General features: G+C 44.9%; 1 protein-coding gene across 2 annotated transcripts; it reads right to left on the bottom strand.

The window, feature by feature from the left end:
• Positions 1-8797: 8797 nt before the first annotated feature.
• On the bottom strand, positions 8798-215094 carry NR3C2 (nuclear receptor subfamily 3 group C member 2). Of its 2 annotated transcripts, XM_054392434.1 has the most exons (8): positions 213320-215094; positions 99677-99816; positions 61165-61281; positions 40904-41242; positions 40338-40482; positions 21139-21269; positions 18069-18226; positions 8798-8981 (listed from the first exon to the last, which is right to left on the bottom strand). In XM_054392434.1, exons 1-8 carry the CDS (start codon positions 215092-215094, stop codon positions 8826-8828), a joined length of 2961 nt encoding a protein of 986 aa, XP_054248409.1. In that variant the 3' UTR covers positions 8798-8825. The 2 variants fall into 2 exon arrangements, with proteins under 2 accessions (XP_054248409.1, XP_054248410.1); XM_054392435.1 differs by lacking the exon at positions 40904-41242 and having other exon boundaries at positions 213320-215079.
• Positions 215095-237752: the final 22658 nt, after the last annotated feature.

Here is a 237752-nt window from a genome sequence, read left to right as displayed (position 1 = left end):
AGCAGATTGGTTGATGCTGTGTGTATGGTTTCGTTTATTTCACAAAGACACATGAACTTTTAGTGCAGGCTCCTATATGTGATGGTTCCTTTGCTACTCAAAAATATCACTGTAAATGAAATAAAACATTATTTGCTATTTGACTTGAAGTCATTCCTAGGGTAGAGAATATTTGGCTCTGGTTCTGTTAAGTTATGATGTGAAATAATTATTGGCAGCTGTATGCAGCCAGCCTCAAGCAGGCTCTGAAAAGGATGGATGGGGAACTTTCCTCACTTCAAACAGGCAACTCTGCAAGCTGAAGCCAAAGGGAAAAGAGAATCTCTGGCTGTGGTCCTTGTGTATCCTGGAGGCATCGTGCATGGTCGGTCTGTCTGGCTCCTCCTTTAGCTTCCCTGTAATTGTCAACTGTCTTAATGAAGCTTCCCCTATCAGAATCCACAAGTAGCTGCCTCCTAACTTTCAGAGCTATTTGAGTAGTAAGAGTTACCTGTGTATGGTCATGGACAAGGCTTCCAGAAATCTTGTGGTGTGTAAAGCTGTGCCTTGTGGTTAAAGCAAGTTATGTGCAGTGCATCATTAACCTTTGCATTTTTCTCTCCTTCAAGTGAGACCCTCTGGGAGACAGTGGAGTGGCTGCAGGAAGATCTGGTGGGATGATGTGCTACCACAGGCTACCACAGTCATCTACTGCAGAGACACTTAGCTTGCAAGTTTTTCTAACTAATGTGATTAGTAAACCAGTTAATGGTTAATGCTGCCTTAAGGCTAGGATGCCTTTCCCCCCCCCTTCTTAACTCCATACCATTATGTTGTTCCTTTGCCCAGACTGCACAGACCATTGGAGTATGCACAGATCGTTTACAGATGGAGCAGTGGTGGCCAAGTGAATACAGCTCTCCAGCACTAAACCTCAGAGCTTGGAGGAGTTTCATTTGGTGTATTCTCATGGTATGTGAGCAGTGACTCTCTACCATACAGCTTTCAGGCAATTCTTGTCTTGGCACAGGGGCTAAGTGGCCCAAGCACTGAAAATGACTTTTAGGCTTCTGTGAAGGAGATCAAGTTCTTCAGTTTGCTCCTTGAGTCTCTGCTAAGGAAATAGTTGCAGCAGTGCATACAGCAACAGATTGCAGGGCACCTCACTCAGAGGGCCAAGCACTGCTCTGGCTGGGTATGGTGTCACCTGGGCCTACAGCTGTAACTCATGGATGGCCTTAAAGCATCACCCTGAAGGCAGGATGGTGTCTGTGTGACCTGACTCAGTTTTCATGGCTGCCACTTGGTGGAAAGTGGTGAGAGGGAGAATGTGAATTGTTGGTATGAGCCTGCTAGGCAAGGCATGCAGGCTGCTCAGAGAGGGAAGCTGTGACAGCTCACAAGCTCTGTAAGTCAGGTCCAGTTGTTTTGTTGTTATTTTAAACATGTAGGGCATGTGTGATTATGCTCTGGCTGCTGTCTTTCAAAGTTCTCAAGGTATTTCTCAGCTCTACCTTTGTTGTTTATGGTGTTGGATTTTTTTTGTTGTTGTGTTGTTTTGGTTTGGGTTTTTGTTTGCTTTTATCCCTCCTTTTAACTGAGGTAGTTAAAGAAGGCAGATACCCAGAGAAGGAATAAAAGACTCCTCGTCCTTTCCATCCAGCCCTCTTTGCCTTTAGGTGAGAGCTGTTGAGATTCCTGTTACCTCTGGAGCCACACAGGACCCAGATGAGAAGAAAACTTTTCTACTGAGAACTCGATACATGGAGCAGAGGTAATGCTAATCCAAACTTTCTCGGGTCCTAGCTGTTGCCTAAAGGCAGGGTTGTGAGCTGAGCCAGATCAGATCTGGCTGTCAGGCTTAACCACACTGCCTCTGAGGAATTTAGCTGTGGTAACTGCTGCCCACCACATGGGTTTCCACAGCAGCTCGGTCATAGCAATGCCAAGCATAGACTTGTACAGCCAAGTAGCCATGGCACAGCTCACTCCTCATCCTCTCTGCTCCACAGTGCTGTAAATGAGGCCCTTGTACTGACTGGAAGTGGAGATTAAAGGATGGAAAAACTAAACCTCATAGTCAGTCATCCCCTTTCTCATCCCCTGAGATTGTTATCTCAGGGTGTGCCTCTGGTCTGTCTTGTCCATGTTGTGGTAGAGTTGGGAGCAGGAAGGAGGACAGGAGAAAGCTGGTTGAGGGCAGAAGTGGTTGTTCTTTGGCTCTGGCCTAATTCTGTCCTCTCATGGGGAGCTGCTCATAGAATCATAGAATCAAGAAGGCTGGAAGAGACCTCAAAGATCATCGAGTCCAACCTGTCACCCTAAACCTCATGACTATCTAAACCATGGCACCAAGTGCCACGTCCAATCCCCTCTTGAACACCTCCAGGGATGGTGACTCCACCACCTCCCTTGGGCAGCCCATTCCAATGGCCAACCACTCTCTCTGTGAAGAACTTTCTCCTCACCTCCAGCCTAAACCTCCCCTGCCGCAGCTTGAGACTCTGTCCTCTTGTTCTGGTGCTGGTTGCCTGGGAGAAGAGACCAACCCCCTCCTGGCTACAACCTCCCTTAAGGTAGTTGTAGACAGCAATGAGGTCACCCCTGAGCCTCCTCTTCTCCAGGCTAAACAGTCCCAGCTCCCTCAGCCTCTCCTCATAGGGCTTGTGCTCAAGGCCTCTCCCCAGCCTCGTTGCCCTTCTCTGGACATGCTCCAGCAATTCAACATCTTTCCTAAACTGAGGGGCCCAGAACTGGACACAGTACTCAAGGTGTGGCCTAACCAGTGCTGTGTCCAGGGGTACAATGACCTCCCTGCTCCTGCTGGCCACACTATTCCTGATGCAGGCCAGGATGCCATTGGCTCTCTTGGCCACCTGGGCACACTGCTGGCTCATGTTCAGGTGCCTGTCAACCAGTACCCCCAGGTCCCTTTCCGCCTGGCTGCTCTCCAGCCACTCTGATCCCAGCCTGTAGCTCTGCATGGGGTTGTTGTGGCCAAAGTGCAGCACCTGGCACTTGGATTTGTTGAATGCCATCCTGTTGGACTCTGCCCATCTGTCCAGCCTGTCAAGGTCCCTCTGCAGAGCCCTTCTACCTTCTAACAGATCAACACCTGCTCCCAGCTTGGTGTCATCTGCAAATTTACTGATGATGGACTCAATCCCCTCATCCAGATCATCAATAAAGATATTGAACAGGATGGGGCCCAGCACTGATCCCTGGGGGACACCACTAGTGACAGGCTGCCAGCTGGATGTGGCACCATTCACCACCACTCTCTGGGCTCTGCCCTCCAGCCAGTTCCTAACCCAGAGCACAGTGCTGCTGTCCAAGCCACAGGCTGCCAGCTTGGCCAGGAGTTTGCTGTGGGGGACAGTGTCAAAGGCCTTGCTGAACTCCAGGTAGACTACATCCACAGCCTTTCCTATGTCCACCAGGCTGGTCACCTGATCATAGAAGGAGATCAGGTTGGTGAGGCAGGACCTGCCCTTCCTAAATCCATGTTGGCTGGGCCTGATTCCTTGGCCATCCTTCAGGTGCGCAGTGATTGCTCCCAAGACAATCTGCTCCATGATTTTCCCTGGCACTGAGGTCATGTTGCAGCTGTGGGCAGTAGTTCAGCTTAATCCTCAGGTTGGGTTCCCCTCCCTTGCTCTGCTGCATAGGGGCATGCCCTTAGTCAGATTTCAAAATCTGAGACTCGTGGTAGTGGATGTGTGGCACAGGCTGAAGGTGAATTAGGGTTGTGCTTTTAATGCAGAATGCTGTCTGCCTCGCCATTACTGTGGAGCCACAGGTTTCAGCCCTCAGTGCTTTTTCTTTCTCTTCACCCATTTCACAAGCCCTACCTGGTTTGTAATCTAGAGAAGTTGCTGGCAGAGGGCTTTTGGAGGCGGTAAGTGTACCAGTGCTAAATGTAGTTTTACTGGAAGTCTTCACTGGAGTTTCACCTTCTAAGCTAAGCTGGATGTGCTTTGGACATCACTTGCTACATCAGAGTTCAGCAATGTGCCCTCAGCTGTATTGGCTGCAATCAAAGGTAAGCACCAAATACTTTATCCTATTGACATCTACAATGGAGGTGGTGTTTTCAAAGCCTCAGGGCATGGCATTTTTTTACCTAGCAAAATGTAAGGGGGGTGGTGGTGTGTTTTTGGTGTTTGTTTTTTTTTTTTTTTTTTTCCCCACTCTTATTATAGTCATCACAAAGCCCCAGTCTCTGTAGGTACCTGGCAGAAAGCAGTGTCCCAGCTTGAGGTCAGACTGCAGGTTCTGTTGTGTTTTTAGGTAGCGACAGCATTTTCTTGTTTCAAGAACAGCACATGACAGATACATCTGCTTGTAAACATATGGGAAAGTTTTCCTAACACTGCTGAGCCTCTGCTGTTCTTTACTTCTGACAATTCAGCAAACAGGAGGCAGGTACAAGGCTTTCTGGCAGTAAGAAGTTTGTCTGACTTGTTATTGAAACCCCAAAATGCAGTTAAATTGTGGCCTTACACCACAGCCCTTGCTTCCTGCAGAGCTTAGTGGTCAGTTTTTGAGCTAGTGCACACAACCAGCCAGGATGGCAAAGGTTTAGTTCCCTTTAACTGTCTGCCTTTAATTACACTTGGAAAAGACCTGAGCAGGCAGTATGATTTAGTCCCTGGGAAACCTTGTGTATATAAAACAGTGAATGATTCCCAGCAGAGAAAGTCTGACTCTGGTCCATGGGCAGAGCAGCTCTTGGTTAACTGAAAGGGGAGCCAGACCTGAGTGGCTGTTGGAGGTGGCTGGGTTGGTTTGGTTCTGAGGGGGATGAAGCTTGTGTGATAGTGTCAGATGGCCTTTGGCAAGCACATTGCTCTAGATTAAGTGACCCACACTCCTGGTGGTTGGTCACTGCTTTTTCTTCAGCTCTCTGGCTGAAGCCATCAGATGTCCAGGAGCTTGCTGGGACCAAACGTCTGGATGGATGAAGAAAGAGGTTAGGTTACAGATATTTGATGTTATTTAATATGGTCTCTAGAGGAGCAGAAGCTTGGCTTAAAGGGTATCACTTTACCAGCACCTATCTGAGATCAAAATGCAAGAAATACTTGCAATCAAACCAGTTTAATTCATGTATATTTGTACAATTTGTATATAAAAAAAATAGGTACTTGCAGACATTAACATAAAGACCAAACAATATTTTCTATTTATTTAAAAAGCTTTAAACATACAGAAGCAAACCCCTAATTATAAATGCATCATTATGCATAGATTTTACTGTTTACACCATACTGCTGGCTGCTTTTATTTTTATTTATTTATTTCCATCCAGGAATCTATTTAAACTCCAAGAATCCTTAAACATTCCTCTGAGCTTCCTGGCCTTAGAACTGCTGTCTACCTTTATCAAGTCATTGACCTCCCAGCTGAAAAACATTGCTCTAAGAAAAAGAAAAAATAGAAGGTCATCAAATCTTTAATAGACAATTAAAAGTGCATTAAACTGTAGAATTGTTTAATTTCATAAAGGTTTAAACAAGTCAGTGAAAAACACCACCCTGTGAATTAGCTTTTTTGCATTATTGATTGTAAAGTATCTTTGCTTTTTTTCCTCATGAAGATTTTGATACTGCAGCCTTTAGTCTCTGTTTCCTCTTGTGCCAGGGCCGCAGGGCACGAGGTGCAGCCTTCCTGCCATCCCCCTGCAGTACATGAAGGCTGTTTTACATCCATGCTCTTTCTGTGTTTCCCTGTTCCTTCAGAATTTAGCTCAGTGAACAGAAGCCCACTCCTCTACCAGGTGTTTCAGTTTGTCTTGTATTTTGCAGGAGACAAATTCCTATTTCACTCTAAACAAATTCCAAGGAAGGTAACTTCCCCATAGCTAAGAACCAGGGTTGTTTTTTTGTTGTTGTTAGTTTCATTGGTGTTATTGGTGATTTCTTCTTTTCCCTCTGTACACAGGTTTAGATAAAAAAAGTGATGGCTATTCTGCTTAGTGTCCTTGCTAAGAGAATACTGCCTCTTGCAACATCTATATCCAATTGTAGCTATTACTTCAATGATCTCTAGCAAAAAAAGTAATAATCAATGAATGGTTTCATAAACAACAGGTGATTAAAGTAAAGGATTTATTATAATCTGCTTACAGTTGTTTGCAAAGACAGACATAACCTTTTTGCATAAAGATATAAATTGCTTTTTAAAACTAATTTAGTGTGTTTAATTATATGAAGTTTCTGTGAATTATGAATTGTACCAAACCAAGATTAAAAGTAATAAGGTACAAAAATAGGAGCAAACAGACAACAATTTGGACTGGGACAGGCATTTAACAGTGAAGTGTAGGATATGGCTTGGCTGTTTTAATCAAGCAAAGTTACTCTGAGACAGAAAAAGGAGGCAGTAACTTTGTTAATATAAAAAGCTGCTGCAGACTGTTTTCACCCAGAACCTGGCTTTGAAATTTTCTATTTTAGACTTAAAAAAAAAAAGAAAAAAAAAAAAGATGGATGCAGGAGTTGTCTTTACTGTAAACAACCAGTCTGCATGCTGTGTATCTCACGTTGGAAGTTTGGCTTTCATATTGCTGTGCAGGTCAGTATTGAAAGATCTGCCTATGAATTAAACTTCCACAATGCAACTACTATAGGTATGTATGTATTTATATATAAAAACCCCTCTCTGAATACAGTCTTTACAGATTACCCATTGCATAAGGCAGGTGTCATTTAAAAAGACAAGTAGCACTGACTGTCCTCAGCACACCCAAGTGCACCTGGAAACTGGGACTCAGAAAAGGTGTAGAGAATCCTCCTCAATTCGACCACCACTGATGAGAAATGCTACATTCTGACCGGCCAAGGGGCGAGCTGGAGCTCCAGAAGAACAGTGGCACCCAGAGCAAACACTGAAAAGCAAGTCTAGTTACACATGAGCATATGGCAGCAACAGCTGAGCCTCAGAAAAGTTCACCTGTCCTCTAGTCTACTCCAAAAGTTTGTATTTGCTTAGAAATTGTCAAATAGTGAAAATCACCTCAAAATATTTGTTTCTTTTTTCCTCTTTGCAGTCTTGCTCTAGAGAAAACATTTTTCAGACAGAATCAGACCAACTGAGTTGAACTAGTAGCGTGAGCATTGTCTTCTCAGATGTACTCTGCTTATTACAAAAATGCTTACAAAATTACAGACCCTTCGAGCTGATCACTACAAATTCTACTCAGGTACTCTGCCCTCACCACTTCCTTACCATCCCTCTCCCCAGTACCCATCTCTTTGATATACTTACTGTAATGATCTGCATGTTCCCTTCAGCATAATCACACTCTCCCCCATCTGAAATCATCATCTGACCTTTTTAAGATGCTTTAATGTATCCAGTATTCAAAGGGAAAAAAAAAAACCACACAACACCCAAAAAATCCACAATCAATCAATCTGGGAAACATTAATTAAAAAAAAAAGAAAGGAGCAATCATTCAATATCTTATTCACCCCTGATTCCCTGGGAGAGAAAGGGAGAAGAGGGTGACAGCAAACTGGATCATTGAGCTGGCAAAAGCTTTGGAGAGACCATAATTTGTCTGGTTAAATGAAACCTTGGTGATGTGGCCAACACAAGAGTGTAGTTTCCTACAGAGGGATGAAGCAGGATGTCTCAGATGTGCTCAAGTCACATACAGGCTTGCAAGCGAGACAGAAAAAGGGAGGAAAAAGAGAAAGGAAAAATAGAAAGGCTTAAATACAAACTGAAAAGGTTAACTGTGGTTATTTACAACAGATACTGCAGGGTGGCAAATTAGATATGATGCTAAAAAAAGGCACAGCTTTCCCTTTCTTAAATACACTGTAAACGGTTCATTATGCATGCAGAACATTTCACTTTACAAAAAAATTACCTTGTTTGTTTAGACAAAGATAGTACTTAAATAGTCTCCAGCAAAATAGAGTTCTTTCAAAAATACTTTCCCATTCATCCTATTAACCATTAAAGATTTTTGTGTGTGTGTGTGTGTCTCATTTACAAAAGTTCCTTACACCATTATTTCAGGTCCTTCACAATTTATACATACAGCAATGTACAGTACAGCAAAAGACTGCAAAAAATTATTTGTAAAGCCAGCACAATAGGTAACTCTAAATGGAAACCAGGGCATTTGTTGGCACATCTCCTCCTCCCACCTTAAATAGCAAATGGACACTTAGCACAGTGTGTAGCATCGATGAGAGGGGAGGACATGGGCTAACAAATGCCACAGGTAGGGAGATAACAGAGTATTCCACACCAAATGTTCTGTTATTACTTTACAGGTTAGGGTTGTGTGTGTGTATATATGTGTGTGTGTGTGTATATATATATATATATAGTTTTTGTTTGGTTTTTTTTTTGTTTTGTGTTTTTTTTTTTTTACAAGAAAAGGATATTAATGCCCCATATTGACTTTACCTTTTATGTGCAAACCAAGGGTAAGCTTTTAAAAAGTTCTCATTAGTTCTCGAACCCTTTTAAAACAAGCAAACAAACAATACCAGAAACTACATGGCATATTTAAAACTCCATCTGTTTGTTAAAATATCAAAATCAAAGTTATTGACTAGATATGGCTTTTCATCCAGAGGAACAGGAACATTTGCTAAGTGGTTTAGGGTTACGGAGGGGTCACTTCCAACCACCTAGGTCTTGCCAAATCCCAGTCAACTGCTTTCCAGTCCCCAAACCCTTCGGATGATTTTAGACTATTCAGAGACAGCTGAACAAGTGTAAATAGCATGTTTAAAATATGGGTTTTCTTGGGTCCTTCATGGGTGTGGAATAACATAGGGAAACTTAAGGCAAAGTTCTTCCATTTAAGACATTTTCTATCATCACTTCCTGTGAAAGTACAGGGGCTTGGCATTCCCAGATTCCACCTTTGGTAGCTGGTCACTGATGATTTCCACCAGCATGGCTGGAAACTCTACTTTCAGTGCCTGAGACTCTCGGAAGGTGTAGAAACAGAATTCCAATAAGTCACTAACAAGCTGCAATACAGAAAGAAAAGACTTTTTAGGACAAGCACAGAGACCTTCCCAGGCAACCAAGGGCTCACTGACAATGGGTTAGTACTGAGCAAAGGCAGTGTACTCTGACAGTCCAGCTGCAGGGCTGGAAGGGCAAACACCTCCACTCCCAGCTCCCTGCCTGCACTCATTACAAATCAGCCTGCTAGGAAACCCAGGACCCCACAGGTTTGACTCCAGCATAACTGCACTTCTCATTTTGCTGACAGGCAACAAGTGGCCACCAGGAAAACTCAAGGTGCAGGTGCTCAACAGCTGTGAAGATAAAACCTCCTGCCCAGAGGGAGAAGACTAGACATAAGCTGTTCTAGCTCTAGATTTCAGCTGGATACATGTATGTTAAATACTCTCTTTTGTTTTAATGTACACACCTCAAGGTTTTGTTCTGCTTTCGTAATTAAACTCTAGAGTCAAAATGTAGGGAACTATTTCTTTTGGAAAACAATCCCAAGTTCTCTGGTGCTGCAGTGGAGGCTGCAAGCACACTTCTTGCTTTCTCCCAGTGGATTAAGCATCATGCTGAGAATTTTAAAGATAACAGTTTCTAATTAGCTCTTCAGAAGGAAGCTTTGCTCTGTAACACCACAAGGACTGAGTTAGTTACCTGTTAGCCTGGGGAACACCTCCAGCAGCAGAACAAACTGCACCTTGCAGTGCACCATGGCACTGCTTGGGCTTCCTCAGGGTGAGAGAGCTTTCCAGAGGGGAGATCACAACACAGCTCTCTCCCAAATGGCATCTGACAGCTCTCCTGGACTCCTAGTGAAGCTGGGCTCCAGCTGTAACAGGAACTAAAAGCTGGAAATGGCAAACAGCTTTTTGGTGCATGGGAAAAAAAACAACTGTGTATCTTCAAAGCACCAATAAACTCAGTCTCTCTTTTGCCTTATCTCAAGTTTTGCTGTTCTGTCAGTTGCAGAGCTTCCTTTTGGCCTACGCATCATGGGAAACCTCATCACACTAACAATGAACATTAACTTTGGCTTTTTAGCTTTTTGGTTTGGTTTGTCTCTTGTTTTGAGCTGTTACCTTCAGGTACTTACTTTTGCTATATGACAACACCACACCATTAGAGTGAGAGAACTACGAAGACCTCTTCCAGCAGCTCTACTCAGGGAATTACTTCTATTTTAATAAACAGTGAAAACATGGCAAAGCAATCTCATAGCCCAACCTACCTGCATGCAGTAGAACTACTTTGATACAACTGAGGAATTGTTCATGCCCTTCAGTAGCAAGAGAATGTTACTCCAAAACTTCAAAAGTAAGTGTGCTGGTTGCTGCGATCTAAATTAACCTCCTAAAGGCTCACAGTATGTCAGACCCTTACCACTCTTTAAGAAGACAACAATTTGAATCCCTCCAGAGGCAGAAAGAAGCACATCAACTTCTGAAGCACACCTTGGCTTCAGCATTAACTTCCATTCCGGTTCACCAAAACTCTGCTTTCTACAGCTGCAGCGAAACACTACAGTCTCTGCTGTTTACAAACTCCAGAACTACACACAGCTTAATTTTGGTACCTTTCGTTTCTGCAAAAGCCTTAAACCACTTCTGCTCATGTGGTTTATCAAAGAAAGACAAGTTTGTCCTTTCAGTTCTTAGCATGCAGAGCTACACTTTGTTAAAGGCAGAGTCAATAAAAGCGGGAGGCAGAAAAGGAAACAAACCCAAACCACTACCCTGTGGCTCCCTACCTCAGCACTTATTTTCAGGGCCTTCCCAAACAGAGGAGCAGTTTGTGAGCAGAGAAGTGCTGAGACCACTCAGAGACACATGACTACAGGAGCCTGTCTGCTGTTGCTTAGCTCATTGCCCATGACCTGGCATCTCAGGAAGTAATGCTAATTAATTAAATAGCTGCATGCTAACTAAGTAGAACAGACAGAACGTGGCTTTCAAGGGAAAAAATGCTGATGCTGAAAGGTTTACTTTACCTACGAGGAAGAGGAGGCTGTTTCTTCATGTCCCATGTGCCAAAGCATTCCAAAGCTTAACCCAAACCCAAAGCAAGCAAAGCACACTCTCTTGGTGGAACCACCACCACAGCCTCCTCAGCACTCCCTGCTGCAGTACCCCGAGCAACATTTTGCTGATGTAGTTTTGATTGCTGACAGGTAAATTTAGCTCAACTTTTCCTTTAACAGAGAAGTTCTCTCCTCTTCAGCAGGGAAATGAAGTTTTTGCTGTCATTTGTAAGACAGGAGCTCTGCCACTACAGTGACAGGGCTTATATACCACAGCTTACAAGTGAGACAACATAAACCAGCCAGCACCTCTAAATTTGGCTTTTCTACACCAAATACACTTCTGATGGTCCTTCAAAGGCTTGTTTGCTCTAAGAACTCCTGACTTTACCTGACTGTTGCTACCCTCTGCTTCTGGCTCTGCTGACACCTCCTCCAGCACACGCTGTGCAAGGCAGGGCTCGCTCAGCAGGGTGAAGGAAAGCAGCACCCTGCTCACAGGCACTGCAGCAGTTACTACAGATTGATTTCCTTCTACAGCCTCCAATTATTTCAGCTACTGAAGCATAGCTCAGCAGAGTGTAGACAGGCCAGGAATAAAAGAATTCCCATTTCATAGAATTATCTCTTTCAACTGGGAAAGACTTAAGAACAAGTCCAACCCTCCTCTACTTCTGCCAAGGCTGGTGCTAACCCATGGCCCTCAGCACCACACCTCTGCCTCTTTGAAACACCTCCAGAGATGGGGATTCAGCTACTTCCCCGGGCAGGCTGTGCCAGGCTTTGAGAACCCTTTCAGGGAAGAAAGGGTTCATCCTACCAAACCTAAACCTCTTCTGCTACAACTTGAGGCCATTTTTGTCTTGTCCTGTTACTTGTTGATAGGGAGAAGAGACCAACCCCCACCTGGCTCCAACCTCCTTTCAAGGAGTTGTAGAGCAGTAATATTCCATAAATGGTGAGTTTCATTACTGGCATGAAAAGCAATTGTTTTATCTTTGAAAAAATGCAGTCATAGAATGGTTAGGCTTGGAAGGAATCTTAAATGTCATCAAGAAAGGCAAAACTCCTTTCAGGGAGCTGTAGAGAGCAATGAGGTCTCCCCTCAGCCTCCTTTTCTCCAGGCTAATCAACCCAGTCCCCTCAGCTGCTCTTCCCCAGACCCTTCGCTAACCTTGCTTCCATTTCCTTGGGATGCATCATTTGCACCACCTTAGCAGGCAATTGTTCAGCTGCCTTTGGAGCTGGCACTAAGCATGGCTTGGTACCTTTGGTGGAACTGCAAGCCTCCCTCTGCACACAGAGAAACTGGGACAGTGACACAGGATGGAGCTCAGGTACCGCCTGTTCTGCCAGGCAGTGCCGGGCTGTGCCCAGCTGGGTCCTGGGTACCTCCCAGGATGGAGACTGCAGCCTCTCCAGGCAGGCAAACCTCACTAAATAAATGCAATCTGAGCTGGGCTGTGGGGATGCAGCCTCACAGGTCAGAATTATCACCTCCCTGCCACCCAGACTGCTGTGGAGCAGAACAGCTCTACCACTGACCAGGGGATCAGCTCTCAGCTACAACCCTGCACCACTTCAGCCCTGAATTACGGAGTTTTCTCCCATCACTACCCTACAGAGTCTCCTGCCTTTAAACATTTTCAAGGCTACACCAGCCTCTGTGATCCTGAGATTTTTACTTAATCAGTCTTTGCATTTGTGTGCTGCATGAAGCACCTCTGAGCATTAGGTATTAGGGTGGGGGGGTTCCACTGAATGGACTTTTTCACCCATACCATTCTTCATAATTAAAAAGATGAATCCCTTAATGAAGTCTCTGAAGTTAATACAGTCACAGTGACCTTTGAGCACTGATAGAAGCTCTGCAGCAAGAGGAATTGATTTTAGTTTGGCAATCTCACCTTGCCCTTGGCCTTCCAGAAATGGAAAGGGCTGCCTGGCTTGCAGGGCTGCATGTTTCTGCACTCACTGAGTTTTCTGACTTCCAAAGTCTTCCCCAGTCTCCAGGTGTGCTTGGAAAGCCCACAGTCAGCTATCAGGAGCATCTTTGTGATGAAGCCTACTGATACAGCAATTAAGCCAGCAGCAGGGTAACAACACAATGCTGAGTCATTTCTGCCTATTATTAGCTCCAGCTACCTCTGTCAGAACCCTCTCACACAAAAACCACGCTTCAGAAAACTTTCTCTATCCCTTTCAGGAGTCTGCCTGTTTCCTACAGCGTGGGTGTGTGCTGGGAGGAGGCAACCTCACAGCTCCACACACACAACTGTACAGCCTAGCTGACCACATGCACTGAGGCAGGCTCCCCGAGAGGACAAACTGCTGCCCAGCAGCTGAGCAGTGGTGATTTTGCCTCTTCCTTTCAAAACCTGTTTCAAACTGTGCAGGAGCCAGGAGCTTGCTGCTCTGCTAAGGCAGGAAACAGCAGCCAAGGCCAGGCAGCAAAGGCCCCTGGGTGAGACTGGGACTACTGTGACCTCCAACCTAGATCTGCTCCTCTCTAATCTAGCCTCTGAGTAAACAGAAAATGCCTGCTTTGGGGAATCAAGCACAGGGACTAACACAGAGCTCTGAACAGCTCCTCAGCTGTGGGCCAACTTTGGCAGCTCAGCAGCAGGAGTAAATGCACCCAAAGGCGTTGGAAACAGCCGAGGGGCTCACCTGGGGATTCGTATCTGTGGGATTAAGCACCTGCAGAGGCCCCCTTGCCTCCACCTCCCTCTTGCCTCCACTGCAGCACACCTCGCAAACCTGCCCCAGGACCTGTGCCCTTCTTCCTGCCAGCAGCTTTTTCACAAGTCTAATCCTGGCACTTTCAGCCTATGGAAAGATCTACCTCAGCTATAAAGTATTCCCTTCAGGAACCATAAAAAATTAATTATTCAGCAGCATGAGCCTTAAAGAATTTATTTTTGTTTGGCAGAAAATATCAACAAGCAACTGCCAGTGCAGTGCTCTGCCTTGCCAAGGCGAGAGGAAGGTTCACATTAGGGCTTAATGTTGTAGCATCCAAACAAAGGCCCTCTCGACTCCAAGTCTGGTTACCATCAGACAGATCAAAACCAAACCCAGCTTTTGTTCTGCAGACCACCTAACCATCCACTGCACTCCCTGCAGCAAACAGGGCTTGGGCTCCCCAGGCAAGACACAGCCCTGCCTGCCAAAGCCCACGGGAGATGCTGAGGAGGATCCAAGTGGAGTCTGTGATACCCTGTGCAGCACAGCTGTTTCTAATGTTCCTGCACGCCTCTGGCTGACCACACAATGCTGCTCACCTGCATCCAAGTGCTGTGCATGCATCTCTCCCCGAAATGCCCACAGCCAGCCATGGGCACAAGGCCAAAGCCTTGATGTGCTAGGCAGGGAGGCTGGGCTATGGATCTCCACACATACTGCTGCTTCATGAAATGCTGCACACAGCCTGACCTGCCACAACAGCACAATCCCTGCTTGAAGGAACCAGACTGATCACATTGCAGCCTTCAGTGCTCCCAGAAGATACCCACACTGGGCTCCATCCACACCAGCAAGGCTGAGCCACAGCACAGCAAGTCAACGGCAACAAGCTACTCCTCTCCATCTCATGCCAAGGGAGAGGAAGGGCACCCTGTAATCAGCCATCACCTGCTGCTTCCACACAGCACTATGCAAGTAAGAGCAATTTTATAGAATCACCAAGGTTGGAAAAGACCTCTAAGCTCATCCAGTTCAACCATCAACCCAGCACCACCATGCCCACTTAACTGTGTCCTGAAGTGCCATGGCACACATCTCTTCAACACCCCCAGGGATGGTGACTCCATCAGCTCCCTGGGCAGCCTGTTCCAATGCCTGACCACTCTTGCAGCAAAGAATTTTCCTCATCTCCAACCTAACCCTCCCCTGGTGCAAGTTGAGGCCATTTCCTCTTATCCTATCACTAGTTACTTGAGAGAAAAGACCAACACCCACCTTCACTCCAGCCTCCTCTCACGGAGCTGTAGAGAGCAATGAGGTCTCCCCTCTTCTCCAGACTAAACAACTCCAGCTCCCTCAGCTGTTCCTCACCAGAGCAGGGCAGCCTGCAGCCCAGGAGCTGGTGTGCACACACGTGAGCAAAACCCTGGCTGCTGGGGTGGCTTTTGAGCTCTTGATTTTGGCACGTGGAGGCTTTATGGAGCACTAAATAAAGTTGCTGATTTTCTCAAATACTTAAGTGCCTATCTGGTCTCTGCCAAAATTTTCTTCTCTTCTCAGCACTTCTCTACCTGCACACATGTTCTCCGAGTGGATGAATGATTCAGTACACAAAGCAATGTAAAGCCACCTCGTTTGGATTATTTTTTCTCTTCTTCATCTTACCTACTGCAAAAAAAGTCTAATTTAATATCCCCACATGCATCCTTTCACATAGCCCTCAGCAAGACTACCTAAAATCCAGGTTGATGAAAGCAAGTGTGAAGGTGCAAAGGAGCATTGGGGGTTTCACTGTTTGTCACTACACTCAGGTAAAGAGAAGTCCATGAAGAGCAAGAAGCTACTCTGCTGCAACAGCTGGGAGCAGCAGGAGGGCTGCATTAAGCATAAGCCCTGTGCCAGTCCCTTCGGGCTTGTGCTGCCAATGCCGGTGCTGTGGCTACGGCAGCACGTAAACATGGGGCTTCAGCTCCACTCAGCTCAGCACCAGATAGAGTCTGAGCCTCTAAAATTATGATGGAGTAAGTTAAAAATACCAAGGTGACAGCTGAGAAAGTGTTCATCCTATACTAAGGAACTGAGGGGAGCAGAAGCATTTGCTTTGACAGGAGGGACAAACTGCAGTCGCAGGCAGTGGGGGGAAGAGCAATCCTCACTTCTCCTAAGTGTTACCACCACTCTAAATCCGTTCTGATGGGTTTCAACAAAGCAAAAAATAAAATAAAACATGAAAATAAAAATTAGTTTTAAAGAGAGAGAGAAAAAAAATACTAAATAAACCAAGTGCCCTTGTTGAAGATGCCTCTACCACCATGGGTAGGTTTGGACTGGACACTAGGAAAAGGAGTGGTGGTCAGGCACTGGACCAGGCTGCCCAGGGAGGTGGTGGAGTCACCAAACCTGGATGTGTTTTAAAGGTGGTTTGGATGTGGTGCTTGGGCCTATGGTTTAGGGGTGACCCTTGTAGAAGGGCTGGACCTGGTGATCCTGAGGGGCTTCTCCAACCTGAATGTTGCTGTGATTTCTGTGGTCAGCCCTGAGTGGCAGCGCTGCTGGGGAGACAGGCAGCCTGTCCAAGGCAAAGCGCTGACAAGAGGACTTTCTCTTAAAAGTCCTTTGTAACAAAGTGCTCCATTAAAACAGAAAAGTAAAAACAGCTTAATTAAAAATTGAACCAACCCTGAGAGCAGGCTGCTTCCTCAGGTTAGCTCAGCTCCCAGTGCTGTGTTTTGGAAAACATCTGTAGGCCAGGGCAGCGCTGCCGGGGAGCCTGAGCCTGTCAGCCCTCACTGGAACCTCTCAGACACTGCCTGGCTGGAGGGGAACAGAAAGCTCCATGAATGCAAGGGGCTGCTCTGCTGCCCCGAGGTTCAGATGTGAGTATCTTGCAAGTGATGTTATCACCACTCCCCTTGCTTTCCACTCAAAACACTACAACTTCCTCTGCTGGCAGGGAGCAAGCGAAACACGATCCCTGAAGAATGAGCTGTTGCTGCAATACTAATAATACTCTCCCTGCCTCCCACTAAGGTTTGCAATGTTTTAATGAACAACAGAACAGTATTTGAAAAAAAATTCCATGTGTACATCCTGTAAACAGACCCCAGGCCCTTATGCAGAGCTGACCTGAAGTGCATTGTGCTGTTACTGTCTCTACAAACATCAAAGCTGAGTGCAGGCTTTCTGTGCAGGCTCTGAAAACAAGTCTTGTAGGTTCTGCATGCAGCAAAGTTCCTTCCCCGCCCACCCAGGAGGGCATAGAACACTTCTCCTTTGCTGCACTTTACCAGCTCTTACTGGGAGGTGATCAGCAAATGCTGCTGGGCTTCAGCCTCTGTCCAGGGGGCCCCTCCTCTCTTGTACCCAGACATGACTAAAGGTTGCTCTCACTGGCCCCACAAGTCTCCTGCCACTTGCTGCAGCTTCAGAGCAAACGGGCACCAACTCCTGCTGGCCCCAGTCAAAGGGCTGGTGCCCAGGGCACTCTCAGGGGAAAACCCCTCAGCTTGAGGAGACCATTAGAGCTGGGTTGCTAGTACCCACTGTGGGGACTCCAGACTGTTACAGAGAGCACGGAGATGCACCACTGCTTCTCCAAGGCTTCCAGAAAGAGAGATCTCTGCACTTACCATGTTACTGGCTAGAACTGGCTTGCTCCCAACTCAACAGTTCAGCATTACAGATACCCCCCTTCAGAAATCATGAGCTAGTCCCATGCATTATTGCCACAAGCCTTCAGAGTCCCTCTGAGCTGAAGCACCAACAACCTGGATGTCTGGGGACCAAGCATTTAGTCCCCCATGTCATACATCCCATCTCACACCTGACCCCTGTAAAACATAGACATGACCTAACAACGCAGTCAGTCTTACACCTGAAAAGATCAAACGAAGCTTCAAACACCCAAGATGGCTCCACAGTCTTAACACATCTTTTAAAGTTATGATTAGTATGAGCCCAGCTGTAAAAGGCCATCAAATCAATCCAACATTTATTAGCACATCAGGCACGGCGGACACGTGACACTAATCCAGCAGCGAGAAGGGACCCCTGGGATGCTCTGCATGGTGTCTACTGCAGGCTCACAGCTAACATCACCTCTGCTGAAGAGCTCTGACCCCACTAATAGCTCTGTTGGCTTAGGCAAATCACTCCAGGAACACACTGTCATTTAACATAGGAGAAGGCAGTAGGACCCAGCCCTTAATGACTTATATTTTCTTCCTTTACTTGGCAGTTGTCCTAACATTCATCCAACAGCTCCTCTCAGCTGTTCCTTTAAAAAGAATGCCACCTTTTTTCTCCCTGTTAGTTAACACAATTAAACACTGCTGGTTTACCTTGGTGGAGAGAGTTTTGCTTAACTTGTCTGCACTCCCTGGGGAGTTATACTTACATCATGCATGGAGTCAAGAAGCTTAGTCAGTTGGTAGAATCTCTGCCAGCTTTGCCCAGAGTTACTTGGACATTTAGTTACCATCTTCTTTAGTTCTTTAATGTAATTTGCCCTCATTTCTTCAAATGCAGCTTGGCTTTTGAGACCATCCTTGGGAACTGTCATTGAAAAGACAGTCTTACATTAATATTAACTGCATGGCTTACTCCTTTGATGTGCATACTTTCAAAGTTACACCAGTTAAGGGACGTAAGAATTAAACCTTCAAGCAAGGCCCAGAATTTTTACAGACATTGGTAAGGAATCAACACCATCACACAGATTTTCATGAGATTCAAGCATCCTCTCCAGACCTGTGATTGCAGAGGCTGTGGCAGAGGACAAGATAACATCTCAGCAACAGCACACATGCCAACCTCATGCTGAAACTGGTTTTAATACAACCCAACCACACACACAAAAAGGCAGATGGATCAAGGAATTTTTTTTTCACAAGTTGGAGACATGATTTATCATCCTGGAATGATTTCCCACCCTTGGCTGAGCAAGGGAAGGTACAAAGTTACAGCTGTTGTGTGCAGAAAAGCTAGGCCAAGTGACATGACTTCAGGCCATCATCTTTGAGTGTTAGTAAGCATCTGCACAACACCTAGAACAAACAGCCATTATTCTGCATCCAACAGAAGACTGTTTTCCAAAGAGGCATCCTGACCACAGCATACAGTTGGCAAGCATTGCTGGTGTTCCCATCTGCCACAGGGATCACTTCACAAGTAGGCTAAAACTAGAGCTTTCTGATGTTTTTTTTTTTTGCTGTGACTGATACTAGCAAAGCTAATTACAGAATCAAATACACTCCTTCATTACAGACTGCAGCTACTCTTGCACTGCAGCAGGTTCTGCCCCAGGCAGGAAGGGCTTACAGGACCAGACCTCTAGGAAAAGCCCAAAGAAGTTACTGACAACACCACACAAAACCTTCTAGTGTTCTCCTACCTGGGCTTAACCACCCAATGCTTTTCTATGCTGCATCTCTTAATGCTAGTCAAGAGAAGGAAAAGACTATACTGCACAGGAATGAGTTTATTTTCTGTGGAAGCCAAAAAGCTACATCATAGTAACCTAAATGGGAAGCTACTTATTTAAAAAGGAAAGAGAAAAGGTGAATTTCCAATTTAGCTTATCTTAACAGCTTGTCAGAAATTGGCTTGGTCTCTAAAATCCTGTGAACTGCCTTCTACCCCACTGCAACAACATGCTAAGCACCTAACAAGTACCCAAATGGCTCCAGAGTAGGCACTGGTTATCTGCTGTCACCAATATCTACCAGAGCAAGCTAGCAGCAGCAGTGAGAAACAAGGAGGAGCTCTGCCACCAGGTGAGCAACAAGGACTTGCAACTACCAGGTGCAGGAAGGGGGCACAAGGAGGAATCTTTAGAAAAAGCCTAGGAGATAACACATTAACCTGCCTACCATTCAGTAAATATTATCTGTTGTATAAACATCACATTTCAGTCCTCACTTCTGGATGCCAAGTCTCTCAGTCAGCTGACAGACAGAAGCAGCTCTATGGAACAGATGTACAAATGCAGTTCAAGCTGAATGAACACAGAGGCATCAGTCAAGCTGAGCAAAGCCACCAGGCCACACTGTGGCCCTTACACGGAATGCAAGGGCTTTACAGTTCTTAGAGACTGGGAGAGCTCTCTCTTTGTCCACTACTGTGTATTTTACTGTTCTGCCTGAAAATTATTATACTACCACCCTAGCTAGATTATTAAGAAAGACAGAAAGGCCACAAATAAAGAGAATTCCAGCAAAACATGACATTCTGGAGCCTTGCCCAGCATTTCTGATTTTACTTATTAAATGCAGCAATGCTTTTGGCAAGCTCCCAAAATCTATGGTCTGTGTAAAGCAAGAAAACAATTGAGTTGTAATGTGTGATTTCTTTCACATGCAAATGGAGTGAAACTCCCTTGATGTGGTCATCATGAAAGTTTCAGAGTAACTGGGATACTGCTCATCACATGTCTGAGTAAGAAATCCCAAAGGAAAGCAAACCTGGGGTTTGCCATCAGGAGCTTGTATCAAGGTGCAGGCATTCAAACCCAGGTTTGCTGCCTTCACACGACACTTTCTACCTTTTATCACCATCTTCACTTCCATTTTGCTCTCCTCTCTAACACAAACATTCTGATTCTCCCCACACAAACTACTTTGAGCAGGTTTTTCTAGAGCTGGTGGTACTGAGCTAGCTGAAGTTAACTGGTCAGGCTGACCCTGCCCAACAGATTCTAGCAATAAATCCAGTCATTAATTATCACTCTCAAGAGGGCAGAAGAATAAATAAATGCCTAAAGAACTTTTGCTATGTTTTTAAAACACCTCTAGGCTGGTTTTCTAAAGATTCTTCCCCTTTAGGGTTGATTAAAAAGTGGCAGAGGCAGATCTCCAATCCAGATGTTCTCTCAATATTTTCAGTAAGGTAAGATCAGAAGACCTCCTAATTACCACACAGTGCTGTAACAGACAGCAAGATGGAATTCTGTATCCTCAGAAAACTCAAAGTGGGACACTCTGGAGAAAAGTAACACAAGCAGTATCATTTATTAACTGTTTAGGGGGAGGCCTTGCTCACCACTCTGCACTCCCTGGGCTTTGGAAAACCAGTCCTTCTGCATACAGGCAATGGCATCTCTTGAGCTTGAAGGTGGCATTAAGTTACCCAGACTGGGGGGTTTGAGTGTTGAATAGGAAGTTCTTCCCAGTCCCCACAGCTGTGGCACTTTCTTGGCACACCTGACTCAAGTGGTTCCTGTACAGGGCAGTGGGGGCAAGGCGCCTTTTCCAGCCACTCCTGTCCATCAACACACATGACATGCAAACTGCAAAGACACTTCCAGTGCCAGTGGAGAGCAAGATGTCCTCCTGAACCCTAAGACATAAACCCAGCCTGATTCCTGTGGCCCCGCTGGAAACAGTTTGTGGCCCTTTTGTCACCTTAGTCAACTCTTTGTGAGCTGGAATACTCCCAAGCATTCCCACGCAGCCAGGAATCTAACCTACCTGTGCTTAGGAGCAGCAGAACTTTCATGATGGTGTACTCCTCAAAGCTGAGCTGCAAGCGAACGAACTGGAGGCTGACCTGGTGCATCCCCTGGCAGAGCTCGAACATGGCCGACTGGCGCATCCGCTCCCTGCGAGGAGAAAGGAGACAGCCGGCGGTGAGCGCGGGGTGCCCGCACCGCAGGCAGGCCAGCTCCGACCTGCACGCCAGACACGAGCCTGCACAGCTCAGGCAGCGACATGGCAGCTGCAAAGTTCAGGTTAGGTAAGGGAGCTGGGGACCTGCCAGCCCACAGGGCTGCCTGCTCCTCGTGCTCCCAGGCTGGCAAGAAAACTCGCTGTGAGCTTTGGAGGAGCTGGGCATGACCTTGCTCAACTCCTACACATCCACGATGCATGGCTGAGGTCACTGTCCAACATTAACATCCACCCCCTGGAAGGAGCCCAAACAACTGTCACTTAATATCAACACTGCCAGTGCATAAGACACTGGCAGAAACATGTCCTGCCAGGCAAGGCTTCTCCTGCTCAATAATGTGTCATTAGCAGAATCACAGCATGGCTTGGGTTGGAAGGGACCTTTACAGCTCCCCTAGGCCAATCTCTCTGCAATAAGCAAGGACATCTCCAACTAGATCAGGCTGCACAGAGCCCTGTCCAACCTGACATGGAATGGTTCCAGGGCTGAGGCGTTTCCCAACCTCTCTGGACAACCTGGGACAGTGTCTCACCACACTCAGTGTAGATTTTTCCCTTCCATCTAGTCTCAATCTCCCTCTTTTAGTTTAAACCATCACCCCTTGTCCTGCCACAACAGGCCTTGATAAACAGATTGTCCCCATCTTTCTTCTAGTGCCCCTTGAAGTACTAAAAGGCCACAATAAGGTCTCTCTGGAGCCTCCTCCAGGCTGAACAAGCCCAACTTGCTCAACCTGTCCTCACAGCAGAGGTGCTACAGTCACTGGATCATTTTTGTGGCCTTCTCTGGACCTGCTCTAACAGTTCCATGTCCTTCCTGTGCTGGGGGCTCCAGAGCTGGCCCCAATATTGCAGGTGAAGTTTCAGCAGAGTGAAGCAGGGGGGATGAATCCCTCCCTCCACCTGCTGCCCACGCTGCTAGGGATGCATCCCAGGACAGGGCTGTGTGCACACATTGCTGGCTCCTGTCCAGCTTTTCATCCACCACCATCTAAGATAGTCAGAAATAAAGGAGTGTGTAGGAGATCCCTCTTACACTAGTTGAGATTTTTCCTGTTCAGTTGTAAAATAATGCCATAGGACTTGTATATAATTACAGTTCAAGGAAAAAAAAAAGTATGTTTTGATATATTCAGCTTCAGAGCCTCTCTCTCTTCTCTGAGGCAACTCCAGGCTGTTATCCTGCAGCATTACTTAGGCTTTTGCTGTACTACCAAAGCCCCTATCCCATACCACTGCTTCACGTTGAGATTCTGATCTCTCCGTGGGGGTTCAGACAAGGTGCTGTCACTGATCAGTGGCCAACCACTTTCTGTTGCTGGTTTTTTACTTGCTGAACAACAATTCTCCATCTTTCTTCAAACATGTTTTCCCCCCACATATTCAGGGAATTGGCTGAAGTTCAGCTAATTATTTTAACCAAGCAACTGCCTTTTCAAATATACAAATTGGCTGGTGAAAGAGAAGGATCATACTGTGTGCAAACAAAGACTGACGTCATCTTCCTGCAGTTTTATTTCACTACTGCCAAGGCAGATTTTATTTTCCTCCTTAATACTAATAAAGTGGACTCCCCATTGTTATATGGGCTCTGCACTTTTCCCCTGCTCCACCCTCTTCTTGAGACCAAGAACTTCCAGCCTTTTTTATTTTTTCAGTGCCATAGTAGTAGTAATGCCACTATTTACTTATTCTTATTGTGCAGTGAGGACCACAGGGAAGAGAAGACAGAAGAAAGTAAGTCTCTGGATGCTTTGGGCAGTGATTGAAATAGGAGTTGGCCTTCTGCTGGAGAAGAGGAGCCTCTGCTGCTGGGTGCAGGCATGCAGGAGCACACCAGACCTGCGGAGGACTCGCAGGCGCCACTTGCACGCCCAGCGCCGGTCACATGTGGTGAACACACACAGAGTGACCCCGAAGCACTGGGACCAGGGGAAACAGAGAAGGGTTTGCAGGATTCAGAGGTGTCAGGTGTACATAAATGGGCACTTGCTGCTGGAGCTGCTGTGCCTGGGGTCCTGCTCCAGCCCTGTGTCTGCTCGAGGCTGGTGGCCACCATCCAAGGCTTGCAGCCAACCTGGCACAACAGCACCTGGATCCCTCCGGGTGTTCGGATGCACCCTTAGCAGGGTGGCAGTGTGTCAGGGATGGGGGCTTCTTCATGCCTGGCCACTGCATGACTTGCCCTACACTTCTCTTTGGGGGCATCATCCTGTATCAGACCAAGGTTCTCCTGCATGACAGGTTGCTGCTGCCCAAAGAGCTGCAGTAACTTCTGAGCTGACCCAGAGACAACTGGGCAAAAAAGACTACAAAAGACCTCCACCAGACGAGTGAACTCCCTCCTCCCACTGCTGCTGCTCCCCTCTCTCTTCCCAAAATTGCCAAATCCAGGTCTAGAACACAGACAACGGTGGTTCCTAAATGATCTCTCCCAGAAGGCTCAGCAGGATACGCATGAGAGTTGAAAGGCAAAATACTTTTGTATTTTGAAAAGTACATTTTAAGGTACATCTCAGACCGCTCAAGACTAGCAGCGTTCAAACGCAGAACATGATTACTTTTGCAGGACTCCAAAGCAGGTTTCTCCAGCCTCACCACCCCTGTCTGCCTTTGACCTCCATGGACACAGGAAGCATCAGACCTCTCATCCGATACCACAAACCACACAGCAACCACAACTAAGCATTTTGAGGTTTTGTGTCAGGTTTCTTGTGCTTTCCCTGATCAGCAATAGTAAAACATTCTGTGACAGCTAACCTAGGAGAAGGGGGGAGGGAGAGGAGGGAGAAGGGGGGAGGGAGAGGAGGGAGAAGGGGGGAGGGAGAGGAGGGAGAAGGGGGGAGGGAGAGGAGGGAGAAGGGGGGAGGGAGAGGAGGGAGAAGGGGGAGGGAGGGAGGGAGAAGGGGGGAGGGAGGGGAGGGAGAAGGGGGGAGGGAGGGGAGGGAGAAGGGGGGAGGGAGGGGAGGGAGAAGGGGGGAGGGAGGGGAGGGAGAAGGGGGGAGGGAGAGGAGGGAGAAGGGGGGAGGGAGAGGAGGGAGAAGGGGGGAGGGAGAGGAGGGAGAAGGGGGGAGGGAGAGGAGGGAGAAGGGGGGAGGGAGAGGAGGGAGAAGGGGGGAGGGAGAGGAGGGAGAAGGGGGGAGGGAGAGGAGGGAGAAGGGGGGAGGGAGAGGAGGGAGAAGGGGGGAGGGAGAGGAGGGAGAAGGGGGGAGGGAGAGGAGGGAGAAGGGGGGAGGGAGAGGAGGGAGAAGGGGGAGGGAGAGGAGGGAGAAGGGGGGAGGGAGAGGAGGGAGAAGGGGGGAGGGAGAGGAGGGAGAAGGGGGGAGGGAGAGGAGGGAGAAGGGGGGAGGGAGAGGAGGGAGAAGGGGGGAGGGAGAGGAGGGAGAAGGGGGGAGGGAGAGGAGGGAGAAGGGGGGAGGGAGAGGAGGGAGAAGGGGGGAGGGAGAGGAGGGAGAAGGGGGGAGGGAGAGGAGGGAGAAGGGGGGAGGGAGAGGAGGGAGAAGGGGGGAGGGAGAGGAGGGAGAAGGGGGGAGGGAGAGGAGGGAGAAGGGGGGAGGGAGAGGAGGGAGAAGGGGGGAGGGAGAGGAGGGAGAAGGGGGGAGGGAGAGGAGGGAGAAGGGGGGAGGGAGAGGAGGGAGAAGGGGGGAGGGAGAGGAGGGAGAAGGGGGGAGGGAGAGGAGGGAGAAGGGGGGAGGGAGAGGAGGGAGAAGGGGGGAGGGAGAGGAGGGAGAAGGGGGGAGGGAGAGGAGGGAGAAGGGGGGAGGGAGAGGAGGGAGAAGGGGGGAGGGAGAGGAGGGAGAAGGGGGGAGGGAGAGGAGGGAGAAGGGGGGAGGGAGAGGAGGGAGAAGGGGGGAGGGAGAGGAGGGAGAAGGGGGGAGGGAGAGGAGGGAGAAGGGGGGAGGGAGAGGGAGGGAGAAGGAGGGAGAGGGGGGAGGGAGAGGAGGGAGAAGGGGGGAGGGAGAGGAGGGAGAAGGGGGGAGGGAGAGGAGGGAGAAGGGGGGAGGGAGAGGAGGGAGAAGGGGGGAGGGAGAGGAGGGAGAAGGGGGGAGGGAGAGGAGGGAGAAGGGGGGAGGGAGAGGAGGGAGAAGGGGGGAGGGAGAGGAGGGAGAAGGGGGGAGGGAGAGGAGGGAGAAGGGGGGAGGGAGAGGAGGGAGAAGGGGGGAGGGAGAGGAGGGTGAAGGGGGGAGGGAGAGAAGGGTGAAGGAGAAGGGAGAGAAGGGTGAAGGAGAAGATGAGAAAAAATAAGATTAAAAAAATGAAGATGAAAAAGAAAAAAGGAAGAAAGAAAGAAAAGGTAGAAGGAAAGTAAAAGGGCACAAGGGAAGGGAAACAAAAAACTCAAAAACGGAAAAAAAAGGAAAGGAAAGAAAGGGTAAAAAGGACTGGAAAAAGGAGAAAAAGGAAAGAGGGAGAAAAAAAAGGACTGGAGAAAGGAAAAAAAAGGAAAGGAAAGGGGGGACAAGGGAAAGGTAAGGAAAAAGGCACCAACCAACCAACCCACCCCAGTTGTACCTCTGACACAGCATCCAAAGTTTGTTGACATGACAAATGGAGGATGTGGAGAGCTGAAGTCTGAGGGCATGTAGCTTTCAGGGAACACTTAAGCAGGTAAGTACATGTAAGTAATAAGAGGTGTGGAGCCAAAGCTCTGGATCTGCTGCGCAGATTCGCATTCAGAAGTGGTGTCATTAGCTCAGTTTAGCTTAATCCTCCTTTGTAATAATATGCTTTAAACTTTACACCTTCAGTTAATCCATCTTAAGTTCCCCGAGTGTCTCCTTACAGGCTTACTGTAATGCCTGGCTCACATCCTGCCTGACCTTTCCCGCAGCACTGGGGGCGGGCAGAGCGGTGGCAGCCAGCCCATGCCCCCCAGCTATGGCTCTGCCCCGCTTCTGGCTGCTCCTGCAGAGCCTTCTGCCCACCCATACCTGGTTTTAACTGCTCACCAAGCTGCTCACTGGAAATAAGCTGCAGCTGCTCTTCCCTCCTTCCCAGCAGGAGGAGGATGAGGTGGGTACCCCTGCCAGTGAAGCTCTCCAAGGGACCCCAGCCTGCTCAGTGGGAAGAGTTTTGTTCTTGCTGCTGGGCTTCTCTCAACGCATCACAGCAAATGTGTTCCTGCTTGAAAGACTTCCTGGTACTCTCCCTGAGTTCATCTTCTCTTTCTCCTCACTTGATCTGGGATCTCTCCTTAACCCCACACAATCTGTAAGTCCTCACCTCACTCATCTCTGCTGCCCTTATTCCCAAACTGACCCCAGATCTCCTGTCTTCCTTCCATGGGCAGGCTGCATGGAGATCAGCTTTGTGGGACTGGCCCAATACCTCAGCCTGTTTCATTCTCAACTTCTTGTTGAGCTCTACCTAGCACAAACCTGAACCTACTCCTGTGGGGCAAATCATGGCGCTGGCTTTGTGTGCCACAGCACTGGAATCACCACACATCCTTCTGCTCAATGGGCTGGGCTTAGACACCTGCTTCCCCATCCTGAAGCCATTAGAAACGCAACCAAAGTCAGCAGTACTGGAGCAGCATCATTAAGTTATTGCACTGATCAAAATCCAAGCCCAAATACATGCAGAATTCAAGCAAAATTCAATTGTGACTTTTCATTCAGCCTTTCCCCCCACCTTGTTCAGCACTTTCCCATCTCTGCTCGCTTTGCAAGCCACAGCAGAAAGAAAGGAAAACAAACTCCCCTTCAACACACCACCTTCAACTCTCAGAGCTTTAGAGCCATCTCCTTCCAGGAAAGAAAAAAAATAACTGTTACCTTCCATCAGTGGCAACTGCAGGCACACAGTCCTGCTGAAATTAATGGCAGTTTTGTCATCAGTTTCTACTGGAGAGAAATTTGGGTCATGCCCATTTTTCCTTTCCTTTGTCAGTAAGCCAGCAGAAATAAATACCCCATCCACAGCACCACCAGTGACCTCCTCCTCCTCCTGATAAGGCAGCAGATGCTCTTCCTAAGCAGTAAGGGATAAAGAATCCAGCTCTTCCCCTGCACTTGGTTAAAACACCACAGATAAACCAGGCTGGGAATTAGGTGGCTTATCCAGGGAAGTGTTAGCCTAGACGCAGCACAAAGGTGATGGCCTCAGATGACCACCCTGCTGCCTACAGGAGCAGTGGTGGATCTCAGCCAGGCTGCAACACAGAAGCATTTTGCTTGGAAAAGACCTTTAAGACTGAGTCCAACCCTTCTCCAACTCTGCCAAGGCTGGTGCTAAACCATGTCCTTCAGCACCACACCTTTATGCCTTTTAAACATCACAGTCCCTGCCTGCCTGCTCAGTTGCCGTGTTGGAAAACACTGTCCTTGTACCAGGACCAGGGAAAAACCCAACGTGCCACTGCCTCAGCTCCCAGTGACAGTCCAGGTTTTCAGCAAGCTCCTACACTCCCAGGCCATTTTGGCTGATGCCACTGAGCTGCCTGATGCAGCTATTGTCCATGGTCACGCTTCTTCATACAGAGAAAGGCAGGTTCCAGATTAAAACAGTCTTAAAACAAAGCTGCAGGATCTGCCAACAAATCTCACATCAGTTCCTCTTCCTGCCCCCAAATCTCTCTGCCCTAGCAGACTTCAGCCACTGCTGACAGAAAGTCTAGTAAGTGGGAAGCAAAAAACCACCCTGCGCCCTACTAATCTGACATAGCAGCAAGGCCTTGGCATTAACTTCTAGTCTGAAAATAAGGAGGTTTTATGGTGAGATCCTCCTGCAGCAGCAGGAAATTGGCTCAAGAGTCCTGGGGATACTTCCTGCTGTTGTAGTCCCTGCAGGAATCTGACATGCAATAGGAAAAATCTGTTTCTTGCAAGGAAGCACAGCATGCAAACCAGAGAGACTGCCTCTCTGAAAGTTGCTGGAAGTACTTCAGTGATGACCATCAACCCTGCCACAAGAAGCTGCAAACCCATCCCTACCAAAGAGGCAGAAGTGTGGTGCTGGGGGACATGGTTTAGCACCTGCCTTGGTCGAGTTAAAGAAGGGTTGGACACAATGACCTTAAAGGTTTTTTCCAAGCAAAAGAATTCTGTGATTCTAAGGCAAAACATTTAACCTCACAACCTTCTCTCCAGGTGACTGGGATGCTGTAGACTGAGGGGTGTGCAGCTGGCAGTACCCACACCACAGCAATGACCTTGGTAGAAGCAGCTGCCAAACTCAGGGCAAAACAGGGACTAGACTGAGGGACCATCAGCACAGAACACTGCTAAGCAGACAAGGAAGGTCAACCCACACTAAAACTTATCTACAGACACAGCTGGTGTGGTATTTTGTGGGCTTTAGCCACCCATGCATACAGAATTGGCTTTTTTTTTATGCTGAACTTAAAGGAGTTAGTTCTGAAAATTATTTTTCTCCCAAGAAAGTCTTCCTGGTGATCCTAGAGAGAACAGTCCCAGGTAACTAAGAAATTCAGAGATGCTCTGAAGTTTCAGCTAAGCATCCTCCTGTTATATACCCATCAACAAGAACGACAACAGCTCATGGATAATGATTGCCAAAGGACAGCTTCAGCTTCCAATCAGTAACAGCAAACTTGTGCTAAAATCCAGCTTAATCATCACCCAGTTATGTAACCCTAAAATCCCAAACACATCAATAGTGAAAAAAACCCCCAAGTTATCTGCTGGAATTAACAGTTAATTATACAGTTAGCAGAATGCTGCTACCAAAGACTCTCTTTTGGTTTACATTTGCATTCCAGAAGAGACAAGTCCCAGCCTAAATGAGGAAAGACATCACTATGCCTCCTTCAGTAAAATGCTGCATTCAACAGTAAGTGATGAGAACGTACACATGACAATAAATGCTCTTAAGCTTCATCAGAGAAAGGCATAACCAACCAGAAAAGCTACCCACTAGGTATCATTCTACACATCCACTGTGCCAGGGCTCATTGTCACTTGCAGTGGTTCATCAGCTGCTGTATTCCACACGCAGCAGCAATTGTCCTCTTGTGCCAACGCTGCCTCAGAAAACAAGACTTCGCTCATGCTGGTACGCCAAGCCTGGCATTTTCTTGGAAGGCAAGTGAAGCATGGCTTCTTCTCATACCTCATGTACCAGGCAAGAGAAACTACTTCCTAATTTTTCTTTTAATCTGGAACATTACTATTTAACTCTAGAAGGGGAGCAGGAAATGAAGCACTGTGCATGTGAAAAGCATTTGGAGGTGGCACCAAACAGCTCATTGATGTGGAGGAAGACACAAGCAGTACCACATTCAGATGATTTGAGAGGAACACACGTCTCCTTTACCTTAGCTCTTTCTGCCAAGGACCTCCAGAGAAGACAAAAGGTACCCTCCCCAAAAGGCTTGCGGATGTCATGCTGAGACCATACTAAGAGCATCACCATGCCAAGTCCAACACAGAATCACTGGGCTAGTTCCCATGATGAAGGCACAAAAGCTAACAGTCAAACCCTTTCAAACACATCACAAGCTGCAAGCCTGCCAGAAGATCCACTGGGCCAACAGATGATCAAGATGAAAAAGAGGTTTTTGAGAATCATAGAATCAACCAGGTTGGAAGAGACCTCCAAGATCATCTAGTCCAACCTATCACCCCACCCTAAGCAATCAATTAGACCATGGCACTACGTGCCTCATCCAGTCCCCTCTTGAACATCTCCAGCGATGGTGACTCCACCACCTCCCTGGGCAGCCCATTCCAATGGGCAATCACCCTCTCTGTGAAGAACTTCCTCCTAACATCCAGCCTATACCTGCCCCAGCACAACTTGAGACTGTGTCCTCTTGTTCTGCTGCTGGTTGCCTGGGAGAAGAGACCAACCCCCACCTGCCTACAACCTCCCCTCAGGTAGTTGTAGACAGCAATGAGGTCACCCCTGAGAAAAATCATGCCATAGCAGAAGAGATAAATAAAATCTTTGCATCAGTGCTCTTTATAAAGGTGTCCAGGAAGGCTCTGCGCAGGACTCCTTTCCCAGTAAGCAAATGTGAGAACTAGTTTCAGACTAAAGTGTAAGTAGAAAAGGTTCAGAAAGAAAAAAGAAATACAGTAAGATGAAGAGTAATAAATCACCAAGACCAGATGGCATCCATCCATGAGCTGTAAAGTAACTTAAATATGGAACTGCTGAACAGACTAACTGTGCTGTGCAGCTTATTGCTTCAATTGCCCTTATAAAAGCAAAAAACGTGACTGATTTCTGAAAGTGGGGCTGGAAGCGGGTAGGGACTGCCCAAGAGATCAGAGGCTAGCAAGTCTCGTGCCTGTATCTAGCAAAACGATTGAAAGAGGAGCATTTCCAGAGAAATACACATGCTGTAAGGGAAGAAAGTCAGCAGAGCTCTGGCAAAGAGAGGCCACATCTCCCTGGGAGCTGCAACACCACTCTGATGATAGCACAAGGATAGTCTGCTCCCAACAGGCAACGTCTGCACGATGGAAATGCTTTGCACATGCCAGGTCTAGCTGCATCCCACAGCCATATGGGGTGAGACCTAAGCAAACACTAACTCTCTCCTCCTCTTCTCCTCTGCCCTGGTTTCCCACACAAAGGAAAGTGGGGCATGCAGCTGGGGTGTGGGCTGCAATCCTGTCTGCCAGCGTGCCAGCATGGGTAACGACTGCTCTAGGACCTCCTGCACGCTGCTCTGCATCAGGAGGTATGTGGGGATGCAATCACGGCAAAGTTGGATTTTAAAGCTATTGAAAAGATCTCCTGAAAGCTCTTAAAGGCAGCATAAGGATAAGGAGGAGGGGTTATCCACAGATTATTAGTGGCTTAAAAATAGGAGACCAAGAGTAATAATAAATGGACACCTCTCACGAGTAATGGAGGTTACCAGGGAAGGCTCACACAGCTCTGCACCGGCACCTGGGCTGGAAGCTGCACTCATACATCATCTGCAAAAACCTAACCCAGACCTATGGAGGTGACAGAGCTTGCTGATGACTCCAGATGATGAAATAAAGAGCTGCTTGTGAAAAACTGCTGAAAAATCTTGCAAAACCGAGTGGCTGGCTGACAAAATGGAAGGTGAAAATCACAAACTGCAAGGCAGTGCAGGCAGTATCATCATCTCTCATCAGACAAAGTATCTGGCTCTAAATTAGCAAACATCACAAAATAAAGAGATCTAAGTGTAACCTGGAAGAGGTTTTGGGGTCTTCTGTCTTTTGGAAATGCTTGGTCAGAAAAAAAAAAAAGGCCAAGGGTAAGAGAAGAAGACTTGAGAGCAAGACAGAAATCATAATTTTGCTGCTGCATAAATCCACTGTGCTCTGAAGAGCATGTCAGGCTGGTGGTCTCCTCCCCAAATTAATACAGCAGGCTAGCAAAAGCACTGAGAGAGGAGATGAAGACAGCCAGGGGTTGCAAACAGCTGCTGTATAAGGGGAGATGAAACTGATGAGCTGATTCTTCAGCTCCCAGGAGCAACAAGGGGACCTGAGGGGGACCTGCAAGCGATAAATGGCATTCAGGGGATGCAAAACGATGTGCCCACTCTTACTACAGACAGAGGAATGAAGTGGCACTCCATTAAATGATCAGCTCTCTGCTTCAGAAACATCTCCAAACAACAAATAGGTGTAATGGAATCGCAGAAGTGACTGCCACAGAACGCTTTAGATGTCAAAGCTATAAATGTATTCAAAAAGGTATCAGGCAAATCCACAGAAGAAAGATAGAGAAGGGTTATTAAAGTACAACTTCCTGTTCAGAAAGTCCCTAAATCATGGGCAATGAAGTATCATTTGACCCTTGTCCTGATCTTACTCCTCCTTTGCAACTGCCCAGTTTAAAGGATGTTTAACTGTGCTAGACACACCTGTCTTCTGGCAGTTTGTGCCTTCTTACCTACCTTCTTAAAAGTACTTTATCACCTGTTTTCCTTTACAGTTTCACAATTGTAAACTTCTAGAGTGTTTTAGTTAAAAAGGCATTACAAAAGCCTTTAGAAATCTACTGAATCTCTTGCTTTGCTCAATCATTTTTGCAGAGAAAAAGGAAAACAAGACTTGGAAAATCTACCTGAGGCATATTACATATTACATCTATCACACTGCGGTACTACAGACGTTCTTCAGAATTCCCTTCTGTGCCTGCACTGTTTTAGGGTGGGTATGGAACTAAATCCTTCCATATACTTCTCTGGATGGGAACTGAGCTGCACTTTGTGAAAAAGTAAATAATTTTAACAATCTATATAAAAAAATTACTGATAAAGATACTCTCCTCTCACCGCACCGATGCTTTAAATTGTATGAATGCAGTACTCCTCTTCAAAATAACATATGCAGGCAAAAATCATGCAGGGAAGAATATCCAGGAGTGCTTGCTGACCTTTTATCAGAATCGGAGCACACACACACCTTATTAGCAAAGAATGAACACTGACAACTCTTATCAACAATCACTGCAGCACTACTAATGAAAAAATGAAGGATTTGGAGACTGCCAGACAAAAGAGATTACAAAAAAATACCTAAATTTAGACACTACAGGATTAACAGCTTGCAAGAGACACAAAAGGGTTAACAGCCTTCCTCCTGCAAAATGGAAAGGGGACAAAAGTCATCTTTTCAACAATGAAAGAAGTTACTTATTGGCTTTATCACTGCTCACAGATCATCTGAGTAACCACCAGCATCACTATCACCACCCCCCACTGAGGTATGAGGTTAAAAAAAAAAAAATCTGCTGCTCTTAAATATTCAGTTTATTTCCCTACATTTCCTGCTGTTACCATAGAAATCAGAGTACCAGGAAGACTTAGAGGCTTCAGCACCAAAAGGGCACAGAGAGGCAGCTGTATCTTTGCACTGCCTTGCACAACACCAGCTCCTGAAGGTCCCAGCTTCCACTACTAGAATCAGGAGAGGATATCAGGAACACAATGACAAGACAATGATCCTGCCATTTACCAAGAGACAGAATGAATCAATGCAGATTTTAAACACGATCTAAGCTATTCAGTTGAGCTACATCTGAATTCTTAATTTAATTTTCGACTTTCCTCACTGTTACAAAATCCTCTGCACATCCACATCCCATGACAAGATTAGCACAGAAACTTCCCAGAAATCCCCATGTACTGAAGCTGGTTTTCCACACCTCTCTATTTCATCTGCTCTACATCAGCTTTCTTGTTTGAAAAACACATTCTCTGTTTTTCTGCCTGGAGAAGAGAAGGCTCTGGGGAGACCTTAGAGCAGCCTTCCAGGATTTGGAACGGGCTGCAGGACAACTGGAGAGGAACTTTGTACAAAGGCATGGAGTGACAGGACAAGGGGACTGGAAGAAGGATTTAGATTAGACATTAGAAATGATTCTTCCCCATGAGGGTGGGGAGGCACTGGAACAGGTTGCTCAGAGAAGTGGAGGCTCCAAGCCTGGAAGTGTGGAAAACCAGGCTGGATCAGGCCTTGAGCAAGCTGGGCTAGTGGGAGGTCTCCCTCTCCATGGCAGAGGGTTGTAACTGGATGATCTTTAAGGTCCCTTCCAAGCCAAACCATTCTATGATTCCTCTGTTGCTAATATCGACCTTTGCCTGCTTTTAAACATTCAAACTTCACACTGGGGACACTGCCTCTCGATACTACATTTGCATTTTGCTGGAAGTTACATCTTGCAGTTTAAAGGGTTTTCCTTACGTGGTAGCAAGCTTGTGCACATTATTAGTCAGTTATTTAAAGATCTCTGGAGTAGATGATTGAATTTTGTGGTGAAAAAGCCATCCAGGAGAGTGGCCAGCAGTGTCACCAGTGCCCACAGTGGCAGTAATGAAAGGACAGCCAGTTCTTAGTTCAGAACCCATAGCCTGAAGCTTCTCCTCATCAGCCTGAAGCACCAACCAAACATCAGTCAGTATATTCTGCTCTTACTGGTTTTGTACATAATGGGCAATAAACTGCAGCTGTTACTGAAACCTTTGCACTGTATGGACTGAGCTGCAGATGAAGTAATACAATAACTTCAGAGATGGAAAGAAGACATTGCTGATCCAAATGCTTGTGAAAACTGGTCCCAGTTCGTAGAATCTTAACTTTCAAGTTCACTTGATGAATTTCAGGTACCTTGTACAGCACCTAAAAACAGTGCTGCTTTTATCAGGCAAATCCTCAGCTCCCTCACTTGAGTAAAAATCTGATGAGAGTTAGAAGGAAACACAACGGACAGGAAATTTAGAACCTGCACACTTACACACCTATGATTGATTCTTTCTGCTACAGATGACAAAGCAAGAAAGATCCCAGGAGCAAGAGAACACAGAGCACAGGAGTCATTTGGTGCACTTGCAAAATACTGCTGAAATATCAATGCTGTGCTTTAATGTACTGAAGTGTCTCTAACATGGAGCCTCAGCTCTGAACTCTTTCAGTATCCCACATCATTGCTATTTCACAGCGAGGTAAAAGTGGAATAGTAAGTAAGAGAATCTGGGTAAAGTTGCTACAAGTAATAAATTATTTTGGAATTTGAGTCTCCTCTTCCAAAATCTCCAAGGATCTAGAAGTCTACAAAGAGACTGTGTACAACTTAATCACCCCATGAACACTCCAGGCTTGGGGTAGAGTGGCTGGAAAGGAGAGGAAATGGCCTCAAGCTGCACCAGGGGAGGTTTAGGTTGGATAGGAGAAAAAACTTCTTCCCTGAAAGGGTTCTCAAAGCCTGGCACAGGATGCCCAGGCAGGTGGTTGAATCCCCATTCCCAGAGGTGTTTCAAAGAGGCAGAGATGTGGTGCTGAGGGACATGGCTTAGCACCAGACTTGGAAGAGTTAGAGAATGGCTGTACTCAATGATCATAAAAGTCTTTTCCAATAGAAAATGCTTCTATGATTGTATGGAAAAAAAGAAAAAAATCTAGACCTATGGGGGAACTCCCACATCAGGCTGACCCTTGGGATTCTTTCTGCCAGCAGAAACCAATGCATGCCAAAGAGGACACACAGCTTGATTTTTAATACTTGTCAGCACTGCCATCAGCTGGGGTTTTGCCCTATGGAGAGAAGAAAAGCCACCATCCCTGTTCCTTAGGGGAAGCATTGGATAAGCCTGGCAGCTCACCAGGAGGAATGTAGTTTCTGACTTCCAGCAGGGAGAGCAGTATGTGCTGGGAGCACAAGCTGTGGCCCCAAAGGCAGCCCATATCCCACTGCTCCCACTGGTTTCCCACGTTGGGGGAGCGAGGATCCCTGTCGCACCACATCTTGGCTCCTGCTGGGTTTCTGTTGGCAGTGCTGCACTCATAAATGTTCTTTATTCCTTCCTGAGCCTCTGAAAGGTTGCCAGCCAATGCCCTGACTTAACGTATGGGTGGAAGCAGATACCTGGGAAGCTGCCACTGCTAGCTGGTGAGACAGCAACAGCCTGAGGCCATCACAGAAACGTGAGCAAGATGGAGCATCCCTTTGCCTTCCTCTGGCATTCAGGCACCTGACTTCTGCTCTGCACTGCAAACAAACTCCTGCTGCTGATGGATTCAGATCATCAGATTTCTGCTAGGACCTAAACTGTCACACTGCCTGTTTTCAGAAATGCTGGGGACTCTTCCTGCCAAAGGACACAGCCAGAGAAAGAGTTGGTTTAGCTATTAGTTCAATTAATAATTCATAGAGTAAGGGAGAGACCAAGGGAATTTGAAACTAACTTCCCTACCTTCCAGGATTCTGTTTTAAAAACTGTATTTAGATTGTTCCCTCAAGCAAAGGGTTCATTTTGCAAAGCTTTAAACAGAATCCCTAGAAATAAGGCAGTGTCAAAAAACATTGTATTTTTGCTCCATCCTTTGCCTTCGTCCTTGCACCCATTCCAAGCAGCACTGCTCAGCTTCCTGCTTTCAGCTGTGTCTTAACTTCACCAATTTAATGCTTTGGACTCAAATTGTCCATGCATATGGCTGCCTCAGGTTGAATTAGATTAGAAATTTCAGCTGAAGTCTTTGGTTAAGTCTTAAGAGAAATTTTCTCTCTTCCTTGAGTTAAATAAACAACAGCCTTTTTTTCTTCCTTTCCTCCCTGTGGGATTTCTGTTACTTTGCAATAGAAACCCAAAATGTCTCAGAGCTTAGGTCTTGAGTCAGGGGTAGTCATTTGTCCTGTCTTAAGGAAATCTTTCCCATTAATATCTCTCTGTTTTCCCAAATCCCTAGATCTGTTCAAGGTAAGGCTTCCTTGCTGGCAACAAACGAAGCACAAACCCAGCAGTCTCTCACTACATAATCCTGCATCATCCCTCCAGCTCAGTCAGCCTGATCAATACACAAAGGAAGGAGTCACATGGGGAAAACATTACAGGATAATAGAACTTAAAGGTGTGGTTATGGATACAGTCTTCCAAGCACGTACCCAAAGGGCTCAAACCATGATTTCACAGAGCACCTTAATTCTGGAATTTTGCAGCTTCTTGGATTTGAGCTGGCAGCCTTAAGGGCAGTACTTACTTAAGGCAGCCTTACTACAGTACTTTTAGAGTGTTACTACATATGCAAGAGTCACCCTTTTAGAGTCTTTCCCTGCAAGAAGAATTCTGTGCTATCACCTATATGACGGTTTTTTAAGGATTTACTGTGGATTAAAACCAAACCTCTATAGAATCCCAGAATTGTTTCAGCTGGAGAAGACCTCTAAAAGCATTGAGTCCAACTGCCAACCTGACACCACCATGGCCATTAAACCATGTCCCGAAGTGGCTACAGACCCTTAGCTTTGATTACAGGTACTGTGCCACGAAAGAATTGGGTTTAAAGCTTGCTTCGTGTAACTCCCACAACACAACCCACACCAGTCTGGTTGATGCTCTCTTTCAGACCTCTCTGTAACAGGCCAGCTGCCACTTTCTCATCCCTCAGTTCACAAAGAATCACAGAATGCAGCAGGTTGGAAGGAGCCCTCAAAGGTCATCTTGTCTAACCCCCCTGCAGTGAGCAGGGAGAGCTTTAACCAGATCAGGTTGCTCAGGGCTTCATCCAGTTTGACTTTGAATGTCTCCACAGATGGGGCCTCCACCTCTTCTCTGGACAACCTGTTCCAGTGTCTCACTACCCTCACACTGTGAAGAGCTTTCTCCTTATGTCTAACTCAAATCTACCCTTTTCCAGTTTCAAAGCACTGCCCCTTATCCTGTTGCTACAGGCCCTTCTGAACACTCCTTCCCCAGCCTGATCCATCCAGATGAGCATCCCCCTTCACTGGGTGTGCTACATGACTGGATGAAGGCAGGCAAGCATTTCCAGCCTTCCCTAAGGAAACCAAACCATGGATTAGTAGGGAAGGATTTTACGCTGCATTTATACAATGGAAGGCATATTTCTCAGCTATTAAAACCAGAGATCCTTTCTTGTGAGTCCCCTTGTTTAGGGGCCTTCAGAGCAAGAAAGAAAAGAAGATCATACATCATGGTCTTCCAGAAACATTAAGACTTCCTTTTATTCTCAACAGTTAAGAGTAAATGGAAAACTCATTTCATGTAAAACAAAGCAACATAACTCTGCTAATGCCAACCTCTACTTTCACTCTTTTTTAACTGTTCATTGAAGAAAATGCTGAGCCCTCTGGGGCACCAAGTGCAGGCTACTGGCCAGGGACCTTCCCAGCTACTTCTCGCACGGAGGCAGGAAATGACCTCTCCAGACACAGCATGAAGAAACACCAAGAAAATCTTGGCCACGTGATAACAGCAACATAACTCTCTCAAAGCCACACCAGAAGGAAAAGTCATTTTAAAGCATCTCCCTTTCACTTTGTATCAACTAACACATGTCCTAAAATGCCAAGAGGGGTTGGACAGGATGAGTTGATCTCCAAAGGCTCCTTCCAACCTCTGTTTCTGTAAAACACTCAAAAAGTTGCACCAAGTGAACCTTGGGGAAGTCTGATAAAGACAGACCTTCATTTCTGTGCCACAAGGTTTACAGCTACACACCATGTTCCCAGGGTTCATGGAACTCAAAAAGTACAGGTAAGACCAGCCTTGGTCCTAAGTTAAAAAACCCCATAATACTTGAGTAAAGTAAGGCCAGCCTTAATTGCTGAGGGCTGCAATTAAATCCCCACTGCATGGTCTCCCTTGCTGTCCCAGCCAGCCCCTCACTGCTCTCTAAGGTTCCTGAGTCCTTACAGAGGGAGCCCAAAACTCAAGCTCTGAATGCAGTGTCACCACTACCACCCTGAGCAGCAATAGGGCAAAACTAGAACAAACGTCTCTCACGATTCCCATCAACATGAGAGAAATGAGGAAAAAACTTCTTGTTCCAGAGATGAGCCCATCACCATTCGTGGGTGAGCACTGAACTTCTACCCTTTTAGCTCCAAAGGACATTTTTCTTGCCCTGATTAGCCACTTCAAAAGCCCCTGTCCCAGATCTCACAGCTCAACACAGCTCCTGGTAATTTGTTTTTCTTCTCTTTACAAACACCTGCCCTGTGCTACCCCTGGGAGCTCTGCAGCGAGCACAGTGTTAAATACAGAGGTAGGCAGGCCACTATCTTGCATACATAGCTGCATTTGGATGGTTTCATTTTGCACTCCATGACACTGACCTGCTTCTCCCCTCAATGGATCCCAACTTTGACCTCAGTGTAATTCTGTAGGGACCTACCTTTTAGGTTTGCAACATAAAACTCACAATAGATCTCAGCTTCTGGAAGCCACTTCCAGCTGTGGTACCCAGAATGCTAGCAATGCACCTTGCCGTTTACCAGAGGGATTGGTTTCCCTGACCAACAATATTTGACCCCCTTCAGATAAAAGGGGGGTCAAATAAAAGAAAGCTGCTGCTTTGTTTGAACTTCTAGTCTACATTTCCCCAAGAGAACTAAACTCTTCCAAGTTCATATTTTCACTTAGCTTTACCTACAGAAACTTTTTGTGATGATTCTCCAATGTCCAAGTCACAGCAGGGAGAATGTTTGACACCACATTTTCAACCACGTTCAGTGAATCACCACTTCCTCCTCTTAAAGACCAAACAAAAAAATGCCAAACCATCCTCCTTTGATACTTCCACTACTTGGGGACCTCTCTCATGTGCATTAATTATGTAGGAATTCCTGAATCAAAGGAAGACTATTAAGACAGAGAGCAACAAAGCATCTTCTCCAAGAAAAACATTTGAGAATGCTTCAGGAGATTGAGCAGTGAGGGGGTTTTTGTTCATTTTTTCCTGTATTTTTTTGTTTTGCTGCTGTTTTTTTTTCCCCTTTTCTTCAAGACCACCCATATCCTATTGATTCTATCCCATTTTTACCTGGAGAAAACACCCACAGCATTCTAGGATAGGTGTATGACCTGACTCCAGTTTGACTGCCTGCGTATTTGCCTAAGTTTTGCCTTTACTGTCTTGGAATAAACACTAAGCGAATGAAAGACAAATTAAATTATCCTCATCAAAAGGCAAAGCACTAAAACACAAACTTCAAATATGAAGGAACGCTCTTACTCAGAAGGAATGGTTCCTTGGTTGATCCTTCTTTTTGTCTGAAAGCATCATAAAAGAAGTTATGTTTCATTACTGAAAAAACATTTTGGCTTCTTTCATGGCTGCAAAGAAGGGTAATTAAGGCTGTCAAGAAAACACATTGAGCAGCTGTATATTGTTAACAAAAGCACCATTACATGACTGCCTGAAAAAACCTGGCAATTTAAACAGGCACATTTCCTAGAATTCAGATATTTTTCCAGGCTCCAGTAGATACCAAAAAAAGGTTTAGTTTTGGTTTTTTTCTTTTTTTTTTTTCCCCTATAAATCTTGGTGGTGTATCAGCCACACTTCAAGCCAGCAGGATGGTCCCGGTTTGTGAACACATCCACATGCATAAGGAGAAGCGGATGGCAGCATTTAAAGCTTTGCCAATGAAAATGAGGTTACTGAAAAAAATAAAAAACCCACCTTGCTTTTAAAATCTGAATTAGTTGAAATTTTTTTAGACTACAGGTACGTCTCAAAGCCAAATAAAGACACAGTAATCCTTCCAGCCTGCACTGAGAAGAAGCATCAAGGAATACTTACTCATCGAAGATCAGGTCTGGAGCAAAATAGAGGAACTGGCTGTTTGTGTGTTTGTACGATCTCCAGCTCAAGGCAAATGATGACAGACACATCCATGAATACTGAATTAAAGTAATTTGGTCCTCAAGAGGCAAGTTTCTAAATCCTAGAGATCAAACCAGAAAACAGCCATGAACTACAGTGCACTCTGCAAGGGCTGGCCAAACCAGCACTGAACACATCGCTCATTCATTTTTTTCTGGTATCAACGAACAAGAGGCAACACTGCCAGAAGTGTACTTCTGGAAAACAGCTGCCATTTTTCATTCCAGTGACAAAACATGCTTTCTCCTTAAGAGGTTATTATTCAAAATGAAAGCTTTTCAAATATTGATCACAGACACATGAAACTAACATTAACATAACTCAAGCACCCAAGGATCTTCTCTCAGGTGTTCATCTCATCCCCCTCCCCGGCTCTGTGAGGGTTCTCAGTGCAGAGGAAAGACACCATTTGTCAAGCAACTAGCTCATGAAGCTGAGAGAAACAGCGAAGAGAAACATCACCAAGTGCCTCGTGGACCTACCTGGAAGTATCTTTGCCCACTTCACCACCTGAATCATCTGCTTGCCAGCCAGGCGGTTTAATGTGGACAGCAGGTACTCTGCTGTGTCTGGCTTGGAACTGTCGTATCCTGCGTAGACGATTTCCGGTTCAATGCTTTCAAGGATCTTAACAGGAGAGGGAGTAAGTGCTGGTGAGATAGCAGACATGTGGGGGACAAGTGCTGTGTTTACGGAGGGCTCGGTCACGGGTGCGATGTACGTCGTCCCCTCCTCGGGGCTCTGGGGCGGGGGCTGCTGCCGCTGCTGGGGCTGCTCCTCGTGCATCCCTTTCAATTTCCCCAACTTTTTGGACTTCCGGGCTGTGAAGGTGAGCAATGCAAGAATTAAGTCAGTGAAGAAAGCTGGCATAACCCTGGCTTCACAGAAAACAGAAGCAGAAGTATCATCTCAAACTTCTCCAGGGAAACAGGTGCAGGACCTGCCTGCAGCATCATTACACTAGAAAGAGGACCTAAAGCCACATACATAAGGTCACATTCACTGCTTTATTGGATGGTTTTGGAAGTGCCAGAATGTCAGCATCTGTCCCAAACAGACATGCATGCAACATCCTAGTTACTGTGGTTATGCTGATTAAACATTTCAGAAGTGTATTTGTTTTGTAGCTGAAATGAATCACTCATTGCCTACAAGTCTGCACTTCACATTCTCCACTGCATCTGGTCATCAAAAGATGACCTTCCCCTCTCCATGAACCACCATGGATGAGATCTTTCTATTTCTGGACATGGAGGTGCTGAGCAGCGATGACCACTCGGAGAATGCTTTGCAGATGGTGGGAACCAGGGCTCTGGCAATGCCTAAAATTCACAGACCTGGAGCCCACTTAAGTTTTTGAATCCTCTCTGGAGATGATCCTCAGCCTGAAATGCAGTCAGTCTACCTTGAGCAACCTAAGTTGGTCAAATCTCTTGGCTTTGCTGCTTTGACCCTTCTGTATGAGCTCTATCCTGTTTGCTTCTTCCTACTCGGTGCAGAAAACTCTACACAAAGATCCAAAGACCTACTTGATTACTCTGCCTCTGATTTACTAAAACCCATGTTTTGAGAAAATCCTCCAAGAGCAGAGCTGCTGCCCTGAGACCACTCCTGGTGACAGCAGCCAGTAGTGTTTGACTGTTTCTTTGAAACCAGGGCTGCCTGCCCAGAGCCAGAGGCTGCAAGTGAGCTTGGAGCGCCTGCGTGGCAGGATACAGACGCCCAGGGTACAGGACAATGCACGCCCAAGCGCAACAATAGCCTGTTGTTCTCAGCACTTCCTTGCTGGGATACTACCTTGAACTCTGAGGAGCTGGCTCATCCCAAGATCCAAAAGAAAACCCTTTTTGTTAGGGTAAACATAGGATATTGCAATGGAAAACGGCAATGTTTTCTGCCATGAAAAAGGATGATCAGAGGGCTGGAGCACCTCTCCAGGCTAGGAGGTTTGGGGTTGTTTAGCATGGAGAAGGGTCCAGGGAGGCTTTAATGCAGCTTTCTAGTACCTGAAAGGGGCTGCAGGAGAGCTGGGGAGGGACTGTTTACAAGTGCAAGTAGGACAAGGGACAATGGTTTGAAACTAGAACAGGGTAGACTTAGGTTGGACGTTAGCAAGAAGCTCTTTACTATGAGGGTGCTGGAACACTGGAACAGGTTGCCCGGGGAGGTGGTGGAGCCCACATCCCTGGAGACATTCAAGGCCAGGCTTGATTGGGCTCAGAGCAACCTGATCTAGTTGGGGATGTCCCTGCTGACAGCAGGGGGGTTGGACTACATGACCTCTACAGATCCCTTCCAACCCAATACATTCCAAGTCTCTGATGTTACCACTCATACACAAAATCTTGAAGGTACCTGGCCAAAAAGCTGCTCCTTGACTACCATCTTCAAATCCTGAACACATTTCATTGCTACTGCAGCACATATTGCACTAATGAGTATGAACAAAGCTGTATCTGTCTCAAGAGTCAGGACAGATGAGAAGACCCTTAGAAAGTCCCTTCCAATCCTACTTTTTACTTTTCTGTTACAAAACTCTTAAAGAAGCTCATTCAAATAATGAAGCACAACTGGAGGATTTTTCACCTTCCAGTGCATCAAGTTACAGGGATACTGACATCCATTCATCTAGAGGCCATTTGCATCCCTAGCACCCAAGAAGTCACTTTACCAAGCAGCAGCTGATCAGGCACTTTGTCCAACAAGCTTTTTACTCACTCTGCAGAATAAAATGGAAGGAGTTGCAGGCAAAGCAGACAACTCTGATAAGACTCATTTTGAAAAATAAGTGAAAATATGCTGCTGGTCCAAAGTTGGTGCAGCTACACCTACATGACAATGTCGTGGTGGAAGCACTGTGAGCATTAAGTACAGTTTGTGTTTCTCTTTGAGAGGCAAAGCTGAGCTTAACAGACTTCCCAACAAAAGAAACCCCAAAAGCAGAGCAAGAAAGGCCAAGTTCAGCCAAATACCTGATGATGAGTTACGAGAGCCATTGGCCACTGAGAAGAGAGTTTAAAAATAACCCTGAAGGAGTAAGACAGAGATGAGTGCTTGCTGTCATTATTCATTAAGTTATATCAGGCACTATTTATTTTGTGTGTTATCAAAACAGGACTAAAAATGAAGAGCTTAGCATATTTTTCATGTTTGCAGAGGAAAAAAAAAATGCATTGTGACCATAACTACATCAGAGTAAGAAATGTATTGGGTTTGACAAGTCCATCAAGTTATATAGCCACACAGATAACTGATTTCATATTTATTAACACATAATTTTCTATGTCCCACTCTCTAAGAGTTTTTCATTAAAAGAAAGAAGAAATTACATTCTTCCACGTATAATACTGGCGTACAAACGTGTTTTAGTTTCATTTTCTTGCATTATAATGCCTTTAAAATGAAGCTGAGAAAAACATTACTGCCTGACAGTCATGTTTACAGTGAAGAAAACTGTATTTTTCATTTGGCTTCATGCCAGTGCTGTAGCTCAACTGGTTTGGTAACTCCCACAGAAACCACCAAGTGAAGATTAAACACAAGCTCTGAGCAGTCAGTACTCCCAGCCAGTCTTCAGAAGCTGGGTTTGCACATTTGCTCTCTAACTGCAGTGCCAGCCATAAACCCCACAAAGTCACCTCTGGATGGGTGAGTAAAAGCCATGCTCATCAGGACTGCCATGTGGAAGCATTCAAGAAGTCACAGGCTCTCCAGGCAGACCATTTTACACAGCAAAGCTGAAGTCTGGAAACCTCTCCGGGGCTAGGACAAGACTTCCATCCAAATAGCTGCACAGCCAGTGACTGCATATTACATGTAATAGCAGTTCTTGCCTCTCCTGTTCAGTGTTACTGCAGCCAGGATAAGGTATTATAATCCTACTATTTTAAAATCAGTATTGGTTGAATAGACAACAGTGGAAGTCAGACTGCAGATATACCTGAAGTTAACACTTCAAGTAACTGACACGACTTTAGTTGAGTATTTTTAGGTCATGTATATTGTAGGAAAAAGAAATGGAAGATGAATCATAGAATCTTAGAATCAAAAAGGCTGGAAGAGACCTCAAAGATCGAGTCCAACCTGTCACCCTAAACCTCATGACTATCTAAACCATGGCACCAAGTGCCACGTCCAATCCCCTCTTGAACACCTCCAGGGATGGTGACTCCACCACCTCCCTGGGCAGCCCATTCCAATGGCCAACCACTCTCTCTGTGAAGAACTTTCTCCTCACCTCTAGCCTAAACCTCCCCTGGCGCAGCTTGAGACTGTGTCCTCTTGTTCTGGTGCTGGTTGCCTGGGAGAAGAGACCAAACCCCTCCTGGCTACAACCTCCCTTCAGGTAGTTGTAGACAGCAATGAGGTCTCCCCTGAGCCTCCTCTTCTCCAGGCTAAACAGTCCCAGCTCCCTCAGCCTCTCCTCATAGGGCTTGTGCTCAAGGCCTCTCCCCAGCCTCGTTGCCCTTCTCTGGACATGCTCCAGCAATTCAACATCTTTCCTAAACTGAGGGGCCCAGAACTGGACACAGTACTCAAGGTGTGGCCTAACCAGTGCTGTGTACAGGGGTACAATGACCTCCCTGCTCCTGCTGGCCACACTATTCCTGATGCAGGCCAGGATGCCATTGGCTCTCTTGGCCACCTGGGCACACTGCTGGCTCATGTTCAGCTGCTGTCAACCAGTACCCCCAGGTCCCTTTCCGCCTGGCTGCTCTCCAGCCACTCTGATCCCAGCCTGTAGCTCTGCATGGGGTTGTTGTGGCCAAAGTGCAGCACCTGGCACTTGGACTTGTTGAATGCCATCCTGTTGGACTCTGCCCATCTGTCCAGCCTGTCAAGGTCCCTCTGCAGAAGGTAGAAGGGCTCTAACAGATCAACACCTGCTCCCAGCTTGGTGTCATCTGCAAATTTACTGATGATGGACTCAATCCCCTCATCCAGATCATCAATAAAGATATTGAACAGGATGGGGCCCAGCACTGATCCCTGGGGGACACCACTAGTGACAGGCTGCCAGCTGGATGTGGCACCATTCACCACCACTCTCTGGGCTCGGCCCTCCAGCCAGTTCCTAACCCAGCACAGTGCTGCTGTCCAAGCCACAGGCTGCCAGCTTGGCCAGGAGTTTGCTGTGGGGGACAGTGTCAAAGGCCTTGCTGAAGTCCAGGTAGACTACATCCACAGCCTTTCCCACGTCCACCAGGCTGGTCACCTGATCATAGAAGGAGATCAGGTTGGTGAGGCAGGACCTGCCCTTCCTAAATCCATGTTGGCTGGGCCTGATTCCTTGGCTATCCTTCAGGTATGCAGTGATTGCCCCCAAGACAATCTGCTCCATGATTTTCCCTGGCACTGAGGTCAGGCTGACAGGCCTGGAGTTCCCAGGTTCTTCTGTTCGTCCCTTCTTGTGGATGGGTGTCACATTGGCCAGTTTCCAGTCTTCTGGGACCTCTGCAGTGAGCCAGGACTGGTGGAAAATGATGGAGAGAGGCTTGGCCAGCTCATCTGCCAGCTCTTTCAGCACCCTAGGATGAATCCCATCAGGTCCCATGGACTTGTGAATATCCAAGTGACTCAACAAGTCTCGATCTAATTCCACATGGATTTCAGGAGTACAACACTGCTCCTTGACCCCATCGACCAGCTCAGGAGGCCAGTTATCCTGAAGTCCTCCTGCCTTACTGTTGAAAATGGAGGCAAAGAAGGTATTTAGCACAATGAATGAAGTGAGGCTCCTGAAAAGTCATGCAAAGTTGGACTTTAAAAAGGCACAGCCCACAGACCTCCTCTGTACTCCCACAGTAAATTACAGTATAACAGAGGAACAAATAAGCTACGAGCCTCACCACAAAGAGGAGTCCCTGTTCCTCTGGAAGCAACAGGCAAACTTCTACCCGGATTTAGCATGAGCTGGCCTGTGTCCAACCAGTTCAAAGCAAAGCCTGCAAATTTCTGAAAAGCCACAGGTGCTTGGGAGACCTCAAGGAGAGCAGCCTGCAGCACACCGGCTTGCTTGTTTAGCACCCTCCACGCCAGTCCTACATGCCCAGAAAGGGACAATGGTACTGCTGCAGAGGCACTGAGGAGGGCTGGGATGGCATACAAAAACCAGTTTAACACAGCCTTGAGCACTGGTAAGTGCAAGGCAAATCACTGACCCTTCACTACAGCCTCAGTCTTACTACTCTCCAGCAAAAAGATGGGACTTAATCATTCAAAAACAGCTACTGGCAGGAGACTGGAGTGACCCCGGATTTGGGCAGTTGGCTTCCGAGAACTGAATCTTCATCTGTAAAACTCCTGTCACAACGCTGGAACAGGGAGGACTGACATTTCAGGATCAGGAGGCTTTGTGCCATCTGTAAAATAGGCTTCTGGACACCTGCAACAGTGAATGCTACTCTAGGTCAAATAACAGGACATCAACTGGATGTGACTCTATTGTAAATTGTTAATGTGAACATCAGACACAAATCCATGGCATTCCCAGTTTTTAAAGGTTAAGTTTGAGGCTTTAGGGTAGTTACAAGACAGGTAAACTGCTATACGCTTTTTTTACCACAGCAAATTCACACATGCTGTGCAAGTTGGGTCTAAAGGGAGCTAATCTTTCCTCCCTTTGTCCTCAGGGAATAGACACAAATTAAATTATGGACTCCTCACAGGCACACATCTGATAACTAGTCTTCATAGGCTCAAAATTTAATCATTTTCATCAACATTATTGTTAAAAAGATGGGATCCGAAAATACCAAAGAACAAAATCCTATCAAGAGTAGATAAAAGAACCCATAAATATTATGATTGAACTCAGCAGTTTTATAACAGAGTGCTATCTTCTTGTTTGCAGAACTGTAGCAGGGTTCAAATTCAGCAAATGCACAGCCTAAAATGCTCTGCAGGCTCATGCTGGCATCCAGTGCTCCACAGTGAAACTGAAGTTTAGAAAACTCTCCATAGCTCTAACTTGGAGTGAATTGAAAGACTTGCAGTGACAATCCTCCAGAATCAGAAAAACTAGTATTCAGAGCTCACCTTACTGCCTACCAAACCCCCAATCTTCATTTGCATAGCATGACATAAACCACTAAGAGCTTTATTCATCACATACGTAAAGCTCTACCAGAGCCAGGACCAAAGTGACCCTGACTCAACACATCTTTATTCTACCTAAGTTGCAGAACATATTTGCATCAGTAAGTGATACCAAAAGCACATGTTACCTCTAATGCAAACCAGAGAACATCAGTAGAAAGAAAGGGGAAACAACAGCACAAGACACAGGTGATGGAGGTTTAAGGAAAGAAGAGGTAAAGGAGAAGAGAAAGTAGAAATGTGAGTAAATAGATGTAAACAGCAAAGGAAAAATCCCAAGATGTCCTTCACACAAGGTTTCATTTGAGATTATTTTGTACAGTACTACCAGTGGGCTCAGGAGTCTGAGGGTGGACAATATGCTCTGAAACACTCTGACCACTTCAACTGTGCCAGCTCTGTACACATGCCCAGTGCATGCCTGCACTTGAAGGACTTGAGCTCCTCCATCAAGGTCCCAAGCTCACCGCTTGAGTTCTGCACTGGAGCTACAACCACCACCTCCTTCCCAACCTCAACAGCTGGCAGCTTTCTCCCTTCCACCCCAAGTGTTCGAGGGCTTTCCTGCACAGCCCTCCACTGCCACCTGCCTCACCTCTCCAAAAGCAACCCAAGGCACCTTGCTGCACCAAGAGTCACCAATGGGCCAGACTGCTAATTCTCCTCTTGAAGCAGCCATATCAGCCTTTGGGTTAGATTCTCCTCTGAGTCCTCACTAAGCATACACACTTCCACCTGCTTCCATCTTTGCGTAGATAAATACTCCATCAAAATGGCACTTTTTTCCCCTCCTCTGAATCTTTTCATCATGTTTTCCTGGTGCCTTTGCCTCACTTTTTCAGTGAGCTGACATCTGTTCTCATTAGCTATTTTACTGCTACCACAAATAGTGTTTCCCTTCCCCCAAATCTGTTGTATCTTGACATATATGAAAATTTGAAGCTATCTTGGAACAGACATTTTTTCACTTAAGTGTCTAGCACAATGGGTATGAGATGCTGCTGAGAAATTTCTAGATAATAACACAGACATTTGAGATATCCAGACACACATATGCACACAAATGCAGGGGAAAAAAGTGAAAACCAGCAATGCAAACAACATCTCCCAGCATCATCCCATTTGCCCTATGGAATGCTTTCAGGCATGTACCCCTTCTTCTCCAGGAAATAAGGAAACAACCCAGACAGGAGCCTAAGGCTTCCCTAAACCAACGACCAACACTGGGAAGCAAACCACTGCTTCTCAGATATAGCTGCAGCAGATGACCTCTAAACATGGCTCCAAGTGTTGCTCCATGCGTAAGAGGAAAGGCCAGGAATAATTCTGGGAGACACAGAGGCAAGGGATGAGTCACTGCTTTGATTGGCTTTACCAAGAGAAAGAAGCAATGAAAAGCACCTACCAAAGCAGGGGCCAAGTTATACAGGGACTTAAAAGGACAGCACAAGATCATGGAGGACACTAGCAAAAGGACTCCAGTCCTGCAAAGCAGTGGCACCCCTTTCAAGGGTGATTCCTGAAGGGGCTTTTAGAATATTCTGCATAAACTAAGTAATTTGTCTAAATATACAAAGAAAGGAAGATTGCAGCTGGTGAGGAAGAAAATAAAGGTCCTGCCTTCACACAGCAAAAGGAATCTTAAAATCCATTTCTGATGGCTGTGACCCACAGGAGACAGAAAGCGACATAAAAGGCATCACTTGCCATGAGCCCAAGGAATCATTACAGCTTCATTAACAAAGCAAAGTTCCTGAGTTTTCATCCTCCACCAGCAGAAGCAATCTTTATTGGAGAATAAGCTCCAAGCCAATGGTTGAATTCAGCAGAATGAAGGGGGAGGCATAAGTGAAAGAATGACATAGCTTGGCATTGCCAACATCATTCACAACTGCTTACTAATTACTAAGTAGCACTCTGATTTGACAGGATTGGGCAGCTTAAAGACAAGGAATAGACATGCACCAAGTCTGATCTACGGGTATGTCACATTTCACTTGCCTTTGGGCAGACCCTGCAGAGATCCAGGCACATTCACAAAAGTAATTCTTGGTTTTGGCTCACAGTCAGGATACCAAAAAGGGAGGTGCAAGCACAGGTGAAGGAAAGAGCTTCTAATGCCTGTTTTCATCTACAGGATTGCATGCTATGAACACATTGTGTTCATGGAAACATATTTTGGGTCTTTATTCTAGTTGGATTTAAACTACTAATAAAACTCAGGGTAACTAGGTAAAATATTTTTCCTGCTTGCTTCATTTGGAACAGACTCTAGGAGACAAAGCAGTGCAGTGCTGTTCCAGTCCAGCACTGTAAAGCACAGAAACAACATGTGTGAAGCAGTTCATCTTTCTGCTTTGAGCAGGATCATCTATACATTGCCCAACTAACCAGGTTATTAATCTCTAATAAAGGGAATTCTGCACTATCCCATCTTCCACTACACCTAACCACTAAGTTTTCCCCCAGCATCTCCAGTGTCGCATCACTTTTTCTGCAGTAAAAGTTGATTTCTCTTCATCGTTTCCCCAGTGGCCATAAAGAACAACTTATTCCTGTGCCTGGTTTTACACTACTTTTTGTACTGAAAAACTGGCATCCTGGCCTTCTTAATACATTTCCCTCTTCTGCACTGAAATAGAGTTTCTTCAACTCTTCCTCACAGATTTATGTTTTGTGTTTTTTTTTTCACCCAAGCTTCTTGTTACTCTCCCTCTTCCTTCAGCAGTCTCTCATCTATACATGCCTCCTTCAGGCAGGCAGGAAGATTCAGCTTAGATGTTAAGGAAACTTAAAGTCTATGAGAAACTGGAGGAGGCTATGAAGGGACACAGTAGAGACTTCCATGCTAGAGCTCCTCCAGAGAGATGTGTCCCCCCCAGGAAGGACACAGGCGCTGCTAACCCTACCAACAAGTGCAGGACGATTTCCTAAGGCTGCCCCATCACCCACACCCTGACCAGCAGTGCTGCAAAACAGCCACAATCAGCAGGCCCCCACCAGCCAGCTCTGCTGAGAACAGAGGAATGCCTTAGTACCAAATGAGAGCTGCACATCATTGCAGCAGTTTCACATGGCTGACTCTAAATCTGACACACAATCACCACGCAGCTGTGCTTTCTTCACTGCAGTCTCTGGACAGCTGCTCTCAGGTGTTTCATTCTTGCACATCTCAACTTGCACTTCTCAGTGTTAACCCTCTGCACTCTACTGCAAATGCCATCCTGATGGTTTCAGACACCACAACTGAAGATGATTTTGCATTCTGATTCTGGCTCCAGAGGAGAATTTCCAAATGTATGTATTTACTCTTTACTTCATGAGGCAAGCAATTAGTAAAACCTAGACCTAGAACTGACCCTTGACAGAACTTGCTTCAGATGCCCTTGCAATGTGATAGCAAAGCACTCACAGCTACTTTTGGAAAATGCTATTTCAAGTAATTATGTGCCCACTTAATGAGAAATCTTATCATATATTAATGAGAACTATGATTATACTTAGGGCTAAAGATAGGGAGTGGTGAAATACAGACACCTACAGGGAGGTGGCACCTGTTGACAGCACTTGCACACATCCCATGGAACACAGTTCCTCTGCAGGGGGCTGGGATTTGGCATACAGGACTCACAAGTGTGGAGACACAGCCACAGGGATCTGCTTGCAGGAATGGCCTCTAGCACAAATAAAAGCAGCATCCATGCAAAGCCAACACAGAAGCCAGCACAGTTGCCTCCAGAGAAGGAAGAGGAAAGTTGAGACCAAATCTTGTGCCTTTTGAGGTCTGACTCAATGATGAAGCTCAGGTTACCTGCTTGTCTGATGAGTGGGACAGTGATGCCTATAGCAATCAAGAAGGGAAGGCAGTGGGGAGGGTTTGGTTAAGAGAGAGAGGGAACTGATGCCCTTTTTAGCCATGCCAAGCTTCAGGCAGTGCTTTCATGAAGAGATGGCAGGCTAAAGTGACAAAAGAAAGCTTGAGTTCCAAAGTGCATTTTACAAGAATATTTAGGTTGTCAAGGAAAATGTCTAACACATTTGCTTGTTTCTCAGCAACCCTCAAAGTGATAATTAATTGAAAAATAACAGTTTCATAGGGGTACTCCTCCCTGTGTGGGAACAACTTTTACCAAATGCCAATTAGTGGTTTCCTGTTAAAATCAAATCAAGCTGTTTTTGATAAAGCTTTTTAATGAGAAGTGGCTACAGTATGAACATTTCCTCCACATGTATTTCATACAAAATCCCAAGCTGACTTAATACAGTCCTCAGAGCTAACGTTTTTGGTATGTAAAACTCCCTCTCGTACTTCTTCATTAATTTCAAAAGAAATGTTATTTACTAAATATTAAACTCAGCCAATAAACAAAGCCTTAAAAAAAGCTTACAAAAGAAGATTATGAGGTTGATGAAAGCCAATCTTAATCAGTCCCTTTCAGATGCTCCCCAAACTCACATTTTCCTGATTATTTATTCATTCCTCAAACGTATGGCAACCTCCATTGATTTCTGAGCTAAGTGTTGTCTACTAAATGCATCACTTTTGACTATTCATGAAGCAGATTTAAAGACCAGCAGCATTATTCCAATAGGGAATGCAAAGAGTAGGTCTCCTACAATTCCAAATGTGTCACCTACAACTCAGACACCTGCAGCAATGAAACGTCAGCAGCAGGAGCTGCTAACATTGGTAATAATTTGGTTAAAAGTGAAGTTGGGGTAACTTTGGAGAACAGATTTTGAAATCCTCCACTGTACCAGACTGAATGCTCTTGCCTATGGGCACTGGTTTCTGCCTTGTGCCAAGCAACAACCTTCCTCCCAAGGCACCCACTCCCATCCAACCTTCTGCAGGCATTCCTCGGCCAAGTCTTCTCTCTTGCTTTTATTTGGGCTGATACCCAAGGCTAAGTCTGTTCCCTTCTTCCTGATCACAACACCAAGCCATCTCCACTGCCCCTGATGGGAGTCCTTTAGACTTTTACTGCTGTGAAACTTCCTCCTTCTATTTACCTGGCAGACACAGGTACTCAAAGCAGTTGTGCAGAGACTGTTAAAAGCATTGTGAAGCAAACTCTGCTGTAGCACCTCTCATGCTGTCCCCCTGAGGGCTCAGGCTTCCAGCCACACTGAAGAGTGTGCTACGCTTTAAATGCCTCAGTTGTGCTCTTGCATTACCATTACTATGGACTCAGCTTGGTAAGTGCTGCACCTCCCTCTGCAGCCTTTCTTGCTACTCTGTGAAGCACCACATCCTCACTTATATTTTTCCCAAGTAACAACATTTTTGAGCCAGTTTGTCTCTTCAGCTGTACAATTTCCCTATTTCCAGCTTTTATCAAACAGTGTTTTTCTCAAATGGCCTTATTTCTAACACATTCAGTACTGCTGGCCTGTCCCTCATCTTCTAGAAATCATCTATCCTGCTTCCCAGAAAAGCAATGGTATCTGTGAAATACGAGCTGGCTGTTTGTCTGCTGCACTCATCTCAGATGTAATTTTCACCATTCAGTTCAGGATTAGTCATTACAAAAGAAATGACAGAAGAAAGTAAAAAAAAACAAAACAAACAAAAAGAAAACCCCAAAACCAAAAAGAGAGAATCTAAGCATGTTGATTAATGTGCTTTAATGTGCCACCTGAAGATGAGTGGAGCACCCTGTATATGATACCAAGCAGGGAAAACGCTGCTCTGGCACATCACCCATGTGTATGACCTGAAAGGGGAATCCTGAGTATCTCTTTGTGACTGACAGGACTGCACATCTCACAGTTCTCCTGAAGTTGAAGTGGTTGTGGATGAAATACCAGCCGTGACCAGAATTGACACATGCCTCCCTAGAGCATGTCTAAATGGCATGCCGGGAGGTGCCTGGTCCATGTGCAGGCAGATCCAGAAGCCACACGAGTTCCCTCAGCTCTTTCCTTGCCATATGATAACTACATGGTTTTGAGGGCAGGAGAATGGCCCTACACCAGGATCTTCTCTACCCACTACCACCTTACTGACTAATCCATTTGGGGCAGACTGGTCTTGTGAACTCAGGTTCTACAGTCTTCCTCCTCTTGCAACCTTCTGCAGGGATACCATGCAAGGAAGATGGTTCCTATTACTAAGATGTTACAGAATTGGGAGAAAGGGGAAACTGATGGCAGAGAACCACAAAGCACACAGATCAGCAGCATCGACCTGCAGGAAGATCTGCAGTACTAAGTGGCTCAGGAATGCTCCAACCAGTGTCTTCACCTTACCTTCCTCTCTGTTAAACACCCTCTTCTTGCCTGTCATGCATTTCCAAGGCTTCAGTGCACTCAACCTTTCCTTCGTAACCTGCTGTGCATCATTCTTTCAACAACACTGAACTGCAGAATCTGCTTTTTGAGCCAGGTATCCTTGCCATTTCTCACACTTACTTTAATTTTAGCAAATCACATATACTAAAAAAGGGAAGGCATGCACTTGGGAATTGGTGGGGAAAAAAAAACAGGAAACGAGTCAGAAACAAAATAGAAGTTAGTAAGGTAAGTCTGGAGCAGAGTGCATATGAGAAGACAGGGGGAAAGAGCAACAGATTCACATGCTAAAGCACAATCTGGGAGTGAATAAATTTTCCTTGTGACATTACTGGAGTAAACCAAAGCTCTGGAGTCAATTTAAAACCTGTGAAGTGTCAAAGTAGCAGACAATCAAAAAAGCATCCCAATGTCAGAAGCAAGAGCACGTGACTTGCACAGTCTTAGCATCAGTGCTTCCTCAAAACATAGGGTCATGAGAGGGGCAGAAATATGCAACAGCTCATTCAGTGATGTCAAAAAGTCTTTTTGAACATGGAAGTTAACATTGTCACTTGTTCCTTTTTTAATTCTCACACAACTCATCTAGTGTAACTCCACTCACCTGATATTAATCATAGCTTGGAGGAGACCTGGGATAGTCACACATTCCATCTTTTGATGAGACCAGAGCCAACAGCACCCTCAGCACTTCTAAAAACGTTTTGCCTTATCTGCACTTTAAGATGCCCACAGATTCCATATTTTCCCCAGACCATCTATTCAAGTGCTTCCCTGACCCTACAGTAACAGAGACTTTTCCATTTCCTCACTTGCATCTTGCTTGCTGCTCATTATTTCTTGCCCTGCTTTCACATACATTGAAGGCAGATCATGACCTTTCTCACTTTACCATTGTGTGTTCCTAAAGGATCATTTGTTGTCCCTCTCCTCAACTTTTCCTCCAGCCTTTTTTTTTTTTGGTCTAAATAACACCAACTAATTCAATCAGTCTCCATCAGTCAAGTTTTAAAGACTGCTAATCACTTTTGCTGCTCTGCTCCAGGTTCTTCCAAATGGGCCCATAGCACACTTGCAGGCAACTAAGGAGGGTCTTAACAAACCCCACTGTTCAACACAGAGAGCCCACCACACTGTGGCCAAGGTTGGGCCAGGCCTGGCAAGTTTAACCTTCACACCCTCTTACTCAGGTGGAAGGTCTCTCAAGCCATGGCTTGGGGGAAGCTAAAAGGACAAGTTCCTCCTGCTCCTGCAGCTTCTCACAGCAATGGGGAAGTGAGTAATGGAAAGACAGCACTGCAGACCACAGGGGAAGGCTTCAGAGGGGCTCTGGTGGCAACCAGCAGCTCTGGAAAGAGGAACAGGAGTCAGAGGCAGGCCTTCATAGCAGGGACAAGTCAAAGGATCTGGCCTTAGAGCAGAGTGGAAGGAAGCATGATAATCTGGGGCTCCAGGAAAAAACAAAACATCTGAGAGCTGCGCCCAGTGGAAACTCAGAAGCACTCTGGGCTGCTCCAGCACAGCAGGCAAGCAAGAAAGAGAGGTGCTGAGGGCTTGCTTGGCTGTATGTATCTGTACGAGCAGCAAAGATGCACAGCACTTCAGCATCCTCAGGAAAACAGGTTGTTAAACTGAAATGCCTTACAGGACAGAGAAGTGGTGTACTGGGGCACAGGGGAAAAACAGGGCTAGCCTTCGTCCTGGGGAGTCAAAGAGGCCAAAAGTATTGTCTACCCTGGCAGCATCCTGGAGGTGAAAGCTGGAGCCATGACAACAGGTAGAAAAGCTCAAAAGCTCCTGGGCATGGCAGAGGGGATCCACACCAGCCAAGGAATATCTGGCAGAAGGCATTCAAGCAGGAGCTGCTGCAGCGTTCAGCTGCATTGCCTAACAGCAGCACAACGCTGGCAGACATTTTTTTGCACCTCTTCTGGACCTAAACCTTCCTCTTGGGAAGCTGTAATCATCCCTCTCCATTTTGTGCTCCGAATCAAAGCATGACACCATGTATGAACCGCCCAGGAAAGAGCAATGTCTGAGGCTGTGCAGCGGGAGCTGAAATCAGACAAAGCCCCAGCAGAGCCTGCACGCAGGGTGCTGCCAGGTGACACCAGGCAGGCTGGGACACACACTCCCAGCAGCAGCCCAGAAGAGCTGCAGTTCCTCTGTGAGGCTGGCAACCACGGGTGCTGCCTTGTGAGTGGTACAATGGAAGAGTCCAGCAGATAAAACAGGGAAGGCTGGAGCTCAGCAGAGCCATGCCAGAAAGCCTGAAAGGCTGTTCCTGGAGGAAACACAAACATTGCTGGCAGCTGGGTGCTCGTCAGAAGGCAAAGCTGAAACCGGTAAAACTTGAAAAGACAAAGGAGGGATGAGAACATGAACCTGACTGGGAGTTTGACCAAGGATTGCTGTATGCAAGCTGTGTGGGTTTGGACTGCTGCAGTGTGTCTTCTTGAACTGCCTCCACATATGAAACAAAGCCATCAGCAACATGCAGTACAAGGACACGCTTTCGATACTGTTCTTAAACTGGAGCCTAAGAGGTTACTCTGCCATGAGCAGCCCCCAGCAAAATTCTGCTCTTTTAATCACTTTAAACGCTTTTAAGAGTTTCTTAATACCTATGGAAAGTGACTGTTCTGTAGTAATCAACAATATTCTTGAGGATGGTTCAAGCTGAAAAATGAGAGGGTCACACCGAGAGCAGGGCAAGAGCAGTATCTTGTAGCATGGAGGAAGATGAACACAAAAGTAGGAGAAGTTCATTGCTGAACAAATTGGTTCCTATAAAATCTGACAAAGCAAAAAGGACTGCTTGCTTCTCTGACAGCATCCAGGCCTGGAGCAGTGGTGGTGTGGCCAGCACTAGTAGAGCAGGGATTGTTCCCCTGCACTCGACACCAGTGAGACCACACCTTGAGTGCTGGGTTCAGTTTTGGGGTTCTCCCTACCAGAAGGACATTGAGGTGCTGGAACAGGTCCAGAGAAGAGCAATGAGGCTGGTGAGGGGTCTGGAGAACAGGGCTGGTGAGGGGTGGCTGAAGGAGCTGGGGTTGTTTATTCTGGAGAAAAAGAGGCTGAGGGGAGACCTTCTCACTCTACAATTCCTCAAAAGGAGGTTGAAGCCAGGTCTCTTCTACCTAGTAGCATGTAAAAGGAGGGGACATGGCCTCAAGTGGCACCAGGAGAGGTTTAGGTTGAACATTAGAAGAAACCTCTTGACTGAAAGGGATCTCAAAGACTGGAGCAGGCTCCCCAGAGATGTGGTTGAATCCCCATCCCTGGAGGTGTTTCAAAGAGGCAGAGATGTGGTTCTAAGAGACATGGTTCACCGCCAGCCTTGGTAGAGGCAGAGAATGGTTGGACTGGATGAGCAACAAGGTCTTTTCCAAGCAAAATAATTTAATGATTCTATGAAGTCTGGGGTGGTGGTGCAGCAAGAGCAGCACCTTAAGAACACCTGACCCTTACTTGGCCAGAAGGAAGTCCTCTTCTCAAGAGTCACCAACACAGACTCCATGCAGCAACACATGCCTGCTTGCTCATCCTTCTCATGATCACACCCATGAGACAGTTTGGGAGGCCTGACAAAATCATAGCACAAAGCAGCATGGTTGCAGGCCACGTGTTAAGGTTATACCACTTGCTTGGGCTTTGCATTTTGTATATGGAAATGAAAGCAGGCAAATCACTGCTTCACTTCTCTGCTAACAGAGAGCACAAATTCTAACACAGTCCCATAACTTGATTCATTTCTACCTAACAAATATTTTCTGAAGTGATCACACCTAGAAAAAACAAACCAAACCAAAAAGAATGTTCTCTGAAACAATGCCAATGGTAACCCAGACATGGGTGGGCAGATACCACAACAAAGCTGTCTAGCTAAAATGGGAGAAAAACTGACAATATGAGCTTTTGCTTCACCAAACCCCCAGATAACTTTAATACCCTGCTGTATACTGGTACAAGTCTCTTGGAAGAACTGACACCAACCCAGCTGAATGCTCCAGTTAAAAAACACCGCCAACAAACCAACCAACCAACTAGACTCCCTGAGAAGAAAATGCTACACAATAAACACAAATAAAAATGCAATTAAATTTAATTGGCATTTCAAAATACTTTGCAGTTGAAGTTTAAGTGAAAACCAGAAGTTAATCATATATGCACCCAAAATTGCTTTTGTTTCTTACACATAGAGGATTTGTTTTTCCCTTTCAAATTTATGCAATTCTGGTGAGTAAAAAGTTGGTAGAAATTTTAAAAGAATACCAAGAGGATACATTTCTGCTGTGTTTAAGTTGTTCTTAGCTTTCTCTTTTCCCACACTCAGGGTTTTTTTTTCCTCTTCCTTTTCTCCCTGTTGCTTTTTACTTCTCAAAAACGACAGGAACAATGACAATATCAACCACATAAGCTGCAGTAACTGAAAATAATACCACAGCTCTACACCCCTACGAGTATGAGTTATTAAGCAGAAAATGGAAAACTGGGTAAAAAAAAAAAAAAGGTGAAGTACTGTATCTTACTACTCATTTTAATCTACTTTTCAGATTATTGAAATATATTAATGTATAAAAAGTAAGGATCTCTGCAAGGGAAGAGTACAAATCACACACAGCATCGTGTGCATGAAGTGCCTTACACATGTAAATGTATGCAAACCCAGGACTCAGATTTCACAGGCAGTCTCTGCAGATAGAGCAATGAACTATGCAATTTGCAAGGCAAAATCTATTTTCTTTTCTTTCTTTCTATATCCAAAGGGTAACTCAGCAAGATGCTGTTGTGGGAGACCAGCACACCAGTAGGTCTCAGCAGTGTGGGAGCCAAGGCAGGACAGGATTGCAGTCCTACAGCATACAACAGTTCTTTTGGTCTCTAAGCAGGCACAGCACATCACATGGCAGGAAAAAGAGATCTTCTCTGATCCATGCACCAGAAGGATGGATCTCTGGTGGTGACATCAGAGGGGCAAGGTCTAACCTGCCAATGACAGTGGAGGGTAGGAAGGGTGCTCCCTCAGCTCACACCATATAAAACACTCCTCCAGGCTTCAGCACAGAGCAGGGCACACAGCAGAAGTGAAACCAGGAAGCTTTGTGCCATCCTGATTGCAGTCCAGGATCAAAATCACTGCTGCCAGCCACCAGCTGCCTTGCTGGATGGAGCTGGTGGTGGCAGAAGAAACTACACTGAGCACCAGTGTGGGACTGGGCCGGGGGGGAGATCACCACAACCCCCCCCATCCAGGGCTGTCATGGGGACAGACACGACTAAGGAACAGCAGCATGAGATGGGAGTCAGATGAAAATGCCTCGTGTGGAAGTGAGAGAGACTGCAAGCCTGATCACCGTGCATGCTGGAAGAAACTTCACAATTCATGAAGTGATTCTGGTCCATAATTAACTGAAAATTAAATACAGCATCTTGAAAAAAGAGCATAAACCAAAAGTGGGCCAAGCATACCTTCAGAGTGCAGTTGCTCACTCTGAATCTCTTCCAATAATTAAGGCTAGCATATGGCACCAGAGTTTAACAACAACAACCACCAACAACCCAAACCAACAAACTACAATTTCCACACCCCCCTCAAAAAAAAAAAAGTTTGAGCCCTGCTTGCTGGAGAGGAATCTGTCTGCAGTGCACACACACATGCCTTCCAGAAATGAGGAAAATGAATTAAGAGGAAATCTGGCAACTTCAGCTCTGCAAAAAATTACAGGTTGCAGATGCTCCTGCTAAAATCAACGCAAAAAGAATGAGAAAAGAACTTAATTAGGTAAATTATTTGCTGACTCGATGAATCATTTTCTAAAGATTATTAGAGGATAATAAGAGCTTGGAAAAACCCTCCAGTTTTCCAGCAAATAAAAGGAGGAGGTAAACAATGAAACTGCCAAATTAATTTGGTTGAGCTCTCCTGAAAAGGTGTATTTTGTATCACTGAATTACACATAGTTTTTAAAAGGTGCTTCAAGCATGGCATGCTGCCACACATCAAAATATTGTTTTTCTAGGAAAAAAATAATGTTGGCAAGCTGGGATGGAAAAGATATGCCATTAAAATAAACCTGTGACATTTTCACACGGCACAGAAGAAAGAACCTTTTAAAACTATCAAGAAAGACTACAACCAAAAGCGGGGGGGAACAAAGAAAAAAGTCCAATAGATTAATCAGAAATTGTGCAAAAATGTGCTGCAGGAAACATGGAAACTCTCTTTCTGATTTCCAGTTTTCCACTACAGAGATTAATATCATAGAATGGCCTAGGCTGGAAGGGACCTTAGTGACCATCTACTCCAACCCCCTGCCATGGGCAGGAACACCTCACAACTAGGTGCCCAATGCCACATCCAATCTGGCCTTAAACCCCCTCCAGGGAGGAGGCATCCGCAGCCTCCATGGGCAGTCTATCCCAGAGTTTCACCACCCTTGTACTGAAGAATTTCAGGGTGTTGCTGGGAGGTAGATAGAGGGTCTGGGCAGCAAGCAGGAACCAGGACAGACAAGCAGCTACACCTGCAGAACTAACCCAAGCTGCTCAGAGGGAAGGTCCAGAAGGATGAAAAGCAAATTGTGAGACAAGAAATTATTTGGAGGAATTATCATGACGTTTTCTAGAAACAGTGAAAACACTATGGGAAAGGACCTGCAGCAGTATCCAAACCCTCATTCACAGACAACATCATAAATCTGAGAGTGGTAGGGGGAAAAGTGATTAAATTTGCTGAGGGGATGACTTGAAACAAGACTCTCACTGAAACACAACCAGAACTGTGTAGAGATTGGAACTGAAGAATGGAAACATAGGAAAAAGCTTATTTTAAGTTTTTTTCTATCATACTGTTTCAAAATGCTTTTGATAATTGTTAAGGGTTTGCCTTTTAGTCATTGGTCTATGAAGGATGGAGCAGTGTCACCAAAATGCTTACATTTCCAAGCAGCCCAGAAACAAATGCACCAGCAACAAAACACAGCTGGAAGGTTTCGGTGTGTGTGATGTTGCCTTTGTGATGGTGTAAAATATTCTCCCTGCTCAAGAGAAGGCACAGCACCAAAACACCCAGCATGCAGCCCCTGAAACTGCAATGCTTTTAGCTATATGAGACCCAACTCAAAGTACTGGCATGGTGAAACAGCCATTTTTCTTTTTTTCTGAGCCTGAAACATCTATCTTCCAAACCTGGCAACAGAGTTTAGTAACTATTAAGCACTTCTTCAGGGCCATTCCACCTTAAACTTCGAAGACTATGCAGCTACCAGCACTATAAAAAGGCTGCACATTTGCAATGATTTTGCTTAATCAAAACAAGAAAACAAACCACCAACATTCTGCTTACCTCCTAAATTCATCCCAGCTTGCAGACATTTCTGTAACCGACAGGCTGGGCAGTTCTTCCTCCGAATCTTATCAATGATGCAGTCATTCCTTCCTGCACACAGGTAATTGTGCTGTCCTGAATGAACCAAAACCAAAAGGCATTATTAGAGGATGGATGTACATCATTCCCATGTATTCTTCTCCCTTGTTTTGAGCTTCATATTAACTCAAACATTCCCAATCCCGTTAATTGTGGTGACTTGTCACGGGTCTCACTATGAGCATCTCTTCTGGTTGACGTGGGGAAGTTTTGGGGTGGCACTCAAGATTCAGCTCAGTACTTTTCTTTTTTTAAATCAGGACCGGATTTTTTTTTTTAAATAAGTACAAATTACTAGTTTGAGCTTTTTCAGGTCTTCTTACATGTTCCCCATTACAGAGAACAGCCTGACAGCTCTTAGCTTGGGTAGGAAACTGGGGCTATTCTCATGCTAAAGCAGAAATGCAAAGCAGAGGTTAATGTTCCCACTCTCTCCAACCAGTGCAGCCAGTGCCTGATTTCTGATTTAATCAGCTCCCTTCTATACAGCAGGAACTTTCTGAAGGGTTTACCAAAACAAGTTTAAATCACAACTACATTATTTCACTTCTGTAAAGCTCCACAGAGGCACTCCTGGAGAGATAGCAAGGATGCAACACCCAACACTCAGCAGAAGGGAAATAGAAGGCAACCAGGGAACCTAACATTCTGGAGACCCAAAAGGCTTTTTGCTCTGTGGGAGGAAGGAAAGTAGAGCACATGGACACAGTGCATCAGACAAGGGCACTACCACGTGGACCTTTCAAAGGAAGAAGGCCTGAATTTCATGTGGCAAAACAAAGGAAGCCACGAGGGGCTGGTACAGCCTGATGGGAGAAGTGAGAGGAGAAGATTATTTTAGCTGCCTTGATCCAGTGGTGGCACAAGGGGACCTGGGGCAGCCAGAAGAAATGGTTTGCAGCAGATGTGACAAAAAAGCAGAGCAGAGGGTTTCCAGAGGAAGGATGAAAGGAGAGGACAGCTCACAGAAGTACAACAGACTGCAGGACAAGCTGCAGGATTTATCAGCATGTCAAGTCCAAGAAAGCAATCCTGTGTTGTGAGTTTGTGTGGAAGGAGCTGTAAGACCTACTGAGTCTCAGACATAAGGTAAGAAACTCATCGCTCTGTAAGCTAAGGACATCTGAAATGCAAGGAGAAAAAGAATACATCACACTGGAAACTCCAGTAACACCAACTAGCTACTAAGCAGAGAGACTCCTAGGCAGGTCATGAATGAAGGAGGAGAGATGTGCATAACCCCAACAGTTGTATGAGTGACATTAAACCTGATGCCAGCGACCCAAGGGAGCACCAGCCGTGGGTGGGGAGGGAAGCCTGGGCAGGGCTCAGAGGCAGAGCTGCACTGAAGCATGTGGCTTGATGAGGGGGTAGCACTGCTGTAGATCAAGAGGTATAAAAAATACATTTGCCATGAGATTTTCCACAATACACACCTGCTTCTTGAGGGAAAGAGAATAGTCACAGGACACACAAAGCCTGGCTTCTGCTTTGGGCTCTTTGAGGAATTTCTTGTAAAACTTCAGAAAAATACTTCTTAAAATTGATTTCTGCATCTGACTTCCCTTCACCTTACCCATTGTTATCTCCTGTGACACTGAAGTTTGGGCTGTTTCTGAGCAGCTCACAAAAAGAGAACTGATCTTACCTGAGCATTGAAAGTGTTGCTGCAGTACCACACAGCTATCAGTGTTTAGGTAACACCTTGGATGTTTAAACAACAAGCAGGTGGGCAAAGAAGGGCTTTTATTAAGGAACCTTACCTAGCACTGCAACACAGATGAAAACCAAAACAACTTAAAGTATTTCATGAATATGAGCTCCTGAAGTTACAGGAGACACAGACTCAGGCTGTACCACACAGTGACAGCACAGGTATCTGTCTTTAAGGAGGGCAGATAAAACAATGGGAAGATAAAATCTTCAGCTAATCACCAAGTGAAAACTTGCTTATCACACAATGTTTGTTTTATTATGTGATCTCCACAAAACCCAGATACACAGGAGGAAAGTCCACTCAATTCCTACTGACATTTTTACTCTGTAGTCCTAGAGCAACACCACCCGAACAGCAGGGAAGCAAACCTGTAGTGGGAAACAGAAGGATAAAGATGGTTTGCATGCCCCTCCAGACTCTGGCATGCTGCCTGTGTGTGGGGAGAGGGGAAAAGAGGCTGCCTTTCTGCTAGGAGTGCAAGTATGCTAGCTCAGTGCTCATGCAATGTCCTTTGTACATCACAGAGTCCTGCAAAGCCATTTTTCAGCTTCCACAGGTGGGTGCAGGCTATTAACACAACAAGTCAGCTCTAATGCTGCACCATGGACCCCTCAGCAGGATAACCCTGAGGGCAGTTTGCTCTACCAAACTCTACACCTGTTAAGTCAAGATCTTTCCAAGCACTGCTTTCAAAAGCTCAAGGGTTTAATAAAGAGAGGCTAACATTCCTCTACTCCAGGACAATTAACTTGGGTCACATTCTTAAATCTTGTGGAAATGTTTGATTCAGTTCTTGTGACTTTGTAAGGAATACTCCTGTGATAGCAGAATAATTCTGTAAGTCACCCTTCAAATGGTTTAGGTAACCTGCAGTTAATACTTTCTTATTCTAGACCATTCTTTAGAGTAAGGATGGTGAGACACTGGAGCAAACTGCCCAAGGAGCTGACTAATGTCCCCTCCCTGGAGGTGTTCAAGGCCAGCTTGGATGAGGCCTTAAGCTACCTGGGCTGGTGGGAGGTGTCCCTTTCCAGGACAGGAGGGTTGGAACTGGATGAGCTTAAAAGGTCCCTTTCAACCCAAACTGTTTTATGAAGCTATGAAATCATTTCAGACAACATAATGTAGTAAAGGTTCATCATTTTTGAATCACGCCTCTCTGGATTCTAACATATGGTACAAAACCTGTAAGCACTTTGTCTACTGAACAAGGGAAAAGTTTTCCCCAAAAGCAAAGCTTTGCTTGTCAAGTTTTCAAATTCCTAAAAATAATTTAATAGCCACAATCATCTTAAAGCTTCCATTAGTGGAAATAACCTGAACCCCCTTAAAAACCAGAATGGATCAGGCAAACCCTCCATGTAGAATACAGCTATGAAATAATAAGGAACAGTTCTAATTAAAAAGTTCTCCATCTATGATGGATAAAACAGCTTCAGGTTTCCATACAAACAAAAATGGCATGTTTCAAATACAACCTGTTTTGTAAAACAAGTGAGTACAGCAAAGACACTCCTAATGAATCAGTATCTTCCACTGTGTAGCATGAGCCTCAACCTTGTCCCTCAACTTCAGAACCAAAACCAACCCCTACACATCTGAAAATAATGCAGCTTTCTCCAGAGCTCCAGAGCTCATCAAGATCTCAGAGAGATGATAGAGACAGTCCTACAAAGAGATTCTGTGGTGCTAGATCTCCAACTCTCTGAAAACAATTATGCATGAGTCTGCTTCTGTAGTTGCATTTAGCTTAATCCAGTTGTTCTTATCCAGTTTAATCACCCACAAGTGGGCTGAAAAAGGATAGAGTAGCTACTGAATTCCCATCTCCCATGTGCTAAACGCATTGAGAGGACAGTACTTTGTACATATGGCACCATTAAAAGCACTTCTGTTAGGCAATTCCTCTTCCATCTAAAATCCAGAGGTATGAAAAATGCCAGGAAAATTTCCTGTCCAAAATAAATCAGGTACCACACAGTTACACACTAAGGTGAAACAGAGATCTGTCCTATGCACAGCAGAGCTGGAGGAATGTTTGAGTTTGCACTTCACAGGTTATTGTGTCACTACATACCACAGACTGACACATCCAAATGTACACACAAGAATACTTCAGTCTTCCCAACTTTCTCACCTGCAAAGACTCCATAATTCCCTGCTTTTATGGGCTTGCAAAAGAAAGCAAACCAAGTGTTAATGAAATTCAGGCTTCCCTCTTACTGTATTTTCTTCAATAAGCAAAATTCAGTAGTAATGGAGGGGAGAAAGAAAAAGCTGTTACTTGCCCTATGAATTACTGCCCAAATGAGGCTGCAGCAGCAGTTGTGCCTCTCCCTGTTTTAAAACTTCAACACAATCACTGAGCCACTGGTCCCAAAACCTGACTTGCTAACATGAGCTCATGTATGCATGCTGAGCGCTGCTGCACTCTTCAAGGGTCCACAGTGCTTCCAGATGTTCCAGGCTGCCACAGGAAGGGGGTACAGATACTTCTCATCAGTCATTTTTCTGTTACTAAGGCAAAATTACAAAATCACAGATATTTCTGAAACATTCCACAGGTTTTATCTTATCTTCTTCCTAAAAATTATTTTCCCCCTGCCCCCACAGTATTTTGAAGCCTAAGTCAGGGATTGCAAATCATTAATGAGCCTTCTCCATGTCTGTTCTCTTGTTAAATCAGCAACTACAATGATCAAATATTAAATGTTCTTAAGGAAAAAAAAACCCACCACCCAAGCAAAAGCATAGTGCTGGAAGAGGATCCAAACTCTGTTTAATTCAAACCCACTCATGGAAGCATGAGGAAAAGAGTTTAACAGTTCAGGTAGCTTTGGCTTGGTTGTTTGTTCCCTCCTTTCTCTAAATCTGTCTTGAAACCTTCTGAAAAAAGATAGCCTGCAACTTGCACACATGCAATGGGATTATAGCTCAGCTAGTCTTGAAGCTGTGTTTTTTTCCCATTTCATTTAATCCAAACAGGAATATTTTGTAAGAGACATTAGCAGCCCCCCAAAGAAATACCTGATCCAGTTAAAGATGTCCCTGCTCACTGCAAGGGCAATGGACAGGATGACCTTTGAGGGTCCCTTCCAACCTGCTGTATTCTGTGAACTACAGAGAGTAACAGATCACCACCTCCTTAAAACAATCTCATACCTATCAAAAGATTTATGTTCCCCAACTTTTTGCTAGACTGAACAAACCCAGTGCTCTCCATCTTCCCTGGTAGGTCATGTTCCCTGATTCTGTTGTCATTCCTCTTGTTCTCCTCCAGCTTCTTTCATAAAACTGGGTGCCCCAAACCGGATGCATTTTTCTTGCTGAGTTTCACCATCACTGAGCCCAATAAAATGGTTACTTCCTGCATCCTGCACAGAGCAGCCCTGCTAATGCAATCCTGGACCAGACCTGGCTTTTGGCAATGGCATTAGGTTGACTCACGCTTGCCCGTGGGCCGCTAACGCCCAGCTCCTCTCCTGTGTCGCTGCTGTCCTCCACGTGTTCTTTCCCACTTGTACTTGGGCAGCCAACTCCCTTTTTAACTCTGCTACACACCCACTGCAACATCCCCTGGGAGAAGCAAGTGAAAGGTCCAAAAGCCACTCTGGGTACAATGTCTGAAGCTGGAGCGTTCCTTGGATCCCCAGACAAAGATGTGATTGAGGGAGCCTCACGAAATGACAAGCAAGAGAGAAAACAGGAGTGGCAGCTAAGGACCAAAGCAAGCAGAAGCAGTTTGAAAAACCCTCAGCTTTTAAAATAGCCTCTCACTGAAGCACAGCAAAACACTTATAAAATGCCCAAACTTTCCTTCTTCCTCCACATTGAGATTTAATACTTTGACTCATAAAACTGCAGGCAAAATTGTCTTCTCCCTACAGGCAGCCAGAAGAGACAAGCCCTCTTCCAGGGTTTGAGAAGAAAGGAGCTGGAAGCGACCTCCAGTCTTGCTTTGCAGATCTGCCCATAGAAGCTAAGATTCCTTTTGCAGCTTCTGGGCTAGAAAAAGGGCTTTGACTTCTTCATCTTTCCCAAGTGGGAAGGTTATCTCCATGATAAGAACAATGCCTGTCCAAGTCTTACAGCTTGGAGCACCTATGACACCTGCTTGAGTGGTCATGTATAGGTGTCATGGGCACAAACACTATTACCTGGGCATCCTTAGCACAGAGAACTCCTCTAAAGACCCTCCTGCTGCTCCCATCAGCATCTGCCAGTATGACCACCCATCTTACTGAAGTTGCTCCTGATAACACTAGTGAATGAAGGAAAGCAAAAATATCTGTGTTGAATCGCTGTAATTCTACACTAAGTTTCCCTCAAGTCATCAAATGCTATTTACTGCTCAACTCTGTCCCTCTCCTTTGTCTACCAACACTTCAGACTGCTTGAGTACAGGTCCTGCAACCCTTCTGACAGTGGCTATAGACCTTCCCTGCTGAAGGAAAGAAAACATGGTGCAGAGAATCATCAGGATCTTCTATGAGAAGCCTCTCACCTCAGCAAACCGAACTTAACACCAGGTTATTCTGCTTGCTGGTACGGCCCTAGAGAAGGCCAAGAAATCACATCACCTGCACATCCTAACCTTGCATTTAGAATCATAGAATGATTTGGGTTGGAAGGGACCTCTCCAAAGGTCATCTAGTCCAAGTCCATGCCCTCTGCAGTAAGCAGGGGGATCCTCCACTAGGTCAGGTTGCCCAGAGCCTTGTCAGAGCTTGTCTGAAACCTTCCCAGATTTTCTGAACTGCATGTTATCTCTGTGATCCATATATGCTCTTCTAATTAATAAAAAAACCCCAAAACCAAACAAGCACTCTCTCTACTGCTTAGTGGCCATTACATAAATAAAATTACTGCTAAGACTTGTCTTGATGATTTTCCACATGCAGAAAAGGATTTTCTGTTTGCCACGAGTAGCATCGCAGCACCAAGAACCAAACTGCATCTACCTGACAGCTTAATCCCCGCATCTGCGGCAGGCAGGTGCTGTCAGATAAATTAGCACAGTAACTACAATGAGGAATCCCTTTCCAAATTGCAGTTTTCACACAGCCTCTATTATTTGCAATCAGGAAGAGCAAAGGGGAATGCCTGCTCTTCAGTGGGACTCAGAGCTGCATTTTCACGTTACAGGTCCGTTTGTTACACAGGCCAGGGCTTTTTTTTTTTTTTTTTGGTAGCAGTTGACAACTGCCCAGCAACAGCAGCCTATGTTTGCAGTCACTATTTTAAGCTACATCACATGTCAATTACATAACCTTGTTTTACTGCTCTTGAACTGGTTCAAACAACCTGGGAAACAGATTAGGACAGTCCCTCCCAGCCAGGCCTCCGCGTGCAGCCACAGGACCTGTCCCCTCGCCACGGCTCCAAAGGTATGGCCATGGACAGGCCCTCCTCTCTCCATAACTGGTTACTTATTGCTAGACCCACCCCAGACATTTGACATTAACTTCCTCAGCTCTGTTTAAACCAGTCCAGGCTGACCATGGTAAACTAATACAGGTTGACTCCCTATGCTGAGGTTTATGCATGGGGCAGAATAAAAGCTTATAAATGCCACAGAGAGGGGAGGGAACTTAGGAGTATTGCCCCTTCCCTCCATGAAGGGAGTGCTCAGGGTTTGTGCCTTACATGTCACATCTCAGGGCTTCCCAAAAGTCAGGCTGCCTTCAAGGTCTTCCTCCCTTGTAACTCCACAGCTTTACTCCTCTGACTGTACCCTTCCCAGGCTTTGGCTACACCTGCCAATTGCTCCTGACCACCAGCTTTCACAAGGGCTTGTAGCAATAGGATGAGAGGGGATGCACTGAAGCTTGAGGAGCATACATTTAGACTGGAGATTAGGAAAAAAGTCTTTACAGTGAGGGTGGGGAGACACTGGAGCAGGTTCCCCAGGGAAGTCATGGATGCCTCCTCTCTGCAGGTGCTCAAGGCCACGTTGGATGAGGCCTTGAGCAACCTGGGCTGGTGGGAGGTGTCCATGGCAGAGGGGTTGGAATTAGAAGACCCTTAAGGTCCCTTCCTCAAACTCAAACCACTCCATAGATTTATTAACATCTTCAATCTATTTTTAATATTATGACAAACTGTGCTTAGAGCATAGGTAGAGTCTAAACCATACTCTGAACTACGAATTTTGAGTTTTCTCCCTTTTGTGATAAATTAACGGACTTAATTAAAATTTGGGTTTATTTTGGCAAAATAGTCATCACATCTAGGCTGTTTCCTTCTTGCTTCTCATTCTCAACTACCCTCTGCTACTTCTAGACATCTCTCAGTTTCTTTACTCTTTTATATTACTGGATTAACTTATATATAGGTGTTTGGGGTTATTTTTATGCCTCCTTTTTTTTCCTACTCCTCCCTCCTTTTTCTTTCCTTCAATAAAATTTATTTTCTAACCTTCTCCTTTACCTACTTTCATCTTTTCACCCCTCAGCTCTTCCTTCAGTCTTATTATTTCCCTTCCAAACGTGTCATTCCCTCCATTCAGCCAGTAGCTGGTGACTTCACAGGGCATGTTTACACTGCAGTTAGAAGTATGGCTACAGCTCATTTCATATACCCAGACTGTGTATATTAAAACTACCTGGGACATGGATAACATCATCTCAGCAGCATCACCTTCTGCAGGACAGGGAACAGGTTGCCCAGGGAGGTGGTTGAGGCCCCATCCCTGGAGATATTAAAGGTGAGGCTCAACAGGGCTCTGGGCAACCTGCTCTAATTGAGGATGTCCCTGCTGACTGCAGAGGGGGTTGGACTGGATGACCTTTAGAGATCACTTCCAACCCAAACCATTCTATGATTCTAAGTCATAATTAAAGAGTGTTGGCAAAACCCTTCTCAACCCCAGTGTGCTGGCATGTGATCCCTCAATCTTCTTCACCTGGCTAGTCTGCAATACTCTGGGGATACTTGGTACCCCAGTAAGAGCTGAAGGTTGTTCCCACGTGCTAATTACATTAGGAACAATGACTTAATGTTCTGCACATTAACTACCACACTTCTTTCCTCCAGAAAGCCAAAGTTCGAGAGCATAGATGAGCCACCAGCACTGCCTCCCATCATGAGTGTGAACATAAAGCTGATTCCCCTATTTCTCTGGAAGTGGAGCAGGGAGGGCTGCATCCCCTGATGCTTTATACATGCAAGTTTTCAAGCTGCCTTACTGTTCAGCACTCCAATGCTCTGCCAGCTTTGACATGGAGACTGTCTTCTGCCCCTTGACCTTCCCAGGGAACTTGCTTTTGCACTGGGCTGAGACTAGGTTAACAAAAACAATTGGTATGGTCTGGTGACCCTGGCAAAGCAGAGGAGAAGATATAAAAATGGTTCTCACTCACTATTTTAAGCAGAGCGAAAGGGCACTGATGAGAGGGATCAAGGAGAGGGAGGAAATTTGGCAAGGGAGCATGGGATGTAGCCCAAAACAGGCTACTATTTTCTGCAGGAGAAACCATCCAGCAGGGATAAAACCTGCTAACAGCAGTGGAGCACATGAGCAAGAAAATGTCTGTAAATATCTGATATTTGAGGTACCTGTGCCAGTTTACTCTTCTGCCGTGCTTAAAAACAAGCTGCAGGATTCTGGAAGCCTCTCCAAGCCTGTGTCTGGTGCTTTGGCCATTCCATTATCCAAAGGGACTAAGCCCCCAATGTAAGGTATGTCCCAAAGTAGTACTGAAACCATCCTAAAGGCTCCCACTGTCATCTCCATGAAAGAAGGTAGAGTTCATACCAAGCAGCCATATCAACAGTTGATCATGGAGGACAGCTGGGACCTCCTGAAATCCAGAGGGGCTAAGAAAGCTTTCAGTTCAGCATGCTGGAAGTCTCAATGTGGTCACTTGAACCACTGCATGGGAATTCCCTTCTCATGTGGACAAAGAAATGTTGTCTGCTACTAGATAGCACAGGAAAGCAATAGGAGAATAGGATCTGATCTTTGCAAAGCATTTCCAATTCAGTGACATCACACAGCATCGGAAATCTGTTTAGGAGAAGCAGGGAAAAACATCTACAAAGACCAAAATAATCCTGTTAGCAAGCTAAACAATCCTCATTCTGGTTTGAAATCAGTTTTTCAGTTCTGTTGCTTTTGATTGTAGATTATCATGGATACAGTAATAGAGAGTGAGAATCAGACCTTTGGAGGATGCTGTTTTGACAAAATCACACATCTAATATTTTCCAGCATGTTCTTCACAGTAAGTGCCCAAATTGTCATTTAGGTTTAAATTATAACTGAAGACTCATTTTGAAGCCTTTGGATGCTGTTATCTGCAGAGCACTACCTATGATAGATGCAGAAGAGAGCGTGTTGCATGCATGATGCCTGCTTCTGCTCTCCCATGCTAAACATCTGATAAGGCATTCTTGACATAGCACAGATTTCAGTGCACTTCAGTGGAAAATTTCAGCGTACCAGAAAGGGTCTAAGGAAGCCTGGAAAGACTAAATAATAATTATGCAAAAATCTTCAGCTGCAACTGAAATGCCCTGATAGAAGCGTTCGATCGTTCTGCTCCACTTCCACATGGGATGTAGTATCCTGCTCCACAAATAGCTCACCACAACAACTGGAATTCAGGAAGCACACAGTATAAAGCAAGAGTTGTGTGAAATATCAAGTTCATTTAAGGGAATGTCTGAGAGGGAGCGTGCATTGGGGGTGGTGGTGAGGGTAGTGTATCCTTACTTCACTCATTGGCAAAGTAAGGATTTCCATCTGGCTGTATGGCTCCCTAAGCCATGTTCCTTCAGGAAACACTCTACAGAAAATATTCCCCTCCACAAAAATATTCTTACCCCTAAGACTGCTTAGTCTACCCTACTGTCCTACACACACATCTAGCCACATACCAAACTGTCTTTGTAGTAATTGTCTGGAACAAGCCAAGACAGAGAGCTTCTATTCTCACAGGACAGACAGAAAACCCCCCAAGGTATACAGCATTCGTGTGGTGGTTTACAGTTCCATTCTGTAATCTGCAGTGGGGTGGGAACTCAATCTTTAAGGTACCTTCCAACTCAAGCTATTCTTTGACTGCTCCAATGAGATGTGTGCTATTTATGTATGAAATTGCTAGAGAAACAGGCAGTTTGTTTCACAAAGTAAAACTTCTCCCAGCTCCCGGAGCTCAGTGAAAACATTGTTAACTTTTTTTTTTTTTGAAGTAGCTACTCTCTCTGTTTTTTTGCACACATTTTGAAGTTCAAGTTTGCTGTGTTCTTGCATCCAGCATGCTCAGCAGATCATAAATTTTATTCTGTGTGAACGACACCTTATCTTCAAAGCATATTTTTCTCTTGCATTTTTCATGTACAGTTTACTACCAGCTCAGACTGGAAATATGCTAAATGGGTAGTAATGAATATTATTATGAATAATAGCAACAATTTACAATATTGTCAGCACACACCTTGATGAATCTTTTTCCTCTGGAACTCTGGTCAGTAATAATTCTCTTTTAAAGGCTACAAGCAGTACCACCAGAGAGCCTTTACACAGATTTCTTGAGATCCCCAGTACAGACATATTGACCAAAGTAATCTTAGACACTCACCAAAGCAAATGTAAAAGTTTTATACATTTGTTTGAGGACTTTTTCAAAAAGAGTCTATTTTACCCACTGCAATATGCAGGCCTGCCTATTTATTTCCTTCCATTTTATACTCCCCTTATTTTTATAAGGATCCCCAGCTCCCTGTTATTCCAGGTGTATCTGAAGAAACAGCCAGAAGAAAGCACATGAGGGGACAGCAGAAGATCTGAGGACGATAATGAAATTTCACAGTACATTAACTGTTCAAATACTGTAACAAGCTAAACCAAAACGTGCCAATTAAGCAGCAGAAAGGGTACTGCACTGATACAATTCCTACTCTTATCTCCAAAGGGCTGAGTGGGTCTTTCCAAGTACCCTCCTGAAGCAGGTGAAGAATTTCCAGGCTGCAGAGCCACAGACCCCAGTCCTCTCCACCCCCTAAATGCAGGTCAGGGTTGCCTTGTCCACAGTCACAGAATCACAGAATATTAGGGGTTGGAAGGGACCTCAGAAGATCATCCAGTCCAACCCCCCTGCCAGAGCAGCATCACTATGGCAGGTCACACAGGAATGCATCCAGGTGGGTCTGGAAAGTCTCCAGAGAAGGAGACTCCACAACCTCTCTGGGCAGCCTGCTCTAGGGTTCTGTCACCCTCACAGTGAAAAAGTTTTTCCTTCTGTTCCCATGGTACCTCCTCTGCTCCAGCTTGCACCCAGTGCCCCATGTCCTGTCACTGGGCATCACTAAGCAGAGCCTGACTGCATCCTCCAGACACTCACCCTTCACATCTTTATCAACAGTCAGGAACTCCTGACCAGGCCACAACCACCCTCCCACACCCCTGACAAAAGCTGTTTCACCCTTTCCTTACTCATCCGACCTCAAGAGGCTGAGCAAAGGATCACAAAGCAACAAAACCAGTGATGAACTGAAGCTCCATGCAACGATTCCAAATTTTATTGGACATGATCTTGCAAGTGACATCCCTGTGACCCTCTTCAGCCCCATGTGCTGGGTCTGACCCCTCCAGCCATGGCAGCTGCACCAGGATTACCTCAAAGCAAGAGAGAAGTTCGCCTTTCTGTGACAACTGTTGTGCTGGGTGTTGGATCCATGCCTTCATGACCACATCTTTTCACTACAAATTGCAAGTTGCTTTGCCACAGGAAAAAAAAAAAAAAAATCAAGCAGTCATCTTGCACACTGGAATCAAGGCCAGGTCTTGAACAACTAAAGCTACAGGTGACTTTATAGGTGTGGAAAATGCTGGGTGCCTATCAAGTTACCACTGAGAATTCAAACAAAAATCATCTCCCAAAGCATACTAAATCTTTGTGACAGAATTCATATACCAGAGTGAGATCTTGAAGGGATTTGGCTTTCCCTCCATTATAGGGCAATGGATATTTAATTAAAAACAAGTAAGTTTTCAACCCAAATGATGGTGGCCACTGGAAACAAAACTTCAAATGAGAGGAAAAAAACCAAACAAAAACAATAAAACCAAGAGAGATGTAGGACAATAGAAAAAACCCCAACAAACTGAGGGCATAAACACATCACCACCAAGGCCCAGACTGAATGATTCCATTCTACTTTCAAAGACCATCCAGCCTAATTGAGAAGTGATTACTGTTTCAAAAGTTGCTTTGCTCAGTGAAAACTCAAGATCAGTTGCTATGTATTTTATATCCAAGACCCATCCCTGGATTAGGGTAGCTGCTCCTTCAGGGTATGCATCCTCACCCTTTGCATTCAACACCAGAGAGAACCAGAATTAAAACCTCCTCAGTCTACTCCCATTTACAAGATGCATGTTTGAACACAGGTTTTTTTGCAGTTCTAATTCAATTTCCATCATTAGAATTCCAGCAGTACTGAGCAGACTGAATTAATTTTCGTTTCCTGCAAGGAGCTATTTAATCCCAACTCACGTGAGCTGAAATGTCACTGCTTGCAAGAAGTGCAAGGACACCAGGAGAACCTTTGGCTTAAGCTTCACAACACACATCCACTTTCTCACTGAAAGGACAGAAGTTAGCCACTGCCACAGCCCAACCTCCTCAACAAGAGTCAGCAGCTCCACAGCTTGCAGAGAGATCAATGCAGCAAATGGATGATGAGGGTGGTGGTCATTTGGTGTAAAGCGACAGTGCAAGATCTTACTGCAGCCTTCCACTGTTCAAAGAGGGCTATAGGAGAGCTGCAGGGGGACTTTCTAAGCAGACATGGAGTGACAGGGTAAGGGGTAATGGCTTCAGAGTGGAAGAAGCTCGATTCAGATTAGGAACAAATTGCTCCCTGTGAAGGTGGTGAGGCACGGGAACAGGCTGCCCAGAGAAGCTGTGGAGGCTCCAAGCCCGGAAGTGTTCAAAGCTAGGTTGAAAGGGACCTATGAGCAAGCTGATCTAGTAGGAGGTGTCCCTGCCCACGGCAAGAGGGTTGGAACTAGATGATCTTTAAGTTCATTTCCAACACAAATCACTCTGTGCTTCAGTGGTCTTCAAAAGTAACTTTGAAACTACCAGGCACCATAACTGAAAACCTCCCTGAGAAGGTGCACTCATGTCTGAGAAGACACAAAGATCAAAATGAAAATTAAAAGCAGATGCACTTTGTGTACTAAAAGGTTTTTCCACTTTGGTAAGTGGATTATAATGAAGTGTGGCACCCTGTTTCATACAATTTATTAATCCAGTCCCACTTATTTACACTCTGAAGCAGCATAATGATTTTGAAGCTGGAGCACAGCCAAGACTCACATGCAGAAATGATGGAGTTATGTGCAAAGACTGATGGTTTTTAGAGGGGAGTTCCAAAGAGACAGACTAACTTCTAGTTAACCAGAGGACCACAGCAGTTGTAACACAAGCTGAAGCGTGGAAATAGGCTCATTTTTTGAGGAGGAATAGATGCTGTGGAAAAAATAACTGGAGTCTGACTTGCCATGCCATGCCAGCTGCTGCTAAGCCTGGAGATACTGGTACAGAAGACCTCTCTACACTCCTCCTGATGCAAGTGGGCAAACTCCTTTCCTCCAGATGGCATCTATGCCCTAGTCTTGAATTCACCCATCTGCTACAGAACTTGGCAAAAAAAGGGAAGAGGGTAAAACTCCAATTATTGTAGAAACATGGAAGATGTGAGTTCCAGGACAATGACAAGCTGGAAAGTGGAGCACCTGGGTCACATGTGACCAGCTGACACCTCTGCAAAGCTTCTGCAGCCTCTGAAAGAGAGATCCCATTGTGCCCATGGGCTTTCCAGGGCTGCTGCAAGGTTCAACATTTTCTCCTGCAGTGGGGTTTTCAGCCAGGTAAAGCTGAAGCTAGTCCAAGAGAATAAAGCCATCAATACTTGTACATAAGGCAGCAGAAGACTCTGTAGGATAGGAATAACAATGCTTTACCTCTATTTTACCCAAGTTTCGATGTTCACAGCAAGTAAAAGGGGAAATCAGGCTTTAAGTATAAAAAATTGCAGTATTTCTTTGCAGAAAAATATAGCGCTGGGCAGCAGCTCCCCCTGGGCCCAGCATCTTGCCTCTGGGTGTGTCCTTACCCCTTGTGCTTTCAAGATGATGGTCCCTGAAAGATGCTGAGCCACCCAGCAGATCAGAAAGATTTACTTTAAAGGGTGAAGTACACAGATATAGAAATACTGTTGGAGATGCACTCATGCAGGAAATGTATTTTATTTATTCACTGATGCACAAGGCCCAGTTAATTTTATCCACTACACTTCTCATCCACTAACCCCGCTCTCCTTTCAGTTCTCCCTCACCTGAAAAAAAAAACAAGGCTGGGTTTATCCAGTAAGCAAGAAATGTAGGAGCCAGTTTATTGCTATTATATTTGGTAAGATTTCCTTGATGAGAAGCCCCTGTAACAACCCTGCCATTAAGAACTTCTACAGCAAATTCCTTCTGAGGATGAGCACTGCCAAACGCAGACTGTTTATCACTCTGGGAAGATACCCTGTGGAGTATCAGAGGGACTGTTGCTTATTTTGATCCTTTCATTGGAAGTACGAAGAAACGAAGAGCTGGCAGTGTAAGTGTGGAGAGAAAAATAATCAGAGAAAAATAATAGTACAGAGAAATCAGAAGCCAAGAGAGGAAGCAAGCAATAAAACTGCAGTTGGAAAAATACTACTGCTTGTACCAAGGGAGTAATCCAAAATAAAGAGTTAACAACAAAGTAAAACACAAAAAGCAAAATTGGGAAAACATTGACACTGAAAGACACTTAGGAATGAGGATAATCTGGATGCAAGCAGAGGAGAACTAAGCTCCAGTAACACCTCTGGCTCCTTCTGCAGGAGCATTACAGAGCAGAGCAGGCTGGCATGGCAGCGCTCTCTCCATGCATTTCTTTGCAGCCACACCTGGAATACCGCATGCAGTTCAGGCACTTCATTACTGGAAGATATAAACAAACTGGAGGAAGGCCAGAGAAGTGGAACGGAAATGATTAGAAGCCAGAGGGAACGATTTACCAAGAAAACGTAAAGCAGCCTTTACCTGCCTGGGACTCCTCTGGTAATTAGAGAGGGGAAGCGGTAACAGCCTAGCTCCAGCCCCCACTCAGGTGCCCGAAGCCCTTTTGCCTCAGGCACTTCACCATGTGCCTACTTTTAACAATAGAGAGTACACAAAGATTTTCAACCTGATGAAGAGAATGAGATTAAGAAAAAAAAAAAAAGAAAGAAAAAGAAAGAAATTGAGGCTACCTAGCAGTGAAACCCTCCCTGGAATGAAGGATGACTAACTGAGCTACTACAAAAGATGGAAGTCATATTGCTTCAAATTCCAGCATTTTCTTGCTGATAGTGGAAAGAGTTATTCACATCTGAAGTTTGCTTTCCATGAGACAACAGGACTATTCAAAACAGCGTTACTCATGTGGAATGATGGAACTGTTGAGGTTGGAAGAGACTGAGATCATCAACCGCTCACCCAGAGCTCACAACCCCACCACAAGTTTGTACACAGCTTTTTGCCACAAACAGAGAGCATCAAGTGGTCCTGCCCAGGTCATTTTTACCCCAGGCTGCATAAGCCAGGTAGAAGAGTTCTGAAAAATAACAAATTATATCTCAGGAGGAAAACATCTGGCTTCTCCCAGCTCCTCATGCACCAACATTACTGGTGGGGAAGTGACCCTTAGGAAGGCAGCATTTTATACAGCTGTTGAGTTGTCAGTAGGGCTCCACAGAAAGACACATTAAAAGTCATGTAGACACTGGCAGGGTCTGATCTAGGGAGGAACAGATTACCATTCCCACAGGTTTGGTGTGCAGTTTGGAGAAAACAACCACAAACCCCAACCAACCAACCCACCCCAACAACAAAAAGAAGGAAAGCCCAGCTGCAAGCAGCCTGCAGACCAGCCTGCTGGGATGCAGCTTGCTGTATAACCCCCAAACAACATTCCTGGCCAGCAGGTGTGTTTGGGCACATAGGATTCCCAAGCCCCTCTACTGACAGGTGAGGCCTTCCAGAAACGTTATCTCTGTCCCCACCTCAACCCCTTTCATCTAGTGTGCGCAAAAAAAAAAAAAATACATCACTTCTTGACCCTCTACGTAAGCAGTTCCACTCTGGAGAAATAACTTGGACAGATTTTTTTTTTTAGCTCATAAATGGGAAAAAGAGAAAAACCAAAGACTAAGCTAGTGAAGGAGGAGAGCTAGAACAAGAGAGAAGCCTGCACTGTTTGCTAGAAAGACAGTATTGATCACCAAACCTGTGCTGGATATGCATCTCTGAACAATATGCCAGCCTGGGCTTTTGGTTATGCAAGGGATGAAAGCTGAGACAGTTTCTCCAACATTTTCATAATTCAACATTCACCTGCAACCTACATTTATATTTATGAGAATGAGGTAAGGTCTGGCACCAAATCAACAGGTCTCAGCTTCAGCACATCAGTGCCTTGCTTTTCTATCATGAGTTTTTAATGGACTTTCTGCAGTACAGGTTTAAGGGGTTGGCAGAAGGTGAAATGACTGCAGAGCTGATCACTGCTTAGTATGGTATTTGTGAGGCAGTCATTCTGTGGACTTTTTTCCCCTTCCTTAGTATGAGTTATGTCAAAATGAATCCGCAAATTGGGACGAAGTCTGTCAAAAATCAAACTGCCATCAGTGGATGTTGTAGGACTGCACATAGTTAAGGTTGCCTGACACTTCTCATTTTAAGACCTCATTTTCTATTGCTTATAACTTTACCACACATTAGCAGTTAGGGCTGAAATTTTCCATGTTGGATGTCTGCCTCAGGCTGAATTTTATTTTGTGAGGGTAAGAATGCCTCAGCTAGAAGTACGAAGCTTAGTGCAAAGAAAGTTTGTGAATAAGGGTAGGGAGAAACATGTTGGTTTCCCCCGTGTTATATTTTTTTGCAGACATATTTGAGAAGCTCAAGAGCCTTCACACTTTGAGACAGACCCTTTGGAGCATCACTGCTCTGATACCACAGATGTGCCTTTTGCCATCTCATACATTATCACTTAAAATTATAACAGATCACAGTATAAAACACTGAAGAGTTACAGTTTGTACATGAGATGATTTGCAAAGGTTTCAGTGGAGGTTGGCTGCCAACCTCCAAAGTTCTCTTCTGTAAAGAGCATGGACCAGGGCAGAGGGTCTGAGCTGTGCCTGTGCTCCAGCCATTTCTTCATGTACCAGGTGAGGCTTTGGCATGGGGACTCCATGCAGAGAATCCTCACAGCACTCTCAGGACACAGCCAGGGAAGAGGCACAGGTAGCAAGGGCAAAGGGAACCACCAGGAGCTTAATGTGAAGAGAAGACAGGAGTTTGGGAAGGTACGAGACTTGGAAGGAGAAAGGCTTCCATAAAAAGCAACAGAGGAATGCCTGTTCAGCTAAAGAGGTAACTTCTGCTTTGCCATGGGTGCCCACCACAGCAGCTAGCTTGACGTCCCACGTATGTGAAGCTTGCATAAACCGGTAGTAAAACTACCGACTTCCCAGAATCACAGAATTGTGTCTGTTGGAAAAGTCCTTTAAGATCATGGACTCCAACCATTCTCTAACTCAGCCAAGGCTGGGGCTAAACCATGGCCCTCAGCACCACATCTCTGCCTCTCTCAAACACCTCCAGGTATGGGCATTCAACCACCTCTGTGGGCATCCTGTGCTAGCCTTTGAGAACCTTTTCACTCAAGAGGTTTCTTCTGATTCTCAGCCTAAACTGCCCTGGGGTAACTTGGGGCCATTTCCTCTCCCCATTTTGGTTGTTACTAGTGAGAAGAGACCAACCCCCACCTGGCTCCAACCTCCTTTCATGGAGCTGTAGAGAGCAAAGGAGGCTGAGAGGAGACCACATTTCTCCAGACTCAACCACCACCCCAGGTCCCTCAGTTGCTCCCCACTAGACCTGATCTCCAGGCCCTTCACCATGAATCTGTGAACCTCCAGGTCAGGCAGACTAGGACAGTTTCCAGACTATGTCATATTTTTCCAAGCTCAGGAGGGACATGGATTCACCATACAAGTGGCAGGGCTGGGGAGCTCCAGTGTCACATACAGAGGCTGTGTTTCAGCTGTGACCACAGGCTCCCAGAGCAGACTTTGCCAGTCAAACTGCTCTCCCTCACCCACGATTACACTGACTTTCATGAGGGAGATGGCTCAGGGGGTAAGCACATGACAGGGATTGATCTCTCACCAAGATGAGCTTTTAAGACAAGTGTTCATGCTTAGGTGGTGGAGCGGCCACATTCGCCATGGCCAGCGACAAAGGAGCGCAAGCACAAGTTGGAAGAGATCCTCTCTCTGCTCAGGCAGTGCTTGCTGACCTCTGTTTTTCATTATTCCTAGGAAATGGTCAGTTAACCCTCATCATTAAGCAATAAAGCATGACAGGGAATGCTGATGAATGTGCTGCTCACAAACACCATCAGGCACCAGGAGAGGGAGACCCACGGCAGGCTTCTGTTTGAAATGGCCATTAGTTATAGTTGTGCAAATTAAATTCACTGAGAAGCCATGGCTCTGCTGAGGCTCAGGGGCTCCCACCAAACAAAACGTACAGGTTGCTGACAGAGCAGGGAAAAAAAAAAAAAACACAACAAAAAAAACCACACCAGCCCCCAACCCTCCTGACAGGCTGATTGATGAACACATCCAAGGCATCTGACCAAACTGTAAATAAACATAATACCTGCACTGCACCTGGAAGCTCTGAAAAAGTCCCCATCCAAGAAACACAGAACACAGGAGAGAGGCACCAGACAGACTGCAACCATCACCAAGTTTCTGAGCAGTCTACTGAAATGCATTCTGTTTCCCAAGAGCATCGCTTCTTCAGTACAAGGCTGGTGAGACTCTGGAATAGGCTGCCCAGGGAGGTTGTGGGAGGTTCAGGCCCAGGCAGGATGAGGCCTTGAGCAGCCAAGTTTAGTTGAGAAGTGTCCCTGCCCTGGCAGAGAAGTTGGAGTAGATGATCTCTAGAGCCCCTTCCAACCCAATAGAATTCCACAATTCTATTACTTAGACTGCAAGAGAAGACATCATTTTTAAATAGGTTAGTGTCTTTTCCTTTTTTTAAAAATTTTTAAATTTTATGACTAGTTTAATATGCCAGTGCACACAACCTCAGGAGCATTTATTATTTTTTCCCCAATAGTCCATCATTATCATTCTGTTGTATCAGAGAAAATTAGCACCTATCACTTACATAATTTCCAGCAGCATTGTTAAGAGTGGAATTTGCATGCATGATATGGTGCACAGGGCTAACACAAAGCCCATTTGCTAAGTCCACGTAGCAAAATGGATGAATAAATAATTGAATGCTTGGCTCCAAATATATAATTACTCTTAGAGAAAAAAATTAGAGCACAAGTCTGTGAAAATACATATAATAACACTCATCTACAGCTAAAGCCTTCAGACAAACAATGCCCTTTCAGAGATGAAATGATATAGCTAGGTCCCTTAAATGTTTATAGAAAAACTTCTGTAAATGCCCAAGAATTCAAAGTACAGGACTACTGCACTTCTTCCCCACTGGCATTCAATTAAAAAGGGTTTCCCAGCCTAATGAAGGAGCAGCTTAGAAGAGTACTTGTGGAGAGCATGCAGAAGGCCTGTAAAGCTTCAAACCACAGTTTACATCATTTCTGTTAGAGGAAGTTTCAGCTTGGATGTTCTGATGTGTTCCCACACACAGTACCACACAGCCTCCAGCTTGGAAAGTACCATTACCTTCTGAATTTCATCCATCCCCTGCTCTGTACCAAGCATGGCTGTTCTGATGCTGTTTGCCCTATATTTGCTTACAATACACAAGGTACATTGCTTGCTGGAAGTGTTCTCAAACACTGGATCAGGCTCCCCAGGGAGGTGGTTGAATCCCCATCTCTGCAGGTATTTCAAGGAGGCAGAGATATGGTGCTGAGGGACATGGTTCAACACCAGCCTTGGTAGAGTTAGGAGAATGGTTGGACTGGATGATCTTAAGGGACTTTCCCAAGCCAAACAATCTATGACAAATCTGACACAACTGCATTATGCTGATGGCAGTGACCCCTTTTCTGGGAAAGATGTGAGGCACTACAAGAATTCAGAATATTCTGTTCAGCAGCACACAAATGGCAACATCTTCTGTAGTGTCTTACAAGAACCTCACCAAAAGTTTCAAAGGAAGCAAAGATTTCCTTCCAAGCCCATGTCTGATAGCTTGTCTGCTTTAAGAGCATCACTTTGTGCTTTAAAATAATGCATCTGTCTTTCTATTGCAGAGGCTATTTCCATTTTGGTATTTTTTCCTCACCCTGTGACTTGAAAGTCAGCCTACGTTCTACATCTTTAGAATACATTTCTAAAATATAACCTTTCCACAGTTATTTTCCGAGGCATTTATTTAGTCCTTCTGAGTTCTTTCAATATTCTTTTCCAGGCAAGAATCACTGAATAGTTTTCAATAAACATAAAAACCTACTGCCTGAAACAGTAACGCCATTAGCGCTTTTTGCTCTTACTTCTGGTCATCTGGTGCATCACTGAAGAAAATCTGTTCCTGGACCTTTTTAAAAATTAGTCAGAAAAAAAATAATATGTTAGGAAGCAGGGGAGTCACTCTGGAGAAGCAGAATATCATTCAAACTTGACAGAGCTTCTAGGTTCATCTTTCCCATTTGCAACGTGTTAAGTGGCAGTGTGTGTCAGCTGGAGATTAGGTCAAGGCAGAAGTCTGAGCTCCTCTAGCAGCTGACCAGGCTCTAAGAGTGCAACTCTTCTTGCACTCACTTCCTTTGGTTTGAGTTTTCAACTAATAGATTGCAAAGCCCATCAAAGTAAAGCAAAACAATGCAACAGAGCATAAAATGTCAGGGACACTTCTAGATGAGACCCAGCTAAACCCAAAGCAGATCCTTTTGCTTTGGAAAGTAACAGTGGAGGGAAAGGCTGGAGCAAGGAAGATTTACCCTGGGAGAAGGAGGAGGATCAGCTTGAAGTGCATATAACCAACCCGACATCATGGGCTTGGTGATGGAGCTGAGTCGTGTCACTGAGAGACCACCTCTGATCATCTTTGAAAAGTCACAGCCACTGAGTGAGGCTCCCAAAGAGCAGAAGGATGCATGTGTCACTTTTGTCTTCAAGAAGAGCAAGAATTTATTTAACTTTTTTTTTCATGGCAAGGACGGTCCAACAGGGGCTGTGAAGTCTCTGCCCTCAGAGATACTCCAAACCCACCTGGCCACAACGATTAGCAATCTGCTCCGAGAAGGGAGGGTTGGGCTAGGTAATCTACAGAGGGCTCTTCCAGCCTAAGCAGGTCTGGGATTTTGTGATAACACTCTCATCTGGACAGATTCAATCCACACAAAACAGTGTTCTTGTCACAAACCTCATCACATTAGCACAGCCTTTGACAGTCCTAAAGGCACAAATTGATTAGGGCATATCTTCCACATCAGAGAGATGCTACACCTAGTTTGAGATGAAGTTTTACACAAGCAAGCTTGGAAAAAAACCACCCCACACAAAGTATCACACAGTATAGCTTCTAAAAAGAAAAATGATACTGCAAAACATCTGCAGCATATTCAGACAAGGCAGTAAATGAAGCATCTCATAATCAAGTGTTTCAGTTACCTGTGCAGAAATCTTGCAGAGATTCCAAGTGAAATACTGAGGATGCTGGAGCGCAGCGTGTGAGCAGAGGAAAGGATGAAGCTGAAGAACCAGAGACTGCCTCCAGCACAGGCCTGGGTGTGGACAGCTGGATTCATCCTCACAAATTTCAGTTCAGTCAAGTGCTTCAGGCACAGCTCCTAAATCCCTGAGGCAACTTGTCACTGTTTAGCTGCAAGTAGCTTCCATCACCATCACTGCTTCCTGCACATGACCACCATCTCAGACCCCTGCTTCAGGTGCTGTTGCTGAAGGTAATGTCTCAGCACACATCTAGCCTCACACTAGATTAAATGGAAGCCCCCAAGTACATTAGGTCTTCTAAACTCTTGGTCCTGTCTGGCCAGATCTCTAGCTTATTTTGGGGACAATGTGGTTGGTGATTTAGGATCAATCAGGACCACAAAGTGTCCTTGAAGTCTACATTTGCACACCACCAAATTAGTAGATAAAAGATTATAGAGGTTTAAAGAAGAAAGAGAGGCAGAGAGTGAAAGTCAATGCCTGAGGCAATTGAGTGGTGCCCTGGAGAACTTGCATCTCCTTTGCCATGGTCTTACCTTATAAGAACAGTCAAGAAAAATCACTAATTGCCTTCCTTGTTTCTTGAACATCCAACTTGAGATTCAGAATCAGATTTGCAGTGGTTTAAGTGATCACAGCTTCAAGTAAAATCAATGGGAATTGCACATTGGCCATACTAAGTGCCATAAAACACCAAGTACTTCTGCCTCTTGAGGTCCTAAATATCATAAAATCATGCCCCTGAAATCAGTGGGTATGTCTGAGCTCCATCTGTCTTAACTCCTCAACTGTAAAACTGGGGAATGACTACCCCTATCATAATGCAAGGCTAAATTAGACAATGTTTGTGAAGCACTTGGATATTAGAGTGATGAGCAGCATAGAAAAGCTCTGCAAGAAATTACATATTCTGAGTAAAGGATGAGTAGCAATCAGCAGTGAAGGCTCAAGACTATACATGGAGCAATGAGAAGCATACAAGATACTGAAGAGAGCTGCTCATTAATTGAACGTTATCCAATCTGTTCAATGAACAAGGCAGAGGTCTAACTGAAGAAGTTGTGTGTGATTGGGTAATTAAGTTGAATTAGGAATCATTACATGCAGCACAGATAACAAAGACCACACAGATCACTACCATTCATTATTTTCATATTTAGTTTTGATTTTGCAAATCTTTTTCCCCCCCTTCTCCTCACCAGCATAATTTTGAAGTGGGAAATTAAAAAAAAAAATCCAAATGGCTCACACCCAGCCCTGCACACCCAGCCCTACACCCAATGTAAGAGGAGCAGAAAAGAGTGGGAGAGGATGCAACTACCTCAAAAAGCTCTACCACTCCAAGCTCTGAAATGGGAGAAGAAAGGTCCTGCCACACTGAAGCAAGACATCAGCAGCTTTTACTGGAACCACAGCATGCACAAATCCCAAGCATAGGCTTTCCTCTGCTGTGTGCAGAACCTGAACACGTGTCAGGTTTCAGCAAGATGTACATCAGACAAGTGCAGGTGATGTGCACACTCCAGAGCAGGCTCATGTGCTGGCCACCCCAACGCCTGCCCAAGCCACAACGTCACTTCTGCAGCAACTATGGAGCTGCTCATCACAGCGTCAGCAACCCCTGGCAGCTCCTGCACCTAGCACCTGAGGAAACTGAGCAGGAGCCTCCTTGTTTCTGCTTGCTCGTAGCATGGACTACGTGCACACAAAAGCCTCACATCAAGGACTAGAGATGTGATTGCCTGCCTGCATTCAGGACTGGTGAGGCCACACCTTCAGCTTTGGAACCCTCACTACCAAAAAAGGACATTGCAGTGCTGGAGTGTGTCTAGAGAAGGGCAGGGAAGCTGGTAAAGAGCCTGGAGAACATGGCTGGTGAGGAGCAGCTGAAGGCACTGGGGTTGCTTCCCTTCACTGAAAGGGTTCTCCAAGACTGGCACTGGCTGCCCAGGAGGTGGTTGAATGCCCATTCCTGGAGGTGTTTCAGAGGCAGAGATGGGGTGCTGAAGGACATGGTTTAGCACTAGTCTTGGTAAAGTTAGAGAATGGTTGGACTCAATGATCTTTAAGGTCTTTCCCAGCCAAAAGGTTTCTATGATTCTAAAACTGGTGAGAATGGACCAGCTAACCCACATTGCCTTTCTTATGGCACTAGATTTGGCATCTTGGCTCTGAAAGATGGCACCAAACAATTTTAGAGGTTAAAACAAGGCAAGAACTCTATCTTACAAAGTTTCCTTTCCTTAAACAATAAAGAGCCGTGGGCTTCAAAGCTGACCACAGTTCATTAATGTTTCTAAAAAAGAAGAAAAAAAACATACAGAACTGCCTCAGGTCTAGACTTCAACAGAGGCACTTCCAACCTTCAACAACCTAGGAGTCTGCTGCAAAAGAAAAAAAAAAGGCTGAAATCCTGGCTTCTTTTGAGGCAATGGGAGATCTGCCATTACCTTTTCCCACTCTATTTATATCTGAGATGCTAGCAGATGCCTTGTTCCCTCTGTCTGTAACAGACAGATCTCTATATGTACATTTTATCAGGTTTTTTCCCCTCCTGTCTGAAGACTGTTTCCCCACTCTCTTATTTTAAAATGGGACCAGGAGGTACAAAAAGATGTTTCCTTTTTGGCTTTAGGTATGTATATGTTTATTTTGAGGTTTTATCTGTTTAGAATTTCTTTCAGCCACGATGTTGCAAAATTCCTTCTTCTCTACCACATTTTGCTGAAGGCCCTTGCAGAATTATCCCCTTTTGGCTCTTAACTACTTCACCTGAAACTGGAAGAGCCTTTTCAGGCTCTAAAAATTTTCTGAACCTTGAGGGTTGTAGAAGAGAAGTGCTATTTGCTATGAGAAGTGAAAAATTTAACACTGCTTCAATAGGCTGCCAAGGCATGTAGCTAACAGCATCTTATGAAGTGGCATCTCTTACGAAGCAGCAACAGAGCTGTGAGGAGCTAAAGCATCTGACTAAGGATGCTTTATGACAGTTGGTATTCTTCTCCCTCTTTGACACAGAAGATCCTGTGCATACATTTGTGGCCAACTGCAAACTCCTGTTTGAATGTTCATCTGTGCTTTAGTTATCCACTTAGATTGCACTGGACACTACAAAATGGTTGGACTTGATCAATTTGAAGGGCTTTCCCAACATAAATGATTCTATCAAATAAAAAACACACAGCAATACACTGTCCAAGAAGCCAGACCCACTCAACTTTGATGATGGAAGACTTGAGGCCCTGGGCAACCAAGTCTAGTTGAGAGGCTTCCCTGCCCACGGCAGGAGGGTTGGAGTAGATGGTCTCTGAGGTCCCTTCCAACCTAAGCCATTCCATGATGACTTCTCAGCATCCAGGCCCTCACTTGAGGGGATTACCATCAACATAACCACGCATGAGGTCATTTGATGAAGTCATTTCAAAAGGATTTCTACCTCCTGAGCTTTTTTTTTTTTTTTTTAAATAAAAAAACCTCAAAACAAGAAAAGTCATCACAGGAGACAAACATTTGTCTGCCAGTAGAAACAGAAAGAAATTCTGCCACATGCAGGATCTGAGCACTTCATACCAGCTCTTAAAGACTTGTGTCCTGTATCCTGGTGAGATCTGGGCAGCTACCATTATTGCAGGTGGAATGCCTTAGAGATGTATTGGTTGCTTCACCTTCTCTTTTACTACTCTTATTTCTTTCATTTTTGGAATTAGATTAACTCACCAGCCTACCAAGACATGATATTAACCCAAGAGATCTCTTTGTCTTATCCTTTACTATCACAGATAACTAAATCATATTATGCATCACTTATTTCCCTTAAACTGCATTTCAAAGGAGGTACTTTAAATTCTTCTGACTCCTTTCAGGAAAATGCTCCTTTCTGGTGGTTTGCAACCTTCTCAAAATACCAAACTAATGCAATTTTTACCCATTTGCTCTTATTTCAGTACAGTTTTTAGTTCAAAATAAATTCTCCTCCCTCTCAGTTGTCTATTCCTCAACTGTGAAATATTTATAGACAGTAATCACGTCCCAACTCAGACTCTTCTTGGGTAAGCTAAAAAAAAGCTAAAAGCATTTAGTCACCTGACCTAAGATATAAATTTTTATTCCCTGGATCATTTCAGAAACTCTCCTCACGCATTTACTTGACTCTGACTCCAACTGTCTTTAACTTGCTGGTGACCAGAAGTATGCACAACACTCCACATAAGCATTCCCAGTATTATTTGAACTATACTGCTGTGAGTAATTCCCTGTTTGCTTGAAAACAAACTAGTGCATCCGAGCACAGGAATTCCGTACTACTGCTTTACACAAGTGGCTCAACCATCTTGGAGCTATTACCTAAAAGATGGATTTCCCAGGAAGCTGATAGGAAAAAAAATCATTTATTTTTAAAGAAAAGGCAGATAAACTAATGGATTCTGTTAGCAGTTGGAGTATTCAAGAAAGAATCAAACTAATGGCTTCTGTTAGCCAAAGTATTTGTGGCTACCTTAAATCAGCATGAATTCACAGGACTACCTCACCTCTGTGAAGACTCTAATCTACTGGAATGCAACTCCATGGTGTGTTAAAAAGAAAACAACTGAAAAACTCATAACCACAACTCAGTTCCCTGTCATAGCCACGAGGATGCTAGCATTTCTCCTCTCTTGTAAGGATGCAGAAGGTAAGCATGGGAAAGGCTGCATGATGCTGCCACTTGTGGCAATGGAAGGTGGTTCCCCAAGATAAGGCAACCTTAGCACTGTATGTATGATCTGTTCACTGCATCCTGTGCTTCTGCAAGCTGGCTCTCCTCTGCTGAATACATGATTTTATGCATGAAGCAGTCTAGACATTAGCATTCATGAAACAAAGAACAAAATGACAAACAAAAGGATGCAGGAGAAGAACAGTTGCAACCTCCTAGCATTATGTGAGTATTTTCCAAGAGTAGGCAGCAGCCCATATGTAAATTCCCATCCTTGTGCTCATCTCTCCCTCTCCACAACAGCACCCACTTGCACACGAAGTAATAGTTCCAATTAATAAAATTGCAGATGCTGGGAAAGTCTTGAGAGAGGGAAGAAATGATCAATGTGGAGTTTTAGCTTCCTTGATACAAAATGGTTTTTCCCAATAATTTTCCCAGCCATTACCCAATTTGTGGTTCTTTGTGGCACCACAGCTGCTGAACTCATTCATTCTTTGCTCATTTCAAAACCAAGACATTCTATCACCTAGATGGTTCCCAAAGCTCTCCCTCATTCTGCAACCCTCCCTCAGCATGCTTGCTCTAGCAGCATGACACTGCACACTTAATGTGCCTCCTGCATGAGCGTGCATCAGACTTTCTCATGCAGGCCACTTACTCCAAGAGCCACAAGGAAAGCTTTTCCTTCCCTTATTCCACCTTTCCCCAGCTTTAAAATATTCAGTTATAATACATACTCCGGTGTTGGGGCATTCGCAACATTGTACGATGTAGATGGGGAAGCATGCGTAAACAGTGTGGCTATGTTAACGATTCGGCTTCCTGGAAGGGGCGCGTGTAGTACGCGTGGACAAGACTGCGTAGCCAATAGAAGGACGCATGCTCGCGGCGTGAAGACGGAGCGGAAAAGTTTGGTCTATATAAGCAACTACCGATGGTTCAATAAAGTTGGGTTTGAACTTGCATCACATTGATGTGTTGTTCTTCCCGCTCGCCTGTATGGCCTGCGGCATTTGGTGACCCCGACGTGATACTGATTGGGGACGGAGACATCAGAGCTGTGGAGCAGTGAGGATCCTGCTGCCAGCGGAGAGGAAGCTGGGCGCCCGAAGAAAGGCAGATTCGTGCACGGCTGGCCGGTGAGTCAGGGAGAAAACAGGGCAGGATGGGGTCGACTGTATCAGCCATAGAAGAAGCCGTATTAGATAGCCTGTTAAGGCTGGCTGAAAAAAGGGAAACTAATTTGCCGAAGACCGCATTAATGGAACTGCTTGCTTGGGCACAAAGAAGGGGTTATTTGAATTCTACGCGAGATGCTTATAGTCGGGAAGTTTGGCAGAAGATAGGACAGGAGCTCTGGGAGAGTGTGCAGACAGAATCTAAGGAGGCAAAACACTTGGCTAAAACATATCGAACAGTGCGTTTGTTGCTTGATCAATTTCATGGGGAGGCAACTGCTGTGGCCGCTTGGAAACAGACGATCCAAGACGTCACCGCAAAGGGAACAAAATCAGAATTGCCTGACAATTGGCCGCCTATCGATAGTTCTATAGACTGTCAAGACTCTCCTGTTGCTTGTCCTGTAACAACATCAAATATGACCAGGGCAGAGAAGATTGCCTGGGGTCTGGACGGGGATGATTTGCCCCCCTATAACCCTGATTGTGACCCAAATAAATCTTTGCCACCTTATGCAACTGGTCCGAATCAAAGTGACTCTGTTGTGATTAACATGATGGCACAGGGCGCTGCAAATACTGAGGTGACTGCCCCTTTTTCCGGAGAAAGTGGAAGCATGGAAATAGATTCCGCTGCTTTTTGGGATCAATTGCAAACTGTTTTTTCCTCTTCAGCAACCTCGGGGAGGGATCACAGTAGTGCCACAGCTGCAAACAATCCATATCAAGAACTAAGAAAAGAACTGCGACAGCAGAGAGAGGCTATGACAGAACTTCTGGAGCAAATGAGGAAACTTGATCATGATTCGAAAAAACGGGACATCAAAGATGCTTGTAAGGCAGCACATAGTTCTATAGTTACTGGGTTGAGAAATGTAGAAAAGCAATTAGAAGAAACAGATAAAAAGGCCAGAAATTTCGAGAAAGCAAATATGTGCAGTGGGGGAAATGTTGATACTGATATACCAATGGTTTCATTGCCTAGAGATCCTTCATTTAATGCGGATAAAAGGTATAGGGGTCTTGCTCAGAACTGTATCTTGCAAGGAGATTTTAGTTTTGAACCCATTGCTGCGCCTGTAGTACGGCGTGGTGGGGGACCGACTTGGGAGCCCTTGGACTGGAAACTTGTTCAATCTATACAAAAGACAATAATGCAATTTGGGTATCAAAACAAGCTGGTTAAGGATCAAATCACGGCTCTCAAAATATCAAGATTTAGTTCCTGCTGATCTCAGGGCAGTGATGGAGCTCGTTTTAACCCCCACAGCTTTCATGTTATGGGTAACCAAACGGCAAGACTTGTTAGAGATAAAACAGGTAGAGAACTTGAATCTCCCTGGTACTGATCCTTTGCATACGGCTACTCTGGATCAGTTAATGGGCAGCGGTCAGTTTAAGGACCCCTCAGTGCAAGCGGCAGTGCATCCGCGTATATTGAGCCAGTCAAAGAATGCTGGTCTGCAAGCCTTTTTGTCTCTACCTCAAATTGGTACTCCTTCTTTACCGTACACAAAAATCACTCAAGGACCTAATGAATCATTCTTTGGGTATGTAGATCGTATAAGGGAAGCCTTAGAAAATGCCCCCAATGTCGAACCTGAACTAAAGGGACTTCTCACCAAAGAAATTGCGGTGCAAAATGCGAATGCAGCATGCAAGCAATTAATAGCAACTCTGCCACCAAAGGCTTCTATTACTCAAATAATAGAAGTGTGTGCCAGAGCTCCTTTGATTGATGAACAAGAAAAGGCAAAAATACATGCTCATGCATTGGCGGCCACACTTAAAACGCAACAAAATTTAGGCAAAGGAGACAGGGGACCTTCACGCTGTTATCAATGTGGTCAACATGGTCATTCTAAGAAGCAGTGTCCCAATCAAAATGGTAGCAGAAATAGTCTAAATGGCAATTGTGCTAGATGTGGTAAATATGGTCACCGGGCAGCAGATTGCCGATCCAAATTCAATAAGAATGGGATGCCATTAACATGGAATCAAAATCAGGGAAACAGAGTCAGCCGCGGGGGGCAGGACGCGGCCAACAAGTATCCCTCCCCTCAGAAAATGGCGATGGCTGTCTCAGCCGAATGCGAGCAGCTACAACAGGAAGTGCTAGGGTCGACTTGGCAGTGGCCGAACCAGCAGACATATTTGATACCCAAATACATGTAGTATCTTCAACTGAGGCAGGGCCATTAGGGTTTGGGTGATCGGCATTATTAATAGGGAGATCATCGGCAACAAAAAAAGGGATATTTGTGCTTCTAGGAGTTGTTGACGTCGACTATCAGGGTGTAATTTGTATTATGGTTCAATGTTTTGCGCCCCCTGTCCATATTCCAAAAGGAAGCACGATAGCTCAGTTGGTACCATTTAAATCACAAGTTCCCAATACAGAAAACAAGGAAAGGGGTACGGGAGGTTTTGGATCTACTGGTGAACCGCAGGTATTGTTCTGTAAAATGCTTGGTTTAGACAGATCTTTGATGTCTGTAACAATTTCGGGTCCTGGTGGTATTATTTTAAAGGGCTGGCAGATGATGCTGGGCACAGGGGCGGATGTATCTGTTTTACCCCTTGATCTCTGGCCTGTAGCATGGCCTTTGGAGGATCCTGGATCTGATTTAGTGGGAATCGGAGGGAGCAGTTCAACCAAAATTAGTAAGGAATTTGTTTTATTCACCAATGAGGAGGGACAGCAAGCTTAGGCAAAGCCCTATGTCCTACAGACAAATCTTCTCCTCTTGGGCAGAGATATACTGAGTCAATGGGGAGTTAAGATCCAGACAAATTTTTAGTTGCGGCCACTGATAGCAGTTCCTGCCCTACTCTAAAGTTGCAATGGAAGAATGAAGATCTGCTATGGGTGGATCAGTGGCCGTTAACTCAAGAGAGGCTGCAAATTGTTGAAAGTTTAGTTCAGGAACAACTTGAATTGGGACATAAAAAACCATCCGTCAGTCCTTGGAACACGCTGATTTTTACTATACAGAAAAAATCGGGGAAGTGGAGACTGTTGCATGATTTAAGAGCAGTCAATAATAGAATGGTAGAAATGGGGGCATTACAACCAGGATTACCATCTTTGGTTATGTTGCCCCAACATTGGAATCTACTTATTTTGGATCTGAAAGATTGCTTTTTCACAATACCACTGCATGAGGAAGACAGTGATAAATTTGCTTTCACAGTTCCGTCTGTTAATAGATCTGCACCCTCTAAACGGTTTCAATGGGTGGTCCTGCCCTAAGGTATGAAAAATTCGCCAACAATTTGTCAATGGTTTGTAGATCAGGCATTAGCTCCGTGGAGAAAAAATAACCCTGACTTGATTACTTACCATTACATGGATGATTTGTTAATTGCCTCCCCAATGCCACTTCCATTACAAAAAGAGCAAGAAGTGACTCAAGCATTAGCAAAATATGGTTTAGTAATTGCACAAGAGAAAATTCAGCGTCGTGCACCGTGGGTGTATTTAGGCATGCAGATTCTAGAAACACATTTGAGACCTCAAAAGTTGAATCTTAATACAAAGATTGAAAATTTGAATGATGTGCAAAGATTGGTCGGTGATTTACAATGGTTAAGAATATATTGTGAGATCACCAATTCTGATTTAAAGCCACTAATTGATCTTTTAAAAGGTGGGAAATCCCCTTCTGACCCTCGAGCATTGACTCCCACAGCATACCAGGCTTTACAAGTAATAGGAGAAAAAATACGGAATAATATGGCAGATCAAATTGTACCTGGTGTTCCTTTCACTACTATTTGTTATAATCAAGACAAGGAAGTGGCTGCTTTGATTACTCAGATTTCTAAAGATGATTCAGTGTTAATTCTAGAATGGGTATTCCATAGCAGTACGTTGAAGGCCACTATAACTACAAGGCCAGACGCAGTCGGAAATGTACTGTTAAAAGCAAGAAATAGATTAAGGACAATTGCGGCGACGGACCCAGCTCAAATTATTTTGCCATTGAAAAATATCAATCTTGCAGATTCATGGATGGAATCATCTGATGCTTTTGTGATGGCTGTCCATGGAATTAGACTGGATAATCATTACCCGAAACACCCTTTGTTTAAAACAAATTTGATAATAGAACATGACTCCTTGCAAGTAGAATCTCCCCTTTCAGAGGGGATCACTGTTTTTACGGATGCCAGTAGTATGACAGGGAAATATGGATATGCTCATCAAATCAACGGGCTATGGAATAACCGGGTAGAAAAGACAAAAGGGTCAGTTCAGATTTTGGAATTAAAAGCAGTTCTCATGGTATTTCAGGATTTCCGGAGGACACCCTTGAATATTATAATTGACTCAAAATATGTGGTTGAAGTAGTAAAGCGTTTAAATAATGCAATCTTAGGCGGTATAACTAATCTTGTCCTTGAGATGTGTATCTTGGAGCTACAGTCTGAAATTATTGCACGTCAACATCCATGGTGGGTCATGCATATCAGAAGCCATTCTAATTTGCCAGGGTTACTAGCTGAAGGGAATTCATTCATAGACAGCAAAGTAGTAAGCAAAGTATCCACAGAAGATGTTCTGGCACAAGCACTTCAGTCACAAATTTTTTCATCAATCGGCACAGTCATTGATGAAGTCCTTTGGGATTTCTAAAACAGATGCTCGTTCAATAATTGCCAGTTGCCCTGATTGTGCCTGATTAACTCCCATTTCGGCTGAAGGGACTAATCCGCGGGGCCTAGAACATCGCCAGGTCTGGCAAATGGATGTCACCGAATTTCCTCTGTTCGGTGCCCTTAAATACATCCATGTCACGATAGATACATGTTCTAAAGCAATTTGGGCAACTTCACATAAGTCAACCAACAGTTTGGCTTGTATTCAGCATTGGACAACAGCCATTGCAGTGTTAGGGCGACCAGACACTATTAAGACCGACAATGCTCCAGCTTACCTGAGTAACAAAGTTCATGAGTTTTTTCAGAATTGGAAAATTACACACTTGACAGGTATACCCTATAATTCAGGAGGGCAAGCCATTGTTGAATGAGCGCACCAGGATCTAAAACGGCTTTTGACAATATATAAAAAAGAGGGGGAAAGGAGTCCATACCTCACTATAGCAAAGACATGCTATGTGTTAAATTGGTTAAATCCACAGACAGAACAAAATTTAGTTCCTATGTTCTCTCACCTGCTTAATAGAAATGACTTTTCTCAGCATGAGGTATTAGTACAAATCTTTGAACCTTTGGCCCAGCGATGGAATGGACCAGTCCGCTTACTGACTTGGGGAAGGGGTTATGCTTGTGTGTCTGCAGGAAAGTCAACAAGGTGGATTCCAGCCAAGTGGGTTCGACCGTGGATACGGCCCACATCTGATCCAGGTCAAACAGACTCGGACGACAATACGAAAGATTGAAAATGAAGTCTCTGCTTTTAGTCCAAGGACATGGTTGCCAAGAAATCAAGGGAATGTGTTGTTTTAATCTTGCAGCCCACGGCGTATCTATTCAAAAAGATATTTGGATGCTCAAGGAAAATACAAAAAAAAAAAAGGTTAAGCAGCAAAGTGGTTCGTTAGACAATTGGTTTAATAGTTTGTTTTCAAATTGGGGTCTACCAGGCTGGGTTGCTGGTGTCCTTGAAATGCTGATACCTACAATTTTTGCTTTGCTAATTATATGCTTACTGTTGCCATGTTTAATCCAATGCATGCTAAGTAGTGTAACGAAGAGTGTGAATTGGTTATTTAAGAAAAAGGGGGGAGGTGTTGGGGCATTTGCAACATTGTAGGATGTAGATGGGGAAGCATGTGTAAACAGTGTGGCTATGCTAACGATTCAGCTTCCTGGAAGGGGCGCGTGCAGTACGCGTGGACAAGACTGCGTAGCCAATAGAAGGACGCATGCTCGCGGCGTGAAGGCGGAGCAGAAAAGTTTGGTCTATATAAGCAACTACCGATGGTTCAATAAAGTTGGATTTGAACTTGCATCACATTGATGTGTCGTTCTTCCCGCTCGCCTGTATGGCCCGCGGCACTCCAGCTTTCAGGGCTTTCTTTTCTGTGTTGTACTTCTTGCTGCTCGTTTTTCTCCCCCTTTGGAGGTCTCAGTGCAAATCTTTCTAACTCCTTCCTCCTGAACTCCAAGCTCCTAGTAACTAAAGCCAGCCAGGAGCATGGATGAAGACCTCACTTCACCAAGCAATACTGCCTGACAGAGTGGGAGCCAGGAAAAGTCCTTTTCTATCTATAAAAGCACAGAAGGCTGGCGACTCAATTATTTAAATTTTATTTTACACCTATTAACCATAGCATATCAAGTAAGAGTAGCAGCTGCTACATGAATTTGACCAGCTCACTTGCCCTCAGCAGATCACCCATCTGCTTGCTCTTCACCTAATATTTCTGTTTGATAAGGTGTAAAACAGATTCTTGCAACGGGTCAAGAACAGAGTCAACTCCAAATCCCACACAGAAATTTCTATGAAAACATATGGACATCTCCACTGAGTGATGTCAAATTTAGAGAGGCCGCTGACCTCCTGAAAGTGGGTAAAAGGAAAATTGCAGCCTGTGGTGAAAAAACACTGACTCCATTACAGTGAATGAACAGAGAGTGGAGAGTGAAGAGCTGTATGTATAATTAATTCTAGTGATACAGACCTACAAAATTCATGGGTGCATGCACGGAAAAATGTTGTGCAAAACGCCTTTCTCTAAGGTATCCATTTCACCTTCTACAGGATAAAAATGCTGCTTCTCTAAATGGTCCAAAGAAGTCAACTTTCCTGTTCTTCAGTGGTATTTAAACAAACATTTCAGTTATGCTAACTAAGCAAGACAGTCAAGAGCTATGTATTCCAGAACTCACATTCTCATACCTTGAGACTTTTCCCACTTTATATGAAGAATATAAAATAAAATTAGGAGGCACACACAGAAGCTTTAGCTTCTCTAGTTTTTACTCGGAGGTGTAGAGCCTTGGGAACTTTTTATGTGCATAGGAACTTTACAGTGCATAGGAAAACCATAGAGAGATTACCTGCTGCTGAAAAAAACCTCAAACCTGTTATGCATAACACTTCTTGTCTTATGTGGTCTTCTGGACACAGAGACCACAGAGTACTTCCAAAAAGAAGAACGAAGAAAAAAACCATCCCCGAGATATTATGCACCTGGCCCATTGCTGAATGCTTGCACAGTGCTTTGCTTGCCAAACAACTGAACTTATCTAGCACTGACTTTTGAGGCTGGCAAGTGCTTGCAATCCACGTGAAGATGAGCCTCTAGAAGTCTGTTGGACCCCTTTAGTTATGGCAAAAAGATTGGCCTCAGTGCCTAATAAGGCAGAGTGTTAGCTCTCCCAGCTGTTGGTGGGCTGGACCCTCAATCCTGCAAGCCCACGTGGCTTTGTCTCTGTGTTGTCCCTGGCACAAAGCAGGTGAAGAAAGGCATTTCTTTTCCGTAACCTTATCTTGAAGGCAGCCTTGGCTCCCAGGGCTGTGCCGAGTCCCTGCAGATTGCTACACAGGAAACTTCATCCCTTGCACTACTGAGGAGAAGTCTGGGATAGCCTGCTGTTCACACACACACCAGAGGTAGGATTTCTTCATTACCAGGCTGTTCATGGCACATTCACTACAGCCAGGAGGCCATTTAAGTAAGAGGACATCAGATTAGACTTTGAGAAATTTCCTCCAGCCTGAATTCCCCCCGCTTTAAATGGGCAAAGCAGCAAACGTTTGGGTGGAAAAGAAATGCAGCTCTAGAAACTTTGGTTCCTGGGACTGTGTTCCTACTTGTTTCTGACTGAGATGATCTACGTTCCTGACATAAAATAGTAGAACTAGCTTAAAGGCTGATCTCCTGGAACAGAAAGCAACTGCAGGATCTGACATTTATTACACAGCACATCTTTGTACTTAAAAAAGTCCAAGTTTCCCTGTAATTAATAAGATACAAATTGTTTATCCTTCTATTCCAGCAAAAATGCACAGGAAGTATGGAAGGAGATGGCCACTTTTGCTGTGGTGCTCAGCACCATTTGGAGAAGACAAAATGCCTTCATTTTTTCTTACCTTCACGCCAAAGGCAGAATGAAAGATTCACTTTAGCAACTTCAGAAGCGATACAAATTTTGATTTAGGACAGATTACCTCATACTTGTCTGGAACTTGGACAAATGAAGACTAAAAATGCAAAGCATACGCAAGAGCAGCTGTGATTTCTGACTCCAAGCCCACTCCTCTCCTCAGAGAAAGCTGCTTCAGTAGAGCAAGAAGACAAGACCAGCCAGGTGCTTTAGGTTCCCTCACAGGGCAAGGTATCTCCAGCACAGGACTATTAATGATCATAAGTTAAAGTTTAAGTAACTTGTATTGGCTGTTTCCTCACACACTGCAGATATCCTAGGTTAAAATGCATTACAGCCACAAACATCTGAACTTTCTCAATGTCACCGTTTATCAGCACTCCTGTGGTTAAAGGATTTCAGTGTTTGCAAGGCAGATCAAATTCACATGAATGACACCAGCACATTTCTTCCTACCAGACCCCTGCACAAATCAATCACTAAAAGGTTCATGCTTACCTGCTAGCAAATTTTTGCACCTTTGGAAGGCAGGAAGGATGCTAACTAAAGGTGCTGCCACTTCACACACTATGCAAAACCTCCTCGCCATACCAAAAAACCTCCTCATGATTCAGGGGCCAGCCTAGACATGGATGTCAGAAGACATCCATGGGTCTGAAGGCCATGCCATGGTGTGGCATCACGTGGAGGATCTCATTCAGTGAATGGAAGGAAGGTTTTCCAGTTCATGCGCTACATCAAGCAACCAAAAAAAAAAAAATATCAAGGAATAAATTTGGGAATTGAAGCATTGAAAGTGAGCTATTGCACAGCAAGGAGAGAAAATGCTTTCAGAAGGGGGAAACCTTTTCCATGTCCTTCTAACTTTGGGAAGTTCATTTCTTTCAGGTTGCCACTTTTGATGATAGATAAATATTGATATCTATTGATAGAGAGATGTTACATGAGGTCTTGACTTCAATGACACACAAGGCCTCCAGGTCTAGTTAACAAAGAGCTAAATCCTTACTGCCATCAACAGCAGATTTAATGATCACAGAAGAAATTAATCACAGTGCACACTGCCTCATTCTTTTCTGTGCACAAGCAGGACACCATATTAACAGCTTAATTTCTTCTAGGTTTTTCCTCATGAAAATAGATATTGCCAACTTCATGAGTGGTTCTAAGAACATCTACTCAAAGACTTCAGAAAACCCTATACTTATGTTCTTTGCATACCATCAGCTCTTCATCTTTATCAGGTGTTAAAAAACTTCATTTTTACCACTTGAAGTTGCTTATGAAGTCTATAAAAGTCAGGCATTTTCTTTCAGCCTAATGACCCAAGTTACAATGAGGCAACATCTACCAGAGGTTCTGTAGCACTCTAACTTCTTTCTGTTGAGATACCCAAGCAAGAGCAGCTAAATCACAGGTAACAAAACAGGGAGGTGTCAGCAAAACACTCCTATGATGATAAAGCTATCAAAATACAGTCCTTATGAAAAGTCACAGTCCTTAAAGGAGAAAACTATCTCTAAGAAAAGCACCAAGATCGATTCCTGCCTCTTCACTGATCTACCAGAGCACTGTGAAGCCACTGCTAAGTTTAAAGCCCTGGAGGTACCCAGAGGGAGACAACTGACCTGAGTCTTACAGGGATGCCAAAGCCTGATGGGAAAATCACACGCATCCTACAGCAGAGAAGCAAGAGTATGCTTACATCAGCTTTATCTGCATCCGTTCAGCATTACAAAGACCCACTTGGAGGGGTGGAGAAGCAGCCTGGATTCAGCAGGGGCATGAAGTAAAACAATACATCCTTTAGAAAGCACACACTGCAGAACACCCTGGAATGTTCTACATACTTTACACCACATGTCACTGGGGTTCATTTAACACAGAATTTTATCAAGACAGAAAACACTTATGCGCATCATTGCTACTTTAATAATCCCAAAACCTGCATGCATTTTGTCTTTTCTGTCCGTGTTCTTCGCGTTTTCTTACCTTCTACTGCTCTCTTGAAGAAAACTTTACAGCTGCCACATGTAACCACACCATAATGACATCCAGATGCCTCATCTCCACACACCAGACAGACTTTGGAAGGTCTTGAAGATCCAGTTGATACACTTCTCAGTGAAGAGCTGGAATAAAGGAGACAAAACAAACCAAAGCAGCTATGAATATTTCAGATCACATCAGCCATAATGCAGAGTTTAATTAAGAATTTATCCCAGGTATATTGCCCCAGGCACCTAACAATTAGGAAACCACCACTCTTTCTGGCAGTGCCAGTGCTGAATACATGAATTGCTTTAATTAGTAAGTGCAATATTTTTATTGTCTGTTTTAAAGCACCCATAATATATCGACGTTAATGTGAGAAGTTACCACAAGGGTAGGGGAATTTGTGGGTAGCAGATGATTAAAACCGAAAATAAACAACCAACCAAGCAAACAGGCTGGCAGAGATTTGATAGCTACACATTTTCTTTGTTTGTTTGAAGCCTTTACAGCTAAGCAATACCTGTAATAAAGACCATTTTATGAAGCAGCACAAAGTGGTACACACTGTCCTGTCTGTACTCCTGCTTTACCACTACAGTGGTCCTTGATCTTCTGTCTAGTATTGCCGTTAATTTAACGGCTTACTTCCAAGAGAGTTTTAAAGCCTTTTTCACATTCTGCAAGTGCACAAGACCCTTCCATATGACTTTAGGTACCAGAAAGCAGCACTGTAAGTTTCAGAAACCATCCCCAAGTTTTGCAGACTGATGCATCTTGCAAACCCATCTTCAGCCATCTACTGCCTTCTTAAAAATGGGGCATTGCTGTTGCTGGGTCTTTTGAAACCATGACTCTCTAGAGGTATCATTAAGAAGTATTTTCCCCTGCCATCTCTGGAAGATGGTGCTCATCAAAAACAAGTCGTATTTCATGATGCAGTCAATGTCCTCCCTCCCTTCTTCCCTTGGGAAGTGGAAATGCCACCCTAATGGAGTCGGCATGCTCGGAGAAACGTGCCAGACAGCGAAGGAGATGAAAGCTCTGGATCCCTCCCACGCCTCCAGAGGGCTGGGGAGAGTCTCCTTCTACACAGGCTCTCTTCCCCAGGTAAACGTGACTCCTAGAGTTTCTTCACTTGTTATCTCTGCATGCTGCCTAAAGACTACAAAAACAACCCCGAAAGAGTTTACACTGGTGATGAAATGATGTGATAGTCCAAACTGCAGGTCACGGCTGTCTGGTGGTCAGCCGTTGGGAAACAAAGGTCACAGCTAGTCCCAACTGAAACAGAAGATAAGCAGCTTACTGAAGACATTTCCAAGAATGTACCCTTTGCCTTTTCCCAGTTTTCTGCCTCCTTTAAAGAGGCATACAGAGGCCAAGTGATTTATCCAGAGGCACAGGATAGATGTCACTCCAGATCAAGGACCACGAGTCTCTTGGCTTGCAGCTTGACTGTAACATCAAATCTCAAAGTCTTTTTAAATGACAGCATTCAGATGCTCATCAGAACGTTCCAAATAGCATTGCTGCTCTTGTCTGCTGCCTAGGCTGTTAGATTGACTAGTTTTAGCCCTCCTGCTATTTATACTTCCATTACATAACATCACACTACTTGATAATTGCTAGGTGATGGCATCGGCTCATCTGTTAGACAAAGGAGAGCCTCACCAGACCTGTGTTAAGAGAAGCTCTGTGTGCTCAAGTCACAGCCATTCCCATGCAGACTGCATTTAGCTACCCTTACAAACAGCAACCTTCTTCAGGATTTGCCCAGGCTCTGCTGGTTGGCATTCAGCTTTCTTTAGGCAACTAAGGAGAGACTTTCTCCCTCTAGCACATTTTATACTGCATGAAAAAAAGATGACATGAAGTCTCTTATTAAACAAAATTCCTCAAAAGATGTCTGCTTTCTAGAGAAAATGCCAATAACCTGGGAAACTAACTCCTTCAAAAGTCCCTCCCCCCCCTCCTCTTTCTGGTTGCTTTTTTTATTGCAAGCAGTGGTATTTTGTCTGAGAAGGGAAACATATCAGTTCTGACACACCACCAAAATGTCTTGGGACATTTGTGATTTTGATGCTTCATGCTCCCATTTCTTCAGAAGACCAGTGTAATAGAGGGGTCTTTCTGCCCTAAAAAAGGTCAGTGTATATATGGGGTTTCATTATTTTTCCCCCCAGTATCTTAAGAAGCTAATTCTGTTAGAGAGCTCTTCCTGGGAAGAAATGGAGGTTTCCAGGGTATTACAGCAGAAAGCCTGGGGTTTTTTTTCCCCTCCATATTTTTTATCTATATACACACATTCTCTCTATAAATACCTACTGGATATATATATAAGCATGTATTATTTTTAGTTGAAAAGAAATTGTCATGTAGGATTTGCAGAAGGTGGGAGAGCCTTTTTTTAGCCACAAGCTACCCTATAAAATTTCACTTACACAAAATTATTGGGGGGGGGAGCAGCCAGTAAAGACACATTGAGATAACAGTTGACCCACAACTATTATTAAATGCCTACCTAAGACAATCCACAGCATATTTTATGCAGTGCTTCTCTAAAGGGAAGGTTTGAATAGAGCCAAGAGGGTGAAGGTACAGCTTGAAAACAAGGCATGCATTCAACTACTCAGCCAGAGCATCTCAGGTGGAAACTTCACATTTTGGAATAATATATAATATTGAAATTACCTCCCATACATGCTTTTAATCAGTTGAAAAGTGGAATAGCTTAAAATACAAATGAGGTATTCTCATTCTTAAGAGGAGTATCCAACATGGAGCAATTCAAAGAAACATTGATATTAGCTGTTGGTACTTCAATCTCCTCCAGCTTGTGCCAGCCCTGGCTTCCAATAAACAACCTTTGGCTTGGTTTTAAAAATCTCTTCACAGTTCTCTTCCATCCATTCTGCACTGAAGGATTTGCCAATTCAAAATGCTGTTTTCTCACCTCATACAAAGGTAAAGTGGTGTTTGTGCACACCCGCAAAGGCTGAGGCCCAAAATATGCTCAACTCATGTGGCTAAAGCTCATTATAAGTCATTCTCTCTATAGAAGCTTTTCTTTCTTAACATGGCAAGTAAGGATGGGTTCATCTTTTCCTCTGGAACCTCCCTCCTGTTCAGGCTGCCATTCCTTTCTCAGTGACTTGACCACAGTGAACAGGTTCTACATCAAGACCTGACTGGTGAGCAATCTACCTTTCCACTCTCAGGACCAGATACCCAGTATTTATGAGACAGAAAAAGACTTCATTCCTTGATTGCATTTAATAAACCAATTAATTACTCTGCATTGCTCTATATCCTGTGGCACGTATAGGGAGAAATGCAACCCTGAAAAAAAAATCAACATGCCCTGCTTTCACACGGGCAGTAGTGCCCCAGAGCTGCCCACTCAGCCCTGCTTTCACACGGGCAGTAGTGCCCCAGAGCTGCCCACTCAGCCCTGCTTTCACACGGGCAGTAGTGCCCCAGAGCTGCCCACTCAGCCCTGCTTTCACACGGGCAGTAGTGCCCCAGAGCTGCCCACTCAGCCCTGCTTTCACACGGGCAGTAGTGCCCCAGAGCTGCCCATTCAGCCCTGCTTTCACATGGGCAGTAGTGCCCCAGAGCTGCCCACTCAGCCCTGCTTTCAGAAGCCAGTGGTTTGTACTGGTTGATTAGGTGTTATTACTTTCACACCTCTCATTATTTCCAACCAAACATGGGGGAAAAAAAAAAAAGAAAAAAGCAAACAGCCCCAGTCCCAGAGAGTCTGCAGGATTCAAGCAGAGGAGATCTAGCAGCATACATACTTGATCACAAGGCTTTTGCAGCCAAGGGCAGCACAGAGCAGTTTAACAAAGCCAAATGTATCTTCTAAGTGATTTGTAAAACGGTTGCTTCGATGGCTGTGCTACCATTTGTCACGTTGTAGGCTGTGTGATTAGGAACGAGCCTGATTTATAGCCCTCAGCAGTGCAAATGCTGGCAGTTAAATGCTGACCTTGACTAGCCATTGCCATTAAGCTCATTTGTGTCTCTGCAAGTTGGCTTTAGTAATAGTTATAGGGAGAATTAATTAGAAATCACAGATTTGGTAAGGCAGAGTCAAAGCCCCAGATAATCCAGCATTTTAAAAGCTGATTATATAGGTTATTATGCTTTTCAAACCAGATGTCATACAGGAGCACAGTTTAAACCAACGATGCCTCTCTGATGATAAAATGAAGCACAAGCCACAATATGAATCCCAAATTCATTTGTTCCAAGCACTTTTATTTTTATGAGATCTAGATGAGTCCTTTTTAATTCCACATCATTGACTTTTCTTTTTTCACATGGAAATTATCTGGTAGTAAAACAAACAGAAGGATCCTGGGTACACCTCAATAAATAGAGTTACTTGAAAAAAGAAGTTGAGATCAGCATCTTATTTGCACCAAAAGAAAAAAAAAGTCTTTAAGAGGATGAATTATCAGGAAATTCAAGATGCAGAGACTGCCAGCATCTTCCTTCTGCCCTCTCATCTCATTTCTGAAGGGGTGTAACCTCCAGTGAGAGCCATCCTCTACTAGGGACTGGTGTATGGAAACATGACAGGTAACTCTGCACACACAGATTCTGAATCTCACCTTCCTGTGGCCCAAAGCACATCTCAATGGTATTTCACAATCCTGACATGGGCAGAGCTTGGCCACCATCACACAAGGAAGCTCAGACGATCAGGAGATGATCAGGAGATGACCAAGAGCTGCCCAAGCACCCCAGGCACCACTGAGTTGATTGTGCTGCAGCAGCAGCCAACTCACACTCTTGGCATTCACCAGCTTCAATGCTGTGGGCCAAGCTGATGCCAGCCCAGGGAGACAAACTCCCACACCAAATGGCAATGTAACTTCTTGTAACTGGGCACTAAAATCAAGGGAGTGATGACCATGTTTATGGAGCCCTGGAAATACACTCTCTTCCCATCCACACAGTCCCCTGAATTCTTCCTGGTTTCCACAGCTCATCTCACATCCCTGAGTGCTTCCCTTGGTCACTTCTTTAGCAGTTCTCCTCCCAACTTTCTTTAACTCATCATTCAATTAACTACCACAGCTGATAGCATGGCCATCTCCTCTTCACCTTACTTCCATTATTTTCTGTGTTTCACACAGAATCATTTCACAACCCCAGATAACTCTGCTCATTATTTATACTGGTCAACAGCTGTCCCACAGATGTGACCAGTCTATGATGATGCTGGTCACAATCTCCACCAGTAACATAGATCATCTCCCAGATCTTGCTCCATGCTGCTAGTTCTGTCAATACTAAGCTCAGACCAATATCAGTTTCACCTTGTGCAGCCTGAATTTGAAGAACTTTCACTGCAGGATGCACCCTTGGCTCTCTCCTGTAACTCCTTGCATAAAGCAGATTAGCAGACTGGAAAATGGTATTTCTTAAATGTCAGACTATATAAACCAATCTTCTTGTCAGCAGAGCAGGAAAGCATGGAGAAGTGAAAAGGTGCAGAGATGAAAGGATCAGATTTTGGAGGAGAAGGCAGTCACATGGGACCTGATGAACACTGAGGTAAGGCAAGACCTCAGAAACCAAACCACCCCTGGGCCTCTGCAACATTTACCCTTAGACATTTGGCAGAGGGGCAGACAAACTGCTAAATGCCCACTCTGCAAATTCTGCTGGCTGATTTTCTCAGGGCATTATCCTGCTCCTAGAGAGGTGAAGAGAGATTGCAGAAATGGTTGTGTTTCCTTGGATAAAACAACACAACTCATAACAGCCACTACCAACCCTTGAACCTGCAGCCTTGGGAAAAAAAAAAAAGGCTAAGATTATTATTTTAAGACTAAACCTTAAGAAAACCCAACAAAACAACCAAACAACAGAACAAAAGCTTTAATCAGAAATCTTGAACAGTTCTCAGTATTTTCGGAAAGCTAACTAACTGTGTACTTCAGTGCAGATTATGGATGACAGACACCAAGTGTAACATCTGAAGCAGTGCTTACTCTGACATCCTAATGGTTGGACCTGATGATCTCAAGGGTCTTTTCCAACCTGAATGATTCTATGATCTGGAGGATCATATCAGTGCATAAATAATGTAAGTGGTTAGGAAAAGAATTCATATTTCTCTTCACTATCTTCTCTGTACTAGAATAGAATAACAAAAATAACACAAAAACGTCCACTGAAAATATATTTTCCATGTGAAATATTCAAGAAATTCAATTAAAGAAGAAAAATGACCTGGAAAACAGTAGCTTCTGGTGCTATAAATCAATCATTTTTGAAACACTCCAAACTTGAGGAGTCTTTCATTTAGCACTTTTTCACTTTTGTTTGTTCCATCTGATGAGGAATGCCTCATGCAGTCCACTATTCCATGCTGTAATATAAAAAAAAAAGGACCACTATCTCCCTAGACTAAACTAATTTTGCCAGCTATGGCTTTGAAGGGGTATTTGGTAAGGAATGAAGAAAAAAAAAAAAAAAAAAAACCCCAGAAAATTCAGTGGCTGTGATACTACCATTTAGTGGGTCAGTCTGAGTTACTATTTTTAAGCCCAGAGGATTTCTATCCCAAGACAGAAAACTTTCAGTTGAACTTCAAACACTCCAATTCTAATACAAATGCAGAGGTGACAAAACTAATCCACTATTTATGCTCCTTTTTCTTTCCCTCCCCCCCCTTAAGAAATATTTAATATGATGAAGCACCTAAGAATCAAAGGGGAAAGAGCATTTAGCTAAGGTTGCTTTCCTCAGCAGCTCCAGCTTTCACTTTAAGTGACTTTATTCAGCAGTGCCTAAGGGTCATATATCACAGTTTCACACCTGGATCTTAATTATGGTAACAAGCAAACAGTGATTGCAGCAAAGGCTCCACTCTTTCTCCCAAGACCCCCAAATCTAAGAAGATTCACTTAGTAAAGGTTTAAAGAAGGCATTTAGAGTGTTGATTCTGCAAATAGAAATTGATGGGCTCCCCTGTGCTGCAGTCACCAGTGAATGGGTTCCTGTATTTAGTTTCACCTTAAGGCATATGTTGATTTTACAAAATGCAGCAAGTGTACTAAGCTCCTTCACTTTCCATTTACCTTGGTGGATGCTGAGAGGACCCAACATTTTCCTCCATGCAGCTCTAATCCTTGATTTTTCCTTGACCTTCTCTACTGAAATCTTTTGGCTGGATCTCCAAAATGTTACCTCAAAACCGACTTTTCACTACAGAAAAATATAAACTTAAGCACAAATAAATGCATTCTGGTTAAAACTGAGGAGCACTTATCTCCTAGGAAAAATAAATCTACTTTTTACCTACTGATTTAGTGGTCACAGGAGGACAACATCCTCCTAATATTCTTCTGCAATGCCCTTTTCCCCTCTAACCACTGTCACAATGTACCAAGATCCATCTGCCTCAGGGAAACACAAATTACTTGTTCTGCAGGTTTTTTGGCACATAAATATAGTTATCTAGTGAAATGGAATGGTTAACCTACATGGGGAGTGTGATGGTTTGAAACTGTCTTTTTAATTTTTCCTTGCAAAGTTCAGAACAGAGAAAGTGAAAGAATGTAAATAAGTCACTATTGGGTGCAAGAAAGCAAAATAACGATTGTTCTAAACACTTCCATTGGATAGATAGAAATGTTTAAGAACTATTACCCAAAACAAAGTAGGCACTCGGCACATTCTGCATTCGGCAGTGGGGGCAGTTGCTGGGCTGTCTGGCTGCTGTTTCTTCTTCTCTTCTGGCTGAAGATAACACGTACTGACCTTGGCAGCTAAGTTAACAACCTTTCTGCTTAACTAACTCTGCTTCTCTGTCCAGGGGGGTCTGGGGGGGGAAGCTCCTGGGAGAGGGAGGCCCCTTTGGGAGGGTCCCCTTGGGGGGAAGCAAAGGGAGATCGATTGTGCTTTTTCTGTTGATTGTATATATTTGTGAATGTTGTGAATTTTTGTATATTTGTACATATTCATTGCATTTCATCTGCTTGTAAATACAGCTTTTCATTTGCTTCCAGACTGGGCTAGCCTGGTTATTGTTGGTGGGGGGGGAATTTCAGCTCACACCGACACAGGGAGTCTATCAGGAGACAACCTCCAACTTGGGAAGCCAGGGAACAAGAAGAAGTCTCATAGGGCATTTGCTCTAACTTTTCATAGTTGGTCCTCTTATAGAATGAGTGCAGTTTAAATGCATGCAGTGGTGGCATTTGTGCCACCAATTATAAATTGCTTTGTATTGTATAGCAAGATAAGGCAGGAACAGCTTATCTGGAAAATGATCTGGTTAATTATTGAAAGTCTCTTGGAGGGGGAACAAGAAGTTTAACTCTTCTTGCCCCTGTTCACCAGCCATGACTCAAAGTAAAGAGAGCTTTGAAACTTCTGTTTTTCATAGCATCATCTCATCTCCCACCACTGAGAAATAAGCAAACTGATTATGTATCCTGATCCCCTTCCTCCGAGAGCACAGCAGTGTTCAACTTGGTGAGACTCTGCTGCCTTCTTGGTCAGCAATACTTCAAACCTGCAGTGATTCAAGTGAGGTTCACCTGCCGATGAGGAGTGGGAAATCATTACCACAAGGAACTGCAGGCAAGGCAAGACCACGTGGCTGTTTTGCTCTGCTACTGGGGATTTCTAAGACAAAGAAAACTTGAATGAGCAAGAGAAGAAAGAAAAACACACACCGAAGTGAAATGCAGGGAGATGCTACCAGGAATAGGAACATCTTTAAAAAAACCTCCTCTTTTCAGATAAAAGCTCACTACTTTCTCCAAGTTCTTCCCTCAGAGTCTAAATAAGCAACTCCTAAAAACATCTTCCTTTGCTTGAAAGCTTTGTTTTATGAAACCCTTAATACTGCAACCAGTGATGACTAGAGCATTGACCATTTCCAACCCTAAGAAAACTCATCCTGTGCAGAGACAAAAATCTAACCAGCATGCCTAGGAAGGGCTTGGATTCATAAGCCTAAAAGAATATCTCTATCAAAAAAGAATAAAAGAGTTCATAAGAGAAGCAGCTTGGTCCAGTCATACACACTTGCCTATGAAAAACTCTTTGCTTTATCTGAGTGCATGATAGTTTACAGTGAAAGCCACCACACCATTAATGCCCTAACCACAAAACATAAAAGTTTACAAGAGTCCTGTAATCAAATAAAGTATTTCACAATAGCAAAAAAAAAAAGTAAGCTGAACTGCCATCTCCAGTCTACTGGGGATTAAAATACCACAATAGAAAAACCTCCAGAGCAACCATGAAACCATAGGGGAAAAAATGCACCAAAGCACTAAAAAAGGTTACCATGGGAACAAAGGTTATTTTCCAACTTGTCAAATAAAAGCCCCAGTATGGCAGACTTTTCCTCATAAGAGCAATCCCACAGGCTTTGAAAGGCAACATGTCTAATTATTGCTTGATCCAAAAGAATTTACTGGGGGGAAAGCAAAGGGGTTTGCCCTTTCAACTCCCTTGTGCCCCCCCCATCCAACAAGACAAAATTAGTAGGGATGTTTAAAGTGTATTAGCATTACGGTACCAGTGTGAGCAGCTACAGTATAATTCCACTTAGGAACACAAAGTAGAAGTAGCAAAGTCTGCACGTTAAGCTGAGCTTCATAAAGGAATCATAGGGAACAAAGGAAAGGCAGCAAGCATCCCTCAGTACTTTTTAGTTTAAGTTACCAGTGCAGAACGGGGTAATAAGACTCGAGCCCAGAAGTGCAGCAGAGAGATTCCCAGCACCAGCAGACCTCAACGTCTCAGCTGCTCATCCTTGTGGGGCCTTCCTATCTGCATTTTCTCTCCTGCAAAAGAGCTTGTTTTGAAATGGAAACCCAGGAAAAGATGTTTTCAGCCAGGTACCACCAGAGAATGTAAAGCTGCATCGGAAAGGGCAATTCTGAAGACAGTACTGCCACAGCATCTGCCCTCATGCTCCAGCATATACAGAACCTGCACCCACTGCACTCTCTACAGTAGCCTTACGCTTGCAGGGCTTAGCTTTACATACCCCTTGGATTTGTATATAATCCTATCTCTGAGACACCTGGAGGTCATGGCAGAAGAATGGTTTAGGCCATAAACCCAACCAGCATCAGATCTGAAAGGGTTGGCTCAGAGCTCACCACAGAAGGGAAGACTTCCAAGCAGAAGTACAGCTCCACCTTGAAGACAGGAGTTTTAGAAGCTAAACTTAGAGTTTAGCATTCAAGGATTTAGTTTAAAATCAACAATAATTACATAAGAGGAAATCTCTGCTCCCATTAAGTAAATAATTCTATGGATAGCTGTGGCAGCAGAAGGTAAAGCCAACTGCATGAGTATTTTTAAAACATTCCAAGCTCTGAGTACTTTCAACTCCCCTTTCCCCATTTTCACAGCAAGTATAACTGCTGACATGTAACACAGTTATAGAGTACCAAATAACCATAGATTTTAACTGTTGAATCAATTAAAATACCCCTCCATTACATGTCAGAGTGACAAGTAATAGCCTGCTGAGTGCCATGGAAAATTTTGGTCAAACAGCAGATGAGGGTTGCAATCACTGACTGATACCTAGAGCAAAGTCTTTTGGTAATTCTCCCACAAGCAATCACAATTGCTGACAAAGTTCAAATTTGTCTTGACAGGATTGTCAAGGCAAACTAGAAACGTTCACAATTGCAAGTCAAAGAATTCATTTTTATTCAGCTGAAATCCACTCTGCTGCTCACATACTAATGATACACAGCACTGCACCTACCACTCACTCTGGCAGAATAGCTGGCGCCCATAGAGCGAAGGCTAAAAGAAAATTGGAGCATTAAGCAACACCCAGAGCAGGGAAGTCGTGTTCTGCAACCAGCATGGCTCCAGTCCCTCTCCCAAAGCCTCTGCTGCAGACTGCCAAAGCTCTCTTGCAGTATATAGCAGGCCTTGGTTTTGGAAGGCAGCACTTAACCTTGGTGAGAATAGGAGCTGGTACAACAATTAAAAATACCACCAACCCTCCTGTTTTAGGCAAAGGATGTTTAACTGTTGATGCACAACAGCAGGCTGCTGTAGAGGCAAACTGACAGCTAAGTGTGCATAATTAGGTGCTTATGCATAAATTTACACAATTTACATAGCAATCAAGGTGTATAGCAGAGTGAGCAAACATTATTACTCGCTAAGCCATCACCCCAGATCTTATTTATGCAGCCTGTCTGTGGCACAAACTTTCAATTCTCTACAGCAAGGACTGTGGTATTTACACTCATTGTTAAGCCAGAATCTCCCTCACTGACACAACAGGTCCCCATGCAGAGTGCAAGTCAAACCAAACAGAAAGAACCCAACCACACACGTTATTTTTTCCATTAAGCCAATGGTTTGGGTGGGAAGAGACCTTAAATAGATCATCCAATTTCAGCTCCTTGCCACGGGCAGGGACACTTCCCACTGGACCAGGCTGCTCAAAGCCTCCCCAACCTAGCCATTCCAAAACACTCTGCTTTCCCCACAACTCTGTAGCCACTGAAACTATTTCTGCTATAAACAGGTGTGCAATATGCAGAATAAGCACCTGAAGGAGAAAGATGACTCAGAGTATGTTTTGAGGACCTACAGTTTTGAATGCCGCAGCAAATCACTATGTAACTTAACTTTACTATGTATCTAAAGGGTGGGAGTCAGAAGGATGGGGCTGGGCTCTGTTCAGAGGTGCCCAATGAAAGGACAAGGGACAACAGGCAAAAACTACAACACAGCAGGTTTCACTTAAAGACAAATTTCTTTCCTGTGAATGTGCTGAAACACTGGAGCAGGCTGCCCAGCGAGGTTGTGGAGTCTCCTTCTCTGGAGACTTTCAAAACCCACCTGGATGCATTCCTGTGCAATCTGCTCTAGGTGAACCTGCTTCAGCAGGAGGATTGGATTAGATGATTTTCACAGGTCCCTTCCAGTCCCCATCATTCTGTGCTACATGGCCAGAGACTCCAAGAAGACCCTGATATTTCCAGGCTTCATACCACCTCATTCCTTGCAGCTCATGGAGCCCACTGCAGTCAAAATATCAAGAGACCTACAAATTTTTATTACTTCCGTATCTGCTTCCCATATTCCCAATTAACATATGCAAAATAGAGCAAGTGCTGAGCTTCAAAGTATATGAAAGTAGTTTTTGTAAAAAAAAAAAAAAAAAAAATACATTTTTTATTCAAGAGCAGGAATAATGAAGCTTTGTTTCCCAAGGCTTCCTCCTTCCCACTTGCAAGTTTCAGTAGAAGAAAACTGCAAGCTATCACCTTTCCCCTAGTGGGGGCACTAACTGGGTGCCTCTTTGCCATCCAGTCACTTATTTTAATTGAACTGGTAACAGATAATAGCTAAAAATGAAAGAGGCAATAACTACCCACTGTCAAATTTAGTTGAAGTTGGCTGACATTCAAAACTTATTAGGCAGGAAGACACAGACAGCTCAGTTACATACAACTTAATTTTCTTGGGCTCTGTCTAGGGTTCTGCTGGCCTTGATACCATAACCAGCAGCTTGAAAGGAAAAAGTGCTCAGAAAACTATTGTTGCTTTAAAGCTTTGGACCCCTCACACGTTGCAGCCTCTTTAAAAGCATCATCTGCTTGCTTCAAGCATGCAACCCCCTCTGAAGAGCCTGCTCTCCACCTTACTCAGCATGTCCATGGACATCCCACGAGCTGACAAAAACCCTTCCAGCCCTCCTCCTTCTGTCTCCAGGTTGCCACTTCTCTCCTTTTCTTGGTCCACACACCCAGGGCACAGCAGCCCCCAGGGAGCGAGGGCCCAGGAGAGCAGCCCCAGGGGAGCGCACTGCATGGCCACCTGCTCCCTCACACCCTCCAGGCCTCTTCAGGGAATGCACTGCAGAGTCCCATGCTGGGACATGAGTGAGAGTCTTTGATTTACCTCACTCAACACTAACACATCACCAGTGAAACCAGCAATTACCAGCTAGCAGCCCTTGCCACAGCTCACCTGAGTTCAGCTCACGGCAGCTGTGCTGCCCTGATGCAGCGCACAGCTCCTCTCTTTGCCCCCACCATGAACACGGGAGAAATCCTGCTCCTCAGGTCAAAGCCAGCAGAACAGTTTAGGCCCAAAGGGACGGGGTACTGCTTCATTCCACACCTCTCTCCTTTTCTGTGCTACAAAACGACTGAAGCAAAGTGCCCAGTTCCTCTAGAAAAGCAGCACCCAAGTGGCAGACCTGCCATGCTGCCCCTTAGACATGGCACCAGCAACCATACCTCTGAAGTTGTTCTCTGTGCTTCTGAAAGAAGAGTTTACAATACAACGATGAATGAAACCCTACTATTCTGTGCAGGAAGAGTTTTCTTTTTTAAAAACATAATTTGGCAAGAAATTAACCCCATTTTTGCAGCACATGAACAGCTACAGATACTTACTTGATTCACCTATTTTTGTTTTCCTTGAGTAATGTGTTCTAATCTTGCATATACCTACAGAAGTGCAGTAACTGCATCTGCAGAAGGTCAACCACTGTGGATAGTGCTGTCATCTCCTGTGTGCTTCTGAACTCCAAATGGGGACTTTCCTTGTACACATCCTTGCAGTATTTCCCAGGCTGGCCTCAGAGCCATTCTGATTTTAATGAGGCTGCAGAAAGCAGCTTCAGTCCATCCTTCTCTTTCAAAATCCAGATTCCCTGTATCTACAAAAACAGTGCTTCTAAGCTATTCAAAAACACTTGTAAGAACTTGACACCCAAGACCTTTTCCAGGCCTTTTACACCAGTGAGGACTCAAAGACCATCCAAGAGGAACTGGTTAACACATGGAAGAAACAAGGCTATTATCCAAACTTCACAGCACTGCAGAGGAATGTTAATAAAAGCAAATGCATACCAAGCACTTGTTTGAAGTTCAGTGCTTCTTTCACTCCAGCAATGCTGCTTTAATCTCACAAATGCTGCTCTGCCTTTTGTTGCCCTTTCGTGACAGCGTTGTCAAGTGCAGCACTCGGGCAACTTGCTGCAGAAGTAGCAGAAATCACCTACAAATGTCACACCTGTGCTGCTACCCTGCATGTTTTCTAGCCAGGTGAGGCCAAAGCAGGGCCTCTGTTTTCCTCACCAAAGCGCTTGGGCCGAGAATAATCTGGAGAGTTGGTCCCTCCTGGCTCTCAGGAACCAATGGCAGTCTGGCAGAGAGCAATCTGGAGGCTATCAGCTGCATGACCTTGGATTTGATGCTAAATTGCTGCAAGTTGAAACTAACCCCAGCCCCCTAACCATGGCTTGCAGCTTCCCTTATCGCAATCTCAAAACACGTCAAGAAGCAGCTCTGCCTACAGGACACCAAGGCAGATGAAGGTGAGAATGAAGTCTTGCTTCTGCCCTTCTGACAGCCGAAGCCACAATGCTCTCCCTTGGCTGAAAACACTGTCCAGAGCTGCCAATTAAAAGAGCTTGCCCAAAAAGCTAAACTCTGCTAAAGTCTGAATGAAACACTAGAGATTCATAGTATCACAGGCTTTCCTTTACTTGACAAAGAGGATATCCAAGCTTTTATTCTCATTTTCTCTGAGATTACCTTGGCCACAAACTGGCATTTGGTTCCTCAACCAGACCAAACCTCTGGGTCTGCTGACCATTATTCCAGCAAAGATGGCTGTAAATGGTTGTGCCTTTGCCCAGCCAGGTGGTGCCCTCTGACCACCTACTCCAGCAGAAGGATCCTAAGTGCCTGTTGCTCTTCTCTGCAGTATTTATAGAATAGATATAAGAGATTGTGCTATTTTGCTGCCAGCTGCTCTTGGGTGGGTAGGCTGGAGAACTTCATTTAATGCTTTGTCAGAGATGCCAGATGGACATTTCAATAAACTGGTGAAGTGTTCATACCATTGATTTCAGATTTCTTGTAATTGGCTCTCAGCATTGTACCGTCTTGACCATGGACTGATGCAACACTGCTGAATTTACATCCACAGACTAATTGTAAGCAGCCATAGAAGCTCACTTAGGTTCTCAAGCCTTTTCTACAATCATGGTTTCAAGTTTAAACTAATGGCAACCCTCTAGGTTTTTTGCAGGAACCCCTTGTGTAGCCATAACAAATTCCTGGTGGCCACAGCCAAAGAAGAGCTGATAAGCTTTTACCAGGCAGCCACAAATGCAGGCCCCCAGGGGCTGTCTATGGACACTGTGATAGCTCCTGAAAAGTACTGGTCCCAAACCGACAGCAGAAGGTATAAGAGTTAAACAAAAAAAACCAGGAAAAGAACAGAATAAAAAGTGGCTTTCATTAATGATGCAGATTCCGGTTAAAGCCCCTCAAAACAAATAATGCAACTCCCAATGCTCATTAAAGCATTTTCTAGGTATCTTAAAATTACTATGGTTGCATGGAAAGGGAAAAAAAAAAACAACAACAGAACTATGACATAAAGAGAGTTGAAGTCATCTATGAATGAATATTGATAAATTGCTGATCGTGATGTGCCATAATTATCCTTGAAGCATGAGGTCACAATCCTAAATTATGAAACTGCTGAAATAATATTTTTAAAGTTTCATCTTTCCCTTATGCATAAAATTCTCTGCTAAGCCTGCAAAATCTTGACCTCAAATCTGAGGACATTATGCTATTTTAATAAATTATATAGAAGGCTTGACTTGTGATCAAGAAAATATTAGGGCTTGGGTTATTACATATTTTTTACGTTATTTCTTTACTCATTAAACCTGAAGAGCTTTCATTAGCAATACAGTAATTTAATTCTCTGCTGTAGGAAGAGAAAATGTGATATACATATTTGAATTCCAATGCTGTAGACGAGATGGTATAAACTGAACAGCTGAACTAAAGATAGAAACAATCTTTTCTACCCAGGAAGGACTTCAACATTTGAACCTAGTCTCATTTCAATAAATATAATGTCCTAAAAACCAGAGGTTTACAGAAGAAAATCAGGACTGCTTGGATATTTGTTTGAAGGAAATACACATCAGCTTTACACTTAGTAAGCAGTGGACTGGGAAGGTTGTCTTGCCTGCCATTCCTCTTCAAGAGGTGACATACTGTGGCTGTTGCCGATAAGGCTGCAGCGCTGCCTGTTTGCATGATTGAGAAGTTCCCCACCAAGACTGTTACTCCAGTGCACAAGCCTCTGTCGTGCCAATTAACTATTTATGAGCTGTTCCACTGCTCCAGAAAAAGTGCACAGCTATCAGAAAAGGATTGCTCATTAGATACCAGCATGTTGAGGTATTTTTAACCATAACAATGCGATTCCAGTCGACACAGGCACATTATTTTTTAAGGAGAAAAGGAACAGAAGCATTTTACTCTGGAGCCGAGTGGTTTAAAATTTTAATGAAGATTTAAGATTGTATTATAGGAAACAATGTCTCATGGACAGAAATGTAGTTAAGATAGTCCTGCAGATCTTTCCCAGCCCTCATTTCTCTGCCCTTTTACCCCAGGCACTCACAACACTCCCAGCTCCCTCACCATGGAGAAGCAGGGTGGGTGCAGTCTGAAGGCTACCAGGGAAGCCAGGACCGGGTGCTTCTTCCAGGCAGCTCCTCCTGTATGGGAGGATCTGTGCTACCGCTTCCCTTCACTTCCAAAATGCTACTGGGAATAACTGCACTCCCAATCTGAAATTCCTCCCCTCTCAAATGGAGCAAAAATTAAATTATTTAAGTGAAGAAGCAGCAAAATTATTCTCTTCTGATTATGCTAAGCAGATGAGGGGAATAAAAGGGAGGGGATATCAACTCTGGAGAGCACTCTGGGATGCTTTGACTATTACTGATAGCAGGTACAGATTATATGCATCACTTCTGTACTGTTCTGCAGACCTCAGTGTTTCAAGAGATTCACATATGTAAAGCAATCACTGCTGTTTGCAGCTGTGCCCTTCCTTCCCACTTCCCTGCATTTTCATCATTAGAAGCTACCCAAGAAGCCATCTCACCAGGCAGAGAGATTCTGGACAAATTGCAGAACTATTTGCTAAGTAAACGATCAGATCAACGAGTGACACCAAAGCACTACCTGTCAAACTGGTAGTGAACTTCAGCTTCTCAATCACTGTCTACCCAGCTGTTCCAAATGCACCTCGTTATGTTAGTCCAAATGAGCTTGGTGTTTAAAATACTGCTGCATCCCACACATTTGTTCCTGGAAGATACGATGATGGAGCCCGTCTGAAACACCGTCTGGCATGTTTACCTGTCTCAAGCTCTTCCTTTATTTTGCAGCATCCCTCCCCTGCTGCAAGTTCATCAGAACAACATTTTCATGCAATTAATCATAATCCACATGAGGACACATTACACACAAACATAACAAATGCAAAAGCTTGTTAGAAATTGTTTATACTCTGATATTAGCTCACTGCTCACACTCGACCCTAGCATTTAGCCACTCATGTCCAAATCTCTTAGGATGACCCTAGTGATCCAACTTCTGTATATTAAGGTTGTTTAGTCCAACATCCTTCTTTCTTTCCCCCTCTGTCTCCCACCTCTCTCTTCCATGTCCTCATAAACAATGCCACCTAAAAATAAAATGACATGCAGCAATAACAGGGGGCAATTTCGAGCCCTAGCCCAGCAACAGAGCCAAAATACAGCATTTTCAGTTGCTGCATGCTGCCTGCTCCAATCCTGCTAAGGCCAATCTTCACTTCAAAGTGGGCTCAGATTAGATACAGGAATGCAATCCTGAGCTACTCCAGAGTTTTGCTACAGATTTCTATCAGCCTGCAGAGGGGAGCTATGAGACAACTGATGCATATAAGGAAGAATAATCCTCCACCACAAAGCTCCTGAATTCACTAAAGGAGTGTATATGAAAACACAGAACAGATCATGCCAGTACCTACTGAAAATGTGTCTTCCCTGGTTGTCTGAGTAAGGCCAGGAAAGTCTGGTCTAGCGTTGAGATGTGTGACCAAGCCCTTAATGTACTACTGTATCATGTTTATCTAGTTACTTTCTCCATATATTTTCAACAACCTTCCTTTTTTTCCTTGCTTTTCAGCTGAAGGCAATCTCTTCACATTTCATCCATCACAGAGCCAGACTGAATATGGGTGTTTAACAATGATTCCCTGACATCTCTTGGGAAAAGAGAAGGAAAAGATAAAGAAAGAAATTAAAGAGTATATTTACTCCTGTCTCTTGTCACTTTACAGTAAGATGGAGGGGAAAGAGGAAAAGAGAAGTCTAATTTAGTGGTCTGAATGATATACTGGGAACTCTTTAGAAGTAGCCTTGGAAGCATGTAGAAAGTTTTATGCATATTTAAGTTGGTTCATGGAATGATACCATATGCTTAAAATCATTTCTCCTTTATACAATGCAGTGCCTACTCCATGGAATTTGTAGGGTGTTCTTGTTATTTTTGCTCTTGCCCCCTCAGTGAGATTCACAGATCTGGAAGGATGTTCAATACTAAATCTGTGAAAGTTCGTGACAGCCTATGGCAAAGCTCCCATTCAGTTTGGATTAACTCTATTTGGTGCTATTCCAAAGAAGCCCATCAAGGACATACACAAATGAGATGCTGGGTCCCCAGGAAAGAGAGGTCTCTCTCCTTTGCTCTATGAACACCCCTGAGCACAATTCAACAGCGATGCCATCCTGATACACAGAATAGTTCTGCAAGTGCTAGAAGTTGAATTCAAGTGCCTGCTCAGCCAGGAACAGACCCAAATGTCCCAAAGTTACAAGCACTAACTGTACAACCTTCTCCACAAACATGGGAAAATGACAGTCTCTTCCCTTTTATAGCTAATTTTCAAAATATTGGACAAGTTCACAGATTGCAAACAATTCTTTGCTCTCTTTCCCTCTAACAGCTAGGGATGAACACAAAAAATCTTTTAAACCTTTTTCCTCCCCAGTCTTTAGCCAATATTTGTTAATTACTTGATATTGAACTATCCCTTCTGTAGGGATACCATAAATCAAGTGCTGAACTTCGTAGAAGAGGCCCATCCACTTTTCATTTCTAAGCCTTCACTTCAAGACTTCTTCCCTCATGACTGCCTTATTTTGTATTCCCTTTCATATTTCCTCAAACTTTTCTCTTGAGATTCAGATGCTTTCCTCTGCTCTTCTGCATGCTAAACACATCCCTGGGTAGGATTTAAAGGGCTTGAGTGTCAGGTATGTAAACTATTTTTCCTTCAAGAGCAGAATTGGCACATTAGGCTATTCCAAAATTAAGTGAATCTGAGGCAGAAACTTTTGAGTTTTCTTCTCTATCAGCAATACCATCTTGATAATCTTGGTTATGGGGAGGTAAGAAATACCATATTCATTGGCTAAAAAATGGTGAGCGTGTCATCATGAAGTCTGAATATACTGCACTATATGTGCAGCTGGTTTTCTATACAATCCCCAAGGCTTCTTCTAGACTTTTTTCATCAAAATACAAAACTGGAGCCCAGGCAGGAAGGAGGATCATCAAGATGTCTTGGCACCAACAACTTTGTGGGCTGGTAAATTGTTCTATGTGACCAAGCTATTGTATGCAAGCCAAAGGCTGCTTTGCCTTAGTGTCACAGATTCATGATCATGCCCAGAACTTAACAGATACATATTTGCACAATTAAAATTATTATAACAGCAAATATAATAAAGGCATATACAGATATAAAAGATACAGTACCAGACAGTGTTTTTTTTTTTTTTTTTTTTTTACTGAATAGAACCATTTTACTTCTAGGTCTAAGTAAGAGTTAGGAAAATTTACTATTAAAAGAGTAATTATGGAGACAGGTGGGATACAGCAGTATTTCCTTTCCAGTACTGGTTTCCTTGAAGATTAATAGTAGACAAAAGTACTTAAATCAACTTGATTCTACACTACTTGTAAATTTAATGCTGCCATTTTACTGTATAAATAATCATCACATGAAGTGGCTATGAAACTGGAGTCTGTTCCCCCTCTTTTTCAAACTTTCATCCTGAGACAGATCACTAAAACATCAAATCCAGAAATGCCACAGGGAACTTCTAGTAGCATAAATCCAGAAGAACCATGCCTGAGGAACACATCCTCACAAGGCAGATGATAGCTACCAGATAACCTGACAGTGAGGTGTTCCCACTTCATTTTATAATTATTTAGTTCATATCTGGTGAAGTAAAATCAACAATTAAATATACAGAAAAGGATCCCATGCTGGCCATTGGCATAACCAGAAAAATCAGCAAGACAGAATGCTGTTCAGGAAGAGATACTGCAGGGCCAGCCCTCAATTCTCAGGATTGACCCAACCCCCCCAAAAAAATCTTAGAGTAATTCTGAAAACATGCTCTTATTCCTTCATCATTTATTATTCTGTCTCCATGTGTTCTTGCATGAAACAAAGATTGCAATGACAAACACAGCCCAGATGCTGCAGAAAGGCATCTCTTCTGCCACCCCCTACTGCCACATTCCTGGAGAGACAGAAAGCAAGACCAGAAAGGCAAATAAAGTGTAGCTGAGGGACCAGTTTTCCCTCCTGAAGCACTTGTGAATTCAGAGGGAATAATCCCGCTCCATGCCACATGGGCATGATTTCTGTTACCAGCCCTCTGAGACGGAACAAGCCATCAGTTCAGTCAAAAATAGAACCAGAATCCCAAGTCATCCATCCTACAACCACATCAGACATTTTCTGCAAGGGTTCTTATTTCTATTCAGCAGCTAAAGAAGTTGATAGATAGGTCTTGATCTCTTCTTATTAAAATCTCCAAGGACATTTCCATTTCTGTTTTTTGGTGATGCGGGTTTACCTTATCTTCACTTAGGGCACTCCCTTGTTTTGTGAGCCTCAGAACTGAAGAGTTATTGGTTACAACCAAATTAAATATTTAATTTAAATGCTGAAGATTCTACTTCTACAGGGAATGTTGGGATAAGCAAACCCAGGGCTCTACCTCTGCAGTTGCTCTCAGCTAAGGCATCACAGAGCTGAGCAGTAAAACCACAGATGCATAATCTCAGACAAATAATGTGATGGGTAAGATGGTAGGGGAAAAAAAATCCGAGCCGAGACTGAGGTCGAAGTTCCTATTATTAGTTGAATACCCACACCCTGAAGATCACAAGAGGAAAACCTTCATCAGAGTTATATTGCTCCCAGCCAGAATGTGACACCACTTTAACTACCATCAACTGAAAGGAACAAGCAGCAGGGCAGGTTGAAAACCAAAACAAAACACACAAGCACTTAAATTCAGAGGTTTATGCAACACTCTTCACAGTGTCACAGCCACCCAGGTCCAGAGAGCAGGCTTCTCAATCTACCAGCAGTCAGAAATTAGGGAGCTCAGAGCACGATTGAAAAGCCAAAAATGCTGCAAAACCCCTTCTGATGAAGCAGTGCTCACAGCTTGCTCAATTCAATGACATTGATTGTTTGCATTTAGGTTGTATTTGTTTCTTCTTTTAAGCCTGGGCTTCACAGTCTCAAGAGAGACTAAGTGAATCTAACTTAAGTAAGTCAGAGTCTCACTCAGCTCCATGATAAAATTTCTACTGAATTTAATGTGGTCCAAAACTCACTTCCTGATTGATGTAGTGTAGACAAGCTATTGAGCCACGTTATGGAGAAACCCTTCCCTTAAACCAACCCACAGAAAGTTTTAGCTATAAAGCCAGAGCAAGAGCCTGAGCAATGTTCCAGCAAGCAGCCAGGAGGCACACACCCTCCTGTCAGTAATTACTGTCAGTAATTTTACCCTCACAAAAGAGCACATTTTGCAGAGGAGGAGAGACCAGGAAACCAAGTTTAAACATATGAACGTTTCCCCCTCCCCACCCCCCCATAAAAAAAAGCATTCAAGATCACAGGAGTAGAAGAAAACATTAGTTATTTGGGGTCATTTTTAATGACATTTGGATTATATTCCCACTTTCATATTGTAAACTTTTCCAATTTAGAGTTGGAGAACAAAAACCAAACACCAACAGCAAAAGCCAAAACCGTATTTTTTTTTCAGGATACAAATTTCTTTAAAGCAGGCAGCTCAGTGTTACTGGAAGCTGGGGAACAGTGAAGCAGTAATTACAATTTACAGTAAGCAGAAAGGAACTGTAATACCTGCACATCTGGGCAGTGGGCTGAAGTGGCAGGGAATTAAATAAAGGCCAGGGAACGGTTTATTGTCTCTTCCCCACTCCTCAAGGACACGGCAGGCTGCATTAGAGGACAGCAGCAAGGAAGCATTTGCAGCGTGACAAGGTCTGCACATAAGCTACATCTCAGCCTTTTACATTTTTTTATATTTGTGCATACATGCACAGGATGGCATCCAGACTGGCTGTGAACAACTCCAGAGATGGATGCTCTACCACATCTCCAAGTAGCCTGTTCCAGTGTTCCATCACCTTAAGGTAAAGGAGCTCCTCCTTGTGTTCAGATGGAACTTCCTATGTTCAAGTTTGTGCCTGTTACCTCTTGTCCTGTCACTGAGAACAGCCTGGCCCCATCCTCCTGACACCCACCCTGTAAGTATTGATAAGCAATGAGTAGATTCCCCCTCAGCCTTCTCTTCTGCAGGCTAAAAAGCCCCAAGTCCCTCAGCCTTTCTTCATATGAGAGGTGTTCCAGTCCCCTAATCATCTTTGTAGCCCTTTGCTGTAGCCGCTCAAGCAGTTCCCTGTCCTTCTAGAACTGGGGAGCCTAGAACCCAGTACTCCAGAGGAGGCCTCACCAGGGCAGAGTAGAGGGGGAAAAGAATCTCACTCAACTTGCCACACTCTTCTTGATGAATGCCAGGATGCTATTGGACTTCTTGGCCACAAGGGCACATTGCTGGCTCATGGTCATCCTGTTGTCCACCAGGAAATGTAAAAGAGAAGGTAAACAAACCCCCAAACCACAAATCCTGATGAAATCTCACATCTGGTACCTGCTCAGGATGACTATAGGTTCTAGAGCTACAAAATACCAAACAGCATTGAAGATGTTAACTACTCCTGCAACCCACCCTGGGCCTTCAACGTGGGGCAAAGTTAAGTAACACCAATGGAAGGACAGCTGAGACTGCAACTGTCAGACAGTTCTCTCTTTATCGACAAGTGGAGAGCAGTTTTTGTTTGCTGATCAAACTAAGCATTGATCCCTTCCAACAGGAGTGTTTCAAGCTGAAACAATCCATGTTTCAAGAAAACCATGATAGCTGCTCCAGACAAACCAAAGGGAAGGGCAAACACTCTTTTGACAGCTTTCAGGTTTCCTACAACTGACCCTTTTAAAAGCAGTATTTCCATGCTAGAGTGTATAGACTTTGAACTGACCTTGGAGCCAGAGGCAGTAGTTTTTTCCACCCAGGGGAAAACCCACTCAACCCCACACCCTATGCACTCAATGGTAGTTGGCAGTACCTGGCAGCAGTATTCCCTCCACATTTTATCTACATCCAGCAAGCTGTAGATGAGGGCTGAGCAAAGTTCATTCCTGTTACTTCCTCCCTCTAAACAGATGCTCGTTCTTGCTATTGTGAACTGCTGCACCTGAACTGAGGTGAAGGACACTTAATCCTACCTCATCTCACCACGCTAGGCAGACTGGAAAGGAAGGGAAGGTCCCAATCTGGACAGGCAACACTCCTTACTTGAGGCTGCCAAGATGCTGTGAGTGGATGCAAACACAGGAATGCAATGAGAAGAGCGAGGTGAGAAGGTGCCAGCTACGATGGAAGACAACAGCAGAAGAAAGGAATGGGCAGACTAATGGGAAGAGTGGCAAAAAGCTCTGCAGCAACATGGAGGAAATAGAGGGTTACTTAGACTAAATCTGGGCAGGGCAGCGAAGATGTCTCCCTTTGCCTTACCATTTATGGCCTCCTCCTTCTACCATGAGCCTGTCAGCAAAAGCAGCCAGGTCCTCTTTTAAGGTTCAATGAGCCACAGAACACCGTTCTGTGAAATGGAATTTATTTCCATCAGCTTTCTCAAAAGGTCCTGGGGGCACTTGTGACTGGATGGCTTTGACTGTATGCAACCTTTTCTACTCCAGCTCTTCTTTGTGCAGAGTGAAGGGACCGTTATCTGGACAGCAAGTGTAGAGGAGCAAACCCAAGTACATTCTGTAAATGAAGAATTTATCAGGGAGGTCACTGGGCCTCCTTCATTCCAGGAACCTGAGCAAGGCTGGAAAGTTTTGCCAGCAAAAGGCCAGTCAGAGTTAAGAACTACAACATCACCACGCAGAACTGAGTTCACCTGAACTGTTCTGCAGGCTCTATCACAGATACTCTCCATGCAAACACATCCTTTTGCCAAAGATTTCTCTCACTTTTCTCCTTGAACCATGACAAGACTCCAAAGAAGCTAAGCTAGCCAATAGCCCACACTTAGGTAATTTGCAAACTGTGCACCGAGTTCATGAACACTGACAGATCAGTGAAGAATGCATACATTGAGTAGTCTCACTGATTAGGATTTTCTGCTGGGAAACTATTTTGATACTCTGAGGATGCCTACAGATTTACACTTTTACAGGTGGAACAATTCATGGTATGATACAGATTCACAGAAACAATCATTTCAGTTGGAAAAGACCATTCAGTCCAACTCTTTTCTAACTCCTCTAAGACTGGTATTAAACCATGGCCCTCAGCACCACATCTCTGCCTCTTTCAAACACCTCCAAGGATAGGTATTCAACCACCTCCCTGAGCAGCTTGTGCCAGTCTTTGAAAACTCTTTCAGGGAAGAAGTTTCTTCTAATATCCAACCTAAACCTCTCCTGGCACAACTTGAGGCCACTTCCTCTCATATTATCTCTTATTACTAGGGAGAAGAGACCAATGCTCAACTTGGCTCCAAGCTCCTTGCAGGGAGCTGTAGAGAGCAATGAGCTCTCCCCTCAGCCTCCTTTTTTCCAGACTAAACCCCAGTTCCCTCAGCTGCTCCTCACCTGACCTGATCTCCAGAGTGCTAAAAATGCACCAAGCCCAAAAGAATTTATGGCTTGCTGAGAGCCCCCCAAGCTGTTTGAATCACTCAGGACCACATTTTCTCCATCTCTTCCCTGTATGTGAAAGGAGAGGCAAGTAGAGAGCAGGCCAGGACAAGCACACCCTGCCCCAGGAAGGCAGCACGGGGAAGGGGAAGCACTGGGCTCCTGAACACCAGAGTGCACCACCAGTTCCTGCTGCACATCCATGTGCCAAACTTCAGCTACTAACCATCACCAGCCAGCTTCCAGCTCCTCTGCCACAGATGTGGCAGCACTGGAGGGGGAGGGCAAGGGGAGTTGGAAGAGAAAGGCTGCTGCCTCCTTCCACAGGCAATTCAGCTCGTCATTTCCCCTCTCCTCCTGAGGAGTTTGAAAAGGCTGCCTTGTCCTTAACAAGGCTCTATCTGTTAAACCCATCAATAAAGGGCTGGGACAAAAAAGATTCAAACCTGCTCATGCTCACATTTAGGTGTAGAATTTTAAGTACCCTTTGAAACATTTAGTAATACAAGACACTGGGTTGGACTTCTCTGTCTGTGCTCTCAGTATTATGAAATACAAAGTTAAGTTCACAATCTAGTATTTTTGTCATGGGAATGGCTCTCAAGTTCCTAGGCTTAGCAGATGGTCGATAACAGATTTCACTATTTCCTGTTTTTCCCCCATTTTCTTGGATTTCAGCAACAGAATAGATCTTTCCCTGAGCAATCTGTTCAGTTTGACTGCATGTCTTTTCTGAATTATATCCAGTACTTATTTTTCTTTTGTAGTTCCCCCCCATGTCCCTTCTCTGAAGAGTGAAAGTTTTCTCTTTGGTGTGTGGTTGCTGGACTTCAGTAAGGTGTGATGAAGCAGACAACAATGCCTGTGAACTTCCATGCTGCTTCTCTCAAGTTGGTTTCATCATGTAAGTTCTTCCCAACAAGCCACACACACCACCTACCTGTAAGTTGTTTCTGCGACTCAGAATTCACTTCTACCAGTCTTGGCTCCACACATTTTTACAACTTGAAGGATTCCTTCATGGAGTTTCTCCTAATTGCCTCCAGACATGCATTACATAGGAACCAGGCACTTGTGTGCTGCTAATTTCAAAATTGTCTGTAACTCAGAACAAATCTACCTACTGCCTTCCAACTGTCTCCACCCACAAAGACAGAGCAAGCACTAAGACACTATCCCTGTCTGTAAAATCCTCCCTCAATGCCCAAGGTACCTCTGGATCACTGTGGGGTTCACTCTGATGCAATGGCTGCTCCCTGCTCTGCAATCCAGCCCTGATGGAAAGGAGCATGTTCAGCACAGTCATAAAAAGTTTGAATTGCTCTTGAGCAGAAAGTCCTACACTGGCTGCCATAAAGGGAAGTGCTTACAGCAAAGGCACGAGAGGAAAACCCCAGGTTTGATAGCTCCATAAGCCAATCCAATAAATCAAGAGTTATGTAACCTCTTTTTCTCTCCCCCTCCTATAAATACATTCTTAGCCTGAATTATCTTTATTAAGACTGAAAAATTAAAGTGATGTTTCGATGGATTTTACTGGCTCTCAGGCTAGAACATGGAGGCCTTCACAAGAAAGCTGCTCTGGGGAAGCAGGAAGGTCACAGAACAGCAGTGTACCACCAGGATGAAGCTGCACAGTAGCTAGAGCTGACAAACATGCAAAGCAGGGCTCTGGCCTTCATCCAAATGCTTTAAGGACAGGAGTGAAATTACTGTTCACCTACAGTCCTGAGGACCTGCCTCCCTCACTGCGATGCTGCAGCAAACATGAACAAGCTCTACCTGATGGCTGTTTGGGTTTCAGAAGAGCTGATCAACTCTAGAGCACGTGCTCAGCGTGGTCAAGGGCTGCAGCCCAGGGAGGCACAGACTAGGCTGAGTGCTGCCCCTACAGCAGATGTGCCCTTCCTGGCCCTGCACCACCCTGAGCAGGCTGGTGGCTCCCATGGGTTAAGTGCAAGCAGCATACAAGGTCATCCCCAGCAACTCCTGCACACAGATGCACTAACTCCATCAGCAAGAGACTACTTCTGGCCAACCAGTTCGGGCTGCTGGTGCCCATCCCAGCTGAGATAGGCCACAGCCCTGTGCTGCCAACCCCAAGCCATAAGTGCTGCTCCTCAGGAGAGCCAGAGGCAACCCTTGCTGCAGCCAGTGAGGGGTTTTGTGCCCTGTTCCTGGCAATGACAAGCTTCAGCAGTGCAGTGCTAGATCTCCTTCACCCACAGAACACCAGATACCTTGAGGGTCTACTCTTGATCAGAGGAGCTGTAATCTTTTTATAACTACTTAAATGATGTCATAGGGTCATTAGCTTTCCAGACTCTATTTGGAAGGCAATTTTTTATTTTATTTTATTCTCTTATTCTCTTTTTTTCCCCTTGACTGCTTCATTTTTATTCAGCACAAGTGCTCTGCCCTGAAAATACTGCCAAAGGTTTTCCACATTCCCTGCACAGCCCTCTAACTGCATTGCAGAAAAATAAGACTCTCATATACACATTCAACCTTGCTCCTCAAATGTCTTTAAAAGTTTCCTCTTTATAATTCAAGTTCCTGCTGGGGGAAAAAAAAAAAGTTGATAATCTACCCAGAAATGCAATTCTTCATGTCCCTGCACCAAGCCAAAGCCACAGAATCTACTGCCACAGAAAACACAGAAGTAAAATGAATGAAACAAATCTGTAATTTATTTTTTTTCCCCCTCTAGTCTCTGCTGGGTCATTGCAGTAATCCAGGAAAAAAAAAATCTTCTGAGATCAAAACTGAAGCACTAGATTCAGCTACACAGCTTCACTGCCTAAGAAGTGTCTAATCACACAGAGCCTTCATGAAATTAAAAGCAATTATGATATCATACAGAAATTACCTTACGCAGTCTGGACTTAAAAATAATCATCTTCAGTTAGATGGAAGGGGAAAAAATTGTAACAGAACAATTGCTACTTCTTCAGCCTCTAAAATTCCCTTTCAGAGGGCTGGAGGGTTGTCCAGTACGACTGTTTGAACTGTTTCATTAGGGAGCTTGTAAGTTTTATTTAGACAAATGAGAACACAAACACACCTTGACCCTTCTCACCATAACTGATGTCTCCAAACTGTGCTAGAGCAGCTTTTCTGCTGAGGCATTTTCTTGATTAAGTTAAACAGATAATTGTCTGACTGAATTGTAATGAATGACAAGGCTGAGCTTCACCCTCTCCCTGTTTGTACCAGAAGGAAAGACATTCAGTAGCCAGGTTATCTTCCTCTTCTGGCACCAAAGTTCTCCCATACTCAGAACTGGTTCTGAAACTGGATGAGACTCCAGGGTCTGCACAGTCCTCCACCTTACAAGGTAATCCCTGTAGCAAATTCACAAGCCCTATTTTAAAAATCAATCAAATATTTTGGTATCATTGCTCCTGTGCAAAGAGCTGTTCCTGAAAGGTGCCCCTCTGATGACCAGATCCTTTCAAGGCTAAATTCACACAACCCAAGCCACATGTGCTCACTCCTGGCCCAGCACTCTTCTTCATACTAAAAAATAATCTTAAAAAGTTGTTCATTTTTTTTTTTCATTTAGAACAGTTTCCACACCCTCTAAAAGCCTTCTTCAGAAACAAAACACACAGCCCACCATGCCCCCCACCCAGAACCACACAATCCCTGAGCCTTCCTTTCCCTCAGACAGATAAAACCTGCTTTAGCAGTCTCAGGTCATAAGAGGGCTGGAGCAACCTCTGCTATGAAGACAGGCTCAGTGGGTTGGTGTTCTTCAGCCTGGAAAAGAGAAGGCTACAGGGAGACCTTAAGGCAGATCCCAGGATTAGAAGGGGGCTATAGGAGACTTAGAGAGGGACTTTGTTACAAAGATTTGGAGTGACAGGACAAGGACTAATGGTTTCAAACTGCAAGAAGATGGATTTAAATGAGACATTAGGAAACAATTCTTCCCCATGAGGGTGGTGAGGGACTGGAACAGCTTGCCCAGAGAAGCCATGGAGGCTCCAAACCTGGAATTGTTCCAAGCCAGCTTAACTGATGGGGCATGGAACAAGCTGGTCTAGCAGGAGATGCCCCTGTCCATGGCAGAGGAGCTGGAACTGGATGATCTTTGAGGTCCCTTCCAACCCAACCTATTCTGTGATTCTCCTGAGCTTGCAAATGAGATGGAGCCCTCTGAAGTTTTCAGCACTGTTATTAAACCTCATACACCCCCTACACACCAACCCCTACACATGGATCTTCTTAATTATTTTCAGAATGCCACTTGTATGTGCTTGGATGGTGTCTCTGGTCTGTCTTCTTCACATTTTCATAAAAATAGTACTGCTCTACTAAAGTGTGCTCCCTTAGCACAATGCTGAGGATTCTCATCACCACACAAAAGGATCAGTCGTGTACAGGCACCAAATACCTAATTATAGAAGTGGGACATGGCTCAAGCATAGGAAATCCAAGATCATGCATTTAGGTGCTCTCAACATCTAGTTGTTGCCATAAGGTAGAAGAACATGACAGAAGATAAACAGCAGTTATCTACTAATAAGCATTCCCTAGCACAACATCTTTGTGTGTGCTTGTGAGACAGCCTTCATCCAACACATCTTTTTGAACTCCTCTCTAGTTTGAGCTCCTGCATTTCCAGTTTGCCATTCTACCAAAGGCTCCAGTGAAATTTAATCTGCTGCACTTACTTTTGGCAAACATCTTCCTTCAACTGCTTTGCATCTACCTACTCTTCTGATGAAGGATTGTCTAGTTCTTTACACATTATGGATCTCCAGGTTGGTAGGCTTGCAGTTATGTGGGTCAGCATTCTCTGTTTCTCAAAGTTTAGTATTTTGTGGTACAGGTTTCCCATATCTGTTAATGAAATAAGCCTTCAGAGGAACTTGAAACTTTTGTCTCCAATCTGAGCTGACTCAAGTAAGAGAGGATCCACTGATTTTGGTGCAACACATTTCAAGACTCATACAGAAGAGATTTTTCATAAAGGTGTCTGGAGTCAGGACAAGGGGGAATGGCTTGGAGCTGAGGAGAGCAGGGTGAGACTGAAGCTTAGGAGTACGACAGTAGTGAGACTCTGGAACAGGTTGCCCAGGGAGGCTGCAGATGCCATTTCCCTGGAGGTGTTCAAGGCCAGATTGGATGAGGCCTTGAGCAACCAAGTCTAGCTGAGAGGCACCCCTGCCTATGGCAGAGAGGTTGGTGTAGATGAGCGTTGAGATCCCTTTCAGCCTGAGCCACTCTATGATTCAAAGATAGTTTTTCACAGGATGAAATCTTTTGCTTCTGAAGAAATTCAGTAAAGACCCTCTTTGGAGGTCACCTAAATACATGCACATGCTGCAGTTTCATTTGCAGCTTCTATTGACCCGAGCAAGAAACACAGCATTTTATTAATTCCATTTTCTAGTGAAGGAAGATGTGTGACTTGCACAGGAATTAATTCCCTGGTTAGAGAAATGCCTTTTTATTTCTCCCATTTCCCCCTCCACTGTCTCCTCCCCGGAGATGTAAAGATATAATATAGCAGGGGCTGAAATCAGAATGAAAAACTATTGCAGGAAGCAAGTTTTCAGACAGTGAGTTCTGAACAGATGGTTTTCTAGTTCATACAAATAGCTGTGCTCATATGTCTTTGAGAAGCTCTGCACCAACACACACGTTATGCTCAGGAGAACATGCAGTAAAAGATTCTGCCACTTGACTAAGTTGTCTCATGCCTGAGATTTGTTTACAAGCACTCTTAAAACACTATTAGCAGCTGAAGTTTCACAATGGAAGTACAGCAGGTGCACTATATGAATGGTGAAATGACCATTTTTTTTTTCTTTTTTAGTTTCCCATGTGGGATGGAAACCTGATCAGTGGAAACACTTTTTTTTTTTGCTTCATGTGAAAGTGTTCTCACTTCCTCTTTGGCACAGGATTTGCTGTTTCTGATTATAAAATGTTTATGTTAAAAATGTACTTGAAATCAGATAAAACCATTCCAGAGATGGAACAGGAATAACAACATTTCATTTGAACTTAAAGAAAAGCTTCTTTGCTCTGAGGATGCTGGAGCAGGCTGTCCAGACAAGTTGTGGAGTCTCCTTCTCCAGAGACTTTCAAAACCCATCTGGACATTGCAACCCTGGGCAGCCTGCTCTGGGAGACTGTGCTTTAGCAGAGGAGATGGACTAAATGATCTCTGGAGATCCCTTCTGACCCCTACACCACTCTGTGGTCTGAGTAAGAAGAAAGATCCTGAAGCATTAACATGCTGCAAATCTGTCCCTGTCATTAACCTCTCTGTCAGACCACAGAACAGATGCAGCTTTGGTGTATATAACCTCAATTAGCAGCACAAAAGCAAGAAAAAAGTCTGAAAGCAACTATCGTGAATCCCCATCCCTGGAGGTGTTTCAAAGAGGCAGAGATGTGGTGCTGAGGGCCCAGGGCTCAGCACCTGACTAGGTGGAGTTAGAGAAGGGTTGGACTGGAGGATCTGAAAGGTCTTTTCCAACCGAAATGATTCTATGATTCCATCTCAGCACAGCAAATTTGGTGAACCTCAGCCTTGGGTTCTCCTCATCCATTGCAAGGAGAGAAAGCAGCCAGGTCTGGCTGTGCATGAGGCAGCCCAAACAGCCCAGGATTCAGCCTGCTCCATCTTTAGGGCTGGTTTTAAAGAGGTGACATGAGGGCTGTTCCTTTCTAAGAAAGGGAAAGAACAATGGCTCAGGATAAACTTCAAGGCAACCCAAACCCCACCATAGCAGGTACTGATTTTATACACCTTGAAAGCATTGGGGTTTTTATTGCAAGTCAGACAAGCAGGAAATGTTTTGCTCCACTTCCTACAAACCAGCAGCTACTTTCTGAACTATTCAAAGCAAATATTTATGTTTCATTGGGAAAGTTTCTGCAACATTCAGGAAAGAAAAAAATAAAATAAACTCAGCAAACCCAAACTGAATTCATGAATACCAAACAATTCCTGGAGAGACTTGTTCCCCCTCCCCCCAGCTACTTCTCTTTTTTTAACAACAGGATTTGTAATGGGGCCATTTGGCATTTTTTAGTATGAAATATTATAATCAGCTCCTTCTCTGTCATACACCACTGTCACCCTGATGTATTTTTCTCACAGAACCACCACTTTTGGGACTACTCTATCATAAGAGCGACCACATTACATTTGACAATCTGTACTAGATAAAATGAAGGGCATCCAAACAGGGACAAGGTCATTGAGACTTCTGAATCTTACGAGGAGCATATAAATTGTGCCTTAAGTATTAAAAAAAAAAAAAAATGTACTGGGGGGTGGAAATCAAGATTGCATGAAAAGTGCTTTAAGTTGGGAGGATTTGGGCTAAAATTAGCAAGAATAGTATCTCTGCCAAGTGCTGTAAAATGATGATGCAATAATTTTACCCTTTCAAGTTAGTACATGTATGGAAGTGATTAAAATGCTTCCCTTTTGAAATTAAAAAGGGAAAACTGCAACAGAGGATATTAAATAACTTCTTGAAGTGTAGGCATGGAAAGGAGCAGTACAAATGCAACCACGTGTATCTCACAGACCAAAGGAAGGAGGAAAGTCTGTTGTTTTTTCTTGACTGAAATCCACAGTCAACTGTTTTGCACCAAAAAGAGCATGGTGTGCATTGCCTGGTTCCAAATCCAGTTGGTGTTTTTCAGTATGAAATGTTATCGTTAGCTGCTCTTCTCTCCATTCCAGGGTATCACTAACTCCTCCAGCTGAGGATTAAGTTGACCAGTCAGAAGGAAATGTTACTGAAGGCCACAGCAGTGGTATAACAAACCATTGTGGTGAGACACAGTGATGCTGCACTCTCGCCACCCACTTGTAGGCCAATTCCAGGAGACTGGTTAAAGAGAACATTAAAGGAAACTTCTTGCTTTAGAGAAGAAGTTTTGGTGTAAACAGCACTACTGAAAAAGGATGAGATTATTGGCCACCAACAGTATGCAGGGGTGCACTGAGAAGAGTGTGGCCATCAGGTCAAGGGAGGGTTCTCCCCCAGCTCTGCTCAGGCCACTCTTTGGAGTACTGGGTCCAGCCCTGAGTTCCCCTGTTCAAGGGGGGTAGAGAACTACTGGAGAGAGCCCAGCAAAGGCTACAAAGATGCTAAGGGGCACTGCAGCATCTCTTACAAGGAGAGGCTGAGAGATCTGGGGCTGCTTAGCCTGGAGAAGAGCAGACAGAGGGGATCTTCCCAATGCTGATCAATAGCTAAAGGGTGAGGGGCAAGAGCATGAGGCTGGGCTCTTTTCAGTGGTGCCCTGTGACAGGGCAAGGAGCAACAGGAACTTTGCTGTGAGAGTGCCAGAGAACTGGAGCTGGCTAGAGAGGTTGTGGAGTCTTCTTCTCTAGAGACTTTCAAATCCCATTTTGAGATGATTCTGGTAACCTGCTCTAGGCAAACAGGGTTGAGCAGGGGGATTGGACTGGAGGACCTCCAGTGGTGACTTACAGCCCTCCAGCACTCTGTGATTCCACAATTCATGATGTTTAAATCTCAAAGCTCCAAGTTCTGCCCTTCCTAAACAGGTTATGAGACACAGGACATCTGCCATGAAACCTCCCTTTCTGTTTTACATAAGTGGATGAGTCAGCTGCTTAACTCATCTTGCTCTTGGATAGATGTGCAGGCTAACACTTTGCAGCACAGGGGGCAGCAAGAGGAGCCTGTGATCAAACCACATTAGAGAATGGATGTCATTGACTAAGCAGCTATCAAAGCAATGAAAAGAATTGTGCTATGGAAACAGAAGTCTTCAGCTTTGAAGACATGTGCTCCAGACCTCCCACAGCCTCTAACAAGTCATCTCAGTTTCTAAAGGCATGGGTTGCTTTCCAACGTGACTGCCTGCAGAGGACCACCACTGCCTGGTCACAACAGGAGACAGCATCCAGCTGAACTGCCACATCTGTTGCTGCCTGAAGAAAATGTGAAGGGGGCAGTTAAGAGGCATTACAGGTGCCAGTAAGCCCACTGGGGGTTGTATCTCCCTAGCACCCAAATTTCTGCAGTTATCCCTGCCCACAGAATGCCAAGCTGCTCAGGTCCTCTATCATCCAAATCCAACTGGGAATCTCAAACACTTAATGCAGACTCACGCTCAACCTATTAGGTCTCTTCAGAGCTGACAAGCCCTGGTGAAGCAAGCACTGCATCTGTATGGACAATGGTCAAGCCATGAGAGCTGGGGAACCAGCTCTGAATTAGCCAGACAGTAACTCCCAAATCCACAGCTCTGCTTAGCAACACAATGCCTCAGACCTTAGGTAAAAGCACAAATAGAAGCCACACCAAAAACCAGAGTGACAAATGACAGAATAACAGCAAACACTACAGAAAATCCCTTAGGAAAAACAAAGACTTCAGCCAATTTTCCTCAAATAATGTGGTTTGTGAACAGAAGCCTCAAGAAAAGCAAGCCCAGCAAAAGCCAAAGAACAGATCCACTGCCAGGTAGCTTTAACAATTACACACAGAGGAAAAGAAGCAGAACCATAGAACTGTTGAGGTTGAACGAGACCTTTGAGATTAAGTCCAACCACTCACTCAGAGCTCACAATCCCACCACTGCTAAGCCACTGCCACTAAAACACGTCCCTCAGCACCACATCCATGCAGCTTTTAAATCCCTCCAGGGATGATGACTCCTTCACCTTCTTGGTCAGCCTGTTCCAGCACCTTGAGAACCCCTTCTGTGAAGAAATTGTTCCTATCATCCAACCCAAACTTCCTCTGGCACAGCTTGAGGCTGTTCCCTCTTGTCCTATCACTTGTTGAATGTGAGAAGAGACTGAATTATACGACAACTTAGATCCACAGTGAGAGGTTTGCATGATGGGAGGGCAATTAATAATTTCCAGCCCATTGGTTGTTTAAGCATCCTCCTAATTAATACCTATTAGAGATATGCATACTTAGATCAGCAAGTGTGAGCAGGCTGCAGCAACAAACCCATCTTTGGGAATCTAAGAGATCCATCCCAAAGAGGTCAGTTTTGGGGAAAGCCAGTAAAAAGAATGGCATACACTGCAGAGCTGCTGGGCTGTTCAGACAAGCCTCCAGGCACATGCACACAGTCCATTACTGATGCAGGCTGAGTGCAGCTGGTAAGGCTTGATGTGCAAAGAGGGACTCAAGACTTCTGCAAAATGCATCCTCTTACTCTTGAAGATATTTTGACTCAGACCATGGGTGGAGGGCACACACCTTAGAAACAGATAATATCAAGCTGCCATCTCCACAAGCAGCTGCAGGGGAAGGAGCATTGCTGCATGCCACCCCATCGGGCTCTGCAGGACTCAGCTCTAGGGCTGGCACCACAAAACTTACTCTCAAATCACTAATATTTCCCTGGATATTTGAGTAGCAATGAATTTAAAGACTGCCAGAGGACACAGCATTAATATGGCAGTGAGCTGGACTGAAATTCAACAAACACTTTAAATTCTGCCTTTTGGTACCCATCTTAGAAAGAGGTGCTGCCCATGGGACAATCTCTCCTCCCTCTCTCTCTCACCCTTTTATTGTTTGTTTTTTTTTTTTCAGGGTGCCTAAAATGTGCCAGAACCACCTAACAGGAACTCACCATGAACTACTGGAGTCAAGCTTGCAGTGAAGTGGGTATTGATCTCTTCTCCTTAGTAACAACTGATAGGAAAAGATGAAAATGCCTGAAGTTGCACCAGATGAAGTTTAGGTTAGGTATTAGAAGAAACTCCTTCACTGAAAGGGTGCTCAAAGCCCGGCACAGGCTGCCTAGGGAGGTGGTTAAATCCCCATCCCTGGAGGTCTTTCAAAGAGGCAGAGATGTGGTGCCTTGGAAAAGTTAGAGAACAGCTGGAAAAGTTAGAGAATGGTTGGAACTGATCTTAAAGGTCTTTTCCAACCACAACAATTCTGTCACTCTAAACCAAACCACAGCATCCTTCAGGTGAATTTGTTTAGAGTATTCAGTTACTTAATGAGTGAAAGCAAACAAACATGCAATGCACAACACAAATGTCCACAAGCAAATACATTTATGGGAGAGGTGCAGAAAAGAATGGTTTGAGGAGTGGAGATAACAAAAATTTAAAAAGAGGCCATTTGTTTTTTTCTTCAGAGGACCAGCCTGCAGTCAGGTCTGTCACAGCCATGTGCAGATCCTGGGTCTGTAAACACCTTTTCAGTAAATGGAATCAATATGCAAATATTAACCCATTAGTGACAGATGTCCAAGTAAGAGTCCTCCAATAACTACCAACCTTTTATTCCTTCACCTGCCAGCAGCTCCTGCAAGGTACAGTGGGTTAAAATCCTCCCCTGCATGGCTGAGATCTGCTGGTGTTAGAGCATCAGCAAGCAGAGCTCACAGCCAGGGCATATTTCCCACTGTAGAAAGAATATTTAACTGCTAATCTTTAAACTAAAACTAACACATCCTCAAAATAAAGCACATTTATATGCATTAAGTAAGCACATTTACCTCAACTGCACTCCAGTCTCCAAAGTCTCATTTAAGAATAAAATTTACCTTAAACCCAACATCTTGGCTTCCTGAGGGCACCACAAATAACATCACTCACTAGAAGATTTAAAAAAAAAAAAAAAAAAAAAAAAGAATCCCTGAAACATCTTATGTTTTATTCTTGCAGGCCAATGCCACTCCGGAGCAAATGAAATCCTGGGTTTGACATCAAGCAACCTGTTAATGGGTCCCAGATACCTGCCCCAGTGCATCTGTATTGAAGTCTACAGGGTTGACACCAGTGGGTCTTGGTCAGTGTAATCTGAAAATCAGAGGGCTGCCCAGATGTGACCTGGGGCAAGGCTCATCTATAGAATTTGTATTCCTGATAAAGCAGCACCAACTGCAGGAAGGAAACTTGACTTTCTGACCTCAGATGCAGATTGCAGCAGGATAAAAACAAAAAATCTCCCAACTAGCTGAAGCGAGAGGAAGTCAAACGAAAGAAAGAGCTGACATCAGGTCAAGGCTATGGATGTTCTGCAGCCCAGTGGTATTCAGCTCTCACAGCAAAAACCCTCTTTAGTAAAGGTATTAAAAAGGTAGCCTACAACCTAACAGAAAGCACCTTGAGCACAGACTGAGCTTGGGTCACTTCCTTCACCAGATGCATACCCACCACAGTCTCCTTAAGAGCAAAACCTTCCAGAGGCATTACCACTACCTAAAGGGTGGCTACCACAGGATGGAGACTCCCTTTCCACAAGGAGTCCCACAGAAAAGACAAGGGGTGATGGAGACAAGTTACTGCTGAGGAGAAACTCCAGAAGAAAAGTTTTCACCATACAAGGAGTCAGAGATTGGAATCATCTCCCAAGGGAAGCACTGGAGTCCCCTGCACTGGACAGTTTGAGTGCTCAGCTTGCCAGGTGCTGGGCCAGCTCGTTTCAACTACGCTATGACCTAACAAGGTCGGAGCAGATCATCCTTGGGGTCCCTTCACCTGGCATTCTGTGATTCCAGGTTTTGCAGAACTTTAGCTCCGCATGGTAGAGGTGGAAATCAGGGAAGTGTTTCATGAAATGAGAAAAGAAGATGTGGTCTTGCATGCCTGGCTCCTGCAATGTGCTCCTTCCTTCCACTTGGTAGAAGAAAGCATGTCCCAGCCCCACACCTCTTACACTGGGGCAGGCAACCACTGCAACCCAAAAGCATCTCACCACAGCATCAGGAGCTGAGCAGGGTTACAGCCTCACCTTCAGCTCCTTCACAAGGCCGTTCCTCCTGCACCACCATTTCAAATGCAGCAGCTCTAGCTGGAAAGAGCAGGAGTCTCTGCTCTTTGCTTTAAATTATATCTTTCCTCAAAAATTCACACGTTGCATCCCCTTTGAGCTGCGAGTCACGATGCTGACAGGTCACCTTAGGTGATGGCAGCAACAGAAAAAGTCAGGCTGACTGTGTGCTTTGCCTTTTCTCTGTCTTTTAAAAATAAAATATATAAGATTTAGCAAGATGCTTTCAGCTTGGAGATTCCATTTGAAGATGCTATTCCATACAGTAAGCATTCCAGTGTTCAGCTTTCTGTTTATTTAGGGGAAAAAATACTACAGAAAAATGACAGATTGCATCTTTTCTTTTGTTTTCTTAAGCCATTAAAGTTGGGAATGGAGAGAAATGTAGGTCACTTCCATACACTTCAATGGCTTCAGGAGAACTTCCTGTAGAAGAGATCAGAACGGTGAGAAAGGGCCTCAAAAGAAGAGAGATGAAACATTAAATGAGAGAGAATGTTTATTTTGGAGCAGACCGTAAATAACTTGGTTTAATCTTCCTGTTGTGACCTAGACAAAAATTCCTCCTGCCTCTACAGAAACTGTTCCTTGTGGCACAACATGAGCAGCATTGAACATTTACTCTGAATATTCATTTACATATTTATGAGGAACACAACTGACAGGCATTTTGCCTATGGACTGGCACCAGTCAGTCACACAGCAAAATAAACCAAGAGGTGAACAGCAACCACAAGAGATCTATTTCTACAAAAGCCTTGGGAAACTGAGGAGGCACAGGACAGCAGCGATGCTCTTTTCAGAGCTATAAAAATCTTTAGGCAGCACAAGTTCCAGCGTGGCTGTGCCAGCAAATATACTTCAGAGATGCATTTTGAGCAGATCCAGGCAGATCCCCAAACACTAGCTAGAAACTGCAGGGGTAACAGCTACCCACTATGTGTTTGCTGCACATACTCAGGCTTGGCAGGATGGTTGCATAGCTCCAACAACAGCCAGCTACAGGAAACGACTCCATGCTATCAGCAACATTCATTAATAGATTCTCTACCCCTTCAATAGACTAAGGATATGGTGTAGTAGTGGCCCTGGTAGAGTTAGGTAATGGTTGGACTTGATGATCCTAGAGGCTTTTTCCAGCCATGACAATTCAAATAAACCAAAGCTGCAAAAGACATCTCCAAAGTCTCACAGCACCATTTCACTTAGTCTTCCTCAGTGCTCCCACCCTATCTTCAGAACACCTGGCCCTTCAAAACTCCTTCAACTGCAGTGGTAAAGCACCAACTACTGTCTTTTAAGGCAAGCAGTTATTTTATGTAGAATCAGAGAATGTTTTGGGGTGGAAGGGACCTCCCCAAAAGGCATCTAGTCCCTTGCAGCACACAGGGATTTCTTCAACAGGAGCAGGTTGCTCTGAGTCCCAAACAACCTGACCTGGAATCCTGGAATGGTTGCAGGGATGGTGCAACCTGGAGCAGTGTTTCACCACCCTCCAATCTCAATCTCCCTTTTTTATATTTCAGCCCATCACCCCCTTGACCCATCACCGTAGGCCCTGTTAGAAAGTCTGTCCCCAGCTGATAGGCCCTTTAAGTATTGAAAGGCTACAAGGAGGTCTCAGGTCTCCCCAGAGTCTTTTCTTTTCCAGGCTGAACACACACATATGTAAATCCTGTTTCAGATTTCAGAAGGGAGGCCCTGCAAATAGTGGATGACAAAGCAGGATGTTGTACAAACACCAGCTCCTGCTCTGCAGGAGGCTCTTAGGTTTCTGCTGTAAGTTTTAGTTGCAGAACTGCAGCAGCTTGTGAGGCTTTGCCAAAATCTGGACCACAGTCTCACTCTGCTAAGAGAGGTACCCAACACATACAGGAAAAACATTTCTATACCTCTGTGGCATTAACCCCTCCATTAAGTAAACCTCATCAAAACATAAAAATAAAGTCAATACATTTTTGGCCCATTAATAAAGACTGGCTTTGCCTATGGTATAAAACTTAAGGTGTTGAGCACTACAGGGATTGTTTTAAGTGTCTCTTTCCATACACAAATAAACAATAATATAAAAATATTTTCCATGAATTTCATGCTCATTATAAATAAACTATCCACAAGCTCACAAAAAGAGACAAAAACATCAGATTCCCCCCCCCCCCCCCAATAGAAAATGCATCCAAATACAGCTTGTAGAATAGCGACAAAATAACCAGAAGTCTTTCCTACCAAGGAGGTGAAGACAGCTCCTACCACCCTGGCTCTGTATCCCCACCTTTCCTGTAGCATTGTTTCCCTGCTCTCAAGCCAAAGACTTGATTCTTAACATGGAAAAGGGCACAGGGAAAGCTGTTGGGAAGTCCTCTTATACTGTAAGGGATGGCACAGCTGGAATGGCAGGGATGAACAGCTGTAGATTGCTTAGGAGAGAATGCACAGAAAAGAGGCTGATGGTATGGTGGCTTTACAAGATTTCATTGCTATAAGCAAACATTAGTTGCATTTGATAAAGGTCACAGCCAACCTCCACCCCCATCCTTCCCAAAATATATAATAAGAGTCCAATGCAGCATTCTCCTTCAGACCCAAATCACTGCATGCTACAGAGAAAAAGCCAAGCTGCTGCATAGTAACTTCTCAACTGGAATTTAAGTGCTATGAGCAATTGCCCTCCTTGACATCCCTGTGTATGGGCACCCATCTTGGACTAATAAATATAACTCTCCATATGCAGAGGATTGCAAACCCCACTCTGGTGAAGATCCCACAGTATCATAATTGTCATGTATGAGCAAGCAAAACCAAGGCCAGTCCCTTAAGCCATCCACAGGGATTGACAGATGCAGTCTTATAGAAGTCAGAACAATCTTGAGACAAAACTACTGAAGAGATAGTTAGAGATGCAAATGAGAACTGAGAACAGTTAGGAATACTCTGCATTGTAAAATTATAAAGAAAAACAACTTGGTTAAGTGTAGCAGGAAAAGCAGCTCCCAACTATGTTTCTCATCCTGGTATAGATGTGAAAAAAATGGAAGCCAATAGAATTTCTTAAATTTTTCCATTAGAAGTGTTAAAAGATAAGAAATGCAAGTACAAAATCATCATCACCATGAATAAAACAAAAAATACTCCTTTAACCTTTGTGGAACACACAAAAACATAATAATAGCCATATCAAAATTGTGGAACTGGTGCGAATAGTGAAATAAAAATAGCACCAAAAACCCCAGAGGCATACACCAGGTAGTTTTGTTCTGTATCTGAAGAGCTAAACAACATTAGACACAGGCTATTAACATTTAACTCTTTCAGAGCACAAGGTCCACATAATTTGTAACACAGGAGATTTCTCTGAGTTATTACCACTCCTTTTCAAGTCAGTCTGAGAGCAGCAGAGCAGTTCCAAAAGCCTGGAAGAAAACTAGGGTTGCTGTAATGCTTAGGATGAGTAATTGGGGAGATTAACTTTATGATAGGCTGTCAGCTGGAAACTGAGCCCATCCAAAAGAACGAGAAGTTGGAGTTAGGATTTTATTAATAAAGACTTTAATTAATAAGCATCAAGTAATTAAACCAATTAATATCAAAGAAGCTCATGGAAAGTAAGTCCTGTCAAACTAATTAATTTTTTTTTTTAACAGAACTTTAGTTTTTGCCTTGTTTCTTGGCTGCAAAGACAAGCACAGCCACGAGATACTCTGCTTCTACACGGAACTTGACTCACAGTTCCACACAACATCTTGATGAAGAAATGAGGAAGATAAAAAAAAGCAGCAGCAAGCACTACAGCAGACTGGGAGGTGATTGGCAAGTCTGAAAATGCAGCCGTAAGAGCTCCAAGGTGGTCCTGCTTCAGCAGGGTCCCTCCAGAGCTGCATATTGACACCACAGGAGGGAAACTCACCAAGCAGTTTGACTCAGCCCACAGCAGCTTCAGCCTCTTAAGCACCCATGTGAGAAGCAAAAATTTGATTACAGAAATGTCTTTTTTACAAAGTGTAGTAAAAATATACTGTCTGGAAGGTGTGTGTGGGGGGGAAATCAGAGTAAAATGAAAGCACTTTTTGTTCTCCTTCAACAAAAGCAACAAAAAGTTGCTTCTCACGCACTAACACAGCTCATAACCCACTGGAGCATGGCTTCAGCAGCTTTCTCTTTGCTTTTGTGGGTTTTCTGTCTGTATCTCTGCTATTTTGAGGCACTGTGCAGTAGCTAAGCATTTGTCTAGAAAACTCAATTTACCAAAAAAAAAAAAAAAGGCAGAAAATTCCCAAAAGCTGAGAATGATTCCCTTTTGCTTCTGCAACCACATTTAATTGCTGTTCTCATTTTCACAATATCCTCTAAGCATACCACAAAAGAAAATACTGCCTGAATTAAATATTAAATACCCAATCACCTCAACAGAATTTAAAAGAACAAACAGAAGCTTCCATTTCTGTGCATGCTGCCTTGCACTGTTTCTACATTTACTTAACTGAGGAGCTCTTTCCTGAGCTTGCTTACAGTTTAGTTTTTGATGCTGTAAGGGGCATCATCCTCCAGTCTTAGTTTGCAATGATTTGCAAGATTCCCTCCCTTCTCTACTTGATTTGGCAGCAGAGACATGGTTAGTCCATTTAGCTGTAAACCCTTTCTGCTCTCCTCCTCAAATAAAAATAAAACAAAAATCCCAAATCTAACAGCTTGGAAGAGAGAGTTGAAGATTAAATGAAGTCCCAAACAGACTTCTGGATTCTATTTTGTGATTTTCAAGCAAGTGGTGATTTTTAAGCAAGATTAAATATTCAAAAATCAAAACTGGTCTGAGAGAAGCCAAGACAAATTGAAAACCCAACAGTCAGAAAGAAGGCAGAGATTACCCTGCAGAGTTCAAAAGAAGCTTGAGAAACCTATACAGCAAATTACCGCATGGGGGTTAGAACAGAGCCAGACCCTCTGCAACCGCTTGAGCATTCTGGTTTGCCAGCTCTGTGCTTTATCACCTGCCGGATAAGTACATTTCTGTCTTTCTCCTGCACTTCTTAGCTTCCAGAAGTGTGACTAAACACCAGCATAAATAGTAGCAAATTACACACTGTCAGAGTGTCTAAGCAGTACAACAGAAGCCTCAATAAAATACAACCTCCTCAGACTTTTACTTCATTATCCTTCCCCATTGTGCTTATTGTTGAAGTTCAAGATCTCTGCAAACCACAGAATTTTTCCTTAGCTCATCCAAAATGTGTTCTAGATACCCCAGTAACAGTTACAGCAGTACTAGAAGAAACCTTGGAAAAGGAGTTCCAAGCACTCTTAAGTCATCTGGAAAACTGCTGCCAGAGGTCAAAGGATTCTTGCTTCCTACACAGTGAACAGTACACACCGAAGCCTACTCAACCTTTTCACGGTTTTATTTTGAGGTGGAAGTGAAACTAAATTAGAACACCACAAATAATTACACAACTTCACAAACTTCCACCAAACCCACAGGTGCAACAGAAACCCACTGATATGATTGTTTCAAAGCACTCTTCCTGATGTACTCTTAAGAGCAGACTTGAAACACTAGAAGAGAGGTCAGAGATTCCACATGGAATCTCTTTCCACAAAAGAAAGTTGGTTCCACTCTGGGTTCAAACTTCATCAATTGCTTTATCAAATAGGAACTTACCAACTCCTACAGACCTGATAGATATAAAACTAACAATCCTTTCTTTCTGCTTCTCAAAGTCTCAAATCAGCTGGAAGGGAAAGTTGTACAGTCAGCCTACTCACATTGATCCAAATTACCAGAGCTGAAAAAAGTTCAGATGACACCAAACTGAGTGGTGCTGTGGATACACCAGAGGGACAGGATGGCATCCAGAGGCACCTGAATAAGCTGAAAAGGTAGTGCTCAGATGAACCTCATGAGGTCCAACAAGAGCAAGTGCAGGGTCCTGTACCTGGGCTGGAACAATCCTCACTATCAATGCAGACTGGGGGAGGAGGGGATAGAAAGCAGCCCTGAGGAAAAGGACTTGGGGTTGCTGATGGATGAGAAGCTGGACATGAGCAGGCAGTGTGAGCTTTCAGCACAGAAGACCAATGGCAGCCTGGGCTGCATCCAAAGTAGCATTGCCAGCAGAGCCAGAGAGATGATTCTGCCACTTTGCTCTGGTGAGACCTCACCTGAAGTACTGTGTACAGGTCTGGAGCCCTCAATACAGGAAGGACATGGATCTGATGGAATGGGTCCAGAGAAGGGCCATGAAAATGATCAGGGGGTTGGAGCACCTCTGCTACAAGGACAGGCTGAGGGAGCTGGGGGTGTTCAGTTTCAAACACAGCAAAAAAGTCACCCAAACAATTCTGTGTTTCTAGGATGCAGGAGTATCAAGTACAAAGAGTAAAAATTCTCAAAACTTGACAGTGATTAATTAATAAATGACCCAGCACAGATCAGAGAGAAGCTGTAGAGTAAACATTTATTTGCAAAGATGACTTTTTCTTCCCCTTTTTAATTTGCAATTCATTAGGAATTCTCTTCTCAGACAAGAAAAGCCCCACTCAGTAAAAAAAATGAACACCAAAAGGGAAAGCCTCCCATGTAGCTGCCCCTTCAGGAGCACAAGGCTTGCAGGGTTTCCTTCAGCACAGGGAAGGAAAAAGCACATTCACAGCCACTGCTCTTCATAACCTGTTGCTGACAGCTCTCACCTCTACAGCAGGCAAACCCTCAAGAAGAGCACTGCCCCAACTACCTGAGCACATCAAGCATGTGAAGGGATGCAGGGCTCCTTCCCAGAACTCCTTCCCAGCTGAGATGCTGCAGTTAGGTCACCCCATGGCTAGCTGTCAGCCCAGGTAGCAAGCCATGCAGCTACTGAGTACTGTTATTGACTCTATTTTTATTTATTATTATTTATTGTTACGGTTCAAGAAACTCACTCAGATTGGTCACAAAGTTAGTCATCTTCATCTTATAGGTTATGAATACTGATCTGAACATAAACTGCTTTTAGCACAGTATCATTAGTAATATTTCTAATAAGCTAATCTATCCCTCTAGCAAATCCTATTTCAGAGCTTTCCAAGCAACCAAAGCTAGTACAAAATATCAACACTTTCAGAGATGTCACAACAAAACAACTTGCAACAGAGAAAGAAATGAAATTACATAATATTTTCCTCTTATTTTCAATCCTCCTCATTGTTTTTGCTTTGATGAAGACTGCTGATGGCCTGTCAAGTAAAAAAATAAATGCAATGCTGAAGTTCTAATTAAACATTTAAATTCAAAAGGCTTTTAACTCCCTTGGTAACATCAAACTGTTCTGCAGCTCCAGCTGGCTCTAGGTGCTATTCCTTACCAGCACTTGACTGCCCTTCCACTTGTGGAGAAGAGCTGAGTGTGATTCCTGCAGTGAGGAAGCCATGCTCGGACTCATCATCCTTAGTGACATCCCTCCTACAGAAGATCATTAAATTGTTTAGGTTGGAAAAGCCCTCTAAGATCACCCAGTCCAACCACCAACCTACCACCACCACTGGCCACTAAACCATGTCCCAGAGTGCCACATCCATATGTTTCTTGAACACCTCCAGGGATGGTGCCTCCACCACCTCTCTGGGCAGGCTGTTCCAATACCTGACCACTCTTGCAGCAAAGAAATTTTTCTTACTACCCAATGTAAACCTCCCCTGGTGCAATTTGAGGCCATTTCCTCTCATTCTATCACTTGATACCAGGGAGAAGAGGCCAACACCCCAAATCATAACAGACAGACTGGCTCTCAACTCCAGCACTACCTCAATATTCCTGTGCAACAGGTTTCTACCTTGTGTGCACAGCACCACACTTCCATTACCCAACTCCAGGAGCATGCCTTCATCCATGCCATACTTCCTTGCCTGTACTTCCACTGAAGTCACCTAATCATGGCAGGCTCAGACAAGGACTTTGTGCATTACTCAAGCTTTTATACAACAAAAGGAATCAATCAGGAACAGAATTAACTACCTTCATCAGAAAGACAGACAACCCCCCATGCCAAGGGGGCACTGAACCAGGTCCAGTGGCAGCTCTAAATCTCCCCACAACCCCACCCCAGCCCTCCTGCATGACAACCATCACAAAGCCCTCAGGCCCTGTAACATCCACTTAAAGCAATGACCCAAATCCAAATTGCCAAAAAAAAAAAAGAAAGAAAGAATAAGCCTTAGTACAGCAAATAAAGTTTAACTTGCTTCCAATGTAGCTGCTTTTCCATTTTTGAAGTTGTTTAAACCCCCATGTACAAAAGAGAAAGCAACTCAGAAGCTCCAGATTAGATATCCTGGACTGTTCAGAGATATTTCTTCAGACACGGACATGAAAGGCTCTTCTATGTCCCAACAGCAAACGATAAAGGAGGCTTTCAATCCAGAAACAGAGGAACAAGAAAGCTGGCTTCATCCCAGATGGTGTCCCAGTGTGAAGCTGGCCACGTCCTGCTCTCCCACCCCTCCAACAGACACAGACCCCAGCTGGGGCAACGCAGCAGCTCCACGTCACAAGCGAGCGTTTTGATGTCTGAGTGCCACATTTCCACTCATCCAAAAATAGAAGCAGTAATCAAATCTTGTTTAGTGGAAGTTTTCCACTTGGTTTGAAGCATTCTGGACTTCCCTGCTAGAAATTATTTTGGTGGGATGAAGGTGATACTCCCAGCCCAGGAGGCTGCAGGTCCCTGCAGAGGGGAAACCACTCAGTGCAGTACCCACCTTGGGCCAAGTTTGGAAAGCCTTACAGGTGTCTAGGGCTGCCAAGCCTGCAATTTTAGAGTAGCACTGCCTCTGCTGAACTGGGCAAACCCAACAAAGCCCCAGTCAAACCCTAGCAAGCTCCTAACTGAAGGACATGGCAACTGCACACGCAGGCTCTTTAGTTCCAGTGACCCTGCTGCTGCCAGGGGCTAATAATGCACAGTTAGCACAGAGAGCTGAGGAACTGGTTTGTGCATTAGAGCTGGTGGCTGTTTCTGGACACCCCAACAGATGCAGGATTATACATTCAGGCACCTTCGTTACTTTTTCAACCGTATCTACAGTACCTACTCATTCACACACACACACACACACTCTTGAGCAGAGGTGGTAAGGTCGTGTGACCTATATCATCTCTCTCCACATGGTCCATCACTCAAAAGCTGGAGGTGTCCCTGCTTGCTGCAGGGGGGTTGGACAAGATGACCTTAGAGGGTCCCTTCCAACCTGCTGCACTCTGCAATTCTGCTCTATGAAAAGCCCCAAAGCAGCACACCAAGGGGCCATGGCAGATGTGGCTTGTTCTCACCCCACTACACAAGCCAGGTGACCCAAAACTTCACTTCTCCTGAGGAAGCTGCCCAAAGGAGGGATGTACTTCTGGAAACAGAGGCTGAAGCAACAAGATACTACAAGTTGTATAAGCCACTAGTCCTCTAGGCACTCCTGTGCACTTACACGTGACTTTTTCACTACCAATTCTAAAAATACTGCAGCAAGAGAAAACAAACTTTTGCCATTTTAAGAGTTGACCTCCAGCCAGGAGAAGACAACCAAACACTCACCCAGACATGAGGCACGTCATATGCAGTAAGAGCAGCTCCAGCCAACCTGCCTTTAGAAGATCTGCAGTGAGTTTAAGCTCCAAAGAGGTGTCACAAAGTGAAGCCTGTTGTAATCAGCTGTGCCAAGAGGCAAACTTTACTTCATGACTCCAGCTCCAGACCATCTACACACCAGCCTCTGCAAGATAGACTTGCAGGGAGGCCCCTGCTGGGCTGATTCTCCAGGCTCTGCTGCCTGCTAGGAGCCAGCCACAGTCTACTGGATGGATCACAAGCAGTAAGGAAACAAAGAGACCATGAATTTACATCCATGAGAAGCAGCATCATTCTTCAGACAACAAAATAGAAAGCTCATTAATTAACTTCCCAACACTGAGGCCTTCTCCCCTAGCAGCAGGGCGAGTTCCCTGGCATTTCATACTCGTGAAACCATTAACACGGAGCAGTCCAAACTGTGAGCATTATGAAGTGCAGCAACGAGCCAGAAAACCACAGATGCCAATGGTTTGTTCATTTTTTGGCTTGGGAAGGACCTTTCAGATCCTCTGCAATGTACTATAAATCATATTTACAAACCCAAAGACATGAAGTAGTCTCATATGTCAAGCCACAGTGATTTACAGGCACTTACATATTCTCACTTCTCAAAGTATGTCATCAGGTGCCTCAGCACTAAGATAGAAACACAAAGAGAGGCAGAACACACCCCAAAGAGCTTTATTTTTGTTTGCTCCCATTTAAAGCACTGGGCATACAGAGTAGACGTTCTCATTCATCTCCACTTCATCAGCTTTTTCCTGGGCTTTCAATCTCTCTTCTTTCAAGATGTGAGGGTACGAAAAAAAATAATTAACAGAGGTAGGTTACAGCTGCCTCCATGAGAGAAGTGATACTGCAGAAGAGATGCTGAACAGATGATGCAGACTGAGCGACAGGAGCCATGTACTGAGACACACTACTATGTGGGGTTTGATTCATGGCCTCCTTGCACGAGGATGCATGCAGAGAGCACATGACCCAAAAAGAAAACACCACAAGATGCAATCAAGTATCATCAGAAGTGACGTTTCCTGAAAGAAGGGGAGAGAAGTAAATGTTGTTTTGCAAACCACCACCACAAGAATGGCTTCAGTAAAAACCTGGCATTTGGAAGAGAATTTGCAGTCACCAGAGGTACTTCACGAACCCCAAGTAGCTCAGTTTGCAGTGACCTTGTCCAAATCTCACACTTGAACTTAAGGAGAAACTTCTTCACTGTGAGGGTGCTGGAGCCCTAGACCAGGCTGCCCAGAGAGTTTGTGAAGTCCCCTTCTCTGGAGACTTTCAAAACCAGCATGGACACATTCCTGTGCAACCTGATCTAAGTGGCTCTGCTTTAGCAGCAAGGTTGGACTAGATGATCTCCAGAGGTCCCCTGCAACTCTATGACCTGCCCTAAATGAAACCAGACCCAGGCACTTTTTGCTTCTGCAGTGGACTGAGCCTTGGCACAGGCTCTTAGCAGCAAGGCACGCACAGTAACAGAGTTGAACACCACCAGCTCACAGAGCAGCGCAGGCAAGGAATGCAGAAAGAAAGAGAGAGACCCAGTGGATGAGGTGAGATCACTGTTTTGGCATCCATGGGTGTATTTAATCTAAATGCACACATGTAGGAGAGGTTGGCAGCAGCTTGGTGGTGGCCATACTGAGTGAAAGGAAAATGGAGGTAGAACCACAGATGTAAAGAGGACCAGGGTAGATATGGGGAAAAATTTCTTCCCAGAAAGGCTTACCAAGCATTGGAACAGGCTGCCCAGGGAAGTGGTGGAGCCACCATCCCTGGAGGGATTTAAAAGACACATGGATGTGCTGCTGAGGGATATGGTTTAATGGTAGTGGCTTAGCAGTAGTGGTGGGATTGCAAGCTCTAGGCAGACAGTTGGACTTGATGATCTCTTCCAACCTGAACAGTTCTATGGCTTTGTAATTCCATGCAAGGAGAGGGGTCACATCTACAGGAGGAGTGGTAGAGGTTTTTCCTGGTTTCAGGAGTGTCAAAGCAACACTTGCATGATCATAGATAAAGTGAGAGCTGGAATGACTCCAGAGGACTGCCAGCAGTGGGGAGGGTGCAGTAGCCAGGGCAGGTACCCCAGTATCCTGGAATACTTGTGTCCTAGGTGCCAGCCTGGTAGTCCTCTATCTCTATACTTGCTGCTTCTGTAATCCACAGTAGCTAAAGGGAGCTGGCACAGGGAAGCACCCACATGCTAGAAACCATACCTCCCTTTTTCAGTGGTTGGACTTGATCTCAAAGGTCTCTTCCAGTGTCAACAGCTCTAAGATTCTATGATTTGCTGCTTAAATATTTATCTTTAGGCAGCAGAAATAACAGGAGAGGTCTGACAGTAATGACACCACATCAGCTTACAAAGGCTGTAAGCATCCTGCTATCAACCAAGCTGCTCACAGAAGAAAAGACAACAAACCAGCAATGGGGCACAGAGCCACCCAGCACAGCAGCAGCTGAGGACATCCTACTGCTGGGAAGCAATGTGGACACCTGACCACAACTGAGCTGCACACACAGATGGACTTGATGATCTTACAGGTCTTTTCCACACTTAATTATTCTATGGTTCCATACCCAGGGGTGGGGGAAAGAGCATTTTGACAGAAATCCAGTAGAGACCCTTGCATAGGAATTAAAAAAAACCACCAGCAAGACACCAAAACCCATACCACTTCTTCTGTAAGGTCAGTCACAATGCTGCCCTTTCACAAGCCACAGCCTCTCAACCAATTCTCTTCCATTTTGACTCTATGCCCTTGTACAGATGGGATTAAACCAGAACAAGATAAATAAGGTAAAAAATAACATCCTCCACCACCAAGGACTTCTAAGTAAGTAACCAGCAAAGCTACAGAGTCCAAAACACCTGCAGCTGTTTGGGAAACCTTTATGAGGAGAGAAGAAGGTATCTTTGTCACATGAAGAGCAGGCCTGGTGCACATCCCTGAGGGTGCTGATCTGTTACCAGTTTAAGATGCCAGCAGGCTAATGCAAGACCTCTAAACCAAGACCACAAGTTAAAAACGTTGTCAGGCTGGTACAGAATACTCAGGTTTGGGGTTTTTTTTTGGTCAGGCTACTAGAACAGACCACCTTTCAACTATTATTTGTGATACAAAAGACCCTCAGGCCCCCAGTGAACCCAGTGCTATACTGTGTCACATTTGATTTGGGTTTTCTAAGAGCTTAAAAAAACAAACCCCCCACAACCCTCCCCCCCACTCCCTGTCTTAGGCTTCCAACCAAAATACAGCACTCACACAAGACAGTAGAGAATCACAACATGGCTCAGCATGGCTGCACAGCAAGAGCAATCCTCACCCATAACCATAACCCAGTGCTGCAGCTCCAGGTGCAATTTCTTATCACCTTTTGTTCAGGTTCCCAGCAGCAATCGCTAAGTAGATCAATACATTGATACACTCATCCTTAGCTGATCAAAAATCCTGGCAAGACAGAGCTGGAGTTTCACTCCCATCCTGCCCCACCACAGCAGCTCAGCACCTCAGCAAAGGCATTGTTCCCAGGCTGCTCCCACACACAAGAAGACAGCACCGGCTGAGGAGAGACCCACACCCTCCTCCTCACTTCCTTCACTACTCACCAGGCTCACAGCAAAGGTGCTAGGAAGCTCACAGGTAGCACACACTGGCCACCCACAAGAGAAGGAATTCCATCTGCAGCCTCAGTTCAAGGAAAAGGAGCAATTCCCAAGCCCCCAGATTCTGGGGCACTGTTTTTAGCAGGCACTTGCCCAACCAAGGCTGGCCCCACAGCAGGGTGCATTCACCACTTCACCCAACAAATGCTCTGCACACATCTGCCACAGCCCAGAATCCCACTACACTGCCCCAAACCACTTCCAAGTTTCCCCACAGAAAAAAGATTACTAACCTAACCTCCAGAGCTCAGGAACACCACCAGCACTGCCCCCAATCCCACAGCACACAGGAAGAAGCAGCTTAAGAAGAGCTCCCTTCCTCCCCAACAGCAATCTGCATCCCACAGCTGCTGTAAATGATCTCAGTCCCCTCCCCTCACCTCCAAGCTCCCAAGTGGAGCAGTCCACCCCTCCAGAGAGGGCTTCACCCCAATCTGTAAGCAGCCCCACAGCTGCAGGGGATTTAGGGAATTGTCTGCAGGACCACGGGTCCTAAAGAGAAGCTTTGAACCCCAGGATGCCATCTGCTGAGAGTTAATGCAAGGCACCTGTGGATCTGGGTGGGGAAATAACAATCTGAAGGAGAATACAGGCTATAAAATCACCAAATATTAGAGACAGGTGACTTCATGGCTTGCACAACTTGCTGTGGGGATGACAACGGCAGGAACCTGCCAAGGGCCTAGACCAGGTGTGAGTTACAATTAAATGACCCTGCTTTGGCAGTGGGGCTGGACTAGACGATCTCCAGAGCTCCCTTCCAACCCCTACCACTCTGTGAAATTCAATTATGAGGATGACTTTGCCACCTGAAAATCAGATTTTCAACCAGCAGTAATCTGCTATTTCAACACTCTTTAATTCTTTTTTCTTTTCTTCCAGCCAACAAATAGAAGGCAAGCAATTGGCCAAGATCTGAAATGCAATTTGTTCTAATAAACCCATCCAGGGATTTAAAACACATTCACTCCACAGAATCTGAAGGGCAGCTCTTTGGAGATGACACAGTTAAGTCAGCAGATAGTGGATATGAAGATCTAAAAAAAACCAAAAACCACCAACTAAATAACAATGTCTTCAGTTTTATCTGAAAAAATAAAAATAAAAAAGGAAAGATGCTAGAAAATGTCTTTTGGAATGCTTCCAAAGGACTCTAAATTTAAGATTAACTAAATAAATAGAGCTGGATTTATTTACTTCATTTACTAGCAACCTGCCACATCTATATCACCACTCATGGTTTTGTCATTTCCTGCCTCCATTCATACTATTTCTGTCTTTTAACTTTGTCCCTCAGCCCCTGTAATCTAAAACCTTCAGGACTGAGGTTGTGTCCTTCCAGACTGAAACAATCTAAGGGCTGTAATTATGTCACTTTGACACAGTTAAGGCTTGAAGCCTATTTATATTTAGCACCCTGTTTTTTTCTTGGCCACCCGTTCCTCGCTGGCCTCTCCAGTCCGGTGTCCATCATCCCATTACTGCTCACTCATGCATTCCTCCCCGTCCCATCCTCATGACCACACAGCTGGGGTTGCCCTTCAGCCTGTGCTGTCTCATCTGTCTGGAATTCCCTCTCTCCAGCCCCATCCCTCTGCTCAGTTCTCACCTTTATGTGTGTCCATACACATTCCTTTACAGTCACCACCAAACCCCATGGCCCTTCTCTGGCTCTGACGGTGGTTTTATCTTGCCTTCACTGAGATCATCACAGTCAACAAAAACACTTGGGCTTTTTACACTTTGTGTCTACTTTCCTGTATTCCACTCACCAGGTATTTCATTCCCTTTTGGCCTGCAAGGTCACCATTACACATCCCCTTGGAGCTGCTTGGTTGTATTCTACCTAAGCCATGTTTTGCCAGCATGGACAAACCTGTGCACATCTTAGCGTGGCAGACACCTTGCAAGGATGTCTGCTTCACCAAATACAATTCCAACCACATTCCCTTACACTGACACTGGAACAAGACACAATATTTTTAATAACATCACTGTATTGCTCCGCTCTCCTTCTCCTGCTCCTGCAGCTCAGCTGAAATCAGGAACATCCTGAACAGTGCCAAATTTCTCCTTGCTACTTAAATAGCTCTCTGCTTTTACAGAAAATATGAAGGATTTGTAGAAATTATCTTCACATTTCTCTTTTCCAAGCAGAATCACTTTCTGTAAAGCATCGAGATGCCATGATGGGCAGACAGATGCACTTAGACATGAAGCCCAATGAAGAGAAGACTGCAGTCAGCTCTAGTGGCACAGGTGAATTGCAAAGCAAGGCAGAAAGGAAGAGGTACTTTTGTTAACCTTTCTTCTTATGCTAAACTTGCCTAGAATGCACAGTTTACAACCTTTGTGCTGAGAGGTGAGCCTTTCCCAGCAACCTGATGAATTCTTTTCCAACGGGGATGCCTCCTCCCTGTTCAAGGTCAGGCTGGCTGAGGCCTTGAGCAGCTGAGTTGAGAGGTGTCCCTGCCCACGGTGGGGAGGTTGGAGCAGATGATCTCTAAGGTCCCTTCCAACCTAAGCCATTCTATTACACAAAAAAAGGAACAAACTTTGCATTTTAGCTGTTTTGTCTTTCACTTAATGAAACTAAGTTCCTCCAACACTAGCAGAATATAGCTGCATTTGGTATTCATCTTTCCAAATCAAGTAGCTCTTCATCAGCATATATTTAATTGGCACTTTATAAAATTAAAACATTTCTCACCTAATCCTTCTCCTCAGACATACCTTCTAAACCTTTGGCATGCAAAGATGGTTATGCTTTTTGGGTCACTTTCCTCTCTTTTTATTCTAGGTGACTCATGTAGCTGTGAGCTTAATTGGCATCCCTTAAAGTAGTCTGGGAAGTTTCATACTGCTGAATGTGGATGTGTTACTACTGTATCTGACTGAGATCTAAACAAATTCCACTTCTGGCCCAGTGAAGTGAGATATGCAAGATTTCAACCTGCACTTCAACAGCATTCCAGATTTTAGTTAAGTAAAAACAGATTCCCTTCCCTGTGACCCTCTGCTATATCTCAACTAATATTGATAGACAATGAATCTTTGGCTTATTAGCCACCAGATAACTAAAGCTGCTTCTCCGGGGACTATTCTATTCACTAACGGGATGTATAAGTGAAGAAGAATTCCAGGGCATGCCAATATTAAAGTAGAAAAGCATGGCTGTGAATTAAAATCAGCAATTATGCTTTTTTTTTTTAATTAGCATTTCCCATCAGGTCAGCATTTGCCTTGGACAGGAACTTGCAATGTAAAGGAAGCAAAATAAAAATGTTTATTAAGGGCCCTCTTCAAATTAAAACATTGCTACAGGGATATATGGAAAGGGTCTTGATGATTTCACTGATCACATTCTTCCAAACACCTACTCTTACAATCTAGGACATGATCCTGGGAATCTGCTGGGTGCCCCTTCATGTCCTGTGCACTGCTCTGTCTGCACTGCAGGTACAATGAAAGCATTCAGACCCCTCAAAACCATTTAATACACTTTGAGGCAAACACACAAACCCAGCACATGGTGACTGGGGGGGGAACATTCAGGTACTGATGCCACACTTCACCAGCCAGCATTTTCTCAGATGGAGAACTGTAAGCTTGACATAGGAAACACAGCAAATAAACAGGCAGCATCCATCTCCAAGGTATCATCACTGTATTTTAATCAATGCAGTAACATTAACCTTTCCAGCACTGCATATCATTTTCATTACTGTTTTATTGCCAATGGCAAGGAAGCCACAAAAGTACTGAATGAGTATCATGAATTCAAAACACTAAATAACCCTCTGTCTTAGTCAGGACCTAAAAAAGTATGCTTTAAATACAGCTGTAGAGCCTAGCAACAGATACATCATAATCCTAAACCCAAAGATGTTTCATCCATCTAGAATATCCTTAACTTGGTGTTTTTTCCTTGTGTTAAGAGAAGTAACACACATGGAAACTTGGACTTGATGATCTCTGAGGTCTTTTCCAACCTGGTTGATTCTGTGAAAGCCCAGCACTGTCTATTTATCAAAGTTCCCCAAGAGTTGAAGCCAAGTCTCTGTATCTGCTCGTGATTTGTAACCTGTAGCACACAAAGACATCAAGACCCAGCCTAGGAATAACCTGATCTACATCATTTACATGGACACTCTCTTTTTCCTGGTGCAAAACTGGACAAAGGACCTTGATCACTCTCATTTGCATTCAAGTAACTCACCCAGTTTTGAAAGCATGCTTCTGTGTATTTAAGGTTCTTGAGCTCGTTGCAGGAAGGACATAAACCATGACAGGCAAGAGGGAAAAAAAAGACCTAACACCTTGCAAAAGACTTTCCATGGCTTGCACTCCTCTACTGCATCATAGCTATAAAGGAGTCAGCAGGATTGTTAGCTTTCCTCATGCTGTAGGACTTACTGCACTCTTTGTCCCTCTCTCAGCCACACACTCAGAATCAGGAGTGGCTGACTGGTCTGGTCCCAGGGAACAATGACATGGTCTGGAGGAACAGGCAGGAGCTGGGAACACAGGTCACACTTCCTCAGCACCAGCCCTCCCTGCAACGTGGAGCACATCGCTTCTTCCTTCCCACTGCCTCCCTTTCTCAAGGTTACCATCCCTTCATAAGACACTGTAAAGCACTCTCTGTTCTGATGTTCATCACTGTGCTGCTAGACCACTGAAGTTATCATTACTTTTACTAAGTTTCTTCCCTTTCAGAAGCATTCAAGTGCACTGGATGGATCTACTCAGGGTTTGTGTGCATGTACCTGCAGGAGGTCATGCATGGGCCCCTACAGCTGCCGGGGTCCCTGAGCAGAGAATTGGTCCAAAATGCTAAAAGTGGCTCCTCTTAGGTATGATTAACATTTCCTTTTCCCCAGCATGGAGTTTAAACTGGGCTGCAAAGTTGTGGATTTTAACCTACCCAGTCCTCCTTAAATCCCTTCCTCAATACCCCTGATGTTAGCAATTCTTTATGTGCACTCCATCTCCAACAATTAGATCAGAAATGTTAGATTAGGGACACTGCTAAGGAAAAGCCATTAAAGAGGCCTTTGTTTGAAGAGAGAGAAGGTAAAAGCATTCCTTGATGCAATAAAAAGTGAGTATTTACATACTAGGCCCTAATTAAGATTTTGTTTGCTGCAATTCTACTGGCTGTCCTGGAAGAGCCGTAAACATTTAGTAAAATAATCTCAATTTATACTGCTTTGTTCTATGCCTTCAAGTACCATACATGGCTGTACTCCAGATCAAGTAGTTGTCCTCAAATGCCTTCCAACGAGCCCTGCCAGATTCTGTGGTTCAGAAGTAATTTAAAGGCAGAAAGCTGTAGCAAATGAGACCTAATGGAAAACAGAGAATGCTTTCGTTCATCCTAACTGTTTGCAGAAGAGAAATGGAAAACCACAAAGAAAGAAAGGAAAAAGAAAAGGAAGTGCCAAAATGTTGGCTTTCTCTCTGCAGCCGAAGCTAGTGACTTACCAACATCATGACAGAGCGCATGCAAGAGCCTCCTAACGAGCAGAGAAATTTATGATTAAACGAAAACTAAAGAAATAGAAAGATACTGCCCTTGTAGAACCATAACTTTGGTTTTAAACAGCTTATTTTCCACTTTCCTTCTTCCTCTCCCTCAGCTCTGCTGTGTTGTGTTATTCTTCACTTTCAATCACCTGCCTTGAATAAACTCATTCCTCCTGGTTAGAGCAGAGCCCATCAACCACTGGCTGTTAAATGCAGCCAACTCTTCCTAACTCCAGCAGATGGTTCTCTTCTGCTGGCCAACAGAAACTTTATGGTCCTTTCCCTAATTTCTCTCAAGAGATACAGGAATTCTTTATCTAGAAAGCAATCACTCTTGCCATTGAGTGTCAATGAAGTCTACTTTCAGTTAGCCACACTTCTCCCTTCCCCCAAAGTACACTGAAAACACCAAATGGAAAAAGAGTGACAACAGACCTGACCTAAAGCCATCAGATGTTACAAGAAGCCCTTCCAACCCTGTATTTACCATGGGCTTTTCTACTTGAACCTAATTAACATCATGGCCAAACCACGCTGTGTACTCCTATGCTGCCTGGTGCTCATGGCACCAACGGGGTGCAGGGTGCCCAGGGCTGCTGTGAAGGACAGCAGCTGTCAGAGGAACCTCCAGGGGCAAGGTGCATGAATCCCATGGAAATTACCATCAGAGAAGGTGAAGTGCTGAAGGGTGCAGAAAACAAGTCTTGCAAGGAGTGGCTGAGGGAAGTGGGGTTGTCTAGACTGGAGAAGGCTTCATTGCGCTCTACAGCTCCCTGAAAGGAGGTTGCAGTGAGGTGGTCTCCTCTGCCTAGTATCAGGTGACAAAACAAGAGGGAATGGACTGAAATTGTGCCAGAGGAGGTTTAGACTCGGTATTAGGAAAAATTCCTTCATTGAAAGACTGGTCAGGCACTGGAGCAGGCTGCCCAGGGAGCTGGTGGAGTCACTGTTCCTGGCGGTGTTCAAAAAACCTGTGGCCATGGCACCTGGTGACATGGTTCAGTGGCCATGGTGGTGGTGGGGTTGGGCTCGATGATCTTGCAGGTCTTTTCCAACCAGAACAGTTCTATGATTGCTCTTCCTGACCCTCTCAAAAGAGGGTCCTCAAAATACATCCCAAAAAATTAAAACTACGAAAAATAAAATCAAGAACCCCAAAATTGTTTCTGAAAGCTACAGACGGAGTTATTCATGGGCAGTGAACCACATTTTCCTCAGATTCCTGAAGGTTTTTCCTATATCCTTCTAAGGCAGCACACAAACCAAGAAATCCTTGTGGGGAGGGGAAGTCTCTCCTCACAACTCTCAGCCCAAAAGGTGATGGGGTAAATTCATTCTAAGTCCATGCTAAGCAAAATGCTATCCCAGTCCCAACCTGTTCTGAGGACTAGAAATGAAGATTGATAAGGAACTATGCCACAACAGCTTCCAGAGAGCTTCCCTGAGCTCTAATGAAGCTCTGCCACACACAGTAGCTGTGCTACATCCTGTGTCCTCCAATTCCAGGAGGGACAGAGACTTGGTCCTTCTTTTTTTTTCTCCTTTGAAACTTTCAATTACAGCCATTAAGATCTCACACTGATTTTTTTTTAATTTTTTTTTTCCACAGAACACTTCACCACATTTTTCTCAAACCTTCCCAAAATAATTCCTTTCTTGGGATGAAAGCAAGCATAACAGTTTTCAAACTGAAAAGAATTAATCTGGCAAAGGACAGAGAAAAACAGTTATGTGGCTATTAAAAATACAGCTGAACTACAGCATATGCTACAAACACACAGGCATACACACTTGGAAACAAATTTTCATGGAGCTGAGCTCTTTCTGCTTGCCAAATCAAACTTTTGCAGGATACTTTCTCACCACTCCTCAGACAGAGTTTTTGAGGCTAGCTGTGAATTAGGGCTTGCTCAAAGTGCTGGTGTAACATGCCCAGTGTGGGAGAATGTCCTGGGTTTAATACCAAACAGGCTTACATATTGCCATTTAAATTATAGACATCAGCTCTTCAAAACAGTCACTTTGTGCTCAAATAAAACAGGTGCAGCAAAGTGTAATGTTTCCAGTTATTTGTTTTGCTGTTGGATTTTTAGTAGTTTATTAAACCTTCTAGAAGATTTTTGGCAACTAAGGATGTGTTATGTTATTTGTAGCTGCTCAACCAAGGGCAAAACCACACAATCTCTCTGAAGAGACTAATCAAATGCTTACAGAATGGTTCTGTACAGTGCAACAAAGGTACTGGATGATGGGGATGATGATTTAGAAGATACCAGTAGGCTGATGAACTCCTACAGCTGAAGATTCTAGGACACAAACTAATTTTTCAAGTCAGTTTTGGCTGTCCAGTAACACTCGGTGCTCAACTCAGAGCAGGATTTGATCACACTGCCCCTTCATCTACACACAGAACCATCGAATAATTTAGGCTGCAAAAGACCTTTAAGACCATCAAGTCCAACTGCTAACCCAGCACTGCCAAGTCACCACTAAACCACATCCCTCAGCACCACAGCTACTTGCCTTTTAAGAACCTCCATGGATGGGGACTCTGCCATGGAGCTCGTTTTTCCTTGCTAACAGTGCAAAAAGGGTTCTGTCCAGAAGCAAGGCATGCCCCACCTTCAGTCCTCAAGAAGATAAACACCAAGCTACAGAGGTGGTGGGGAAAGAGAGAAAGGGGGAAAAGGAAAGGGGAAGAGGAAAGGAGGAGGGGGAAAGGGACAAGGGAAAAGGGATTGGGGAAAACAGAAGGGAAGGACAGGGAAGAAAAGAAAAGAAAAAAAAAAAGAAAAAAGGAAAGGGGAAGGAGAAGGGGAAAGGGAAGGGGAAGGGGAAGGGGAAGAAAGGAAAGGGGAAGAAAGGAAAGGGGAGGAAAGGAAAGGAAAGGGGAGGAAAGGAAAGGAAAGGAAAGGGGAGGAAAGGAAAGGAAAGGAAAGGGGAGGAAAGGAAAGGAAAGGAAAGGGGAGGAAAGGAAAGGAAAGGGGAGGAAAGGAAAGGAAAGGGGAGGAAAGGAAAGGAAAGGGGAGGAAAGGAAAGGAAAGGGGAGGAAAGGAAAGGAAAGGGGAGGAAAGGAAAGGAAAGGGGAGGAAAGGAAAGGAAAGGGGAGGAAAGGAAAGGAAAGGGGAGGAAAGGAAAGGAAAGGGGAGGAAAGGAAAGGAAAGGAAAGGAAAGGAAAGGAAAGGAAAGGAAAGGAAAGGAAAGGAAAGGAAAGGAAAGGAAAGGAAAGGAAAGGAAAGGAAAGGAAGGAAAGGAAAGGAAAGGAAAGGAAAGGAAAGGAAAGGAAAGGAAGGAAAGGAAAGGAAAGGAAAGGAAAGGAAAGGAAAGGAAAGGAAAGGAAAGGAAAGGAAAGGAAAGGAAAGGAAAGGAAAGGAAAGGAAAGGAAAGGAAAGGGGAAAAGGAAAGAAGGGAAAAAAAAAGAAGAAAAAGAGAATCTGCAAACTCCACAGCATTTCTTGGACAGCTCTTGTTAGAATACATCTGTCAAAGGGAAGAGCCAGCTGAGATCAGAAGGCAGAGCTTACACCACAATGTCAGCATTTTAATCCTGTGGTGGTCATTTTCTCTTTGAAGAGCTCATTGCATCAGTTTGTATCAATTGCTAGACTTCTAGTAACAAAAAAGGAAACTGAAATGCAGAAACACTGCTGGAACTGTTGGAACTGTTTAGGAACTCCATCTAGTTTGAAGATATTTTCTATCTAAAGCCCGAGTAGCACCAATTAGCATTTTCTGCACTGAAAACTTTTGCTTTCCTTACAGATGCCAGCAAGGTAGGTTGTTGAGACAGTTAAAAGCAGTGAAGGAAGACAGGGAAATAGTTGGTGTTGGTGGAAAGAAGAGTTTTGACAGCTTTTCCAGTTAATTGTATTCAGTTAAGCACTTACTGAAATGCACTGCAAATGTTGTGAGCCCAGTGGCCTCTCTGCAAAACAACAGTGCTAAACTCTGCATTCTGCCCATGCTGTGTGGCTCCCAGCACTGACTGCCTTCTGAGGATGGAGCACTGCACACACCTACTGCTAGAACACAGGCACCAGAAATGCTTCTCGAGTACTCACAGGGTCACAGAACTGTTTCCTTTGGAAAACACCTCCAAGATCATCAAGTCCAGATGTCAACCCAACACCACCATGGCCATCAGACCATGTCCCACAGTGCCATAGCCACAGGTTTTCACAGGTTTCCATGGATGGTAACTCCACCACCTCCCTGAGCAGCCTGTTCCAGTTCCTGACCACTCCTGCAGTAAAGGAATTTTTCCTAATCTCCAACCTAGACCCCCTCTGGCACAACTTCAGGCCAATTCATCTTGTTCTATAACCTGATACTAGGGAGAAGACACTGACCCTCACCTTCCTCCAACCTGTAGAGAGCTGTAGAGAGCAACGAGGTCTCCCCTTAGCCTCCTCTTCTCCACACTAAACACCCCCAGCTCCCTCAGCTGCTCCTCCCCAGCCCTGTTCTCCAGACCCTTTCCCAGCTTCATTGCCCTTCTCTGGACCTGATCCAGCCCCTCAGTGTCCTTCTTGGAGCAAGGAGCCAAGTTCATCCCTTTAAGCCTAACTAAGTCAGTCAGGTAACACTGCTAAGAAGAAGCCTCACAACAACATGCAGCTGTCACTTAAGGTGACAGCAGAGCTGTGTTTGCACGGACCATCCTCTCCTTTTTCATCAGCTAGCACAGGCACAAAAATACCAACCCCCAAACCAACCCAGACAAACAAAGAGCCTGCTGCTTGATCCTGTGGCTTATCAACCCCAAAGCAAACAGAGTGAGGCTTGTTTCTGTGCAGGGAGATCCTGCACACTGCCACCATGTGTAGGGAAATGCCATTCAGGCTGCCTGGCACACCGGGAAAACTGTTATCAGCAGCAAAGATACAGCCTTTTTAGATGTCAATAGCAAATCCATGCAGCTGGTTCAAAAGAAGGAAGGTCATGATCAGCTAATTAATTTCTAACGTACTCTTCCTTGCTCTTCAGAAATGTGATTATCATTTAATAAACGCAGCAGCTCCTGCTACACAACATGGTGATGTTTATCTACAATACCATCCTAATAATAATTAGCACTAACATCATCTCCTCACATCGAATATTATTTCACTCTTGCTAACAGATTGACTGCCCAACTCCCTACATTCCAAACTATGCTTATTAAATTCATTTGCACGATGTTGTAACTCTTCCTATTGCTCAGTACAGATGTTAGCAATAAAATCTGCCTGGATTAGCACATTGGCACAAACCCTCTGCAAGGCTTTATTGCAAACCCTGCTTCCACTTCTCTTTTCCTGGTGTGGCTGATCAAACATTGCTATCTGCCCAGCACATCTCCTTTCTGAAACCCAACACAAATAACTCTACATAAGCTACTTTTGAAGTTCCCTCAGATTAATAATATGAAAAGCCAACACCGTGTGTTTATTTATCCTTCTGTGCTGCCAGAGAAGTGCATTTAAATATTGCCTGACAAAAAGTTGACAATGTGCAGTGTCTGCTGCAAACCAAACTCATTTGGAGAACACTGATGTGCAGACTTGAAACCAAAAAGCATATTGGTTATTACTCATCAGTGCTGTTTTCTTAACCCTTTGTGTAAAAGCCTTCAGAAAAGCTACAACAAATTCACAGAATCACAGATGGCTTGGGTTGGAAGGGACCTCGGAGATCATCTACTTCAACCCCATGCCATGGGCAGGGATGCCTCTCACCTAGGCTTGGTTGCTCCAGGCCTCATCCAACTTGGTCTTGAACACCTCCCAGGATGGAGGCATCCACAACCTCCCTGGGCAGCCCATCCCAGAGTCTCACCACCTGCACACTGAAGAACTTCTTCCTCAGATCCAGTCTAAAGCTAGTCTCCCTCAGCTTCAAACCATTCTCCCTTGTCCTGCCCTCATGAAACGCCCCTCGCCAACCCTCAGCTATTGGAAGGCAGCTCCAAGGTCCCCCCAGAGTCTTCTCCTCTCCAGGCTGAACACCCCCAGCTCCCTCAGCCTGTCCTCATAGCAGAGGTGCTCCAGCCATTGGACCATCTTTGTGGCCTCCTCTGGACTCACTCCAACAGCTCTGTGTCATTCTTATGATAGGGAGACCACAACTAGCAGGAGTACTTATTGGTTCCAAGGTGTCACCACAGGCAAACATTTCCAACAAGAACAGGGCTGATCTCTGGCATTCTGTGAAGCACAACCTTTAAATTAAGGTCCTAATCCCATAGTCCAGTTCAGACAGGCAAAATCACGCAGCTGCACTGAGCCTCATTAATTTAATTACAACTATTCATATGCTTAAAGTGATGTGTTTCATTACATGCTGAATTAAACCCAGACTGGGGCAAACTATGCCTCCAGTTCAGCACGACTCCTGCTTTCTCAGCCACGTTAGTGTTGATGTAAACACAGCCATCTCCCGTGGAGAGAGGTAAGCCCTGCCCCTTGCCCAAAGCAAGGGCAAGCAGCTTAGCAGGTACAAAGCCTGATGCTGCTCCTTGTGGAGACTGGAGGATGGTTATTGAGTCACAGGACCATTAAGGCTGGAAAAGACCTGGAAGATCATCAAGTCCAATCACTGACCCCACGCCACCATGGCCATTACACTCTGCCCCGAAGTGCCATGTCCACACGTGTTTTATACACTCCCAGGGATGGTGACTACACCAAATCCCTGGGGAGCCTGTTCCAGTGTCTGACCAATGTTTAATGTGCTTCTATGGGGCCTCTAGGACTGGACTATCAAGGGTTTTTTTCCCATGCCTCAAAATCCATATATATGGAATAAAAAGTCTAAGTGGGCTAGATGCCTAACCACTAGGAACCCCTCCTCTCTGCTTGTGTACTTCGAAAAAACTCCACCAGGAGCCTGCTGTCGCCTGCAGGTGTCTGGCTGCCAGAACCCTTGAATTCACCCTTGCATACTGTTGCTGAACTGACACAAAGGTGAAGACACTGACCTGCCTGAGATGAGTAAATACAGAACAACATCATACTAAAGACATTAACCAACTCGGGGTTTTTTGGGGGTTTTTGTTTGTTTGTTTGTTTGCTTGTTGTTTTTGGTGTTTTTTGGTGTTTTTTTTTTAATTTTGATACAGACTTCCATGAAGAATGATTTGTTTAGTCATAGAATGGCTTGGGTTGGAAAGGACCTCAAAGATCATCCAGTTCCAAGCCCCCTGCTATGGGCCAGGGACACCTCCTACTAGCCCAGCTTTCTCAATGTCCCATCCAGCCTGGCTTTGAACACTTCAGGCTTGGAGCCTCCACAGCTTGTCCGGGCAACCTGTTCCAGTGTCTCACCAGCCTCATGGGGCAGAATTTCCTCCTAGTGGCTCACCTAAATCTATCTTCTTCCAGTTTGAAGCCATTATCCCTAGTCCTGTCACTACATGTCTTCGTACGAAGCCTCTCTCCACATCCCAGGTTAACTGAAATAATGTCAGCACAGGCCTGTGAAAATGTATTTTCTAATCCATACTTTTAAATGCCTGGTACAGAAGAGGGAACTGTCCTACACAAGACAAAGTCATCAGACAGGTTCAGTAAAATAAATCTGTCAATATGAATTAAACTTCCACTCCCTCCATGATCATTGGCTTGCTGCTGCACCTTGGGCTTTTGGCACAGGAATGTGCTGGGAGAAAAAAGGTCCTTCTCATTTGCAGGCAAGGTGCTTCCAGTTCTGCCCTGCTGAATTAGGAATGGAGTAGCTACTCATGCCCTCTCCCTGGTGCTGAGGAGCTGCTCCATCCCTCTGCAGTTGACCTGTACAACCAATATACACTAGGGCATTATTCAAGTTCTTGTCCCTGTACAGCTCTCTGTATTTTACTATGCATATATGTGTTATCATTGCTGGCCCCAGAAGCCAGGGAAGAACTGTGACTATCAGGTGGGTCTTTGGGAGCTCCTCCTCCCCTATGGTACCTTCCCAATGGCTGCTGCCAGAACCAAACTCCAGCTCTTCATTTCAAAGTCAGGAGGCTCCTCCTGAATCCATCCTGGCAGCTGCTTACACACTACCTGCAGGAGAAGTCCTCTTTTTGGTGACTTGCCACTTGGTGTGCCTTACAGCGATGGATTCCAATGCCCAGAAATTAAATGCAAAGAAATAAAGACAAAATAATCCTGTCTCAGTACCTAGTATTAGCATCAGGGCATCAAGAGTCCTGCTCTGCACACACATATTCCACTATTTGTAACAATGCCAGGGGTTTGCCTCAACAGAACTAACCTACAACTTCACCTACTGCAACAAGTCCTCCTCCTCATTATTATTAGCCTAATATACAGCTTTGTAATTCAGAATGAAGGTGTTTCAGACAATCTTTAGTAGAAGGACTTTATTAATCAAGCCTTTATTCCATTATCTCCCTTAAGCACTGGAAATAGATTTAGAAATGTGAATTCCATATTCAAACCCAGGTCTGCACCCCTGAGGTCTGCCTGGAGGGTTGTGTGTGTGTGTTCTCCCCTGTCTGCTGTTAAAGGCAGTGGTATTACGTTCTCCCACTAAACCACAAATGCAATTACAGAGTGGAATTTGTTGGCCCAGTTTCAACATTCAAACACATAGTTAACAATGCCTAAGGAAATGCAACTAACCCCCACCTACCCCCTCCAAGGCCTACAAAAACAAACAAACTTTACTAGCAGTTCTACATCGGATCCCATGGGGTTAGACAGAGGAAACAGCATGAAAAATGAAAATACTCCAAGAGTATTTCAATTACAGTTCGAAAAGCAAGCTAGAAGCATTAGCCAGGAAAACAGAACAGTGTCTGCATGTCTAACAGAAATGTAGGGACCCAAATGATGGGAAAATGTTAGCACTGGTTGGTATTTTATCACCACCATTTTTCTTTGCCCAGAACACAAAATATGCCAAGTGCCTTTCTACATCTTCCTATTGCTGAGTAAGTTTTCAGAGCAGCTCTGAAGAAGCCAATCTCCCCCCTAACAATGCATGCCTGCTTCTAAAGGTTAGCAGCTGAGGAACTAGTGAGCTAACATATGGCTTCTTATTTTGATGACTGACCTCCAGTTTTTTTGGATGAGTTTAAATATGACTTAACAGCTGGGCCTCAGACTCTGGCCAAAGACTGCTATTATTCTGCCAGCAAGTTCTCATGTGGAAGTCCACTGAACTTTTATAGCTTTCATCACAAGCTAGTAAGTAAGAGCAAACATGATTTAGAAGAGACAAGCCTCAGCTACACAGCGAAACCTGCGCTGCAAATAAACCAGCGTGCCCTGGAATAACTCAGACATAACTCAACAATGGTGCTTAGGCCTTTATTCTTCCAAGTATTTCTTTCAGCTTCAGCTTTTGCCATGAGAAATGAATCAGTCTCCAAGTATATCCTAAGCTCCCTCTGCTATGGGAAGAAAAAACACCAAAGTTAGCTTCTGTTAAAGAGCTTTCATTGAAGTGATAAGGAGCAACCTTGTGGTTTTTTTCAGCTAAAGGTCAAGATTGGCTTTTAGTGACTTTTTTCCCTCATACCAAAGGATATCAGAGATCATATTATATAAAGAGCATTGTGAACTAAAATTTGATTTATAATCTCTCATTACCATTCTGTGATTTGCTTTGCTTGGGAAAAACTTCATGAAAGTTCTTACTTTCACTGTTGTGTATTTTTATCTTAACTGAAAATGTTCAATTAGCAACTCAGATAATTTTCTGTTTGTTTATTTTTAGTAAAGGGGTGATGGTTGGCAACTGGAGAATGCAAATATTTCCTTAGTTTACCCAGAACAGCAGTAATTCCTACCACCCTGATTGTGTGCTGCACCTGTGCATTTGTATTTTATACTTTTACATCTACATTTATGGACATGACAAACTACACAAATATTTTGCATTATTAAGAGCAATGTTTTGGTAAGCATTAGTGATTTCTTCTTTTGAAATTCACTTGACGTTAGAGCAGTCTTCCAGGATTTGAAGGGGGCTTCATGAGAGCTGGAGTGGGACTCAGTGCAAAGGCCTGGAGTGACAGGACAAGGGGTAATGGCTTCAGACTGAAAGAAGCTGGACTTTAGGAGGAAATTATTCACATGAGGGTGGTAAGGCACTGGAACAGGTTGACCAGAGAAGTTGTGGAGGCTCCAAGCCTGGTAGTGTTGAAAGTCAAGCTGGATGCAGTCTAGCAGAAGGTGTCCTGGCCCATGGCAGGAAGTTGGAACTAGATAAATCTTTAAGGTCCCTTCCAACCCAAACCCTTCTGTGATTCCACTGAAATCAAAATAGTGCAAATACTGCTTGAAAGTTGTAAGGTGTTTGAATACCCAGCAGTATCACATCATACAGTCCTCCCTTTACTTGACCAACAGGGACTGTTTACTCATCACTTTGCAATGCATTACTCTCTTGTGGCATTTCAAATGCTTTATTGCAGAAATTCCTGGCCTGTATTGGAAGAGCTGTGCTTGGTAGATCAAGAGAAGTTCCCCTGCCCCTCTACTCTGCCCCATCGAGGCCACATCTGAAACCCAGTTCTGGGCCCCTCAGGTCAAGAAAGACCTCAGGGAACTGCTTGAAAGTGTCCAGCGCAGAGCGACAAAGCTGCTGCAGGCAGTGGAACATCTCCCTGTGGGGCCAGGCTGAGGGAGCTGGGGCTTGGAGCTTGGAGCAGAGGAGCCTTTGGGCTACCCCATTGCTGGGGACAAAGATGTGCAGAGATGGAGCCAGGCTCTGCTCGGAGATATCCAAGGACAGCATAAGGGTCACTGGGGGCAAGTTGGAGCAGAGCAGGTGCCATGGAAACAGAAAGGAAAAGTTTGTCACTGTCCTGTTACCCTTTCTATAGGAACTGATGAAACTTCATCATTAAAATTGTAAAAGCTTTGTTTCCCTCTGCCTGTCAAAGGGCTACCTGAAAACCTCATCAGTTAGAAGCCACAGCAGGCAAAGTTTTGCACTTTCATTATGCAATAACCATTCTCCTACCCCTGTAGTATGGAGACTTACGAAGTCTTTTGAGAAACCACAGTTCTCCATCCAACAGCTGAATAATTTGCCCTGTGGCAGGTTCTTTTGTCCAACAGGCTGACTCTAATACCTGAGACTAGCCCTCTTACTGCTTCATTTTCATAAAATTATACTTAATTACAGAAACTCAGCCAGATAAAAACCTGAGTATCAAGGTTGTCTGCTATCATAAATAGCACAGGCAGAGTAAAGAGAGCATTACTCTGCATTTGCATTTCTCAGTGAAGTGAAAGTATGTCTAGGAGGTGGATGACTACAAGGGGTAGGCTGTGTTCACCTCCTAACTTAGCTAACCCAAACATCAGCAGTGCATGTGTAAGCAGAAACAAAGGGGCAAGCTGCTACCTCCAGAAAGACCAGCACAGCGTTTCCCAGAGCAGCACTGCTGATGTAGCCCCTGAAATGGATCTTCAACCTCCCAGATCTCATAAATCTTCTTGTGCTCTGCAGCCCACAGCTGGCTAGCTGGTTTTAAAAGCATCACCAGCTGCCACTGGACTTATCAGTGGATAACTCCAAGGCTATCTGCAGACTCCTTTCTTGTCATTTCAGAGCTCATTTAGGAAAAGCAGGAAAACTGCAGAAGTTCAGTCCCACTGCAAACGTCACACACCAAACAAATCAATCATCATGCAATTAGTGCAGAAGTTGCCCTTGAAAATGACTGTTTCTGAACTAATAAAAGTGGAAAATAAATTGGAAGGGAACATCCCTCTTTATCTTGGCATCTCTCTGAAGTTTGTATTTTATTAGTGTGTAAAGTTTCCAAGTGCCATATGCTACTGGGAGTATTTAGAGGTGATAAAGAGCCACCCTATTGCTTGTATAAACCTCTGTCAGGAGGATGATTGCACAGCCAGAAAGTGGCTTGCAATCAAACCTTTCCAGCAGCAAGCAGAGAGCAGCCAAAGACAAACTTCACATAGTGTACATGCTAGCACATCTGAATCTACTTCACATCTTGAGTGAAGGAGCTTTGTGTGGAAACAAATTTGGCACTTAGTTTTCAAGGAACAACAGCAGAATTCAAGACTTGGTTCATTAGTACATGACAGGGATGCAAAAATGAAGCTCTGCTGGTTGTAGCTACAAAACAGAGCAAGATGCCAACCTGACAGTTGCACTATCAAAGCTCTAACAAGAAAAAAACAACAGTATGAGAACAGCATCCTACACAGGCTAGGCTGTGACTGAGCAAACTGCTCTGGAGGTAGGATGCCAAACCCCACTGCTGGAAAGATGACAGTACTTCAGAATTAAAGAGAAAAGGGGAAAGGATTTGCTCTCTTCTTCCTTATCTGTGCACTGAAAAAGGAAACAAAGGCATCTGCAAACTACCCTCTGGCAGTACCTCTCTGCTTCTATGGATTACAGACTACAGCAGCTGTGTTGCTAACCCAGATGCTTCAATTTGGTCCAAAAATCCACACCTTTCACACACCTATCAAAACACCTGCATGTTACATTCAGAGTTCAGTCAATTCTGGAAAATAAACACCACAAGTACCTGAAAATTCATGCCACAAATCCCATGCCCAAGGAGAAACACCACTGTTTGTCAGCAGTGATGCAATGCAGTGTCACATGAGATCCTCCTGCACCAAAATACCACTTCATGGAACGTTCCATACCACAGTTTCACACAAGCACAGAATGGCTCAGGTTGGAAGGGACTTCAGAGGTCATTTATGCCAACCCCCTGCCATGGGCAGGGATGCCTCTCAACTGGACTTGGTTGCTTCAGGACTCATCCAACCTGGTCCTGAACACCCCCAGGGAGGAGGCATCCACAACCTCCCTCAGCAATCTACCTCAGAATCTCACCACCCTCATACTGAGGAACTTCTTTATAGGATCCAGTCTAACCCTGCTCTGCCTCAACTTCAGACCATTCCTGTTTCTAGATACCCTCATGAAAATCCCCTCTGCAGCCTTCCTGGAGGATCCCTTCAGGTATTAGAAGGCAGCTCTAAGGTCCCCCCTAGAGCCTCCTCTTCTCCAGGCTGAACACTCTCAGGTCCTTCAGCCTGTCCTCACAGCAGAGGTGCTCAAGCCCTTGGGTCACCTCCAGACTCGCTCCAACAGTTCTATGTACTTCTTATGAAGGGGACACCAGAACTGGATGCAGAACTGGAGGGGGAGTTGTGCATAATGTGGTGCAAACTCTGCTCATAAACAAACTCTTCATTTTGTTCAGCAAAGGCTGTGCCTGACCTTCACTGCTCAGCAAGTCTCCAAAACTATGAAGTGAAGAAGTATCAGTACAGTGAGCATCACAGAATTCATTTATCTTAATAAAGACATAAGCAAATTCTTTCAAGTAATAAAAAGTCCTATTTGATTCATTATTAAATTCACCCTGAGTTTGATATGAAGAATTTGGAAGTGCCAAGAAGTACTCTAGGTAAGTGAGTATTGGTGTATGAGCAGTGATTAGCTATCAGACAGGCTGGTGGGCTGGAAGACAAGATCATCAACTGGAATCCTTCAGCTCATTACCCAAGCCATTAAATCACAACTGGAAATACACACCACTGGTATTAGAAAGGAGTCACACTTGAGATGGCTTCAGAGTGACAAAGACAGAAAAAGAATGGCTCCTCAGACCAGCTCCTCACCCCTGAGTTACAATTATGGGAGAGGTTAAAAAACCCCATATCCTGTGGCAGTCAGACTACCCCAGCCACAGCAGCACCAACAACAGAGTAAGCATTAGCAATTTATTAAGTATTAGCAATATGGTAAGACAGAAGAGGCCAAAGGTAGCATGGAGCTGGTCAGAATCACTCAAAGCCCAGGATCCTCACATGCTCAGGCTTCATTTAGATCGGATTCTTCTCACAAGCAATACTGACTTCAGCACAGCCTGGCAGCCAATACCAAGCAGATCTTGCCTTCTCCTCTTTGCTCTTCACTACCTACAGGGAAGTGTCTTACCAAGAAGTTCAGCAAAGTTACTAATATTACGGAAAATAAAACCACCTATGTTAACCTCAGGGTAGGACTCAGGCTGCAGCCATCTCCAAGCTCTGTGAGCTTCACAGACAAAACAAAGCAAACCCCTTACACTTCTTCTGCTTGCCTTCTTTACCTGGAAACTGATGTTCCCCACACACAGGCTTCACAGGAACACCATTAGGATATGAAACCATCACACTCTGTCAGTTGCTGAGCTATTAACGTAGGTCACAAAATACATAAATGAAAATTGATTATGAAAAGCAGGAAGTGAAAAGAGTCCATATGGAGCTAATATTGCTACCGAAACCTAAACTTCTGCATTTCCTGACATTGTGCCTCTAATCATGAAATCCTAACACTGCACTAGATAACTGCCATGTTTAGCTTCCTAGCTGTCTATAAAGGAAATATTAAAGCGAATTAAAAAGAAAAACAAACAACAACAAACCCAAACACAAAAAAACCAACCAAGCACAACCACCCCAACAAACCCCACTGCAAACAAGGAACAACACAAAGAGCCCACACAGCTCAGCAGCTTTTCAAGTTCCTCCAAACTCATCAGTGCCTTCTCAAAGGAGGTTCACTGACATGTCACTTGGAGCTCTGCTCTGATCCTTCCTCATTGCCTGGGGTTAAAGGGAACAGCAAACTGATGGCTTATCCCCAAGGAGCAAAGTCTTCCCATTCTGTCTCTGAATAATCTCTGTCTGTCTGAAGAGGAACCTTGGCGTGGATCTGCCTATGTGTTTGTACAGAGCAGAGAAGGATGAAGCAGAAACCAAACTAACCCAAAGGAAAATACCCCAAACTGAACCGGTTTTTGCTTCTTTGCTCACTATGGAATAGGTTAGGCAGATGATTCCCTGACTGGAATGTTGGTTTTGTTCTGTTTGTGGGTTGAGATTCAGGATGAAATTTCAGCAGCTGTGATAAAGGTCAGAGGAGAAACATGGGCAAATAAATGGCCACAGATCACAGTTGTGAGATGGTGTTCCCTCGGCCTCTGCAGGAACTCAGGTCTGCAGAGCTGAGCTGTTACTGCTCATGTTGATCTTACTTAAACCCATCTCCACACCAGACAAATGCTGGCTAGCAAACACTGTGCCAATCTCCTCACAGGGCTCGAGGGGAGGATCCGGGAAACTACAAACCAATTAATTTGACATACACATTGGGCAAATTGATAGGAGCTGTTATAAGGAACAGAAGTCTTTCAGCACAGAGCTAGATACAGCTTGCTGGGGAAGTGTCAACAAGGCATTTGCACAACCACCTCATAAATCTGTTAGCATTGCTGGAGAAACAATGCATGTGAGGACAAACACGAGCTGAACCATCAACCCGGCTGATCCCCACACCAATAAATAACCTGCTAAAAGATGGGAAATAAAAGGTGGCATTCAACATTCCACTTCTCTATGAAAAGGTGGTCAGTATCAGTGTTCCACAGGAGTTCTGTAGCACACACCTACAGCTGAATAAATGGGTTGGAAAAAGAGGAGAGAATGGTGTGCAGAAGGAGTACCCTACGGACACTAAGTCACTCAGCAATGCAAATGAAGCCCAAGGACAGACTTACAAATGAGCTCACACAGCAAAGGAGCAGACAGTAAAATGGAAGACAAAACTCAGTGGCAACAGGTATAAAGAACTGCAGGGAGTGGTGGGGAGGATGGGTGGGGAGGAAAACAACTTCAACTTGATGTATACAATGCAGGCTGTGGCTGAGCTGTCACCACTGCAGAGGGAGATCTTGCACTCCTTAGGGACACATTTAACAGAAGGAGAGCTTAGTTTCAGCAGCAGTCACAGAAAAATCAAATACTGCTAAAAATGATCAGGAATACAGAGCAGCACAGAGCACAGCATGAAGGCAGCGTTTCAACAGCAGCCGCTGCACACTGAATACCTTACCAAGCTTGCATGCAGTTCTGCAGCCTCCAAACAGATGTAGCACAACTAGGGAAGGCAAAGAGAAGAACAGGAATGATCAAAGCTATGAAATAGGTTCTGCTCGAGGAACTAAATAGACATGGATTTTCCAGCCTGGAAGACAAATGATCGAGGTGATATCAAAGAGATCTGTGATAAATGGAGCAGCATACAGGCAGTGGATAAGGACTCATTTGTCTCTCACAAAACAAGAACAAAGGAACATCAAACGGAATTATCAGGTAGCAAATCCCAAGCAAACAGAAGCAGAAGGCATTTTTCAGCACGTACACTGCTCTACCCTCAGCCTCACTGCCCAGGATGATGAAGCTGCAGGTGGGTTTAAAAACAGGCAGACTAACTAATGCAAGAAAAATCTATCAAGGGCTATTAGATGCAAGGTACCATCTCTGCTCCAGGAAGCTTGTGAGATGCAGATTGCTGAGAGCTGGGAAAATAAACTGGGAAAGTAATCCTACGTGCTTGCCTTTGACCATCTTCCCTAGGCACCTGCTAGTGCTCACTGGCCAAGACAGGGCAAGCTCAGGCAGCACCCAGTAGCACAACTCCACAGGAGACAACCTAGAGGACCAAACGTATGACACCCAGGGTCCACATTTGGGTGAGATGGTTTCACTTTCAGCCCCAGCCAGCCTGGCCCAGCTGACTGAACGGGCATTGCCCAGCTGAAAGCCTCTCCTGGTGCAGCAGCACTGAACCAAACCCCAGGGGCGTGCTCCCATCCCGCCAGCCCCGCGCACACATGGGCAGGAGCAGGACCATGAGCGGATCGCTGCCCCAGGGCACGCCTGGCCCAGGCCAAAACGCTCACACAAGTACACCTCTGCCCAGCGAAACAAACGCTCGGCACCAGCTTGCTCTCCAGAAACAGTCACCCTCCTGCAGGTGCCCTCCACGACAGGCCATGCACCAAAGGGTGACCCAGGCTGAACCAGGTCTTGCTACACGATCTGTCCTGTCCTGGACTCAGCTCTGGTGAGGCCACGCCTTGAGTGCTGGGTTCAGCTTTGGGGCCCTCACTACAAGGAGGACATTGAGTTACTGGAGCAGGTCCAGAGAAAGGTAATGAAGCTGGTGAAGGGTCTGGAGAACAGAGCTGGTGAGGAGCATCTGAGGGAACTGGGGGTGTTTAGTCTGGAGTAATGAGGCTGAGGGGAGACCTCATGCTCTACAACTCCCTGAAAGGAGGTTGGAATGAAACGGGGGTTGGTCTCTTCTCCCTAGGAACAAGTAATAGGATGAGAGGAAATGGCCTCAAATTGCAACCAGGGGAGGTTTAAGTTGCATGTTAAAAAAAAATTCTTCACTCAAAGGGTTCTCAGGCACTGGAACAGGCTCCCCAGGGAGGTGGTTGAATCATCATCTTTGGAGGTGTTTAGAAGATGTGTAGACATGGTTTAGTGGTGGATTTGATAGTGTTAGGCTAATGGTTGGACTCAATCTTAGGTCTTTTCCAGCCTAAACAATTCAGTGATTCTCTGACCTTCCCAAATACATCCCACTCTGCTTAATGCTCTCTGGGTACAACCACACAATTAAGGCTTGGAGCATAAAGCTGTAGACATGAGGAAACTTTCCACAGCACTGTCAGTTTTTTGGGTTTTTTTTAAAGCAGTTTTTAACCTCAGTATCTTGAATTCAGCAAACAGCTATTTTTCACCTCAAAAAAATACACCCATAGGCTGAGCTGCAACAACTAATACACTGCTATCAGCTTTTAACATCTATACACTGAAAATTACTGGCACCTTTCATAAAATGAGAAATTTATAATTCTATTCATATTTGGGGAAATAATTAAAGACATCCATGCCTCCTTCCAAGGCAAGCAGCATGTAATTCCAAGTGATAGATGCAGAAGAAGGTTATAAGACTTGCAAACCACATTTTTATATTAGAAACTTTATTGAAATTTTCTTATCAGAACAGCTTGGCTCTTACAAAGTATTTAAATATAGCATTACATTGCATTTCTCTTCATGGCAAACACTACTTTAATTATATTATATTGCCTTTAATATGAAGGCACCTTTTAAATAAGATGCCAAGCTGATTTTGCAGCTTACAGCCAGACCTGGTATTTACTCTCTTCTCCTAGAAAGAACAATATAACTTAAAAAGAAGAAGAAAACACAAACAAGACCCCCTCAAAACGCAGCAGATCCTGACTTCTGTTACTTAATCCTACATTTCTCTCCCCACCCAATGTGGGAAAGCTCAGCTGAGTACTAAATGGAACCTCTTTACATGTATAAAAAGCCTTTTGATCTACCTTGAATTCCTGATTCTCCCGATGTAATCCTTCTTTTAAGTCTTTCCCAAAGAAGCCCACTACTTCCTTCAACAAAAGGTGGTGTGTTTTGTTTTTGAAGAACGGTGATACTTCTGACCTTGACAGAGAATCTACCACTGATGGGAAAGGTCACTGCAGAAACCTCCAAGAGATTAACGTGACAGAGCTGAACCTTTGCATTATCTGCAACCTAATTAAAGAGAAAGGTTCCCACCCTTCTGCAAGGTGCTTGTCGTGAAGCATTTCAAAGTTCTGTATAAGGGAGCCCAAGGGCATTCAAAATTATTGCAACCTCCTCCCTATATTCCTCTGCAGAGGTAATTAAAAATACCAAATCTTCTCTTCAGAAGACCAGCTCTAAAGTGTTAAAGTATTTTAAGGATCTGTAAGTACCTATCAGTCTTGTTTCATTTACCCTGGGTCTGGGAAAGCAAGAGAGAGAAATGCAATTGTGTTTTGGTTTTTTTTTTTTTTCTCCTTATCTTGGTCTGTCTTCTACAGGTTAAAATAAAATCAATTGCCCTGTGGAAAAACCTTGTAAAGAAAACTCAAAAATCCTATTTATTTATCTATTTTTCCATCATGCTGGAGCAACACAAGCCAGGGTATTTTTGTCACAGTGCCAGGCAGTAACAGAACCGTAACAATCGCTGTTCTTCAACCCCAGGGACCACAGTCGGGGCACTAAAGATGAAATGATACCTAGCAAGCCATGAAATTGCTTGACCCTTTGATTATCATAATCAAACAACATTAAATTCCATCAATGATCATCCATAGCCAGAAGTCATGCGCTTATGCTTCCTAAGCAATGCACAAGGCGAATGCAAACTTCCAGAGGAAGATGAACCCAAGATTATCACACTAAGTGGAAAGCTCTTTACATTGGCTAGCACAAGAAAATATAAATGCTGGGAACAGGTCTTAAATCCTCTTAAATCCTTCCACTTAGGTCCACATTTTATCCAGCAGCTAATGCACATCAAGTCTATGAAAGGTCTTTGGAACAGGAACTGGACCTGTGAGTCACCTTCCTCATTGTGGCCAGAAAGAGTCTCCATCTCTGGCTGAGACAAGTGAAGGCTTATGGGGTCAAAGCAATGTTCAGTCAGGTGGAGTGAGTGCTCTAGGATTGACTGTAGCCCTCAGACACCTGTGAAAAAAAAGTCTCAACACCCTACAGCAAAAGCAGTAACTGGACCTCAGGCTCCAGTAAGTGGGTGGCAGGGCTTACTGAGGTGCCTGCAACTAGCAGAGGCACTGACAGCCCTTCTTCACTGACTATTCCAAACTAGAAACCTCTCCTGTATGCTTGCATGGAATCCAGTCCCTGGGCATGATGACAGAGCAATTCCCAGAAAAAAAACCCACTCTGCAGTCACAGAGGAAGCAAGAATAAACACAGCAAAAGACCCAGACCAAGTTACTTCTAGTCCTTGTGCCATCTGGAATTTGGCAGGAGGCTAGCCTGCTGGGTTAGATTTCATTTTCATTCTTGTGCTGTCAAACCCTGCAGCCCACCCCAAAATCCTATTTAGTTTACATTTTTTCACCCCCAAGCTAGGCTCAGACTCTTCAATCTTTTCCATTGACATTTCAGCAGAGCTCCATTTGGGATCTGAAGGATGGTAGATATTTTCTGCTCCTCATTACGAGCACGTCTGATCTGAAGGCAACTCAGGTCCAATAGATACCTGTGCTCAAGCAGAGGAGATATTTTGGCAGGTATTTAAATATGGCCATGCCTGTAATAAAGATAATAATTAATAAACAACCCTGTCACCAAGATGTTGCAAAGGGAACTTCAAAGAAAAGAGCCTTTAAGTTATGTAAAGATTTCAGTGTTGTAAGGAGATGCTGCTCATTGAGTAGGGAAAGGGCTTCTTAGCTGCTCTGCAGACAAACACCAACAAACTTTGGCAGATTCCTTCTATCTATGAATCTAGCAACACTTTTTGGTTTAGTTTGGGGTTTTCTTACTTTGTTTTGGGTTTTCTTGTTTGGTTGGTTGGTTTTGTTTGGGTTTGTTCTTTGTTGGTTGGTTTGGTTTTGGTTAGGTTTTGTTTGGTTTTTATTGTCTTTTTTTTTTTTTTAACATACATTTTAATGTTCTCCAAAAGCTGAAATGTTGCTTTGCAGTAAGCAGACCAAAACCATCTTTTATGAATGTTATTACCAGAAACAAATTTCTCTGTAGGCATTTGCTAGGAAAGATTTCACCACCATTATGATTTAAGGAAACTCAATTAATTGTATTGTTAAATTTCCCATTGCCAAATGGGCTGTTACTCAAGACTCCTATAAGGATTCCAATACCACCAGTAGGTCCAGCCACCCATAATTAAGAAGACAGCAGCATGGGTAGAGAAAACATTTTCCCTCAAGATGGCTCTAATGCTTCCAAGATGAATTTGCTGAAACTCAGACAAATTCTTCACAGTCAGGAAAGGATCTGCTGAGACACTGGGTCACAGGAAGATAAGGGCACCACGACACACAAGCTTACTGCAACACAGAAAATCCCTCTGTGGCTGATACCACGCCGAGCGCTGTGGTGGAGAGGAGGAGGCCAGGCTAGTGAGGGGGGGTCCTGAAGCCAGCAGTGCCACTCAACCCAGCAACCCTCAGCTCTGGAAAGGGAGTATGGAGCTGGTCAGAACTGGTCTAAGCCTTCTTTGAGAGGAGAAAATCAGACATGACCTGCAAATGGAAAGAGTGCAGTGACTGGTACGTGGCCTGGCCAAGGGATAAAGCAGAGAGCAGCTTATGCCATGACCTGCTTTGAGAGATGATCAGTGGCACAAACCTCCTCCAGCTTACGGAGCTGGGGAACCAAAGTGGAGGACGTGCTGGTGAGGGCAAACATGGACCTACTGAAGAGAAGGAGGAAGAGATGCTTTTTCCTCCTCCAACATATTCTCTGCTTTTACCTGGGCAAATGAGAAATGACCCTTGCTAGGATGAGAGAAAGAGCGAGATGCAGGCAGCTCACTGCCGGCCAGGAGGGGCAGACATTTAAATTACCAGGCTTGCTACTGAGCTTGGCTGCTGGCCAGGGCCGGGGATTTTACCCCTAATTCTCACTGACATTAATCACAGACTGGCTCCCTGACCAGAAAAGGTCTTGCTCTGACCTGACCCATAACAAGGAACCTGGGGTGGAGGGTTCATCTGACTCATGATAATTGTCTTACAGGATCTATCAGATCAGAGGGGTTTGGAGATCCCAGGTCTGTGTACAGGCACAGGATCTGCAATCTCCCAGCAGCCACTGCAACAGCCAAGGAAAAATTGCTCCTGTCAGAACTGAGGATGTCAGCAGGAAGCAAGTGATAAGCCCACTTTCTGTTTCTTACAAATACATAGCTAAAGGAGCACAGCAACCCAGCTTTTGAGATCCACGGGAGAACTGCCCGAAGGTGGCAAGAGTCATTCCAAAAAGCTGCTGCAAGGCACTGTTCTTCCTTACCTAAAGTCACTGTAAAATATTTGTATTAAGCACTTATTTCTGCACTTGAAAATATATACTGAAACCTGCTAGCTATTCAAGGAAGCCTGCTCGCAGCATCCACGGAGAAACTGCTCTTAGCAGGCTCCTTTCTCAAGTCACACAGCCACACTGTAACTTAAACATTCTCTGCAGTTATTTCTTTATTTTCCCCTAATGCTGGTGATAAAATGGGGAGGAAACCAGTATCACTTAAAATAAACCCCCACATTTAGCTAGAATAAAGGCTGTAAAATGCCAGTGAGAACAGGAGTTGTTACCTATTTATTTCTCCCCTTAACATCAGGGATCCTTGAGGAAGGAATCTGAGTTTTCCCTGTGGCTTGCTACGCTGCAAAGGGAGCAAAACCGAAACTCCAGTCAAGATAATTAAGCATCTAATCCAATGTCCTTAAAATGGTAACAAGTTTGTGATAGCTTTAGCTGTCATTTTAAAAAGAAATTTTCCTTAAGTATCTTGGATGAGGTCAAGATCATTTCAATACAAAAGAAAAGAGAGAATTTGGAGAAGATTTCTGATGGCTATCATTGAGGCAAGGGCCATTTTCTTATTCCTGCTTTTGCAGGAGAGGTTTTGGTGGTTTTTTTTTTAGTTGCTGCTTAGAAAAGTTGCTCTCAATTCTTTGCATCATTTCTCAGATCTAATTACCCTGAAACTGTTTATTTACTCATTAATTTTTCTTCCAAGTCATCCACACAAATATTCACAACAATGTGCCTATTCCTTGTATATTTGAAAATAATTTACTGCAGAAATCCAAATTCGTCCAGCAGAGTGAAAAAAATTTTCTCTCTAACTAAAGGAAGGAACCAAAGGAAGGAAACTTGTAAACTACTAAATTTCCTGCATAACTATTTTTTGTGTCCCGTGCTTGGGCATTGCAAATTGCAAACAGAGCGTCAGCCATTCTCTGCTTCAGAGAGAACATCTCCCCAGCTTTCAAGTTAATGCAGTTTTTCAATCATTCTTTAACATGAATCATTAATGTGAATATTTATGCTAAGGCCATTAAGTACTCCTGCACTGTCCAACAAATATTCATCAATTTATCTATGCCATACTGCTGTCTGCTAAGGGAATGGGATTGTCTCCACTTTACAGATGAAGAAAAATTAAAAAAAAAAAAAAAGGAGAGGGAAGAAAAGGAGAGAGAAGAGAGAAGAAAAGGAGAGAGAAGAGAGAAGAAAAGGAGAGAGAAGAGAGAAGAAAAGGAGAGGGAAGAAAAGGAGAGGGAAGAAAAGGAGAGGGAAGAAAAGGAGAGGGAAGAAAAGGAGAGGGAAGAAAAGGAGAGGGAAGAAAAGGAGAGGGAAGAAAAGGAGAGGGAAGAAAAGGAGAGGGAAGAAAAGGAGAGGGAAGAAAAGGAGAGGGAAGAAAAGGAGAGGGAAGAAAAGGAGAGGGAAGAAAAGGAGAGGGAAGAAAAGGAGAGGGAAGAAAAGGAGAGGGAAGAAAAGGAGAGGGAAGAAAAGGAGAGGGAAGAAAAGGAGAGGGAAGAAAAGGAGAGGGAAGAAAAGGAGAGGGAAGAAAAGGAGAGGGAAGAAAAGGAGAGGGAAGAAAAGGAGAGGGAAGAAAAGGAGAGGGAAGAAAAGGAGAGGGAAGAAAAGGAGAGGGAAGAAAAGGAGAGGGAAGAAAAGGAGAGGGAAGAAAAGGAGAGGGAAGAAAAGGAGAGGGAAGAAAAGGAGAGGGAAGAAAAGGAGAGGAAGAAAAGGAGAGGAAGAAAAGGAGAGGAAGAAAAGGAGAGGAAGAAAAGGAGAGGGAAGAAAAGGAGAGGAAGAAAGGAGAGGAAGAAAAGGAGAGGGAGAAAGGAGAGAAGAAAAGGAGAGAGAAAGGAGAGGAAGAAAAGGAGAGGAAGAAAAGGAGAGGGAAGAAAGAGAGGAAGAAAAGGAGAGGAAGAAAAGGAGAGGGAAGAAAAGGAGAGAGAAGAGAGAAGAAAAGGAGAGAGAAAGGAGAGGAAGAAAAGGAGAGGAAGAAAAGGAGAGGAAGAAAAGGAGAGGGAAGAAAAGGAGAGGGAAGAAAAGGAGAGGGAAGAAAAGGAGAGGGAAGAAAAGGAGAGGGAAGAAAAGGAGAGGAAGAAAAGGAGAGGAAGAAAAGGAGAGGAAGAAAAGGAGAGGAAGAAAGGAGAGAGAAGAAAAGGAGAGAGAAGAAAAGGAGAGAGAAGAAAAGGAGAGAGAAGAAAAGGAGAGAGAAGAAAAGGAGAGAGAAGAAAAGGAGAGAGAAGAAAAGGAGAGAGAAGAGAGAAGAAAAGGAGAGAGAAGGAAAAAAAGAAGAAAAGGAGAAGAAAACAGAAGAAAAGAAACAGAGCAAAAAAGAAAAAAGAAGGAAAGAAAAAAGAAGAAAAGAAAGAAGAAGAAAAGAAAAAAGAGAGAGGAAAAGAAAAAAGAGAAGGAAAAAAGGGGGGAAAAGACAGAGAAGAAATGAAAAAAGAGAAGAAAAAAAAAAGTGAGGAGAAAAATAAAGTAAGGTTTTTTTCAGTCACAGTCCCCTGCTTTAAAAACAAAAATACTCCTTTATCACTCTCAGAAACCTCAACTTTCACTCAGTAAATCAATACAAAATAAATGAAAGCTAGTCTGTGTTTTCTTGTGACAATACTTTCAATCGAGCTGTCCATACATGACCTGTAGGGTAGGGTCCAGCCAGCCAGCAGCAGACATACATTGCTGCTACTCTCTGCTATGTCTGCAGGAGGGCAGGCTGAGCTCTGAGTGAGCCACAGGGGATTTCAGTCTGTTGTGGACGGATTTCTCTGCATTAGGTCTGTGTTTAACTGGCAACAGTGATTTCTACATTTCATTTGACCTCCTCACACAGAGATGTTCTTTCTTTCCATAGGAATCATTAAAACATGCAAGAACATCGATACCTACAGAATTATTTTCCTTGGGGACAGTTTTGCCAATAATTTAGCAGGAAAGCAGCAACTCTGATCCCCTTCCTAGCTTGCAAGGCATGCCTTGGATTTGAGAAGCAGCAGAAGGAACTCCACACCCCTCGACCACTTTTATATAGAACCGCAAAACAAAAAAACCTCATCAGCTATTTCAGGAAGCTTAGTTGTACAAATAAGAAAATACTTGCAAGTAGAGGCTGGGGGGTTACACGTTACATGGAAGCCTTTCCTAGAGGCAGAGTGCTCATTATTAAGGCAAGTTTGGAAGGAAATCGGGAGGAAGGGTAGCGGAGGATCAAACAGGCAGCAGCCTTGCAGATTATTTTAAACTTTGCATGATGGATGCAAGCATTCTGCTCTGTCCTCGTTTCAAACTCTGCATGGACTTTTCCCTGCAGTAATCTATTCCAGATGAAGCAACTGATATTGCCAGTTTCAACCAAAAAAAAAAAAAAAATCCAATGGGAAAAAAAAAAAAAGGGTAAATTCAGCCTACTCCCCCCAGCCCCCCAATCAATAATGCTTTGCTATTCAGTGATTAATCGGTACGAAACCTTCACTCAGCATTTAACTTTCTCTTATTTACTGAGCTCTTTAATACAGAAGGGAAAGTAAATAAAAGGAAGAAGGCAATTCTTGATTTCTTGCCAGTTTACAGTATTAAAAAAAGAATCTGCGCCACGGGTTGGCAGCCGGCCACACTTACAGTAAGCTATCTACTGTTTCACCCCGCAGGAAGGACAAAGGAATCAGTGTGGGGCTGCTGGGTTTCTCTCTGTCAAATGTACCCTTCAAAACAGAGCCCAGGACCACTAAAAACTGGGGGCTTAGGGGGGATCTTCCCTTCTTTTGGAGGATGTTTTTAAAAGCCCTGAAGTATGGCCGTAAAGAAGGCAGAGAAAGGAAATGGAAGTGCTGGAGTCACAGCACTGACATTTTAACTTACTAAATCAAGTTCCTCCAGCAGAAATGTAAGGTGCTGGGTGAAGCAGTTTGGTTCATATTTCTGTTTTCCCATGGCAGGAGTGCACCTAACTCTACTGCTTCACGCCCTCTAAAGCCGTAGAGATGCCAGCACCCACTTCTATAGGAGGGCTTCAACAGGGCTGTGCCACACAAACCCTCCTCCTCTGAGGGCTGGTTCCTCAGGGTTCCCAGTCTAGAAAGGTAGCTGTTTGCCAGCACTGAGATCTGAAATCAGTACTGACTCCTGAGGATAAATTTCTCTGCACTATTCCACATGCGTCATACAAAAATTCCCACATCTTGGTCGTTCAAAACCATCTGACCCAGTAGTAGGAGGCAGGAAAGGAGGAGGAACAGAAAGCTGGGAGGAACTAAGGGCCAGGGAGAAAAGGAAAGACAAGGTAAAAAGCAGCAACAAGAAGGAATTAGAATAGGCTAAAGTTAATAGAAAGAGCCAAAAGGAAGTGAACAAAGGCATGACTGAGGAGGAAACAAGTCGTAAAAGGACCAAGAAAATGGCTATGCTGCATTAAGAGAGAGAATGCCTGTGGAAAAGGAGAGAACATGGATGAGAGGCAAAGATCAGGGATCAGAAAGAAGCACTGCATGCCTGCTCCTTCCACAATAAATCCAAAAATTAGAGGAGCACTGATCCCATCTACACAAAGTGAATATCCCTGTGTTGTGTCAGGTAGCCTTGAAACTTCCTATGAGCTTCCGACTACTTCACTCCTTCCCTGCCCATTTATCTCTGGAGATATTCTAAATATCCTCAGGACCTTCATGACATTCCCCCAAAAATCCTCCTTGCAGGAAGGGGCTACTTTCTCAAGTCCAAACTGCAGTATCTTTATCTGATTCTTTGACTTCCACACTCTGCTTCCAAGAATTAAATGCTTTACCTCTGCATGTTAAAGGCACCCCACCTCCAAACTCTGGTATCTTGCAGCCCCTTTAGCCTACAGATGAGTGTTCAACTTTGACAGAAGAGAAAGGAGTGACTCCTAGCTTTGCAGCAAACAGACAGCTTTTGCTTCCAGTCCTGCAAGGGTTGCAAACACTGATTTGCAAGTTCCTGACAGTCTTTCCCCCCACCCCCACTCCCCAGCTAAGGAAGTAAAATTGCCTGGAGAAATTACTGCCAGTCAGCAGCAGCCTTGTTTAAACGACCTTTGCATCTTACTAAACATCTCTTGTTAGATCCCAAATTTGAGAGATCCCAGGAAAGGTTGCAGAGAGATAAAACCCCCTAGTTAGCAGGCATCTTGCTTCACCAAGGATTTGATTTTGGCCAGTCTAATGTACAGGATAAGCACACTGTCTTTTCACACCCAAAAAAACCCCAAGCCCCAAGATGCTAACAGTGAAACTGTTCTACAAACCAGTTACATAAAAACATAGAGGGCAGAAATTCTGCATACCACGTGGCCAGCTGCCTCTCAGACCGCACAAGTGGACAACACAAAAATGCAGAAATACTCCAGAACAAACAATCCCTAGCAGGAATAAAGAGGATCGAGCACCATTTCCCCCCAAGAAGGATTTCTGAACAGATGACCAAACCCAGCCTGGCTGCCATGGACCCTTGTGGGATAGACGTGGATCAGAGCAGGACCCAACAGCACCTTTCCTATTCCTGGGGTGGGTGGCAGGCACTCCTTGGGCACGTTGAGCAGTGCTGCTGATAGGTACAACATGGAGCCAGGTGTTAGCATACACAGGCTGACCACTCAGTCCTTGTCCCCAACCTGCACATCATCCCAGGATGGTTTTAGGAAAGCAGCTTCTCCATGTCTTCATTTGATAGAACTGGGGAGATGTTACAAAATCACAGAATCACCTGGTTGGAAAAGACCTTAAGATCATCAAGTCCAAACACAACCTCACACCTCCCTGTATGCAACAATTACACTTTCACTTCAAAAACTCTCCTGGGCTTTCAAAGCATCACTATTTTGTTTCTAGGGCTGGTACTGCATTGGTAGGCACAGTATCAGCTACAGGTATACCATACCTGTTGCATCTGCTCACCAGTAAAGGAAGAGACAAGCACCAGATGCAGAGTGCAAATTTGGCTAGCATGAAAACAAAGTTAAACCAGTTTCCACTTGGAACAAATTTGGGAATCTTTGTGTGTGTTTGTTTGTTTGTTTTCCTGGAAGTAGCACATAAAGCAAGCACTTCCAGCTTGTTTTTCAGAAGTTCCGTAACGGTCATGAAACACAACTTCCACAGAAGGGCAGTTTTTTACCCTTCTAACCACCATAACCTCCAACACAAATTTTGATGTGTTCACAGGCTCTTTGGAAGAGTTTAGGGAAGTCAGTACCATTAAGGAATAATTTATTCTCCCAAATGAAGTTATTGATATAAAAATAGAAACTTCAGGTGTACAAAATTGGTAGTTTAAAGGCAGCAATTGATTTGGGGGAAAAAAAGGCATTTTCACTACAGCTGCTCAATGCTTTGCTAATGTTCCACACAAATAGTTTAACTTCAGATCCATGATGCAGCAAGTCCAGGTGAGTCTTGTGGAATCAGAGAACCACTGTGGTTGGAAAGGACCTGTGAGATCATCAGGTCCAACTATTCCACCAAGGCTGATGCTAAACCATGTCCCTCAGCATCACATCTCTGCCTCTCATAACAACACTCTGGAAAAGAAAAATGAAACCCAAACCTCTTTTCGATGTATGCATGAAAAACAATCACTGATTTGCTGGTATTCAAGCTTCATACAAGTGTTTCTGGGGTTTATTTTTAAATGAGATAATGAGGAGGAGAAAAAGAGAAGTCAAGAAAAAAAATTCCTTCAAGATTAACACTTCCTACTTTAAAATATTCTCAACATAAATGAGAGCTTTGATTAAAAGTTTTGATTATTCCTTCAAACAAAAAAACAACAAACCCACAAACCTGCTTACATAAAGCTGAGAATTTGCAAATACAAGCTGCAAAACTCCCAAACTCCATCAACTTCAAGGAATGCAAACTTACAATCACGATTTGAAAAAAAAAAAAAAAAGAAAAAGAAAAAATCCTCTAACACTAACTTCAGCATTGGAAATATTTATCCTCCCTAATCTGATTCTCCTCCCCAACAATTATAAAACAATTACATGAGATAAGAGCACATTTCTAGGCACCATTTTTACATATTTTGATAACCATGTCCAATTACAAATTTCCCTCACTGCTTAAATAGACAAGAAAATAAAATAAAATAAACCTTGTAAAGGCCTTTTTTTCCCCCCTTTCATTATCCTGACACATTGCTGAAGTGTCTCCCACAAAGAGGAATGGAATTCACTGGAGCTCTGATCCAAAATGTATTGAAAATTAACATCTAACTTCCAGTTAACATCATGGTGCCAGAGAACTGAACTGGGAGGCTTCGAGAAAGGAACTGCAACATTAATGATGGAAATGCACAAAATCAAGCTCTTCTTTTTTCACTCTTGTTGGCCTTTTCATGGTTTAAGGTTTTCTATAATGCCATCAGCTATAACAACACATTCTTGACATTCTTGTTTATCCAAACAAATGACCTACAAAATAAATAATCTTGCCAGCCTGCAATCTTCATTATCCTGCACTAGGCTGAGCACCTTCCTTTCACCTGAGCCTTCTGGCAATGAAATAAAAGTGAAACTTTCTTTTCAGCTTCAGAAGATCACAATACTTTTGTTCTGCCAGATTTCAAGTCCTGTGTGCTCCTTATGAAAGGAGGAGGGGAGGTTTGGATAACAGGAAAAATGTCTTTGCTGCAAGAGTGGTCAGGGATTGGTACAGGCTGCCCAGGGAGGTGTTGGAGTCCCCATCCCTGGGGTGTTCAAGAAACCTGTGGCCATGGCACTGTGGGCCATGGTGGTGTTGGGTTGATGGCTGGACTGGATGATTTTTTCCAGCACTTTCCTTCTCTCACCTGAAGTTCACTCCTTGCCAGCATCCATATGAGGAACTAGAAAATAGGGAAGGGAAAGAAGGAAAAAAAAAAACAACAAAAAAAGAAAAAGAAAGCAGCAGTGGAAACATCAACTTGCAGCAAGACTTCCATAGAATGGAGAAGGACACCAAGCACAGAGGCCTGGAAGCTCTGCTGCTGGTGGGGTAAAAAAACTACACAACACAACATCATAGGAGAATGTTTGCAGCCACTCACTGACACCGACCCCTGCTTCTCCTTTCTGCTCATCTAGATTTTCAGAGAAGCATCTTCCTGGGCCTCACAAAGCTCCCTGGGGCCGCACAGCTCCCCTGGGCCAGCAGCCATATGTTGCACATCCCTGGAAATGCTCTAAGGAAGCCCTGCCCCCGAGGCCTGCTCCCCGCTGGCTGTGCCTGGCGCAGAGAGCAAACCAGGCTAGCAATGCACTGCTGACGGCCGCCAAGGGCAGAGGTGAGGCACCCCGACAGCTGCTGCCTGCCACCCACACCACAGCTCCCGAGCCAGCCGGGCACAGCGCCTGGCAGCGCCCCGGGGGCATGGGGGTGACAACAGCATGGTGGCACAGGAGGACATCTCCTTCGAGCTGCTGACCGACGCATCGCCAGTGCAGGGGGCACCATTTCACAGAATATATCTGGTTGGGACAGACCTTCAGCACCATCCACTCCAACCTTCCACCCAGCACCGCAAGGTCAGCACCAGACCATGTCCCCAGGTGCCACGTCCACACACCCGCAGGGACAGTGACTCCAGCAGTGCCTTGGGCAAACCCTTCCAACGTTTGACAACCCTCCCAGCAAGGAAGTATTTCCTTTCAGGTAGTTGTAGAGAGTGATAAGGTCGCCCTGAGACCTGCTGGCACGGCAACGAAGGTGCAGAGCAGCATCAGGTTTGCCCTGTCCTTCGTTAAGCACGTAACTTGCCTGGGCCAGGCACTGGCTGGCTCCTCCTGGGGCACAGGGCTGATCTCCCAGCCACGCAAGGGACATACCACCAAAGGCGTTCGGAGCCCTGCTCACCTCCTCCCCTGCACTCACACCAGCAGGGACCTCTGCTTACACAAGGGCTGAGTACACACCTGCCCACCACCCCACAAAGGAGGTCAGCTGAGGTAGGCATGAGCCTGACTGATAACAAAAATAAGTTATCCAGTATCACAGGGCTGTCTCAAGCACCTCTGCTGCCAAGAGAGCTGCATTTCATCTTGGCCTGTAGCCAGCCCTAAGACATCCCATTTCAGTTCCTGATACTTCAGGCATTTGCTCTCCCTGCACTCACTTTACAGACATAAACAAAGGCAGGGGAAAAAAAATCAGAATTAATTCATCTTGTGGAAACACAAGGCTTAAAGTAAGGAGAATGCAAGAAATGGCTTCAGCTGGGACCTGGGGGATGTTGTGAAGACTTTGTTGAATGGGGCAACTCCAAAGCTGAAGGAATTCAAGTACATCCACTGGGCACTCCAAAGAGGCAGCAGTTCCCTCCCTTGTCATGCAGCATTTTGTCTTTGATTTATTAGAAGAAAGAGCTATTGGATTACACACAGGAGGAACAACAAGATATAATTCTAGCTGTTGAAAAAAAAAACAAAAAACACCCAAACCTAATTCTAAATGCTGCAGTATGTACGTATACATACAGAGAGACTGAAGAGACAGGGACAGACAGGGATGGATGGAACTAAACACTAGGGGAGTTGATTCCACTTCATAAGCACAAATAATAAACTACAAAAATTGATAGAAAAGAGACACTGCCCCATCCTCTAACACCCCTCCAGTCCCTCATTAGTCACCTCATTATCTTTGGAATAATAATGGTGAAACAACTGATCATAGAAACATTTTGGTTGGAAAAGACCTTTTAAAGATCCTCCAGTCCAAACCTTCTCTAACTCTACCAAGGCTGGTGCTAAACCATGTCCATCAGCACCAAATCTCTGCCTCATTGAAACACCTCAAGGGGTGAGGATTCAACTACCTCCCCCTGGGCAGCCTGTGCCAGCCTTGGAGAACCCTTTCAGTGAGGAGTTTCTTCTAATACCCAACCTAAACCTCCTGTGGTACAACTGGTTAACACCAAAAGGCTTCCATTTCTGCTTACACCAGTTGGAATATTCTCCTGATCTGCTGTTTGGGGAAGAACATTCCCAACCTTATTGATTTGGGAACAGGGAGTTCCCCACAGAGCACAGAGCTTACTCACAAGCATGAGTGACAGATTTGATGCTGGTATCTCCTTGCAAAAAGACAGACAGTGACATGATGGATTCTCAATCACAAAAAGAGGAAAGGAAAAATATTTTTATGTGAAAATTATTGGGCCTGCAGATTAACAAAGGACAAACGAACATAATTCACAGCAATGCCTTTTTTTTTTTTTTTTTTTCAATCTACAGAATGTGGCAGATTAAAAATCCCCAAAGATTTCCAGGGAACAGCTGTTCACACAGCTCAAAAAGGGGGCACACCAGGGGAAAAAAAAAAAAAAAGTAGGAGTTTTGGGGTGAGATGAGCAAGTCCATTGCTCTCCCTGCTGGGGCTCCTCCCCAGCTTACTACAACCCAAACCCTAACGCAGGCTCTGAAGCGCCACCCAGCCTAAGCACTTCAAAATGCAGCAGCGCATTTTCTGCAGGAAAACCTGAAGACACGATGCCTGACATTGGGATAACGTGGGGCTGCAACTGTGAGAGCCTCAGCTCCCACCTGAGCACACATCCCCTCCATTTCCAGCTTGTGATGTAGGTGAAAGCCAAACACACATCTGGTGTCCTCCTTCCAGTTTCTGATGGAGAGGAAAGCCAAGCACACATCTGGTACCCCTTTTTTCCCCATTCCTGATGGAGAGGAAAGCCAAGTTACTGCACTGCCCCCCTCCCACGGACCCCTGGTAGAGGGAGGGCACAGGGATAGGGTTGAGATGGAACAGGCTCCACTTCTGCCATTTGCCCCTCTCCTTGCCCTAGCACCTCAGGTCAGCCCCAGTCTTTGATGGGACATTTCTGCTTGGCCAGACCTAGCCCAGCAGCAGCTCAGACGCTGTCCCACTGCTCCCAGCCATAACCTCCCAGGTCTGCAGCCTGTTCCTGCTCTCTGGACAAGGCTCTGGCCACCAGCACAGATCACCCTTATCTACCCACCAAAGGACATGCTCTGCTGATGGCCTTTCCTCCCCTCCTTCCACCCCTTCCTCAGGCACAAGCAGGACCAGCCTGTTCTCAGGCTGCTGGGGCTCTCTGCCCCTACCCCAGACATCAGCAGCTTTTTCTCTCAATGTTCTAAGCAGCAGCAAGGTAAATTTTACCTTCAGAATTATTTATAGACTTCCTGCAAGTGACTGCCCACAGCACAAATGAACACAGCAGCTCTGCTCATCTTCCACACCAGCAATACACGTTTTTAACAGCAAACATTTAAGCAAACAACTGATGCAGTTTGTTCCAAGCATCTTAGGCTGGAAAAATAATAATGGAAACAAAACTTGAAGATGGTATACTCTGGGGCTTGCTCCTCCCCACTGCCATTTCCCCCTGAGCAGCTCTCAAACAAACAAAAAGCCCTGAATATTAAAACATTTACTTGTAGAGAGTTCAAACTAAGATTTGTAACCATAAATTCTGACAGCATTTGGTGTTTATCCAATACATGTTTTTTTTTTTTTAGTGTCTACCTATGCAAACAGTAAAATAATAAAGAAAGGTCTAAAACTAGCAAAATTTAGTAACACTTAATTCCTTGCATCAGGGCCCTGGAGCCTCAGATGCCACAGAGGTTCTGTCTTCAGTGTGGGGAAAACCTGCAGGTTCCTATGGAGATGCTTTCAGGAACTAAGCAAAGGAGAAAAGTTATTTGTTCTCGGTATATACAAATATTACTAGGAGCCAAAAAAAAAAAGAAAAAAAATCAGGCTGGAGATTTTACAAGATGAAACCTTTCTATTATAGTTCAGAACTCATCACAAAAACCTCACAGCAGAAACTGCTGACGTTTGCTACTGTACTATCTAAACCCCCTGCCCTGCAGGGTTACAGTAGACTTGCTCTTTTTAAGATCTGATCTGTAAAAATCACTAAATATGGAGCACAAATTCCTGAGCAAACAAACCCTTACCCACATCAGCATTCTATAATATTAGGAAACTATTCGCATCATGAGGCTTGTGCTAAAATACTTACTGATCTCATCCTTACCATAACAAGTTATCTGCCAGAAAAAGGAAAAAAAAAAAAAAAAAAAAGACCTTGAAGGTCAACACTGGCAACAATTAAAAAGTAATGAAAAACATTCATCTCTTAGGCAGAGTTACAATTTCTAAGTTTGAAGCACTGTGCTGTATATTTTATTAGCCATCACTCCTTTAATTATTCATCGGAGCTCCTCTTATGCTCCATAGAGCAACCTCACATTGCTAAGATTTCCATCTGAATGTTATTACCAATTCAAGGACAAATCTTGCTCAAACTCCAGTTTTTGTTTTTATTTATTTTTTCTTTCTTTTTTCCCCTTCTCTCTAACATAAGTTCCCCTCCCCAACTCAATGGGTCTGTCATACTTGCTATTTTCAATTCTGCTCACATGAGCTTCAAGCTGGGACTCTGCACACCATCTCTCCAGACACAGGAGATTCTGAGTGTCCGCATTCAGCTGCTCCAAGTATTCCTACAAAACCACACAAGTTTTCAACCAACTGCATCCCTTCCTTGGCCAGCCAGAGTCATTTTTATTCCTGTCTCATTTGCAGTAGCAGCTCACTCAAGCACAGGATTTTCTTAAAGAAACTCCCCAAGTTCACACCAGGCGACAGTGCAGCGAAACAACTTCTATGCTTTCATTGCCAGCTCATTCCCCTGCCTGAATTTCCTAGCAAGCAAATAAAAAAAAAATAAAAAGAATTATTTCTCAAGGTTTGAGAAATATATTGGAGAGAATCTGGAAGAAAAAGGGGGCTGTAAAAACAGAGCAGGCTTAGATTTGTATTATCTGCAGTTCTTGTTTTATCCTTCACACACGTTTATGCCCTGCTGGGGACTCACAACACACACCAGGGTAAAATTTAGCCAGCAGAGGGTTTTTTTGAGGTAGAACAGAAAAAGGCTGGTGACTGTTTTGTGGTCAACAACTTGAGATAGGTTCCACTCCGAAAATTTCACTAGTGGAAATATGTACGTGTATGGTACTTAAATGGTGATAGAGGAAAGACAGTGAATAGCAGAGAGAAGACCAAGTGGTCTGACATGGTTCCCTATTTGCTTTATATACAAAATGGAAAGCATCCTGAAAATTTATGTTAGCCCTTATGTCATCTTTTTCCTCCCTGCAGAAATATCTCCACTTCCTCAACGTCCCTTAAGAAATGAAAATGTGTTATCCATGATGCCAAGGTTCATACAAACTAAAACAGGACTGTCTTTACAGAGGAGAAAGAACAGCAGGACAATAAAGAAAATTCTATATATTAAAAAAAAATAAAATCCCCAAAGATTGTTTTAAGTTACTCTGAATTTCATGATGCATACAGTAACCTGAAAAAAATCCAAAGGAGCCCTGCATTTCCATACAATGAATAGTCAAACTCTGCCTAGTACCTTCAAAAGGTATTGATTTGCTTTATTTAAACCCAGCAGCTCCTGGAAGAAAAAGACACAGCACTGCTCCCTAACAGTCCTTGGTAGGAGTGAAAATATGCTTTAAGCAGCAAGAAGAATTGTATTTTATTGTGCAAGAGAAGCCTTCTTCAGCCACTCAGGCTTGGGTTCATGACACTGTCAGCATCCTCAGGAAAGTGAATTGTTTACATAATGGGGAAAATCATTTACAAGCAGTACTCCTTAATTTTATATAAATAAAGGTGGCAGCAGAACCAGCCTTAACCCATTCTGAATTAAAACCAATCCCTGGGATCAGACATATTTTGATTCATGAGATCACAACATCTCTTTTAGGTGGAGAACAGCAGTTCTGTAGTAGTTGCCTTAATACATCAGGAAAGTAAGGTGGCAAGAACAGGGTGCACTGCCCAGCAGCTCTTGCTGCAGGATGGGGCACAGGGAGGGTGCACCCCTATACCAGCCCACCCAGGAAGACAGACAGGCATGTCTTTTAAATCCATAGAACACCTCAGCAGAGAGTCTGTCAATAATCAGGTTTTTGCTTCCAGGATTTCCTGTTGCCTACAGAGACACTACCGAGCCAAGACGAGCAGAGCTCTGTGCATGCAATTTGCCTTCCCAGTGCAGAACACTTCTGCAGTGTGTTCCAGACCCAGCACATGTGGGGACTGCTGACAGCTACATCACACCAAGACTACTTCATCGCTTCTCACTCTCCTTTCTGAAGGCTGACAGGAGATAAGCCACCTTCAAAATGCAGAGGAGACTGAAACCCCAGGAGATGACCAGAGAAGCCTGTTCAGGTGGGTCGGTGTGCTCTGCGCTCACTGCTGCTAAGGCAAGGAAGTACAAAGAAGTGCTGCTCTCACAGCAGGAAAGTCACATTCATAGGATTGCTGTGGCTAGAAAAGACCTCTAAGATCAAGTCCAGCCATCAACCTAAGACCACCATGGTCATTAAACCATATGCCCCAGTGCCATGTCCACAGGTTTCTCGAACACCTTCAGGGATGGTGACTCCACCACCTCCCTGAGCAGCCTGTTCCAATCCCTGACCACTCTTGTAAGCAACGAAATTTTTCCTAATACCCAATCTAAGCCTCCCCAGCACAATTTCAGGCCATCTCCTCTCATTCTGTCACCTGATACTAGGTAGAGGAGACCAACCCCCACCTCACTAGAGCCTCCTTTCAGGTATTTGGAGCGAGAATGTCATTCAAAGCCTTCCTGATGAGACCAGAAAATCTGGACAGAGCTGTTCCTTGCTGGTCTAATTAAAAGGCCATCAGGATGCTGATCCACTATGGAAACCTGAAGGAACACCTGTGGGAACACACAGAGTCTTAACTGAAGACAACAACAGAGGGACATTGATCACACAGGTCCTATTTGGCCAAGAGACCCTTTATACTGCTCACCAGGTGGTGCAGGGTATCAGGCCCTTCTGATTGCAACCCTCAGATATCAGTGAACCTGGAGAAAGTATGGAATGCACACACACAAGAACAAAAGGCAAATGTCCGAGATGCAGATCCAGAATAAATAAGGGCTCCATTTCATCCCCCTTTAGCCTGAGTTACTTGCAGTCATTAGCAATCTCCTCTATCTTGTTTGCCCACTTCAGTCAAAACATGTTCAAGTCCAGCATCATAAAGAACCATGAGGTTTTTGCCCCATGCATGTCAGAATTCTCTCCCACCTCCAAGACATGTCCTTTGTCTTCCAAACTTCTGCCTTCCCTGAAAGGGAGCACAGAGAACACCTTCAGCCTTTCCAGAATTGGCTCTGAAGGAGAGAGCAGAGACCTTTTCACGTGTTTCCAGGAACAGGCAACTCTGCTCCAGTAAGCCAAGCCCATCAGCAGGGCTCATGCCTGCACGGATGCCCAGGACAAGGGGGGCTCACTGCAACTGCTACACAAACACTTTCATCATGTTGCTGAGAACACCCAGCACAAACTGCCTAGCAAAGAAAAACAGCTTCCTGCTAGATGTTCCTGAAATGGTGTTAAGCAGTAGCCAGGTGAAAACAGAGGCACAAAACTGCCATCCATTATGATACATCTTCAAGATGTCCACTTCCTCTCTCCAAACAGACCTATTTGGCTTCTTTGTTTGAAGTAAAGCTTAATCCTTTCTACCAACAGTCAGTTAACCCCACTTCTGCAATCCAGCCTGTCCCAAACCACATGTAAGCTGTACACCGGATCTTTTGAAGACATGCTAAGGATGCTACCTCAAGCCCCTGGGACAAACCATCACCTGGCAGTAACACAGATGTCCTTTCTTAACCCAACGTGCCGAACTTTTCTTAACATGTCAGTGTGAGCCATTAAGCACTCCAAGGTTGGGCAACAAAGCCAGGAAATGCTTACCAACTTATGTGCACTGGGACACGAAGGCCAAGCAGGCTCCTGGTAGCCAGCATATAGCTGTTGTTAAACACTCACAACCAAGACACTTCAGTTTTCTCACCAGCCTTAGCTGCTGGAGACTTAGACATGAGACCAGTTCCTCCAACATTTGTATCCCAGGCAACAGGAATGGGAGAGAATCACAGAATCACAGAATGGTTTGGGTTGGAAGGGACCTTCAAGATCATCCAGTTCCAACCCCTTGCCATGGGCAGGGATACCTCCCACCAGCCCAGGTTGATCAAGGCTTCATCCAACCTGGCCTTGAACATCTCCAGGGAGGGGGCATCCACAACCTGCCTGGGCAACCTGTTCCAGTGTCTTCCCACCCTCACTGCAAAGAATTTCTTCCTAATCCCCAGCCTAAACAGACATGTTCTCTGCATCTCAGCATCAATTAGACAGCTTCAAACGAATGAACTCTGAAAAGCGACAGACAAGCTGTGTAAAATAAATCCATCTTAAAACTGCTTTAAAATTTAGCATGAGGATTTCAGAAAACTCTGTAAATACAGGAAAAAAGCAACCCCACTGTTACCTACATAAGCCAGCACTAAGAGCTTTTTCATAATCTGACTTTCACGAATGAAGTGAGGAGTTGATTTTATCTGGTACACCACAGTAATTTGCTGTGCAGCTACAAGAAACTGCTACAAATAGCATTACAGCCCAAACCCAATTGTTGCTGAAATGCACTCAGCAAAATGGAAAATACAGAGAAATAAAATACAGTAATTGTCTCTCAACCCACATTATACATTGTGCTTCTAAATTGTATAGTATTACATTTTCTAGTTTTTAATATAGCTTCCCATTGAGGAATTGATAACACAGGAGGCATTCTTTGACCTTTTCCCTCTGAATATCTAAATAATATATCACACAGGTTTATAAACCAAATAACGCTCTAGCCTTTTATTAGATCCCAAGGGATAAAATCTGCTTTAAAAAAACCACCACATGTAGCAAGGCATAAAAGAGCTAATGCAAAGCACTTCCCTGACTGTGCTATTTCTCACCTGCCTCACAATTTTCTCCCACATAGCTACAATTGTCGGTTAGGAGTTTGCACGTATCTGAAAGACAAAAAAAAAAAAAGACTTCTAACCCTTGAAAATCTGCACTGAACACCCTAACACAATAAGTGACAATGCAAGCCACAATCTGTACACCCACTTCATGGATTCAACACTTCTCTTGAAAGGCTTGACCCAAGCAATGGGCAAAACAACTCAACAAGCTTCTTTATTCTCCATATACTGCAGAAAGTATTTCATGGACTTGTTCCAGACTTAGCAAGATGTTTAAAAACCACACAGCCACCAGATAAGTAATTTGTGGGGCAGCTGAAATCAAACAGCCAGGCAGATCCTTTAAAAGAGGCCTTTTGGGGATTCTGATTTGATAGTGTTTGTATCGCTGCAACTAATCACAAAATAACGAAGGATTGAAGCCACCACAGCCAGGCACTGGGAGCGTGAAAAGATGCATGCTGTGCACGACAAGAATCAAAGGGCCAGAACAATCTGGGGGGAGAAACATAACATCAGAGTTGATGAAAGTTAGAAACACTGAAAACTTGCAAGCTGCAGCAGCTTCAGCAAAGCCTTGTGCTTTGCCAGCCTCACTGACGGTAATGGGGCCACTGCTGCAAGTCAAAAGCTGCATGCAGGAGCCTCGCTGCCAGCACATGCATCAAGCACCACGTCAGGAGGAGCTGGCAGGACTCTAACTGATGGGAGATCAAATCCTCCATCTGAAGACACAATTCTGTCTGCTACTAAGACATGGAGCAGATGCTAGTGCAGAAAATGGGGATTATAAACCACTGCTCGTGCCAGAGCTGAGGTTTTTTTGTGGGGTTTGGTTTAGGGTTGGATTTTTTTGGGGTTTGTGACATCCATCTTAAATGTTTTGCTCTGTAAAGAAGCAAAGCATCCTCTGCCATCAGACCTGCTTACAAGCATAATTTTAGAGCTCTACTCCAATCTCATTCAAGATCAGTTTCTGACATAATTTTGCATAACCCCCATTCCCAAGTGGCACAATAAACAGTTAAACATCAATTCTGGGCTGCTTTCTCAAACAAGGCAAGTTTCCAAATACAGGACAGAAAAATATCTGGAAAAAAAGGAAATAAAATATTAATAAGTTTATCTTCTGTTTCCAGTTTCTCAGGTTTTGACAAATGGCATTGTAAACTGAAATATTCCTGGAGCCTTTCCAAAGCAGAGAACTGTTATTGGTAAGGGTTTTTTTACAAACTTTTAGTGCATTATTCCAAGTTGAAATTACCTTGGCCATAGAGAGGTTGACTTTCCCCTCCTCTTTCCACCACTGAACTGTTCCTTAGCATTCCTTCAAGGCAATACACACAGTCACAATGAATTAGAGCTTTAATTCCCACAGCCAGCCTCCGGTGACATCCTGAGTGAAATACACACCCTATGGAATGGCCACCCAATCTCATGAGGGGAGATTTCAACCCCTGTCAGATTTTTCCTCCTTATTAATTCAAACAGTAACAACATTTGGTTTTTTTGTTGGTTTTTTTTTTTTAAGGAGTTGGTTTTCCTCATCTTAATGAGAAAAAAAAAACCCCAGTTCCTTACAATTTCACCCTGTTTTCTTCAAGAAGTGACAAGGATAATGTTATTTATTGACATAACTTCCTTCAACATCAAAATGCCTGCTCTTTGCTGAACACCTGAAGAACATTTCACCTACAATTGCTCATTTAAAAAAAAAAAATCACTCATCTAAAACAAACCTACTGTTAAAAATAGTTAAATAATCAAAAAGGCTTAACAAGACAGTTGAGGAAATCAGGAAGTGCAAGGTTTTATTCCAACTAATACAGAGATGCTGAAGCACCTCCTGATGGAACAGAGCTAAAAATGCCTTAGAAGTTTCATGCTTTATTACAGACACAGAGAGGTGGTGCTGAGCACCATTGTTTAGCACCAGCCTTGGCAGAGGCAGAGAATGGTTGGACCCAGATGATCTTAAAGGGCTTTTCCAACCAAAGTGATTCCATCATTCTATAAACAAAAGTTATTATTTTCAAGTAAAGGGGGGGGGGGGGAACCCCAAACACTGCTGCGACCTTTTTATCTGATGTTTATGGAAATCCAGAAGCAGCAAGCAAGCATCTTGCTGGCACATGCCACCAAGGGGCATTCAAAAGGCAGCAAGCACCTCTGAGAAACACTGACACTGCTCCATCCCTTCCTTCTCCTTCCGCCACAACCATTCCACACAACCACTTCTCCCAGTACCTGAGAACTGACAAACGACAAACTCGAGCTGCCAGCAAAGCCTGAGCAGCAAACCAGTTGCCATGAACACTTTTATTCCCAAAGTGAGCACAGATTTTTTTGGGATTAGTTCAGTGCTGAAAAAGCTCATTTACTGCTCAGATAATTTCAGCTCCTACCAAGCCTGGCATGTGAATAAATGCTCATCTGAGCACTCTGCTCCAGCTTACATGTATAAAGCTATTCATTGGGTCAAAGCTACTTTGCCCACTTATGGGAAGAAGGATCTACAGGCTGGGGAAGCAGTTCTGCTGAAAGGTTATCTTTAACCATTTCTATAAGGACCTTCTAATAATACCATCGTTTTCAAACTTCCCAGCTATCCATGCTCCAGTTGTAAAATATGCTTAAATCTCAATTCAGAGTATTTTTCAAGTCTGTAATTCATATTTCCTAGAAATATTTGCAAAGCTCACCATTACTCCCCTCAACCTCTATTTCTGGTATCGTTCTATACCTCAACTAGGCTGCACATTAAATTATTAGCAAGAGCTTTCTCTTTTTACTTAAAAAAAAGTCACAACTTACATGGTAACTTCATTTTATTAGCTCTAAATTTAGCTTTTGTTTTCATTTCTCCATTTCCCCTTATATAATTCCTCTATAATGAATGCCCAGAGAGAGGGCTGGCTGCTCAGGCTAGCTGCTGCAGCATGAAATGAGGAGAATATGCTGCTCTCTTCAACTTCCACACTCATACTGGAGGTGTTTAAGAGTCATGTAGATCTAGTGCTTATGGACATGCCAGCATTAGGCCAATGATCTTAGAGGTCAAGTTTGTGATTCTGTGGCTGCTTTTGATCATGACATTACTTTGTGCTGCTGCTGGAGAGCCCTAGCTTGGTCAGTCTAAATGGTATCTGGACCTTTCAAATAAGGCAGCAGAAGAGCTTGCAGTATTCACAATTCCTGCTGGCATTCTGAGACAGTTCATTCCTACTATCAGGCTTTAGTCCCAGCTTCTGAACTATGAACCCTATGCGGACCTTCCTCCTGCACCCAGTGAACTTGGAAGCTCAGAGAGAGAGTCACTGCAGAATATCCAGCACTGACACAAGCTGCAGAAAAAATAGACTGAAACCCAAATACAGGATCTTCCAATTTCTCCGTTTCACTGGTGTCAGTTGGTAGATTTTCAATAGGCCTCCTATCATACTTTTTTTTTTTTTCCCTTCCCCAACTCATTCTGGGAGCACAGCCAATCCCCAGCACAGCAGCTGACTTTCCCCAGAACTAACTAGAAATATTCTGATAGACTCTATTTATAGACTCAAAAACTTAGGAGTGGAAGCAGCCAACCAAATTTTTCCATTCCTTGCTCCCCTCTGCTATCTATCTATCTATCTGTCCTGGGCTAACCTAAATTCCAGCTTTCTATGTTACTCAGGGGGGAATTATCCTACCTAGAATAGGTATAGCCCGGGCTATGCCCATCCAAAGCACCTGTGAAGACCCCTGCATGTAACTTACAGAAGAGGCTAAAGGAACATGAACCCTCTGCTTTTATGTCACTGCAGAAAATACTCACACTGATCTTCTCTCCTGTTGCTAAGAATCAAAGTTGAAGAAAAGACTTCTTTAAGAGATTCTACCTCTGCTAACTCAAGTGACGAGTTTGGACATGCACACCATTTCTTTCTTTCTTTCCCTTCACAAAACCAAGCATAAGTAAGATTTTTTTTTTTCAGCAGGCTTAACCAGTAGAAGATAGCTACTGGCTTTATTTGTGTGGTGTTTTGATATACCCACATGCACACACATACAGACAGCTAACACGTGCAGCAGCTGAGTAAGGTTAGTTCCCATTTGTTTAAGCAGAACACAAATAACCAGCAAAATAAAACTTGTGTCCCAAAGTAAGAATAATTTCAAGTGACTCATCCTTGGGCATCTCGCTGTCTGAAGTTACTTATTTAGGATACTGTCAGGTTCTGTTGAGCATTTCATACTGCAGATCAGAAGTATAAACTCTGAAACAGAGAGACCAGCATGCTCTGGAAGCAACACCTGGCAAATCTGATTTTTACTTAACCTTACAAATGTTGCTAGGAAACCCTACTCAATATTTACTTCCAGCCTTTAAAGAAACAGACTAATTCATACTAAGCTACTGGTGGGAGCACTGAGGACTTGGCGGAGGAGCCCCAGCCTAAATTTACTCTTGGCATCTCACTTTCCTAATCCACAGACCTGACGTAATACAGAAATATAATTAAGAGTCGGATACAAAGTTACCTCACACTGGGGGGAGGACAAGACAAAGTAAGAGAGATGAACAAAAGAAGTTCCTCTCTTTTGCCTTCTTTCTGTATACTTTTAAAAAAACCCCAGCACATTAAAGCAGTCTTCTCCAAATAGCAGATGGTTTTTACACTGCTGTCCCCTGAGGAGTGGATAATTTAACAGATTTCAGCAGCAGCTCTCACGCCTAGCACAGAGGTACCTTAATCTTCCCATCTGAAACATCAAAACCCAGACTGCACCAAGAGCAGAACAACAGCAAACACTGGGTATTGACTGCTGCCTGTCAAACTCACTGTATGAAACACATCTGTGGCAATCAAAGCTACTTCTTGCAAACCTCACTGATGAGATGTTGAATATTCTCAATTTTTAGTCATGCCAGACAAACCCACAAGCCTTCCTAGGATCTGGTGCACTGTGTTAAGCCTACATCCTCCTGTGTAACACCTGCTGTGTTCCTTGCTCCTATAATCCTTCTCCTCTTTATCATTAAATCATCCTTCTTCCTCCTCTGCATTCCTGATCTCAAGCTCATTCCTATTTGCTCCTGTTTCTCCCGCTCAGCATGAAAGTTGCATCCATTCATATTGACTTACTGATCCAAGCCATGCCAACACCAGCACCACCTTGGTACCTCACATGATGGGAAAAAGCAAACCTATATCCCAGTCAGCAGTAAGTCTTCCTGTGGAGTTAGACCCAGCAGGAGCTCCAAGGCTCAGCACTTGGGAAGAACTCTGTATATTCACACTGTCAACACTGATGTAGAGAAGTCCCCAAGGAACTCCTACAGCCTCCCACCACTGCTATCACCCGAAGTACAGCTGGGGCTGCCATCTCCACATGCTTTGGAGCATGCCAGCTTTAAACATGAGCTTGGCAGATGAAGAACCTGGCTCCTGTGCTGCACCAGACTTCTCTTTGTGGACCTTGCTATAACCTTAGCAAGTAAGACTTTCTTTTAATAAGCACAATATCAGGTGTTTGTGCTGAAGCAAGCAGAACCTGAAGCATCTGGAGATCATGGAAAGGGCTAATACAGCTGGAAGGACATGGAACAGTGGTGGAGGACATGGAGTGTTTTGTTCATGACAGCACAGAGGGTATCAAAATAAGAAAAACAGGAAGCTCCCCTTATGGAGTTAGTGAATGAGCTCAGAACTGACCTGGGTCCTGGTATTACAGTGCTGATTCATCACAAATTAAGATGGGTTTATAACTCTTTCTCTTTTTCCCCCCTCTGTCTCATAAACAGACTTAATGGCTATAACTCATTTACAAGCCACTAAGACATCTCCTAGTCAGCTCAGCCTCATACTGAAATTCATTTATCAGACATCCACAATAGATAATTAGCTACCAATCGCTAAGCTTACTTTACAACAATGTATTGATCCACAAGGTAGGTTTTTGCCTGAAATGACAATTCTAGCTTGTTAGATTGGTTTGCCCAAGTTACAGCTGCTTGTAAATACTTAGCACAGCTGCCTACAAAGGAAACAATTCTGTTTTCCTTTACAGATGAGTATTATATGAAACAGGAGAATTACCTCTAAACCCTGTCTGAATCTTTCAGCTAGTTGGAAATAAGTGAAATTCACTAATGAAAAAAAAACAGGGCACAGCCCATTTGTCACTTCTGTTTCATTTCCCTGCTTCCAGGGTTTCATTCAGCTGTTTTTAAGACTTCTAGAGTGCTGGGAAGGATGAGTAAGTAGGTACTCTGCTCACTCTGCACCCATCTTACGAACAAACACATATGCTGCAAACAGTGCCTCCAGTTTCTCTGTGGAATAATTTCCTCTGCTTGTGAACCTGAATCTGTTTTCAGTTACAGACGCTTAGTTAGGAGGTGACAATGCAGTCAGCACCCAGACAACATCTCTGTCACAGGCAGCCTGGTGCAACACAAGAGCTATTCAGAGGAGCTGTTGGTCCTGAGGATTTGCTATCCACTTCAGAGGTGTTGCAAGGGTCATGCTTCAGGCCAGCTCAGCAGGTTCCAACAGGATCTGAGTGCCCTAGGTGGTTCCTGGAGCACTTCTTTCATTCACTGCTAGCTAAGAACTTCCGTCAGCTGCCCCCAAGATATGAACCACAGCACAGAAGATGACAGCAACTGGAAGATTCCCGTCAAAAGTAGATTTCTGATCCAAACAAAAATGCTAACACAAGCCCACCAAGTTTGTTAGTAGCCTTCTGCATACAGCTAACTTTTGTTTGTGTCAGAGGGTAGAAATGAAGGACAATTTGGAGACCCACAACAGATCCAGAAGAAATAAATAAATCAGCAGCTCACTCTTTTCACTTCTATTTCTGTATCAATCAGCTTCTTATTTTTGTTTTCCCCTGTTTAGATAATATGTCCACCCAAAACACTCATCCTCCTCACTCCTTCCACCAAATGGGTTTCATATGAAGTGAGTTAACAGTCCTTCATCTCCTTATCTGCATGTGCAGTTTGAAGGTGTCATTACCACATATTTAATCAGTCAAAACTTTCAATGCCTAAACTCCTTTTCAATGTCAAATCTCCCAAAACATAAATTCCAAGCAGTCTCAAGAATCAGAAAGGTTAGTTGGGAAACAAGCACAAATCAAGTGCATTGTTTCATTGCAACATCATCTTATGTCATTAGTTGGCAGCAGCCATAAAGCTCTGGACCACTTCCAATATTTACTTCCATACCCTGAGTAAAAGCTGACACATCTAACCCCCCCCCTTACCCCCTCCCCCCCCAACTTTGTTCATCTTCCAGCTATTTTTTATTGATTCAGATTAAAATAAGGATTTAAAAATCCTGATTGAATCAATTGGAATGATTCCATTTTGCCAGCGTGTATCTGAAGGGAGAGTATGTTAAAGCCATACAGGGTTTGCAGAGCTAATCCTGCAGCAGTGTGGTTTCACTTGATGCATTTCACAGCCAGGTGATCTGTGACAAAGCTTCAGAACAGAATTCTGACAAAGCCAGGCACATCCTGTAACTTTTCCTAATCTTTAAGGAGTATTTATCAGCCAATATTTGTTTTTCAACTATGAACTTAAAGCCTTAGCACTCAAAAACTGAACAAGCAAGCAAGTCTAATAATAACAATAACAAAAACAAAACATTGTGCATCCTAAACCCAAGCAAAGAGGTTGCCAGCTGGTGGCAAATCCCCAAGAAACAGGGGAAGAGGACATCCATTGCAGCATCCCAATGGGCACCCTGTCCTTTCTCTGGTGGGCTTGGGGTGCCCAGAGAGCTGCAGAAGCGCACCCACCCACCCCCCCCCCCCCCCGAAAGGAGGTTAACCACCTAAACCTATGGACACAAACCTACCAAAGGACTGTGCCCAACTCTGGGACAAGAATTCTTGCTACTTATGGGAAGTGAGACCTGCAACGGTCCAGAAGTGTGTATCCCTTGCCTGATGGGCCAGAACTGATGAGGTGTGCTTGCTTTCCACTAGAGAATAAGAACAGAAAGGATTTTTACAAAAGCAGAATGGACCTTGGTCTGCCTTGATCCTTAGAAATGATAAACCTGACACTTCCTTCTCTTCAAATCTGCCTCTTTCATTTTTCTTGGAAGTTTTCACATATCCCAGCATCAACATCTCTGAAAGGCTTTTATTGGGTTATTGATTTTTTTTTTCCCAAATTTACCCAAATGAGTTTGGGAGTTAACGAACTCCGATCTAACAAAACAGATCTGAAGCTACCATTAGAGGAAGAGCTCTCTAGCTGCTCTTACCATACTGCACTCTCTAGCACAAATTTAATTTAGTTTAAAATAATGAAGCTGACAGCTCAGATAGTCTGCCTGGAAACAGTGCAGATTTCCCACCCACCTTCATTTGCAAGGTCCCTGGCACTCCAGTCTTCAAAAATGCTGAAGTGCATGACAGGTTTCCAGAGACAAGCCTTCAGCAGTGCTAAAAGCCAGCTCCCCGACCTTTTGGAGCAGCTCATATTTGAACTCAGAGCCCTCTGAGAGAAAAATAAAGGTTGCTGTATCGATGCCTTGACCTTAAGATTGGCTTTCAGAAACAATCCCTTTCCTGCTAGCAGTCTGAGGGCAGTGGCATGAAGCTTGACTAGGAGACCAGGTCCCAGCTCCAGTCTGGCTTTCGCTCTGTTTGGCTGGGGAGTACAGCCAGCCACCTGCCAAAGAGCCCCCTTACCACTCCCCTCCCTGCAGCAGAGCTAATGAGGAACTGAAGATACAAAGAGGATCGATCGTTCAGGGTGAGATGCTGCCAGAGCAAACGCAGGCTGGCCAGTTGCGCAACCAAGGGCTGGGAGAGCACAGGTCCCGGCGGGGACACCAGGCTGACGCAGCCACACCGGCACAGGCACCTTGCACAAGCTGCTGGGGAGGCACAGCCACAGACAGCTGCAGCCCCTTCTAACAACTGCCACACAGCAGCTGCCCCTCTTCCTACCTGGCCCCAATCTGCCATCAAGAACCAAAGCATCAGCTCAAAACTTCCATAGGCACTGCTCCATTCTCCTTGGGGGACCACCAAGCCATGACTGGGACAGTTCCTGTGCACCTTCCATCCCAACTCCTCAAGGCAGGAACAGAAAAGCTGATGACCAGAAGGAATTAGGATGGTCGGGGGCTGAAGCACCTCCCCTATGGGGACAGGCTGAGAGACTTGGGGCTGTTCAGCCTGGAGAAGAGAAGGCTTCAGGGAGACCTTGGAGCAGTCTCTCAGTACCTGAAGGGACTCCAGGAGAGCTGGGGAGGGACTTTTGACAAGGGCTTGTAGGACAAGAGGGAATGGATTGAAGCTTCAGGGCAGATTTAAACTGGACATCAGGAAGCAATTCTTGACAGTGAGGGTGGTGAGACACTGGAACAGGTTGCCCAGGGAGGCTGTGGATGTACCCTCCCTGGAGGTGTTCAAGGCCAGGTTGGATGAGGCCCTGAGCATCCTGGGCTGGTAGGAGGTGTCCTTACCCACGGCAGGGGGTTGGAACTGGATGATCTTTAAGGTCCCTTCCAATCCAACCCATTCTGTGAATCTATGAATAGGTTTTGCACATCACGTTAGCACAACGGGGCAGTCACATAACCATGGCCCAAAATGCAAGCAAGACCCTAGAGTTGAGCAGCTGGTCAGCCAAAATCTTAGCCAGGACAAACGGAGCTACTCATTGCCCAATGCTGACCTGTGATTAAAAACTCTCAGACTGCTGACAGATTACACTGCCCAAAAAACACCTCTGAAATGCATCTTGGTTTTGTAGACTTAAGACTGAATAAGAACCTGAAATGGTCTGAAATGGGTTTGGACTCCAGAGGTTCCTTCCAACCCCTACCATTCCACGAGTCTATGGTCATACACACACCAAAAACTGGAACTCAGATATTCTCTCAAATCCAAAAGATTCAAAGCAACATTATGGAACATAGCAGTTTTTTATCTCTTTTGTTTTTTTTTTTTTCCCAGAAAACAAATTGTTAAGGAGCTGGTTCATAAAGCCACCACTTTTAGAAACCTGAGATAGCACCACTCAGCAGCAGGCAAGGAAAGAAAAACAAAATAGAAGAGACTTGTGTGTTCAGCCTGAATTTCAGCCTGAAGACTCATTCAAGAAGTTCTTTCTCCAGTCACAAGTACAAAGTATTGTTTAGAAGAGAGAAAGGAAACGAGTCAAGTGATTCCAAAATTGTCAGAAACATGGAGCAATTAGTCTGAAATTTGCTTTTTAACCTCAGGGATATAACTCTTTGATCTATTATTAATTACCACTAACCACAATCAGCAGTGTACCCATGCATCTTGGGAGAGCATTCAAATTCTTATAAGCCATGTTATATATTATCCACAAATACTTGGTCCTCCTTCTGCTCAGATGTTCCAACCAAAGTTTACTTTTTTATCATTCTTTTTAAAGAAATGCTTTTATATAATGACCTTAAGCTACCCTACCTCTAAATATGAAAATTAAACCACCGATTTAAATCTAAACTATGACATTTAAACTATCAGCTGATCTAGTGGGAGGTGTCCCTGCGCATGGCAGGGGGGTTGGAAGTAGATGATCCTTGAGGTCCCACCCATTCCTGACAATTCTATGATTTATTCAGGAAGCAAACACACAGCTTACAGATTGCAGATGTATAGGAATTTCATTTATCAACCAGCTAACAACACACTCATGTAAATGCAAGAGCTTAACTCACAGTTTAAGATAAAGAAATCAAATTCCAAAGTGAATTGCTTGTGACCCACCAGCAGTGTGGGAACTTCTGCTATGGCACAAGTCAGGAAAGAAACAGTGCCTCGCAAAACTATTTGTTCATGTTCTGAAGAGACACAGCCTTTGAAGAATCCAGAATCATCCACAGCATGGTTTTGGTGCTCTGTTGGTGCTTTGGGGAGTTTTCTGCAGGGGGGTGTTTTAAATCCTTTAGCACTGATGTCAGTAAATCAGAGAAAGACAACCATTTAGCTCACATCCCTTCAGAAGCTCTGGGAAACCTGAGCTGCAAATGAAACCCAAAGAAAGTCAAAGTTTCCCATTTCAAGACTTTATCTGAAAACTCTGTCTTGAAAGCAGATCAGCTCTGCAGGTTTTGTAAAACCGTGGGGCTCCTGAACAAGGAGGTGAATATGACTATGGATGCACATGCAGAAGGGACTGCCTCCTCCCACTCACACACAGCCCAGCTTGCAGCTGAGCTGCTCCTACCACTCTTACCAGCAGTGGCTCTTGGGAGCCACTGGCAGAGACAAACAGGACCTTCCTCACCTATAATCCCCTGCCCTGCAGCCTAAAACAAAGCTTGCCTCTTTCCAAGGTCAGCCTGTCTCCTCCAGCAGCAAAACCAGCGTGGTTCCAGCAGGAGAGGGTTTTGGTGAGGACCCAAGAGACGGTGACCTTCTGCTGCAGTTTGCACCAGTAGGGCAGTAAGCAGTCAAACCATGCCATGGTCTATTTAGGGTGCATTCAAACGTGCCCAGGAATGCTGCAAGGACTTGGACAACTGCACACAATGGAAACACTCCTCAGGTTTTTTTCTCCATGGATCTCTCACTCAGAGGAGACTGCAGCTGAAGTAATTCATATGCTGAACACCAAGCACTGTGTAGCAACCAGCTGCATGTGAAAACTGATAAAAGTACTAAACTTGGATGTATTTAATACCTGTTTTTCACACACTCTTTTTTAGTTTCCTCGTTGGACCATTTTTATCGCTCTTGCACAGCCAGATTTTAAGACACATTTGCCAGAGAACAAGTTATGGTTTTATATTCTTCCAGAACCATGCTATTTTCTGACCTCTGGAAGCTTTAATGTGAAATCACAGCACTCCACTGTTCTCCCAAGAAGTTTTGGTTGAAATCAGCCCAATATTAATTCCAGCTTCTACAGCTCTGTTCAAAGCCTCAATAAATACAGTTAAAAACCAGAAACTGCCCTTTAAAAACACACCCTGAAAATACAAGCACCAAGTGAGCAATGGGATCTAGTTAAAGATGCCCCTGCTTATTGCAGGGAGGCTGCACTGGATGACCTTCAAAGATCCCTTCCAAACCCAAACATCCTATGATTCTACGAGACCATGGCTCAACACAACACCATCTTTCAGCAGAAACATGCACTTAGGATGTTTCACAGCCTCTTTTCCCCTTCTGTTCCTTCAGTTTGTTCTCATGTCCATGTCACACCACTCTGCTAACCAAGTTGCACTGACCTGTTGGCTTTTAGAACTTCAGAGTGAACTGGATCAGGAACCCAAGGTGGCTTCACACTCAAACACGCTCATACAAGGGGCAAAGACCAGAGTGAGAGCAGAGAGTTCATGGCCCAACAGCATATTCCGCACTGCAAACAATGCATTGTTCAGCTACAAACACCATCCAAAAGCAAGCACTGCTCAAGCCTGGGTTCAGCAAAGCACCAACACTTATCTAGGAAACCGATTCGAATGAGCAGAGCACTTCACAAGTGGTTTGAGTTCCATCAATGCTAAGTGTTGGCTAAGTAGGGACAGGTCATTGAAGCACTACTTACCAAGTAACTCCCTCTGCAGACAACAGGAATACTACAGGAGTAGTGACACTGCTGCAGCAAGCCCTGGCCAGGGCTCCCTGCATAACTGCAACACACATCCCACAAATTGGGGTGTTTTGGTCTTCAGAAAGCATAGACATAGCACTTTGAGACATGGCTAAATGGCCATGGTGATGTTAGGTCAACGGTTGGACTTGATGATCTTTTGGTTCTTTTCCAACTCAATTCAATGATTCAATGAAAATACCAAAGAACATTTTTATACAGCACATTATTTCAGACATCAAAGTCTTCCAGTCCTCATGAAAATGGACCAATCCATACTGCTGGAATATGGAGAACCAAAATTCCCTCTGCCTGCCAAAATCTGTGCACAACAGCTGGAAAATGGCAAATTTAGACTGGAGATTAAAAAGAAATTCTTGAGAGTGAGGGTGGGGAGACACTGGCACAGGTTACCCAGAGAGGTTGTGGATGCCCCCCTCCTGGAGGTGTCCAAGGCCAGGCTGGATGAGGCCTTGAGCAACCTGGGCACTGCAGGGAGGTTGGTCTCTTCCAACCCAAACCATTCTATGATCTCACCCTCACCTTTTGCAGAAAACCATAAAAAGAAAATATCAGACTGAGATTCTGTATCACCAAACATGATACAAATGTCAGAAAATAATTATTAACTATTATCAGAATAACTATGGCAAAATGACTTCCAACAGCTAAGCACTGCAAAGTTCAATGGCATCGACTGGCAATAAAAAATGTTCCAGCAATACACAAAATTGCCCCCATAACGAGAGAAACAACCAACCCCTGGATACTGACACATGGATTGACAGCAGCCCTCTTATTTCCTCACATTTGGATGATCTACCTGTTCATAGAACACAATTTTCCAGCAAGATGGACTTCTTCCTGCCATAGCACAGGAGTCACAGAATCACAGAATTGCTTCAGCTGGAAAAGACCTCTAAGATCAAGTCCAACCATCAGCTGAGTCATCTGATGTGCATCATTTTAAATGAAACTCACCAGCAGTCACATTTTCAAAAGTTACTGTATGCAGATTTTTGAACTTCTCAACGGACTAAAGAATGAACCAAAAAAAAGGAGCACCCTTGGCAGCTTAACTCCAAAGCAAGCTGTGGTAAGTACAAGGCTATTACATGCATGTTGGTGTGCTAAGGAGACATCCTGGTCACATCCTGCTCTGACATCTGAACACAGACTCCTAACTTCTTTAGCCATACACACCTAGAGGTCTCTGGTTATACCCAGAGCTCTTAAAAAATGACACCAAATTATACCAGAACCCATGTATGACTCTTCAAACCAAAACAAATACAGAAAAATACAGACTTAAGGTCTATAGTCCATGATGGGAAAGACTTGTTGGTCAGAAAAAGTTTGCACAGTAAATCTGTGGGAAGCTAAATAAGAATGACACCAAACTATACCAGAATTTCCAAACCATGTAAAACTTTTCAAACCAAAGAGAAGAAAAACACAGATTTAAGGTCTACAGTCCGTGACGGGAAAGCACTGTTGGCCAGAAAAAGTTGGCACAGTAAATCTCTTGAAAGTTACAGGGGAAAAGAGTCCTACCAAGCATAGGGAACACTTGAACAGCATGGTCTGTGGGCTTTTTTCTTATAAAGTCCATCAGCATACAGAGGTCAAGGCCATTCATAAATTCTAAAAATAATATTTACCAGACCTTTATCTCTCTGGAAGGTGTAATTCTGATAAGTGACTATTCTAGATAATATTTAACGTAGAAGTTTATTTACAAAAATAGTTGCAATCACCTGGAATCAGATTTTAAGCTGATTCACCTATCCAAGGCACTAAAGGTTACACGTAAAGGAAGATCCAAGTTGTTGGGTTGGGTTTCTCTTCCAGGTTGGCTTGGGTGGAGGGTTTGGGGGAGCTGCTACAAGTAAAATCTATGGGGAAAAACCTCCTGATGCATGTGAATGGCTCCCAAACAGACAGCTGTAAGTTCCTAAAACACTGCCAATGTTTGATCAAAGATCTGAGCATAACCCCTAGGATGCCAACAACAGTCCTGAAGTCCTTTCAACAAACGTAAATTACATGTTAAAACACCAAACTGTTTGGAACAGAAATCTCTTTGTCTGTGACAACTGAAACACAATTATTGATAAATTATGTAATATATGTTAAAATAGTGGAAAAAAAATAATACCAACACATCAAACTTTGTGAATTCATCCCACACTGGATGCCACCACTGGGACTTGCTGGAAGAGGCTCTAGTAGGAGCATCGGCCCTTTGTTCCCAGCATCACTGCTGAGGGGGGTGAGTATGGATGTGCACATGCATGAGTTAATATGGAAATTAGAGGGAAAAGGCACATTTGCAAAGGCTTTAGGTAAGAGCTAACACAGCAGAAAGGTCATCCTTCTCAGTTTTTACTGTTTTTTCAAGCAACCATGACATTTTCCCAGGCCATTTTGGAAACTGCATAATTGGCACAACCACCAGGCTCAAGCTGACACCCTGATTCAGGTGAGCAGTCCCCTCAAAGTGAAACCTTCTCTGGATTCTTACTGCAGGTTTTCATCCATGACATCACACAATCATATCTGCTTTCTTTTTCAAGCCCACTTTGCTACTGTTTAGTTTCCAAGCCATTATTTCTTAGAAATGTCACTCATAGAAGGGAGATCCAAACACGTAGACAGACAGTTATGATTCACCCTCTATTAAAAACACAAGATGTAAAAACCTTTCAAAGACAAAGACATGTTCTGCATGCACAATAGCTGAGGAAAAGCATTTAAAATGGAGCAAGGGAACTTGGTTTTGCTTAGATGTTCTTACTCCCCAAACACCCCAAGTTGCAATGTTATAAAGAAAGTTACCACCAGCTAATTAAAAGACAATCTTAACTGTGGACATCTAATAAAAGTAACTGTAGGAGGAAAAGAGAAACGTCCTAGCTGACAGAGGATACCTGGCACAGCCAGTATGGTAAAAAGGCATTTTAAAATCCCTAACCTATGTTTATTAGGCACTATCAGCAATAATTAGAAAAAGTGATACCCTAATAGGATTCTTTAATATTTTTTTAACAATAACATTCTAAAGATTCATTTGTAATGTGAGGGCTTCTACCACCCTGGTCACCAACTCCTTTACGTCATGTAAACTGCAAGTCAGAGCAGTCTAAAGAGGGTACAAAGCCAAGGTTCAGAAAATCATGCTGTCAAAAGAAGAGAGAGACATGTAGACTGCTTCTCCCCTTCATCTAAAGTCTTTGCTTATGGAAATCTACACTGTAGGCTAAGCATACCTGAAAAAAAAAGGATAAAGACTCAGAACAGCAGAAACTGTAATGTATGGCAGACTCCAAAGGGTTAATGATCTCTGTAGAATTTTGCAAGATGTTTTGCTTTCCTTGGTTGACACTCGAGGGAAAAAGCATGACTGGAAGTATCTGGTTTGGATCTGGAGTGCAGAGGTGCAATGCTGCTGCTCTGACAAGGAAGAAAGACTTTGTGGTTCCCATCCCCTGATGACGTGGGGCAGGGGATGCTGGGTCTGACATGGTTCTGTACCATGTGTGTTTGATTGCAATGCTCTGGAGCACCAGCAAGCTGGTCAATGATTTCCTCTGTTTTAGCTGTAATGTGGCATGGAAAATAAAAGATCAGTTTGAGGTTCATGATCTGGAATGAGCTTTCCCAGGTCTGACATCCTATGTTGTGTCTTTACGACCTGTCTCACCAGCAGGCACCAGTGCCTTCAAATCTGAACTGCTACGGTAACCTCTACTCGAATTTACCTTGAAACCTGGGAGGCCTTTGTAGCCTTAGCATCAAGCCACTGCCAAGCAGGTTAAGAGCAACGTTTAGTTAAATAATGGGTCTGAGTTCAGAGATCTGAAGTGATGACACATGTCCTAACCTGAACTACAGATCAGGATGCCTGAAGTGTCACAACCCTACAGATCTCCCTCACCTGAACAGAATTCCACACAGGCAGTAACATCTCTGAGCACTGAAACCGTATTGATTTCAATTCTGCAAAGTACCAGCTGCACTCACCTGCATATCCTGCTGAGGTACCAGCTTGGAGAACAAAAAGAAGTCTATCATGTCTGTGCCATCATCAAGCCTGGTGACTCAGATTATCCATGTATTGTTCTAGAGGTAAATAGACGAGCAAAGCTACCATGGACTAATGTCAGATCAGAAGACTCTTACCAAAGCCTTAAGAGAAAGTGTCACTCAAAATGCACTACTGGTGACAGCCATGCTCCTACCAGCATGTCCTTGTTTACTGTGCCAGCAATGGATGACAACCTTGACTCAGCACAAGCAGCACTTAATCACCCAAGACCTCTCACAGCTGGCAGGAAGTACTTGCCCAAGCAACAGTGCACAACCACAAAGGCAGTAAAATATTTGGTCTTGATTTTCAGGCATCCCAACAGTCTTCTGGCAAACCTTTCTCACAACATAAATAATGCAATTTATGAATTATTATCACGTAAAATAACTAGAAATGGTAACTTTGTCTTCCTTGACCCAAGAAAGCCAAGCCTGGGTGATGACAAATACCCAGCTACGTGCAAAGCTCAGCGTGAAGGTGGGATAAAACCCTTACAAGTTTAGAAAATTCTGTTTAAAAATGGATTCTTTAGAAACTATATTTGAAATGGCCAAAGAAGAAGTTCAGTATGGCTTGTGAAATGGTAAGGAGATTGGAGAAGTATTGAACAGATCTGAGAATCATAGAAAGCATTGGGTTGGAAGGGACCTCTAAAGGTCTTCTGGTCCAACCTCCCTGCAGTAAGCAGGGACATCCCCAACTAGATCAGAATGCTCAGAGCCCCATCAAGCCTGACCCTGAACGTCTCCAGGGATGGGACTTCCACTACCTCCCTGAGCAACCTGTTCCAGTGTTCTACCACCCCCACAGTGAAGACCTTCTTCCTGATGTCCAATCTAAGTCTACCCTGCTCTAGTTTCAAACCACTGAACAACATGGAAATAATTAAAGACCTTTTTCCCCTCGTGGGCAGCCCAGCTGTTTTGCCTCCTCCAAAGCACCAATTGCCCTAGCACTACACTTCTCACTGCAACGCTGCTGTTTCACAAGTATTTGCAGCACACAAGCATGGAGACCACTACACATCCCTACTCTAAGAGTAGGGCAGGCATTTCACTCACAGTGTATCTCATGAGGAGAAGACTTGAGAAAGGTCCTTTCTAAGCTACAGGAACACCTCTTTGCTGAAGAACTAGGTGCTTCCACCCATCAGCCAAGAAACAAAGGCTCAAATGACACTTGCATGCATTCCCCTTCCACCAAAAGTGAGGGGATCAGTTCAGTTTATCCATTCATCCCTTTCAGATGCATGGAGTTTTAACAGCCCTCCTCCTTCTGGAGGCATTTTTCTATATATACAAACCAAATGTTCCTACAGTTAAAATACAGAAATAATATGTTGCCACAGGCTTGGAAGGGTTTAGTTTTCAAACTTAACCAATTCAATGCCAGTGCAAACTTCTAACCACATATCTTTAGCAGGCTTCCCAACACCATGCCTTTCTTATCCTCATCTCAACATCTCAGCTGAGGCACAACACATTCAAGGAGCAGCTCAGAAAGAATAACCATTATGGGACACACGAGAGCAATTTTACTAAGCTTTCATTATGGGAAAAACAACATTTATAGTAGTGAGAGCTCGTAAACACACACCGAAGCTACGCTTTCCATTCTAATAACAACAGAACGTAATACGCTCCTTTTCAATATTAAAGCCAGCACTGGGTTTTTATTAAAGGCAGAGTAAAATACAGCAAGCAACCAGCAAATCTAACTGTAGGGATTGAAATGCAAGCAAAGAATCAGGCATCAGCTGGAGAAATACTGCCCTGGTCTCCCTTTTAATTCACGCCTTGCTCACTTAAGAGTAAAATAAAACCAAACAAAAAGAAGAAAAAAAGTAATTTGCCTGCTCACCTGGACACGTTTTCTGGAATGTACTCTAGAACTGGATACCCATCGCTTCTTCTGGATGCCAACTCCGAATGGGACTTCCAGGTCTCCACTAGCGTGCTGACAGGAGGGAAGGAGCTCAAGTGCTGGAACGCCTGCTCGCGAGCAACCGGCCGCGACAAAGATATCGTGCCTTGGGCACCGATCCTGTAGTGAAAGGACTGTCCACCTGAATTTACACCCACGATGGCAGAGGATGGGATACTGTTTTCTTGGTAATAGCTGCCATCCTCAGGCTCCTGCTTAATCCCCACACGTAAGCTTGGATTTGGAAAACTGCTACCTTCACAACTTCCATCAAACGAAGAAACAGGTGGTCCTAAAATCCCAGAAAGTGAGTAATAGTCTTTGTCATCCATAAAAGAAAAATAGGAGCCATCCGTAAATGGGAAAGGGTTTACTGTTTGATTCCCTTTAAAAGGGGCACCAGAACAAGGATGCTTGGCCGACTCTTGCTTCACTGGTACGGAAAAGGGAGAATCGGAGTTTATTTTGCCACTGTCGCCGATGCAGGCGCTGCCGAAGGAACCATCTGGCTCGGGCTTGATGAACTGAATGAGGGTCATCTGGCTGTTGTTGGAGATGGTGTTCTCCATCTCCTCCATCTTAGGAAACGTGAGCTCTTGAACACCCTTGTCTTTTGTTTCAGGACTGGGAACGGTCTCTTGGCTTCTGCTGGGTCCTGCCGGCGTGCCAGCAGCCGGGAACCCTAGGGAGTTGTTTGCAGGGCTACAGATAGACGATCCCACAGTGCTGACTGCTGGACTAGAATGAGTGGACCTGTTGTTGGCATTGGTAGGGCTGGCAATGGAGCTCCTCGAGTTCAGGTTTGCAGGGCTGGAGACAGAAGATCGCATGGTGATGTTACTGGGGCTTGAGACGGGAGACTTCACACTGCAGTGGCTGGGAGGGCTGGAAATCGGCGACTTCATGCTACTGATGGGGCTGGAAAGCGGAGACCCCACGCTGCTGACGTGCGCAGGGCTGTGCAACATGGAGCCCCGGGTTTCAACATTGGGTGAGCGCGACAGAGGGGTTCCCTGCCCGAGGGGGCTGTGCACAGCAAAGCTTCCAAAGTTAGCAGTAGTTGAGGACACGGAGTTAACCCCCGCGGGACTGCAGACGGAGGAGGCCATGCTCTGAGGGCTGCAGCCCGAGGGGCTCTTCTCTTGACACACGAGAGGGCTTTTGACGACAGCCTGCATACCACCACCGTTCACAGCGCTCCCGGAGTCCGACATCAGGGACCTCAAGGGCCTGCTGGTGCTGTGGAGGGGAGAAGGGCAATGGCCGTTCTCCTTGTAGAGCTTCACCAGCTGCTCCACGTTCTGGTAGATCTTTCCCGGGCTGCCCTGGTTCTGCGGCTCGTAGGGGTAATCGGCATCTCGTATGGAGTCCATGTACAAACCCATGGACTCAGCCACCGTGGCCGACAGCTCCTTCGACTCGCTCTCGGTTTTGATGTCAGAGGGCAGAAGACCAGGCTGAGAGCTGTCTTGCTGCAGACAGGAGAGCAGCTCAGGTTTTTCTTTGCTGTTTCCTTGAGCGTTGCTGTTGGGGAACGTGCCGGCAGCGCAGCTTACGTTCACGATCTCCATATAGTTACTGTCATCAGCCTGCTCTCCAGCACCTATGGAAGAATACTCCACAGACTGAGAAACTTGACCCCACCGTCTCTCCATATCTAAGCCTTCTGGGTAGCTGTGGTATCCTTTTGTCTCCATAACTAGCAAAGACATATACAAAAAAGTAAAGTTAATAAATGAGAGGACAGTGTGACTTCCGAAGGAAATGTCTCAATTTCCTAAGGAAACAAGACGTATCCGCTCACTCTGTCTATCCTCCTCTCTGCCTGCCTGCCAGTCCCAGTTCCCTGCCCCATCCATCATCTCTCAACCATTTGTACAATTTCAATCAAAGCCAGGCAAAAGGTCTCATGCATATGACAGCCCTGTGGGTTCCAAGAGAAAACGGCTCAGCAGCTAGAAAAGCCCCAAATTCCTGCTCCCCGCCCTGCCCCCAAAGGAACAGGCTCAGCAACCTCAGCACAACAAACACCCACTCCTGCTGGCCACAGCCCCACAGCCCGTGCCAGCAGCACTGCCGGCTGCCCCTCACCCAGGGACCTGAAAGGAAAAAGGGAGTGGGGTAGCAAGGAAGGAGGGGAACCAAAAAAGTCTTGAAAGGAGGACACATCAGTGATAGGCAGGACATAAGCCCTGTGGAAATTGCTCATCACAGCTCTGCTCCTCCAAGGACCTTCCACTGTAATACTATGGGAACAGCAAAGAAGTGAGGCTGGTATGCTGAGTGAGATCCTCATCTCCCTCCAGAATAACACGAGATGCCTTAGAAGGCAGCAGTGGTTCTGAGGGGCCAGGAGCTGACTTACCCCTTCACATCTACACAACCTGCTTCTACAGCTACCCAAGGGCACACACAAAGGAAGGGCTGAGTGCAGACAGGAGCTGTGTAAAAGTTGAATGGCAAACATTCCTGCTGCAGAAGGAAGGGGATTGGATTAGGCAGGGATGTGTGGCTGTTACATGGATCTGCAACCCCCCGTGCCAGCCAGCAAGAGCAATATACAAAGAGAAGGAAACTGTTCTCAAACAGACCCAAAACCCCCTCTCCCATGCCACTCTCTTAAGGCAGGGAGCAAAACATGTGACCCAGCCTCCATTAGCCTGCAAATCAAACAGAAGTAACAGGCAGATGGTAGGTTATGGTTGGGCTTGATAGTCTTAGGGTCTTTTCCAACCAGGTGATTCTGTGATTCTATTAACAACAATTTAAAAGGAATTGGCTCCTAGTGTCATTAGAACTGCAGAAACTCAAGTGCCAATAGTTACTATGCCAATACTATGCAAATATTTTTTTCCTCCCAGAACATAATAATTTTACAATATTTAGTGTTTAATCCCTTTACTTGACACAAATTAGAAACCACTACTTTAATCAAAATTAAAAAACAAAAAAGCAACCCCAAACATACCAAAACAAACTTTAAACTAATGACTCAAATACTTCTTTGCCCTTATTTCGAACTGTGGCCCTAAGCACATTCCCCTCAAGCACAGATTTTATTGGAACATCATCATGAGGAACAAATCACATTCCTATGGTCTAAAAATGTTCAGCCAGAAGTGCCTGCCTTCCCCCAAAGTCACTCCCAGCTAATCACCTACCCCTGATTTCAGCGCTGAGCAAGCCTAATTCCCAGGGAAATCAGCTGCAAACTGTGAGTGACCAGCATTTGTTTAAAAACAGGCAACTTAGTGAAGGCTTAGAAGTTAGGCTGTCAGTGGGTTTGAACCCTCAGGACCAGCACTGCATGCCAGGAAATCCCAGTTACAGGTCCTAACATCAGACTGGCTCACAAGAGCTGTGGAGACCTCTCCCACAGCAATAAATTTCAAACTTTATACATAATCAATAAGCCAGCAGAATTTAAAAACTTCAGCAAATACAAATCTGGGTCACACAAAGGGAAAAATAAATGCACAAATAAATAAATAAACAAAAATGTCCTGGTCCTGCACTTGCAGAAGGGAGAGAGAGAGAGAGAGAGAGAAAGAGAGAGAGAGAGAGAGAGGGAGAGAGAGAGAGAGAGAGAGAGAGAGAGAGAGAGAGAGAGAGAGAGGAAGGCACTGTCTGGTAAATATATCCGGGAGGATCAAAAAACAGCAGAGAGATTATTTGTGGCCTGATACAAGCTAGGTTTAAAATGACAGATAAATTAGTACGAATGCAGCAGCAAAGAGTTGGTGGGTTGGTTTTTTGGGGGGGGAGGGAACGGGAGAGGGGAGTGCTGGTTTCTGTCACTTCCGAGTTCCTCGGTGGATACTGGAAGGGAATAATCATCTCACACGTCCCTGACAGCAGGAGGGTTTGGGATTGTTCTTCCAAGCAGAACTTATTAGAACTTGACAAGGGTGTTTATCCAGGATATCCACACTTCACCTCCAGCACAGACATTCCCTTTCACTAACTTCCACTAAATGACCACAACAGAAGCCGAGACCACCTGCTGAGGGTCCACACCTGATGTTGTGCAGAAGGAAGCTTCTATCACAAGCACAGCAGCTCTTCTAGACACTCCTCCCCATTCTCCCCTTGAAGCACTGGGACACCGCAAGTTGTATATTTCACCCCCAAACAAATCAACAAACACAGCCCTCCACAGTACAAACCTCCGGCCAGTCAGGCATGAAAACAGTTTTGCAGCAACAGTCAAATAAAATAAAAATTAAAAAAATAAATGAAATGGTACCTGGAATCCCTGCAACAAAAAGGTCACCTAGAGATGGGAAAACCAGAAGCAAATGCAGGTTCATAAAACTAAGCCCACGGCTCACTAGACACCCCACACGCATCCATGCTTTCTGGCTTCAAAGGGCTTGCAAATGAATATTCCTTAAGTTGCTCTGCCTGCAAACTGCTGCGCTGATGGAAAACTGCCCTGGGGACTGGACTGCAGTTCCACCAGCAAAGAGGGCTTGGGGGTTGCCCCCCCTTTTCTGCAGGGCAGGGTGGGTCAACTGGCAGCAGGGGCACAGCTGGTTGCAGTGGTATGGCTGTGAGAAGGGGCAGGTTAGCTCGAGGAAGGGGTACAGCTGACAGCAGGGGCACGGCTGGCATCAGGGCCAGGTCAGCTGGTAGCAGGGGCACAGCCGGCAGCAGAGGCAGGTCGGCAGGAAGCAGGGGCAGGGTGGCTGGTGGCAGGGGGGCAGCAGGAGTAGGTCGGTGGGCAGCAGGGGCATGACTGGTAGAAGAGGCAGGTCGGCTGTTGGCAGGGGCATGGGTAACAGGGGGGACACAGCTGGAAGCAGAAGCAGGTCGACGGGTAGTAGGGGCAGGTCGGCTGGTGGCAAGGGCATAGTTGGAAGAAAGGGGCAGGTCGGTGGGCATCAGGGGAAAGTCAGTCGCCGGTGCTGGCAGCGTAGTTACCACCACCACCGGCACTGCTGGCCGCAGCCCCCAAGCGCGGAGCGGCCTCGGTCAGTGTCTGCGGGGATTAGGTCCCTCCGCGCTCGCACACACACGCGTGTCACCAACCGCGCAGCAGCGCGCAGGCAGACTCCCCTGCCTGCCCTACGCGATGTGGAGCATCATCGCAGCTCCCGGGCAGAAGGCACCGCTTTGCGCCCCTAATTCCAGACACACATCCCCCCCCCCCCAACTCCTCCTGCCCGCAGCTACAATCCGGCTTGTCACGCGTGGGGAAACCCAGTGGAGACATGGAGGTCCCTCCCCGGCCGAGGCCGAGTGCCGTCCCGGAGGTGGGTCACCATCCTGAAAGCCCAAACCCGCTTTCGGCCGAGTCTTCCCCCACCCCACGATGCAAAAAGCGCTTTATTTCCGCGCAAACTCCGCTCTCCACGGCGGAATCTGTGATTCATCACCATACAAACGGAGGGCAGCGGGAGGGGTACACCCCAACCCCCCCCCACCCCCTAGGGTCCCCACCTCCTTGGGTGCGGGTCAGGGGAGAGAGATACGCGATACGCCCCCGTCCCCCATCCCCGCGGTACCTGTTGCGGTGGGGCTCGTCCCCAAGCCCCCGCCGGCGCGGAGCGGTACGGAGCTGTGCGGAGCGCCGCGGAGGGGCGGTGATCACCCACCCCTACCCCCCCCAAACGCGCATACACACACCCCCTCCCCGCCCGCCCGAGGCGAGCTGCGGCCCCGCCGCGCCGCCCGGTGACACGGAGCGGCACCCAGGGAGGGGACTGGAAAAGGTGCCAAGTCCTTTAAAAACATGTCACATGCCCAGATAAAGTTCAAGTTTACGTCCCGGCCGCCGCCCAATTCCATTGGCTGGCGGACCGCGGACCGCCGCGCCGCCGGGGCCAAGCCGCCACCCCATTGGCTGCACCGTGCTGTCACTCACCCACCGGGCGACATGACTGATACAAAGTTGCTGCGACACAGGCTGCAAAACGCATCCCCTTAAAGCCGCAGCCGCGCAGCGCCGCGCAGACATCCCCCCTCCCCGCCACACACCGCGGGCCTCACCTGCCGCCCAGTCCAGAGGTGGCCCCATTCCGCCCAGCCGGAGATGGGTTGGGGGGCGGCCAGGCCAGGCCAGGCCTCCCCGCACCACCCTCCCTCGCGCACACACACACCCCCCGCGGGCAGGTGAAGGTGCGCGAGGCGCGGCCGCCCCCGCCCGGTGTCCGCACCGCGCAGCGCCGGCGGCAGGGCCGGGCATCGCCTCTCTGCCGGCCCCGGGATTTCCGCCTTTCAGCGGTGTATGAATATATGTATATATAGACGGTACCGGTGCAGCGCTGATTTAACCGAAAAATAAAATAAAATAAATAATAATGTTACTATTATTGCTATTATTATTATTTTAAAGGAGAATTAAAAAAAAACCAAAAAAAAAACCCAACAAAAAAAAACCAACCCCAACGGAGCGGCAGCAGATCAGGGTAGGGTTTCAAGGACTTGTCCTCCGGCAGCCGTGCATCCCACCGGGAGCCCCCGCCCGCTGCCTCCCTCCGACTCAGGGAAAGCGACAAGGACCGCTGGGATCTGTGTATTTGTGTCCCCCGCTCAGTGCCTCTCCCAGCACCCGCGTCCCGGCTGCTGGAATACCCTTTTCCCAGGAAAGCCCTAACACAAAAAAAAAAAAAAAAAACCGCCGAGCAAACTTTGAGGCGATGCGCTTCCAACTCGCTCCCTAAATAACGCCCCCAGCCCCCGCTGACGCACGGTTCCAGCCTCACTCCGAGCCCCGCTCCCGGCCCAGACCCCCCAGGTGCACCCCCGGGGACATCTCCGCAGGGTGACAGAGGTGCCCCTGGCAGCGGGGGTGAGGCTCGGGGGGGGGAGCTCGTCGTGGAGCGGCAGCGCCGCGCGTCACGCTGGGGGCATCGCGCACCTTGGCCCCAAATCGGGGCGCACGCACGAAGGCAGAGATCCCGCGAATGCTCCGCGGAGCAGGGGGTTGTGTTCGATAGTCGCAGCCAAGCGCAAAACATCCCCTGGATGATTTTTTTTGGGGGGGGGGGGCGGTGGGGGGTGGTGTCACGTGCCCCTCTCATTTTCAATATTCTGCCAAATATCGACCCGCACTCGCGGCCGGGGAGGAGGCGGCGGCTGCACGACCCGGGGAGCAACCACCGCGACTTCCCGCGGTGCTGGCGCGTTGCGACCGAGGAATGGACGTGTCCTTCCCGCGAAGTTTTCACTGATGGGGACGGGACTTGCCGTGACCTGGATACGCCTGCTGTGGTGTAGCCCCTCAATGCCCCCGCTCCGCGCCGCTCCGCGCCCCGCGCAAGTATCCGCGCTGCACTCACCTCTCCCCTACGACATGGTGGAGCAGCGGGAGGTTGAGGAGGAGGAGGCACGGCCCCCAGCTACTGCCAGCAAACCATCCAAGAGCCCGGACCGCCACCGAGGGAGGGGGGAAAAGCGGGGGGGAGAGGAAAAAAAAAAGAAAAAGTGCGCGGAGGAAAGGCCGGGAGCGGAGCCGGGCAGGGGACTGCCGGCGGTGGGATGTGCTGACACCGGGCTGCGGCAGGCAGCAGCGGCGGGGTGCCCGCGACTCGGCGCGGCTGGGCGGACAGCTCCCACCATGGACGCCCAAGGTGGGTGGGTGTTCCCGCGGGTCACACCCTCGCCCGCCGGCGCTGGGGAGCGGGGTGGATCCAGCACCGGCGGGAAGGATTTTGGGGGGGGGGGGGAAGGGGGTGTGCAGGAGAGGCAGGGAAAGAGACACCCTCCAAAAAAATTAAAAAACAACCAAACCCGTAGAAAAAAAAAAAATCCAACACCCCAACTTATGTCATTCCAGGTAAAACTCCCATCTGCGCCACCAAGGAAGAGGAGGGAGGAGAGTGCTAAGGGTGTAAACTTTTTCCTCCCCCCCACCCCCCTCTTCCGAGCTCAGCCCACCCACCCCACCCCCCTCCTTTCCCCGGTGCCGCGCCCGGAGGGGCCGCGTCCCCCCGTCCGCCCCCTCCCGGCCTCAGCGGCTGCCGGCGGCTCCCGGCGGCTCCCGGCGCCGCGGGGTTTCTCACGCACGGAGCCCGCCGCCGCGGTTCCTGGTTCGCGGAGCCGGCGGAGGAAGGGAAGGAGGGCGGGCGGCAGGGAGGCAGGGCGGGCGGCGGGGGAGGAGGAGTGTCTCCCGCCGCCCTTCCCCAGGCGGAGCGTCTCTCCCCGGTACTGGCGGCGGCGGAGCTTTACAGCCCCCACCCCCCCTTTCTCTTAAACTCAAACCACCCCTCTTGTCCCCTTCCACTACCTCGTTCCGGGGCACCCATAGATGGGATCTGGGGAGGAGGCTGTGCCCCCCCTCCGTGCTGGGCCGAGCCTTCCTCCGCCCCCTTCCCCACTCTTGCCAAACTGGGGGAGCCGGGCCCCTCTGTGCCTCCCCCTTCCCCGGCATGTCCTCGCTGTCCCGGGGTAACACCGGCGCCGGGGCACGTCACACGCGGCACTGGTGCGGTGGAGCAAACCCATCCCGATTTCAGGCATTAAGGAAATGCAATCAGCGCTAAGATCAGTACGGGTTTGAAATTCACATTTCACTTGTGGCAAAGATCTTTTAAAGCTGATTATTTTTTAATTTGGGGGCATTAAATGTCTCTTCATGTCAACAGCACAAGGAAAAAAGGCGGCATTGGAGAGAGGAAAAAGTTGGCTCTATTTTAAGATCCTCAGTGAAGTCGTTAAACATGGAATCATAGAATCGTTTTGAATGGAAAAGACCTTCGGGATCATGGAGTCGTGTAAAAGGGCTGCTCACAGAGAAGGGAATCTTAACCTGTGCCAAAGCCTCTCTGCAGGATCGGGGCCTTGGAAAAAGTGAGGGGCTTATCAGCTACTGTTTGCATCCCTCAAAACTTTGAGGGTAACTTGATAAATGCTAAACATTAAGTGCTGCAAAGGCCAAACTTGGAGAGAACGGCATCTTCAATAGCTTAATTTCACAATTAGTTTGCTGTATTATTGGAAGCAAATCATATTTCACTGTGCCTACACTAGTGCTCTATTTTTAGGCAACTTGTAGCTAAAAAGGAGGAACCTACCAAGATGTGTTCTAACGCAGAATGTGAACAATTCTCTCTCTTTTTACTCATTCCGTGTCCTACAGCTGGTTTGGGATACAGCTGATTTATTAACTCTTGCAGAGGGGTTGGGAGCTGCAATTCCAAGGCTGAGTGAAGTCCCACACGACTCTGCAAGTAACCCAGCAAATCCCGGCCATGCTGGTAGCACGCAAGCCCACCTTGGCTGGTCTGCTGGTAACTCCTGCACCCAGCACGGCTGTGTTATGTTAATTTATAGCCTTAATTGATAGCATTTGGCTGAGTGGGCTGCACTTTCCTCTTACTCTTCCTGTTATTATTATTTGGTTGGGTGTTTGTTTGTTTGTTGGGTTTTTTTTTCTTTTGCAGGGCAAAGGTGCACATGAAAAATGGCATCTGGAATGCCTGGAGGTAGCCTCAGTCTTTGTGTTGCATCATCTTTGGTTTTTTTTAACAAGAGCAAAAAAAGAGGAGAAAAAATAAAATTGAGGGAATATCTCTATCTTCTGTCTTAATACCAAATGTCTGAATTCCCTTCCTCGCCTCCCCCTCCCCCCCTCCCCCCCCACTGTGTCACAGGCAGAGATGGCAGCTGGAAGAATAAAGCACCTTTCCCAGTACACACAAGATGCTCACAGATTTTCCACCAATTCAGTAGAAACCTCATTTGTTTTCTGCTTGTGGTTCACAGGAGCACTTAGCTTTTTAGTGGTTGACACTGTGTCTATTTTTAGCAGCGTTTTAACAGCTGTCACTAACAACTAAGATCTCATCTTGAATGAGGAAGGGAAATTATCTATTAAAAAAATAAAATAAAATAAAATTGTCAGATTAGAAAACTCAATTTGGATCCTGATCTGTGAGGAGAAAAGGCTATCTCCTCTCACTGCACCAGTTCCAGGGTAGGGAGGAAAAAGGACCTATGGTGGGCTTGATAAAATAACGAGTGGGCTCTGCAAGGTTTGGAAATGCTGCTCAACGGCACCTGAGTGTATACATAGTGCATTCCAAACTCCCTTAAAAGTGGTCCCGTGGCTGCCTTCCACAGCTGTGTGGAGATTGGGGAAGCCTCAAAGAGTCGAGTTTGTAGTTCTCCAAGTAGGTCAAGAGGAGCAGTGTGGACACCTCTGAGCAGCAGTTCTCATCCTTCACATTAGATTTCAGAAGAGGTTAACTCATGTCAGACACATGACACTGAGAGCAGCAGACAGACAAGTGTAAGCCACTCTGCAGCAGATGTCATCTCTGCTCCTAAAGATAGTGGGAAATTTGCTATGGATAATGCATTACAAAACAAAGATAAGGCTGAAACTCAGCCAGCGTCAAAGTTTTCCCTTCTCCCATGCTGGGTGAAGCCAGCAAACCAGCCTGAGGAGCTGCAGGAGTGGTGATGCAGTGCAAAGCAGCCTACTGTATGTCTGACTTAGAGGTCATGTGCCTTATTTTGAGAGCTGAACCAAAGCGGATGAAGTTTTGAGTCTGTTCCAACTAAGGCAGCTGGGCATTTCCCACCTCTCCCAGCCCCAGCCCAGGAAGGCAGGCAGTCACATGCCCACATAGATTATTCCTTTACCTGATATTACTCACCCCAGATTTAATTTTTATGCCGTTCCACTCATGCTTTTGATTCTCCAAGGTGCTGCATTTCAGGATGAGACTGGGAAAACATTGAAGGTGACAGATGAGAGTTTACTTTTCCAGTACAACAGGTGAGATTCTCCAGGGAGGAGTCCACAGTATTCTCCAGTTAATTGTGTAAAAGCTGATTGCCTGAGCCCTGCTCAAAGTCTTTGCAGAGTTCTTTACAAGTGCAGGGAAAACGTAAGTAAGCATCTTTGCCACTGGTATGGTTCTCTGAGATATCAATATTTTAGCTACTCACTCTTAATTCTGAACAATCTTGTTTTCTAATTATAGATAAATCTTTTAGCTGGGCAGCAGGAGATGATCCCTTTTAACCTGGATTCTTACCTTTTTCTTTTTTTTTCCTGCCTTTTTTTTCTTCTTCTTTTTTTTAATGCTCCTTAATGGCCCATGTTATAGCTGTGGTTGAACCACATCTAAGTATAGCACAACTGCATTTCTAATGCACATTGGCATTATCAACCACTTGCTGGTGTAAAGGGCCAAGACATGCATTTGAAAACACACGTTTCCAATGCCTTTATAACCACAGTTTTTATTGATGATTAGCACTGATGGCTTTATCTGGTTCAAAACAAAAACAGCTCCCAAGGAATTGCTTGTTGTGAGTAGTAGATCTTGCTGACCATGGCAGGGCAAGAAGAGCACAAGATAGAGCTCACTGACAATGGCAGGACAAGAAGAGCACAAGGTAGAGCTCACTGACAATGGCAGGGCAAGAGGAGCACAAGGTAGAGCTCACTGACAATGGCAGGGCAAGAAGAGCACAAGGTAGAGCTCACTGACAATGGCAGGGCAAGAAGAGCACAAGGTAGAGCTCACTGACAATGGCAGGGCAAGAGAAGCATAAAGAATAACACATAAGCAGCAGGTTATATTTTTTTAAGCTATAATATTGCCATATGTAGTTTATAGTCAACTTCTCTCTTGTTTACTGCTTGTGCTATTACTTGTAAGGAAAACTGATTTGTAATAAATAAATAAATAAAGGAGAGCATTAAAAAATTGTCATGGCTACAGAGTGCAGACTTACCTCAAAATTAATGAATCCCCAGCAATAAAAGGCAGTGGCAGCTAATTATATCTTCAGCATTTATCTACTACCTACTGGCATTTTTACAGTATTGAGTGGTAACTCACACCATAATCTGATTAAAATTTCGTAGTAACCATAATAGTCCTGCACCTATGCCAAAACTGCAGACAGCAGTGAAAGGAGGAGAGCAGAGAACACCCTCCAGCACTTAACAAAGATATCACATGCAAATTGGAGGAAATTATTTAATCACTCTATAGGCTAGTTAATTTTAATGATTATGCACACTTCTAGTAGCAATGCTCAGTATGGAACAAGTTAGTACCGAAAGTGTTGTGCCACCAAGGTCATAAGCAGAAATTGCTGCATGGAGGGAATTACCTTCCTGGTTGAATGAAGATGCAGCTTTAAAGCTCCTGCAGCAAGAGGAGAATTCTTATGTAATTTTCCATTTTATTCTATAATCCTGAAATTGCCTGCTCTCAGGTATTATGCAATGAGAGATGCTTTGGTATTAGCCTGCATGGTCATGTTCCTTGTGAGATACCACAGAATCACAGAACAGGGAGGGTTGGAAGGGACCTCTGGAGATATCCAGTCCAACACCTCTGCTAGAGTGGGATCACCTAGAATAAATCACACAGGAACACATCCGGGTGGGGACTGAATGCCTCCAGAGATGGACCCTCCACAAGGTCTTTGAAAGACATTTGTTTTCTAAATTTTAAAAAATATTTCCTGGAAGGACAGATTTTGAATGGGTTCTCCCTGGAACTTACAACAAAAAGAAACTGGAAAATAATGCTCTGAAGCTAAGAAAAGTGTTAATTTAACACCTTCCAAGACAGAAAAGGTAAAAACAAATGTATTAATTTTGGTGGACGTTGCTCTGCTTTCCTAAAGAGATGCAGTGTGTGGATATTTTTCATATTTTAAATAGCCACTTCCTGTGGCAGGCTGCAGTCCAGCTCGAGGAGCTCCTTCAGTATTAAGGGTTCTCAAAGACTGGTACAGGCTGCCCAGGGAAGTGGTTGAATCCCCATCCCTGGATATACTTAAAAGGTGTCTAGATATGGTGCTCACAGATATGATGTAGTAGTGGCCCTGGCAGGGTTAGATAGTGGTTGGACTGGATGATCTTGAAGGTCTTTCCTGGCTCTAGTGGCTTGGTAATTCAGCATGCCCCCCTGGCCTGAGCTGGGCGTTGGTCTTGCATAACATGGAGAGTTGGTCTGTGTCGGATGTGTGCTGGTTTACACAGATGTGGTTAAGAAAGGAATGTATTTGCCACAAGGAACTGTCAGCTGGGCTTCTGAGAAGGTGCCCTGGCTCAGAAGATGAAAGTTACACCAGACTTTGTCTGGCCTAGACCAAATATCTGGTAACCAAAGGCCATGCATTCCAAAAATTTCCCCCTGTGCTCACCAATGCTTGGCCCCCAAGCCAGGAGGGACAGAAATCTGAACATGTTGGGTGGGTTTGTCCTTGATGACCCCAAACAGATGCAAATACAGAGAGTGACTCACAGGTGACAGTAGATATTCTTACCAAGCCAGTTGCCTGGCTGTGGTTTCTCCTCCTCTGGTGTAAATGAGAGTGGCTCAGCTGGATTCCCACAAATGATGCTGTCAGTGGATCAGTGCTTGGCCAGTCCTGGTGCCTGCAGCACCCAAGTGCCATGCAGACACACTTCTTCCCTGCTCTGGAAAGGAAAGAACCATTGTCACCATTTTACAGACAGGGACTGGAGGAGCAAAGAGATTGCAGGGTTTACCTCAGGTCCCTTAAGAAGACTATGACAAAGCTCAGTGCTTCCCAAATCCCAGCTCCCTGCCTTTCATCCCAGGAGCAGATTTCCTTCCCAAGTCTGCTGTGTGAGCATGAATGATGTAGAGTTAAAACATATTTGGTTGTTGTCTGGGGATGGAAAACATGCTGTGGTCTGTTTGAATGTGTTCTTACAGAAATGAATTGAGAAAAACTTTGTCATGGAATCACAGATTCACAGAATCACAGAATGGTTTGGGTTGGAAGGGACCTTAAAGATCATCTAGTTCCAACCTCTCTGCCATGGGCAGGGACACCTTCTTCTAGACCAGGTTGCTCAAGTTCTCATCCAAACTGGCCTTGGGCACTTCCAAGGAGGAGACATCCACCACTTCCCTGAGCAACCTGTACCACTCTCACCATAAAGAATTTCTTCCTAATATCCAGTTTAAACCTTCCCTCCTCCAGCTCAAAGCCACTATCCCCTATCGTACCACTGCAAGCTCTTGTAAAAAGTCATCAGGGCTTTTTACTGTATGGATTAGCAGCAGCCACCACAGACTGATGTTACCTTTGCCTGCTCAAGCCTGATCAGAAGACCACATTCCATGAATGTGCTAGAATTTCTGGCATGAATTTCTTGTGCATGCACATTTCCGTTCTGCCTTCTGTGCATGCTGTTCATGTGCTCACCACTTTGAACCCTGCTTTTCATGAGTAATTCTGAGAACAAAATCCAGTCCTTCATATGTACATGGAAAGCAAACACAAAAGAAAGGCAGGAATGTGGCCAAGTGAAAGTGATTTCAAATGTTGTTTTTTCTGTATTTATTTATTTATTTTGCATTCCACGCTCAGGCCTGGCTAGACAGTCATGGAGTAGAATTTCTGTACCACTCTCAAGATTCCTAAAGGATGGTCAGCCAGAGCTCAAAGGAAGTCTTGTTTGTTTAAGAGTCAGAGCTGGTTCAGGGCAGGGTTTAGCAAACAAGAATTTGCCCCACCATGGTTGAGTTATGTCCCCTATGCATGACTTAAAAGTGAAAAAAAAACGGAGCCTGTTGGAAATCTTCTGTGTTCAACAAGTGCTTAGGAGACACAACAACTCCTAGGTGTAAGTCGGGGTACTGATCTTTTTAATCTGCTTCCTTTGGTTCTCTTCTAGGGAAGAGACACCTGATACCACGATGCCAGTCCTGCAGTTGAGCTTCACTTTTCAAGTCCTGAGCATTCCTCTTTTTCACAAGAGGAATGCATAGGAATAGTGGAAGGGAGCACAGAATTATTTAGGGTACTAGAGATGCTGGGCTCGATTTGCAGTAGTTTTACTGCTTGTGTATAGCTGTAACACAAGTGATTGTAACACAAGTAATGTGATTTACAGTCAGGAGAGAACCAATTGCACCTTCTTTTATTGGGAGTCATATCCAAATTAGCACACAGGCAGTACACCCCCTCTGTGCATCTTCATTTAGAGCTTATAATGAAGGCTGTCTAGTTCTAAACAGGTGCTTCCTTGTGGAGAGCAGAGAAGACCTAAGGACTGTCTCTCCTTGGCTGTCAGTGGGTGTAGATGCAGTAAATGTAAAGGTCTATGACTCACTGAGCTCACTGAGGTGAAATCAGAAGAGAGTAGATAATTGCACCATTATAAAAAGAATTATCACAGTTTGATTGCAGAAAAAAAAAATAATCTTTGAATAGTTCTGTGACTCTTGGGAATTAAAATAAGGGATGGGACCAAAAGTGAGGAGTTTCTGTCAAGGAATGGCAAAGGGTCCCCTTTAACTGATCCATTTTAATCTAGCATGTCAGGGAGATGGTTTCTATGATTGAAGGTATAATGAGTCGAAACAGCCTAAGGTTCTTCCCCATGCCAGTCTGATTAAAATTAAAAAGAAGACTAATCAAAGAGACAAACTGACATGGACAAGAAATCTCTGACTCCAGAGATTGCTGGAATACTTCAGGTAAGAGATGATGCAGCCTCTTGCCTTATGAATGGAAAAGATACTGAGTTCAGACTGACCCCAGCTCATCTGAGAATCTGTAAACTGAAGAGTAAAAGGGAGGGATTGCCAGTAAACCAGGCTGGTGTGAGAGCTTCCAACACTCAAGGTGGTCTGAAGAAGGCATTTCCTATTGACAGACAGGGAAGAGTGATTTGGTGTCACATGACCCAGAAAACATCTCTATAAAGTGTGGAAAGAATCTGGGCAATTAAGAGCAAAAAGCAGATGTGAGATAAATTAATGGACATCTCTGACCTTCACAGAGTACATGGAAATTGGCAGGGTGGTTTTCCTACCAGCAATGACATTGTAAGACAGCTACAGCTCAGGCTGCAAAGTGAAGACGACAGTGAATGTGGGCATGGAAGACAATGGTATGTGCTCATTAATGGTGGTGTGGCACAGAGGGAGGCCCCTCCTTCCATCCTAACCATATGCAAGACTCAAAGCACACCAACAGAAGCCTAGCATTTTCTCTTCCTCTCTGAGTCTTTGTGGAAATTTTAGCAGTGATATCTACCAAGGTGGGTAGTAACACTTGGGAAGCTACCACAAGTCTTTGGGAAACCTAATCAATGAAATGGGGGTTGGAGCTCTCCTTCAGAAGGGGAGAGACATTATGGCTCACCATCATGGCTGGAAGAGCAGGGTGTTCTCTGCAGTCTGCAACTTGCTCCTCTCCCTGTCAGACCACTTCATTGCAGCAGGTGGGCAGTCAAGGGTGAGATAAGTTCTAAGTGAAGTGTGGGTGAGGTTTCTGCAGCAGGTGACCCAGGACCACTACTCTAGGGAGATGGAAAGTTGAGAACAGTAGTGTTCAAAACAGGATAGAAGTGGACCTGGAGAAAAGGGGCAGCAGAAATGTTCTTCATTTGAGAAGGGTCTTTCTTATAAGGTGCCTTCACAGCTAACATTTGGTTCTCTCCAACATTATGTCCCAATGCCCTTGGTAAGGAGCAAGACAGCAATGCCGTTGGTAGGGAGTACGACACCAAGACACCCCACTGTTGTTATGGACCCCTATGGAGAGCAGTTCAAAGAAACCTGAGTTGGAGGCTACAGCTAGGGGAGTCTGTTAAAACCAGAAATGTCTCTCTCTCATCCTCCTTTCCTTCTACTTCCCCAGCTCTCTGCACCTCTTTTATAGCTGAAAGGAGGAGGGAGGCTGCAGACTTAGATGCTGCGGACCTTACCCGAAGAGCATCGGTAAATGAGTGCATGTGCCTGCAAGTGTCCTCAGTGGTTACTCCTAGTCTGATGCAGCAGTGGCCACATAATGTTGTTGCTTCAGGGCTTGCTGGACTGTAATATTTAATATGATTCCAGTTATTGCTGTGCATCTCTGCTATTTTTACTTCTTGGATTTAAAGTTAATAATATTCTGATGTAGCCCTGGTTCAGGTGATGCATATCTCCTCTTCAAGGACAGTGGGTTTTCCATGAGGAAAAACAAGGAGATCTGGCCCACAGCTGATGCCTACATTGAAATGAACGCTGTTCAAGGAGCAGGAGAAGCTTGCTGTGGCAAAGACACTGATGAAGGCAATGGAATGCACAGCAGAAGCTACTGGAAAGCAACAACACACAGAGAGCAACAAAGTTTGTGCATTGATCCAATTGTTAAGGTGCCTTCTGCTTTCAGGGATACATCTGGAAACAAGAAGCTTCACTTTATTAGGATGATCAGAATAGCGAAGCAACATTTTGGGAGTGTGATACTGAGCAGGCTGGATTCAGTTAGGCTGGAAGTTTTAAGGTGAATCCCATGCCTGGTGGGTAAATGTTTGGGTGGTTTAGGACAGGGAGTGATCAGACAAATGGGTGGCCCAGAGAATGGGGAGGACACCACTTCTCTGGATTTTCCCTTCAGTATCCTGTGAGCTTAATTTCTGAGTGGCCTGTGGATAGTGTCACTGCTGATGGTCAGCTTTGACTTGGGGGTGATGTGTTGCAGAGGCTCTGAGTGGTTTGTTGCAGACTGGCAGGATTTGATCCTGCTTGGCAGTGGGTTGGACTAGATGATCTCCAGAGGTCCCTCCCAACCCCTGCCTGTCCTTGATTCTGTGATTTCCTGAGTGGTGCAGGGGATTTCCGCTTAGTAAAAGAAGTTTGCAGCTTCTTTGGGAATATCACCTTATGTGAACTTCTCAAGCTCAAGAGGCCACAACTGCTACCCTGTCTCAGTGCTTGGCAGGATTTCTCTGTGGTTTTCTGCCTTTCTTTAACAATATGATGAAGTAGAAGGCCATGGCCCTTGGAGGCTGTGTGCAAATACACACATTCTTTGTGTGCAGCTGGACTATGGCCACTACAAAAGCAAGTAAAACAAGTTAGAGTACCTACATTACAGAAATGCATACCAACTGATTTTACTAGGTGTGTTAACTCAGGAGGTACCATGGTCTTGGTCACTCACCTGGGCACTGGAAACAGGTTGTCTGGCTCTGCAATGCCCATTGTCATGCCATGTGCACGTGCAAAGTTTGTTATTGTTCCTGGAAAGATTCCCTGTTAAGAGAAAAAAAATAGACAATTGTGAAGGCTTTGAGCAAGCTGGGCTGGTGGGAGCTGCCCCTGCTGGTGGCAGGGGGGCTGGAACTGGCTGATCTTTAAGGTCCCTTCCAACCGAAGCCATTCCATGATTCTGTGATTCTAGGATGCTGTGAGGCTGCTGTCACTTGGAGTGTAGGGGAGGGGATGTTCTTGTGTCACACAGATGGAATAGCTGACCTGAGGCTGGGTGATGCACACTACTTCTGAAGTAAAGCCCAAAGTTCCCCAGAAGAATCATAGAATGCACTGGGCTAGAAAGGACCCTTAAAGGTCATCTAGTCCAAACCTCCTGCAGTAAGCAGGGACATCCCCAAACAGATCAGCTTGGTCAAAGCCCCATCAAGCCTGACCCTGAATGACTCCAGAAACGAAGGAACTATGCAGAAATCATTGAATCATAGAATCACAGAATGCATTGGGTTGGAAGGGACACTTGAAGGTCCAACCCCCCTTCAATGAGCAGAGACATCTTGAACTAGATGAGGTTGCTCAGAGCTCCATCAAGTTTGACCATGAATCTCTCCAGGGATGGGGCCTCCACCACCTCTCTGGGCAACCTGTTCCAGTATTTCACTACCCTTATTGTGAAGAACTTCTTCCTAATGTCCAACCTAAATCTACCCTGCTCTAGTGTGAAATCACTTAGGTTTTTCTACAGCTCTAAGTCTTGAAGCTCAGACAGGTGAACAGGGAAAAGCAGTAGGTGTAGGAGGTAAGTAATGGGAAATTTTTGAGAGCTTCAGGTTGCAGGATGTGCTGAGGCACACCCATCCTGGATGGGGCTGAGAAGAACCCAGCCCCAGGTGGACAAAAGAAATTTAATCTGGGGAGGGCTTGGCCCCTCCCCTTCTGGGAGAAGGTGGTCCCCTGACTCAGAGGTGGTCTATTCCACTTCCCCTTCCTGTCCAGCAAGCCTATAAAAGGGGCGGATATCTTGCTGCTCTTCCCTTTTTCCTGCCTTGTCTGCTCGAGAGGACTTCCTGCTGCTGTTGCTGTCACTGTCTCCTGCACCGGACCATGTGGCTGGGGCCCTTTCTCTCTCTCAGCTGAATCCACCGACATCCAGGGGAACACAAGGCCATCCAGGCTTGGTTTTGTATATTTTTTTTTCCACTTACCCTCATCCCTCACCTCTGTGAACCCCCGCTCCCTGTTACTGATATATCTATCTATCTATCTATCTATCTATCTATCTATCTATCTATCTATCTATCTATCTGTTAAAAAAATATTTTTTTTCCTTTCCCTTTTGTGAAAAAAAGAAAAAAACTTACTCCTCCTACTTCCAAACTGACTTAAGAATATTTCTTTCACAAAATTTTTTCTTTCCCTTTTTCCCTACCCCCTTTTTTTTTTTTTTCTTTCTTCTCTCTTTCCACCCTGCCGAGAAAAAAGGGAGAGGGACAGGGGGAGGAATTTATATCTATTATCATTTGAGCTCCTAAACTCAGAGCTCAAACTACCACAATAATTCTTTTGGCGCCCAAGGTGGGGCTTGGGAAATATTTTCTTTTTTTTTGCTTGAAAATAACACCTGATTGGGAAAGAGGGGTTTGGAATTAGAGATGGTAATTTTCCAGATTCTTATGGTTCAAGTTTTTGGATGGCCTGTTGGCTGGATCTTTTGGACGCATGTGTATAAACTACTGACTTACCATGTGCTTTAATTAATGCTGCTTGACTGGATAAAAACTCTGCCAATGCAGTTTTGCATGTACCTTTTGAATTCCATCAATCTTACTGGCGGTGGGCACTTCTCAAACTTTTCTGACATAAAGAATTTCTCTGAAACCTATTATGAAACTAAACGTGTGGATAAAAACATTGCAGAAGGAGAATGGGACTATGTAAAAATATGCTCTGTAGGCTTAAATGTAATCTTGATAATCATACTCGCTCTGGCCATGTGGGGAAGGGGGTGCCCCAACCCATTAAGAGCTATCTGTGGAGGGACAATCGGTTTAGGGAATTCCTTTGTAAGCCTTAATGGCCCAAAAAGGGGAGAGCTGTAAGCACTGCAGGCACTGTGATAATGTTTACGAAAACAGGAGGGAGGGGTCTGGCTGCTGTGAATGCTGTCCAGCCCGATGGAGGCTGGCCAAACCTGAGGCCCAGCCCCGCGGGTTTGACCCCCCCCACCAAGAGCTTCACACATAACCCCTGATGCTCCTCCACCTGTAGTTTCCCTAGCACCGGTTACCACACGCAGGAAAAAGATGCAAAAATCAGCTCCAAATACGGATGGTGAAGAAGGCACCTCAGCAGGACCCAGCACATCTCAGAACCCACCAGCAGATGGAGAGGACTCAGATCAGGAGATCATAACTATCACGTCTCTGCCCAGAAAAGAATTAAGGCAAACTCGTCTGGACTATGCACGGAGAGAGGGTGAGACAATACTAAACTGGACCCTAAAATGTTGGGATGAGGGTGCAGAAACTGTAGATCTAGATAAGAGGGAGGCGAAGCTTCTAGGCTCCCTGTCTCATGATGCCGGTCTGGATAAAGAATTAGCAAAACTCGATGGAACACACACTCTCTGGGCCCGGATTACTAATGCTATAAAGCGCAGGTACCCTACCAGAGAGGATTTGCCTTGGGCCCCAATTAAATGGACGGCTATGGAACACGGCATTCGGTACCTGAGACACATGGCTGTGCTGGAGATCATCTATGGAAATGGCCAGCTCCCCTTGGACCCAGATCAGGTGTCCATGAAATGGTCCTTAGTAAAGAAACTCACCCAGGGTGCCCCTCAAAGATATGCACACACACTAGGAGGGATGCTTCTGACTGGACAGGATGGAAGCCCTAAAACTGTGGGTGAGTTTGCTAGTGACCTGAGGGGATATGAGGACAGTGTCAGTCACAGACCCGTAATCTCAGCCATAGAGGCTATGACTAAAGACATCATCAAAGAGATTAAGGCCTCCAAGCCTGAACTGAGGGAAGGGGATGACACCTTTTCTCCCCCTTCACCTTCTCCATCAGAATGGATCCACGTTTCAGCCATCAGGAATAAACGTCATTCTCCTCCCCCTAAGAGATCACCCCAAGCTAATCAGGGGATGTCAAGGGTGGCTCTCTGTGACCATGGGGAAAACATGAACTGCTGGGATGGCCAACCCACCTCTGCACTCTAGGCCAGAGTACAGGAACTGCAAGGTGGCCCCAATGGGAATAACTCACCCAGAAGGGCAGCCCCAGTTTCCCAGGGTGGTTCCTCCTGTTCAAGAGACCCTTCTCCCAGCAACACAGGGCCCTGTGACAAATATGGGCTTCACCGCCAGCATTAGAGGTGCCCTGCCTCCAGCCAGGCGGAGGTCAGGGACAACAGAGTGTACTGGGATGTGTTTGTGAAATGGCCTGGCACTTCAGAAGCCCTGAAGTACCGAGCTCTGGTGGACACAGGGGCCCAATGCACCCTAATACCATCAAGCTACAGAGGGACCGAGCCCATAACCATTCAGGGGTCACAGGGAGCTCACAAGATCTGACTGTACTGCAGGCTGAGATAAGCCTGACTGGGAATGAGTGGGGAAAACACACCATAGTGACTGGTCCACATGCACCTTGCATTCTTGGCATTGACTTTCTGCAGGAGGGATGTTTTAAGGACCCTAAGGGGCACAAGTGGGCATTTGGGGTAGCAGCTGTAGGGACTGCAGACAGGGAACAGCTGTCTGCCATGCCTGAGCTGTCAGATGACTCCTCTGTAGTGGCAGCCATAAGGTGCAGGATTTGAAGTTACCAATTGCTTCTCGCATAGTGCCTCGCAGGCAATACAGGACCAACCGAGACTCTCTGCACCCCATACATCAACTGATTCGACGACTGGAGAGCCAGAAGGTAATCAGCAAAGCTCATTCACCTTTCAATAGCCCAATATGGCCAGTGCAGAAGGCAAACGGGGAATGGAGATTGACTGTGGACTACCGTGGCCTGAATGAAGTGACTCCTCTGATGAGTGCTGCTGTGCCAGACATGTTGGAGCTCCAGTACAAACTGGAATTGAAGGGGGCCAAGTGGTATGCCACAACAGACATTGCTAATGCTTTCTTCTCCATTCCCATTGCAGAAGAATGTAGGCCACAGTTTGCTTTCACCTGGAGAGGTGTCCAATATCAATGGAATCGTCTCCCCCAGGGGTGGAAACACAGTTCTACCATCTGCCATGAAGTGATCCAAACTGCACTGGAGAAGGGTGGAGCCCCTGAGCACCTGCAGTTCATTGATGACATCATTGTATGGGGTGAGACAGCAGAGGAGGTCTATCAGAAGGGTAAGAGGATAATCGATATCCTGTTGGAGGCTGGCTTTGCCATAAAGAGAAGCAAGGTAAAAGGGCCTGCCAGAGAGATCCAGTTTCTGGGAGTTCGATGGCAAGATGGCCGTCGCCACATCCCTCAGGATGTGGTGAGTAAGGTAGCCACTATGGTGCGACCCACTAGTAAGAAAGAGACACAATCCTTCTTGGGGCTTGTGGGCTTCTGGAAAATGCACATTCCCGGGTATAGTCAAATAGTGAAACCCCTCCTCCATGTAACACGGAAGAAAAATAGTTTTGTGTGGGGATCTGAGCAACAGGTAGCATTTGACCAGATAAAACGAGAAGTGGTCCATGCTATGGCTCTGGGACCTGTTCGAACTGGGCCAGAGATCAAGAATGTGCTGTATACTGCGGCTGGTGAGAGTGGTCCTACATGGAGTTTGTGGCAGAAAGCTCCTGGTGAGACAAGGGGCAGGCCCCTAGGTTTCTGGAATAAGGGGTACGAAGGTTCTGAGGCCAACTACACTGCAACAGAAAAGGAGATCCTAGCTGCCTATGAGGGAGTCCGAGCTGCTTCTGAGGTAATTGGGACCGAGTCACCACTCCTTTTAGCTCCAAGGCTTCCAGTCCTGACTTGGATGTTTAAAGGGAGGGGCTCAACCCCACATCATGCCACAGATGCCACCTGGAGTAAATGGATGGCCCTGATAACTCAGCGAGCTTGAATGAGGAACTTTGAACGCCCTGGCATAGTAGAAGTGATCACCAACTGGCCAGAGGGTGCTGACTTTATGATGTCACCAGAGAAGACAGTGACCCGTGCTGAGGAAGCTCCCCCATATAATGACCTCCCTGATAATGAAAAGGGCTATGCTCTATTCACAGATGGATCTTGCCATCTTGTAGGGAGCAAGTGGAGATGGAAGACAGATGTCTGGAGCCCAACAAGGCAAGTGGCAGAAGCAAGGGATGGAGAAGGCGAATCCAGTCAGTATGCAGAGGTAAAAGCTGTCCAGCTGGCCCTGCATATAGCAAAACAGGAGAACTGGCCGGTGCTTTACCTATATACTGACTCCTGGATGGTGGCAAATGCCTTATGGGGGTGGCTGAAAAAATGGAAGAAGAACAGATGGCAGAGGAAAGGAAAGGCTATCTGGGCCGCAGACCTGTGGCAAGACATTGCTGCCCATCTGGACAAGCTGCCAATAAAGGTACGGCACATCGATGCACACATTCCCAAAAGCAGGGCCACTGAGGAACACCAGCACAACCACCAAGCAGATCTGGCTGCTAGAATCTCCCAGATAGACTTGGACTGGGAACACAAGGGTGAGCTATTCCTAGCTCGCTGGGCCCATGACACTTCAGGTCACCAAGGGAGAGATGCCACATACCGGTGGGCTCGGGACAGGTCAGTGGACATATCCATGGAAGCCATCTCCCAGGTCATTCATGAGTGTGACATCTGTGCTGCCATAAAGCAGGCTAAGTGCATGAAGCCTTTATGGTATATGGGGGGAGATGGTCAACATATAAGTACGGAGAGGCCTGGCAGATTGACTACATCACCCTTCCTCGAGCTCACAGTGGCAAGCAGTACGTACTGACCATGGTGGAGGCAAGTACAGGGTGGCTGGAAACCTACCCAGTACCTCATGCCACTGCCCGCAACACCATCCTGGGCCTGGAGAGACACGTCCTGTGGAGACACGGCACCCCAGAGAGGATCGAGTCAGACAATGGAACCCACTTCAAGAACCATCTCACAAGGGACTGGGCAAAGGAACATGGGATTGAATGGATTTACCATATCCCATACCATGCACCAGCTGCAGGGAAGGTTGAACGCTACAATGGCTTGTTGAAGACAACCCTAAAAGCAATGGGGGGTGGAAACTTTAGGAACTGGGAAAGACACCTAGCTCAGGCCACTTGGTTAGTCAATAGCAGAGGGTCTGTAAACCGAGCTGGTCCTGCCCAGTCCAACCTGCTGCAAACAGTGGATGGAGATGGAGTTCCTGTGATCAATGAGAAAAACCTACTAGGAAAATCAGTATGGGTTTTCCCTGCT

Source organism: Indicator indicator, chromosome 25 (assembly GCF_027791375.1).
Source record: "Indicator indicator isolate 239-I01 chromosome 25, UM_Iind_1.1, whole genome shotgun sequence".
NCBI classification, from domain to species: domain Eukaryota; kingdom Metazoa; phylum Chordata; class Aves; order Piciformes; family Indicatoridae; genus Indicator; species Indicator indicator.
This window is presented reverse-complemented; position numbering and strand designations above follow the sequence as displayed.

What these genes read in the sequence shown, in the direction of transcription:
- NR3C2 (XM_054392434.1), bottom strand. Translation starts at nt 215,094, where the DNA reads ATGTCTTTGCTAGTTATGGAGACAAAAGGATACCACAGCTACCCAGAA. An exon ending in GTGGGCAAAGATACTTCCAG is followed by an intron (nt 40,483 to 40,903) that starts GTAGGTCCACGA and finishes TTTGATCTCTAG; the next exon opens with GATTTAGAAACTTGCCTCTT. An exon ending in TCTGCTGCTCCTAAGCACAG is followed by an intron (nt 18,227 to 21,138) that starts GTAGGTTAGATT and finishes TTTCAATGACAG; the next exon opens with TTCCCAAGGATGGTCTCAAA.